Source organism: Mytilus edulis, chromosome 1, assembly GCF_963676685.1.
Source record: "Mytilus edulis chromosome 1, xbMytEdul2.2, whole genome shotgun sequence".
In the NCBI taxonomy this organism is placed as follows: Eukaryota; Metazoa; Mollusca; class Bivalvia; order Mytilida; family Mytilidae; genus Mytilus; species Mytilus edulis.
The window spans coordinates 67,278,444-67,497,603 of NC_092344.1; the positions used below are offsets into that span (position 1 = coordinate 67,278,444).

Below are 219,160 nucleotides of genomic sequence, written 5' to 3' on the forward strand. Positions count from 1 at the left end.
ATAATTGTCCGTAATGGTAAAAGTAATGTCAAGGTTAGTGTTGATTTTATGCCAAATATGGTATTTATTCCAATCAAATGGGAAGTAAATACCCACCTTCTGAATCTACCACTGGTTTCAGCTTGTAAACAAAACTAAAGAACCTATGAAATATACTTATATGAATTCTAATCAGCCATGGACTGTTTTCCGCTCTTTGGTCTGGTTGTTGTTTCTTTGACACATTCTCAATTTTAATAAGACAATTCCACATTTGATATATTTAAGTTGTCTTCTGGTATATCATCTCTCAAATGGCTGGGTTGCAATATTGTGACTAAATTCGGATATTTCTAGAAAAATAAGAAACAAAAAATCCTTTTAACAAGTCCATAATAGCAGATGTGCAACTTCAACATATGCGCAGTTTTCCAGTGAAGGTACAGGAATCTATGTCTTTTATTTTAGGAGGACTTGATACCACAAGAACAGTAACCACTTTTCCACACCCACCTACCCTACTATATATGCTAACCAGCTGACATCACCATGCTATAAGCATTAACTTGAATTATTTTTTAATTGAAAAATTCTAATTTAATATAAGGTTGAATATGTTTTAATGCTGGATCCTAAAATGTTTCAATAAGAACTGATATTGTCCAATTATTTCACCATACAAGTCAATACTGGATCCTTAAATGTTTCAATAAGAACTGTTGGTGTCCTTCGAATATTTTCACCATATATTTCGATACTGGATCATGAAATATTTCAATAAGAACTGCTTGTGTCCTTCTTTCACCATACAACTCAATACTGGGTCCTGAAAGGTTTCAATAAGAACTACTGTTGTCCTTACACCCTACAACTCAATTCTGGATCCTAAAAGGTTTAAATAAGAACTGCTGGTGTCCTTTTTACACAATACAACTCAATACTAGATCCTGAAATGTTTCAATAAGAATTGCTAGTGTCCTTCGTTCACCCTACAACTCGATACTGGATCTTGAAATGTTTGAATAAAGACTGCTGGTGTCCTTACACCCTACAACTTAAAACGGGATCCTGAAATGTTTGAAGAAGAACTTTTGAGACAAATGCCTGACGTCTTTCACCATTGAACCTCAATACTGGATCCTGAAATGTTTCAAGAAGAACTGTTTTTGCCCTTCTTACACCATACAACTCAGTACTGGATCCTGGAATGTTTCAAGAACTGTTGGTGTCCTTCTTACACCGTACATTTCAATACTGGATCCTGAAATGTGAGAACTTCAGTACTGGATCCTGAAACGTTGCTAGAAGAACTGTCTGTGTCCTTCTTACACCGTGCAATTCAATACTGGATCCTGAAATGTTTCAAAAAGATCTGCGGGTGTCCTTACACAATACAACTCAATACTGGGTTTTGAAATGTTTCAAGAAGAACTGTATGATCCTTCTTACACATACAACTCAGCACTGGATCCTGAAATGTTTCAAGAAGAACTGTTGGTGTCCTGTTACCATATAACTCAATACTTGATCCTGAAATGTTTCAAGAAGAACTGTTGGTGTCCTTCTTTCACCATACAACTCAATACTTGATCCTGAAATGTTTCAAGAAGAACTGCTGGTGTTCTTCTTTCACCATACACCTCAATACTTGATCCTGAAATGTTTTAATAAGAACTGCTGGTGTTCTTCTTTCACCAAAAACTCAATACTGGACCCTGAAATGTTTAAATAAGAAATACTTGTGTCGTTCTTACACCATACATTTCGATACTGGATCCTGAAATGTTTCAAGAAGAATTGCTGGTGTCCTTCTTTCGCTATACAACTCAATACTGGATCCTGAAATGTTTCAATAAGAACTGTTAGTGTTCTCCTTACACAATACAACTCAATACTGGGTCTTGAAATGTTTCAAGAAGAACTGAAATGTTTCAAGAAGAACTGTTTGTGTCCTTTGTACACCATACAACTCAATACTGGATCTTTAAATGTTTCAAGAAGAACTGTTGGTGTCCTTACACAATACAACTCAATACTGGACCTTGAAATGTTTCAATAAGAACTGTTGGTGTCCTTCTTTCACCATACTTTTCAATACTGAATCATGAAATTGCTGGTGTCATTTCACTATACATTTCAATACTAGATCCTAGAATGTTTCAATAAGAACTGTTTGTGTCCTTACACCCTACAACTCAATACTGGATCAAGAAATGTTTAATAAGAACTGTTGGTATCTTCTTACACGAAACATTTCAATTCCTGACCTGCAGGACATTAATAAACCGCGGAGATTGAAATCACAATTTTAAAAAAGTACAATCAGTCGAATATCGTGTCATTTAGGATCATCCAAACGTTTCAGAAACAATGTTGCTAATCTACAAATATGCCTATGTGACCAAAAAATACCAGTTTTAAGGAATACGGGTAAACATTAAAATATAAAAATGACATTGCATTAACAGGTGAGCGATTTGGGGTTTTAGTAGCCTCTAATTTGCAAATATCTTGTAAAGCATGATCTCAGAGCATGATACATAGAGAGAAGTTATAAGTAGCCAGATAAGATCTACAAAAATCATCATTATCAAAACGTTCCTTTGAGAGTAAATACTCTTAAATGACAATTTTTACACATTTTATGCATTTTTTATATTTCTTGAAAACCTCAAACAACTTTATCAGCTAGATAAGATCTACAACGAAACAAATATAACGTATTGAAGTTAATTTTGAAAATAAATATCAAAGCTTAATATTTTTGCCAGGTGAGCCATTCAGGTTCTAAGGACCTACTTTTTTTTAAATCATGAACTTTTCTATTACCACTGTCCTTAGCTTTTATTCTTATCTGATATTTACATATATTTTTGTTGGATATTTATTTTATTTGGTTCATTTGTTGATACATTAATTTCAATATCTTATAAAACTCGTTTGTTTTGTGTATCCATTGTTTTTTTACTGTCACATCCGATAATCCCTAAGCAATGATTCTGAAATTCTTAATATACAAACCAAAATTTGCAGTAAATCAATATGCTGAATTATCTGAATTTTTTGTGACAATAATCAAATGTTCCTCCTAATTGATTCCCTTACGAAACCCCAGTTTGCATAATTATTTTGACGGCAATACAATTGCTTAAAGTGAAAGGTGTCTTATCTCGTATCTTAAACAGATTTTACATAAAGTTGTTATGTAGTATTATCAAGATGGGAAGGCTAAACGCTTTCATTATGGTCATTAAAAAGTTTAAAGATGCACTTTAAATGATTTTTTACACGTGTACCTTGTAAAAGTGTTGTACAGATCAAAGATGCTTCCAGGTCAAATGCTATCAATCACATGGTTTAATCAATTCAACAAGAGGCTCTGAATACCGTAGAGAAATGCTCAGAAAATAATCAGTAAAAGAGGAAAGGTACATCGTAAGGTTTTGATTTTTTTACAGATTGGAGACCAAGATTATTTTCTACAATGAATTAAGGTGGTACCTAACACTACAGGGAGATAACTCTGTAAAATCAGCTAAACGTTTTAATTATGTTGTGTTGTTAAGGGAATATTAAGCTTCTCAATGATCAAAATAAGTGTTTGTCAAACTGCTATATAACCAGTGTAATTTTTCTGATAAAACGGTTGGTTCAAATTTTTTGAAATTTTTATATTATTGTAAAAGGGTCAAAGTAAATACTTTGTCAAAATTTTAAGAAAATTAAACGAGCCAAATTAACTTTAGTTAAAGTGTTGGGTACCACCTTAATTATTGAATTTAAAGTCTAAACGATTTCAGTATAACATGCAGTTCATGGCGATAGGACAATGAAAATCAGGCGTTGCATAAAAAAGGAACAATGTTGTTTTGCAATACATTGGCATAATAAAATGTTTACACAGAATGTAGTTTTCGACGATGGGCCAAAAACTGGCTTCACTGAATTATTTATTGAGTTGTACTAAAAAATCAGCAGAAATGTCTATTTTTTCCCCCAACATTTTGACGTTTAAAAAATTTCGATATTAAATAAACATCCTTACTGTTAAAATTGTCACAGATATATCATTTCAACTAATAATGAAGACTATTAAAGGTCTACACGGTTTCAACTAAACTTGGATTTTGTTCATTGATCATTGTTAAGAGTAGAAGTTGTTATGACAACTGTACGGAAGCGTATTAGGGACATAAAAAAATAAAATTGGCAGTGAACTTTTTTTTCAAAGTCGAAATTTTGACTTTTCAAATCTCGAAAGTTTGACTTTTCAAATCCCGAAATTTTGACATAAACTTGAAATTTTGACTTTCAAAAATCGTGAAATTTCGACTTTTTGAAAAGTCGAAATATTGACTTTTTTGAAACCCCCAATAATAATATACTACATATTACATTCAAACCAGACAAAAAATACCGTGACAAACAAAATGTTAACACAAACTTATTTATTTATTTCAAAACTGCAATAACTGACATACAGAATGCTTCAAAGTTTATTCTTATATGACGCCCTTATTACGCCGTGTTCTAATTAGCACAAACTATGTTTGCGACATGCGCATAAAGGAAAAAGGTTCTCGAAAGGTTGAAATTGACCCTAAATTATTTATGCATTTTAAATCGAGCCCAAAAATTTAAAATTTCACATAGAAATTATTTTGATAATACTTTTAAAAAGCAATAATTTGTTAGTACCTTCCTTTAAAATTTATGAAGCTCTGACCCCCTAAATAAACATCACTTGTATTTAAGGTAAATTTTGGTATTTTTTTCAATTATTTTAACTTTTTTTTGGCATTATTAAGCTTGACCGCCATCCAAGATTCAGAACATTTTTATATTGATGTAATCTATATCAAAATTGGAATCTTTTGGTTACAAAACATTTAAGATCGTATACGTGGCGGCCAAGGTTTTCCTAAAGCCTTTAGGTCTGAAAATTGCACAACATAATCATATTTTGAAAAAAAATGTCCAAAATGGGTCTACTTTGGAGAATCTTATGCACTCTTATGAAAAGAACTCATTTATTAAGCATTGAGGTATTTAAAATAGATCCATTACTAACCAAATTGTGACGTTTTTTTGGTGTTTTATGATAAAGTTTATATTTTAGGCCATTTTGTGCCATAAGTGAACATTGTCCCTTAATGTTTGTATTCTCGTTATTTTCATTTTATAATAAAAGATATACATTTTAGCAAATTACACACTTTTATTACATATTGTTGATCAAACAGTGGGACACCCTTAAAATGACGTTAACGGAATCGAAATGAACGAAGCTTCTTATTATATAATTATAAAAAGCACAAACTCATCTATATTATTGATTTCTTTTGTTTATTTCCTTTCGATTGATATGCAGAACATGGATATCCATTGAATAGGAAAAGAGCTTGAATCGGAATAACCGGCTATCTATCACACTTTTCAAAAAAGACACCAACATGACCAAAACCCGCTTCTGAAATGAAAAGGGAAATATGATGCACGCTCACTGGAACAGTAATGAGATGATTCAAAGTATGGCGCGGAATCAAGGTAATAATTATTGAGTTTAGCATATGCTGAAATGAATTTAACATATGCTGAAAAGAATTCAGCACACTAAAATGAATTAAGCATATGATATGATCAACTCAATAATTATGACCTTGATCATTGGTAATAATACCCAATATATAAATACGGAGATATAGTATGACTGCAAATGAGACAACTATCCACCAAATATGAAATGAAATGTATGTAAGCAATTAGAGGCAACTGTACGACCTTCAACAAGGAGAAAAAAATCATACCGCATAGTCGGCTATAAAAGGCTTTTTTATATATAAATAAGGCCGTTAGTTTTCTCGTTTGAATTGTTTTACATTGTCATTTCGGGGCCTTTTATAGCTGACTATGCGGTATGGGCTTTGCTCATTGTTGAAGGCCGTACGGTGACCTATAGTTGTTAATTTCTGTGTCATTTTGGTCTCTTGTGGGCGGTTATCTCATTGGCAATCATACCACATCTACTTTTTTTTATATTTTATTGCGAAAACTATCTCGATTTTGCATTAACGATTCTTATAATAACTTTAATGCATTAAAGGCTGCTAAAACAAAAATACTTACAGGGCCAAATTTAACCTTTGTCATTTTTGGCTGTGCTATAGAGATTTAGTTTTTGGCGATATAATTCACTAAGCTATTCATATCTAATTGGCTTTCTAAATGTATGTTGCCGGTCTTTCGAGCTAGCGTACGCTTAAATTTTACTTGTAAGTCGATATATGCATTCCCTTTTAAAACGTATTGGAGGAAATAAAGATTCTTCTATCAATTTATTGCCATTTATTGTAATGAAATAAAAGATGAGTGATGAAATTTCCCAATTTATTCATTAGTTATTCAGTTTGGTTTTTATTTAATATTTAAGAACGGTTGCATCATAATTGTCTTATACATCCTAGTGTCAATTTATGAACGTTTTAATATCACGTTTAAGTTTGAAATGTATGCATATCGTGCAGACAATATTAAAAATGATGAACAATATTGGGTTGTTTTTGCTTAAATAAAATTTATATCATCGCATAAATCTTTTTAGAAAAATTGTGCTTGCTCACTGTGACGCTGAATGCACTTGCGTTTTTATTTAAGATTAATTTGGCAATTCCACCATATGTCGAATTTTACAAAATTATTCATTACGACACATAAATGCAATTTAATCTGTGAAGAAATACCACGGAGTAATAAGATTCGAACGCGTTTCAAGAAATTTGTTTTAGTTTTGTGTGAAAACCTGAAGACGGCTATGATTAGATAATTATATTTCAAGAGAGTTCCAGGTCGAAGATCTTTCATAAAAATTACAAATTAACGGCGATATCATCAGTACTTTGACGAAATTTATCAATAATCATCAACATTTGAATTTTAAAAACATTCGTAGATTTAAAATTATGTTGATTAAATTGTAAAAAAAATCAGTTATACTTTAATTTGATTTGATGTATGATCTCTTGGCATGGTAAGCAAAGGTAACAAATTTCTTTAGAAGGGTTTCTTGTGTTTGATATCGCGCGACAAATTTTAATCGTCTGCTTTCATTAAAGTACCGGAAATGATCAAAGTAAAGAGGTCTTTGTAAGCAAAATGTAGATTATGATTTTAATCGGCTATAATCTGAAAGATTTTGGTCAACCCAATTAACCCAATGACTTCTTATAATTTTCAGGTAAAATTTAGATTACGTTTACTTTAGAGTGAAGTAGTACACAATTTCAACGATTCTCTGGTGTACGCAATAATATTAGTACACCACATTTTTAATTGTTGATAATACATGCATGGAATTTTTGTTTTCCATGATTCCAAATGAAAATGTTTCATTTTTAACCGTCTATTCGATAAAAAAAAATATACACGAACGATATCGTGAAAATGATATATTTAGTAAATAATCATTAGCAATAAACATTCTTTACTTTATTTATTAAAAAAAGTAAAATATATTTTTATTTTAAAATTTACAAAACATTGATTATTGCAACATACAATATAAACTATAAGGGGCAATATTTACTTAAATATAATATTAATAAAACATCATTCCCGCAGCTATTATATTTTGAATTAAAGTTTTTTTAATTTAAAAAATGTATGTTGCTAGTATTGGGACAGAATCTATTTGTGCCAATGAACTGTTACAGTTTAGAAAAGGTATTAATTGCACAACTTTATATTTTGAAAATAACATGCAAACAAAAAGCAACTGATATGTTTAATATCTGAACAACCTTAAAATAATTAATTAAGAGGCTGAGATCTTTAAAATTGACGAAGAACATTTAAAAAAGAAAGAAAAGAAAGATTCAGAGCGATGAGCTGTTATATATATCTTTATTCTCATAAACCAAAGTACAATGGAACAGAGACATATACAAATAAATTAACATAGTATAAATTTTAAATACAAATGTAAAATAGAGATATAAAGGAGATTCTAGGCATTTCATAATAATTCTTATAAACTTGCACAGATTGTTTAGTTCAGACGGGTTGCTACTATTCATTAGACCTTGAAATTTTAAAATATTTGGTCTGTTTATAAAATAATGCTTTAGTAGCAGTTGTCTACTATCGTCTATTGCCGAGCATTCTAAAATATAATGGAACTCGTCGCCAATGTCACCGGAATTGCACAAAGTACAAATACGATTTTCTCTCTGAATGTTTTGCCATCTACCAATTTCGATAGGAATTTTTGTGTTCAACGTTCTAAATCTACAAAAAGAAGCAATATTTTTGTCATCTAAAATATCAAAGTAGGTTTCGAAATTTATACTATTTTTGAATAATTTATAATTTAGAGCTTTTGGCGAATACTGTACAGTAGCATACCATGTCTGTCTGAACTGGTCAGTTAATCTTAATTTAACAGTATCATACAACCAGTTTTTTCTTATAAAATATTTAGAGTTCGATATATTTGATAGTCCACAATTATCAAGCACAGATTTTACATTCTTACACCAAGCTATATATTTCCATTATAACTACCAGTAGCAAGATTGTATAGAATAACAGGAAGTTTCTTATTTTCCCCAGTTACAAGCTTTTCCCAATTATTAATAGTACGTAATTTAATAAAAATATCCAGTGGGAATCGGCCAAGTTCCCCATATATCATATAATCAGGCGTGGATTTTTTAAGATTAAGCAGTAATTTCCAAAATTTTAGATGAACACGTTCTATAACAGAGGTGTTACCCTTTCCCCAGACTTCACACCCGTATAATAATATAGGCTTAACTACTTTGTCAAATAATTCTATTTGACATTTAATATTCAAATTATGTAATTATCTCCCCTTTTTTAGAATATCGTACATAGCCCTTGTTGCTTTATCAGCCTGTGCCTTTTTTTTGCTTTTGTGAAACTTCCTGTTCTAGAAAACAATACACCAAGATATGTAAATTATTCAACAATATCTAACTCAACATCAGCATATTTAAAACTAACATTTTGTAGTGGTCTACCTTTAGAAAAAATTACTATTTTGCTTTTAGGGACATTGACTTTTAATTTCCATGTATCACAATATTCCTTTAAAGCGTCTAATTGTTTTTGTAGATCTGCTTGTGTTTCTGACAAAAGTACAGTGTCGTCTGCGTACAATACAACAAACAGTTTTAAATACATACTTAGCTCGTTCTCTATTTGATCTGATAAAGATTTCAAACCATTTATATTTTTGTTCTGAAAAAAGCTTTCTAAATCATTTAAATAAATAGAAAAAAGTATGGGAGATAAACTTTCTCCCTGTCTTACACCTACATTACATGGAAAGTAGTCTGAATATTCCCCATCACTAAAAATTCGTGATTTCACATTTTTATACATATTAAATATAGTGTTATAGATCTTCCCATTCACTGTATGTAAAATGAGTTTTGACCATAGACCAAGGGCCTGTTTATCGAAGCTCTCTTAGGATTAGGACGTGTCCTAAGACCAACTTAGGACACATCTTAGTCCTAAGTGGGTTTATTAAACATGTCTCAACTTAGGAAAATCCTAGGAATTGTCCTAACTTTGGGATACCAATTTAGGTGTCTTAAGATGGTCTTAGGATGGTCCTAACTTTAGGATATATTCAATTTCGCCTTTTGATCATTTTCACACGTATTGTTGTTTTGACTAGTAGTAAAATAGTTGAAATACTCCAGGGGTGGTGTTCTCGAAAGTATCCTAAGATTCGTCCTAAGACACATCTTAGACCAATTTTAGGATGGACTTAAGATCAACTTAGGACACTCTTAAGTGATCTTAAGTTGTGTCTCGAAGCTATCTCAGACGAATCTTATGTTAGGACGTCCTAAACATATCCTAAGTCGAAACTTTAAATCGTTAAAGATATTTTTTGATAAAACATTTATTACAGACGAAATTATTTAATAAAATTGTTTACGAATTTTATAATAACATGTACAGAATTAAATGCATAATTACCAATGTAATTATATTATAAAAAGATTGTTATTTAAACTGGAAAACAATTTTGCTGTTTTTGGTTATTATCTTGAATATTATTATAGATAGAGATAAACTGTAAACAGCAATAATGTTCAGCAAAGTAAGATTTACAAATAAGTCAAAATGACGGAAATGGTCAGTTGACCCCTTTAGGAGTTATAGCCCTTTATAGTCAATTTTTAACCATTTTTCGTAAATCTTAGTAATCTTTTACAAAAATCTTCTCCTCTGAAACTACTGGACCAAATACTTCCAAACTTTAACTGAATGTTCCTTAGGGTATCTAGTTTGTAAATTGTATCCGAAGTTATGATCTATCAACAAACATGGTCGCCATTGCTAAAAATAGAACATAGGGGTCAAATGCAGTTTTTGGCTTATAACTCAAAAACCAAAGCATTTAGAGCAAATCTGACGTGGGTAATATTGTTTATCAGGTCAAGATCTATCTGCCCTGAAATTTTCAGATGAATCAGACAACCTGTTGTTGGGTTGCTGCCCCTGAATTGATAATTTTAAGGAAATTTTGCTGTTTTTGTTTATTATCTTGAATATAATTATAGATAGAAATAAACTGTAAACAGCAATAATGTTCAGCAAAGTAAGATCTTCAATTAAGTCAATTTGACCAAAATTGTCAATAGACCCCTTAAGGAGTTATTGCTCTTTAAAGACTTTTTTCACAATTTGTTCATCATGTTGACTTACTTTAAAAAATCTTCTCCTTTGAAACTGCTGTATCAATTTCAGCCAAACTTAGGCTAAATGAGTTTCAGAGTATCTAGTATAAATTTTATATTTTATTTCCTTGTATGTCAAGAAACATAGCTCCTATGGCTAAAATAGAACATAGGAGAAAATGATTATTTTTTTTGGCTTTTGAAGAAAATAGGACGATCCAAAAAACATTTAAATAAATTGAAAAGCCAAAATAATCATTGATGAGAGATTTAACCAAAAGAATTAAGGTGAGCGATTCAGGCTCTTGAGAGCCTCTTGTTTCATATCTAATTTGTATTTTCTTTTCCGCCAATACTTAGGACATCGGTTAGGAGGTCCTAGCTAAGATATTCCTACGATAGCTTCGATGTGCATGCTGAGTCGTGTCGTAAGTCGGTCCTAACTTTATCCTAAATTCTGTCCTAAGAAATTCTTAGGACGGAACTTAGGACAGTTTCGATAAATAGGCCCCAGATCTCCAAACTGTATCGAAAGCTTTAGCAAAATCAATAAAAGCACATTTTTGTCTCAGTAATTTAAATAAAATATGCAGAGTAAATATACTGTCTATAGTGGAATATCCCTTTCTGAAAGCAAATTGTTTTTCATTTAACAAAAAATATTCTTCCAAAAAGTTACTCAGTCTTAAATTCAAAATTGACGTAAAAAGTTTACCCATACAGCTTAATATAGTTATTGGTCTGTAGTTTTGGGGATCTGACTGGTCACCTTTTTTATATAAAAAGGTATAACATTGCCAACAAGCCAAAGTTCAGGCACTTTTCCAGTTTCAAATACAATATTGAACAGTTTTACATAGATTGGCATGAAAATCTGAGTGGTGCTCTTAATATATTCATTAATGACGAAGTCATCGCCACAAGCTTTGCCATTCTTAAAATTTTGGATGCATTTAAAAATTTCATTTTCCGTAATAGGACTGTTTAATAGTGAATTAAGTTCGTTACTCTCATCTATAATAATTTCTTCACCAGCGTCAGGATCTGACGAATTTAAATTTTTGAAAAATTCAAAAAGTATATCGACAGGAATATTATTCCTTTTTTTTTCTTTATATGAGTTCAATATCTTCCAAAATTCTTTAGAATTACTTTTTTTTAAAACATTCATCTTTTTTCTCATGGCTTTTTTATGCTTATTAATAGAAATGTTCATTTGCCTCTTATATTCACGTTCTGTGTTCTTCATCTCCTCTCTTTTTAAACATGTTTTATTGTATTTATATCTTCTTTTTGATATTCGAAAGCAACGCCTTTTTTCCCAACAGGAGGGAAGTCAATCATTTAGTTAATATATACATGTATTAGTAAAAATGAATATATTCATAAAATTACAATTGGCGCAATTAGATGATTTTTTATTGGCACTAATAATACCTATTCTTTCTAGATTGAAGTGGCGCAGAAGTAGCATTGGCGTAAATAAGTTGTGGCGCAAATGAGTTCATTTTTGACGTAAAAAGATATCGCCCTATGGTTGCAAGTGACACAATATCAACCACAGACTAAAGAACAAGATAACTTTTACGAGGAGTTCCAAAATTGTGCTGTAGAAACTACATATTTAATTCATTTTGTTATTTTTAGTTTTCTTTCAAAAATGAGATGTTATCAATTACTTTTTATATACAAATTCATTACCCAGTTAAATAAGGAGAAATGTTGGCGATAATTTGGATAATAATTTTGTCATCTATTTTCGAAGCGAGCGGTCCAGTCAACAACAAGTCAATATTGTGTTACCTTATATATATCAGTGACAAATCATGAATATATGTCTTTTGGTAGAAAAATATTAAACAGATATATCATGTTAAGGAGGGGTATTTGCGAAAAATACCAGTCGGGAGAATGTTAAATTTCGCGAGCCATAAGGCGAGGGAAATTCATTCTCAAAACTTTTAAATTACACCGAATGCGCATTGCTGATCGTGACGTTACAAGCGTTCAGTCTGGACGCTTGTAAGGCAGTCGGATAGAGTATTTTTTGGCAAATATCAACGATGTAAAATTGTTTCATATACGAAAATTATGTAATAACCATAAAAGTTAATTTGTGATATTTCATTTTACATGTTTTTAACAGTGATTATTGAAACGCTGTCTCCCGATTATAATCCTATAATGGCAGATATCATTTTCATTTGAAATTCAAGTTGTAATTTATTGCAAAATAAAATAACGATAAACAAACGAATACTAGAAATAGACGGTACAGAAAGGTAACTGGTTTCAAATGGCGTACACCAAAATGTATCAATATTCAATTATTTACGATATTAAACCTACTAAATGCTTACTACTGCAATGGCTTATTTTGCAGAACTATTTTTCATTTCACAAAACCTGTGTTTATTAGCTTAATTTATTTTCAAAGACCTTTTTTTGTTTTACTTTTTCACAATAGAATTTGTATGATTTATTCAGACAGATTTTTTTTTAAAACTTTTTCTTTATTACTACTCTATTTCAACATTTATTTAACTTCGTTATCAATGATTTTCAAAAGTTTTGAATTTTCTTTTGACGACAACATCGATAAAAAAAGATAGATGGAAATAAACAACTATGAATAAAAAAAAACTACAACAAAATTTAGCAATATACATTTTTTTATTGAAAATGAATATCCAGACTCGGCGTTTTGCATTTGCGCCGATCTGCATTTCATTTGCGCCGATTTTTTCTTTCATTTGCGCCGATTTTTGTTTTCATTTGCGCCGATTTTTTACAGGTAAATTACAGGTTAATTACAGGTGAATAGATATAAGAAGATGTGGTATGAGTGCAAATGAGACAACTCTCCATCCAAGTCATGTTATTTTCAATTTATCATTATAGACCTCTTCTGTCATCCAGTTGTACACTATATTCACATACTTTAAAACCATTATATGTTGTGCAGATACGTATTTTCCACTTTTTTCTAGCTTAGAAATTTCGAACTTCATATGATCTATATTTTTAAGTATTGCTTTAAGCTTTGTTATCTAAAGTATTGTTTTAATTTGAGCTTAAATTCGTTAAGGACAATTTTAAAAACAGATATTTTCACTCGTTATGGAAATAATGACAATTTCCTGTGGACTTACGACTCTTATTTATAATGTAACAAGTTTCAATTTTCTATATATCGTTTAAAGATATAGTGAAAGCATGAAACGGTGAAACAACGTTGTTTTTTATGAATACCTTTTCCCCGTACCTCGTAGTGTATAGTTGTTTTAGCCAGAGCCGTTTACAGTTTAACATTTTTTATCGAAGATAAAATAAATCTAAAATACAAACGAATGAATCTTAATAAGGACGTCTAACGGGTTGATAAGCTTAATTAACATGTCTTAATCTATTTCAATCTACATTTATTGCTTTCTTTAATTTGACAATATTGAACATAACACTAAACATTAACAGATTTTGATTCGGACACAGAAAATTAAACGCTTTAATCTTGTCTTAACTGTCTGTCGGCATGAGAACAGTAAGGCGTATGAGAAAACCGGCATCTGCTATCAATGGGCATATTGTTACATTAAGAAGAAAAGAGACGGAGTAAATCATTTCGTCCAACCACCCACAGTTCTATAAAGTTTAGTTAACTAAACCAATTCACAAAAATCATATCTGATTTGAATTTTTAAAAACACTCATTCTACTCTTAATGTATTTATCAACTTTTAATTTGTTTTTATTGGATTAAGCTCACTGAAGTAACATATTCAAACATGAAAAGAAAATCAGCACCCCATGGTAAAAACACACGTGCAGTCACGCGAATTGTAACAAATATTATAATCATCACTTTTTTCTCCAATAATTGACAACTTAACAACACCTACAGATACAAATTGGTCATCAAAGATCCTTTCGAGAATGGCATACGTCCGGGCGCATGCAAGGAAACTAATTATTGATAATTGTTTATGTATTAAATTTTCATAGAGACCGTTCTTCAGATAGTCAATGCTTTGTTTGTTTGTGATTTGATGATTATAAACCCTTTGACAGTTTTCCCGAACCATTCCCGTATTTAGTCTTCTTTAATGACACTTACGAAATGTAGCTATGATAAATTAGTAGAAATTTCCGGAGTTTGTTGAATGTGTTGTGTTGTACTTCGTTGTCAGTTTGTGCAAGTCATTATCTCAAAACTACCAGATTATGATTAATTCATATAAATGAGACGATTATGGGTCAGTCAGTCAGTCAGTCTATTAATAATAGATTTAAATTACTTTTCAATTTAGTCCAGTTCAAAGATAATGTCTTTTAAAAAGGTTGTAATATTGATAGATCTTATATAGCAAGTCGTAGATGTGCTGTGTGATATTAGCTGCGCGTCATACCAATGTGATGCATTCAAATAGGTGTTAAAGGGACGTGTCTTAAAGATGTAATGTAATGATTTAAAGAATTGCAATGAATATATATCTTTAAACAGTTTAAGGGAGGACTGAGCGCTCACAAATATGTTGAATACCGCCACAGTCTTTATGTAGCTGTCCCAAGTCGGGAACTTGTACTTTAGTGGTTTGTGTAGTTGCTGCCTGTCGTGTTTGTATTTCGTTTATTTATTTTTTCATTTCTCATAAATCCGGCTGATATTTTTTTCTATTGCTGAATAATTTCACATTTTGTCATGTCGGGGCTCATTATAGCGGACTATACGACATTTGGGTTTCTCATTGTAACATATAATTGCACACGTCCACGTTATTTGCACTATGGCGGTTAGTTGTCTCATTGGCAAGCATACAACGTCTCCTTATTCCCAGATTTGTATTTAAAATGAAAATTGTTTCTAGCTATATATAACACTCCGGCAAGAAATGTTTTTGATTATATTTGACTCGATATGTTCGTTCTTTTTTTAATGTGTGGTAGGTTTATTTCCCGCCTACTACACACCTACTTTTATTCGGATCGTTATCTATTTATACTCATAAACTCGAAAAACTGGTCTTTGATGGTATCCAAGGAAACAAAGTTGTATCGACAAAGTGGTACCAATTCTAAATCCCTTAACCAAATTATTGGTTAAAGCGTATTTTTCTGGGATTCCCAATGGATATATGTTTGTAACCTCTTTTAAATTTTTCTCGTTGAAACTCTGGAGACAAGGATACCAGTTTCCACTGCTGTTTAAGATTAAGATATGAAATATAAAACGTATTCATGACTGTTTTTTATGTCTCAGACACAATAAGACTGTAAAATTGTTATCATTGGTCTCCAGAATAGAGTTTTCTCGTTGGTATTCATGTACTACATCTTCTTATTCTTATATGTGTCAGATAGTTTATTTGTTATTTTTAATAACAAAACACAGTCCTGAGGTGTCTGTTGGAGTAAATAAAACTATTTTATTTACTCCCTCCAATTGCTTTATTAAGAAACGTTCTATCATTTATTATAATTGACGCGGAAATGTGTCGTGATTGCCAGGAAGACAACTAGCCACCCGAAACCAAATGACAAGGATGTATAATAGTTTACAATAAGGTCCAGCATTTTATAAATATATTACAACATAAAGTTCAAAATTCAATTATATTAAAACAAATATTAAACTTAATACTGTTATTTAGACTAAACAAAATATGCTTGAAAATATGCTTATTTTTTTTTACAAAAATCCCAATTAAATTTCAGTGTTGTAAAGTAGACAAACTGTTCTATAAAAATACTTCCAGATATCAACACCGTTTATAGCATTCATGCTGTTCTAGTTTTTGGAACCTGACCTGATGCACATAATTAAATGTTTATTGTTGTCAATAAAATTCGTTGTTTGCAACTGTCATACAAATGGGAGGTTCTGTTAAGTTAAAAAATGAAAATGATATTTGTTTTTCATTTGCGTTTGATTTTTTTGATTTTTTGATTTTGCCACTTGTTAAAGGACTTTCCGTTTTGAATTTTCTTAGAGTTAGTTGTTTTTGTTTTTTACTTTATACATTTAAATATTCCAGAGTCATTTGGTAAATAACTTTTAACACTAAAACTGCTTTTTATATAATGATTATCTGCAGCGAAAACAACAAAAAGACATATAAGAAAAAATGTGCTAAGGTTACTTATTTTTTAGTGTAATGAATTCTAAGATAGATAAAATAAACACTTTAATAATGATTCCAATACAATACAGATCAATACTTCTTGCCTGCAATGATAAAACCAGTGCCAACGAAATATGTCTGCTGTAATATCAAAGGTGCCAATGACTTAATCTCGCCTTCAACAATACCAGTAAAATTGATAAGACATTGAATTCCTCAGGAATATATGCTTGCAATGCGTACGTTGTGATATCAAGGTTCAAATAAAATATGCTTGCCTGCAATTTTACCAGTAAAGTTGATAAGACATTAGATTCTTCCAAAAGATATGCTTGCAATGAGACAATATGCACGAAAAATAAAATTTAGCACGACAATTCCTTGCAATGACACGTATAGCGCCCAGAAGATGTTATTTTCTAAATATAAGAAAAAAGCGATAGATATACATGCCACACTACGTTAATGTATTTTTATGATCTGCACAAATTAATGCTTTCTTTTTTTTCTAAGAGTGTAGACTAGATTGATTATAATGTTATCCGGATACGACAATTGAAATGCCAAACAGTTTATCAGCTGTACAAAGACCAAACAAATACAACAGTAAATTTAAGGATATAAATAATGGCAACAGTAGTATACCGCTGATCGAAATTCATAAATCGATTGAGAAAAAAAATCCGGGTTACAAACGAAAACTGAGGGAAACACATCAAATATAAGAGGAGAACTATAACACAACAGAAACACAACATTGAAATGTTACACACACAGAAACGAACTATGATAAAACAATGGCCATTTTCCTGACTTTGTACAGGACATTTTGATAAAAAAAAAATCTCCCGCTTTTATGGCAATGTTAAAAATAACAATAAAATGATTATAGGTTCTATGTAACAATCATGGGGAAAATAAGTATGCTTAATATAATCCGTGGACTGTTTCTGATACAAGATTAGCTCACTATAATGACATTTTCTCTGATAACAACTTGGATTGTTCATTAAAAAATAAATAAAAAATTTAAAATCCATGTATCATTAAAATGAGTTCAATGAATATTGCTTTTTCATTGCAGAAATGGTTTTAAATATCGCCGAAATTCACTTGATTTTTTTTAAAGACGACATTAAAGTTAATAATCAGTAAATGAAAATATCACTTTGTGAATTTATTGCGCCAAAAGTAATTTTCTGATTATCCTTGATCGGGAATAAACGTACAAACTAAATATTTGAAGGGCAGACATGTACAAATATCGAAAACATTGATACGATATAACTAAAAGTAAACTAAAGAGACCTGTAAATTACATCTAAGATTAGCTTTGTGGTTGGAGCTTGAACCATACTTTTAAATAATTTCAAAATTTGTCTTCGGGAAATTTTTTAAAAAGCATGTCATTAATCTTGTTCATATCAGCACACTGACTACCGTGTTGGATGATTCATTACCTTTTGGGTACAAACAGTCCACCAGCAGTGGTATAGACGCAGTGCTAGTAGATGAAAAGATATCCTGTTGAATTTATGCGTCCATCATTTTTGTATTTTTAAGATTCTGAACGCATTGGATTGATAGAGAACTGTATCCCTGATAAAATACAATGATAAGACATTTAAAGCATGTACAAATCTTGCTACTATTAGTAGATGAACATATTGCTTTATTCATGTTATGTGCCCGAAGCACTTTTTTACAAAATTTAAATGTTACCTTGATGAAAATTATACTAACAAAAAATATCGTACTCAAAGGAAAATTCAAAACGGAAACTTCCTTATCAAATGGTAAAATCAAAAGCTCAAACACATGAAACGAATAGAAAACAACTGTCATATTTCTCCTTACTTTGTACAGGCATTTCTTGATGTAGAAAATGATAGATTAAACCTGGCAATTTTGAAGCTAGGTTAACCTCTCACTTGTATGACAGTCGCATAAAATTCCGTTATATTGTGTACACAAAATAAAAAGCCATAATTGGTAAAATTGTTAAAGTTGTGTTACTTATCATACAACACATAAGGACAAGACAATTTAAACAGTAGACATTTTTGTATTTTGCAGATTCTGAATGCATTGGATTGGTAGAAAACGGCCCCTTAATGAAATACAATGATAAGACCTTTGGAGAATGCACACAGAGTTTCACTCTCCCAACTACTGAATACGACCACAACCCTAACGAATGCAAAGTAATGTTTAATTTCTAAAGGTTGTCACAATATCCTTTTTGTAACATAGTCTTGATATCCAACTTTTTTACAATGCAATTGAAAATCTAAATGTCTTCGATATAGGACATTTTAAAATTCACTTATCTTCAATTTGAATAAAGTTTTATGACCATTTCTGCCTACAGAAAGGACAATGCTGGTGGCCTGACATAGACAGAAAAAAATGACCACCTGAAGGTTGAGACTGAAATATTACACCCTTCATTAACTTGTAATTTCCAATGGTTACGCATGGTTATTTACACTTGTGAATCATACTGCACTGAAACAATATTATGTTCCAACAAAAAACCTCAACATTTTATTTCTACTACAACATTAAATTATACTGTTTGCTTTACTCTAATACGTAGATCTCTCATCACACTGTCAGAAAGACGGGTATATTTACAGATGATCATGCAAATTTGGGAATACTATTATACCTAATATGATATTCAAGATCACCCAAATTGTGGGAAAATTGTTGACTTTTATCTGCTGTTATTATCACGTTTGGGGTTTAAAGTGAAATTTTTATTTCTTTTATATTAGACATCTGTTGTATAGAGCTCAATCATCATGTTAAATTTCAACAATTTGATACTCAATAAAATTACAAAATAAAATGTTTAAAACATGCGAAAACCTTTTTCTTTTAATGCTTTGGTGTAGTTTTTACAAATGTCAGAGCATTAGGGAAATAGATTTGAGTATTAAACATTCGGATATTGTGTTATTTAAATTTGCTGTTACAATTTTTTTTAAATTATTTAAAATTAAGGAATATATCTTCCTCATGCAAAGCTCGGAATAGATGCTATTGTTTACCTTTATTAGTTATAAGCTCATCATTTTTGTAATTAGATTGAATTTTCAAAATATTTTACCCATGCATCACTGAAAATATATTTATTGTCGAAATGTGCATCTGGTACAGTTAAATTGGTACTGTTATAGATACTATCTTTATAAGGTGATGTATCGATTGGGAATCTTTAAACATAGGTACTAAACTATAAAATATATTAATCGATTTTGATGTGATTCTAAACATGGAAAAAAAATTCCAACAAATACCGTATGTGTATCTTTTGATATTGAAAAAAAAGACTTTTAGAGAGAATTTGGTACGAAAACTTCTGTACATTCGGATACACCTGAAAATTAAGATAAGCGTCATATACGATTTAGAGCATTATTCTGCAAGGAGTTTGTCCCTATTCAAGATACCTTAGCTCTTGTTCTAGTTTAATCAACATAGATACTTTTTTGTTAACGCTGTACTGTCATTTACATGAATGTATGTTTAAGCTGTTAAGAACCAACATTAAAACAAAAGAAATAAAACACAGCTTCACACAGCCGAAAGACTTTTTCAAAGGAAATCTGGTAAATTGTAACTATAGCTTCCTCCATTAATGCCAGAACACTTGTAAAATAAATTCATTCATTTCAGAAGTCGTAATGTTTAATTGTAATATGGCAATTTGGTTATAAAAAAATCTTTAGTATCTTATTATTGATAATTGAAACATGTTTTTATGCTTTAATTTGTTTATTCAATATGATTTCTTATCTTTAGTATACATGTAAAAAAAAGTTCAGATGCTGTTAATGTGGACTAACTGTAATATTTTTCAAATCATTCTTTTCATACTGCACGATTCTATAAATTGCACTGTAACAACTAACATTTGTGGGAGAAGTTTATAAGACTATTTTCGTATTTTTGTAAGGTCTTAAACATTCCTTTTAAAACACACATACACATTTTGTACAAGCAGTTATTTTAAAAGAGAGGCAAAAGATACCAAAGGTACGGTCAAAAGTCGAAAATAAATTGATAACGCCATGGCTAAAAATTAAAAGACAAACAGACAACAGTACACTAAACACAACATATAGAAAATGATCCAACAGTGTAATTGTTTACACATCGTTAACAATATAGAATTTTATGCGACTGTTATACAAGTGAGAGGTTAAGCTAGCTTTTAAACCAGGTTTACTTCAACATTTTCTACATAAGAAATAGCAGGTACCAAGTTAGGAATAAAACAGTTGTTATTCTTTGGTTTGATGGTTTGATCTTTTGATTTTCCCATTTGGTTGGCGACTTTCCGTTTTGGGTTTTTCTTGGAGTTCCGTATTTTTGTATTTTTCATATAAACAATATACTTTTAGTCATTTGTTCTTTTGATTCTTTCGGTTCTTTGTATCTTGAAATCGGACCTAGTGAGTGATTTGTAAATTTCCGATTGAAGATTGATAAGGGGATAATATATTCATAAATATTCCGACTACTATGACAGAAAAGCGGAAATTCATAACGATCAATTGGACATATTTTTTTTTAAAATGCTCTTCAAAGGGAATCGAAATTCGTTTTTATCATTAATATTTTATCTTAGTTTGTGTATATATTAAAATAAAATAGTCTCATAATCTAAGAATATATAGTAATGTAGTGCATGATAAATTTCTTTTCTTTTCCAGTTCGAAACAAATCAAAATGCGAGACACACTGGATTCTCAATAACTGAGTTTATTATGAGTTTGACTCACATTGTTATAGCGTTTGATTTAATCGGTTTTTATGGACTGATCCTTTTTGAATAACTTGTGAGTTCAGTATTTTTGCTGTACTGTTTTACAAACAAAACATATAATGCATTCTCAATGAAACAAATTTCACCAGGTACAAAGTGTATGTTCTCATTTAGACGGTAATGAAAGAAATTTCACCAGGTACAAAGTTTATGTTCTTTTTTTAGACGGTAATTAATACTTTGAACAATCCAACGAAACAAGGTAACAAGGGAAGAGACCCCTTTATGATCATGATAAATGTTGTATTATACATTCAACCAATGCATATATTTGCTACAAGTCATAAGCTTTAAGTTTCAGGTGATTTTCGTACTGTTCTTTTCTTGCATTTAAAATCCTATTAAAGAAACACCTAACTGTTTGTGTTGTAACTGTCACGAAATAATTGGGATGTTATTACGAAAAGTTGTCATGTTCATTTCTACATCATCTCTATAACACGTGTTATAGTTTTGGTGTCAAACGATATTAATTTATGACAGTTTAACACAAACTTTTTTTCTTTATTTATTACTATTTAATAGTAAAATTCATTTATTGTATAGCCATCAAAATATTATTCAATCAGTTTTCAACTTTGAGTCAAGAGCTATTGCTAATTAAGCCATCAAATAGGTATAAAAATCCCCTTTGTTAATGTCAGCTCAATGACTTTATTAATTTTTTCAAAGATAAAAATGCTCACCTTTTCTTCACGAAGGAAAAGAAAAATGAAGAAAACTACCTGGGCATATCTTATAGTGTATCTTTATTCTTATTAATACCAATTTTGTCTTGATATCAGAAAAAAAGCATAAAATCTGAACTGGTAGAATAAGGTCATACTCTATACCATCGATCAAAAGAAACATATTTGGTCCATAGTACCTTTGAAATTGCAGAAACACACGCGATGAACAATAAATCAAAATATAAAGAAGTAAGAAAGAAACAGAAGTTTTTTTATCTTCTGTAAATTTTTTACAGAACACCGTTTATCGCGCCTTCCTTTAGCTGTTTAACGAAGAGAAATAAAGATCTATGATACGCATTCGGTCAGTTATGTTATAATTCTAATTCTGTAACATAAGCAATAAACTCATAACAGATACCAGGCTAAGAATTGTATACACCAGACGATACGAAAGACTCATTTGTGGCGATCGAATAAATAAAGTTAAAATGCAAAATAAAATACGAGTTGAAGTGCATTGGTAACCCCCTAATTCTGAAAGATTATGGCAAAAATAGCTAATGTAATCTTTTCTGGGGGTGTAAAATCTGGTATATATTGAAAAATTAAAAGTTTTGTGAACAGTAAATTTATAATTGAATATCAGTTATAACCTAATGTTAACGGTAAAAATTTTGCTGCACCAGATGCGCCTTTCGACAAATAATGTCATTAAAGATTTTCGAGGTTAAAAATTTGAAAATCCAAGACCTAAATTACAAACGTTGAAAATCTTATCAAGCAAAAAAGAGCATAACCTATAGCTAAACTCCGACCGAAGAATAGTAAATTTGCACGAGGGAGGGTTACTCGTGAATTCTAAATGATTTTCACATCAGTATAACAGCAACTTTTAACCAAACAATATCCGTATATTCTCGTAGGTAGTTGTATTATAGTATATCATTTTTTTTTTGCACCAGATGCGCATATTGACAAATTATGAATTCAGTGATGTTCAGAGCCAAACTATTTGAAAATCCAATCCCAAATGCAAACGTTTAAGGATCTTTAATAGATGATCAAATAAAATAGAACCTAGAACCTATAAAAAAAAATCCGAACAAGAAAGCAGAGCTTTGCTTAACTGAGATGAATTCCTTATAATTTAAACTGATTTTCAAACTGTTTAACAGTAAAACATAAGTTCATGCCAGTACATATTTTCTGACAACTGGGCTTGTAATACCATTGGAATCTAACAGTCCACCAGAAAATATTGATAAAATGGTTTTCCAACTTTGCTGCACTGATTGCCATATTTCCGCAACAAATATCTTTTCAGTAATGCTCAAGGCAAAATTATTTGTAAGACCAAAACCTAATACAAACATTGTAGAGCCGCGAAACAAACAAAAACACCAAACGTATAGCTAAATCCTTAAATGTAGTTAGTGTTGCATGATAGAGATACATTCCTAAATTTAAAATGATCTCAGGGACTTTATAACAGTGAATCTCAAGAAACAATATTTGTATTTCCATGGCATTACAGAAGTACTGGCTTCTAGACAAAAAAATCTCAGCAACTAACAGTCAAACATAAAAGGTACCGACCCAGTGGTAGTAATAATATTAACGGAAATAATAAAGCTGCATCAGATGAACATTTAATCAATTAATCTCTCTTCAGAGATACCCAAGACCAAAATATGTGAAAATAAAAATCCTCTTATACATACTTTAAAGAGCGAATACAACCACAAAGGACCTAATATAAAATCCATTCCGGCAAGGGATTCAGAGTTTTGCGTGATTGAGATATATTCCTGAATTTAAAAACGATTTCAAAATTGTATTTCGGCTAAAATTGCATTCTGGAAACATTTGGAGTGGGTCCTCATTGAGAATCGGATCAAGAGAGGGTTACTGAAATTGGACATTCAAAATTCAAAACGGAAAGTCTCTAATCAAATGGTAGAATTTAAAGCTCAAACATATCAAACGAATGGATAATAACTGTTATATTCGTGACTTGATACAGACATTATCTATGTAGAAAAATTGTGGATTCTACCTGGTTTTATAGCTAGCTTAACCGCTCACTGTATGACAGTCGTCGCATAAAATTCCATTGAATTGACAACGATGTGTGAACAAAGCTAACAGACATAATTGGTAATATTGTCAAAAATGACAGAGCAACTGATAAGACAGCAACCAACAGTTTCCTGGTATTTACCACATATTTTGTATCATTGTATTGTAAATTATTTAATATTGTATTATATACTGGAATTTTTCCAGACACTTTGACAAATGGTATAAGTAAACCTAGTTACACATGTATATGTGTCTGAATGTTCAAATAAAATCTTGAAATCACAATTTGCAATAATTAATGAAACAAAAATGAAAAATATACAGTAACATATATCAAATCATAAAGCAGATGTATATTTTTGAATAATTCGGTTACAAAAATTACCATAATTAACACATAAGTAAAAGTGCATTTTATGTTCATCTCCCTTTTAAATATGTCTACACTGTAATTTAAATTTCTTTTTCTCGTGAATTTAAATCTATAGCGTCAATCTTTGATGATGAAAAACTTTCATTTTTAATATTGCATAATTTTAACCATAAAAAAATTTGTCAATTTCTAAAATTAAACGAGCTTTCAGACGTTGCGCTCAATACAGATTAATTTTGATTTCTTTGTAAAGAATTCACTTTGAATTTCCACTTTTAAAAAAAAATAGTGCCTAAGTTTGTGAAGTTTTGAATTTTGCATTTTAAACCTTAATTCCGCAAAGTATATGTTGCTTTCATTTATAATAATGATATTTTATTTTATTCTGTTACTTCGTACTTTATTTGGCCTTTTTAACTATTTCGATTCGAGCATCACTGATGAGTCTTTTGAAGACGAAACGTGCGTCCGGCGCAATTTCAAAATTTCGATCCTGGTATCAATGATGAGTTTATTTATCATTGATTTCATGTTTTTAAATGATATTTATTTTTAGGGTATTCAAAAACCATAGTGATAATTTTAACTTGATCCAATGAATCAAATTTGCATGTAATTTGGACCCTCTTTGTGTAAAAAATGTTCAATAAATTAAGTGTAAAATTTTACGTCGCCATATCTTAGATATTATGTTCGTAAAGTAGCATATCGCTTATTGAATTATTTAGTACATATTAACCGAATTTCAGAAATGACAAAAAGAACACATATATCAATTATATATATTTGGAGATATCGTATTTGTTTCCGGCTTTTAAGATGAGGAGCAACGATATATGATTATATGTTTGCTTGACTGCCGCAAATATAAAATGTCATTTACTCCAAATAGTTTTTCTTATTTCTAGTTGCTTCACCCGATCACTGATTTGGACCTTCATTGTAGCTCCTTCCTGTCTTTTAATTTTAAAACGGAGGCGATTTCGTCCTGCGTTCATGTATTGTCATAAAATCTTCTGCTACTTATGAGCATAGAGATGTTGTCTGATTTGGTTGTAACCATTTGAACCTGCATGATAAAAATACCATAAAAGTTGTTTAAACCTCTAAGAAGTGACTGCGCTCAAATATTCATTTTATGTTGCATCTTTATTTCCAAAATACGATAATAATTCGATTATTGTTTTAAAAGGCTATTTTAAGAACTACATTTTGGAAATACGTCTATGAAATAAAAACAACCCAACAACACAGAAAACAACAAATGTGATCTTTTCATTCGCTTTTTATTTCAAGATTATTTTTATAAAATTGTATAAAATTTACATATTTTAAACTAGTCTTCCGTTGTCTTGCGTGTTCTCTTGCAAGAATAAAAAAAATCGTGAAGCATTTAGTAATAAAGTAGTAAAAAGAGCAATCCAAAGTTAAAAAAATGTAAGACTTGAAAGTAATAAAAGCGCTATTTCTACGAATCTGTACATTCGCTTTACATTAAACAGCTATTATCAATTGTGAAACAAACAATACAATTATGCAATCTTTCAACAAATCTTGTTTTTATTATTCAAAAATGTATTTCATTTTAAAAATATGTAAAACAAAATGAATTGCTGTAATGCATGTTCAAATGCCGTTAAGAGTAAAATAATTCGTTTCTTTGTGTGTAATAGCGTTGAATATATAATTCTGTTTTATTTTCATTGAAAGTAATTAAGTGTTCTTTATGCCAATTTAATGACAGCACATTAAGACTCTAATTAGCTACTAACAAGTGATATCGAGGCCCATGAACATGAACATGCAAAAGTCGGATATCCGATTAATTTCCGAGACTTACAACTTAAGACAAATTCAAGGAAGAAAAGATAACAAAATGTGTTCTAAAATTAATAAGAAAATGTTTAGGAACAAATCAAAAACAAATAATCAAGAAAATTGAACGATATTAGAAACAATTTCTATTACGGGACATCAATTTGTTGTTTTACCGAAGGACAATTCGTTTAACATTTTACATACCACATCCGGTGCAACACTCTATTATGGTGTTGATTAATGGAAACGATAGAATGTTAATAAAAAGAAACTGTTGCTTGCTTAACGTCCACACGGCATATACATGTATGTCATGCATATTGAGGAGAATGAGGAAAATTCAAATTCCAAAAAGAAATTAGTTAATTGACTTTATACAGTCTTGTACAATCGACAACTGTCTGCACTATATGTCTATCTCTAAATCGATCAGAGTCTAAACAGCTTTGGGATCTTTAGATCTGCCATCAGCTTCAAATTCTCAAAAAGACTAAATACACCAAATTTTTATTTGAAAAAAAGATCTGTTTTCTGACTCAGAACAGGCACAAAAGAATATTGCAAGACGAGATTGTTTCCAAAACTTAACTCCTATGCCGACCCGTTTGTTGTGCAACTATCTGGACTACGAGTATGTACAAAAACTCCACAAAAATCTTGACCCTATACACAGGTAAGACATCTTTCACAGTTTAGATAGACTAAGTCATTACTTGCCATCTCTGCACCCAGTGTCACATTGTAAGACAGCACAAAGCGGACAATCTTCTGTATCAATTTTACAAAATCCTATATATGACAATCATGGTTTGCAGTTTTATCTAAGTAGACAAACCATTAATTAGGGTGTTTCATTCACCTGCACATGACATGAGCAGTGAAACTGGAAACACAAGAATATGTAATGTGTGCTTGAACTGTTATTATATACTAATATATATATAACAGATGAATTCCATTTTATTTTATAGTTTATTAGATATAAAGATATTTCTATTGCACACTTTCTCATGTACGCTATGGACCAACAGTTTGAGATGCCAAATACATGTAAATAAGAGAGGATGGGGTTTGCAAAAAAAGAGATTTTTTTTTTTAAAACAGACTTTCTGGGATAAAAAGAATGTGAAAATAAAGACCACCCCATTAATACTTCCGCAACAGCTGAGGCCATCCTCCGGGTGCGGGATATTCTCACTGCATTGAAGACTCGTTGGTGGCCTTCGGCTGTTGTTTGCTCTATGGTCGGGTTGTTGTCTCTTTGAAATATTCCCATTTCTATTCTCAGGTTTATTGACTGTTGGAATAGCGTCAATGTAACAATTATATCATTGAAAGTTTAAACTGAATATCCAAAGATAAATGTATCAATAAGAGTCATGCTACTATCGATGGTCTTGCTACTGATGGTCAAAAATCTTATATACTAAAACTTGGCCGTGAATACGTATGACTTTTAACTCTATTTAACTAAAGCATCTTCGAAAATAAACCGCAATTTTAATTTGTCGCTAAAACGGATTATAACGTCGGCGCTCAAATTTTCATTAAAAGTTATGATTTTTCACGCCTTTTGCTATCGCGGCCTTTTAAAATACGATCACATACTCTTAGCAAGTACCTTTGCCATTATTGTAAATCTACACGTGCAATGCATGGCTGTATGGACGACTATGCAGTTAGGAAATCTTGTAAAACGAAGACTGTCTTGTTATGTAAATATATAGGTTATAACAAACTGTAGCTGTCGCCAAACAAATCTATAAATACACGTGCAACTGCTGAAATTGATAAAACAAAAATGATGCATTACTAATCAAAACAAATATATAGGAATTAATAATGAACACCGACAACTGCTATTCTGAATGCTCTTTTTACTGGTATAACATGTAAATCATTTTTAATGTTACACTGGGTCTTGTTTCACAAGTTTTAATACAGTTTTTTTTTAACTGGTCAAGTCCGTATCTTTTAGAATCTTGCGTTGAAATAGATTAATGTTCGTTTCGTAATATCTGCATAATACTTTTAGGAAATTAATTCTGTTCAATTAATTCGTAAACGATCTTATGAAGCGTTTAAATTATATTTAAAGCAATTTACCCTGGATAGATAGTGCAAAGTATCTTTTATGAAACCGTTTAAAAAGTATAATAGTTTGCCTGTTCTTTAATAATTAATTATACTTGTTTTCTGTCAGACGTTCTTTAAATGTTAATAGTTTTAACCCCGTACACACTCTTTTTGGTTAATTTTCATTATTTCGGAAATTAGTCGGAAATCCGGAAATTGCATGTTTCAATCATTATTTACTATTTGTTTTGTGAACGAAATCATTACTTTACAAAATTATATCTCATTCTTTCGTGTTCGTCTTTTTAAGATTACATTAAAATTTAAACAATCTCTATGAAGCTTTTTGATGATTTTATTTGTGGGTAATAGATATACAATTTACATCAAACACGAAACAGTTTCGGTTAATTTAACAGGTATATTGAAAGATTGAGTTGTCAATTTTACCTGCGGCAATCTCATCTTATTTCCGCTTCAGGAAGCAAAACATACTAAATTTGTCATTTTCATGCCTTTAATTTTGCCGCATACACGAAAAGAAGTGGTCATTTTATAGGCAAAACGCGTATACATCTTGTGCCGTTTAAAGAAAACAGCTGCAAGAATCTTATAAATTACTAATCGATTGTTTTTCAGTAGCCTATCGCTATTTTGTTTGAAATTAACGTGAAGAAAGTGTTGAAATATTAATGAACTAAGATCGTCAGAGTAAACTGCTTCATCTTATAACGGGCATAAAAGTTGATTAGAAAATCGCTTATTTTGATTGGTTGGAGAACTGGAAGCGAAGACGCAGGTGATGCAATGACAAGCCTCACGCGCATCGTTCCGCTGGCTTGATATAGTGAAACCGTGACATTTTGCCTCAGTCTGCTTTGATTGGATGATTAGAGAAGACAGTTCTTAGGTGAGAAAACTTTATTTAGTAAAAGAAAGTGGTATTTGACAGATATTTTCTATGCATTTATATATTTTCTACTATATATGATGATACAAAAAATATTCATATTAGTATCCTCATTTATCAAAATAAAAATAAATAAATACAAATTGGCGTTTGGTAATTTTCATTGATACTTTAAAAAGTCATGATCGAAATTTAAAAAACACGATATAATTTTTTTCTAAAGTTTTTATTTTATTTAAAAATGATTATTAATATGCTGTACATTATAGCTTCTTATCGAATTAATTTATGGCTTATGAAGTGATGAATGAAAATTACATGATCAAGGCAAAGTCCATTAATGTAGAAGTTTTTTAGCGCACAAGTTACTGAAGCTATTCTTACAATTATTTCGATTATTATTAGGTTTTATTTTTAAATCCAAAAATTCAATTGATTTCTTGTACGTTTGCTGCTTGGCTGATGTGTTTCTTAAATGATGAAAACACTTAAAATATAAAAAAAAATAAAAAGATATGGTAGGATTGCCAATGAGACTTTCAACTAGAGACCAAATTATCTAAAAGCTAGCAACTATTGGACTTCGTATGTACTTTTGAGAAAGATATTTAGTGATCTTTTTATGAACGCTTCAATTTTTCTCTTTTTCATTTGTGGAAAGATAACACACTGTTTGATAATTTTTAGAACGCACGAAATTTAAAACCTATTACATTTATATAGATATATTTACTATGGACATCTTTGGTGTTAGACAATTTTTAGCATCTTGTTAGAGACAAGTTGAAAGCACTTCGAATCCAGCAAATTAAAACTGGTACGCTTCATATTGATTTTTAGGCATGGTACTTTTTGTCGTCATGGAATGAGTGACTACTGTTTGGTCTATTCGTTAGCTTTTAGTTCGTTCATTCTTTTACCAGATGTTTGTGCATATTAAGCCCAAATGGGTTTTTTCTATCCGTATACTACATATCTAGCTCTGATGCCATTCGGATGTGTATTTTATTGCATGCAAGATTTCAAAGTTTATGATGTTATTCGTGTTGTGCATGTTGCTTCAATAAATACGGGAATTGAGGTATTTTTTTTCTTCTAATTTATAAATTTTATTAATTTTTGTAAACTATGTGTTCTAATGAAATGAATGACTCGGGTATTTTTTTCCCTAAACATTGTCCTATTCTAGGAAATATTATGTAGAATTGATTTTAAAATCTTGTTTGCGTGTGTTCCTATAAATTTAGTCTTGCTTTGAAAATGAGACATTTTGGTTATTGTGGAAACCTCGATTTAGTTTATTTTGTTTTCTGTTGAGAAGTACATTTGGTTTCTACGGTAACCCGTAGTTGGTAAAAACGTTTTCCTTGTGCTTTGCTTTACAGTTCTCATTTAGCGATATACCACCATTCTTAAAATATTTTCGGTTTTCTATTTGTGATACAACTTTATTTTTTTTCTTAATAGTGTACATGTTTTTCATTTACAACATTTTAGTAAGAAAATAAATACTTCCTTTCAAATTTTATATCGTGCAGTTGAAAGTTTCTATTTTTACCATATCCATAATAGAATATAATTTTAATATAAGATGATCCTGTGTAAGAGCTAAAATGCAACATGAAAATCGTATCCGCATCATTGTCAGAAAAGTGTATAGTAAGACGTAATAGATTCCCACTAAAAACACTTTCAGCTTTTATACTACAAACAATCTTTGGTCGTGCGTCCGAATATATCCGAAACCGATGTTGAATAGATCGCTTGATATTAGGTTTATATTTGTGAAAACAATAACGATTCTTCAATCACTTGTTGAAGCTTATTCAATTGGTTTTTTATTCATGTTTCAAGTGTATTATTTTGGAATATAGAAAAACTTCAAAACACGTGGATCGTCTTGAATATGCATGCAATATTTGCCACTGGACGTCAATTAACCAAAAATCATTCAATCAAAAAATTTGGTAAGAAATCACGTTCGGATTGCGAGATAAATGACAAGACACATTAGATATTGAAATTTATATTTTACCTTCATGGGTACATAGTCTGGAAAGGCATAAAGGGTTAAATTGAAAGACCCAATAGTTGTCTGTTTCGACCAAATCGGGATGCGACATTGGTCCTTCTTATATTACTTCTTTTGAATATATTTCAATTCAATTGTTCACGAACAGACTTTTTACATATATTCGATATTCAAAACTAAAGATTCAATATATGACGTTTGTTTAATATTCGATAATAGAAATTCCCAATCCAATATCTGTCAATGCTATTTCCGAGATGTGTCTAAATTTAAGATTTCTAATTCAATATCTGAAATACCCAATCGAAGGTATTCAAAAGTATGATTTCCAATCAAATATCATGACAAGTTATTTAAACTTTCCTATCTTTCTTTTATTTCGCTATTCTGAAATTATTCTAAAAAGTACATGATTGATTATAATCTCAATATTTTGTTTGAATTTTTTGAAAAAGTAAGATAATGGTTTTAAATATAAGGCTATGCATTTACCCGTCTAGATATCGTTAGGGGGTCGTTTGATTGCTGTCTCATTTTTATTTATGCACCGAATTCTCTTTTAATTGATGAATAAGTCTTTAACCGAATTTATTATGGAAATGATCACTTAAGATATTTTTAATATCTGTATAAATAGAATTTGATGTGAAAATAATAAAGTTATGAATGAATCATAAAACATACACAAAAATCATAACCATATACGTTTGATTATTATGTTTTCATCTTCATTATAATTTATTTTTATTTTTAAAATTTGATAAGAGAAAAAATGTATAATGAAAACTAATACATAACGCTATTTCAAGTCGTTAGTACCATTTTCTAGACATAAAGTAAAGGTACTAGTGTTCCAAAGGTCTACTTATTAAACGTGGTATTTCCTTTTTTGAAATGTAATCTAAAATTTGATATATTCATTTTCCACACAATTTCATTTACATCCATTTTCAAAGTCGTGATTTATTTTTGAATGCATGAAATTATTAATGAAGTGCATTAATTCTTTATGGATGTTGCTGTTTTCATTATGAATAATTACTAATGTGTTCCAATATAAACCACATAATTGAGCTCATACATCAAAGTGAGAAAATACAACAACCCCACCCTGAATCACATAACTTATACATAATAATATTCAAAATTGTATTTATTATTTCAAATCAGAAAAAATATATATTAAAAAATCAAAAATTTGATCGTTTCATACTTTATTCCGTTGATGTTTACTCAAAGGTATAGTTGCGCTTTCCTAATTAGATTTTCTTTTATTTATTGTATTACTGATGTTGATATATAGGGGGGGGGGGGAGATGCAAACAAGTTTTGTGCAAAGTATTGCTTCATTTTGAAATTGACAGCATTGGTTGCTAGTTCAGTTAATGTTCCTGCTCCGCAATGAGATAGATCTAGTCAAAAGTGAATCTACTTCCATGGATATTAAAACTTCTTTTGTCGTATGTTATCACTTGCGTTTATAATTAAATGTTGTACACCCGCTCTGTCTTCTATTTTTGAATCCATCGTCAAGTTAAGATTTGTTAAAAACTAAATACTGTAAAATCAGAAATGTCTTTTCATATTTTTCCATCCTCTAAAATCATAAATTACATTCTTACTATGCGGTATGGTTTTGCTCTTTGTTGAAGGCCGTACGGTGACTATAGTTGTTTACTTCTATGTGAGTTTGTCTCTGGTGGAAAGTTGTCTCATTGGCAATCATACTACATCTTCTTATTTTCATATCTGGAGTTTATCAAAACCCTTGGTGAAATAAAAGCAAATAACAGCAACTAAAAGAACAATGATTACTGTTTTATCTTATAAAACGGCAAATTTTTTTCTTCAAATTTTTGCAGTTTTTTGGTGTGTGATTTGTTGCTGTATTTGTGAGGTTTTTTTTTAAATTTTTATCAAATATGTATCTACTAATTTTGTTTTAGTTTAGCGTAATGGCGTATTAATTGAATGGATTTAAAATCTTATGTAATTTTGGTGAGAAATAAAATATGTTTGAAATCAATAAAATGAAAATTAAAAATTTCACCTTTTTGTCTGATATCAACGATTTTGAGTAGAAAACCCTGTGAACAGAAGATTTATTCGATAATTTCTTCGCTCGGTACCTTGATTCCAGTTTATTCACATATGGAAAACGCATTGCCTTGCATAGTAATTTTTGTTGACTAGTATATTTAACAAGATAGACCATATGGTTAACCTTCCTATGATGTGCAATTATTTGCCACTAAAATGCTTTTTTTTTTCAATGTACAAGCATCAAAGTAAAAAAAAACTATTGAATAAAAAAAATTACTTAAATTGTCAAATCTCTACGCTATGTCATTACCAATCGAACAGTATGTTAAACATGTTAAAGGCCATTCGAAAAATAATTTCCTATGATTTTCGAAAATGAAAATTGTATTAATCACATAATCAAAGTTTTTACATCTTTATTTGTTTCTTTGTAGGAGTTTCTATACAGCCATCACACAATGCCTCACACTGGTAAGCAATAATTTTACCCTTTTTATATAATTTTTTTATCATTAATTTGTTTAGTTTCTCTCTCACTTTACTTAAAAATCACTTTATGTCTCTTTGATCAATAACCGTGTTTATTTTGATTTCTTCAAATTAGTTATGATAAGAAATTAGACCCTTTGACAAACAGTTTAATTTGAAGAAATCAGAGAGAGTGATTTGGTATGAAATAGTAACATTTTTTTTAAATTCACTGACACCGGTGAAGAAATTGATGCTATTACTGAAACCGCTTAATCACTGTGAAATAAGCTGTTGAAATTTAAAATTGAAAAAAAGTGAACACTTTGCGTCACAGTAATCGCTTTCTTTTGACAAAAGTTTTTCTCTTATCATGAAAGTGTATTTTATTCAGAAATGGAAAATAATTGCGGAAAGATAGATTAATTTGTAATAATAAGCCATTAAAGAACTTTATAGATGTAAAAATGTCTTTCTTAAAATGTATCAAATCTTTACTTTGGGCTTAATGGTCGATTTTTTTTTATCTTATTTTTATTTTTCTACATTGATTAAGACATTACCATAGTATTTTATAAATGGATCAAAGTACACGCATTCATTTCGTTCGAATTTATTTAATACAGTTGTCAAAAAGTTGGGTTTCATGACTGTCTTTTTAAAAGAGGGCAGCAATACCAGGGGATGTTAAAACAAAAAGTCAAAAAGATTAAGACTTAAAGTCAAGTTCAAGTCCGTCCTCAAACTCCTCAACAGAAAACTTACGTTTTAGCAACATTTAAAGCTGATATGAACTCTGCTCGTTACATAGTGTTTTTACGGTTTCAACTCAGAGTGGTGCGTTTATTCTTTTGTATAAACCACGTTTATTTTAGTGTATAAAGCACACACAACAATCCACAGCATTTTTTTTTTATTAGTATATCAACAATCATATTTTAAAATGAATCAAGTTTGTTGCTTGCTGAAGTTCAACGACACTTTCTTATTGGTCCTCGAGTTTTGATTTGAGAACGGTTTTAGATTTAATATATACAACGAATACTAAATGAAATAAAAATTATTGTTGCTGATATTGTGGATGAAAAATGTAAGGCGATAGTTTTAAGAATGACAAAGTATGATGATACTAAATAGAAATTTAGAAAATTACCGACACCCGGATTAATGGTATTACACAGTCGCAACGTCTACGGAGATGACGTCTTGACCAATCAGTGACTTCTAATACAATACCGATCCAATTGTAGCTCATGTTCCGATTAATCCATTACTTTTAATAAATAAAACGCCATAATGGCCTAAAGAAATATGAAGCCTTGTGTCCTTTTGTATGATCCAGTCTTTCATAACAAATTAGTATATACAATTTGTTAAAATGTTAAATGCTTTAAAATAAATGATATTAATAAATACATATCCGCGTTGATAGTTTAAAAATTACGATTCTGGAAGGCTTATTTCTTTCAACTTATGTAAGGAAAGGTATGATAAAAGTCATAAAGAAGACTTCAACTCCCAACAAAATTGACTCCCATCAAAATTGAAAATAAAATAGATATTTATTTTTAACTTTTATTGACACTTTTTAACAGAATCATCGTTCTATTCACATCCCGCTGAAACAGTTAAATATAACAATTAAAACCTGTCAAATGATGACCTCATTGATTATATTTTTATAAATGTTTCATTTACATTGTGTTAAGTGTGAAGTTTAACAATTAATGCATTTCAATATGTTGAAAATTTGCATTTTGAAGTCGTTATTTGCAAACTTATCCTTAAATCTTAGTCACGCGTCACTCATATCGAGCGATCTGTCTGGATTATTTTGAAATCCTAATTTTACAAGGAATTTTTGAACTATCCTCAAATAAGGTAGTTAGATTTTTAAAACATTTAAAAGAAGGCAAATTGTTGTTTGTTTAACGTCTAGTAACCAAGGGGTTTGGTGGCTGAGTGGTCTAAGTAGTTCATCTACAGCGATTACTATTCTCTTAAAATTGAGGTTGTTTATTGAGAGGTCAAAATTTTACAATTTTGTTATAGAAGCCTCAAGGTCGGTGATATATGTGTATCTAAGTGAATTGGCGCAAATGGTTTTCGTAAATTGGCGCAATTCATATATTTGAAGTAAATGATACATCTTTAAATTAATTTTTCTTTTAAAGCTCAAAAGGACTGCCATAGAACCCCGCTATGGCTTTCGAATTTGACCCGTCTCCGAAGTGAAGAATTTTGCCAGTTTTTTGGCTGTCCAGAGGTTATTAAACCAATACAAACTTGCCACTATGATCAATCACGCGTAAAATAGCAATAATAAATGAATCTAATGGTCAATATTCTACGTATATTCATTACGGTTTATAAAATGATTATTGTAGTTTTTCGATTTTAAAATCATAACATTGATTTTTCTAATCAAGTGTAGATTTTTTGACTGGTTCTAATATGAATTCCGATTACTATTTGACTGTAGAAAGAAAAAAAGGAGGACAAAATCAACCTGTCTTCGATAACTTGTCTAGGAAACATAATCAATCTTTTTTTGTTTATCACACTAGGCCAAACAGGTGTTAATCAGCTTGGCGGCGTATTCGTCAATGGAAGACCTCTGCCAGATCACGTAAGACGACGGATTGTGGAACTTGCTCATATGGGTGTACGACCTTGTGACATCTCTCGGCAGCTCCTCGTCTCTCATGGGTGTGTCAGTAAAATACTCACAAGGTACTACGAAACCGGTTCTATCAAACCTGGTTCTATCGGAGGCAGTAAACCAAAGGTATAACCATTAATCTGTCTTTGTGATTTTACATGCAGACCAAAACATACCACGAACGTGCAGTTATATCGCCTTAAAGATTATTTGTATTTATACATAATACAATTTAGAATAAACAAATGTTTAAGCTTAGAGCAAGTCTTGAAATAGTTTCGGATTCCAAATAAGGAAATGTTTACTCTTTCAGTCCTCTATAATTTTCACATAGCACTCTTTAACTTTAAAAATATAATTGAAAATACATCTTATTTTTTTCTCTGATGGGTAATATCTTAACTTACTAACTGTTATGTATAATCAAGAAGTTTGTTCAATAAAGCGACTTCTTGAGGCAAAACTATGCAAGTTTCAACAGATGCTTAAATTAGACGAATGATTTATTTGTGATTAGGAAGTAATAGAAAAAAATAATAATTTACATGGTTTATATTATATTATGTTATTTCTAAACATTGTTTCACTACATTTCTAATTTTGATAGCTGTTTGTACGTTTAATAGTATATCAATATTCAGCAACGGCAAACAAGGCAAGCAATGCTCAATATATATCAAATTTGATACTGGAGTGGAAGGATAGATGGTTTTGTTTCGCCTTTTTCAATTACTGTAAACGTGCCATTGTCATAAATAAAGTGAAGGAATGGTTTCGCACAAAACGTACTTTTCAAAATTGTCCTTTCCGATATTTATATACAAAACGTTTGACATTAATTGTTTAGATTTATTTATATGGAGAATTTAAAACAACGACAGAAGCATACATATCGATGCAATTATTTAAACATAAATGCACTTTACGTTCCATGAAACGTGGCACTACTCTCCACATATATTAAGGGAAAAGGCGGGGACAACGTTAACAGAAATTACTGCAAACCAGAAATAACATGTCAATCGTTAAACAAATATGTACTCTATATGCATCTATCAATTTTGTATCATGTATTAGCCTTTACTTTTTAAAGTACAACTAAGTCCATTTATAACAGGTAACATTTTCAACTATGGATTTTGTCTTACAGCAAGTGGCAACCCCATTCGTCATCAAGAAAATTCTCGAATTAAAGAGACAGAACCCGTCAAGCTTTGCCTGGGAAATCAGAGACCAACTTTTAACTCAAAATATATGCGACGAACAAACAATACCAAGTGTCAGTTCTATAAATAGAATCTTACGAAATGCTGGAAACTTATCCGGAATGTTTCCATACCAAGATTCATACCCTGTCATGCCTGTTGCATATCCTATGATGACGTCACCACCTATTGCAGGAAGTGGAACGTATCCATTCACAATACCGGGTTTATCGTATCCAAAAATTGTCGAGCAGATTGATTCTAAAGATTCGTCAGACGACAGCAATATCCAAACCGAGGGTGCTGAACAAATTAAAGGTATATATTTGCATATTTGATATATGAAGGTTTTTTATAAGGTTTTAGACCGAAACAAGTCTTGATTATCACAATTTGACTTTGAATTGATACAAATATAGACAAAGGTTCAGTGGAGATTTAGACCAAAAAAAAGGACTGTCTTTTTTCGACACCATTTGTCATTCAAAAATTGCCATTGCTCTTTTATTTTTTGTCTTATCGTATACAGCAGTAATCAGTAATCAAGTTAAACGAAAATATACAAAAGTATTTTTCCTTAACCCTGCTATATAATACAGATTATATTCACGCAATGATTTGTCAACCTGCTACTAGTTATTGCTTGATACATGTATCAAATATTTAATTAGATCTCAAGTTGGCATTAGTTTATTTATATCTTCAATAGGAATGTTAAATTTTCATTTATTAGAATGATATGCATTTCGGAAGTATAAGTCTGTCGTTTCCTCTAGTATTTTAATTGAGGTCATTGGAGGTCACAGTTCCTCTTCGAATCAATGTGATAATTGTCCAAATTTATACTTCAGGGTAGGAAAATATATAACTGTGAGTTCCTTTTATTGAATAAAAAGCAATGTCATTATGCCAATGTGATAAAGATATGATTGGGTTTTAATTTGACGTTGAAAGGAAGACAAAAAACATGCTATGTTTAATTTTCAATATTTATGGAGCGAGAAAGAGCGATGCCATTTACAAGTCTATAAATCTCAGTTCGAGTTTAAAAAACGTTTAGATGGCAATTGTCACAACCAGATGTAAACATTCAAATAAATAATATGGAGGTCTAGCAAACTATCTACTTAACATATAATGAAAACCATATACAATGTCAAATAAAATATATTTATAATGTTTTGAAAAGCTAAGGTTATTTTAATAGCATTAAATTGATAGCTATAGTGTTATCTGATCTCAAAAATGCAAAACCAAAAAATCAGGGTAAATAGAGGATCTTCAGGGGTAAATATTTAGACATTCGAAGCGTTTTATTCGAAAGCCGCATCAGATTTATAAAAAGTATTGATGGATATAAAGTTGGGACGTTTTTTTTTTAAATGGACATCTTTTGTTATCGGGAAGAAAAGGTCATTGTTTTTTATGGTGAACAAGTGTCACTGTGCTTAAACGGCTGTGGGTAACTTAAGTTACCCACAGCCCAAGATGGCGGATTCTAAAATCGTTGATATTTAATTCATACAAAATGTACCTTTTGCGACGTTTTTCATGCAGAATGTAAATATTTATTGGATTATTGAATAAAGAAATGACTAACAATTACCATAAATTTGTTAATATAGAGTTCACTAAAGCGCAAGGTCAACTTTAAAAAATACATAAGATGTCCGTAACTTTTTGATCGAAACTAAGCAGACTGTCCGTAACTTTATTTTTAGATGTGGGTAACTTTTGATTTAAAATTTAAAAAATTATAATTTCAACAATTAGAAGACAATTAACATCATATTTGTAACCTTCGCGGTCGTTTATACTACTCATTCACCACCAAATGTGATTTTATTAACGCATCATACTTACACCACAGACGTTTTATGTGGGGTTTGTGGTTCTCCATCCTGGTTATGGTTTGAACTTTTATTTACTGATGTGCGTCTTATCGACGTTTTTCGCTTGTCAGACCAAGGCTTTTCCATACTCTTTAATGTTTTGAGTTTAATTATATGTTTGCAGTTTACCTTCACCTCTGTTTCTTTCTATGTGTATTTTGATGAATACTCTTTGACGCGGCTCGGTATTTATACATCCCACCAGTTAGTTATAGTGTTATGATTTTTTGAATATGTTTCCTAGTATGTTTTTTTCTCTCTCTTTGTATGTTATCAGGGGTTGTTAGACTATTAAATTACCCTGTTGTCCTACGTAGTTATTTGTATTTTTATATACTATGTCGAATTGTTACACTATGTTGACAGCTCTTTTCCTTTTATTGTCACTGACTTTTACCTATTGTGTCTTTTTAGTTTTATTCAGTTTAATGAGATTTGATGCAACTTGCATACAAATGAAATATGCAGCTAGCTGTAAAACTAGGTTTATTCATTTATACAAAATGTCCTTTTTTTAAGTTTTCCCATTTACTGTAAATCTTGGCAAGGGTGCCGCAATATCACCGTGCGCAACGTCCCAGTGTGTCCAGATTGACACCCCTTTTATTTTACTGTCAATGCTGCTGATGGGATTTGTTTTTGTGGGGATGAGAGAAAAGTGTTTTTGGCTTTTTCAAAAAGACGGAAAAAGTTTGTGCACTTAAGTCTCGTATAGTCTATCCACTGCATGCCTGGGCAATTTGGGTTCCTCTCCAAAATCCCGGATTCACGCTACCCTTGTCGTTGCTGACAGAAAATCAGTAAGTTTATACATGCTACATGTATGTGTAAAAAATACTTGTGTAGTCTACTTGTTCAAAAATAAAAACGAACAATGATGTTTCAACAGTTTATCTGCTATGATCGGGAAACAACCCTCCGAACTAGGCGATTCGGGTACCCCGACGCTATACAAAATGAGACCCGAGTTTTGCGGATTTATCGTGATTTTTTTCATATTTTTCCCAATTTTGTCTTCCATCGATACAATGAATTATATCATACTAGACATCTACTTCGTTTTGTGAATATGTATTCGATGCAATCTCTATCATCAGTTTAAACATTACATCCGCGTATGTCGATTTTTGAAAGTTACGGACATCTCTATTGGTATGATGAAAAAAGTTACGGACAAGTTGTTTTGAAGTTACGGACAGCCTAAGTGTTTTTTAAAATCGTGCTGTGATCGTTTATTTTGTAGAATTTAATCACCTTTCCAGTTTAGGGGTTTCCCTAAACGATTAATACAACTTTTAAATTCAGTTGTTTAATTGATGCATTCGTGGTATTGTTATTCTATAGAAGAAAAGTATCTAACCGACGCAAGGCGGCTCCATCTTGGGCTGTGGGTAACTTAAGTTACCCACAGCCGTTTAAGCACAGTGAAGTGTTTTAAACTTTCAAGTCAAGAAAATTGAAATTTGCAAAACTCCTATTTCCTTTGCGGAAAGTACCCGGTCTCGCTCTTTTTTCAGTTCATGTTGTTTTCTCCGGGTTTTTAACCGGATTTTTGTGACAAAAATGTCGGTTATTGATTTGGGGATGTACGGCGGGCGGTCGGGCAGTCGGGCGGGCGGGCGGCAATCAAATGTTGTCCGTGCATTAACTCATGAACCGTTCAACCAAAGCTTTTGAAATTTTAATATGTTGTTACTGACAACTAAATGAAGGTCAAGTTCAATAATGGCGATTTTGACTTTTACTGTTCAGGAGTTATGGTTCTTGAAAGATTGAAAAATGGAGTTTCCAGTTTAGTCCGTGCATTTACGCATGAACTGTTTTACCAAAACTTCCCAAATTTTAATATGTTGTTACTGATGACAAAATGGAGGTCAAGTTCAATAATGACGATTTTGACTTTTACCGTTCAGGAGTTATGGTTCTTGAAAGATTGAAAAATGGAGTTTCCAGTCGTGTCCGTGCATTTACACATGAACTGTTCTACCAAAGCTTCCCAAATATTAATAAGTTGTTACTGATGACAAAATGGAGGTCAAGTTCAATAATGACGAATTAGACTTTTACCGTTCAGGAGTTATGGTTCTTGAAAGATTGAAAAATGGTGTTTCCAGTCGTGTCCGTGCATTTACGCATGAACTGCTCTACCAAAGCTTCCCAAATTTTAATATGTTGTTACTGATGACAAAATGGAGGTCAAGTTCAATAATGACGACTTTGACTTTTACCGTTCAGGAGTTATGGTTCTTGAAAGATTGAAAAATGGAGTTTCCAGTCGTGTCCGTGCATTTACTCATGAACTGTTCTACTAAAGCTTCCCAAATATTAATAAGTTGTTACTGATGACAAAATGGAGGTCAAGTTCAATAATGACGACTTTGACTTTTACCGTTCAGGAGTTATGGTTCTTGAAAGATTGAAAAATGGAGTTTCCAGTCGTGTCCGTGCATTTTCTCATGAACCATTCAACCAAAGCTTTTGAAATTTTTATATGTTGTTACTGATGACAAAATAGAGGTCAAGTTCAATAATGACGATTTTGACTTTTACCGTTCAGGAGTTATGGTTCTTTAAAGATCGTAAAATGGCGTTTCCATTCACGTTGTTGTATTTACTCATGAACCATTCAATCTAAGCTTTTCAAATGTTAATATGTTGATACTGATTACAAAATGGAGGTCAAATTTGATATTAACGATTTTCACGTTCACCATTCATCAGTAATGGTTCTTGTGATATTGCCAGGACACAAATAAATGTTAATAAATCCGGTTTGCTGTCGTTGTGACAGCCTCTTGTTGTTTTTACCTTGAATTTTATTTTGGTAATCGATTAACGATATTTGAACATCGATAAACTGCTGTTGCGCCTATTTCTTTGTTCTTCGATTGTTCTAACGCATGTGTACCATCTCCCATTATTCTGCATTTGTGTTTCCAATATTAACCTATTTCTAAGATTCCTTTCCAATTGACCAGTTCATATGCCGTCTCGCTTCGTTTTCAAATTTGAAACGAAAAGTCACAGATGTACCCTTATACCTTCATATTGGAATGCTGAAGCAATATTGATAGATAAAATGATTTATGAGTCACAATAAAAAAAAAGCAGATACAAATCTGACATATTATATTTTCTATATTAGTGAAATAAATTGTAAGATAATTGACTGTAAAAATCACCGTGAAATAGTACGGTGGTGTTTTATTATATATTTATTACTAAATTTGCATACAATTAGATAGTATCAAAATTCAGTAAAATGTCTCATTTTCTTCGAATAACATACTCCTAATAAAGAAATTCCTAAAATGTATATTATTTTACAATACTTGCCACACATTGAGATTGAAAGTATTGATTGTGTCAACTATCCTCCCATTCACTTTGTATTTTTTTTTAAATTTGAATGTCATATTGAATACTCCCTTAAATCGAAAAGACCTAAAGCCTTTAACATTTGATCTCGGAACTCGCGATAACTGCATTTTTTAATTTACAAGAAGGTAACACCTGCAAACAATTGTCTGTAAAAGTGCGAGCGAATAAAAATACCATATATCATTTTTTTTTTAACAATCTTTCTTTGTAAAGTTCGTAAATAAATGTACAGTTTTATGTGAATTTCAACCTTTGTTGGGTAGCTTAGCTTTTCTTGCTGATTCAATGACACAAATTAAGACTGTATATCTCTTAGTTATTAAGATATTCGACGACTTTCCTGTTGCGATTTCCCTTTAAGAGATCATTGCTTACAATGAAGTGTTTGAACCAAGGGTTCCTAATGATAGAGTTGTCAGCAATTCTAAATTGGTTCGAACACCATCTCGTTGTTAGCACAACTCCGTCCTGGATTCATTAGTTGTGACACAGCAAATGGTCAAGTCATCACTGAACGTTTACTTGTTTTTAGCGACACAACATATTCGAATAGAGTAGTAGAAATCCTTGACACAAACGGAGCACATCTAATTATTTGGTCTTCGATGGTTTTTGTGTTACTTTTCTTTAGTTTTCTGTGTCGTATTTTGTTGATTGATTATTTGTCAGTTCGTTGTTTTTCTTATGACCATGGTATGTTCCATTTCCTCTTCGATTTATGATTCTGACTGTTACCTTTATACATTTTTCTCCTTTTTAAACACTATTGCACTTACACCAAATACAATTTTCCACAACTTATTACGTCCCTTACATGTGTTGTCATGTTATCATGTACATTTGAAAAAGATAACATATTGACTGTCGGAGGAATATTCTCGAAGATATATACGTTTTAAAGAAGAAAACATTGAAACATAGTTCAATTATGCCCGCTCATTATTTTTCTCTTACTACCTTCCGTTGGTGTTTACAATTCATTTTGTATTGGTTGTTGGTTTTTTTGTTTTTTTGGTGAGGGGTATATCCATTCATTTTGATCTTGATTTCTATTCTATATCCATTTCCTCTGTTCTTTATTTGTTTTTGTATATTCATTCCCTCTGTTCTTTATTTCTTTGAAATATCTATTACCTTTATTCTTTATTTATTCGGTATATCCATTCACGTTGTTCTTCATTTATTTGGTATATCCATTCCCATTGTTTTTTTATTTCTTTGGTATATCCATTCTCATTGTTCTTTATTTCTTTGGTATATCCATTCCCATTGTTCTTCATTTCTTTGGTATATCCATTCACATTGTTCTTCATTTCTTTGGTATATCCATTCCAATTGGTCTTCATTTATTTGGTATATCCATTCACATTGTTCTTCATTTATTTGGTATATCCATTCCAATTGGTCTTCTTCATTTATTTGGTATTTCCATTCACACTGTTTTTCATTTATTTGGTATATCCATTCACACTGTTCTTCATTTATTTGGTATATCCATTCACACTGTTCTTTCTTTATTTGGTATATCTATTCCTTTTTCTGGATTTCTTTGGTATATGCAATTCATCTGTTCTTTATATCTTCATTTATTTGGTATATCCATTCACACTGTTCTTCATTTATTTGGTATATCCATTCACACTGTTCTTTCTTTATTTGGTATATCTATTCCTTTTTTTCTGGATTTCTTTGGTATATGCAATTCATCTGTTCTTTATATCTTATATCTAATTCAGTGTACAGAAAATGAAAAAAAAATTTAACTTTATACATCCTAATGGATCATTTGTGAGAAATATTTTTTTCAATACATTGATGGTTATTGACACCCTTAAAAGATTATGTTATTTTTTTTTATTCAGATAACAATAATTAACATAGAGTTCAATAACTACAAAGTCATATCTTCAGCATGACAAAAACTGCATATCAAAACCTTTACGACTTACGACTGAGAAAGATAGCATTCGTCCGAATCCCCCATCGAATCATAAGAGTTTATCAGCCTTGTCTCCCTTTATATTTCTATGTCTCAACCCATTTAGTTAACATCAGGACGTGTCAATACACATACTATGAATAAGATGAGACTTTGGATGTATGATCTGATGTAGAATTAACAAAATCCTTTCAAGTTGAGAATACATAAGATAAAGCATACCCATCTTTTGAAGCAGATGTTCAAAAATAAAACTTATAATTTTTAACTGTCATGCCTTTTTATTTTGCTCACATATCGTTTTCAATATATTGGAATTATATGCAAGTGCCAACTGTCATACAGTTGAGAAGTTTAGCTAGCTGTATAACCTGGTTTTATCCACCATTTTTCTTAGGAAGGAAATGTGTGTGACAAATCAGGAATATGACAATTGTTTACGATTCGTTTAATGTGTTTGTGCTATTGATTATGCCATTTGGTAAGGGACTTTCCTTTTTAAAATTTCCTTGGCGTTTGGTATGTTTTGAATTTTTTAGAAAACTATCTCTATTACTGGCCAAATAATTAAGAAGTTTATATTGCCACTTTTAGGAAGAAACCCACTTCCTCTTGATTTTATATAATTTATTGAATGCAGATTTATTTTTTTAAATGATTTTCCTGTGCAATTTTTGATTGTTTATTAATACAATACATAATATAATTATTTTTTTTTCAAAATGAAAATATTTCTTTTATCTACGTTTTAGGTTTTAAAATAGATACCACGAATAACTCTTTCATCTCTTTATTGGTGGAAGATTATACGAAAGCTACATTAAATCATTTTAAAAAAGACAATATGGTATTTATGACATTTATGAGATATTAAGATAATTTAATGGTGGATTTAAATTATTATGGTATCATAGTGTGTCAGGATTGAAAGCCACTTCACCATGATGTCTCTATCGTTTAATATAAAGCTAAGTTACAAACTCAAGAAATTGGAATGATAAATTCAATATAAATTTGATATTAACAAACGACCCCATTAGGAAGAATGATTTTTGATTGGATTTGGAGTCCCTGGTCACCGTGTAAAAGCAGGGTTAATTGTACAAAATGCATTTTAATAACTTTAATGGTAATTGGACAAATTCTTTTTTTTCCCATAGAACGGACATACAATTATCCACGGCATTTTTCCCCTTTGAACATAATGGTACTATATGTTCCTCGATTTTTAAATGCAACTTTTAAATGGAATATCGATACAAATGCTTTCTTAATTTCACACAAAATCACCCGGCTTATTATAGCGAGTGATAGAGAGTAGAGTTTACCAATATTAAAAGCACGGACATAAATTTTGCTTTACGGTTAAAGAGCAGAAATAATTAAGAAGTCACAGTATGATTTAAATAATCATTTATAATGGCCCTGATAATGAAATAAAAATGTTTGAGATGTTAAAAGAACTGTTAAGTGAGAAACCTTTTTTTTAAATTAAAGGATTCGGCGACATAAGACATTTTGAAATAATAGCTTTCAGATATAAAATCAATGATAAAATAGTTTGTCACCTATCAGATTCAAATAGAAAAAGCGGAAAATATCATCAGGTAATGAAATTTAAATCAGCAATGATACAGTGAAATAAAAAAATAAAAAAGGAAATAGGGTTCTAAAATATTTTATTTGAAATATTAAATGTAAAACCTAAAAATGAAACCTTCCTAACTGCTCGAAAACTTATATCCCTTAACAAAGATGAAGTACTTTTATGTTTAACAAATAAAAATAAAAATATGTTAAAAGTAAAAGTAAAAGTAAAGCTGTAAACGCTTATGTGTCATTTTCTGACTTCTTACTACAGTGCATTTTTACCCTCTTATCAAACGAGTTTATTCCCTGATTATTTTTTATTTACTCTACAAGCAAATGATTAGCAACACATAACTGGTATTTTCAACGGTTTAATTTGTAATGGTGCTCTTATATATAATGAGGTTTATATTAGATTTTGTTTAATGATTCAAAAGGATCCTTAAAGTTGCAACATTTGAACATCGATAAATTAATGCTGCCTCTTATCTGGATCAAAGACAATATACAAAACCCCCATTTTAAAGGATAAGATTAAAAAGGAGGAGTAAAATATATGTCATCATAAATATTTTGTATATTATGTTGATTTCAATTGAATGAAATAGGCAATCTAACAGAGAGATATGTACGTGAGGTATATTTTAGTTTTCAAATGATAATATATAAGTTCGATAATAAAGGGAAACAATGATATGGGGGAAATACCTTCAATACAAGGCATTCTCTTCTATTAAACTGGTTTAGGTAAAGAGTTGATTCTAAGTTTATTTTATTTTATGTCTTCCTAAAAATTAATGTTACATTTTTCTTTTTATCTTTCACAGTTTAATCTTAATGGTGTTCATAGACATTCATATTTGACATCTTTTTCTTTTCATAGATTAAAAGGATCCTTAAAATTGCTATATTTTAATCGATTCACTTACACTCGCTCTTTTAATCTGTCTTTCTTAATTCTAATAAAATTGCAAATTAATTGGAAGGACGTGAAATTGATATCACGCAGGTCACCGATCAAATGAGCATGTCACTATTAAGAATGTAATGTGAAATTTAAAATGGGTGAATTGAGACATTTGAAATGAATAATTATTATGAATTTAATAGCCTTCTTAAGAAACAAATAAACACTCAGTCTCCATTAAAATACTGTATACGTATGTCATTTGCGAAATTCATGCTTTCTTTTTCTCATACATTTTACCAAAGCGGTTGTTAAATTTTACACCTGAGAGTGCTTACATTGTATTTATCAAAGCATGTCCCAATTTAACGGTTGCTTTAATATTAATTTATTCACAAGGTTACAAATAATTTTTGCTGAATCATATCAACTGTAACGTTTTCAACATCTTCTGTCTTCACTCAAACTATATCGTAAAGCATATTCAAAGCAACAATTATGTTTATTGTTATAATAATAATTTCACTAGGTACGTTTTCATATAAATTGTCATATATGGCCCACAACAAAAGTAATTGAAATGTTAAGATAAGCAGTAAATGTTCATATCTTTATATAATTTTGAATGTCATTAAGACGCATTAGATACGTTGTAGTGTCACCTTTATCTGATTTTCACCAAGTACTAGTTGTCTTATTTCGAATACAATCTTTTGGATATGAAATATCAATAAACATAAACAATTTTTCCACTTCTGTTTTTAATTCTACATTAAAGAGTATGTTATACTAGTCCTTAGCCTTAACAACTGAAATATTTTTACTTGAAAATTTAAAACATAAAAATAGTTAACAGCAGCTTAAATATATTTCATTAAATTTGTTAGAATAGCATGATTTTCGACACCATTGATAAGCCAGGATGACCTTTTTTAAATGTTAAAATGTATTTCTAGTCCATACTTTGAGATTACAAAACACTGCATTTTAGTAAAGTATAATTAGAAAAGAATTAATACTTGAATACTTGAATTAATACTTGAATTAATACTAGAATTTCTCGCTACATTGAAGACCTGTTGGTGACCCTCTGCTGTTGTTTTTTATTTGGTCGGGTTGTTGTCTCTTTGACACATTCCCCATTTCCATTCTCAATTTTATTGATTTAATCCATAGGGAAGCTATTACATACATTTTTTTAAATGCTTTTGTTGCTAATGTACATTTTTGGGGGAATCCAAATTATCATCCAGAACTATGACAACAATATATGATCAACTTTCCGTTGTGTTTATAGAAATAATTTCACAGGGGATTGTGGACAATTGCATATAGTATATATACGATCATAAGATACAATATAATTATGATATGTCGAATATATTGATACTTATATTTAGTTTCCAGTTCTAGATATACTTTAATAATGTTATATATATATATAATACTAGTATTTCAATTCAAATACGATCTTGTAGAGTTCCCCCTTTAAAATTCACATACTTAATACATTGTGAGTAGCACGTTGTAATCAATGTCTTTGTTATATTTATATGATAATTGAAAGTATGTCACATTTTTATAAAACAATAAATCTGCCTATACCTTTCTTGTATTGGTGTGATTGTACATTAAAAATTGACATATAAACGATTATTTCGGTTGAGATAAAAACAACAATGGAAAACTGAATGGACGCCTTTTATTTCTGATAGATGCAAAATAAATTACGAAGATAATAAGTTTGTATTTATATTATTTTATGTTTTTTTTGTAGATATAAACTGTGAGAAACAAGCTAACCGCAATAGTGAAGGTCCGGAGGAAGAGTTCCGTCTGGAGGACAGATTCCCAAGTTTAATTCGCACGAAAAGTGAAAACGAGGGAAAACGAAAGAATCTTCAAGAAAACAGACTGAAATCTCTACCTTATGACTATGACTCGTATTCAATAGCAAAACAATCTAACAGGCTGCCATTTCAATCTCATCACCATAGTTATGACTTAGCTGCACAACATTTTTCAAACATGTCTGATCTTTATTCTCCAGAAACAATGAGAAGAAATCTACACTTCTTACAACGATTCCACACTAGCTGATTATGGGGATGAACTTGACGATGAAGGAAAATCAAAATAAGAGATTAAAGAAAAATCACTATATTGGTATTATGAATCCTATTATAATCATAAACGAAAAAAGACGTTTCATGAACAAGAAGTTACAAACCAAAATCAATCAGAACTGTGTTTCGTTGTTTATTTTTATATTGTGTATATTGTGAACGTTAATAAAGTATTCTCTTTTATACCCTATCTAATCTAAACCAGCTCTAAGCAAAAACGTGCAATGCATTTAATAGCTTCTAATAAGCTTGACCATATTGTAAGCTGTAGGAATTGATTTTAGATGTTGCTACAGCTTCCTTGTATATTTTAAATGAATCTTGGTATATACAATTGAGAATGGAATGTGTCATAGAGGCAACAACCCGACTAACAAGCAGAAAACAACCGAAGGTCACCAATGGGTCTTCAACACAGCTAGATAATCCCAAACCTGGAGGAGTGCTTCAGCTTGCCCCTTAACAAAAACGTTTTCTAGTTCAGTGATAATGGACGTCATACTAAACTCCAAAATAAATAAATGAACTAAAATTAAAAATCATATAAGACTAACAAAGGCCAGAGGCCCCTGATTGACAGATCAAAAATGCAGCGGGGTTAAATATGTTTTGTGATATCTCAACCCTCCCCTATACATGTAGCCAATGTAGAAAAACGAACATAAGGTTAATCGAACAGTAAAACTCAGTTTAAAAGAAGTTCGAGTCCGATATCATAATAGGTAACAAAAAGAAACTAAGCAAAATGACAATGATACATACATACATTAACAAAGGACTATTAGCTGTTACTGACATACCAGATCTCGACCTCAATAAAACTGATTGAAATATTGTGTCTTCATTATATATATATATATCCAGTACAATCCCTCCCGTTAGAGATTTAGTATTATACTGTTTTTTATTTTTATATTGTGTATATTGTGTACTTTAATAAAGAATTCTCTTTTGTGCCCTCGGTTAATTTAAAATCAGCTTTAAATGATAAAGCTTGTAAATATGTATGTTTCTTGTCCGGTTTTGGATATACTTTGGTCCTTTTTTGTTTTATTAGTTATTCAAGGTCTGTGCTCTGATTTCGATTTTCAAATAGTGTGACTTAAAGCATATTGCAGAGATATTATATATTGAAATACACATCTGGTGTAGTTACCTGACTTTGGGTCTATACCTCATGTCAGTCAACTAGTAGCCAGTTCTGTGGTAATGTCATAAAAATAAGAATATTCTTTTATTGATATTTGCTGCTAACAGATGATTTTTAAATCTTTGTAAAGTACGGAATTTATTTCAAATTCTTTCAAGTAAATAAACTCATTATAGATACCGGGCTTTAAATTTGTTATGTGTCAAACGCGTGTTTCGTCTACAAAAGACTAATCAGTGAAGCTTGAATCCAAAAAAGTTTAAAAGGCCAAATAAAGTTCGAAATTGAAGAGCATTGTTGACCAAACATTCTTAAAAGTTTTGCCAAATACAGCTAAGATTATCTATTCCTGAAATAGTAAAGCTTTAGTAATTAAAAACTCGATAGTTGCATAAAATTCCATTAAAATGACAACGAATTGTGACAAAAACAAGCAGATATGATAGGTGTAAATGTCAGAAATAGGGAAACAGCAGTCAACATTGTGTTATTATCTTAATCACTAAAAAAAAACCCAGAAAAATATAAAGAGAAAATATTTAAAAAGTAAAATCACAAAAATACTGAATTCAGAGGAAAATCAAATCGGAATGTCCCTTATCACATGGCAAAATCAAATGACAAAACACATCAAAACCGAATGGACAACAACAAACGTTTATCATTGCACAAAAACACAATTACGGGATGTCTAATTATAGAGCCACATCATATGTAACACCGAAACACAAAAAGGCAGAAAAAGCATATAAGCAAAAAAGGTAAGAATACAAAAATGATAATAGAACAATGACGGGATGTACATGTATTAGAACAGAGCCACGATATTGTAACAAAGAAACATTAAAAGGCATATAGACAAAGCATATAAGCACAAATGAAAGACAAAAATACAAAAATTATCAAAGATCAATAACACAATGATGGGATGCATAAGTACAGAGCCACGTCAAATGGATACCACCATAAACAGACTCGACAGTAAAAGTCAGATTCATACAGATAAATATGCACGCTGAAGAACTATTGCAACATTTTTAGAGATCTTATGGTGACTTATTGCCCAATATTTCAATTGATAGTCTTAAATTTGGCACCTCAATCTGTCGCCGTGTTATGAAGAAATTACTTCTCAGATTGATTTGACAAAATCACGGATTTAAGAAATCCATTGTTATGTAGATATCATTTTCGATTCGTGTCTACAAAACACTTACAAAATGAACGATAACTAAATTATAAACATTGCTGAATAAAGCGATCGTGAGAATGTCTTATTTACCTTTGTTGATGTAAAAACATCAATATTTTACTTTAAAATCAGATATCTGAACCTAAGTTGTAACAAACAGAGATATACTGCCTTTATATCTATGATACCACCTTAATGATTTCATTTTTGAGCTCTAGCCCCGAGTATAAAAGGTTGTGGATTCAAACGGGTTAAACCAAATTGATATTTGCTACCTCTTCGCAAATCACGAGGCATTAAAAAGTTAGAGCAAATACTGGTCGGCTTAAATTTAGAATAATGTATCTAAATGAGTTGACATATCTTCCCTCAGATAGTGAATTAGCACGATACAAATCAAGGTCACCGTAACGTTTGTACAAATAAGGGTTCATAATATTTGGCGTTAACATTTTCCCGTCCTGAATATGCATTTAATATACCGCTGTTCGTTAAACCGCCATATATCCATCCATTATAATCAGTATCTGAACCAATGATGCTGTAACAAACACCTGTATACTTGCTATACATAAAATGACATGTTAGAATTTTAGATACCAGAATCGTTGGATAATTTGTAATGTTACCGGTTGTCTTCTAATCCCGATTTAGATATTTTGACTGAGTGAGTATTCAGTTAAATTTACCACCACTAAATCGATGTCACTGCTGGTAGAAGTTTTATTCCACGAGAGTTCCAGCAGCCCACTAGTCAGCACTTTTTTTGTTGACATGTGTTATCATAGACACAGCCATAATAAAGACTTCTTGGAATTTTATCGAAAAACTAAGGATTTTTTGGTTCTGGAAAAGATTACTACCTTGGTTGTATTTCTCAAAACCTTTCGTCATTTTGGTTTCTCAATGCTCTTCAACTTCGTATTTGGTTCTTTTAAGTTTTGTAAATCGAGCGTCACTGTTGAGTCTTTTGTGGACGAAACACGCGTTTGGTGTACAAACATGTATTACTGGTATCTTTGGTATGTTTATTAACAACCGCTCAGTCGATACCACCCTCCCACAGGGAATCATTAGTCGTGTAGTCAGTACTTCTGAATTATCATTGATATGGTTACTTGATAGTAAATTAACTGTTCACAAAAGTTTGAATTTTCGAAAAATTAAAAAAACAACAACACCAGAAATAGATTTCCTCACTGTATTTGACAAAACCTTTCGGAGTAACGGGTTCCAAATGTTCTTAAACATACTTTATATAATAATTTAACTTTTGTGAATCGAGGGCTACCAATGAGTCTTGTGTAGACGAAACGAGCGCATGGCGTACAAAATTTAAATACTGGTATCTATAAAGAGCTAATTTTGATTTCGGGTGATGCATGATAATACGAGACGCTTAAACTATCGAAACAAACTGTCTCGCTTCTTTTGGAGTTCATTCATTTCCCTCATTTTTTTGTACATTAATTGTTATTCTTGTTGCAATTGATTTATGAGATTTAAACATCGGTAATCTACTCTCGACTTTTTATTTAATACCCTAACATTGTAAGAAATTTCGATATACTGCCTTACTATCTTATCTTATATAGTATTATATTTTTAGAAATATAAGTTGTAATTAGCATTGGTATACAGGCTTTATATATAGTATATCTAGACACATTACGTTGTAACAAGCATTGGTATTGATACGGCCAGAAATCACCTTTAAATTGTAGCCAGCAAAAGACAAATATCAATAACACATTTTTACAAGAGATATTATACTTATAGAAATGTCTTTTGATTATACAGGATTCTTCTCTTAACAGTGCGGCATTCAATGAAATATGTATGTCAAATAAGTTCACAATCTAGTTCCGTATATCGTGTTATTTTCGCTCATTTTCGCGGATAATACAAATTGCCAAAAATAAATTCCGCCAATTTAAAAGTGCACTTGCAATGTTATAGTATAAAAGTTTTGAATTCGCCTAAATAATAACATCCAAAATATATTGTCTACCTTATTCAATGAAAATCCTGAAATTTTATACCCGCAATAACCCTCTATACGGTTTGAAGTTGTTCGTAAATAAAAATCTAAATCCAACAACTCCAGACAACTTTTGAGAATACAGGTATATTAATTTCTATCTAAACTACTTTTGGTATCTCGATACTAAAAATGTCTCGGAAACTTCCAGATCACTGTAGAAGGGAACTCCTAGAAAACTGTAGACGTAAAACTTCAATAATACTGTAGAAGTTTAGATTACGCATCGTAGATCGTGATCATTCCGGAATTATTATGCAAGTGAAATAGAAATTTCTAATAATTCCATCAGTATCCATGATTGTTCCAGTGATTTCTAAACTCGGGACGAAAGATACCAGAGGGACATTCAAATTCATTGATATAAAATAAACTCACAACGCCATGGCTACAAACGAAAAAGCCAAATTATAGTACAGAAGACACAACATCGACTTCCGGACGGGTAAACAGTTTATACTCAACATGTGGCACCCGTCGTGTTGCTGATGTTATTGCAAACCCGGTAAAAAGTGAAAAAGGAACGGGATTATAGTTACGACATAAGGGATATATCCGATATCATCAGTGCAACGGATATTCCATAATGGTCAACCAAATCGTGATGGCGTCCGTAAAATTTAAGAATGGATGATTTTTAAACTACAAAATTATTATACCATTATTTTGTAAACAAATAAAACCCAATTTTTAATATATTATGATTGTTATAAAGGCACACACAACAAATTAGGTCAAGATAAATAAACAAACTAATTACAATATCATATCAATATACAGCACTTATATTTAATATCTTAACTTGTGACTCTGTAACAAACATTGGTTCATTTCATAACTTATATGACATATGACGTTGAAACAAATAGAATCATATCCAAAACAGTATAGCTGTGGCCATTGATTGACGACCTTAAATAATCCCATTGACTGGGACAGATTAGGTGAACGTGTGTCTGTAACGACAACTGCTCACTACTTACTTATTATAGAATTTAAACTGTAGTGTCATCAAAAGGTTCTAAACGCCTTTAATATTAAAATAATTCGAAAAATTAATCAGGAATAACTTTATGTTTTGATTTATATTATTGATATAAATTAAAACATCGTGTTATTCCTGATTAGTTTTTCTAATTTCTTTATTTAGGTGTTGAGAACCTTTTGTGACCCCATAGTTTAAGTGTCTTTAACCAGTACATAGTGAGCAGCGGTCGTTACAGACAAACGTTCACATAATCTGCCCCAGTCAATGGCTTATTTTAAGGTCGTCAATCAATGGCCACAGCTACACTGTTTTGATTCTATACTGGTCATGTAGCTTAAGTTTAAAATGAGTCAAGATATCATTACACAAAATAAAAAAAAATGTTGGAGTATAAAAAGTTTCATTGAATACTGACACCAACGATGAATAAGATAATGTATTGACCCTTTCATTACAGACTAAAAAAGTTGTTTTAAACAATGTCTGTATTATATGTGGAAATATAGGAAGTGTGGGCTATTTTATATATTCCAGCAGATTCTTTTTGTTGCATTGATAATTCTGTTTCTTATCGATTTAAGAGATTTGAACACTGGTAAACTAATTTCAATGTCGCTTGCTTTAATTTGTGATAAGAGGCATAACTCCTCTCGGCAAAAAATATTTTATAAGCTAAAATTTATATTGATTTACATTAACTTTGAAACATAAAGATTGTGACATAGTTTATAATGAGTTCCTTATTAATTCATATATATTAGAAAGGACAACTATATTTAAAGAAATCGTTGCAGTAGATGACGGAATGTCCGTATTGTTATTGAATACGTAAAGACAACACCTATATCTACTAAACAGATTTTGTTTTACATTTTTACATTGGAAACATTTGTTTTCCAAATATTTATTAGCGTATTTGATGATAAAAGTATGTAGGAAGGGTAAAAGAAACTTTGGAATAAAAAACTTTTTAAACAAGAAAACTGAAACTATTGAATTACAATTACATTAAAGGTAACAATTCTACTGCACCGGTTTCGCATTTGGAAAATAAAAGTCACTTTACAGGGCCGTAACTACATTGAGGCAAATGAGGCAAATGTCTCATGTTGGAAATTCCAAAAAAAAAAAAAAAAAAAAAAAAATGAAACAAAAGATTGTCTTCATATCAAATTGTTTTCATGGAAAGGGTCTTGCAATAAGCAAGTTTTTTTCACTCTCTGATGTCGCCCTTGCATGTTTTCGTAATCCATGTTTCTGTTTTACTTTTAGTTTTCAGAGTTGATGGTCTATTGTTTGTACTTCAGTGTCCCGGGTTTGTCTTTTGTTCATTTAATGTCCTATTTTATGTCTATAGTAAAAGTGTTGATTTTCATTTGTAAACCTGGGGTTTTGCAATGTTGCATGTTAACGATGTCCAGACATTGTGCGAGATAATATTTTAAGAATAAACAATGCTACTGGACACAAAAAAAAATGGTCGTTTCTGCATGGTGAATTGAACTTTCAGATCAAAGAATACAAAACTGGCTCTTTTTTCTTGCAGATAAAACTAGATAGCTGACATGGTTTAAATTAAAGTAAGACCTTCAATTTCCCGGTATCAAATCATTTAAAAAAAAACCATCAATGTATTGCCATATGACCTTTTACATTGAAGGGTTAATATATATAGGAAGATGTGGTGTGAGTGCCAATGAGACAACTCTCCATCCAAATGACAATTTATAAAAGTAAACCATTATAGTTCATGTACGGCCTTCAATACGGAGCCTTGGCTCACACCGAACAAAAAGCTATAAAAGGCCCCAAAATAACTAGTGTAAAACCATTCTAACGGGAAAACCAACGGTCTAATCTATATAAAAAAACGAGAAACGAGAAACACGTATAAATTAAACTTGTATTAAGTCGTGTTCAGACCCTTTAACAGAAAATAAAGGAATATGGAGTAAACATGCACGGGACCTAATCGCAAACAAAGTCAATGTATAGAAAAAATACAAATGATAAATGGTCAAAGTTTTTATTCTTGTTCTTCATCTTGATAGTTGCTGGAGGGTTTTCAACAGTTAAAGAATCATTAATGCCGTAAAGCAAACTCAAGCTGATCCTTAGTGTCGACTTAAGCAGTACTAGTACTTAAAGTATAATACTGCACTGTCGCTATATTAAAATCTAGTCATAAAAAAAATCATCAAAGTCTAAGCACAATACAAGACAAGAACAGACATACATATCCGGTTTTAATGATTATGAGAAATACGATTTTTGCTTTATCCTACATATCGGTATATTAATGTTGGCCCTACAACCTTCAAGTCTTAAATTACAATGAATCTATGATTTTGCTTTGAGACCAGAATAATGTCGAAAAAAAAGCTAAAATCAATTGGGTTTCAAAGTAAAAAATAGTCTTTGAAACGCTCAGAATGCACGATTTTGCGTTATTTTTCTCAGAGCTTCTGGGGGCCTTGAGCGCCCCCAAGACCCCTCGCCAAAACTTTTTCGCCTCGCTTCGTTCGGCAAACATATTTTGCCTCACTATAAAAAAAAAAAGGCTAGTTACGGCCCTGCTTTAGTGATGCTCGAGTCAAAACGTTTGAAAAACAAAAAAAAATATGCAAAGGTTGAAGAGCTGATCAAACCAAATAGAACCTTGAATACAGCCATACAACGAATGAGAGCATTTATTGAGAGACATATTTTCCTTAACTTTAAGTTTAACATAAAAAAAAAAAGGATGATGACAATTGTCCATGTATATACTGGATACCCAAACTTTGGGGTCGCCAAGATGTACGACAAAACATATTTCTTAAGTTCTTATCACCAATTCTTTTTACAAGTTAAGATGGAATTTAGAAATATTGTTATGGCGTTTATTTACCAAGCGATATCATTTCAGATGTTGATTTGTAAGAAATAAAAACTTTTTGTCGCAAATCTGTTCTCCAAATCGTTACAATTTTGCAGTAATATCAACATTTTATTTGTCTATGCTTTATGACAGAATTCCTCAAAAGTAAGTATACCGAATATTATCATCCATTGCTGGTCTTTTTGAACGATAAAATCTATGTCAAATTTGGTGCATATACACTTCAACAAGTAGTAGTTTTTTGTGTGTCCAAATTGTGATCAACTGCATAGTGTCAGCCAACTGTTTGCCCAACCCTTTGATGCAGACTTCGTAAAGCACCATATTGCAATGTTCTTATAGTTCAATTTCAGATATATTATTCATGTCCTGTCACTCTTCACCCCACTTTTCAGCGAGTGCTTGTAAGTCATATATCACAGTTGAGATTAAAGATATCCCCAAAAAATAGCAGTTAGGTTGATATTAACACGAATGGGTAACTTCAAACTAGAATATATGCCACAGAAATGATTGAACTTTCCATTTATCAATAAAAACTTACCATCTGCCAGTCCGAATGATGTTCATAATGAAAAATATAGAGCAGAATCTGCGTTCCCTTCCAGAGCACCTGAGATCGTCCCCTGATTTTGGTGGGCTTCGTGGTTTGACTGTTCCTTTTTTTCCATGTTGAGTTTGAATGACACTTTGGTATGTTTCGCATCTCTTTCACTGTCCCCATGTCTCAACCAATTAAGCAACATGTTTTTTTGTCTTAAATCCTGAGAGAACAGAATGTACGTCTGGTTATGTCCTATTGCCGATTATGACATTTTTACTGGGAGTAGGTTCGCATTATGAGTGGTCTATGCATAAAAGGAGTCGCTTACTCTGCCGACAGTCCCGGTTTCTTTCCTTTCAAGGTTATTGTTTTTTTCCATGGTTTTCATATGTCAGTTACTGTTGCCCTTACTTAACAGAGTAGCAACTTACAACGTTTTTAAAAGCATTGCGGTTTATTGATTCGTAATTTGATTTCTAATTTCCATTGTTTTGTCTTTCTTTCTTAAATTTGTGTTTTTGTTATTTTCGTACTACCCCCCCCCCCCCCCCCCCCTCCCAAAAAAAAAAGAAATATGAAATATTTGATACTTGACTTTTGATTTTACAACTATGACTCATCCACTTTCCAACTTTTGGCAATAACAACAACATAAATTTCAAGAAAGACCTGCTTCAGAAATGTATTGGTTTCTTGTAAATTTTATATCATGAGATAAACACATTTCATGCATATCTTAAATAATCAAAATTATTGATATATTGCTGATACCTGCACCTCACTTTTTTTTTTCAGAACAAAAAAAGATATAGCAGTGTAAACAATTTTAAAAGTGTCTAAACTATGTTTCTTTAATTTCAATTTACAGTGCAAAACTTTAAATTGAGATGAATATATCACAGCAATCGTGTGTTTATTTATCTAGCATCAGTATATCTTCGCCACCTGTCTTCTTATATCAATGTTTCTTTAAAATTATTTTCAATTTTTAACTAAAACGCATTTCATTCACATTTTGTGTCTCTTTATAATTGTGTTCAGAAAGATATAAATGTGGTAGTAAGCTTTTGTTCGTTGTAAAAGTTGTTTAAAATGATGAATATTATACTAAAAATGAACGTTAAAGTTTTCATCTTTTTCCTGTTCTCTGGATGCGATGTTTACACCAAGTCGATACAAAATGTCACAGAAGTTTCTAATGAATTTCTACAGAATAGATTGGATAAAATGGAAGCGTCACTTAGTGTTCTTGAGTCGACTGTCAAGAACATCAGCGCAGGTAAGGCGAGATGACATTACTACAATCAAAAGATAATTGATAACGTTTAGTTTTTATTAAATGACAGTGTACTTTTACATAAAATAATATGTTACCCGCAATATCACTTCTCATCTTATAGAGGTATAACGTTTTTGAGAGAAAATGCCGTTACTATAAACATTCATGTAACGTCAAATTTTGTATAAGTTGGATTGATTACCATATAAATAGGAATGGTTGGGAATTTTTTTATTTTGAATTAATAATAAAAAAATTACATTTAATCATACATATTCAGAAACACACGGTACTAAGTTAACCGATTTGACCTTAATTGTCATATTTGATAATATAATTACACTAAAATGATAATTCAAATTTCAAAGTGTCCATAAGAATCAACTAACAATGCCTGGGCTCGATATAATGTATCGGCATTGACACGTTTATTACACGAGTTACCATCTAAGTATCTATCGAGAGGACATCGGAAGACTGCCTATGGTCATATTACCCGATTTAAACATTAACCATCAATAACGTGCAAAAGTATAATGAATTGAAAATATATGAATATTTAGCTGTAAAAAGAATACCGTTTTAGGAGTTGGATCAGTTTACGAAATGTCATGTCTGGTGTTTCACTTTCACTTTTTAAATTCTTTTCTTTTAATGAATGAACTACTGCTGAACAGATGTGCAATATATCTGCACTAACGGTCAGATTACGGATAACATTAATACGGATTTAATTGTCATCACAAGTTGGTTGGTCGTTATGGAATATCCGTTTTATAAATGATAGCGGATATGTTCCGAATATCGTAACTATAATTCTTGTCCCTTTCCCCCGAATGTGATCTACCAAATAATACTTATTATTGGGTTTTTACAACAAAACGGGTGCCACATGTGGAGCAGGATCCATTCTATATATTTTTTAATTGATGATGCAAAAGCCACCGAAAAGTAGCAAAACAATTTGAGTCGACATAGCAGACTAATGAAGAGAAAATGTTATCCGTCAAAGACCACAAGTGGCAGGATTTATTTCTTTTACTAGTTTAACACCTTATTACATATATTTAGTCTGCTTTGTTTTTTCATTAAATATTTGCATAAGCTTAGTAATAATATGTGTTTGTGGTTTGTTTTTTTTAGATAAAAAGGATGATGCAGTTATGTTCTTCGCAATTATCGAAAGTAGAGCTTTCACTTTAGATAAAGAATCGACAGTTGTGTTTGACACTATTGTTTTAAACGAAGGCAGTCATTACAACAACTATGATGGTGTATTTGTGGCTCCACGTAATGGTATATATATGTTTTCTTGGACAGTATCATCCGCTAATGCCAACCGTGTCATAACGGAATTGGTTGTGGATGATGAAGTCATCACATCTACTGGAGAGAAAGGTGCTGACTCTGGTAGTCATATGTCGGCCTCAATGACGGCGATGTGTAAAATTAAAAAAAATGGTCACGCTTGGATAAGAACAACTGGTTATAGTGGTCCACATTACTTCCATAGTCAGAATGATTATCCAAGAACATCATTTCTTGGTCTTCTAGTTCGTGCTGAATAACACAAAAGAATTGGAGTATTACAATTGAAATAAACAGCACTATTCGTTGGGTTTTTATTGAACTCTTAAATCAATTCTATATTTAGAATGAACCTTGCAACCTTTTTCTTTAACTGAAGCATCCACGTTTTTTCGTCATTCGATATACATGCCATATAATTACCGAAAAAAATATCTGGCTGGTTTCCTAATGATACTGAATCGATCCTAATGGTTATTAGGATTCAAAGGAACTAAGAACACTTTTCGAAAGAAAAAGATTTTTTTTGCGGAAATTCCGAATCGAGATTGAATAAACTGACAGTATTGATATCCGAGACCCATTTGGGAGACATATCCTTGACAATATTCATGTACGCTTTCGCATTAAAAAAATTATAGTTACAATTGCAAGTAATTCAATTGGCGCCAATTGCGCTCCTTTTATCACAGACTTGCTCCTGTATTTTTTTAATCCCAGGTTACAGATATTATTAGAAAGATCTGACTAAATGCTATCTAATTGACATATTTAAAAAAAACTAACTGTTATCTAGATGAAATGTTTGCGTTCAAAATTAGTATTTCTAAATATACTTCAAAAACATACCCAACGGAATTTACTTTAAATCAATATAATATAATCAGCAAGAAGTGATCTTTCCTTAATTGAGATATTTCCCTTTCACACGTGAAACTCAATGAAAAATGTTCAAGTTTCCTTTAATTGACGAACATTCTTTTGATTCCATCTTATGTTGGTATGCATCCAAGTTTGTTCACAAATGTTGTGCGCATATCCACAAATTGCGTTCTTCAGTGATGCTCGAAACCAAATTGTTTCTATAAATCTTGAATTCAATACAAACGTTCCTGAGCTTAATTTTTTCTTTAAATTGAAAAAACGGGATATGGAGTAAATGTGCATGCACAAAATCGCAACAATACACAGCAAAAATATAAATTATCAATGAACAGGGTTTTAATGTCTGTTTTTCATCTTGACAGTCGCTAGATTCTTTAACAATGAAAGAATCATTCATACCCAACAACAAGGTCAAGACGGCCGCAGCGTCGACTTTGGTAGATATTAAAGGAGCATTAGCTACGAGATATAGAAAAAGCAAAAACAAACATTTTTTATTTGTTCAATCACTAATGTAAGTGAAAAGGTAGAATAAGAATTCGTTTTGAGCATCCAGTTTGGCTCAGTTTTGTCAAATTAGTTACGAAAGATCGGTAATGAATTATACCTCTTGATAGTGAATAATTCTTCGGAAGGCAACCGATGGTTGGTTAGACTGCGGCTAGACTAAAATACAGAAGAATGAAATACAGATACATAATATCGAGTTTATGCATCGCAAATCATTTATTTTAGACTTTGTTTTAATTTTGATATACGTTTTGGGTCAAATATGAGAAATTGGGTCATATCGGTGAACAAGAATTTGACAGGTAATGACCTTTAAAATTATTGTACTGTGAATAAATTTCAAAGTCAAGAAAAAGGTTACATCAAAGTCTAACACAATACAAGACCAGAATCGACAGATCCGACATTAATCAGCCGATATATATATAAAATGTAGCAATGAGGTCTAAGAACAGTTTTTCCCTTGTGTACCCTGTTTTCCCAGTTAGAAACTAAATGCAGGTGAATTGAAACTCCAAAATCATATAGTTATATCAATAATTATCAGCCCCTGCTTAAATAAATTTGAAAAAAAGAAACGTAATTGGCTGGTATTACACTTTTTTCTGAAGTCGAAACTAAATAACAAACAAAAAAAGGAGAAAAAAAACCACAGACTTAACCGTGTCTTCATTGCTTCATTCAAACTAAAAGTCTTACAATGATTCTATACTTTGCTTTGAGACCAGAATATTATCAAAAAGTATTTAAAATAAAACTGGCGTTTCAGGACCCATGGAATCGTTCAGATTACAGATTTTGCGTCATTTTTCCAGACCCAACGCCGAAATATATTTTGCCTTATTTTTAAAAGAGACAAGTTACGGCACTGAAAGTAGAACGTGAAGTGCAAAGGGAACACGTATATTAAATAAAGGTTCCGTTAATTCGAGCTAGATGTGAGATACATGCCTGCATTAAATCGGGGATGGAAAGGCATGCACAGAAATACCATACACAATGACGCAAACAGTAAAAACTCAAAAATACTGAACTCCGAGGAAAATTCAAAAATGAAAGTCCCTCATCAAATGGAAAAATCAAATGATAATAACATTAAACGAATGGTCAACAACTGTCATATTATCAATACATTGCATTATCTGATATTTTATTAGAACAAGTACTCACTAGCACAGTACATTTACTTTGAGCATAATAACTTGTACAAAGAATTGAAAATTTTAAGAATCATCTAAAATACAAAAGCTATAATTAACGAAACAAAGTGAAGTATGTTCATTTTGTCTATCATTATACAGTAAATTTGATTAACATATCAAAACATGTCATGATGTAATAAAGATGGATGTTCACGTTATGTATAGTATTTAAACACAAATTTACATCATTGATATGTTGTTGGTAATGTTATCCTTCGCTGTTGAAAATATAATAAAAGCATCTTTTGCGTAGACAATTCTGACAAAAAAAAGTATATTCATTTGTTTTAGAAATATAAAGCTTTTAGCTTTAATGAAAATTTTGTTAATATTTCAATGTAACGATTAAATATAATAGAGCTACTTCTTTTTAAAATAATTTTTTAATGGTATACATGCTATTACGCATCCCTTTAAACATTTGCTGGTATATAAAGCAGATATATTTCGGCTCAAAGAAACATAATTGTGCAAGTTAGTTGTTGTTCTTTAATTTTTACATGAGTATTGTCAGACTATCTATAATATTTTTTTTTCATAATATTTTTGTTCGGTGTACACAATGGTGAGACAAAGTCAATACAAAATAGAACAGATATTACAATTGAAGCTCTGCAGAATAGATTGAAAAAATGGAAGCGTCACTAAGTATTCTAGACTCGACTATCAAGAACATCAGCGCAAGTAAGTTTTATTTTTTTTACAATAGACTTTTAACTTTGTTATAAATATCGGAAATATGATATTAATTAGTTAAGTGTATTTGATTGAAAAACTTAGTACATTCTGGAGAACCTGAGATCACCCTTATCATTGTTGATGTACACTTGCATTTGACACTTTCATAGATTGTCAACATTTCATTTGACCATCATTTTAACAGTAATGAACGGAACTACAAGTTTCTTGTCATGGGTCCATTTTCCATCCATCTGCCCGTTCTTTAAATCAGCAACATAGTGTTCGATAACTAAAAATTGCTTGAACCATGTTATTTTAACATTACATAAGGATTGATGGTAGAAAGCTCCCTTTCAATTTTGACGGGACCTTAACCATTAAATTTAATGCATTTCTTTCACATTTGCACTAGCTCTATAATGCTCAAATCAATTTCCTAAAAACCTATGTATTAATCTTGGGATTGATAGATGGAAGCTCCCTTTCGATTTTTAAATATTTCGATTCGTCGTTCCAGATATACTACACTTAAAAATTGTCAGATACTTTTTTTTAGTAATATTAAATTTGTTTTCCCAAATTGTACCATAACTTGTGGTTGCTTAATTTGATTAACTAGAAATGTTTCATATCTGTAGAAATTCGCTGAAACATAACACACAGCTAGACAAAAATAATATTCAAGAGTTATAAGACTTTAAGATTAATAAAAGGCATTTTTAAAAATATCATTCACTACCTTCAGTATGATTAGATCAAATTACTACAAAATAAGCAGTATTGTAAACATTGCTGAATGAACATACCTTTTAATTTCCAATACATTTCTTGTTTGTCATTCCATAGTTATAGGACTCTTAAGGAGATTAGACTGATAAATATGTCTCAAATCTGTTAGTTTAAAAAACAGTGGCTGATGATGCAACTTTCATATATGAAGTTTCGAGTTCGAGCCCCGCGCGTGCCAGAAATGCATCTTTATTGACAAGAAATTCCAGTTGTCTTGCCATAGGTCGGTGGCTCTCTCTGGGCACTCCAGTTCCCTCCACAAACACCAAAAAATCAATCAATCAATTATCCTGGTCTTATGTACTTACCAGTAGGTTGACTTTCGAATCATATAACTGGTAATGAAGCATATAAGGAGATACTTTACTCTGTCCCCGCATCGTGTTTGTTTTTTTAGAGGAAATGCGATTCCTATTTTTTCGTTCCTGTTACATATCATAGTCGAATTCTTGGGAAATTAAGACAGATACCATCTACACTAATTAGATTACCCGGATTAATGTTATTTCTAGTATTGATTTCAAAGCCTACGAAAAGCAAAGAAAACACACAGTTGACAAAATTAATACACATTTAAAATTATCTGTTCAAAACCAAATTTCATATAATTTTTGCCCCCTATAAGGAACAAAACTATGTCTTCCGCTCTGTACAGGAGAAACATTCAAATAGCTTGAAATTCAACAAAAGGAAAAAAAACAATTGGAAACAGTGCATGCACCCGCTGTGACACAAGATATAAAATAAAGAATGTGGTCAGACTGCCAATGAGACAACCATCCACCGAAATTCAAATGAACAGGACGTAAGCAATTATAAGCAACCGTACGGACTTCAATAATGAGAAAACCCATACCGAGTGGTCGACTATAAAAGGCGCCAACATGAAAAATTTGAAAAAAATCAATTGAGAAAACTAACAGCCTTATCTATAACAAAACAATTTACGAAAAACAAGTATGATAGACATGAAGCAACTACAATCACTGAATTAGAATACAGAATGTGACAGGGTTAAACATGTTTATGAGAGCTAAACACTCCCCAAAAATGAGACAGTGTTGTAACAAATTGCTTTTAAAATTTCAACTTATTTTTCTGGCAAAAAGGACGACGCAGTCATGTTCTTCGCAATAATCAAAAGTAGAAGTTTTAACTTAGAAATGGAATCTACAGTGGTGTTTGAAACTGTTGTTATAAACGAAGGTAGTCATTACAACAACTATGATGGTGTATTTGTGGCTCCACGTGATGGTATATATTTATTTTCCTGGACAGTATCATCTAGTGGTGTAAATCGTGTCATGACAGAATTGGTTGTAGATAATGAGGTGATGAGAGAGAGATGCTGACTCTGTTAGTTTTATGTCAGCCTCAATGACGGCGATATGTAGAATGAAAAAAGATGGTCACGCTTAGATAAGAACAACTTGTTATAGTGATCTGCATTACTTAAACAGTCATGATAGTCATTCAAGAACCTCATTTCTTGGTCTTCTGATTCATGCCGATTAAGGGAACTGAAGTTGAAAAACAGCATACATTTGTTTTTGTTTTCTGAATAATAAAAATATTCTATATCAAGAATAACATCTCCAACCTGTTTCTTGAAATTAAGCAACCAGCATGAATTCATCTTATCATTATATTCGATAGGCGAATTACACTCATGTCTAGGACTCAAAGAGTATAAATAATTCATTAATAAAACAAAATCAGATGTAGAAGAAGTTATGCTCAAATGAACCCATGCACTTGCTGAAATTTGATGGAAAGTAGTAACTTACACAATAAATCATTTGTTTCGTAGAAACATAGTTAATTTTTTATGCAGCAAAAATACTGCAACCTGATTGGTTAATAAACCCGGTGAAAATAACACCATACCCTTGTTCACACTGTGATAAATAAAATTTTGCCACAATAGAGAAGAAAAAAAAATAGAAAAAAAGTGGAACATTTCAAAAAACAATTTAAAAAAATAATTTTTAGAAAAATTCTCCGAAAATTCAAAAGAACTTTCAAAATTTTGTCAGATTAAAGAAGTATTTGACAATGCGTAGCACCATCGACGTTGAAAAAATGTAACACTGGAAATTTTCATTACCATTTTTCAATTTTACATCCTGATTAAAAAATGAGTACTTGAATTGTTCGTAAGAAATAGATTTGTTATCTTGGTGTTATTAGGGGTGTACGGAATTTTAAACCGTTGTTGAAAATTCTGTACACCCCCGATTACACCAAGATAGTTAATATTACCTCTGTCTGTCCATTCGTCAGTCCGTCCGTCCCATGCATATTTTCTTCACATTTTTCCCAAAGAAATACTTGACAAGGATTTCTGAAATTAGGTTTCATGGTTAATATAAGTAAGTTATACTGTGTGATGCGTTTTCAGATGCATCACTCAACAACTTTCTGTTAACTGAACACTTGTATTTTTTTCACACATGATAGCCAAGTTGAAAATTTTCGTCACATTTTTCTCAGGATTTTTTTGACAAGGATTTCTGAAATTTGGTTTCAGGTTATATAAATCAGCCTACCGTGTGATGCGTTTTCAGATTCATCACTCAACAACTTCCTGTTTATTGAAACATTTCGACGGGGGTATCATCAGTGAGCAGTAGCTTACAGTTTTACTTGTTGAGATAACTTTCCTATGTTTTTCAGAAAAAACCTGATAATGGAATCTACTTAACAGATTATATTGTAACTATCTCACAGTCTATAAGTGAACTTCAAAACATTATGATAGTATTATCAAGATATACAAGAGTAACTTCAATTTACATCTGTTCTACATTCTGGATATTAAAAAAATTCCTATAAGCGTTGTCAATACGTGGTTAATCAAATGAACATAACAATTTTCGTCCGTTTTCTGGTTTCTTTCAATAAAAACGCTCAAACGAAATAATTTGCCAGCCAATGAAACAAAAAAAAACATGTGTTTGCAGGGAGGGGGTTGTCTATAAATTTGATTAAGTCTTGAACACAACTGGGATGTTGTCTCTGCTTTGTTTTCTATATCACATGCTGAACTTGCTATGAGCATCTGCCTCTGTTTACTGAGTTTATTAACAGCTTGTCAGTCTGGACATGGACCGTCTCGTTTGGGGATGAGTATGTGTAATAGGAATTATTTGCTGTTATTTGCTCATTGATGACCATATAATGACCTTTAAATGTATTATAATCCTCATTTTCTACCTTTTGGGGAGGGGGAAAGGATACTGGTGTTGTTGTGTTATCGATGACGTAAAACCCTAATCTCGTTTGAATTGTTTTACATTGTCTTATCGGGGCCTTTTATAGCTGACTATGCGGTGTGGGATTTGCTCATTGTTGAATGCCGTACGGTGACCTATAGTTGTTAATGTCTGTGTCATTTTGGTCTTTTGTGGATAGCTGTCTCATTGGCAATCATACCACATCTGCTTTTTTATATTATTAAAAATAAAGAACCATGAGAATATCTTGATTAATGTGTATTGGACTGTAATAAAGTAATAAAACGGTACCAATCTAATAATGTATTTTGACAACTCTTAATCAATGTTGAAGAACATAACTGGCACGGACTTAAAGTACAGTCGAGCGAAACAATGTATCATATCTATGCATCGATAAATGTATCTAAATGTAACTCCAATACTTGTCCTAATAAAATAAAATGACCATAATGTGGGTAATTAACTAACTTTCATATGTCTCGCTATGTATTATTTTAATAAGTTTGTATATATTGTCCTCTTGTTCACAAGTATGTGTCCGAGGTAATGAATAAAATCTTGAAAAATCTTTAATCATATATATAGGTGAAAAGAGGCATCGTTTGTCAACTTTGTTTTATGTAGTTTACCTACAGTAATCACTAGGCTATCAACACTGAGATTGTGACTTCAAAAGCCTATGTGTATTAGACTGTGATCTTATTTGACAATTTTTCGGTTGAGGTTAGGGGTTCTGTACAGGTGATATACATGTATGTATCTTCATGAATAAAGACTGGCTGGGATGATAAAGCCATGGTCACTGACATGTTAAACACTTATCAGATAGTGAAAAAGTTCACTTAATAAAAACCAGGGACTACAGATGGTTACAAACTAATATCACTTCTGTCGTTCGTTTTTATCTACCAAACAGATAACATTTTTACATTCGAATCATTTTTTTCAAAATGTTTATTCATCTTCAGTCACTTTCGTGCTTATAATAAAAGAAAGTAGAAAGTGTAAAAAACTCTTTGAATTTTTACCTAGGTCTTTTTTCATCGAGATAACTGAAGCTAGCAATTTACAATAACATTAACCAATACAATTCTACTGTACCAGTTGCGCATATCGACAATAATTGTCACTTACGTGATGCTCGTGTCCAAACGTTTGAAAAACCACAAATTATATAAAGGTTATAGGGCTGATCAAAACGTAAAGACAACACCAATTTTTACTAAACAGATTTTTTTTTACATGTTTACATTCGAAACATTTGTATTCCAAATATTTATTTATCTTCAGTTATAGCAAGATTAATGATAATAAAATAAAAAAAAAGGCAACAGTAGTATACCGCTGTTCGAATTTCATAAATCAATTGAGAAAAAAAACAAATCCAGGCTACAAACTAAAACTGAGAAAACGCATTAAATATAAGAGGAGAATACAACAGAAACACAACATTAAAATGTAACACAAAAGAATGTAGAAAGTGTCAAAAAAACTTGGGATTTTTATCTAGGTCTTTTTGAACGAGAATATTGAAACTATTAAATTACAATTACATTTATTGAACGGTAACAACTGTACTGTACCAAATGCGCAATTGGACAATACATGCCACATAAGTTTTGAAAAAGAAACTTTTTAAACAAGAAAACTGAAACTATTGAATTACAATTACATTAAAGGTAACAATTCTACTGCACCAGTTGCGCATTTGGAAAATAAATGTCACTTTAGTGATGCTCGAGTCCAAATGTTCGATAAACAAAAAGTTATGCAAAGGTTGAATAGCTGATCAAAGCAAGTAGGACATTGAATATAGCCATACAAGGAATGAGAGCATTGATTATGATATACATACCCCTTAACTTTAAGTTGTTTCCAAAAAATTTCAAACCAGTTTATGAATATTCGTTCACTATAAAAATCACAAACCCTCCTTCTTTCCTTTGAAGATTAAATAAAACAAGATAATAACAATTTTCCATGATTATACTGAAAACCTTAACTTTACAAACATCCTTTAAAAGAACGATATATAGCGGGGTCGTCAAGATGTATTTGAACACTGGTAAATAAACTCATCATATATACCAGGATTGAATGTTTTATTTACGCCAGACGCGAGCTTCATCCACAAAAGGATCATCAGTGACGCTCGAATAAAAAAAAATGTAAAAAAAAAGAAAAAGTAAGAAGTTGAAGTAACCTTATGTCGCCTTAATTTGTGACAAGAGACATAACTCCTCTTGGGAAAAAATAGTTTTATAAGTTATTATTTATATTGATAATGATTTACATGAATTTGGAAACATAGAGATTGTGACAAAGTTTTAATGAGTTTCATATTAGGTCACATAGATTAGAAAGGAAACATATGTTTTAAGGAATCGTTGCAGCAGATGACGGAATGTGCGTATTGTTATTAAAAACGTAAAAACAACACCAATTTATACTAAACAGATTTTTTTTTTACATTTTTACATTCCAAACATTTGTTTTCAAAATATTTATTTATCTTCAGTTATAGTGTGTTTCATGATAATTAAAATAAAGGCAACAGTAGTATACCGCTGTTTCGGAATTCATAAATTGATTGAGCAAAAAAAAACAAATCCGGGTTACAAACTAAAACTGAGGAAACGCATCAAATATAAGAGGAGAACTACGACACAACAGAAACACAACATTAAAATGTAACACAAAAGAATGTAGGAAGTGTAAAATAAAAATTCGATTATTTATCTTGGTCTTTTTGTACGAGAATATTGAGACTATTAAATTACAATTACATTTATTGAACGGTAACAACTGTACTTTACCAAATGCGCAATTGGATAATACATGTAACTCTAGTTTGGAACAAGAAACTTTTTATCCAAGAAAAACTGAAACTATTGATTTACAATTACATTAAAGGTAACAATTCTACTGCACCAGTTGCTCATTTGGAAAATTTATGTCCCTTCAGTCATGCTCGAGTCTAAAAGATTGAAAACCCAAACGTTATTCCAAGGTTGAAGAGCTGATCAAACCAAATAGGACCTTGAATATAACCATACAAGGAATGAGAGCATTGAATGATACATAAATATTCCTTTACTTTAAGTTATTTCCAAAAATTTTCGAAACAGTTTATGAATATTCGTTCACTGTGAAAATCACAAACCTTTTTCTCTCCTTTGCAGATCACATAAAAAAGGATGATGACAAGTGTCCATGTTTATACTGAATACCTAAACTTTACAAACATACTCTAAAAGAAAGATGTATAGCGGGGTCGTCATGATATATGACAAAACATCTTTTTAAGTTCTTATCACCATCCTTTTTACAGTTTAAGATGGAATTAAGAAATATTGATATAACGTTTTACCAAGCGGTATCAATCAGATGTTGATTTGTAAGAAATAAAAACTTTTTCTCACAAATATGAATTTTGCAGTAATATAAAAATTTAATTTGTCTACGCTTTATGACAGAATATACTGAATATTATCATACATTGCTGGTCATTTTGAACGATGACATATATGTCGAGTTTAGTGCATATACATTTCAAATAATAGTGTTTTTTTGTGTCCAAATTGTGCACAACTGTATATCAGTGGTCAACTGTTTTTTCCAACCCTATGATGCAGATTTCGTACAGCACCATATTGCAAGGTTCTTATAGTTCACTTTAAGATATATTATTTATGATGTCCTGTCACTCGAAAAAAAACAACACTTTTTTAGCAAATACGTGAAAGTCATATATCCCAGTTGAGATTAAGGACATCACAAACAAACCAGCAGTTAGATATTAACACGAAAGGGTAATTTAAACTAGAATGATTTTAAACTTTCCATTTACCAGCAGTAACTTACCATCTGTCCCTCCGAATGATGTTTACATTTTATTAATTATTACGTGCGCATGTTCACACTATACTAGAATCGATGCTACCAGATATTGAAATGAGCAAGACGACCTTTGCCAATTGTGAAGAGGGGTCTGCTTACCCTTCCAGAGCACCTGAGATCGTCCCCTGATTTTGGTGGGATTCTTGGTGCTCAGTCTTTTATTTTCTATGGTGAGGTTTGAGTGCTGTTGTTCGTCTATTTGACTGTTCCTTTTTAGACAAAACGTTTATTTCGTCTTATGAGTTTGAATGACCCTTTGGTATTTGTCGCATCCCTTTACTGTCCCCATCACGAATTGATTGACCGATATAATATTTGTGTCTCAACTAATTAAGCGACATGTGTTTGAGTCTTCTATCCTTAGATAACAGAATACACGCCAGGTCTGTTCTCTTAACGATTGTGTCTTATTATGACATTTTAACTGAATGTAGATTTGAATTGTGAATGATCCATTTATTTATTTTTTAAATACGCTTACCGGTTTCTTTCCTATCAGAGTTCATGCGATTCTTTCCGAGTTTGTTTATTACCTTGGTTCGAATCGAACAATGAGATTTTAGCATCGGTCAACTACTGTTGCCCTCACTTACCAGAGTAACAACTGAAATCTTGACTTAATTTATGTTAGGTTCATATTGCTTTACCGATAATTTTTGTAAAACAAATTATGTTTATTATTTTGCTATTTGATTTCTCATGTCTATTGTTTTGGGTTTTTTTTCTTCGATTTATGGTTTTATTATTTTCGTACTATTCCAATAAAAACTTGTAAATTTATATATGAAATATTTTGTGATTTTATTTGATTTATAAACTATGAGTCATCTACTGTCCGACTTTTGGCAACAATAATATGAATTTCAAGAAAGAACTGCTTCATTTCTTTTAAAAAAAGTGTTATCTAAGAAGTGCATTGGTTTCTTATGAATTTTATATCATGAGATAAACACACACTTCATGCATATCTTAACTAATCAAATTGGTTGATATACCTCACATGTTTTACAGAACAAAAAAAGCAGATAAAGAGGTGAAAAAAGTTTTTAAAAGTATCTAAATTACGGGTTTTTATTTCATTTTATAGTGTAAACTTTCAATTGAGATGAAAATATCGCAACCCTCATGTTTTTGTTTCTATAACGACTGAATATCATCGTCATCTGTCTTCTCATATCATTAATTCTGTAAAACTGTTTTTAATTTTAACCTAAAACACATTTCTTTCACATTTTATGTCTATTATATAATTTTGTTCAGAAAGAATCTCTTTCGAAGTAAGCTCTTTCCGTTGAAATAGCTGTTTAAAATTATAAAGATTATACTAAAGATGAATATTATGATTTTCATCTTTTTCATGTTCTCTGGACACGATGTTTACACCAAGTCGATACAAAATGTCACAGAAGTTTCTAATGAATTTCTAAAGAATAGATTGGATAAAATGGAAGCGTCACTTAGTGTTCTGGAGTAGACTATCGAGAACATCAGCACAGGTAAGTTGAGAAAACTGTGTTGGTCTGACTTATCGTTCACATGGTCATAATTATAAATTAACAGTTATAAAACTGAGAGTGATGCTGACTCTGTTAGTCTTTAAAATTCTACCACAGGAATAGGTTACCTCGGAATTATTGGGTCTTAATGTTTTCAACTTTCAACTTTATATTTTATTCATTTTTTTTTTAAACATTTTGGATTCGAACGTCTTTTGTAGCCGAAACACATGTCTACAAAATTTTGTCCTGGAATCTATGCAGAGTTTATACATTTTGTACAATGAAAAGATAATGGATAACGTTAAATTTTATTTAGAAAAGATATTCGTTCGAATTCCACCCAAACTACACAACAGGTTACAACTATATGTGACCCGCCATTATTAGGGTCTAGGCTTTTGGAGCTATATCTTTATTTAGAGATAAAAAAAATGTAGTTTACAATGAACAATACCGTTAACTTTTGTATTCTGTAAACTATTCCACCAATTTCTTGTACAATCTAGTGAATTGAAATAACTACTACTTTTTTACTTACTAAATGCTCATTTTGTCCTTATTCTATGAGTTAGACAATTTTCAGAAATTAAATGAGACTGTTTTAAAAAATATTTTATTTATTATTAAATGCTGAATATGGCAGAATTGTGTCTTTTAACGGAACATTGATAAACATTGAAAATCATATGTGATTATGTGAAATACGAAAACTGTTTATAAATATACGCTCTTATAAAATATTTGATTTGATTACAATATAACCACAAAAGTAGAATCATGTAATGTTTAATGTCCAATGGCTAAATTCAACGAGTTTTCTGGACACGAACATTTGTTCTAACGTTTTTGTCAATATAATTGAATTATATGCGATGGTCGTACAAGTGAGATATTTAGCTAGCTATAAAATCAGGTTTGATACACCATTTTCTACTTACGGGAATGTCTGATCCAAGTCAGGAAAATGACAGCTGCTATCCATTCGTTTGATGTGATTAAGCTTTCTGTTTAGCTGTACGATGTAGGAGCTTCCGTTTTAAATTTTCCTAGGAGTTTGGTATTTTGTTATTTCACTTTTTGAAACGTGATTTTGTGCAAGACAGATGCACTGATTTGTATTTTGTATTTATTCGCTCTTATTGTAACCGGCAAGAAATATATATATAACATTACACCACAGTCCAGGGTAATGGGGAGGGTTTAACGTCATCTTACTAATTTAACACCGCCTCATTCTGTAAGTCAGGAGCCTGTAATTCAGTGGTTTTCGTTTGTTGCTGTGTATCATGTTTGTTTTTTTGTTTATTATTTTGTATCTATCTTAATCTTCTTTCTATGTAGAATGCTCGTCTTTCCACACTTGGTTTTGGTTTGTTTGTGTTGTTGGACTGTTGTCTCATTGATTAACACGGCCCATATTCATTATAAAAAATCTACCCCAAAGTAAAGGAAAACAATTTGCCACTACAAAAATAACGAAGATTATAACATATTTTGAAAAGATATAAGACATTATAACATGCATTAAAAACGCTTGCTTGTGGGGAAATATAATTCAGTTGCCACAAAACGAAATTAACAATATTTGTAATTGCTTTGAAAAAAACTAAATTGTTTTTGTTTGTGATTTTTTTTTTTTAGAAAAAAGAGAAGATGCAGTGATGTTCAGAGATTTTAACTTAGGAAAGGAATCTACAGTTGTGTTTGAAACTATTGTTATAAACGAAGGCAGTCATTATAACAACTATGATAGTATATTTGTGGCTCCACTTCATGGTTTATACTAATTTTCCTGGACTGTATCATCTCATGCTGCTCACCGTGTCATGACAGAATTGGTTGTAGATGATGAAGTCATCACGTCTACAGGAGAGAGTGATGCTGACTCTGTTAGTTTTATGTCGGCATCAATGACGTTGGGTACCACCTTAACTTTCCGCAAAAATAATTTGCACCCATGATCGTTTACACGGAATTTAGTTATTTTCCGACAGGTTTTGATTTTCATTATCATGTGTGCATACATTGTAAATGAAAGCTTTTTAAAAAAGTGTATCTCCTTTTGTTTTATATTTAATACTTTTTGATAAATTTTATTCCAAAGTCGTGTATCCTTTCTTTTGTTGACTAGTATAGATACCAGGATTGCAATGTTGTATTAACGCCAGTCGCGCGTTTCGTCTAAAAAAACGTATAAGTAACGCTTGAATAAGCAAAAAGTTAAAAAGGCCAAATAAAGAACGAAGTTGAAGAGTATTGAGGACTAAAAATTCCCAAAATATTTGCCAAATACAGCAAGGGTAGTATATTCCGGAGGTAGAAAAGCCTTCAAGTAATTCAAAGATAGACACGAAATTACTAGGTTCCTGTAAATGAGGCAGATTCTCAGATATGCAAAAATGATAGCATGTAGAAATAATTTGAACAGTAAAACAGGGATATCACCAATATACTTAAATCAAAGGTGATGTTGTACAGTATATAGAGTGTGTAAATTCTGAAACGATCTATGTACTTGCTGTAAAATTAAAGATCCTTTGAGTAAACTTATTATAGAGATTATCAGTTTGACACTGTGTAATAAAATCATATGTTGTTGTTATCAGTACAAACATTTATTTTGTTATTAGTAAATTGAAACGTTACTAAATGTGTATTCCCATACAGTTATAAGCACTTACGGTCCTACAGTTAACATGTCCATACTTATATTATGGCATGGCACAAGGTAATTTTTCTCAGACTGTTTAATAAATCTGTCCTTATACTTGAATTTGTACTGATTTTAGTTGGCACAACTTTTATTTGTTGTTTTTCTATGCTCTTTAACTTCGTTTTTCATTTGGCCTTCTAAATACTAATCACCACAAACTTTTTGTTTGTGCCTTTACAATATATTTACTGGAATTTTCGACACTCCTCAAAATGATGTTGATTTATCTGTAATTGTTTCTGATTCAAATGATGAAAACAAAATTATGACTGAGTTGAATCAAATCTTATATAATTGCTGTACCCATATTTTTACCATTTTATTTATTATGTCTGTTTTGTTCACGCATCGTTGTAAATATAACGGAATTTGATGAGACTGTCGTACAAGTGAGAGGTTCAGCGCTATAAAACCAGGTTCAATCCACCATTTTCTACATTTGAAGTAGCCTGTACCAAGTCAGGAATATGAAAGATGTTGTCCATTCATTTGGTGTGTTTTGTCATTTGATTTTTTCCATGTGATTAGGGAATTTCAGATTGAATTTTTCTCGGAGTTCAGTATTTTTGTGATTTTACTTTTTCATTAGTCGAAGAAACGACCATTTCGAGATGAAACATAGTCATATCGAAGGATATCCTCGTCCTGTGTTCGATGCGAAAAAATCTACAGAATTAATAAATTAAAAAAGCTCGTTTCTGAGTACTTCTTTCCAAAGAATTAACCAATATCTTCCTTCCTGGGTATACTTGTTCATCGAAACTTAACATTTGCCATTATTGTAAAAATTTAAGTATTTTGGTATGTGAGGAAAAGGTGGAAGTTCACTCAATATTCAGTTCTCGAATACTCATATATTTTAAATTCAAGTGTTTATGTTCGTGTTGTTATATATCGTTTAAATTTCACGAAATGTGTTCGTGTAATAAAAAAAATTGGTATGATTGCCAATATGACAACTCTCCCAGTCCACAAGAGACCAAATTGACACAGAAATTAACAACTATAGATGACTGTACGGATTTCAACAATGAGCAAAGCCCATACCGTATAGTCAGCTATAAAAGGCCCCGAAATGACAATGTAAAACAATTCAAACGAGAAAACTAACGGCTTAATTTATGTACAAAGAATTGAACGAAAAACAAATATGTAACACATAAACAAACACAAACGACAACCACTGAATTACAGGCTTCTGACTTGGCACATGCACATACATAGAGAATGTGGCGGGGTTAAACATGTTAGCGGGATCCCAACCCTCCCCTAACCTGGGACAGTGGTGTAACAGTGCAACATAAGAGCAAACTGTAAAATCAGTTGAAAAAGGCTTAACTCGTCAGATTGATAAAAATACAAATACTACAAATACAGGTCTTGTTTCCTGCCTTTTTTCTTTAATTTTTTATATGAAAAAGAAGAAAATGCATGTGATGTTACCATTTTAGTTTTTTCTGTGAATTATTCATAGAAAACTTAATTTCATGAAATATAAGCCCCTATTTTCTATATCTGTTCTTGTTTTAAATTGATATTTTTAGTGGGAGGAGTGATAGATGAATGACATCTTATATGACCAGTTTTGAGGTTCATTGTAACCTAAATATCAATACTAATATGTTATTCCTTCGTTAATAAAAAAAAATCAACATGAGCAAGCAAGTTAATATATTTAATATGATAATGTATAAAAGCTTAAGATCAAGTCTAAAAAAAAACTGGACTTTGTATCAACATTTCCGATTTTTAAGTACCTTTTTCGGTAGTTGTCCTTTGGCTCACTTGAGTTTTGTACTAACATTTAAACTAACACAACTTCCTTATTGCAAAATAATTATATATATATATTACGATTGAGAATATGTTTTGAGCGCCAGTTCAAGTTAATTCTTAAGACGTTACTAATCCTCATGCCAATTTTCAATCTTGATACTTTATAGATCACGCTAAGAAGGGTTAAAATAGTTTTAATTTTAATCATGCGAAGCTCAAATATTCTGGCAATTTTGTTCGTTGTAAAAATAGCAAGCGCAATATCGATTAAGAATGATACATTTGACGAGGATTCAATACTGTATCGTTTGAACAGGGTGGAAGCACAGCTACTTGAACTTGGAATAACTGTCAGAGGACTAAATGCTATAAGTAAGTTAAGCTTATCAGTACCCAGTTTTCTTGTGCCAGTACCGTCATATGTGTGTGATTGTTATTCTAATTACTGATATAAGTATTTCTATAATTATAATTATTGAAGATTTAAATAACATTATCTAATTCTATAGTATGCGTTTTTAATGTTTTCGTGGTAAATACACTTATCTTAAAAAATGTGTGTAGTACTTTTGGAAAGCTATTTGTTTATATCATATTTTTATGCGCAAACATAGATCAGATCGGTAAAAGTGGAAAACCAAGAAGTTTTAACATTTATTTGTTTAAAAGGAGTTTTCTTTCTCTGTGAGTTAAAGTTCTAAATTATATATTGATAGTTGTTCACGAGTTTTTTTATTAAGTAAGTTAATACACAATTTAAATTATTCTTTTCTTTTTATCACAGAAACCACAGACAAACCTCCTGTTTTGTTTTTTGCAATTATTGACAGCCGGGACTTCAGCCTTAATGTAGATTCCAATGTAGTTTTTGAGCTTGTAAAAATAAACGAAGGTGGGCATTACAACAACTTTGATGGCGTGTTCGTTGCTCCACATGACGGAGTTTATCTCTTTTCTTGGACAGTGTCGTCTGCTGGGTCAAACTATATAATGACAGAATTAGTTGTTGAGAACAATATTATTTCATCTACTGGAGAAGGAAATACGGCTTCTGGAACGATCTATATGTCGGCCTCCATGACGGCTTTTTGTAGAATGAAGAAAGATGAACATGCATGGATTAGAACTACTGGAAGCGGAGGTGCACATTATTTACAAAACCATGACAACTATCCCAGATCTTCATTTCTTGGTTTGCTAGTTTACCAAGAATAATCACCGAAGTGCATTGCAGTGATTTCATAAATTGAATTGACATGTTATCGATAGGATCCCCAAAACGTCATGCTCATTTAAGAACGCTTTTTGCTTATTGTTTCTCTAGAACCATTTCCTTTCTTGTTTTATAGTGTATTTCATTACAATTAATAAATTGTTATATGAAATGTTTTATCTTTCTTTCTTACAGAAAAGAAAGGATACTATGAGGTATCCATACAAGTAAATGCACAGACTGACTGAAAGCAATAGTATAGCGCTGTTAATGATGTTCTTAATCTCAATATAATTTCAATATGCAAAAGTATTCGATTTAAGTAAGATTTATTGAAAACTACAATATCATGCTGGTTAAGAACGCCTAGATCCATTTGTTATACCTTCAAATTTAATTGTTAACTTATGTTACCCGAAAGCAAATACTTAAAAAATAGCATTCATAGGAACACCATTTTCCGACGTATTTTGTGACGTCGATTTGAAATGATTATAATTCATATACTATATAAAAAATAAGTACGACCCTTCATATGAAATTTTCAGCACCTTACTTTCAAATTGTAATTACTCCATTTTTACGTTTGTGTCATGCATGAAGAAGTTTTAAATGTAATATAAATATCTTCCATGAAATCCCTTTTATAACGATATTTATCAGCAAATCCCAATCTACGGATAAAGTTGAAGCAAATGTTTCTCTGATGAGGAAAATGTTCATCAATCATGGTCACAGATAATTTTTTAAGCTACACTTTATGAAAAATTGGAACAGTTGTACTGATTATAGACACACAGAAAAACGTTATGATGTGAAAAGGAAGAAAGCTAAAATGACATCATTTTTAAAGGCAATTTGAAAAGAAAGCTTTTATGAAAATAAGTTTATCGTATTTGTCTTTTGCTACAATACAAACTAGAAAAGAAATGGTATCTATTTTTTATAAAATGAAGTACTCTGTGAAATTTCTCCTAATAGTTTTAATTTGTTTAATCAAACACAAGATATTCTACATTTTTAATAGCAGTCGAACAAATAAGATAAAAATCACTTTCTTCGTTAACATGGAAAGTTTACAGTAAATATATGCCTAGCTTAACATTTGCTTATTTCATAAAATATCTAGACTGCATGCTTTTTTCTATTTTACTGTACAAGCGGACGGAATGCACCCTTACGCGTTTAATAGATTTGGTTTGTTTGGTTTCATAAAAGTTTGACAAAATATTTACTTTGACCTTTTGACAAAGATATATCAAATTTTAAAAATATAAAACAAAAGCTAATAACTTTTTTTTTATTTTTCACATGACATAGCATTATAGCTATTTGCAAACAAACTCGGCGATGATCTCTGGTGCTGGTGATTGGTGAACCTCAGAAATGTGTTGGAGAATAGCGAACAAACTCGGCGAAGATCTCAGGTCCTGGTGATTGGTGAACCTCAGAATGTGCTGGATAATTGCGAACAAACTCGGTGATGATCAATGGTGCTGGTGATTGGTGAACCTCAGAAATGTTTTAAGATTCTTTGGATCAACGATTTTCTTTATATGCAGCAACGTTGTTTTTTTTAAGTTTGTTAACACCTATGTTTGCTGTTGACTACGCTAAAAGATGCATCTAATTAATATATAGTAAAATCAAAAAAATACTAAACTCCGAGAAAAATTCAAGACGAAATGTCCCTCATCAAATGGCAAAATCAAATGACAAAACACATCAAACGAATAGACAACAACTTTCATATTCCTGACCTGGTACAAATGTAGAAGATGTTGAACTGAACCTGTTTTTAGCGCTAAAACTCTCGTTTGTATCTAAAGTTTGTCTAAGGGAAGGACAGTGAACGGCTACCTTCTCGTATCGAAATTTTGAAGAACAAAAACAATCACTGTAGTACCATTAGCAACGAAGCATTTAATTACATAAGCTAAACAAAAGAACAAATACTTCCTACCACAATACATTTTCTTTGAGCTAAGTAAAATGTATTTAAACTTGAAAATTTTAAGACGTTAAGTCTAAAAGTTATATAATTTAACGAAACAAAGTTAAGTAAAACTATGGGCGTTATGTCTATTATACTACAGAAAATTTGATTAAATTATCAAAACATATCATGATGTCATAAAGAGAGATTTACACAGCATAAACAAATGTACATCATTGATATGTTATTGGTTATGTTATCTATCGCTGATAAAAATAAAATAAATGCATCTATTGCGTAGACAATTCTGTCGAAAACAAGTGAATGTAACGATAAATAATTTTTGCTATTTTCCTTCTAATTTTTTTAACATATTCTGGTATATATATATGTATACACCAGATATATTTCGGATCAAAGAAACATGGTTGTACGAGTAAGTTCTTGGTCGTGAGGATAGCTCGTAAAGCAATTGCCATAGGAGTATTTTCTGGCTAAATATTGTACTAAAGATGAACGTAATATATTCTATAGTATTTTTATTATGTGTTCACGAGTGTTATACAAAGTCAATACAAAATTATACAGACATTACAATTGAAGCTGTGCAGAATAGATTGGAAAAAATCGAAGCGGCACTTAATGTTCTTGACTCGACTATCAAGAACATCAGCGCAAGTAAGTTATTAAGTCAATAATACTATTTTACTATAACTTAATTTTGTATGTAACGCGTCTTCTAATTGGTTGTCAGTATTTTGTCTATCAGCTCATAGACATAATTTTCAACGTTTTTCATGATATACCCCGGCTTAAAATTTAATTTATAATTAAATTATAAGGAATGACTGTAAATGAAATTCTGTCTATTCGAAATAACATTTAAAAAAATGTGGTGCACACCTTGATATAATTCAGCAATACAATATACACTACATCTGTCATGTTATTTCTTCATAGATATAAAAAAAAAAAAAAAAAAAAGTGATACTGTTAAGAAATTTGATTGAAATATTCCCCATTCAACCATCAAAAAGGTTAATATTTTATATACAACTACTATTTGACGTTTTGACAGATTGTCATTATTTCATTTGACAGAGTTTTATATGAATAGTAATAAACAGAACTACCAGTATCTTGTCCTGGGTCCGTTTTCCATCCGTCCCTCTATCCGTAAACATAACACGTCGTTCGATAAAAACAATATTATGATGCGATTCCAGAGTTATGAGACTTTGACCGTCAGATTAATAAAAGACATTTTTTTAATATCAGTAACTAGACTCTCTTTCTAAAAAAAAAGTAATGGCAAACATATTTGCCGAGCGGAGCGAGTCGAAAAAAAAATCGGCAAAGGGTTTTGGAACCGCTGAAGGCCCCAAGATGCTTTAGAAAAATCATACAATCTGCGCGTTTCCCAACCCTTTCGTAATCTTTAAAAAAATCTGTTTTTATAATTTGTTCGACAATATTTTGGTCTCAAAGCAAAATATATAGATTCAGTGTAAAACTTTTAGTTTTTAGGGACAACATCAAAAGAACAATATGTAGGATAAAACAAAAAATCCAATTCACATAGTTAAATATGTAGCTGCTGTTTTGGGCTTTTTTAGTGCTGTTTTGGCTGGCAAAAAATCTTTCATACCTGTCAATTATTTGTTGTTGTTTTTTAAATTAAGTTAAGAGGGGGCTAATGATCATTGATATAACTATGTCAGGTAAGTTTCAATTACAACTTGATGTAGTTCCTAAATGGGTTACAATGAAAAGAAGTTTGTAATATTAGATAAAAAGTCTTGAAATAAAATAAAACTCAAGTTTAAAACAGAATTAATAAACTACAAATGGAATGCAACACTGAGAGAATAAAGAAAGACAATACATGAACAAACGACAAACCCGGGAACAGATAAAACACAAAACAACAAACAAAATAAAAATAACACTGAAAACTAAAAACAAACGAGAAACATGGATCCCGAAAAACGGTGTCCACGTCAGAGGGTGAACAGAACTTGCTTCTTGCAAGACACTCGCGTGAAAACAATTTGATATGAAGACAAGCATTTTGTTTTAATTTCCTGCATGAGGCATTTGCCTTAATTAGTTACAGCCCTGTAATAAAAGGGAGGTAAATGTTCCAGATTCGATATACCTCAAGTTAAATGAAACCCATTTTCAAACATTTCAAGTACATTAACATTTAAACATTATATTTTTAAAAGTTTGGGAAGGTTTCCGATGACAATTTGAAAAAAGACGAATTTTGGAAGAATCTGGTGCCATATCATACTTTAGAATAGCGTTTATTATAAAATGGCATAAAAGACCTGCCGAGTCATTTATTTTCAATACATCGTAAGTCAGGTTTTTTATTTTTTAAATTACCCAAGAACAAACTATTTATTTTTGTTATTATCAAGGCTGAGTTATTAATTTTCAAAATCCCCCTCCCCCTTCCGAGAAAATCAAATAGTCGTCCTGTGCCTAAAAGAACAAAACTTCAAAAACTATCAAAAATATGTATTCCGTTTTGTACGGGAGCAGTTTATCATTTTGATAGCTTGCAATACATTTAAAGTAAAATAATTAAATACATTGTATATATCCTTTGTAACACATAAGATTGTTTTAAAATTTCAACTTGTTTTGTAGGCAAAAAGAACGATGCAGTGATGTTCTTTGCAATAATCAAAAGTAGAGGGTTCAACTTAGAAACAGAATCTACAGTTGTGTTTGATACTGTTGTTATAAACGAAGGCAGCCATTACAACAATTATGATGGTGTATTCGTGGCTCCACGTGATGGTTTATATCTATTTTCATGGACAGTATCATCTCAAGCTGCCAACCGTGCCATGACGGAATTGGTTGTAGATGATGAAGTTATCACATCCACCGGAGAGAGAGATGCTGACTCTACTAGTTTTATGTCAGCCTCAATGACGGCGATATGTAGAATGGAAAAAGATGGTCATGCTTGGATAAGAACGACTGGTTATGGTGGTCCACATTATTTCTACAGTCATGACAATCATCCAAGAACCTCATTTCTTGGTCTCCTGATTCGTGCTGAGTAACAAAAAGGAAAAAGGAAAAAAACAAATGTAATAGTATACAGAATATTTGTTTTTGTTATCTGACTTATAAATCTCAGTATTATGTATTCAGAATAAACCTGCAACTTGTTTCTTGACATTAAGCAACCAGATTGAATTAATCTTGTCATATTTATTTAATTTATTCGATATGCGATTTTGGTAAGTAACTTCTATGATATCAATGAGTGTAAAATATTCACTAATAAAATATTATTTACAATAGGAATACCAGTGTCGTTATTTGAAAAGATTGTCGCAAACGATGGGCAAATTAGTAGAATAGACCCATGCACTGGCTGACGTTTGAAAGAAAGTGTTAATTTGCACCCAGTTATCATATTTCATTAAACTAATAGGTGTTTTTTTCTTTTTAGCTATATCAGAACAATTTGTTAAAACAGTGACATATGATATTGTATTATAAACTCATCATAGATACCAGGATTGATTTTTTTATTTCAACCAGACGCGCGTTTCAGCTACAAAAGACTCATTAGTGACGCTCGAATAAAAAAATGTAACCAAAAAAAAAGTACGAAGTTGAAGAGCATTGAGGACCAATTTCCCAAAAGTTTTGCCAAATACAGCTAAGATAATATATTCCTGAGGTAGAAAAGCCTTAGCACTTCAAAAATTCAAAATTGATGTTAACAGGGAATTTATAATTATGAACATATCAATGATAACTCAAGTCAACATAGAAGCGCTGACTACTGGGCTGGTGATAGCCTCGGGGAATTAAAACTCCACCAGCAGTGGCATCCACCCAGTGGTTGAAAATAAACTCATCAAAGATACCAGGATTGATTTTTTTTATATATTCCAGTTGCACGTTTCGTCTACAAGACTCGTCAGTGGCACTCAAATAAAAAACTGTTAAAAAAAACAAATAAAGTATGAAGTTGAAGAGCATTGAGGACCAAAAAATCATAAAAGTTTTGCCAAATACAGCTAAGGTAACTTATTATGTCTCTGGTTCAAGGAAAACGAAAATAACACATTAAAAAGTAGTTTCATTTGAAGCTCCTTTCTTTAATTAACTTCATCAGGAATACTCAAACTCAAAAATGTGGAACACAAATGAGATATAAAAACCCGAAACGTGAAGAGCTTTATGACCATAGGGATCTTAATAGACTAGCTGTCTGAATATTGCAGTCATCAGGTTTATTTATAGATCTTGTCTAAGCATGAAAAAGCTGCTAGATGACAAGTGCTTGCAAAAGCTCACCAGCCAGCCCTTTTGGCTAGTGAGTCAAAAAAGCAGTTACCTGCAAATTCTAACTTAATCTTGTTATTTCTTTTAATTTCAAAACAGTTGACACAAAGATATGTCTCATCTTATTGTAATTTCGATAGTATCATCCAAATATTCAGTCCAAATATCATTTGTAAACATAAAAGCTGCAAAACATTCAAAGTCAATTAACTATAACTTATGATGCAGGACCAAAAAATCTGCATGAAAAATAACACTACTTATAACACTGCATAGCAAATGCGTACTAAATTATAATCCTGGTACTTTTGATAACTACTTGCCATATTATATTGACTTATTGACAATCATACCACATCTTCTTATATCTAAACATGCAAAAGTTTCAGTCAACAGACATGACTGAGAGAGCAAGACCAAATTATCTCCATGAAAAAGTGATGAGCCAGTGAAAATAAAACAAGTTCCAACTATCACTGGCCTAATCAAAAGCAAAAACATGTTAAGTAAGCAACAAAAGTTTCAAAGTCAACAGACCATGACTGAGGGGCAGGGCCAAATTATCTCCAACATCACAAACACCACTGATGTTGGACATATATACCTTCGTCTTGTTTTTTTAATCTGTTATGGCAAGACAGAGACATCAAGGAAACCATTGCATTCTTGATATACATTTTTTTTACTATAAGAAAATCAAACAAGACTAAAACTAAATTATTTATTCATGTCAAGATTTTTGCAAACAAAAAACAGTAAGTGTGAGTGAATAAATAAACAGACACAAGAGGGTGATGCATGTTAGTAAACTATTCATTAAAACAATTCAACAATTACTGTAAAATCAGACATTTTTGCCATATTTTATTATAGAAAAAATTGTGACCGGATAGTTTCATTAAAAAAATAAAAACTTAGATGGAAAAGCATAGTATGTGTGAAGTATATGTTAAAATTGCTATACTGTGGATACCTATTTTTTGGCAATAATCATGATATCAAATATCCATGAAAATACAATTTTTCCCGAGTCATCAAAATATGGTATTGACAAACATAAATGAATTTACAATAATCAATCTAGTATTTGTCATTTGCTCAAAAATAGCAGTTATAAATGCACACAAAAATATCTGAATTTACAGTACTCTAATTTCTCTAAAGTCAGTAGATATAACAATAATATACTTCTAAATGATTAAAACTGACAGTTTTACACACAAACACAATTCTTACAAAACAAACAACAAATCAACAACTATCATAATATGAAATAATGATTAATTTTGTATTGGTGAGTGATTTTAATGAACAGCAACCCTTTAATTCAAATTTCATGAATAAAATCAATAAAACACAATGCATGTAAAATAAAGAATGTATGGGATAAACATCCATTAAACAACAACCAAACAATTAAAAAAAAAACATTAAAAATAAAGTAAAAATGTATGTACTTGGATTAAATTAAAAATTAAAATATATAGGACTTTAGTTGAAATATATGAGATTGACCTGGTATAAAAATAAAGAGACATTGTATGGGTGCCAATAGGTCAAATTCCCACCAGAGACCAAATGACGTGGAAGTAAATCTTGTCTGAAATCATGAAATGATATACAATGTTAAAATCACTGTTACGATAAAGGTCAAATAATCAACAGTTTAAAAACAATCATATTTAAAAATGGCACTAAAACATTTTTTTTGTCATAAAGTCTTTTTGAAAAGTATTGATATTCATTATTAAGCAGCCCTTTATACATTCATGGACAAATAAAATCAAGGTAAAAAACAGGAAAAAATATGAACAACTGATGAAGTAAAATTTGATGTTAAATGTACAATGATCACCAAGACATGGTTGTGAATGAGTTAAAAAAAAACCACTACAAACTTGCATTCCCTGTACATTTGAAATACTAAAACACCCTGCATGGACATACTCATTACATATATATACAAAATGTGATCAATTTTTTTTGAGATTTATGATAAAAAAAAAGGTTTAAATGTGAAGTTTAATGAGGTGTGATGGTATAAATAGGTTTCAATATGACGTAGTTTGAGTTAAGAGTTATTTCGCTTAACTGTTATGCAAAGATGTACCAGCTGATTGCCTTTCCTATTTGACTAACCAAATTGAAATGTTTAACACAAACAAGGCACTTATGCCAATGTTTCCAACATGACAATTAAAGGGAAATAACTCATGTTTGAGTTATTTCCCTTGGACATCATGTAAAGGTGTACCTAATAGCTTTTCCTTTTTGACTAACCAAATTGAAATATTTAATACAGTACAAACAAGGCATTTGTGCCATTGTTTCCAACATGACAATTAAAGGGAAATAACTCATGTTTGAGGTATTTCCCTTGGACATCATGTAAAGGTGTACCTAATAGCTTTTCCTTTTTGACTAACCAAATTGAAATATTTAACACAAACAAGGCATTTATGCCAATGTTTCCAACATGACAATTGAAGGGAAATAACTCATGTTTGAGTTATTTCCCTTGGACATCATGTAAAGGTGTACCTAATAGCTTTTCCTTTTTGACTAACCAAATTGAAATATTTAATACAAACAAGGCATTTGTGCCATTGTTTCCAACATACCAATTAAAGGTAAATAACTCATGATTACATTGTGTCAATCAAAAGCTATCTATACATAAACTATCTAAACTTCAGGGCAGTGTTTTGCTATGATGAGACATAAAAGCAATGGTTATTTTACCATGGAAACTCAGGATACATTTGATTCATATTTTTTTAATCAAAATTACTATGTTAAAAACTATAAATTAATGAAACTTATGTAATATGTTTTTAAATGCTATTTCCAACAAATGTTGATGTCATGGGAACTGCAATACAAGGACATACTGTTTTTCCTTTAATATGAATGAAATTTCTTTTTCAAAACTCAATAAACAAATATTGGTTTTTATAATGAGTTTATTTAACTTTTGATTTAGCATAATTAAAAATTAGAATTTCCCTTCTTTTTCACTACAGATAAATAACTATAACATCAACATCAGAAGTAACTTCTAATAAATTGAAGTGCAATCTTAAAAATATATGGATGATTTTAACAATAATACAAATTTGAAAGAAGAAATGAAATTATTCTTATACAATGACGTGTTAATAATGAGATATGATAAAAAGATGATAAATATTTGATAGTTGTGAAGGAATAAAAGATATAAAAGTGAACATTACATTTAACATCTTTGTTTTCTTTACCCTAATATAAAGGTCTAATAGTGTTTTAAAAATAATTTTAAAATATAATTAAAATTCATACAAAACAATTTTAAAAGTCTTGATTAAAACACCCTACCATGAATAATAATCTTCACCTTATAACCATACTACAATTCTATCCAATTTTTTAAAATATTATTAATCTATAATCTAATAAATGAATCTCTATATTTGAATTAAACTTATATTAAATATTTCTACTTTCCAAAGTTTGGATAAGGTTAAGGATATACACCAATTACAATACACTGCTTGTGAATCAAACAGAAATTTGACAAATAGTGCAAAATAAACATGAAACATGTGTGGGGTACAAGTGTACTTATAAATCACAGCTCCCGATGAGCCAGTCATCTCCATACAGAGTATGACTGAAACAGAATCTTCTGCTTGAAGGGAGTAATCATTTTTATCATAAAAAGTCATTTTTCATTTTTTTGTTGCATATAAATTTCATTGATACCATTTTTGTTTTGTTCATTTGAATCACTTTAAAATCTATTGACATGAGGCAGAGTAGTTTATATAAATCAAATTTCTTTCAATTTGACAATTTGTTATTTATTTACAGTCAGTATGTCTAACAGACATGTCTATAACCTCCAAGGAATGTATTGACAAAATTTGAAATTCTCTATTAGCAGCAAAAAAGTTTTGATTTTTCATAATAAGACAGTCCATTAAATTTGGTTGCACTAATATTTTTATTATGTTAATTTTATACACTTATTTGTGAATTTTATTTCCATTTTAGATATTGTATCTTTTTTCTCATTTTTTATTTTTATTTTATCAATCTTTTATAGTATATCAATCTTATTTTTACTTGTATTTTTTATCATTTTTTTTTCATTTTTTTATGACTTTTTACATAAAACAACAATTATCTCCCTTTGGCAGCAGACTATCACAGATCATTGTTTTCCTATTTCAGTTTAACACAGCCACTTTTTGATGAAGCAGAACCAATAGATAATACATCTATACAGGGTTATATATATATATAAACATTTTTTGTGTTCATGAAAACTTCACATATACATAAAACAGAAAAAAGGTGCATCTTATAATACAGGGATTTAGAGAAAATACATTCCCAAATTGTTTCACAACTATACGTAAACAAAAGATTAATTTTATTGCATGTTTTAGGAATTTCTAAAAGTATCCTGTTTTCCTATCTATCTTACAATAGCAAACTAGGTATATTAAAAATGGATGTAATATAATTCCTTTAAATGGGAAAAAACTCATTCACTCTATATCCTATAAAGATCATTGTTTCAAACACTTTTGATATTTGCATGTTATTAATGAATTTTGATGTAATCTTGTTTTTCTAGAAAAATGTCAAACATATACTCAGCAGTAAATAATCTTAACAAAACAATATTCTTTCTTTTTGCTTTAAAAGGTAAAAGCATATTCATTATTAGATTAAAACTAGGCCAATATACTGGTACTATAAAATGACATATACTTTTCTTTTCTTTTTAATAATTCTTCTATTTCTATAGTATCATTTTTTTTATTCTTTTTTTTTTTTTTTTTTTTTTAAGAAGGTGTATTTATCTTTTGACAAAAATTAAGTCATAAAATATCCTTTACAACAACAAAACTGGATTTTCATTGTTTTTTTCTACAGTAGAAATAGTATTGGACAACATACAGTGACCAAAAAAGTTAAAATAATAAGGCAGAAATTTACTGCTAACTTTGAATAGAATAACAACCAAGCACTAATAAACAACCTTGTATCTTAAATCAGTTCAAAAGCTGAATGTTTGTCATATAAAAATTATTAAAATTAAAAAAAAATAACAATAAAGTTTAAATAAATGTACTTTTACTACCAAACAAACATAACAATTGACTGATTGTTTCATAACGAGTCTTAACACAACATTAACAATCTATCTTGTATATAAATGGTTAGTACCTCTAATAAAACAAAATACAATAACTCAACATCCCCCATTGGTTAGGTTCTATAACTGAATAAAAACTAACTCTTGTCTATTGGCTAAAATATAGAAACAATGTTCCAAGGAATTTTCACATTTCTACTTGTTAAAAAAAAACAGATTGTCCTTTGTCTATAAAATCTTTTCACATCTAAATTACAATAGCAAAACTAGGTTAAGTCAACATGAGTGAAATATTCCTTTAAAAGGGGAAATAACTCCTTCACTCTATCAAATCTTTTCACATCTTACATTTCCATTTCAAAGATGTACCTCATTCGTACTTGGTTTTCTTTGTAGACCAAGTATTCACTCTGGCTGAAGCTGCTTTTGTTTGCAAATGTACTCTGGTTGATGGGCTTGCCTTGTGGTACTATTACCTTCTTTCCATCTAATGTCAAAAATGTGTCCTTTGATGGATCTGTAATAAATAAAATATGTATTAACTTATAACAAAGTTATGAAGAATTAAAACAGCACTTTATAAATTTCATGCCTCAAAGCCCTTTTCTGGACATTTCTTCGTCAGGAACGCTCATAGATGAATTTTTAAAAGCCAAAGATGTATGAGAACAGAAAGAGTTGAAGAGCTATTTGACCAAAATAGACAAATCCCTTTACAGTCAGCTAAATATCACATATATATTGACATTATTAGGCATATCAAGCTCCCTTGGACATTTCAAACTTATTATAATGCTTTCCCTTAAATACCACTAGTTCAAAATTTCCATTAGCAATTGGCATTGCACATCTCTTAGCAAGAAGAACTTTGTGGATTCATAGAAAATGTGTGACTTCACTTGCAAACATATAGCTTAAATCTTATTCCAATGTTAAGACTTAGCCATATGTGTTGACTTAGGCTCGCTGTTTTAGGCCAGACATTACCTTAAGATGTATATTTTTTCTCATCATGCTGGATTTAGTGAGTTGACATCTGCAACTAATATATCACCTCATTTGCATATGTGTTATAGGGTAGTTTTTGTATTTAAAGTTTTTTATGTCATTTTTGGAAAACATTTTATTTTGATTTTATTAAAAGGAAAATTGTAAAATTATTATGTCAGGTAAATTTCGTTCTGTCAGCATGTCACTAATTACTCAAGTCAAAAGTAATATAATTAACTTATCTTTTAATTAGCTTAATTAAATTGACACTATTCTTAGTTTTTACCTTTGGCAGTTTTGTAGTAAATTTTAATTACTCAAATTACATAAATTTATAGTTAGTAATACTCGTCATAATTTGAGCTTTTATTCGATGTGCTATATATTGGACCATCAACTTTTTTGAATTAATTGAAGTCACGATGTAGTCACAATGTAGTCATGCTGTAGTCACCAGTGTAGTCTCGTCGGTGTGATCCAGATAGGAGTGCTTCAAAAGCCAACCAGGCTCAGCTACTCAGGAGAAACGCTAACTCAAAAGACAGCTCAACGCAACTGTAATCATCAACCAGACAACATCAACTTAGAATATTTGGAACATTTTGGACTTTAACTTTAAACTGTGAATTGGATTAGTGAAATCAGTGACTTTATTATTTGGAACATTTGGACTTTATTTGTTTGTAAATTGTTTTGGCATCATTATTATTATTTGGACCTGTTACTATATAAAACTGTTACAACTTGCTGCTTGCTTTATAGTTTTGCCTGCCATTGCTTAAGTCTTGCGAAAGACTGACCCCCTGTACCTTGGGCTGTGCATGTTCGATAGTCCCCCTTAAACTCGACGTGCTTGCTCTTGGTGACAGATGGCTGAATATGAATATTTGTGTTTTGAATTACTGTCATGGAAATAGGAAGTGGAAATAACTTTTACCTGGTTCAGTCCATCCTTTAGCAACAACACAATCAAACCCTGCTGGAGCTTTTACCAGTGAAGAGTCATCCCTGTCGATATGTTTTTCTTTACCCAAAATAGCTTCATTCAAAAACATGATGCCTCTTTTTCCTGCTGGACGAGCTAAATAAAAAAAATAAATAAATATACTTTTCGAAGAAAAAATATCCAATTTTTTCATAGTGTATTTTTCAACATAAAGACTGCTCCATATAACTCTCTTGTACAATATATCATAACCAGCCTCAATAGCAATATTGCAATGCTTGTTTACAGATTCTGTCAGTTGAATCATTAAAAGGAGGCATAGCTTTGCAGAAATCATTACGATGAAAAGACATTTATTGTTCATTTATTAATATCGTTCAGAACATGCATTGAATATTTGCCACTGGACATTAAGCAACCATCAATCAATCACCATTTTATCAATAACAGGAGATATTTTAAAGATGCTCAATTTCTTTCAATCAAGACATAGGATATATGAAAAATATCCGTTAACTTAAGAGCAAGCATTTTATTGATCCATGGCTTATTTACATTTATTGGTGTGAAAAAAATTCTGAACAGTTGGTTTCGAATGAGGTGAATTTAAATGTTAAACAAGCTGTAGAAACAGACAATTTTACATAAACAAAAATAATGGTCTAAACTAAAAACTGAACTTTAAATGATAGGTTCACAGAGCATTTATATTCCTATTTACCTCAAGTACAAATAAAATGTATATCAGTAAGAAGTCCAAATGAGATTTATGCCATTGACAATGTATTGGAGCCTCTTGCCTTTGTTAGTCTTGTATGTTTTTTTAATTTAAGTCTTTTATATGTTTTGGAGTTTAGTGTGACTGAACTGAACTAGTACACCATTTTATTTAGGAGCCAGCTGAGGACCATCTTCGGGTGCAGGGTTTTCTTGCTGCGTTGGAGACCCATTGGTGGCCTTCAGCTGTTGTTTGCTCTTTTGTTGGGTAGTTGTCTCTTTGACATATTCCCAATTTCCATTCTCAATTAAGAATTTCATTATTTTTTTTAATTCCAATTTGACTGTTAATCAGTACAGGTACATTGTAATATTTCATGAATCTTGTTACTTACTATATCCTGCAGACTTTCCATTCTCTGAGGCAAAATAAATTCCTCTTCCAACTCGACCTCCACTGTGTGGCATGATACGTAGTCCACTCTTCAAAATAGCCGCTACTACAGCCACATTTGTTCCATGCCACAATAATTTCCTGTTGGTAATTTTATCATGTGCTTTGACTCTGTCTCCCTGAAAAATTATAGATTTTGTTAAATATATGTTAAAACAAATTTAATGAAATTCATACTCATTTTACCTCTACTTTTAAACAAGTTTAGCAATGATGGCATTTAATAATAAAACTTCATATAGAAATAATTAAGTTTTGAGAACAGGTGTAAGGAAGGAAATATTTCAAATATTAAAAACACACATTTGGAAATAGATTTTACTTTATGTAAACAGAACATTAGACAAGGCATTATTAGTTCAGAAGCTAGAACTTTGCAACATGGATATATTTTAAATTGGTCTATCAAGTTTTCAAATGTTTATGTTTTGTTTTGTGACATAGTGTGATATTTGTAATTTGGTAAATGCTTCCAAGAGCCCTGTGTCTCACCTGCTTCTGCTACTGTCAGTTTAAAAAAGTAATATAACAAAACGGTTTAATCAATTTAAAGATATCTTTATCAAAATTATGCAGGCTTCAATATAATAAAGTATGAGACATATATGAAATACTATAAATTTAGAATAATTGCAAGGTGTTTTAAATAGTGATTGCAAAATATGTGACTGGGTGATTCTCACAATAATAAAAACTCCCATTTTGATAACTGATACATATATTTGTATGCAGCTTATTATAACAAAAATTATTCTCACATTTTTTTATGTCATTTTATAATCGCAATAATAAATGCACACAATAATTTCTGAATTTACAGTATATGAACTATAAAACATTTAAAAAATGTTCAAAAAGATTTTGTTCAGTGATGTCAACTTACCTCAGGGTGTCTGTTCATCTTCCATACATGTTTAATCTTACATGGTCTCCACCCAGAACATTTCGTATTGTCTGTATAGGTCTCCAATATCTGATGATAGAAATAAATTTAAAATAAGACTAATTTTGTGTAAAAAATAATTTTAAGTGAAGAATAACCCTATAAATATAATTTGTCTAAATCCTCCATTTATAAAGAAATGGGTATGGGTATACAGACATTTTCTTTTCTGAAATTTACAATTCCTCAGCTTACTTTAAATATTTTGTGTTTAAAATATGATATGGTTCTCAACTATTCATTGATTGAGAACACTTCTTAAGGAAGATCTTAAAAGGGATCGGTTCAACGTGTCATGCTAGACAAACACACTTTTCACCTGTGATAAAAAAAATGTCTTCAATATTTTTACTCACTTTATATTCTTTACTCTTGGGGTCAACTCTCTCAAGGTCACATTTCAGTAAATTATAATTGACATCAAGAGGATGAGCAGGTTTGTCTTTATCTTTCTTTGAACCCTGAAATAAACCAGTCATTTTTCATTACATACAAAACAAATAATTTGTAAAGCAATCTTGAAGAAATTGTCATTATCAAAGCTAAGGCCATAGTGATGCTAATTTTTGGCTCTTGAGCTATATTACTGGTTCATTTCCTCGATACCATTTTTGAAATCAAACAAAGAGTAGTCATTGAAAATAATATTAAGAAATAGATATAAAGTTTTGTTTTGTGGTTTGAGCATGAATGCTGTAATTTTCATACATTTATAGCACAACTTTCTTTGTTATGTGATTTCTAATTAAATTAAAGAACCTTAGTGAGCACGCTCACATACCCCACGTCCCAACATTGTCATTGGAGAAATTAAATAAGTGTAAGAAAAAAAAATTGTATAAGAAAAAATATTGAATAATAATAATAAAAACATTATACCCTCCGTAACGTCGTTGCGTGGGGTATAATAATGCAATAATTGAGTTACAATCATACATTTAATCACAAGGTTAAAAAAATAATGACTAAATGATTTTTTTTTAAATATCCTCAGCCTTTGGTCTTTGGTGGATATTTGTCACATTTGTAATCGTCCAATATCTCTTTATAATTATATCTTAAGACTAGTATGTCTAACAATGACATGGTAAAAGAATTCTATATGTTGCCTCAGTATTTCTTACACTTTTCGAAGAATGTAAATTCAGAAATTATTGCGATGTTTTTACTATTGCATAAAATGCGACAGGGTTATAATTGCATTAATTAAAACTAGCATTTTAATATTTTTTTTATGAATCAAATAGGATTTTTCTAAATATGCCAAAAATTGAAAATTCATTTTAGTCTTAAATGACAAAAAACTCAATAATAAATGCATGCAATCATTTCTGAATTTACAGTATTGAAGTTGGGAAAATTAAAACATCAAACTTACGGCCATCTTGTCTCTTTCCTTCTCCATTTCCTGTGCCAATGCAATGTCTCCTAGAACCTGTAACAAAAACATCGTTATACAGTATTATCATGATAATGTTATTTCTAGGAAATAAACATGACCAATATTGTAAAATATCCAGTAATCAAACCAACTGATTGTTTAAATTAATAGACCACTTTCGAGTTCATCCGTCACCGGCAAAAACTCGTCAATTATGCACGCCTTTATGACGTCATTTACCAGATAGAGGGGGTCGCCTGTATCCCTGCACTATTTACGTTCATCAAGCGTCTTAGTGATCGTCTTTGTGCAGGATAAACTAGAAATAATGGTTGCTCTGTAGGTACTTACTGACAATTCCCTAATTACAGCAGTGTTGATTGTCAATTTTGAGAATTCAATTTGCCGAATAATTCGTATAATATAGAATTATAGTTTTCCAACCACTCGCTCAACATTGGAAGGGAAGTGACGACGCCCCTAAACGCACAAATGACGGTGATAAAAGCGCGTATAATTGACAAGTTTTTTCCGGTGACGGATGAACTCGAAAGTGGTCTATTGATTACAGCTTAAAGTGGAACAGTACACGTAGACAACACATAGACAATGTTGCAGCAAAGAAACCAAATATATTACCAAGACAAACCTTGGCAAAAAATGTAGACACTCCAAGACAACTGAATTTAAGAAAAATGATTAAATTCTAATAATACTCAAATATTTTGATTCTTTTTTATTAAAGCAATACCAAATTTAGAAGAATTAGTGAGTATCAGTTAACCACAAATTTAAATATGACAACCTATTTCATATTTCAAAGATTTGTGTACATACTTTAGCAGATCAATGAAATAAAACATCCACTTAAAAACAAGTTTTCCTCAATCCATGACAATTGGTACCCACCAATAATTAAAAAAAAATCAGAAGAAAAACACAACCAAAACAATTTTTACACTGGCAGAAATTCTTACCAGAAGCATGTCCATCCTAGATCTGAGTGCTTCAAGAGTATCAATGGTTGGTGGAATACGACGTCCAAAGTCATGCGGAATCAACGTATAGAATGTAGATGATAGATGTGTTAACATATTCTTTGTTGTTTTAGCATTGATGGCTTTTTCTATGTCATCCAGACATTCAAATCCTTTTGCAATCTGTGACTTACTTAGTTTCCCTAAAGGCATTTTTTTCACATCTGTGAAAAAAAACAAAAATGTTTTCAAAATTAATTAGAATACTATAAGAAAAGATGAATAGGTTTATATTAGGATAAATCATATATTCCGTCTTAATAAATTTAATATAAATATACTCAGTTACTAGAAAAATACTAAACAATGGCTTTGTGATACTGAAGTTCCAAAATGATTGCAAAGTTTTTATTCTTGTGAAAATTAACGGAATTGGTTATCCCATGAGTTAACTTTTACATATAAACCTTGATTAAAATGAAAAATTACATCTTTGTAAGTTTGAAATATTTGGTAGTTTTATTAAATTCTATGTGCCTCAAAAATAGCGAACAAAAAAACTGAACAAAATATTTTCCTTTTTACAGTATCTAAATAAACATACCAATATCAAAACTTTTCATTGCATCTTGGAACATGTCATGGTCAAATATCAGCTTCATGAGGGACTGTGTTGGAGCATCTAGAGTACAGGCAGCTGTTGGTCCTGTTGGGGTTTTAACAGTTGGTGCCTGAAAAAAGAAATGCCAATATATTCTCAAGTCATTCCTTCCTTTGTTTTCCTTATGTATCTTTATATAAATCAATGAATCAACAAAACAATTATTTTGAACTAGTTTCTTTTTCTGATTTTTATGAACTTTTCACTAATTGCCTCAGAAATATTTGCATTTTTTTTTAATAGAGAAGAAATTCCTTAAATTCATATATACAACACCAATTTTCAATATACCGGCACATGTAAATTCATGTAACAATCTGTTTGAGAATATAAGTAGATCTTGGGTAAATATCAATGAGGCAGCAACCCAGCAATAAATTTCACTAAAAGAAAAACATCTTAAGGTCACCATATAGTGTCAATTAGAGTGTATGGTAAGCTCTGATTTAGCCAGAGGCGAAATAAGTTATGAATTGTTCAACAAATACTATTGAAGATTTGACTACATATGTACCGGTATACAAAATTATCATCATAAGACCTAAAATATAGAGACAGTGACAACCCCTGAAAATTATGATTCAGGTTGGGGCATAGAAGGCATACTTACCAACCCTTGTTGATAATCAATTTAATGGAGAATGTATCCATAGAACAAAGATCATTCCCAAGCTTGCATATAGAATTGGTAAGGGACAGAACTCAAGGGCAGTAAAATTGTCAAAAAAAACAAATTCAAACTTGATCTGTGTTTTGTGATAATGAGCACTGTATGTGTATGAGTTTCATAACATTTGAACAAACTGAAGTTAGAAAACAGAAACTTATTTTCAGAATTACAGATGTAAGGACAAACAGACATACAAATAGACAAGGGTAACACTCAACAACTCAGTGAGGCATAAAAATAAGTTTTTGCATACAATTGTCTAAACAAATTTGCCTTTCTAAGCTGGCCAATACTTTTATCATTATGAAAAATCAAGTCACCCCCCGTTCTGCCTTGAATTTTGCAATTTATAAATACAGCTTTTTCCCAAACGACATCTCTTTTAAGGAGATATATTTACATACTGGTCTCCAGATATGATGTTTCATCTCATAAAGACATTACTTGGCAATGATAATAGGGTTCATTCAACCTATTTCAATTTTGCAAATACTTCTCTTTTTTTTGAATTTTTATAGTGTAATATTTAATGCTTAAATATACTGACTGTATTTTACCTTTGATTAATTAATAATTGTTATAACAACACCTATTGTATTTTGTTTGTAGGCATAGGTTGAATATATATTTATCAAATGTTGGCATAGGTTGAAGACACAATATATAATAGTCATTTATAAATAAACATGGCTTAGATAATACATGTAGCATAAATAAATATGGTTACAGGTAGTGGCGAAATTGAATTCTGAGGAAGACCAAAAGTGAAGGAAGGGGTAGTACAGAATTTTAGTATGAGTTTAAACTCTTAGAGGTTCAGTGCACGTAATTGTTGAAAATATGCCACACAACCCTATCATATGCAAATCAACTTTACATTGTAGGATATAATTTTTTATGAATCTTCATAGTAAAAGCCGCACTGTTTTAGCAGAAAAGGGAGTTCCTATGGAAAATTGTATTGTCTATATTTTGCAGAAGTGCAATATTGAACTATGAATCGAACTTTGCTTACATCAACTTCATCGTCGTCTTCTCCTGCCATTTCAATCATTGTGTATTTGCCTGGCACTGGTTTAAATTTACCACGATCTTCCCATTTATTCTTGGTTTTGTCTCTAAATTTCTTCTCAAAATCTTTAGTGGCATCACTGACATTTCCAAATGATTTTTGTGCGGTTGTGCCAGGTTCTCCCTATAACAGAGTAAATTACAATGAAATGTCCTTCCAGTAAATGTCTGTAAACTTGATCATGAGTTCAGAATTTTTACAAATAATGAGAACTGAAATTATTGTTGATTTACCTGAACAATAGAACAATAGAAACAAGAACTATCTTTAAAAAAGATATCCGACGTATTTAAATTTGAGTATATGTTTAAAACTATCATTTCAATAACCTTCAGAAGCACAAAGATACCATTTAAATAACGTTTTCTCTGTTTGTGTTCAGTATTCTCGGTCCTCGTATCTTTCTGTTTACATTCACCAAAAACCCGCGGAAATCTCACATGCGTAGGTGCGTTCTAAGATCTAGTTCAAATATTAATAGTTTTTCACTTGCTTTCCATCAAGATATAATTAACGAGACGTTTTTTCAAACACAACCAAATCACCCACCATGACAGCATTTTGTCCAATCACAGAAAGGATTTTCGAGGATGTGTATTCTGTTGCCATAGTTAAGCGTCCTTAAGTTCAAAGGGCACAAACCGAAACTATACCGACTACGTTGGAAAAATAGGGAATAAAAGAGAGTCACTTTCCTTGATTTATGTATGAATTAACTAGGCCAAGTGCTCAAGAAATTGTATTACTTTTATCATTACATATAAAAGCATGTATCTTAATTGTATAATTTTTAAAAAGTTTGAGGTTTAATGAGAATAACTACAATGCTAAATATGTGGTGCTAGGAACAATACTAAATTACTATTGAATAATTTTGTCATTAGGAAATATTTATTTTTCTACCTGTTAATCATTTAGTTCATTGATGAATTAAGAAGTTTCATTGGTTTGAACACAAATTTCCCAGAATTCATATAATTTTTTAAAAAATTTTGTACAATCAGCATAAAACAGTACCAAAAGTATTCTTTCTTCCAAAGTATGTCAGCTTTGTACTAATCCTTTACAAAGACACTGGATCTTGCCTGGTTTATTATCCAAATAAACCTGTTCTAAATGTTGATTATTATAGGTGACTTAAATAACTTAAAGCAACAACAAAAATCATAGGTTGACATAGTATTTTTACAGGGAAACATACAACAGATTTTTTTTTTCTTTTGGTCTTGAGTTCAAGATTTAAACAAATATACAGGGCTAATAAATTGGTTGTCATGGTATTTACTTACAACTCGACCCCATCTGTTCCATGTATAGTAAGTCGGTCCCATCTTGAGAACTTGGATGACGTAATACTTGTTGTTGTTATGTCCTATGTTGGTCTGGTTTAACATACAGTCATAATCGTCATAAACCTGGATATAAAATGAAACATGACGATTATTTCTTAAACCTTGTGCATTTGAACTGGTTCTGAAATTCTGACAGGCTTGTTAAATTTTGATATTCTTGAGAATTGAACGCTTTATATTGGGGTGTAAATGTATTGACAGAAGTGCATTTTGTGTCAAGCTTGGAAGTGCTTCATGCTTAGAATGTGTGCATGATCAATGGTTTTACAACCCCCAAAAAATATAAAAAGAAGCATTTAATTCTCATTACTTTTTTAAGCTACAACCATGAAATGAAGAGTTTTATCAAGCCTTTCATCTGTTTTTTTTAGCCGTTTAATAACTTTGTCACTGATAGCATGTGCAGTTATAGCTTCTGTATTTTATTTGGAAATAAAATATGACATTGGCGTGCCTTGCAATTGTTGCCAACCAATCAAAATTACAGATTCTAATGTAACATTCATGTATATAACTAATCATAATGTTCACACTGTTGATTAAATTTGTCATTCAATTGGAAATATCTTACAAAGGAGGTCTGAAATATCTCATCCTTTCATTACGATATTGTCATTTTATACATGTCCAATTCAAAAAAGTCACTAAAAGAAAAAAAAAAACAAAGGTCCCACTTTTTCATGTTACTGACAAACAGAATTTATAAAAATATTGGCACTTAATTTAGCAGCTCCTAAATTCAAGAGAACTAAAACTAGGATGGCAAAAAATGCCTGTATGACACGTAACATCAATTTCAATTAAATTTTCACATAAATAAACAGACACATTTTATTCAGACACAATGGATACGATGTACTTCTTGTACTGACCTCACATGATGCTGCAAAAGGAAATCTATCATCTACTTTATGTTTCTTTTTCTTGCCAGCATCAGCAGCTTTCAGTGAAGCTATGTGGTCATGTACTGTCTTTGGAGCCTCCTCTGCAGCCTCTTTCTTGGCTTTCTTCCCACCAGCAGCTGCTTTCCCTGCGGCTTTCCTTTTTGGCGGCATCTGTAAAAAAATTGGATGAAATTGAATTAAAATTGAATTCACACTGTCATTTATATGCACAAAACCTTACAGTACTTGTCTAAACATTTCTTTAAAGCTCACTTTTGACCAATAAAATAACAAAAATCAGCATTGCATGGATTATTTGAAATTTAAAATTTGCCCTGATTTAGCATAGGCCAAGATACCTGCAAAACTTGTTTTCTTGGGGTTTAGTGGAGAGAGTGTATGGCATTGCTAAGGTCAGGTGGAATAAAATAATGATAGAGGGATGAAGTCATCACATTTCAAGTTTTTTTCTTTAAAATTAATTTATTGGCATTTAAAATTTTGCACAGATGCAGAGGCTATCTAAATTAATAACATCCATTATGATCGAGCGAAAGGAATATCTGACAAAATTAAACATAAAAACCTCAAAGATGATTGTGTTTAACAAGAATGGACGCTTTTGGACTGGCACAAGAAAATGTTGACATGTTCAATAGTGGCACATATTTCATCTAGCAATAGAAAATCTGCAGACACCTGAATGACTGCATGACTATTCACAATCCCAATTGCAATTTTTTTTTAAAACATCTCACTTAATTGAAGGACAACTCTTGTAAGGAAGTCCTCCCTAACACAGAGAACCTTGTACATGTGTCTACAACCTAGGGTTTCCTTGGGGACATGTTTAGAAGTCCACCTACTGACTCCCAAAATTCACTCTATATTTCCCTTTTAAGCAAAAACTTTTGCAGTTTTGCTGCTGGAATCTATGCTAAATTAGTTTTTTTTCTAATTGATTATAAAAAAATCAAGTATATATCATCATTTATTTGGTCGTTAATCAATTTTTACATCTGTAACACATTAAATCAATAGCACATTCTTCTAGTGCATAGGGTAGCACTTCCGCATGCCACGCCCCCTTTTTGTCCAACAAGGCCGGCTTATTTTTTAGTTTTTTTAGTGTTTATCTAAATGTTATGGGATACAATTTTGTTTACTTGTAATCGATTGTTAATCAATATTCACAAGATAATGAAATGCACGGCATAGTATATTATCACCTAATGAAATGCAATCCAACATTATTTACACATATAATGAACATAATAATAAATCACGTGCATACATGTAGTTTGCAGATAAGCAGATAAATAGAGTATGCATACCTTTACCTTTCTTGGCGATAGTAGTTCAGAAAATCATTACGTTAGCAGATTTTCTTCCTATTTATACTTAGACGCCGGTGTGTGTTCGACCAGACCAATCATTTCGTTCATCTCCAACAGGTTTATACTTGTGTCGTTTGGGGTCTCTTGGTTTTCTTCCTTACATCGCATGATAAATAATAATTCTGAGTTGTCTCCCTTCTAATTTCCCGCAAAAATATCACTATCCATTTTCTCCCTACTTTTATAGCCGACATGCGTCGATGAGGTTGTGTTGTGCAGGATTAGAGATAACCAATATGTGTACTGTATCACAAATGAATTAATAATCTAAAGAATAACCGAAAACTGTTAATCTTATCTAGAAAGTAAATGTCTTTCACTTGAAATATGTAAGTTTTAAAAAAATTTAAAAGTTGGATATGCCGGTTAACTTAATTGTTACCTTGTTCAATATGGAGCACACTTAATTATATGTTTGTCACCACTTGTAACTGAAACTTTATACAAATTAAACATATTGCATTGTTTTTATTTATGGTTCATAACCGTAGGAACTGCTACTTCTTCCAGGAATTGCGTATGAACAAATATTTTAACATATACATATGTACGATAACCAGCTTCTCTGAGTCGAAAGTTGATCATCCTGCAAATTACTGTGCTATACTTTTGAATATGCTTCAAAAATTTAAAAGTTATCTAAAGTCTAATCAAGCCCTTCTTAACTTTACAGAGCGCAAGGTTAAATGTATCTTCACGGTCTGTTTTATTTACCAAAAATATGATATCATCGGCTAATCGTTAATCCATATTCTCCCAACCATTTGATTTAGGGAAAAAAAAGTCATATGGCCACATCTGCGCAATGATATTTTTTGCTGCTTATCCAAATTAGGCTGTAAATTTCTTTAAGACGACACCTGTATATAGGCAGAGACATATATTACACATGTGTATATATGTCTCTGATATAGGCAAGGATTTATAGGATATAAGTATATTAATTCTTGAAAAAAAGTTATTATCAAACTTATGCAATAACAAGGCTATATTATAGTTGCTTTTTGCAGTAAAAGGTGATATGCCCGTCCTCTAACATGTCTAAGTTATGTTGTAAAAATGCATGATATGGTGAAACTTACCATTTACTACTTTTTAAGTCTCGTTTGGTATCAGAAGTCATTATTTTTCACGAGTTTCAATATTTGTATTACACAAGAAGTGCATTTTTGTTCGGAAAACATGATTATGAACTATTTATCAAAAAAAGACATAAATATAAATCGTGTTGGTATACTTATTAGGAAATATTTATGGATTAAGATTTAAGGTATAAACATACAACTTTATATTGAGAGAATAATGTAAATTAACACTAAATTAAATCTGCGTTTATGTTATATTTTTCATTGTTTGGAAACTTGTTTGTTTAGATTAACCCTTTTTCTATTTTCGAAACTAGAGGGTTATAATTGCCTATCACGGTACATTTGCTTCTTATAACTATGGACTGAACTGTGCTTATTATTGCTTATAATGGTTTGTGTTTCATTACCGAAATGACCGTGGTCATTGTTCTTCATTAAAGACATGTGTGAATAAATAGACATTGTTTGTTCTTATTTAGAAACGTTACCGTATGATCATATGTTTTTGAAAGAGAAGGCAGGGACTCCTGGAGAAGGAGCGTAAAGAGAAAGATGTGACAATGTGACCCAGCGGTTTGCATGCATATATATGTCAACGTATATTTGTTCCACCTAACAGAAGTTCCAGTGTAAACTTTATTATAAACAAAATCATAATACCTGTACCTGTTGGAACAAATTCGATCTATGAGTAGCGGTGGGTTAATGTATGTTGCCATGATTACTGTGTTGTAAATATGAATTATGAACTGATTCGTGTAAATTAGGTCAAGGTCAGGTATACAACTTACGATCCTCCCATTATGTGGCCAAGATCTACGAATAAGACAACATTGTAGAAATAGTCCGAAAACTTCTTACTGAAATATTTGCCCATTGATGACGATTTCAACAAATGTGTGGTGCATTTTTTTGCAAAGGTACAATCAAAAGTTTGTATGAATTCAGGAAAGGTGTTATATTAAGGTTTATAGGGGAATTTTTTTTTGGAGACAAGTGCATGTGATTGGCGCAGTATTTCAGAGGATAAGAGGTTTGTTAAGGGTTAAGGTAGATACATGGTATACTGTCATCTTGGATTGTACAATCACAGTACAAAATCGGTCTAGTTATTTGCCCTCATCTGCAATTTTTTAGACAGATTTACAAATGAATGGTTAGACTGTTTGTTTATATATTAAGGAAAACTAGGTGATTTATTGTATTAACCGAAATATTTGAACAAATATCATTTTCTTTTGTTTTTAGAATCATTTTTTCAAATGAGCCATTTAAGTGAAGATAACTCTTACAGTAAAAAATTTATACTGGGCTAATAGGGATTTTTTTTATTTTTACTTGTAGCAAGAAAACAAGTTCGCTGACCCCCTTTTTTCTTTTTATTTTCCTAAAACATGTAATAAAACCTTTCTTTTTTGAACAATTAATTTAAAAATTCTATCTCATAGAATTCTTTTTATACACACAAATGTGTTTTTTCTTGTACAATCTATTAACCAAATTTGGGCAATTTTCAACGACTCATAGCTTGAAAAATAGCACAGTGACCCATACTTTTATTATATTTTTGAAAAAAGCATACTAAAATCTTCATTTTGGCAGATTATAAGAAAATTCTGCCTCAAAAAGTATATACTTATGATCTACCTTAAGGCCCCATATGGATGCCAAGTGGTGATAATAGCTCACTTGACCCTTTAGATCAAGTGAGCTAAGAAATGGGGAAAAAATCATCAATTCCCGCTTTAAGGAGTCAAATGACAGTTTGCCATGTTGACTTTTGGGAAATCAGTCCTGGAGAAAACAAAAATGGTGTTTACAGTTTCTATCTTCATATATTATAATTTTAAGATAAGAGCAAAATCACAAAAATAATTTTAATCAAAGTGCTTGTAAGCACAGAAGTGTAAAGATTGTGTGAATTTATTAGTTGGAAGTAAAATTAAACTGCATTGTCAATAAAAGCATGGTTTATAGTTGATTCAACTTAAGGTGGCAGGTACATGTACCAGTTTTGGTGTACCAGAACATGTGTCCCACGCAGACATTTTGTTATAGTTAAGTATTGAGGTATATAATTGCATCATGTGGACTGAAAAAATAAATGAATGTAAATTCTAGGCTATTGTACTACACAAGTAAGTAGTTGCATACACAGGTTGGGGATTTCCTTCACATATAGGTCCAATCAGATGTCAAAATTGTGGTCTCCTCACTTGACGGCATCCAATCAAAGTGGGAAAAAAATTCAGTTTTATGTAAACAAAAATATCTTGAGATTTTGATGGTAAGGATAGGTTCGGACAAGGCTCTAATTCACTGAATATTTTTTCTCTCTTGAATTTTGGCTAAAATTCTTGTCGGCTTTTAGCAGGATTCTGCAGGTGAGGATTAGATTGGTATCAGAGCATCACATTTTTTGCCTTATTTGCAATGCATTTATAAATTTAAAAATCTCCATGCTGGACAGACAGCCAAATTTAAAGGTTTTCTATATATTTACATAAGCACGTACACATCTTAGTTCCTTGAAACCATACATTTTATTTGTATATAAGCTTGAATGAATTTTCAAGAAAATAAAATTACAAATCCATGAAATTCTAAAGATTTATTGTAAAATAACTGGTTTCTGCCACCTTAAATTCTGGACATGGGAGATAACTCCAATTTTTAAATATGACTTTAACAATGACATCATTTTTATTTTTAAAACAGATAATTGATTCCTGCCCCTTGAAAAAGTTATTTAACTTTCTTGACAGATTTAACATCGTTTTGTGACTAGCATATTGTAGCATAATTATATTACATTGATAAATTTCTGAAAATGTTCATGGATAGGATGTTTAGAATGTTATGATCAATGCACTATGTTTTGTGTATCAAAAAGGTAGTGATCAGACTTGGAAGATTTAGTAGTAACATAGGGTTTTGATTGAAATCCTTACCCAAAAACTGTCAGTTGATGGCAATAATACCTTCAAGAATCTGCAGATAATTTGTTAAGAAGAGACAGTCAGCTATGTGTTATTTAATTTATTATACTGAATGTCCTATAATTGTCATTTAAACTTAAATTAAAAGTAATTCATCTATGAAGCTGTTTACAAAACAACATAACAGTTGTACAAAAATAACAAAAGTGAAACAAGAAGTATTTTTATTAATTTAAAGTTGCAGTCAACGAAAAAACAACAAACTTTAGCTTTTTTTTTTAAAGAAGCATTGATGTAAATACAATTCAAGGTCTTTTGAATTCATAGTTTTTATTGGTCCAGACGAGAGGGATCTAGATCTAGCTATGCTGCACATTGTTGCCTTTGTAGAGTTTCCTTATCTATAATGGTTTATCAGATAATAGGTTTCCAATTTACCACTAATGCTTTATATTTAGTCTTTGTTGCCATGTTGGTTATCAGGCAAGATCATCAGACAAATTTTATGTTACCAATACACTAGATGGTATCATACAATAAGGATGATTATTATACTTTACGTTAAAATGCCATATTCTGATTGGTTCAAACTAGGGAGACAATTAACTCTATCCCATAGCTCAGTGGGAGTTATTTTTTTTTAATGTCACCCTCTCGTCTTGACAAATAAAAACTATGAATTCAAAAGACCTTGAATTGCATTTACATTAATGATTTAATAAAACTAGAGGCTCTCAAAAAAATTAAGAGCCTGTGTCGCTCACCTTGTACTGCATTTACTGATGTCGGCCATCTAGGTTGGTAGGCAAGTCATTAGACACTTTTTTTAAATAGATACCCTAGTAATGATTGTGGCCAAGTTTGGTTAAATTTGGCCCATAGTTTTAGAAAGGAAGATTTTTGTACAAGTTACAAAAATGACGAAAAGGGGTTCTCTGACAATTTTGGTCATGTTGACTTATTTGTAGATCTTACTTTGCTGAACATTATTGCTGTTTACAGTTTATCTATAATAATATTCAAGATAATAACCAAAAACTGCAAAATTTCCTTAAAATTACCAATTTTAGGGCAGCAACCCAACAACGGGTTGTAGGATATAGATCTTATTCTGATGGACATTTAAATCTTGAAAGATTTGCCCTAAATGTCTTAGTTTCAAAGATATAAGTCAAATACATTTTACCCCTGTGTTCTATTTTTAGCCATGGTGGCCATCTTGGTTTGATGGCCAGGTCATCGGACAGATTTTTTACACTACATACTCCAAGGATGATTGTGGCCAAGTTTGGTTAAATTTGGCCACATAGTTTTAGAGAAGAAGATTTTTGTACAAGTTACAAAAAATGACAAAAAAGTTGTTAAAATTGAATATAAAGGGCAATAACTCCTTAAGGGGTTTGACAATTTTGGTCATGTTTGACTTATTTGTAGGTCTTATTTTGCTGAACATTACTGCTGTTTATAGTTTATCTCTATCTATAATAGTATTCAAGATAATAACCAAAAACTGCAAAATTTCCTTAAAATTACCAATTCAGGGGCAGCAACCCAACAGCAGGTTGTCTGATTCGTCTGAAAATTTCAGGGCAGATACATCTTGACCTGATCAACAATTTAACCCCATGTCAGATTTGCTCTAAATGCTTTGGTTTTAAAGATATAATCCAAAATATACATTTTACCCCTGTGTTCTTTTTTTAGCCATGGTGGCCATCTTGGTTTGATGGCCAGGTCATCGGACACATTTTTTAAACTAGATACCCCAAGGATGATTGTGACCAAGTTTGGTTAAATTTGGCCCAGTAGTTTCAGAGGAGAAGATTTTTGTAAAAGTTTACAGACGACGGACAGCGGACGACGGAAGCAGGACGACGGACGCCAAGTGATGAGAAAAGCTCACTTGACCTTTCAGGTCAGGTGAGCTAAAAAAAGCTAAAGTTTGTAGTTTTTTTCGTTGACTGCAACTTTATATTAAAAAAAATACTTCTGGTTTCACTTTTGTTATTTTTGTACAACTGTTATGTTGTTTTGTAAACAGCTTCATAGATCATTACTTTTAATTTTTAAAGTTTAAATGACAATTATAGGACATTCAGTATAATAAATTAAATAACACATAGCTGACAGGGTAATAGAGCAGATTATTACCCCTCGAAAAACATTGTCAACCTTGGCTTAGTTGCAATTGACAATGTTTCCCTGGGGTAATAATCTGCTAAATTACCCTCTCATATATGTGTTATTTATATATTGTGGGTCGACAGATGATGAGTTCCAGGTAATGACAATAGCTCACACTGTCCTAACTCCAATTGCTAGACATACTATTACATGGATTTCTCATGCCAAAAACTTTTGAATCTCATCTGAAGGTCAATGTGTAGTTCCTTTGAATGGAGTAAACATAACTCCGAATTTGGAGCTCACAATCTTTGAGATGACAAGTGAACACTCAATATTTTTTCAAAACATAATAATGCAAGAAAACTATCAGTTGAACTGTCAGAAGCAGCTGATCTGTGACAATGGAATTAGGCTTCATATACTGCTATTGTAACAGGAGATGTATGAATGTCACTGCAATATCATACTGTCACATGTGGAGCAGAATCTGCTTACTCTTATGGCGATCACCCCAATTTTTTTTGCTTAGTCTTTAGTTTTCTATATGGTGTTTTGTGCATGATTGTTTGTCTGTTTGTCTTTTTTAACCATGGCATGGTCAGTTTATTTTAGACTGATGAGCTTGTTATCTTTCGTCTCTCTTTTTCATACTAAATAAAAATAATCTTTCATCTCTCTTTTTCATACTAAATAAAAATAATCTTTCATCTCTCTTTTTCATACTAAATAAAAATAGTCTTTTTTCAGTACTTCTTAATAAATACACTAAATCAGATAACTTTGAACAAATAATGACTGATAGAATAAAATTCAGAACAGTGTGATAATTCTAGACAATTATGTTACTTGAAGGCAAATACAGATCTCCAATCTTGCCTTCTCCTGCCACTCTGGAACATGGAACAAGTTCCTGACACAAAATGAGCATTTTAAGCAAGATTAACATTATTTTTTCCCATAGTCTAAAACCCTGTCAAAGACTTTCTTATATTTGTTCTCTTCAAAATATTAACTAGAGGCTCTAAAGAGCCTGTGTCGCTCACCTTGGTCTATGTGAATATTAAACAAAGGAAGCAGATGGATTCATGACAAAATTGTGTTTTGGTGATGGTGATGTGTTTGTACATCTTACTTTACTGAACATTCTTGCTACTTACAATTATCTTTATCTATAATGAACTTGGCCCAGTAGTGTCAGTGGAAAATGTTAGTTAAAATTTACAAATTTTATGAAAATTGTTAAAAATTTACTATAAAGGACAATAACTCCTTAGGGGTCAATTGACCATTTCCGTCATGTTGACTTATTTGTAAATCTTACTTTGCTTAACATTATTGATGTTTACAGTTTATCTCTATCTATAATAATATTCAAGATAATAACCAAAAACAGCAAAATTTCCTTAAAATTACCAATTCAGGGGCAGCAACCCAACAACAGGTTGTCCGATTCATCTGAAAATTTCAGGGCAGATAGATCTTGACCTGATAAACAATTTTACACCTGTCAAATTTGCTCTAAAGGCTGCGGTTTCAGAGTTATAAGCCAAAAACTGCATTTTACCCCTATGTTCTATTTTTAGCCATGGCGGCCATCTTGGTTGGCTGGCCAGGTCACCGGACACATTTTTTTAACTAGATACCCCAATGATGATTGTGGTTAAGTTTGGTTTAATTTGGCCCAGTAGTTTCAGAGGAGAAGATTTTTGTAAAAGATGACCTAAGATTTACGAAAAATGGTTAAAAATTGACTATAAAGGGCAATAACTTCTAAAGGGGTCAACAGACCATTTTGGTCCTGTTGACTTATTTGTAGATCTTACTTTACTGAACATTTTTGCTGTTTACAGTTTATCTCTATCTATGATAATATTCAAGATAATAACCAAAAAGAGCAAAATTTCCATAAAATTACCAATTCAGGGGCAGCAACCTATCAACGGGTTGTCCGACTCATCTAAAAATTTCAGGGCAGATAGATCTTGACCTGATTAACAATTTTACACCATGTCAGATTTGCTCTAAATGCTTTGGTTTTTGAGTTATAAGCCAAAAACTGCATTTTACCCCTATGTTCTATTTTTAGCCATGGCGGCCATCTTGGTTGGTTGGCCGGGTCACCGGACACAATTTTTAAACTAGATACCCTAATAATGATTTTGGCCAAGTTTGGTAAAAATTGGCCCAGTAGTTTCAGAGGAGAAGGTTTTTGTAAAAGCTAACGACGAACGACGACGGACGACGGACGCCGGACGCCAAGTGATGAGAAAAGCTCACTTGGCCCTTCGGGCCAGGTGAGATAAAAATGTTATCCCTCCAAAATGCAAAACTTTTCTGTGACAAAGTAAATACCTAGACTATCTTTTAAAGCATACAAATCTACCTTTTAACATTCAGAAATGATAAGAAATAACTATGTCTGTATTTTTTATTATTTTTTTACATGCATATTATAACATGACAGTGCTAGAGTAATAACTGCGACATAGAACAAAAAATAAATATGAGCACCTCATACAAATGTTTTACAACGGCAGTCTTTCAGCTATATAAATGGATTTCATCCTTACATTTAGGGAGGCTAAGTATATATGGTTCAATCACCAATTTCACATTCATAGAAACATTTATCTTTCAAACACCAACACTTTCTCCAATTATTATGATCTTATCAGTTAAGGTAATGTATTTACAAGTATTTTTTTTAGAGATTTGTTGGTCTTAGTCTCCCTCATTATTTATTAAATAGTCAAATTTTATAGGGGTAGAATATTTACCTCAACTCGCACATTTCTTTATGTACAATTATTTCAGTTATTATAACAAGCAAGTGTCATGTGATTGTGCTTTTCTGAGGTATTGTTCAAATCCTTTTTTATAAGATATATTCAATGTTCTCAATTCATCTAATTATAGTAAAGGGCTTTTCAATAAAGCTTTTGAGGAAATCTGATTAACTGGGAAAAGGTAACGTCAAGAAGAAATTTCAATTTTGCATTGATACTGGGAAGTAACTTTTGATACAACCACAGGAGGCAAATTTAAAGTGGTTTCCTTGATACCTTATTTTAATGGCATAGCCTTGAATATTTAAAAATATATATATACATTGCTGAAAACTGCCTTTACAAACAAGTGTTTGTATCAAAAGCCGTTTTTTGTTTGTTTTACGTTTAGATGCGTGCATGATGAAAGCACATAATTTCTTCAGACTCTGATAATGCTGATGTTAAGAGGAAATACATTTTAATTATATAGTAATACCATATGGGAAATCTATAACAAAGATATGTATGTCAAATCATACAAAATTTCCTAAATATCATGTAAGCTACAAAAAAGCATGTAATTTACAGTCCCTAAAATCAAAATTTAAAAAAGTATAAAATAAAAATTTCTAAAACGAACAAAAATATCTATTTAAAAGGAGTATACTTTTACATTGGCAATTTTAATGAGCAAATGACAAATGTCAAATTAGGTTTATTTGCCCAGAAAATACCCACTCATTTTCATCCACTTTTACTATATAATTCCATACAAGTAATTCTATTGAGGTAAATATTGCATCCTTCAAATCTTCAAGACAACTACAGCTAAATTATAGTCTTATCATTAAAAATATTTACCAGAACACAATCTTCCATCACTATGATATTAGTTTGAATGAAATGATGACAAATGAATTATAAATGAATTATAAATGCTTGTATCTAATATATTGCACATTTTATTAAAATGAAACAAGAAATAAACATCTTGTTCCTGTAGCTTTCCATGTACTAATTCATTCTACAATTAATCTACTCTTTTTTTGGAGACAAAAAAAACCAAATACATAACAAAAAATCTCAAAAATTATAATTTGAGTTTGTAGTATGTCATTTTATAGAAATGATTGCAGAATTTTAACTTGCTCAAGTCATACATAGTCTATTAATCTCATAATTCCTCAATATAATGCTTTAGTATGAAAAGTTCTTATTCTTATTGCAAAAATAAAGATAACATGTAAAAATTTGCCTAAGCTTAATTCATCTAATAATTTTGGAAAACTTGAATTCAACTTGACATTATGAATACTTTAATAAATCTTAGGTACTCAAAATACTTCTACCAGAATTTTTTTTTGTTTTTGTAAAATTTGACCCATTTCTTTGATTGAAGTGCAGAGTTTTTGACTAATTATAAAAGTATTAATGTAACTATACAACTAATTGGCACAGGAAAGAATCTCATAACCTTCTACATTATTTACATGACGCAGTAGCACTCCAATTACAACCATTGGACCCTAAATTCATCAGTTCTAGTTGTTAGGGCTTCCACTATGTAGAACTTAAGCTATGAGGACTAATAAGTATGTACTGGTATAAAAATCAGAAGTTCTGGTCTTAATGAAACATATCTTCTTATAGAACAAATTGAAAATTTTCATTATTAAATTGAACTTTAGATTACTAAACAATAGAAAAATTTGCAAAATTTATATTTCAGATTTATTTTTTTACTGTTTGATATTTTTGGAAATAGCTAGTTTAATTACAACATAAATTCAAAGTATAAAATGCCATCAGGGAAAAAATGTTAGGACATTCCTCTTCAAAAAAAGTAATTCATGAACACTAAATCTTAACAAATATGTTTCTCATAAAATATTCAATTAAAACACCAAAACATCGACCAAATTAATTTCTGAATAAAAAAATCCTTTACTTATATATATATACAACCTTAATGAACAATCACAGACACAGTTTATCACAATGTAGTTTATACAAAAAGTTGTACTTTATACAAAAAAATATCAGTAAAATAGCTCACATCATCATCACTGGACATATGCTTGAGAAATGCATCATAAGTACTATTTAAAATTGTTTAATAAAGTGTTTAGTTTCACATTGAAAATGCAACCTCAAAGTGTCTTTTCATACTGTATAATATTACACAGAAGGAAATAATAAACTTTGATGGCAAATGTTTCATTCTTAATATGTTTGCAACAAGCTACACATTATTCTTACACGTAAAAAGATTCATTTCTTTTTACTGCTGCAGAAAGTAAGAAAGTTAAAAATTTGTGAGTATTATCTATAGGTAATTGTTCCCCCTTATTTGGTATTGTTAAAATTTTGTCTTGATTTTGAGGTTCAAAACATTTTTAAAGTCTGGTCCTTTTATACAGGATACTTTTTTTATCTGTTCATTTATGTATTTTTTCAAAGAAATTTAAAGCCTATAAATTAAAGATAAGATCATTTCGTATTAGAATATATAATTTATAAAGATTTCAGAACAACTTAAATTGTAAAAGTTTCTCCTTCCATAGAAAGAAATAATCATTCTTTTTTTCTTTTTGTTACATGCATGGATATTTCTGACCCGTCATACATGTTAATACTGATGGCGACATAAATTTAAAACAAAATCTATGGAGACTAGAGATGTCAAGAATCAGTCTGTTCTGTCATAGGAGGCTGCTCTTGTTCTGGTTGAGATTCAGGAGCCTCCAGGGGACTCTCTCTCTTTTTACGAGGTAGTGATGACTTCTTTCTTTCTTCTCTTCTTTCTTGTTTCTGAATTAATTTCATTCTATTATGAGTCTGAAATTAGAAACACAAATATTTGAAGAAAAAAAAATTAAATTTTCCAACTTCTTCATGTCAAGCAGCATATATTACATGCATATTCCAGAAAAGTTCATGTTGATAAGACTTGAAAACACCCTTCTTTGTATTAGACAGATAGTCTGTGTGGGAGATTTAATCTAAATCACAAATTCCTCAGGAAGACCTGTCACTTAGGCTTGCAATTTCATAAATATTTTGATTTTGTGGTTTTGCCAATCTATGCATACAAAACCTAAAGAACATTTGAATTTGTGGTTCAACTGTACCAACAAAACCAACTAAAATTTGTATCCAACAAATAACATTGAATCCACAGTAAACTGATTTGCAGAAAAGCAGCAAATCTTTGGTTTGACCTGTATTTTAACCCTTGACCCTTACTCTCAAGAGTTCTCATTTTACTACTATTATATTAAATTAAATGACTGGCATTTATCTTGTTATTCAAATACTTTAGGTCTAAATTAAAATATGCAACCATTTACTTTCTATATAGTAGACTAAACACAACCTCAATACAGAAAACGTCTGTATCCATGATAAGTTTATTCTCATCATTGAAACTTTTGGGTCTTTTATAAAGCCTCCTTACCACATCACTTAGCTGTTGTTGTAACTTTTCTTTATCATTATTAAGTTTCTCTATTTCTTCTTTATAGTTCTGTTTTTTAGAACTGGTCATTTCTAACAGTGCAATGTTGGCATCTTTTTCACTCATGGCAGCAAGAATAGCCTCTTGTCTAAAAAAATAATATTACTACTTAGATCTAAACCTTTTAAAATAGCAGTGAACACTTAACATACTGTACATTTATATATTTAATATGAAGCTTTTATAAATATGTAAAATAGGACAGTTTGGACTTTTCAATAATTGGGTTGTAATATTTTTCTAAAATATATAGAGAATCACATTAATCAATCTTGTATTGTTGTCTTCTATCTATATTTTGGAATAACTAATGTACAAATCAAATTCCGAGTACAGTAGACTCCGGCCAATCGGATACCCAAAATGTCAGCTAAAAATATCCGATTGTCCAATATATTCAATTAGCCGATGAACGTATATTCCTCCAAGTTTTTTTTCAAAATTGACAGACACAACCCTAAAATACCAATAGCTATTATAGCTGCTTTATTAATGGAAATTTGTAACTAATCTCATTGTTTTTTCAGGTACAAGTTCGGACAATTCGGTTGATTGAGTAACAGATCGATCAGTTGATAATAATGTATTTTGTTTATCTGTCAGTCTATTGATTATTAATTATTAATTATGTGTTGATTATCTGAATAAAATATGTACCATTTAAATAATGTGACTTGTTGTTTTTCCGTGATTTGTTTCATTTGTTTGTTAAAACAGGTAAAAGCTAAAAATAGCTATGAATTCTCGGAAGTAGACCACAGGTAAATTCTATTAATAGCTACGAATTCATGCCGACTATAAACTTCTAACTGTAATCGTACTCGGATCTAATTTTCTACAGTTTTTTATTTATGAAATCCATTTCCAATTTCAAGTAATACAACTATGTTTATGATTATAAAATTGGGCATCAAGATGAGTAAAATTAATTTTGCTTTTCTATCTTATCTGTCGTGGTTCAAAATAAAAGGCTGAATATTATGTAAATTAGGAAAATGGCGTACGTGTGTACAAGTTACATAATTCTATTTCACCTGGGACATGCTTTTGACACACGATTCCTTGTTTTTACACGGGACTTCTATATATATTTTAATAAATTGTTGAGAAAGAGGTACATTTCATTCATATTTAATAAACATTGATGAACATCACGCACAGTTTATCATTTCTGTCGTGTCATTGTTTGTGAAGTAAATGATAACGATCACATTTGGATAAACACATAACAAACACATCTTGGGCAGAATATAATATCAAATTCATAAAATAAACAAGACAATAAGAAAAAATATGTTTTATTTGACTATGAAAGATCGTTTTTATTAATAAAATGAAACATTTCTGTACTGAAGTTTTCTTAAACTTCGTAATGGCGTAACTTCCGGCTTCATTTCCTGTCAAAAAAAATATGAAATTATTTCAAAATATTCGATTGTACATGGTTTTCACACATTTTCCACGAATATTCCTATCCAATTACCCGATATATTCTAATAACCGATATTCGATTATCCGATGTATTTTGACTGAAATGAATAGGGAATGGTTCGGTGTTTTGAAATAATATTACAATAGCCGATATATTCGATTAACCGATATCCGATTAGGTGGAGTCTACTGTATAAAGTATTCCCGCAATCATGTAGACATGTTTACGTTAAATTACATATGAAAGCTCTTTGAAGTTTTTTGTCAACAGTATAGGCAGGAAATTTTTTAAAACAAAACATTCCATTATAATGATCCAATTTGATGTATCGGTATATCATGTATATAACGGTTTGTAAAAACATATGTTTCCACTCTTTGAAATTTTTAAAAGTTTAAAGGTTGAAGAGTTATGCCCCTAAATAATGAGGATGATTAAGTACGAGTTTCTGTTCAATATTTTGGAGTATGTTTCAATAAAATCATTATTAATTTTGTTTCAATAAAATCATTATTAATTTTGTTTCAATAAAATCATTATTAATTTTGTTTCCATAAAATCATTATTAATTTTACAACACTTTAATGATTTTGATTTGACACATTTCTAACATCCATTTAACATCTACTTATGACTTGTTTATTGATACATAATATTTTAATTTTTCTGTGTCAAATTTAAATTCAACAAGTGTCTTGTAATTCGCAATATTGTGATAAAAAATATTTCCATAGTGCAGTATATTTGAATGACTTACTTCATTTCAAATACTTCTTCCAGATGTTTATGTCTTTCTGCATGTAATTTTTTTAACTTGATATCTTTATCTTCCATAATTTTTGTCATTTTTTCCACTTTTCCTGAGTTCTCAGACTTTGCCTTGACTAGATCCATAGTATATTCATCGACCTACAATATGTATTTTTGAATAAAAATGTGTCATGACTTCAAAATAATACAAGAATTTGACAAAAAAAAAAATTTTGGCATAATCTTTGTAATGGTATTTCAAAATCTGACACAATTATTTAGATTGTCGATGATTGCACTCAGTTTCCTAGGCATTAATTTGGTTGAAATTAGTACGAGTTTTGTGAAATTTGCAACAATCTCTTTTTTGAACCTTTTTAAGATGCAAAAATCAGTGCTTCAGAATATAACTATGACAACAAAAATTCTCTTTAACTTCCACACATGTCTTTTCATCAACTTAATTCATTTTTGGCTTAAACATTGAACTTAATAACCAAACCTACTCTTATTTCTTTGTTCAAAATATGTTTTTGAAAAGTTTTGGGTGGATGTTAATAAAGACATAAATCTCAGAAAATACTAAGTACAACATTTTACAGGATCAATGCTCTTTTTCTTTGTTTTTTCAATTTGACCATCTTGATAAAACATCACTTCATGTAAGTGAAATACACAAGTCAAACAAAAAGCTATTTTTTTTTTTTTTTTTTTTTTATCTTTTTTGGTTATATAACTCTTGAATTGTTTCTGTTCTTATACATCCTTGACTTTCAAATATGAAGGCTTTGAGTGTTCCTGATGAAGTTAAATCCAGAATAGCGAAATTTATAACATGTTGTTTTCATTTTTTTACTCTTAGAAAATGACACATATGCTTGTTATAGTGATAGTAACAGTGTCTCTTTTCACAAACAGAAAATTAGCTTGGTTAGGAAGACATTTTTTCCCTATAATTTACTGATTATTGCTGTTCATAATGGAAGCTGTTGTAAGTAAATCCACTCTATATCAGTTTTTTTTATCTTACAACTTGGTCTCTAAGGCTTATGAGTATTTTAAAGACTACTAATTCATTCTATTTTACAATTCTACATGTACACCTACCTTTCTCTCAGCCTCTTCTAGTTGTGTTTGTAAGTCCACCATCACCATTTCTCTTTCAGCTGTTATTTTCACACTTTCTTTTAGAGCTTCCTCTAATTCCTCTATTCTATCATTCTTAGATTTCATATGATCCTAAAGTTAAATTGTATCATTGTAAAATAAATCTGCATTATGAAACACTTTCCTGAATTTGACTGAATTGCAATAACAATGTATAACATGTAAAACCTATATATTTTCTTTTGTGATACCTAATGTTTCAAGATAAGTAAGTAAAATTACCAGTTATGATAGAGAAACAGGAGGTTTGTATTTCAATCAAAAAAGTCTTCTCATTTAAGAGGGTCTGAATGGATCATTCAATTCTGTTTTCTTTAAAGGGAAAATTCGCGATTTTTTACTTATGGTTTAAATATGTTCATTATGACATAATATATATATTCACAAAGTTTTATCGCTATATGTGCAGCAATAAAGGAGAAATTCAATAATTAATGAAAAAATATTAACAACTTCCTGTAGGTCGTGACGTTTTCTCCTGGTTTTTGCATGCCGGGATTTAAAATACAATCAATAAAAGTCTTGGTTTTTAATGATATTTTAACGTAATCGAAAGCGCGCCGATGACTTATGCTTCATCTAATAACCAGCCGATAATAAGAAGATAAAACGCACAGACATCCAATGCACATATTCATGAGATAAATTTTCTATGTTAAACGTACATATCCGAACTAATTTTTTAGACAACACAAAAAGTTATAAAGTTATTTTTGATTAATGCATTTTCGGACTGATAAGGTGAACAAATTAAAGTACAATAATCTGTAAAGACAATATGTTAATGTACTCTTATTGACCTTTTACTGTCTCTGCTATGACTAGGTTTATACGATGTGTGTATTCACGGTTTTGTGGCAATACTCGTAGATGGCTTGTTGAAAGGTAAATTGTTATTTGCACTTCGGTATTTAACCACGCCTCTAGGGCACACCTTGCCAGGTGTGACTGTCTATTGGGATTAGTGGGTTATAAAACAAGGGAGCATTTAATACACACATTTAAACTACATATTCTAGTTGGTGACAAATGAAAATAGATCGCCGTGGAATTATTTAATTGTATTTGGTGCTATTATTTATTTGAATTCAAATAAATTAATTTACTAAGAAATAAACAATTTTCGGTTAAAGACGGGAAACTTAATTCATGTGTCAGAATGAAATGATATACACCTCTTGTCCTTGATTTATGTCTCATAAAAAGGGGAACTTAGAAATTAGAAATAGCTTAACCAAAACATTTTGATTGTCTTTATCAGGCCAAAAAATGTACGAGAACACTTACATTTAGACTTTTGAAACCCATGTATTAATTAATATCTGAAACTATCTGAAGATAACTCTACCGAAGCGGAATATAATATGTACGAATAAAGAAAAATACTTTTGTTTTTAAATCTTTGCACATTAATGATTAATTATTGTTATCTATTGTTCATTTAATTACTTAATTAGTACCTAAAATATGTCTACCACTTGGCATTTAATCTCGGTGTGGTAGGAAACGATTATTACATATAGATTATATTATTTGGATGAGGATTTGAGCTAGCCTATAAAAACACATTAATTAGTTAACATACATTCGAGACCAAAGGATATTAACTTTGATAATTCAATTAACTTATTCACATATTTTTCTCTTATGATTTGTGCGTGCTTGTTTCTATAGGACAGTGTATATATGGTTCAAAAAATAAAATTATAACTAAAAATGTCTTGTTCGGAGAATGATAGTACTAACAGTGGTTCCAGTCCGTCAAGAGAGGTAGCCTTTGACGAGTATGGTCAATTTGGGTACGCACAAGAGCCAAAGTATACCGAAGCAGAGCTCCATGAAATGGAAGCTGCAGAAAGTTCCCGAAATCAAGATATCCTTAGCAACCCTCGCCATTTTAACCAACAGATTTGTGTTCGTGTTCTAAATGCATAGTTATGCCGTTATTGACGGAATGTCTTTGTTGCCACGAATTTACTCTCTTTGATGGTAATATTGAATTGGGGGAATGCATTAGTGACAATATCGATTTCAGAACAGTTTGCCTGAAACCAGTTGTTCTTGAAACCAGCTATATTCAATTTAAAATATTTTATTGTTCAAGTATCAAATGTACATTTAAACAAAGGGATTGGACAAAAGGCAGCTATATAATTTTTTTGAGGTACAAGCGCCATAGAGGGAGAGCTCCAGACGTACTAACTCACAGCCAAAGCCGACTAATGGCTTATCGTCAGTTTGTTTGTTGGGTCAGAAAAGGGCAACCACTTGGCAAGAGAAACAGAGTGACTATTCCAGCTTGTGTTGTTAACATTATTAGGGAAGCATTTCCGTCACAAGATGGTGTTTATGAAGGCTTCAACGAATGTGAAAGTGACACGTCAGACTCAGAATAGTTGTAAAATAGACATATGCTAGATTTGAGGCTCAAAATATTCTTTTGTATATGTATAGATAAAATATATATGTCTGCTTTAATTCTTTCATGTTCACATTTAGTTGAATTATACAATATACTTTTACTATTGTTCACCGTTGAAGACCAGACCGTGACTTATATAGCTGCTTAAGTCCACTTCATTTGGGTACGTGTCTCCCAAGAAAACAAACTACAACTTCTTATTTAATTAAAGGACTCATCTTTTTGCGGAAGTTTGGTATGCAAAAGTACAAAGTTATAAATGGGTGTCTTGCAATATCGAAGTGATAGTCTATTTGTAAGATCTCTTAAATCTTTTGACGAAATCAAACCATCATGGTATATTCAGCTTTTGTATAGACCTGTCACCGAAGTGTACTAAATGATATTCATATTATACATGTTAAATGAATGAACAAATAATAAACCTATCTTTTTATTGTTTTCCGCCCATGTCTGCTCATCGCCAGAAATAAAGTTCCTCGTACGAAAAAATGGTATTAATTCCAGAGTCAAAATTTAAAGAACTTATTTTCCATGTTTTCTGGTATTGTACGAAAGAGAATTGACCTAACAAAAGAACTGCTATCTTAGGCTGTTAGTAACACATGTAGAGCAGTGGGTCGTTGTTGGACATATAAATCTTAGAAAGTGTATCATCTGTTAAATTTGCAGGTCACTGAAAGGGGAAGTCCCATACGGAAGTAGGTGTTGAGAATGATTTTTTTTTTTATCCAGTGACACATATTACATGCGTATTCTTGAACGTTTGATACATCATTTACTTAATGTTCTCATCAAAATATTTTAAATCTCACAACGCATGAATACTTTAGCTATTTGAAAAAAAAGATATTTTAAAAAATTGACAGGAAATTTAAGGATCTTCTTGGAATGGAATCGAAAAATTACGAATAGATATTCTTTTCAAGTGTGAAAAACGTCAACCAAATTTATTCATAATCGGGAACGTCCTTATTAAAATAGTCTTCGTCTCACAACGTATAATACTTTACTGCTATTTGACCAACGATGTTTAAAAACAAAAGACAACGATGTTTAAAAACAAAAGACAACGAATTTAATGTCATCTTTCCCTATTTTTGAATGTAATGATAAGTCTGTTCAACTGGCAAGAATACCCCTAAAGCGGACAAACAGTTTAATCTTTAAATTGCTGTCATTGAATATCAAGAAAGAAAATGAATCCCGAAAATTATTTGAAACTTTAATGCTCAATAGTTTTCCTAGAAAACATTCACATCCCTTGGGGATTATTAGTGTACGTCCAGTTGCATATATATTACATGAATGTCGGAACAATTGTGATAATGACGAATTTCGTCCTTTATTCGAGAACAATCTAATTGATATATAAATCTGTGATTTTACTATGTTCATAACTTCGATGAACCAAAGCAAGTTATATATCGACCTGTATTTAAATCAAATTGGGTCTCTTCTTCTTCTTCTTCTTCTTTTGGTATACAATAGTCTATCGAATTCGTTGATTAAATTCTGTCGGCATACGTGGACTAGTCTATTTACAAATCTTTTACCCCAATTTACACAAAATGTATGTTTCTTTCTTATGTTCAATGTATATATGTATATATTTTAAATTGCGCTATAATAGTTCCGTAACTTTCTATCCAGGCGTATAAACGAATCGTCGACAAGTGCGTACATTTTTTAAATCAATATTTCTGGTATGTTCCAATCTGTCCTTTACTATTGACAACGAGCATAATATTTATATTACATTTTCCCAAATTGACCCTTGGAAAAAATATGTAAATAGATTTTTATTTCTTCAAATCTTTTTTTTTTTGGGTATTATTTATATTTTATAAATAATATTCTTTACACCAGAAATGTTATTTATAAGCAAGCGTATGAGTTAAGTAATGACTAGTATATTATATCACTTTCGGACACGCAAGACAGAGATGTATATTATACACCTGATAGTTCAAAATAGAAAGTTATAAGTTATCGGCCGTGTACACTGACCAATACCTACAGAAGTGAAACGATGCATGAACTTGCAAGCCCGACAGGAAATCGCTTGAATACCTGGACGTGTCACCTCACACCCCTCACAATACCTTTGGGAGTAATACCTTTAGCCATGCTGGTGATCAGATGAGCGAAGATCCGAATTTATTTGAATAAAGTTTATTACTTTAAAGAATAATGAACGAATTAGATTTTCGAAAGCAATTTTCACGGAACACTTATTTAAGATTTTAATTTTGACTTTTTCACTAATTCCAATATAAACAGTTTAAAAAATAACAGACTATGGTTATTTAAAAAAAATAAGAACATTTTCCGTATCAAGTTAGTTAGTCAGATAAAACAACCGTACGATTGACAAGATATCGACACGCAATTACGACTACATCGGTTACTGTAGTTTTGGTCCTTTGTGGTTTATAGACATATCGTGATTATTAATCGTAGAAGATGACAAAATGGCGGAATGCAGAGAATTGATACTCAAAATTTAAAATCGATGGTGATCTCTTATCTAGCGGAATAAAACTTTAATATCTATAAATTTGAGAATTTTTATACAGAATGGACATAATATCAATTTTTGATTTTTTTGCGAAGTTTCCCTTTAAATGTTTTTAGCCATATTTCTCTATTATTTATAAATTTAACACACTATTCTCTATTATTTATAGTCATGCATCCTATTTATCCTAATTTTTTGGCATATCTTTCTCTATTCTTTATGTTTTCACCAATTTTTTTGTAGTATTGGCCCATTATTTTCTATAATATAAACCCCACCCGGACATTTATATGAATTTAATCTTTAACATTTGTAATTCGGATTTTGCAAATACAAAGATATTTTACAATAAAGATTTACAACTACTTGTATAACAATGAAAGTAGTTACTTAATTTCTTAAATGGGAAGCAAGTTAGATCTTCCTCTAGCAAGTGTGCAATTGAAGCTGTTCACACAAACTTAAGATACCACAGCCCATTTAGAAGGTAACACAATTTCTGCAATTTAATAAAAATTAAAAAAAGGTATGTCTGTTAAATGGTCTTAAAAACTGACTGAAGTTTTTCTCTAAGTAAAAAACTCTTAATTCATGCAAGTTCACACACCTCCAATTTTGTTGCATCATCATACAGACTGTCCTCTCTCTTTCTAGCCTCTTCAAGCATGGTAGCACTGTTCTTTTTCTCCATACTTTGTTTTCTTTTCAAAGTTCCTACTTTCTGTTTATATTCTTTCATAAGTCTTTAAAAATTTAAAAAAGAAAGTATATACAAATGACTTATTCATTTTAACAATAGATCCATCTGAGCATGCAAACTGATTAATTATTGGCTTTTAAAACCATTTTTCAGCACAAATGTCTATATCTTGGCAGTAAGTTTTATTGGTCGTCATTTACAAACATGTTAACCTAGTCACATTCTTTAAATGCATGTCCCTATTCAGGAGCCTGTTATTCAGTTGTTGTTGTTGGTTCTACATGTCCTATTTGTATTTTGGTTAATTGTATGGTATAATTTAGGAGGTTAGTTTTCTCATTTGAATTGTTTCATATTGTTTATGTTGGGTCTGTTATATCTGACTACATGTTATGCGTTTTTCTCATTGTTGTAGACTGCACAATGACCTATAATTGCATTTATCTTCAAAATTAAACTCTGGTGGATAGTTGTCTCATTGGCAATCATAGCACATCTCCTTATATATATATACTGACACATGGCCAATCATAGCACATCTCCTTATATATATACTGACACATGGCCAATCATAGCACATCTCCTTATATATATACTGACACATGGCCAATCATAGCACATCTCCTTATATATATACTGATGCATGGTCAATCATAGCACATCTCCTTATATATATACTGACACATGGCCAATAATAGCACATCTCCTTATATATATACTGACACATGGTCAATCATAGCACATCTCCTTATATATATACTGACACATGGCCAATAACAGCACATCTCCTTATATATATACTGACACATGGCCAATCATAGCACATCTCCTTATATATATACTGACACATGGCCAATAATAGCACATCTCCTTATATATATACTGACACATGGCCAATATGACATGCATGTTTTGACAGAAGTTTATATTGCACATAAGTTTAGTTCTGAATGTTTGCTGTATGTATACACCAAAAATCTTATACCTGTCACATTGACTTGAAACTTTCATTTGAATTTCTGTTTTGTTTCTTACATTTCAAAGTAATTAGTTAAAATTCTATCTGTTAATTTTATTAGGATACATTTGATACATTTTTCTGTATATTTTAGTTAAATTTCAGTTCATAAATGATATAATTGTACTAAAGCTTTTACAGCAGATTCCATTGAGTGTGCAGCAAAAGGTAATATATTTGGTTAGCTTGCTTGTTAGCTGAACCATCAAGGCATTATTAGGTCAGGTATACTACTCTCCTTTCGAAGTAGCAAAGTCCTAAAGATAGATCGATTGGTTTTCTGTCTGACTAGTCTATTCTTAAAGTAGGGTAGTTTACAATGACTTCACGGTTCAGCTAACAAGCAAGCTAACCAAAGATATTACCTTTGGCTACACACTCAATGGAATCTGCTGTAACGGACAAATGGTCTCTGAGGATACAATTAAACATAAAACAATGACATAAAACATAATGTAAATTTTTCATGAAACAAAATCTATAACGAAACATTTAAAACCTACTCTTGTAATTCCTTGATTTGGTTTTCCTTCTCATTTTTCTCATTTTCTGTTTCCTTCACGATTCCCAGAAGTCTATCCACTTCCTCCTGGGCTTTGTTAGCCTCATTACGGGCTGTTTCCACCTGACTAGATAAATCACTTGTTTGTTTCTGCAATTCCTCAGCAGCCTTTGTTTCTGGTATAGCACCTTTCAACTGAAACAAAAGAGGATTCAAATTTATGTTACATATCATAATATTTTTATTCTTTTTCTTTCATTCTTTCATTCTTATACAGGTTAAACAATGTTTACATATATTTTAAATCTATATCATGATATCTATCAAACATCAGAACAATTGTCATGTACTACTGCACGTGCCGGTCTGTTTATATATATTTTTGTTGAAATCTGGTTATATACATTATAATGAGTCCATGCACTGTTTTAAAACTGTAACTTTAGGACTTTTTCTAATTTAGGAACTTTGAACCAAGGTGAATATGGATTTGGCAAAACTAATATCATTTTGTTTGTATTGGCACAAAATTTACCTTGAAATTATAAGAAGGTTTATTTTTGGGTCACAAACATTCTAAGATTAAAAGCATGCAATATTTAGTATCTTTAAATAATACAATGATTCTTATTTTGAACATCCTACTAGACATATATATAGCTGATAACCTACCTCCTCAATACGAACATTAAGTTTCTCCACCTCTGATGTCTTATCATCAAGACTACTTTCCAGTTGTCTTATCTTAGAATCTGCCTCAAACTTCACTGATTGTGCTTCTGTGGAGTGTTCTCGTAAGTCTACTAATTCTGTCTGTAAAGGATTAAACAAGACCATTGTAAACTTAGAATCTAGAGATTTGAATTCCCCCATGGTAACTTTTGACACATTTTACAGCCGATTGCATTGATTATGTAGGTAGAGGTAATATCTTTGGTTAGCTTGCTTGTTAGCTGAACTGTGAAGTCATTATTAGGTGAGGTAAACTACCCTCCTTTAAGAGTAGACTGGTCCTATAGATAACCAATCTTTCTGTCTGTAGATATTACCTTTATCTTCACACTCAATACAATCGGCTGTAATTTTTCTTGGTTTGTTTGTTGAATCATTTTTTGTTTAGTATTAAAGTTTTCTATATTGTATTACAAAGGTCTTTTTAATGTTTCATCCAATACTGAATCATATTGTTACCTATATTTGCTTAAATCCACTGCATTTTGATCATGTGAGATAGTTGACTCTGACATTGACAATCATACCACATCATGTTATTTATATAAATATCCCTTCTATCAACTGTTTATTTTTCCATCAGATTGTAAACATTTAAATTTAGTGCTGAAAACATTTCATTTCTGACTGAAGATATCATAATTTAGATGAAAATTAAATGGTTATGCAAGTGAGAATAGAAATCTATCATAAAATAGACATTATCAATTTTTATTTATCTGTTGAATGGAACTTTTACATGATTTCACATTTTTGGGAAAGCTATAATTAACATATTAATTAAGAACATAAATTCTGAGAGAAAATTTCTTTTTTCTAATATTTGATATTTTTCAAATTTGCAGTTCAGATACATTGCTTCACATCAGTTAACAATCTATTCACACACATATTTAGACTATAGACTATGGATCATTTATGTATTTACAAAGTTGTATACCTGCTTTTCATTAAACTCTAACTGCAATGAATCTAGTCGAGTTTTAATGTCTTGACTAGCTTTGGAGTAGACATCTAATTCTTCTTGATGTTCTCTTTCTGATTGAACTTTTTGTTCTCTTAATCTAAAAAATGAAGGTTTCACACATAAAACAACAATTGGCCAATTTGAACAGATAAATTAGTCCAATTCATTAGATTTGGTCGTCTTGACAGAGTGTTATTTTCTATTACTTTTATAACAATGAAAGATGGTGTACAAATGGGTAAATTCAATAAAAAATCTCATTGACTCAAATATGTTTTATCTTTTGCATTTTAAGTCTTCTCTAGAATTCTGGCATTTCATACTCATAGGGAGATCCAAAACTGTTTGTCTTCAACTAAAAGACTTATCAATGTTTTGGCTCATTTATTGGCATTACATTAATCACTACACTGTTTCTGTTTATCTGGTGTGCAAGAATTTTACCAAAAGATCTTTGTCTTACCTGTCTATTTGTTTGTCCTTTTCACTCAGAGATTCTTCTAACACCTGTATTTTATTTTATCTTACCTGTCTATTTGTTTGTCCTTTTCACTCAGAGATTCTTCTAACACCTGTATTTTATTTTATCTTACCTGTCTATTTGTTTGTCCTTTTCACTCAGAGATTCTTCTAACACCTGTATTTTATTTTGTCTTACCTGTCTATTTGTTTGTCCTTTTCACTCAGAGATTCTTCTAACACCTGTATTTTATTTTGTCTTACCTGTCTATTTGTTTGTTCTTTTCACTCAGAGATTCTTCTAACACCTGTATTTTATTTTGTCTTACCTGTCTATTTGTTTGTCCATTTCACTCAGAGATTCTTCTAACACCTGTATTTTATTTTGTCTTACCTGTCTATTTGTTTGTTCTTTTCACTCAGAGATTCTTCTAACACCTGTATTTTATTTTGTCTTACCTGTCTATTTGTTTGTCCTTTTCACTCAGAGATTCTTCTAACACCTGTATTTTATTTTGTCTTACCTGTCTATTTGTTTGTCCTTTTCACTCAGAGATTCTTCTAACACCTGTATTTTATTTTGTCTTACCTGTCTATTTGTTTGCCCTTTTCACTAAGAGATTCTTCTAACACCTGTATTTTATTTTGTCTTACCTGTCTATTTGTTTGACCTTTTCACTCAGAGATTCTTCTAACACCTGTATTTTATTTTGTCTTACCTGTCTATTTGTTTGTCCTTTTCACTAAGAGATTCTTCTAACACCTGTATTTTATTTTGTCTTACCTGTCTATTTGTTTGTCCTTTTCACTCAGAGATTCTTCTAACACCTGTATTTTATTTTGTCTTACCTGTCTATTTGTTTGTCCTTTTCACTAAGAGATTCTTCTAACACCTGTATTTTATTTTGTCTTACCTGTCTATTTGTTTGTCCTTTTCACTCAGAGATTCTTCTAACACCTGTATTTTATTTTGTCTTACCTGTCTATTTGTTTGTCCTTTTCACTCAGAGATTCTTCTAACACCTGTATTTTATTTTGTCTTACCTGTCTATTTGTTTGTCCTTTTCACTCAAAGATTCTTCTAACACCTGTATTTTATTTTATCTTACCTGTCTATTTGCTTGTCCTTTTCACTAAGAGATTCTTCTAACACCTGTATTTTATTTTGTCTTACCTGTCTATTTGTTTGTCCTTTTCACTCAGAGATTCTTCTAACACCTGTATTTTATTTTGTCTTACCTGTCTATTTGTTTGTCCTTTTCACTCAGAGATTCTTCTAACACCTGTATTTTATTTTGTCTTACCTGTCTATTTGTTTGTCCTTTTCACTCAGAGATTCTTCTAACACCTGTATTTTATTTTATCTTACCTGTCTATTTGCTTGTCCTTTTCACTCAGAGATTCTTCTAACACCTGTATTTTATTTTATCTTACCTGTCTATTTGCTTGTCCTTTTCACTCAGAGATTCTTCTAACACCTGTATTTTATTTTATCTTACCTGTCTATTTGCTTGTCCTTTTCACTCAGAGATTCTTCTAACACCTGTATTTTATTTTATCTTACCTGTCTATTTGTTTGTCCTTTTCACTCAAAGATTCTTCTAACACCTATATTTCATTTTATCTTACCTGTCTATTTGCTTGTCCTTTTCACTCAGAGATTCTTCTAACACCTGTATTTTATTTTGTCTTACCTGTCTATTTGTTTGTCCTTTTCACTCAGAGATTCTTCTAACACCTGTATTTTATCTTGTCTTACCTGTCTATTTGTTTGTCCTTTTCACTCAGAGATTCTTCTAACACCTGTATTTTATTTTGTCTTACCTGTCTATTTGTTTGTCCTTTTCACTCAGAGATTCTTCTAACACCTGTATTTTATTTTATCTTACCTGTCTATTTGTTTGTCCTTTTCACTCAGAGATTCTTCTAACACCTGTATTTTATCTTGTCTTACCTGTCTATTTGTTTGTCCTTTTCACTCAGAGATTCTTCTAACACCTGTATTTTATCATCAGAGTCTTGAGATTCTAACTTTGAAGTGGCATCCCTCAATTCTGTTTCTTTTTCATTAACAGCTGACTCCAGTGAATCAATCTGAAAAGCAGTAAATTAAAATATATATAGTGTAACTTCTTGTTGTAATTTCTGAGACTTCAGTTCATTTTCTTGGAGACTCTCTAGCAAATTAGGTGATAATAGAATTGTGAATGGAAATGAGGAATGTGTCAAAGAGACAACAACAGAAGGTCACCAATAGGTCTTCAATGCAGGGTAAAGTACAGCAGTAAAAAATTTGTAAGGGTTCTGCGGAACCCAATGTCTCACCTACTTTTGCTGTTAATCGCAGGCTCAACAAAAATAAGGAAAAAATATTATCATAATACTCCTCTTGATACTATCTTTTGATTGAAAGAAGCTTCTGTCCAAGTTTGTTAAAAATCCAGGATAGTTTATGAAACTTATAAATGTTTTAAAAACATTAACTGCAGACTGTATGTAATGTTAACTGGAAGAAAAACTAAGTCCATTTATAACTTGAATACGGAAAAAATGGATGATTTTTTTACAAAATTTATTTTTGGATACTAATGATCATAAACAAGACTCTGTCCAAGTTTGGTAGAAAAACTTTAACCATAGAGTGAATGTAATGTTTCCTGCAGAAAAACTAAGTCCATTTATAAGTAAAATATGTAAAAAGTAGATTTCTTATTTACAAAACTTACTTCTGGATACTATCTTATGATCATAAACAAGCTTCTGTCTTAGTAAGGTAGAAATCCAGGATAGTTTAAGAAAGTTATTAAAATTTCAAAAACTTTAACCATAGAGTGAATATTTGTGGACGACGGAATGTAGGTTGGTTGCTATGTCTCGCTTTTACGACAAAAGTCGAAGGCTTGACAAAAATAAACATTAATTTTGAAACTAAAAAAAATATGTCTAGCTAACTGTTGGGATGAAAAACGTACATATCCCCTTAATAAGAGTAATACATAATTGACTATTTTCCTTAATTCTTCTTTGCATCATTGATTATCTGATTAACTTTCATTTCATGCAATATTCCACTCACATTTTTTTTGTAAATTTGTGATTTTAACCTATGTTCTAAACATTAATTTATAATTTTGTGTTTTAACTTTGTTCTTATAATATGCTTTTATGTTTTTAACCCATGTTCTAACATTATAATTTTGTATTTTTATTCCACCATTTTACATGTGATTTTGTGTTTTTAATCCATGTTTTAACAATGTAGCTTTGTGTTTTTAATCCTTGTTATAACAATGTAGCTTTGTGTTTTTTTAACCCATGTTCTAACATTGTAGCTTTGTGTTTTTTAACCCATGTTCTAACATTGTAGCTTTGTGTTTTTAACCCATGTTCTAATTATGTAATTTTCTGTTTGTAACCCATGCACTAACAATGCAGCTTTGTGTTTTTAACCCATGTTCTAATATTGTAAATTTGTGTTTTTAACTCCTGTTCTAACAGTGTAATTTTGAGTTTTTAACTCATGTAATCTAACATTGTCATTTTGTGTTTTTAATCCATGATTTTACATGTTAATTTGTGCTTTTAACCCATGTTCTAACAATGTTATTGGTGTTTTTGTTTACATATGTTCTAACAATGTATTTTATGTTTTTTACCTATGTTCAAAAATGTTATTTGGTGTTTTTAACCTATGTTTTCTAACAATGTTATTATGTGTTAATACAGTTTACTCTACCTGTGTTTGTAAATTAGATATTCTTCTGTCTTTAATTTCTAGTTGTTCCTTCAGTTCTGAGACCTCTGTTTCAATCTTCCTTTTCTCTGACTGAAGGGACTGAGACTTCTGAGCCTTTCTGTCAATTGTGGAGTCTTTATCTTTTACTCGGTCTCTTAAATCTTCTAACTAAAATTATTGAAAGACATGTACATAATTTAATGACAATCTTTTTTTTTTATCAATCTTATATGGGCACTAGCTAAGAGATACCTAAAAATATAAATTCTGATTTTTTTTGTTCAATCAGTAATGAAAGTGAAATAGTGAAATAAAAATATGCTTTAGCCCATATGGTTCAATTTTGTCAAAATAAATTTAGAAACATTGAGTGAATAATTCAGATATCATTGAATCTGTATTCATGTGAACTTTAATTTAACCCCTTTGCTAGAGATGGATTACACATGATTGATTCATGTTCAGTTTATATTAAAAGAAAAGTGAAACAAATGTAAATCATTTGATTGACTGATTCCATCCACAAAAAAAAAAATAATATTCTTATACAAGTAAAAACAGAACCCATTTCCTGTCTATATTTCATTTTCTGGACCGACCCATAGACTGAAACTTAAATGGTGCCTACATCACTCTGTAACATGACAACTTGTTCGTCTTTAGCTGTAATTTGTTCCTTCAGAAGATGTATGTATTGTTGGTGTTCTGTCTGCTGATTTTCCAATGTTTCTTTCTTCATGGTCAGACCTAACAGTTCTTTGTCTTTCCTAGATGTTTCCTTCTTATAAAGATCTACCTACAATTATAACAATTTCTGTAACAAATATCAATTAGAATACTTCATACTGTGAAATTTACTTTATGCTTTATTGTAGACTTTGGTGGGACTATAAAATCAAATATACACCAAATACAATTTTCTCTCACCCACAAAAAAAAAATGAATCCGCAATACCAGTAAAAGTCAAAAGATACAAGATCGTCAGTGAATTGTAACCAGAATGAGAGGTGATGGAAGTAAAGAGACAAAAATCTTAATAAATATAAATGTACTAGTATTATGAACCAAAATATCAAACGAAACAACTTATTCATGACTCTTCTTCATCTTGGTAAAATCCCTGTTGGTAAGTAATATAACCCAAAGGACAAAGAAGATAGGGTCATAAGAATTTCTGACCTGTGTGAATTTCTATTCAAACCCAATGAAACTGCCTCGTAAGTTTCCAATAAAGAACAGACAGACGAACATTATTTAATAAAAAATTCATGGGGGCTTGAATATATCGTGATTTTACCACAAGTTGGCCCTTTATGCCAAATATTTTACCCTGAGCAATAGTGAGTGGTAAGCGAGGGATAAAATATCAGCATAAAGGGACAACCCGTGGTAAAATCACGATATATTCTAAGCCCCCATGAATTATTTTGATTCTAATAGGACAAATACGGCAATTCTTTTGGATCAAAGCGCTGGAGGCAAATATAACCTGTTCCCATAAATAAACGCACAATGAATTGTCGTAAAAGAACGCAGCAAACCGAATAAGTGACATGTTAAACTATTTACAATAACATATTGAGATAGTTTTGGATGAGTTTAAATGATAATTTACTTATATGTCTAGATCTTATATATATAAAAAAAAAATAGCATCAATTGTTTGTGTTTCCTTGTTGTGATGATTTTTGGTTTGACAAGATTGTATTTTCTCGTAAAATGCTTATATTCTTAGGTCATCGTTCTATGACATTAGGAAGCTCATTCATAAAAAAGCATATGACGTGGGAGTACGATCGTAACAGCCCAGGCAATACATTCATATTTTACCAAGGGTGTGTAGTCAAAGCGTTTGAAGGACGTCATGTTAGAATTCTATATATATCCTATCAAGGCAGACCAAAGTCCACAAACAATTTTTTTTCTCATCAGACCAGGAAAACTCTAAGCTCATAATTACCATTTGATTTAATTGAGGAAATTTACAATTAATGGAATATGATAAAATGATATACATTCATAAGGAGAATATATCGTCTCTCTAAATATTTAATACAATGAAAATTTTAAAATGATAATTGCTTCCAATACTTTTTTTTTATTGTCATACTTAAATCTGGTTTTAAAATAGGTAAGTACCCTTAGCATGTATAATCATATAAAATCATCAAATTTCTGACACAAATGCTTACTTCCTTTCTGATAAGGAAATATAGGCACCAACTTAAGTGGGGGAAAACCAGTATATATATTGATTTCAGTATTGTGTTGCTAGCTAATGACTTACAATTATATAATATCTAAGTAGTCGAACTGGGGAAAAATATGATTTATAATTGATCCCTGTGTTAAAGATAGTATCAGCAGTTTTTAATAAAGTTTTTTTTTTATAATAATGCTGATTTTGTTTATTTTATATCTGCCTAAAACTATAATTCATTATAAATTTTCAGAAATATACAAGAAGCTGACATGATCCTAAATCCATCATATTTCCATGACAATTAAGCAGCAAAAATATGATATAAACAAGTTTTATTGATGCTTGTTTGTTTTAGATCAATAAAATTTTGGCCTTTCCCTTGTATAGTACATTGTAATGACAATAAAGCTATCTGTGTTGTTAGGCTTTTCAAATATTGTTTTGAATCTGACCATAGATGTTATAATCAATTCATTTATTTTCTTGGAAACCAATTTTCATGGATTGCTGAATAAAGATATATTTCCCTGCATATTCGATTTCGTGGCTCAGAAAGTAAATGTAGAGGAAGAAAGGAAAAGAATGACAGAAAGGCAAGAGAAAAAGAAAACTTGCATGGCAATCTACAATAACAAAAGTTGTATAGCCAAAAATAGGTCAAATGTAGGCCAAAATGAAATTCATATGTAATGTGAAATAACTGCTCACTAGTCACAACAAATGCTTCATGTGTTGGATGATAAGTTTCCATTAATCAACATGTCAATCACAGCTTCCAATTTAAATTCAGATGAATATTTACAAAGAAAGGCCACAAAAAAAATTAATAAACTACTATTTTATATGTTGTACCCTTAACTTTCTTATTTAGAACAATAGCCATGTGTATGATCAGCTTGAACAGCAGGAACAAGTTTAAAACTATCAACCCAACATTGATTGTAACTAAGTTTCATTTCAACTGGTATAGTGATTTGTGAGATGATCTTTTATAGAAATTTACAGAAGGCAATAATGACCATATGCACCTGTCCTATGTCAGGAATCTGATTTACAGTAGTTGTCGTTTGTTTATGTAATTTATACATGTTTCTCGTTTTTTATATAGATTAGACCGTTGGTTTTCCCATTTGAATGGTTTTACACTAGTAATTTTGGGCCCTTTATAGCTTGATGTTCGGTGTGAGCCAAGGCTCCGTGTTGAAGGCCGTACATTGACCTATAATTGTTTACTTTTATAAATTGTTATTTGGATGGAGAGTTGTCTCATTGGCACTCACACCACATCTTCCTATATCTATATATGGACCAGATGAGCTAAAAAAAAATATAAAAATATCAACAACTTTTTACACAGCATACAAACTTGAGGAACAAATCTGATTTTTTTTAAAGTTCTTACAATCAGCTGATTCTTATTTCTGAGTTCAAGTTTACTGAGGGAAAAAATATGTTGTTTGTCCTAATTATGTTAACTTCAGGTGCAATTTACACTTCCTACACTGGGTGATTATATTTATTTATTATACAGTCTTGTATTACCATTAGATAATACCAGTAAACACAACCCTATTATTATTACATTTTATCTTACTAGTTAAAACAGATGTCAGCATTAGGTTCGGCTACTGAAAATATTTACATCTTTAAAGAAATAAAGATTATCTTGTTTAGTGAATACTATACTTGTGGGAATGATGCATCATTTTTTTCTGAATTTTTTTTGAAATTCCAACCACAAGAAATTTGATTAAAAAAAACTTTAATAATAATTACGTAAAATATAAATTAACACTTAATGCACAAGGTAAATTATTAACATAATTCATTTTTCTTGCTTTCATGACTTACAGAAAAGCTTATTTTAGCCTGTATGAATATCTGCAGGCTTATATGCCTGTGGGTGTACCCTATAAGCAACTTAGATCAAGCTTGAAAGCAAGTACAGTGTTCAAAACATTGAGGTATTCTGCAGAATTTTATGCAGACAAGTAAATCTAAAATGAGGGAAGGAAGTCTCAACTAAAAGAAGGTGAAAAAAATATGTGATAGCCTTATACACATGGACATACATATTGATGTAAATCATTTTGTCTCCTATATTCTAAATGTGGAATATGGTTTGAAAAGTCTAGTGCTAGAAGTTGACCATAGAGTAAAAGAATGCTACAGCTTTGTTACTAAATGTTTTTGTATAACTGCACAGTTCTTAAACACAACACACTTATACAGAGAGTTTAGAATACTCTACCATACCAGTAGCCAGGGGGGTTCGGGGGGGGGGGGTTCAGATGAACCCCCCCCTTGAAAACGAATAAGCACTGTTAAAGTCAATGTTCTGTTCGAATTGTGACTGTTTAAGTCGAGTTTGTGAGTCCAACGAACCCCCCCTTGGAAATTCCTGGCTACGGGCCTGCTCTACCTACAGTTTGATTAAGTATACCACGGTGATCAATAAAATAAGACTACAATTTCAAACAAGAAGTCTGCAACATAATATATTTTGAAAACTGAGCAGGAAGATTTCAACCATGCAAGTGTTTATTAATTAATCATGACACAGCTTTTTGTATCAGTATCTAATTTCTGTGAATATCAATATCAGAAAGTACATTTAAACAATCCATTATTTCTGGTTGATCACTTTGGTTGTTGTAGTACATTGCATGTTTGTGGTTTCAATTATTTTTATCAACATATTATATTTCATACATTATTAAATTTTGATATCAATGAACCATGTCATCCATGTGAATTGGATACCTGTATAAAACAAATGTGAAAGTATAAACAATGTTTAAAAAGACAATATGTCCTGAAAAATTTGTAAGGGTTCCACGGAACCCAGTGTGGAACCCAGTGTCTCGCCTACTTTTGCTGTTAATCGCAGGCTTAACAAAAATGAGAAAAAAAAACCAATAAAAATATTCCTCTTGATACTATCTTTTGTTTGTAAGAAGCTTTTGTCCAAGTTTGGTAAAAACCCAGGATAGTTTATGAATCTAATAAATGTTTTAAAAACTTTAACTGCAGACTGTATGTAATGTTCACTGAAAGAAAAACTAAGTCCATTTATAAGTAAAATACAGATACACAGGTACAAAATTTTAACAAAATTTCATCTAGATTACTAAGATACTAGCTTTTGATCATAAACAAACTGATGTCCAAGTTTGGTACAAATCCAAAATAGAATAAGAAAGTTATTAAAAATTTTAAAACTTTAACCACAGAGTGAATGTGTTGTTTCCTGGCAGAAAATCTAAGTCCATTTAAAAGTAAAATACGGAAAAAATAGATTTATTTTTTTTACAATTTTATTTATGGATACTATCTTATGATTAAAACAAGTTTCTGTCCTAGTTTGGTACAAACCAAGGATAGTTTAAGATAGTTATTAAAATTTTAAATACTTTAAACCACAGAGTGAATGTGTTGTTTCCTGGCAGAAAATCTAAGTCCATTTACAAGTAAACTTCAGAAAAAATAGATTTAATTTTTTACAAAATTTACTTTTGAATAATATTTTATTATCATAAACAAGCTTATGTCCAAGTTTGGTAGAAATCCAGGAAAGTTTAAGAAAGTTATCAAATTTGTAGGATTGCTAAGTCTCGCTTTTTCGACTAAAGTCAAAGGCTCAACAAAAATGGCAGTATCAGAATGTCAGCTGAGGTTGTGAATTAAAACAACAAGTTTACAAAGTGTTATTTGCATTTCAAAGACTCAGCTTGACACATTGCATAGACATCTTTGTATTTTTGAAGAGAGTATGTAGCCTACTCAATAATATACAAATGTATTTAGTTTTTGTTGTTTTTGGGTTGCTGTCTTGTTGATGTTTAGCATACTATCTCCATTTATTCAAATAGAAAGGTAAAATATATAAATTTATGATAAGTACAATATTCTGGGAATTTCTACATTCAACAAGTATATGTGTTGATAAGGCAGCATGCAGGTAGGTAGCTCACTTTATCAAATTTCCATGTCGGTCAAAACATTTAAAAAATTTCACTTCATAATAATCATGTATACTAAATTTCAAGTTGATGTACCCACTAACTATCTTATACCAAAACTTTAACGTGAAAAGCAACTGACAGGTGAACAAACAGACTGATGAATGTCCCAGAAAACATAATGAACCTCTACTAGGGTATGGGGGCATAATAAAAATAATTACTTCAATAGTTCCAATTGGTACACTGACTGAAAACTGAAAGTTAACCTGCCAATGGGTGTGAACTATTGTGGTAGGGTTGATTTATCCCACTTTTTATGACACTGAGCTAAACTCTAATTGTTTTCATTCCAACATCTGTGATATTTATTTCTATCTCATGCAATTAGTAGTTATTTACCAATCATACATACCTAACACATTAAACAATGTCTGATAGGATTTAGCAAGCACATTCATTCATTTTCCTTGTGTCAATATGTTTCGTGAAAATATGAACAACTGTTTAAGAAGGTTGATGTTTTAGTTCAATAGGATTTAGGTGGTAAAATATTAACCCAAGAAAAAGATTTGTGGAATGTTTCAATCTGAAGTAAAAATCTAAATAAACAAGAATATAAGTCAATCAGGAGTTGAATCATAAAATACAACATGGTTTATAAAGAAAAGGTATTTGAGGTTGTAAGGTTTCTTCCAATTAGAAAAAAAGAACCTGTTACAGTCAATAAATTGTATTACAAGCAATAAAGACAAAAGGTTTGTAACAAATATTGAACTACACAGTAACTTTTATTTTTTATCTTCAAAATTTTGACCTTGACATTGATTTGATTGCCTGAATAGAAACTGTTTAAAAATTTTTTGAAGGTATATTTTGATATGGTCAAATCTAAAGGAAGCCATTCTTAAGACTGTTTGCAAGTTTTCTCATGATTTTATTTCCCAAGTGGTTTCATACCGGGGTCGCCCCGATATTCCGACACCCCGTTAGTCCGACACCCCATTGGTCCGACACCCCAATAGTCTGACACCCCATTAGTCCGACACCCCGTTTGTCCGACACTTTTAACATAGATAATGATATATATATAACTTAAACTACGCAAATGCTTGAAATACTGAAAGACATAATTGCAAACTGCATTCGTCGTACATTAAAAGATATATAAAATTTACACTCAAAAACGCAATTGGCTTATAAATTCCTAAAAGGTGTTTCATATATCCACTTGTTGAAGCCTACCTGAAAATTAGCAAAATCATAAAAAACTTTAATTGAGGAACGTCGATTTTGTTACAGTACTATCCTCTGATTTCTTAACTTTTACTTCAAATTATTATTTATGTTATCAACTACTCCTTAATTCTATTCAATGATAATCAAGCTGTTCATTAGACTCCGTGTAATATGACTATCATATGCTAATAAACAGGTACAGTTTTAGCTCACCTGACCTGAAAGGTCAAGTACTTAAGCTTTTCTCACCTCTTGGCGTGCGCCGTCCGTCGTCGGACCGTCTTCGTCGTCGTCTGTTCACTTTAACGAAAATCTTCTTCTCTGAATCTGAATGGCCCAATTTTAACCAAACTTGGCCACAATTATCACTAGGGTATTTAGTTTAAAACATGTGTCCGATCGATGACCACGCCTACCAAACAACATGGCGGACATGGCTAAACATAGAACATAGGGATAAAATGCAGTTTTGGCTTATATCTATGAAACTAAAGCATTTAGAGTAAATCTGACAGGTGTCAAAAATGTTTATTGGATTTAGATTTATCTGCCCTGACATTTTCAGACGAATCCGACAACCCCTTATTAGGTTGCTGCCCCTGAGTTTGTAATTTTACGGACATTTTGTAGTTTTTGTTATCATTATAATATCTAATATTTAATACTATTAATTATGATTTTAACCTTATTTTACATGATTTTAAGCATCAGTAAATGCAGGTGAGCGACACAGGCTCTTTAGAGCCTCTATAGTTGAATTATGTAGTCATGAGATGACAGTATTTATTGTCTATGTATGTTATAAACTGCTAGATATAAACACAACTGGTGATAGTTTTCAAAAGGAAAATGCCTGTATAAGTACATGTACTTCCGTAATATTATGTTAATAAGGAGCATGCATACAATTCTTGTAATGCATTCGCGTGCATTATGGTCAATAAGACGACCCATGTATCTAGGTACCTGCGAACGCTATTATGCGTTATATTATCATATATGCATGATTTTTACTCATATATATTTCTCAAGAAGTTTGAACATTTTGACAAAGAAATGTTGTATGCTCTTTGATTGGGTGGTTGTCGCTTTGACATATTCCCCATTTCCATTCTCAATTTCATTAAAACAAATATGCTCTTGACATTTTATTGGTTATATCAATATACCGTAAAGCGGGTTATTTTCGCGGGTGTAACAATTCACGATTTTCATTGAATAAGGTATACATGCGAATTATTTTGGAAGTTATTATTTTGGCGGATTCATAACTTTTATCATACCTTTGCATGATCTCTTGCGGAATTTAATTTGGAGATTTTATTCTATCCGCGAAAATTTACACCCCGCAAAAAAACCCGGTATACGGTATATGAAGCGATAAAGAACTGCATTTTGCATTCGATGACGTCAGCGTATGTAGATATATGCGCAGCAATACTTGTTTAATGAACAGCTGCGCCATGAGCGCATGATACGTCCGTCATCTTGTGTGTGAACTTTTATGCAATTATCATAAATTATAGTTTCATACATATGGGGTGACATGTGAGAGCCCCCTCTTTATAAAAATAAAAATCAACAACTCTAAAATAAAGTTTGAATCATCACCAAAAAGTATACAGATCTTTACATGAATATACCTAAGAATTGTATAAAGTTGTAAGCAATAATCATAAATTGTTTTTGAGATACGGCGCAACATGTGACCTCCCCCCCCCCCCACCCCCCATTTTTACCAAAAAACATAAAAATAAAATTTTGAATCAAAACCAAAAAGTATATAGATCTTTAGATCGATAAAACTAAGAAATATGTTAAGTTTTAAGCAATAATCATAAATGGCTTGGGAGATACGGTGCGACATGTGAAAAATTACACCCCTGTTTTAGTTACAAAGTCCCATAACTCAAACAGTTTTAATCTTATTGAAAAAGTATACAGATCTTTTTATTATCATAAAAAACAACTATGTTAAGTTTCATGAAATTTGGATGAGTCGTTCTCAAGTTACGATGCGACATGTTTACGTCGGACAGACAGATGGACAAACGGACAGACGGACATTTGTATACCATAATACGTCCAGTCAAAAGTTTGCATTTGACGGGCGTATAAAAACAAACACAGAACTGCCATAACATTACATTCAATATTTGAACCTGCATTCATTTTGTTGATATTTTGATACCTTGCCTAGCTAGATGCTTTTTGTAATAATATACATGTACTTGGGTTTTTTCTTGGTTCCGTGAAACTACTATAATTGCACAATGTTTACCGGTACCAAGTAGAATATAACGATCTTCTGATGAGACTTTCTTTGTAGTGTTGTTTATATCCTTCCAGATCACCTAGTTACATTTCAGGTTGTGAGTGCGATTTTTTGTTTTGAACAACTTTTATTTAATAGTCCAATTGAGTATGGAAATAGGAAATGTGTCAAAAAGAAAACAATCAGACCAAAGAACAAACAACAGCCGAAGGCCACTTATGGGTCTTCAATGCAGCGAGAAACTCCCGCACCCGGAGTCGTGTTTCAGTTGGCCCCTAAACAATACTGTATAGGGATTGTTTTACTTGAACATTTGTATTGTCCTATTTTCTTATATACTTATAGGTCGATTTTTTGTTGCCTTTTATATAGATACTCTAGGGGTAGCCCTTGATCTAAGTCGCAAAATTCTTTAATTAGTGTTCACTTTTATTTCAAATACAACAGATCTATCTGATAGGACAACTGAGTTGAAGTTGAAGATTGTTGTTTGCATCTACCGCAATGGAGGGGTGAGGGGTAAGCAATTCCGTTCGAATAGCGGGTTAATTGACAAGTTCATTGATGTGGAAAGTGTGTGTTCACAGTTTCAATATGCAAGTTATCTTATGTTGTTCCTCGTAAAGATAATGCTACAACTCTTTGAGTGGTCCATAGGTGGCCTGTTGCAAGGCAAAATTTCTGTCCCTATCCAATGTACCCTTATTTTCCAGTGGCAGTCCAAATTTCCCCGACCATCATCCCAGATGGCCTTTGTTGTGACAATATCTACCTATTGTATTTATTGTGAACTTGTTCTCCTTCTGAATATGCATGACATATTTGCCACTGGACATTAAGCAACCAAAAATCAATCAATAAATTGTAAAGATAAACATTAACATAACAGTACTATCGATGTGTCCCTGGTTCCTCTCTAAAAACTGGTCTAACACTAGGTTCACAACTAGTAAATTTCTGTGTATCAGCTTACTACTATTGGTCGGGATTAATTGTATTGTCGGACTATTGGTCTGTCGGATCAATGGGGCGTCGGACCAATGGGGTGTCGGACCAATGGGGTGTCGGACTAGCGGGGTGTCGGACCAATGGGGTGTCGGACTAGCGGGGTGTCGTACCAATGGGGTGTCGGACTAACGGGGTGTCGGAACATCGGGGCTGCCCCTTCATACCTGCCAACTCAACAGGAATTTTAACGCAAGAGTACCTTATGCTCCTCTTACATTTAATATCATAATTAGTTTTTAATCTAAGTCTATATTGTTTGGATGGAAATGTAAGCCCTTAAGTTAAATACCCTTTTAACTCATTTGAATGCCTGTGTTGAGGTGTTCAGTTTATATACGGTAACAAGAATATCAAAAGTCAAGGTCAACACCTCTCATGAGGGAAATCACCAATAAATCATTGGCAGGATGGTGGTTCTCATATGGATTACAACTAAAGCCAATACATGTATAGTCAAATAAGCTTTTACTTCCATATGAATGATGCTGGTGTTTTGGGATCAAACAAACATTTTATTTAGAACTTTATGATAAGTGAATAACAGCCAATTCCCTGGTGGTAACAACATTAGCCCACATAATGAAAGCAGTATTTCATTCCATAAGGATTATGCCATTCTATATTTATGTACATAAACAACAGCCTATTATTATTTTCTTATTACAAAAATTTAATGCCAAGCTGACATTTTCTCTTCACTTTGTAATTCAACTGAACAGTTAATTGCATTATAAATTTTCTTATGTAATTTCAAAATGCACCAAAAATATAGTTTCCAGACATTATGTAAGAGTTATGTTTGCATTTGGTGATAGTTTACTGATTAAATGGTATGTTTGCCAAGCAATGGAAGAAAGATGAATATTTCTCCTAAAGTGATATTCAAATAACAAAGCTTTGAAGAATTGGGATCAATAACGTTATGACACAACAAGTATTACAAAACAGATGTTTAATGGACAAAAAATTAAGGATAGCAATTAATTTGAATACTATACAATTCCATGGAATATAAAATGTGTCTATTTACATTTTTATGGGCTTTTTTAGGAAGAATTATATGAACTCAAGCCTAATGGAAATGGGTAATGTGTCAAAGAGATAGGGCAGGTTTTACTCATTGTTGAAGGGTGTACAGTCACATATAATTGTTTTAATCCACATCATTTGGAATCTAACTGATAGTTGTCACATCTCACATTTTATATTGATAGAATATCTTTATTTTTTGTTGTTGTAGTGAACACTTCCACACTCTGTAGTGAAGTGAGGAGTCAATACAATTGACAGTGAGGAGAGAGTACTTACTTCAGCTTTAAGGGTCTTCTCCCTACTACTGGATACAGCATCTTTATCCTTTCTATCATAGTGAATACTTCCTTCTTCCTGCAGAGTCATCAACCTATCCTCTAAACTCTGAACTTCTTTCTCTAATGCTGAGATTCTAGAATCCTAAAATAAGGCAACACAATTTTGTTTTGTTTTGTTTATTAATTTGAAGTTCTTCAACATATTGAAAGTATTGGAAAACATGAAGTAGATGTGAACATGTCTGACAAATATGAAAAAGGCTCACACATTGCTATACTCATCACTGTCAAGCTGTTGCTAGATAAGAAGTCATCTAAAAAAGAAGTTCTTAAGAAATGAGTGACTGCAATGTTTCTCGGACAATCTGACAAAAGGACAGACAAGGTGAATGTCATATAGGCCTTTAGTTTACATATCATTTTGAAGAAAATCTATATGGTGGCAGCTATTTTTTCATTACACTTTCAAGAGAAGTAGAGTGCAGAAAAATATTTTTGATGAGCCAAGAAATATAAAATAACTTATAGTCCTAATTGGACTACAAAGGACTACAAAATCATATGAAAAGAAGATCAATTGTGTTTGGCCTACAAGATTTTCCTCAATTTACTCATTTCTTCAAATCTAAGATGCTTTAAAATTTCTGACAATATTTCAAAACTGCTTCAGAAGAAGATGTTTCATGCAATAATTAAAATAATGCCTGGTATTCTTTCTGTAAATAAACAATATAAAAAGTACATGTAACAACTGGCTGAATGCCAAACTATATTTATTGAATCCATTATCATCTCATCTCTTTATCACAATAAACACTGCCAATTTCAATACCAAACTAAAATGTGAGTCTCAGAAGATCCAAAGATCTATCTTACACTTAAGAGAACAATTTACCATGTTTACTGGCAACGTTTCATGCCACACTTAATTAGGTTATAAAAATGGACACCAGATATCACAGGGAAATGATTTATACAATTCTAGGTAATTTCCTCAATTATTTTCTCATTAACAGGTATAGATTACCTTGGCTTCTAAGATAGCCTGCATAGTATGGGTACTGGAAGGTTGCTGTTTTAATTGAAGTTTACTGTGTTTCAATTCATCTGACAGTTTACTGTTTTCCTGTAAAACAAGTTATAGAAATAGTCATCATATACTATATTATACTATACATCTACTGGTAAAAAAATAAATAAAAGATAAGACATTAATTATTATCTTCTTTAACCCATTAACCCCCAATGACGCCTATATGCGTCATGGCGATAACCATTCTTTGATGGCCCGTATGACCCTCCATACCTTTTTTGAACTGCCCCACCTGAACTGTCATGATAGCAGGGACTTCAACCAAGCAGTTCATGGTCTATTAACTCTTCTCAGACGTCTGTTTATGAAAATATGGCACGTTGAAAGCCGTTTAAGAGTTCAAAATCGGAAAAACGTGAAAAGTAGCCAAAATCAGGTGGGGGTGGGCATCTTTTGATGGCCACTACTTAACTGGTAGTCATTGTAGGTATAAACTATTATGGTAAATGCATGCATAGGTGGTATAGGAACACAAACAGGTATAATATGGCCAATAGGAATCTAGTCTGTAAAATCTAGGTCACTGTTTTGTCAAAAATCCATAAAAACGGACATTTAGGCAGACCTCACTTGACGATAATAAATCGCCAGCAAGACACTTAAGTCCCATATACTCCCAGTTAGCATGCTTGGACTGCTGTAACTATAGGGTAATACTTGAATGACAAAGAAACACAGTCTGGTTAATGTTCACCTCTCAAGGTCGTTTTAAAATCGGAAAATAGACGGGAAATGACCATTTTTCAGTGGGGGTGGGTTCAAACCCACGAGAAAATCTTCCACCTCCTACCCCACCCCCCACCCATGCCATCCGCCCCCAAATTGCAATACATAGTTTAATAGATGAGCAGTAGTTACAGCATCAAGAGTCTGCTAATTTGCATATAATTTGCATATGATTGCAAATTTTCGGAAATGCCTGATTTTCCAGAAATCTCTTAGGGGCGAATGAGTTAAGCTTGTTTATCAAAAAAGCCTTATTTTTGAAGTTTGCATTGTTCTTATCTTAGAAGATTTTTTTTCTGATTTTTAAATTGTAAGGGTACATAGGGATGCTCAACATTTAATCTATATACTATGGCCTAAAGCTGCCAATAATCCTGTTAATAGCTCCTATGTTAGAACAACAACTACTCCATTTTCAAGTGTGATTATCAAATACTACATAAACAGATGCTTTACATTCAAATTGTTTGTACTTTGGTACAACTCTCTCTTCCAGTCAGTGGCGTCTTTGAAGCAAATGTTATTGAGAGAAGACTTTTTACTGTTTCCTATAATTATTTCATTGTCAGGTATTTATTGATGTTATTCTGGTATTTGATGTGATTTTTATGTCCAATTTATGGGCATTATGTTTTCTGGTCTGTGCGTCAGTCCATTCCTTCGTCTTTTCATTCGTTTGTCCGTTCATCCTGTTCAGCTTAAAGTTTTTGGTCAAGGTAGTTATTGATGAAGTTGAAGTCCAATCAACTTGAAACTTAGTAAACATGTTCCCTGTGATATGATCTTTCTAATTTTAATGCCAAATTAGGGATTTTATTCCATTTTCACGGTCCACTGAACATAGAAAATGATAATGCGGATGGGACATCTGTGTTCTTGGGACTCATTCTTGTTTTTGACAATTTTGTCATCAACAATTTAAAGACAAGTCTGACTAGACATTGCAATTGATATAAGCATTTATAAAGGGGCGTCATGCTTTATTCAGTTATGCAATAGGATATTACTTTTCACACTTAAGATTTTCATTCCCTTTCAAGTAATATTCTACAAAGAAAAGTAGATGTGCTAAAAAGGTTGATCAGTCTAATTGATATGACCAAACAAGAGGCTCCAAAGAGCATATGCATTTAATCATTCACATGAATTTGTTTGGTCGAAAAAATTATCATAAGAATCATGTGGTTTGAGTCTTCTATCATAAATCCTTTTAAGATTTCATAACATTGAGTCTTGTACAGTAGATTCACAAGAGGAAGTAAGTGCAAACTTGACCAAGCAGAATCAATGTTGGCCTCTCTGCACTTATTTTTGAAGGAGCAGTATTGATCGTTTATTTCAAACTGATCTAGTGATCTCCCAGAAGTTGATTTTTTTTTTTTCATATTGATATGCCAGTTATGTTGCTATGTCAACTTGGATCATCCATAGTTTGGAGAAAATGATAAATCCTTGAACTTGAGAGTTGGCAATTTTCATATTTTTTTTAATCAGCCCATTGAACCAATAACGTCTTATTCTATCCAAGAGTTATTCTCATCCTTAATTTGGTGTTGATAGGGCATATGTTTCAAGAGATCGCCATATATATCAAAACTTTTCCCTAGTTTTAGTTTATCATTTGCTGCTGTGATCTTGACTTTTAACCTTGTGACCTGTTTATCAACAGGTAATTTATTCACCAAATGGTGCATTATCAAAAGTAGCTTTTTTGAAGATGGTTGTTTATTTATGGCTCAAAAGATATTGTTTAAGAATTAAAATGTTCAGGACTACATTCCAATTTATATAAAAATACGAATTCACTGATTAAAACATTTCTCAAGATATTTTTATTACCACAATTCCTATGACATGTTTAAAAATTATTTAGTCTAATTTATCCTTTCCTCAATGATCTATGTAATCATGGAGATCATGAGTAAGCTGTGAGATTCTGATGAAACCATTACAGAAAAAAATCATGCATAATGCATCTTGTTGGAATTATGTGGGATATTTGTGCAAAATGGTTACTAAAATATCTTAGTAAGTAATTCAACAGATACAACAAAAGGATCATCATTGCTCAATCACTTTGAAAGCATATACATGTACACCAACCATATGTTTATTACTCAACAAAATATGCATGTAGAGTTCTTAAAATAGTTAATTCTAGTACTTAAAATTAAGACTGAGAGGTGTGGACTTGATATATAGATCTCTGTTTCATGAAACTTCAGATGCAATGACAGCATGTGGAAGAGCATTATAATTTCTAAAGAAAAACATCAAAAAGTGTGACATTAACAGACTTTGTAATTCTAAAGCACACGTAGTAGGTATTTGAAATAAACAATACATAATACTATATAGGTATAATGTGACATGATGACAGCAAGTGTTTGTTAAGGTCGACAAGAAAGTATTTTGTATCCTTCAGAATAGTGAAGGTGATGGCACTCACAGTTGTAAATTATGTCTTTCAGTTTAAGGGATACAAAATATTAATCATCACAAATTCTGTCCTTCTAGAATATTTTCAAGAAATTTGAATTTTAGCAGACTAAAAACAATTGTCATCATTTTAAAGAGCACTGTCAAGAGGATAACAGCAATACCTTTTATAGCTCACCATACATTTTTCATGACAGTCAATAACAAATTATGGATTTTGCTTAGCTAAAGATATTTTTGCTATTTAAATGACATGCCTGAAAATGAATAAAATAATATGATAGCTATGCATTATTCAAATATTGTTACATACATTGTATACAAGTCTGAGGGAAAGTATTACAAAACAGCATTTCAATCAGTAAGAAAGTTTAATTTAAATTTTCGCTTACAGAATTCTAAGATACAAAATTTAATCAAGTAGAGAAATAATCAATAACATTCTTTCCTTAATAAATAAATTAAATTTCAAAGTAGTACTGATAAATATTAGATCATGGCACTTTTATTTCAATATATTTTAAACCAGTTTATATTATTGAATTAGCATAAAATATCAGCAGACGCTCTGTGAATTTCAATACTTATAACATGGATAGGCAACTTAACTTTTTTTTTAAAGGAAATGCTAAATTAAGAGAACTTTATGTCATGTTTGAATTCAAATTCTTCTCTCTTCACTCTTGAATTATAAATGAACTTCCCATCAAATACCTGTAAGTTATATTTTGTGTACACTTCATGTTTTTGGTGTTAAAACAAGTAAATCTGTATGCTACTTTCACGGACAGACTGACTGACGGATGCAGGGGTATAATTACATTTTTTTTATTAAATTGGTTCACCTATTATAATCTTAATTCTGAAATTTCACCTCAAGCTCGTAGACTTTACCGCTGGACAAACAGACAGACAATAAATACCCCGTTGTGATAAATCAAATCACTACAAAATGTACCAATATGTGCTTTATGCTTGCAGGGTATAAAAAAGAGTGGCTACTATCTGTGGTCGGAACAATGCAAAGGATGGAAGGATGGACGTTTACTATAGGCTGCACATGAAATCCAATATTACGACAGACCTTATAACCAAGCAATGATGAATAGATCTTGTTAGCAGAAATAGCTTGTGTAAGCAGCTAAATTACATCAATGTCTGAGGACATTTCTACTTATGGTGAATGTGATAGAGGACCTAATTAGTTTAGTGTCTACAGTCTGTCTGTAATGAAGTATTGGCTAATATTGTTTTAACAATGTTTTAAAGGAAATAAAATACATTTGTGGTTTGAAATGCATCTCTATTGGTGTATTGTGAGATTGTTTGATGACGCAATTGCATTTTTTTCTTTCCTGCTTTAATGTTTCTAGTAATGTGTGTAGCTGAAGCTTGTAATGTTTAATAAAGAATACGGAGTAAAAACTATTATGCAATAGGATACATAAACGAACAGGAACAAGGTTTATTTTGGGACAGTGTCCAAATGAAATTATTGCTCATCTATCAGGTGGCAAACAAGAGTTACTGCACTTAAAACCAACACCTGAAAAATTGCCTTTCAAAAAGAAAACATATATATATATATATATTCTTTCCAACTGATATTGTTTTTATTCCATCTGGAGAAATGTATTTGGCCTCAAGTGTAAAAGCATTTTGACTTTGGCTGCCAACTTAGTTTTTTTCTTCAATAATCCTAATATATATAAGTGCATGTTTGTATGTATACAGACTGTTCTACAATTTCCTTATATAGAACACATCTTACTTATCATGTTTAATTCTTCACTCACCTCTTTTACTTTCGCCATTTCTAATTCATTCTGACTGATAGTATTTTGTAACTGTTTAATTTTCCGATCGTCCTCTAACTGTCTTGTCTGTAGATGTTCTACTTCCTGCTGATTATCCTCTATTTTTTGTACCGACAATCCTTTACTTTGTAACATTTCTAACAGTTTTTTCATACTCTCATCTCTAGCACTTAACGTTTGTTTTTGTGTTTCTATTCTAAGTTCCATTTCGTCAACTGTCTTTTTTAGGATAAGTATCTCTTTATTTTGTTTATCTTTCTCTCTCTGAAGAATTTCAATTTCCTGTTGCGAGATCTTAGAACTTGCCTGGACATCTTCGTAAGATTTGGTCTGGTTTTCTAATTCATGTAGATTATCACTTTGTTTCTGTAAAATATAAGGTAGATAAATTATAATTCATTGCATGATATACTTATTTTCTTTCAAGCCTTTTTGCTTATAAATGACAAACTTTTGGATTCCTGTCTGTATGGCAACAAATACATTTTTTTTAAATCAAAAATATATGACTATACCCCAATGGCACTATCACATGATCATATTTTGTGTTCAGTGAACTGCAAAATCTAGGTCAAATAATCTGCAAGACACACATAGTAGTAGGTATAATAATTTACTTAACTTGATCTTAAGGTAGATTTTTTCAAAGGCTTGTGATACTAATGTATGTAATAATAATTTAATATGGCAGCAATATAGATATCTATAACATATATAAAAACATTTTATATAAACATATTAACACTACATAAGTAAAATAACAAGTACCAAGTGCATGCAAAACACTTCAATTAATTCTTTTATATGAAAGTGTTTTGCATTGCCACCCAAGTACAAGAAAACAAATATTCTAATATTAGCAACAATTTCTCAAACATGATCAATCTTCAGCAAGTCAGATAAAATAGCAAACATATAGAGTTTATCAAACACTGTTGAAAGGTGTTACTATGTATATGAGGGGCAATTATGTTCAATAATTATACTATATATGTGTGGTAAATATTGTCTATGTATATGAGGGGCAATTATGTCCAATAATTATACAATATATATGTGTGGTAAATACTGTCAAACTATATTGCACAAAACTGTTATTTTCAATACTTTAATGATATTTTTGATGGTCATAATATAGATTCCAGTAAATAAGAGACCTAAAGCTTATAACTGATCCAATTTTCATACAATTTTCAAGATAACTGGAAGAGATCAAAGAAACTAAAAATAACAATATTGAAAGGACGAATGGACATTCATTTTTTTGTAAGTGTGGAAAACAAAACATCATTCTTTATACATAATTAATTTCATCATGGTTTATTTTCAGTGTAACTCAAGTGGTTATTTTTATCTAGATTGCAATTGACAAAGCATGCAATCTCCAAACCATTTCAGAACAAAAACAAAAGTGTGATGTATCTATAGGTTACATAACAGTGAGAAATAGATATCACTTGATATCAGCACTAGTTACCAATTGATTCTGATTCCTATACAGTGTTTGTTGTCACTGACCTAACTGCTGACTGCTAGTAGAAGATATCTCTACAACAAATAATTTTGTCAAAGTCCTTTGTTCTGACCATTGCAGGGATCCAATCACAAGCAGGAATAACACTTCCATGATACATGTTATTACAAGGCAGTACTACTTTTAGAAATATTTAATTATTTCAAAAAGGGTTATTCAAGCTTAATATCGTAAAAAAAAATTTGGGAAACTTAACTTTTTCAACATAAGTACATACATGTAGTTTTTCTTTTTTTAAAGAAAAATCTGTGTAACACTGTGGATAAGATTCTATCACATAATTTCAGATAAGTCAATTTAAAATTTATGGGAGACCCTTGACTGATAACTTTTAAACTTCCTATATCAAAAAGTCTGCATGTGGTGAAAGATAACTTGATTAGTAGTGATATACCATCTACCAGACAGCTACATGCTTTTTTCATAACAGAAATTTATACTTCAACTACACAAAATATAGCCAATGGAAGTGGTCATTCTTGTAGAGAATTTATTTCATTGATTCAACTTTCTCATCTCCAATTTACACCACACTTTAACTGCTAAAAGTTTTTTCATTTCTTTTGAATTGTGTTGTTTTTAAGTTTGTGATCCTGAAGATAGCTTTTTTACATGTTTTATATAAATAAAGTTTAAGAAGCAATCTTCTATATCTGATAAATGTGATAATAGTGCTTGTTTGATAGTGGATAGGTATCATCAGATGTTATTGTATTACAATGTATCTCTGGTATCATCATGTCAAAATTAACATCTAATCCAGAGGAAGCTGTATGCCATGTATTTTGAATGGGTTTGGCAAAACCTATTACCATATATGTGATTATATGATTCTCAGCAGAATAACAAAGTGTTGAAATATTTACTATTTGAACTGTACATGTATGCTTTAAAATTATATGAAGCCCATGCAGTTACTGTCTCCTTTAAGAGCCTATTTTCTTGTTTAAAATCTATGGGTTAGAAATGATATTTAGTAATGTTTTATTTTGGGTGAAATCATCCCCTGTTACAATGAACTAGCTGTCTTTTAAAGTGTCTATTTTGATAAGTTTAAATTTAAGATGGGTTTACTTAGTAACTTACATGTTGGTCGGTTTCACTTTTGAGGAAAGTTTAGCATTTTTTCAAGCATGAATTATTAAGTTAGAATAAAATGTCAACAATGGAATATTTTGGATATACATTTGTAAATGCTTAATTGGTGACCTTTACCAATTTTGATGGGATGAGTACAAGCAGCTGAACTTTTTAATATTTGGAAAATATATGAGAAAACAAATGTAACAGATGATTACAGGGCCAAATAATTTTGCTTTTCCATTTCAAATCTACATGTATTTGTATACACAAACTTCTCTTAAGCCAAGTATATATGAACACACTATTTCTTCAATAATTACTTGCACTTGAAAATCAATAATAATTACATGGTGGCAGATTCTCCTCCCTTCTCTGTTGTAAATACTTATTATCAATACAAATGATAATAATAAACATAAAGCTACAGTTCAATTCCTTATCATATTCAGCTGTCAATAATATTTCAGTAGAGGTATATATTTTCTGATATGATTTCATCTATTATTAATATTAGTATGTATTATTACATGTCATGATGTCAAAGATATTACCTGTATATCAGAATTTAGATTGGTATTCATTAACCTAATTTTAGAAAGAGTTATTTCCCCTTTTCACCATATAATTGGAAGTCACCCAGTACAAATTTCTTCATAAATCAACCAAATTCAAATTGTTTAGCTAGACTTTAATAATAAAAGTGTTTTTCTGAACAAGTCTAATAAGGTTTATATAAAAATATGAAGATGTGATATAATTGCCAAGTAGGACCAAATGACTTAGAAATTAACTCAATATGTCTTAGACCCCGTTAACACTTGCACAAAATTGAATCTATCTTTATTTGAATCGATCTAAAAAAGATCAGTTCGTGTTTACATTGCACAAGCAAGATCAATCGAGATCGATCTTATTTAATCCAGTACATTTACACTACAACATAAAAAGAACCGGTCTGATCTTATTTATACCTTGTATTTCATAATAGAAATAGAACTTATCTATTTAGAAGATAATCCCCAAACAGCGGAAACTATGTTTACTTTTCTTAAACAATCCATTGTTTTGAAACATGTGTGTTTTTGCCGCTGATCATGCACAGATTTATTTTCATATCTAAATATAACATTCACCTGAAAAAAGATCGATCACGATTGATCACGATCGATCTAAGCGTTCACACTAAAAGAAAGATCGATCTTTTTAAAACCACCTCTGGAGGTAGACTTTTTAGTCCGATTGAAGATCGATCTTTCCCGTTTACATTAGACCAAAGATCGATCTTAAAAGGATCGATCTTTTTTGCCAGAGTAAACGGGGTCTAAGACAATAATAAAGACCTTCAACATTTTAATCATATTAACATACCATTTTTTTAGAGAGTCAAGTTTTGAGCAGTACAAAAAATGTACTTTACATGTACAAATATACCAAACATCTATACTTATTGTTTTCAGTATTTTCATTAACCATGTTTACTACTGATAAAATGTAATTTTGTTTATTCGAAAATCTTGAATTCAAAAGTTTTGATCACCAGATCATTAAAAGTCAATCAAAAGAAATAGAATAACAAGTCTAAAATTGGGACAGTATTGACAAAGCTGTGTGACTCATAAATGCCAAGGAAAAAGATAATTTTAGCTAAAATGCTACAATAACCAATATTAAATTATGCAACTAAGTCAGCTGTTCCATGAGGAATTATATCTAAGATCACTGCATGCAGTTAATTGTCATATATGCATCATATTCATAAACTTTGCTGTTTATAGCACCAGTAAAGAGAAAACTATGGATATTAGGAACACATTTTTCAGTCCTTATATAAAGTGAAAATTATGACTGTGTACCACACAATAACAAGAAGATTTCTGAAAGCTAGAATCCCTGTACATGTACTACCAACATCTTTAAATCTCTTTAGACAGATACCTACATTGTTTATTCCCTGTATTTTTGGAACATGTCTTCAAAGAAATGGATAATACTTTTCAAGGTCTGACAATTTGTTTTATGAAGCAGCGATTTACAATTCTATTTTGATGCTTTAAATAAATGTAAAGATAGGATTTAGCCTCAACAAGGTTAGAGTGCTTTTTTTTGGCATCTAAAACATGCTAAAATGGGGATGCATATATATTGAAATGTTTCAAAAAGACTAAAGTTTAAACATATAATCAAATAGCATGTCTGTTCGTACAAGCATAAAGCCATGTTAAATAAAGTATGTGATTTAAACATGAATAGTTTATTAAAAGTTGCAAGTGTGAGCCCTTCATTTGATATTTGTACAAACCTCCGGCACTTTTGGTGTTGTCACAACTTGGATCTGTGTACTTCCCACAGTGGTATTTTTGCTTTCCTTATTAACAAGTTGTAAATGTTTAACTATTTTAGGTGGTGGAGGATCGAGTGTGCTACTGATGTCTGCTCTTACTGCTTCCGCATTACGGATTCCTTTATTATACTTCTTCACTGCAACTGTTGACGAGTGACCTGTCCTTTCCTGTATAAATTCTTCTTGGTAACCTTGTTTAAACATTTTAGCTGCCATGGTTGCTTTGACTGAATGATTAGTGTAATATCCCTTGTAGCCAGCCTGTTTCATCATTTTTGAGATTAAATTATCTAACATGTTTTTCCCTAGAGGACATCTTGAAAATACTAATCTACTCTTATTTATCGGTAAGCCAACGAAATCTCGTGAAGGACGAAACCAGAATATATCGTTTACTTTAGGAATTATCAAAACGTATGTTTCCAGCATATTATAATAAGTACGAGGATTGTCCTCACATTTATATTGTTTAACTGGTTTGTATTTCTTGGATGAGACAATTCTGGAGGTGAATTGAACATATTTCCCCGTTTCATCTTCTCCAAATGAAAACTGACTAACACGCAGCTTCCACAGCTCGTATGATGGTCCAACACAGAAAACTTTACAAGTGTAAAAGTACACTGCATATAACAAACCCCAAGACATATCAAGACTGAACACTCCCTTATCCCACAGAACTTGCTCTTGTTGGTCTGTTATCATTTGAGCCTGCTTTTTTTTTACTCCAATACCCTGTTTTATCAATTCAATACATCGTTCATCTAAAGCTTTATGAAATTTAGAAAACTCTTTCTTTGTGGAATCGAACAAGCTTAAGTTAGTCCAACCTGACCGTCTGAAAATGCGCTGAAATCCAGCTATTAATGACCTAATTGAATTCGGAGGATAAGGAGCACCAGCACTGTTCCTCACTTCATGTATAAATTTAACCAGTAAATCATTCAATTCTTCCTCTGTCACATTTTTGAACACACTGTGAAGTAAAGGTACAGGTTTGCAATCTGGATCTACATTAGCCTTGTTTCTAGCTTTTGCCCAATCGTTCCAAGTGTTATTTGCCCAGTTATTATTTTTCAAGGTGTTCCCTGGAACAGACGAGTTACTTGGCTCAATATCAGTGTCCACGGCAATGTTTTTTGATGTTGACGTATTGTCTACATTGTCAGCTGCAAAAGCTTTATTTACATCAGGATCTCTGCCTCCTAGAAAATTATATCTATCAACAGGAGCCTTTTCAGAGGGTTCATTTGCTAGAGAAGTCACACTTTCAATACAGAATGGTCCTTGGGCTTGGTTTATGATTTCAGTAGGTATAGCTTCTCTGTTATATAATGAGTTTTCAGGACCCCTAGCAGAGGTAATATTTTGATGAATTACATTGGAAGTCTTATCAGTGGTGATTTCACCTGGATTTTCTTTTGAATAGATTTCAATGTCAGTAATTTCTATTGGCTCTTTTTTAATTTTCTTAACCAAAGCTTCTGAGTTGGTTCCTATATCTCTTTCTCTTTTCCTTCTATTACTTTTTTCTAATGATGATGGAATATTTGAACTGCTTGTAACATTACAATTTAATACATTGTTACTGGTGCTTTTTGTCCAATTTGTACTGGCCATAGCTGATTCATCATTCTCACAATTTGCCTGAAAATCGTGTCTTTCTGAATCTTTTTCCATTAATTCGGTTTTTGTATATGTCGAACCTTCTTCATTTGAATTGCATGAATTTTGAGAAGAATTTGGTTTTGGTAAAATTGGTTTAAGCTGCTGCAAAACAGGTTTCTGTTGTGGTTTCATTTCTGATACTTTTTTAATCATAATTTCATCAGCTATATCCTTTTTACGGGCTGTATAAGCTGTTTTAGCTACATAAAGCATTTTCACATCAATCCATCTTAATGCTTCTTTACTTCCCTCTTCAAGCATTGATATTATTTTTGACATATAATCCCATGAATAGGTTTTTCCATTTTCATCGACCAAATCAAAAGCAAATTCAAACACTAGTTCGAGTAACTGTTTTTTACTCCTAACACATTTAGTCAGTTCCGTAAAACTTGTGCAGGTTAAACCTTTACTTGCCAGATGTTTTTGTTTACTTATAGCCCATTTTTTCCAATGAGTTAAAGCCTTATCCATCCAGTTTCCTTTTGAGTCAATTTCTGTTAGTTCCTTATTGAAAAGGTGTGTTTGAGTGTCTGTAACGTCACATGATTCTTTACCACTTTGATCATTCACCATACAAGCATTTGTCACTAAACCTGTAGGATACACTTGTCCTGAATATAGGTTTGTATTTGCAATAGCTTCAGTTGAAGTAACACTACCCTGCTTTTCATATTCTGGGTCTAATACTTCAGTTTTAATATTTATAGTATTTTCGATTTCCGATGTTGAGGGAATATTTCCATGCAGTTTGCTAACTGGTTCAGACTTGATATGAGTAATAATTTGTCTCTGAGATGGATTATCAGATGAATTTATATTAAGAACTGGTGAAATTTGACCAATTTTAACAGAAAGATTTGCATTGTTTACATCAGTTGAAAGTGGGTGTCCTAGATTTTGACCTGTAACCATTGGCTGCACCTGAAACAGCTGCTGTCCCACTTGGACATATGTACCTTGAACTGCTTGTTGTCCTTGAATCACATGTTGCAAATTACCTTGAGATGGGAAACCCTGAATAAATGGCTGACTTTGTAGAAAAGGTTGTATTTGACTTGAACTTGATAATCTGCTGGGCAGCTGTGTTGGAAGAAATGTTTGTGATGGCTGATTATACGGTCTTAAGTCTAACTGTATCCCTGAGGTGGAAGGTTGGACCTGTTCAGTCTGTTTGTGTACCTCACTTTCTCCTTGTTGAACCACTGGTTTATATAGCACATACATTATGTGGTTATTTTTAGATTTAGTTCAGCTAAGTCAATGTCAATTAGCACTTACAATACACATTTAAAATTCAATGTCTTCTGTTAAAAGTGCACTAAATAATCCCAAAAGAAAGAATGTTTTCAATTTCCACTGTGGTTAGCCCAGGTATTGATTTTTGTGTCCTATGATTAGTAGTGTGTAATTTTACTTGTATCATGAAATAGTGATGGCATGGTGTAAATTGTAAACATGGTTTGTTTTCCTTACCTGTGAATGTGGAAGATCACTTATCAGTATAAAACTTAGGTATGAATATTTTAAGACAGTTTGTAGGGTTTATTGTAAAAGATTCTTATTCTACTTTATATAACAATATAAAAAAAACAAATGTTTGATTAATAAATTCCATTGAAAAACACACGAAAATCAATTTTATACTTTTATTGCCATACTAATAAACAATACTATTGTTTATTAGTATTGTGTATTAGTATGGCAATAAAAGTATTTGATTTGTTAAACAATTTTAAGAGATGACACCCAATAATCCAATTATTAAAATGTTCATTTATCCTAATAATTTTTCAGAATATCTCACTAGTTCACCATTAGTTAAATCAATGATTTGTATAGTAATAGTATACAAATCATTGGTTAATTAGTAAACTTATAAACTGTTCATGATCAGGGGTTCCTAATTCATAAAAGTTGCCATCATTTACAGTATGCCACAAAAACTGTCATAAATCTTCTCAATGTATTTAATATGTGGGGCTTCAATTGGGTTAATATCATGTTTATTCAATTTTAATCATTTACTCAAGTATTTTCAGTGCATATTAGAAAATATATTTCATAAGTACAATGTATGAAATCTAAAAATAGGATTATTACTTATAAATAAGTTAACAGAAATAAACAATAAATAAAACAAACATGTACATTGTCATTTGACAAGCAATACTGTATGTAAATACTGTATAGGAATTTGTTTTCATAAGATTTTTAATAGCTGCTTAGAAAAAAACTCTGTCATGGAATTTGTATACAATGAAGCATCTACCAAAACCAAATCTTCCACCTCCTCTTTATCAAAATACTGGATCCACATGTATACACTTTCAGAGGTTAGTTAAACTCTCACATAAAATGATGTTTTTACTTGCAGAATATGATATTGTTGCTGCATTTAAAATATGATGCAGTTAATACAAGAAGAACATTAAATAATCAAAGTGAATGGACACATTGCCCTTATTTTGAACTTTTAAAATATGGTTTATATGAAGCAGACATGTTTTTGACAGTGTTTATTCAATGCAGAACTTTGTCTCCATTTTGTCTATAATTGTAGCACAGATATATTTCAACATTTGCAACATTTGCATTACAGTCTACAATTTCAGATAATAATTTAGATGATCAAAAAATTAATATGACAAATATGATTATCAACATGACAAATATAACTTTTTTTTTATTGAATATCTGAGTATACATATCTGATTACAGCTGTTGTCCATTTGTTTGATGTATTTGAGCTTTTGATTTTGTCATTTGATTCAGATTAGGGACTTTCTGGTCCGAGTACACAGTTATTTTGTAGTGCACTTCTTTTAGACAATAAATCAAAATTAAAAATCCCACCTGCGCTTTCTCAATTATATTTTTACAGTGTGTTGTACTTCTTTTGGGACAAATTATATCAAAATTATAGAAAACTTCATCGGCTCTAACTCAAAATATGGACAATTTTATGTTAAGGGGGTCTTGAAATCTTTTGACAGCTTCTGAAGTGATAATTTTTTACCTTTTTTCAGCTGGACCTACATGTAATCACTTCTTTACATTAATATTTAAGACCCAATTTTTTTTACAGTGTCATTTCACCCCCTACTTGCTATATGAGGCATAAAACATGGAGAAATAAATTTGGAAGGGGTATAAAACAAAAAATTGGCAAGTAACCCACTGTCCACACTAAGGGCTATATTCGTGGACAACAAAAATCAAAGGACGATAACTGTGTACTCGGACGTAATATCTGTTTTGAATTTTTTATGCACATCTGTACTTTTTTGTTTGTTGGTTGGTGTTATACGAAACAAGTGACCAATAATTGTAATGTAAAGGAAATGCATGCAAATAATCTGATAATGATCTATACAAAGTCCTGGTCTGTGCAAGTTTTTTTTACATTACTTGTTGGTCCAGAACTTTGGCTGTGTTGGAAAATTGGAGTATAGGAAGACAATTCAATAGCAGTACCTTTCTAACATGTTCTAAGATTTTGATAAAATAAGGGTTTTCTTCAACAGAAGCCTACATTTGTATGTACACATGTTTTACATGTTTTATAGTAAAACTAAGTATATAAAACATACATTTGTACTTGAATTTTTTGTTATATTTGATGTGACTGTCAGCAACCTACAAAATGTTTACTACATTTTTGTATTTCATGGATTCATGATGGAAGATTAAGAGGAAGCAATTGATAGATTGATCACTAACCTTTGACAGGATTTGTTTTACACCACTGAAATCTGTATATATATATATAGCTCAACACAGAGTTAAACTTACAATTTTTAGTATATTTACATATGCTACATGATTTTTAGGTGTATTATTATCATTTATAAGTATGTGCCAAAAATTACTAGCACTAAGCCAGGGACTGGTAAAACTTGGTCATGTTGGTTGTAGATTTATAATAAAACTGTTCAAGTAATTGATTTATATTTTCTTTGAATTAGTCAACAGTTTTTGACTAAAAGGTATCAAAGTTTTCAAAACAAACGTAGATATGATTACTGCTAGTATTAATTAATTATATATATACATATCATTTGTACAATAATATATAGCTTGAACAAATTTATTTCTCCATAAACAGTGAATAATGTGACATTTAAAGATCTGCATTTGAGATGTATCTTCCATTACATTTTTTTAACCCCAAGGGTGACAGGAGTATAGAAATATGGTCACTTGGTCTTTTCCCCACCGACAGTAAAACGCTTGCCGAAGTGGGGCGTCCGTTTGGCTGTGCGGGATGTATCAAGTTCGCAGTCACGTCCAGTCAGAAGGGGGACGTTAAATCTGATGCCTCGTGTAAAGAAAGTGCCACGCTCTTTGCACGTTAAGAACCCTTGTAACAACTCTTTGAGGGGTCCGTAGGTGGCCTGTTGCAAGGCAAAATTTCTGTCCCTATTCAATATACCCTCTTTTCCAGTGGTTGTTCAAATTTCTCCGACCATCATCCCAGATGGCCTCTATTGTATCAACCTACCTATTGTATTTATTGTGAACTTGTTCTCGTCCTGAATATGCATGAAATATTTGCCACTGGACGTTAAGCAACCAACAATATATGTGGTGGTGTTTAACGACCTTGACTGGCCTTTCAGCCCTCGCACGGTCAACCAACAATCAATCAATCCATTACATTTATTAGACAATTATCAGTAATTTAGCATCTACATGTCTCTAGCTGATCATTGAATACAGTGGATCTCTGAACAAAAAAGCAGACTACCAATGCAATAACATTATGACAAAGCAATTACTAATTCTGCCCTATATATATACATGTATATCAATTCTGTATACATGTAATTTTTGTACATGCATATCAGTCCATAAAATACTAGCACAAATTACAGGTTGAGAACCGTAATCAGGAAATAATTTATTTCGGAAAACAATTAACAATTTTATATACATGTATCTTATTAATATTCCATGCAAGTCCCCAACTTCATATTATAACATATAACATGTAATTAGTGTATGCATGCTTGCATGTGCCTTTCACATTTTTTTCTGTTTTTTTGTGTCAATTGTAGTAAATTGCTTTTCCTTTTGTTTTGTAACTGATTTAATTTCAATAAAATGAAAGTTAGTACATTTATGGACATCTGTATTTATATTCAAGCACTTTTTTTTCTCTTCTAAGTTCTTGTGTCTGCTACATTTGTCATTTCATATTTTCTTTCCATCATTTGGCTATTTATTAAATAATAATAAATAGCCATATTGGCGGATCCCCCACCCCCCTTTGTCCTTGGTTGGGAACCCCCCTTTTTAAAATGGCTGGATCCGCCCCTGAGCCAAATGATGATTTAGAAAATATGAAATGACAAATGTAGCCACACAAGAGAGATTATTTGGTCTACTTGCGGACCAACCTAATAACAACCTACACAATACAACTCAAAGCATGGATATGCAGTACATGTATTACTTTTACATTTACAAGCACAATGCTTAATGTACTGATTTACCCTGTACATCTTAAAATGTTTATTTGTAACCCCTGGTTGTTTAAGATTATTTCTCATTACAAATAAAATTGATTCCTGTGCCTTTATAAGAGGATAACAATATCAAAATCTGTTATATCAACTGTATCAATAATAACATTAGTATTACCCTATGTGGGCTGAATCTATCAACATCATCAATAACCTGTGACATTATCCCATTATTATTACATGTAAATAGAAGTTTATAATTTGAATCCAATTCAGCTATGTTTGACAAGTACTTGAGAAATAAGTACATATGTAAATATGGTTGATGAAGGCAACTGCATGGCACCAAAGTTCATTGATCCTACATGTATTTTTTGTACATGTAAATACATATTTGTACAATTGATTCTAGTTATTTGCATATCCTATTTGTCAGATTAAATTATGCAATTAACTACATTAAAGGATTGTTCCTTTAAAAATACGAATTACATTCAACTGACTGCTGTATACATGTAGCAAAGATCACAATTTACTACATGTATATTAGCAGCCATTTGCACCCTTGGCAAGATGATTAGATAAAAGATGATGATAGATGGCTGTTTAATGACAAGTTACAAAAATGTAAACACAATGGATTAGAGAAAATCCAGTTACCCTGAAGGAAGCTATGTATAGCTAGCTATTGTAGCCCAGTTTTTATGATTAAATCACTGTGCTTATTCACAATAGGCATGGCCCATATGCATTCAAAATAACTATTGGTCTATAATAATATTTTTTCAGGTTGCAGTTTTATTCATCAATTCAAACTGATCTAACGAAGAAAAAAATAGCCCAAAGTAAAATGTTGTTAATATATCTATACATGTTTATTATCATGCAAAAAAATATTTTTTTGTAGTTGAAATAAGTTTTTATTTAATACAAGTATGGATGTAGACACCAGATTTTTCTTAACTTTTTCACTTCAGGGTACACAGATAAATTCTTTTCTTTTCTAGTCATGCGTAAAATAACAGGGTTAAACAGTATCATTTATTATCACCTTTCTAACAACCTAATCTTTACCAAATCTTTCATGGCCCACTGATCTAAATGATCTAAACACGCAATTTTGAAAATTGATATAACAGAAGTCAAAAATGTGGTTATGGACTTTGTATCAAAAGGAAATGATGCACAATGAATCAAAGTCATTTCAATATTATGAAAAGGAAATTTATATTAATGTCCAACATTATAGGGACATAATTATATAATTAATAACATGTACAGCAAAGACAAATATTGATGGAAAATAAAATCATTAGGATGAAATATATATTCTTACATGTATAATACAGGTTGACTTCTTAAAATGTTTGGTAGCAACAAAGTACAAATATTGACATGATGAATGAGTGATTGAGCAACATAAATGTACATGCACATTTTGTGCATCTACAATGTCCATCCATGTGCATTTTGTATTACAGTTATGCATTTTGTATTATACAGAGTCAGTTGCGCTTAAACTGACTTGGATGAACACAGACACTGACTCTAATTCATGTAATTGTGGCGCTGATGTACATGTGTACCTTTGGATTTTTAGTTCCACTCATGATTTTTTGCACAAACCAATAAGTTTTTAGATTGAATGAGAGTAGTTTGACAAATAATTCTGAATCTGACAGTATCATTTTAAGTACATGTAACTACATTGTAATCTACACAATAAGTTTTTAGATTGAATGAGAGTAGTTTGACAAATAATTCTGAATCTGACAGTATCATTTTAAGTACATGTAACTACATTGTAATCTACACAATAAGTTTTTAGATTGAATGAGAGTAGTTTGACAAATAATTCTGAATCTGACAGTATCATTTTAAGTACATGTAACTACATTGTAATCTACACAATAAGTTTTTAGATTGAATGAGAGTAGTTTGACAAATAATTCTGAATCTGACAGTATCATTTTAAGTACATGTAACTACATTGTAATCTACAAGTACATGTAAATGATGTACAACTATATAATATATACAAATAATTACAAATGTAATTAATTTTGTAAACTTTACCTACATGTACATGTAAATGTACATGTACAATGTATGCATTGTCACAGGCATATGTACCCTCCCTTTTCCTTTTCCATTTTGTTATTGTTTACATGTATATTAAGTTCTTTATCATTTTAACTTATAACCATCCATGTAATTCAATTCCAAACAAATTTTCAACCACAATTAATTAAAGCTTTTCTTTTTTTCACTTTACAACCACCATACTGGACAAACAAGGAAAACACTAGATGCTCATGAGAAAAACACTGAATGTCCATGGCCATGTTACAATAAGATGGGTGATTAAAAACAGTACGAATCAATTAATATACATGTACAAATGTATCAAGCATCAAAGCCTAGCTAGGGTTATAATGCATTATAAAATAAAACTAAGTTAACTTACTTTTAATTCAGCTTGTGCCACTTTTAACTGTTCATTCATTAAGCAATACTTTGCATTTTCTTCCTTCCGAAGTGCTCTTTCTTTCTTTAATTCAGGACTCCAAAATGTTTTAATGCTATTCATACTTGAACTTAATTTATCTTTGTACGAGTCTACTTCTTGCTGCATTTTTGCACAATCCTTATTTAAATCTGCTATTTGTGACTGTAACTCTAGAATTAATCCATCTCTAAACGTTCTAATTTCCTGTGAATTATACACCTGGTTTGAATTTGTGTACTCAGGTCTTTCTGAAGATCGGGACCTTCCAATGTGATTGTTATGATCACGTTCTAAAGATCTAGCTCCCATATGTGGATATTCCTTGTCTATAGATTTATCACGATTAAAAGAGGATGAAAGAGTATGCCAATCTCTACCAATCAACTGTTTTGATGGATCATTATGAACTGGCATTGCCAGTCTTGCAAACTGTCTATCTAACGACTGGTCTCCAATTAACATAGGACTTTGCTCGAACTCATATCTGTCACTTAAATTTCCTATGTTCCCATGACTTCCAGGTGGACTTTCAAAATTGTATTTACCACCACTTGCTGGCATGCGTGGTTGTGTGCTGTAGCCATCGTGCATTATGTATCTGTACGGTGAGTAATCTGGTGGTTGAGCATCAGAAATATTTGTATGACTAGGTGAGGTATTGGCATTGTGAGTAGGAGACATTGAATTGTCTTTTGAACTGCTAGAACTTTTTCTGTTTTTTCTGCCTGAAAATATGTTTTTGGGCAGAGAAGAGCTCAAGAAACCCCCTTTTTCATTGTTCGGCTTTTCCTTTGAAGGACTGGATTGCAAGGACTTAGGTCCCTTACTGCTCTTTCTTTTAAACATTTTGAGGTTTGTTATCTGACAAATTAAATTAATTCTATAGATGTGTTTCGTCTGACGTAAACATTTTGTAAAATGAGTTCATGATTACCTCAACGATACCATTGACGGACCACAGCACAGACCAAACTTGGCAAAAAGCATCACTTATCTTTCATCTATCTCGTGTATAGCAACATCTTCGATATCATAACGGTTACAGAAGATACAAATCTGTTATATCTTCATCTTAGGGTAATTTAGATACTCGAAAAATAACGAAAATATATCAAAATCAACTAAACTTTATAAGTTTCAGCTGCTGAGCCGAAGATGTCTCGCTGCAAGTAATTTATGCGCCCCCTACTTCCGTTGTAAACAAATTAATATTTGCCAGATTTACAAAAGTGATTTTGTAAAAAACGAATTTCGAATTTCAATATTTATCATACTAACGAGCTACAGGTTTTAAATTACAAAGCAATGAATTTTAAAACAAAGTGAAGACAAAACTTCTATTAGTACTATAGCTTGTGTCTCGAGGCTACGCAAGTTATATACTTAAAATCGCATTTAATTGTAAATTCAATGTACACAACACAAACATGAAATTATTCTGTAAACCATGTTTCAACCAATAATTCAAAGCAAAGAAAACAATAGTATCTGCATAAATAAGTACCGTAAGTGAGTTATATTTTACTTGTCCCCATTGAAAAAAGTGCTATATCCAGCAGCTACTCAGAGTTACAAAGATTTGTACAGTAAGTTACTTCAACTTGATAATTACCTGATATATTATAACTCTTTCAAATTTAATTCCGTTTATATACTGCACTGCGTGTATTCCCCGCTTTATTATCTGTTCAGTGATATTTGTATATACCAAAATTATTAGTAAAGGTTATTTTAACAATGTTGTAATTAGATCTTTGAATATTGTTTTTATTGGCACAAATATCGATTTTGTCATCAGCAAATAACACATAACTGTATTCTTTTCAAATGTTTTTTTTTGTGTATTGATACACAAGCCATTTACGTTCTTTTTCAGTATATCCATATGTCAGTCCTTATATAACACTATACATATTTATCAAAAGGTTTAAATCCTAGCTATCCTACTGCCTGTCGATACGTTTATTTTGTCACTGCACACAGGTCATGTCTTCCATGACTGTCCATGACATTAAAACACTAAATCTCTGGGCCAGGGGTGTTTTAGTTGATTTACATGTATGATTTTTCATTGACTTTTAATTAGCTTTCAGAAACTGCCAAAAAAAATCCGATGACTAGGGTTGTTTGTTTAGCCGAGGTTCTAAAGCTGTGAAAAGGCTGTGCCGGTAAGAAGAGAATAAAAAAACAGCCATTTATTTTGAAATTTTGACAATTGAGATTAAACCATGTACATAACATTTATTACCACAGTGAATATAACTTCTGGGCACATTTTATTTTAATGGCATACAAGATTGGAATATGTTGCCAATTAATGTTAAAAAAATAAAGAAAATAAAGAAATTAAAAATTAGCGTCAAAGAGCACTTGACCAAAAGTTATAGTGCGGCTTCACCAGACTCCTTTTTATATTATTAATCATATTTTTATATAAATTATTTTTATATGAATTTTTATGTCATATTAATTTGTGTGTTATCTTTTTTTGTATATCGAAACTATAAGCCGTTTACATGAAGGGACTCCATTGGAAACAAGCTTTATAGCTTTCATGGGTTGTCCCTGATAAGGGCGCACTACGTTTGCGCGCATTTGGGGATTAAAATGTTTTACGTTTGCGCGCAGCTTTCGGATTACATTTGCGCGCATTCATTTTACAGGTAAACTTAGGTAAAAATATAAATAAAAATTAAATTAAATTGTAATTGACTATATATTTTTTTTATTTTCATAATAAATCAGCAAATTTTTTCATACACTTAAGGATACTGCACTCATAAAAATGCCATTATATTTAACCATATATGTGTTAGTATTGTATTTATATATCGTATATATTGTGTATTGTAATTATAAATATGCTTGATATTTTATTGAATAAAATATTATAATTATTATTATTTTTGTGGAGCGTAAAACTGCAATTTGTTATTTCGATCTCTGCAGTAAGATTCATTTGTATAATTTGAATAGAAATCATGAGAAAGTTAAAAACAAAATTGTTGTCTCTGATAGAGAGTTGTCTCAGTGGCACTAATACCACATCTTCTTATTTGTATGTAGACCGTATTAAATTACTCAACTTCCGTGCATGTGACAAATAAGTGAGTTGATAGAGCCTTGATAATTTTTGTTTATAATCCTTTCATGCGGTTCCATTTGTTAAGTCAAAGTTTAAAATGATTTTGTTGTAGTTAATTCGCTTTTTAAAAATCAGTTATTACTTTTCACCTTCGAGGACAGAGCACGTTCGTTAACGTTACTGCATCATGTAACAGGAATATATCGGCGAATTGGTGTACGGGAAGACAATAAATGTATTTCAATAACAGTACATTTATGTAGATTTTGATCATATGAAAATTATTTTCTTTAACAAGAGAGTTCACGTACACTTGTTTTAAAATACAATGACTTTGGGATGACAAATTAAGTAAAAAAAACAAAATAAAAAGTAATCAAAAGCAGGGATCGCAATTCGCACTAGCATAGTAGTCCCCCGTCAATCAAAACATTATAAAATGATGGTATATTTTGAACAACATGGGATTTTTATTTTTTATCTTACCACAGGTGCTCAATGAGGAATAGACCTCCCATTTTCTAAAATTTTGTTATAAATTCCCGACCGTGCAAGACCCCTATTGATAGCCCGGCAAGGTCGTTAAACACCACTAGAAGTAGTTTTTGTCGAGCCTTCGAATTTTGTCGCAGAAAACTCGATATAGGGATAGTGATCCGGCGGCGGTAGCGGTTACGGCGTTAACCAACTTCTTAAAGTTTTATATTTTAGAAGGTGGAAGACTTGGATGCTTCATACTTTGTATATGGATGCCTCATGTTACGAAGTTTCCCGAAATTCCGTAAGTCACAGGTCCAATGTCCTTGACCTCATTTTCATGGTTCAGTGACTACTTGAAAAAAAAATTAGTATTTTTTTGTAATGTTAAATTCTCTCGTATTATAAGTAATAGGATAACTATATTTGGTATGTGCGTACCTTGACCTCGACCTCATTTTATGGACCAGCGAACAAGCCTGAACGTTAAGTTTTGGTGGTCAAGTCCATATCTCAGATACTATAGTAATAGGTCTAGTATATTCGGTGTATAAAAGGACTGTAAGGTGTACATATTAAACTGGCAGGTGTCATCTGACCTTGACCTCATTTTCATGGTTCAGTGGTTATAGTTAATGTTTTGTGTTTTGGTCTGTTTTTCTTATCTTGTATACATTAGGTCTACTATATTTGGTGTATGAAATGATTGTAAGGTGAACATGTCTAGCTGGCAGGTGTCATCTGACCTTGACCTCATTTTCATGGCTCAGTGGTCAAAGTTAAGTTTTTGAGTTTTGGTCTTTTTTTTTCTAATACTATATGCAATAGGTCAACTATATTTGGTGCATGGAAATATTTTATGATCTATATGTCAATCGCTCAGATTTTATTTAATCTTGACCTCATTTCACGGTTCATTGCTCAATGTTAATTTTTTGTGTTTTGGTCTTTTTTCTTAAACTACTAGTATAAGCAATAGCCTAGGTCAACCATATTTGTTGTATGGAAGAATTGCTAGCTGTACATGCCTGCCTGGCATGGTTCATCTGACCTTGACCTCATTTTCATGGTTCATTGCTCAATGTTTAGTTTTCTTAGTTAATGTTAAGTTTATGTGACAGTTGTAATAAAGCTTTATATTTAGGACTATTTAGACATTTCAGTGTGTGCACTCTTGTTAATATCTCAGAAATGATTTGGAAAAATAAAACAAGTTTTTATATGACACCCTTCTTATGATATCTCATCCTTGCTTTCTCTACACTTTGACCAATGATTACTTGCGCAGTAAACATCAGTATGTTGATGGTTTTCTAAAACTGTAAAAGACTTGAAGTAGGCTATCATCGGATCCGCATGACTATGATATCACTGAGACATATTATATTATTCTCTGATGATATATAGCAGTACACCAAATAAAAACTATCGAAAAGAGCATCATAAAAACACGTTGTTTAAGTGAAAATATTGATAAATATGTACAAAAATTCATAATATATAGAAAAGGGGTTGTCTATTTTCTATATATCTCTAACCCCCTGTGATTGTTTTTGGATTTGAACCATTAAATTATCGAAATTTTGATCTTTTAGGCTAAACATATGGATATATATTTGTTTTATGACAACTGGAGTTAAACAAGTTTGAAGTGAGGGCCCTCATGGGGTTTTTGATTATGTGATTACTTGGCCGTTTTTTTAATGATTATTTGATTATTAAGCCAAATATTTCATGATTATTTGATTACCTAGGACTGTATTTTTAGTTTATGATTATTTGATTACTAAAGATAAGCAAATATTTAATGATTATGTGATTATATTGGCAAAAAAATGGTGATTATGTGATTACTAGGACCCCCCCATGAGGGGCCTCTGAAGTGCTAACCCTCCCTAACCTGGGACAGTAGCCAGTGTGGATAGTGATGGAGACAAATGTACTGTTTATGTTATAATGCGCGATAATTCGTTTTATTTTATTTAATGCGTAAAAAGGTCTAGGCAAAAATGATTGGACAACTCCGACACAATGCGCGAAATTCAACTTCCTGTGGTTAAAAACATCACAACAATCATCAGAAAGAAGCTGATATCTTGAAATCGTACATGCAATGGAGCACAAACCTGCCTGTTTTGGACAGGTTGGAAAACAAGATTGAACAATAAAAGAGCAGAACATTGCTTTATTGAAATATCCACAATAACGAGACCTAAACTTTTATATTTTTTTGTTGTCCGTGAACATGGCGAAGTTCATAAAAAATGATTTATGATGCATAATTGATGGGAACTTTTAAAATGTTATATATAGTTTTTTCGTTTCACTTTTTCACCTAACTCATTGCTTACTAGTTTTCTTATTGTTAAAGGCCATGCAGTAACCTAATGTTCATTAGATGTTAATTCCTGTGTCAGTTGAATCCGGGTCCGTCCGCCCTGATTCTGGTTCGCCCTAGTTTCTGTTCGCTCTAATACCTGTTCGCCCCAAGTCCGTTCGCCCTGATTTTATTTTTTAGTATAGTGTTGCGTTGTGTGTATATCTCGGTGTATATAATTGAATGTGTTGAAGTCAGTCTACAATTTGGCCGAATATTTACGATGTATCTGCTATCATGTTGTTTATACCTGTATGACTATTTCAATAGTTTATTTTACAATGTTATATGTAAAATACTGTATGTTGTATCAATCATATATGTTATGTCATGTGTATATGCCCCCCTGGGGACCTAATTTGGAAAATAAAATTTATCTTATCTTATCTTATCTTATCTTATCTATAGCTAGCTGCTACTAGGACTAGGTTATAAGTTTCTGTACATTTCAGGACTACAAGATATTGTGACTTCAAGGTATTGCCTTGAGGACTAAGTTTGTATCTGTGTGTTATTACATTACTAGGAAATTTAAGTTTCTGTGAATTTAAGCACTACATTGTATTTTTAAATGTAAAACAACATTGAACACTTGTCATCAGTGTTTTTACCCATCCAAGCTGACTATTTTATTTGAGAAAAATGTTATTATTTTCATTATTAATCCATCAAAGACAATTCATATAACAATCAGTGATATCAAAGATTTCAAATGATACCTTATCAGCAATCAAAATTAAATCAATAGTAATTAAAAGTAATTTTGAAATAAAGTGTAACAATGCAGCCAAGAATTTTATTTAATTGATATAAATTTGGCAAGTATTCGATATTCAACTTTTAATAGATATACATAAATTTCAATATATATATATATATTTCGTTCATTAATGTAACATATACATATCATAAATGAATATAGGGCGAACGAACCCAGGGCGAACGGACTATCAGGGCGAACAAACTCAGTGCGAACGAACCTAGGGCGAACATGTAATCAGGGCGAACGATCCCGATACCGTGTCAGTTGATCTCTTGTGTAGAGCTGTCTTAAATTATTTGGCAGTCATACACTACCACATCTTCTTTTTTATATTTCACAAAATGTGGTGTGGACACAGACATAATATGAGGCAGGCATTATCTGTTAAATTATTTTTTTCAAATCCAATTTCCCGTTTCATACACATGTCTTGGTAGTAATTTGTGATTTCCGTGTGAATCTTTTAAGAATTTACATTGTACCAATGTATGCTTTGTAAAGAAAATGATATTGAAACATTTTAACAGATAATACAGATACTGACCTTATTTTTCATTTGACTTCTTGGGATGATCGTGAATCCAGTTACAGTCATCAGCTTTGCCCCAGTGTTTCTAGAGGCTTGGGGCTACAATTTTGACAATCCACATTCCCCAACATTTTCATTTTTCTGACTGTATGTGCTTATATGTCCTTATATAACATTTTGCAATTTCTTAAACAGGAACAAAATTGGGCAAGTGTTTTTTTTTTTCAGACAATTTTGTATCATGGTCACTTGCTGAAATGTCAAGTCGTTTAAAAAAGTTAGTCATATGAAACGAGTGACAGGTGAAAAATAATGTTATTCCAATTCTTTAACCAATGCATACAAACATCAGAAACTTAGTCTTCTGTGCACGATTTTATCATTTTTTTCGCATAAATTTCATATAATCGTCAATTTTTTTTTCAATCGGTCAGTGTTGTGAAAATATGGCAGGTAATTAAAGTTCGTGTTTTGAAGCCAAAGTTTAACGATTGTCACCTGTTTGTCAACAATCAACAAAAAAAGCATGGACATTGAGCATGTGTTTAACATGTACAATAAGATAATAGTTTATTTTAAGGACATCCATGCGTATTGCGATCACCGGATTTTTACGAGATGGGTCACACTGAGGTCACTTTGCATACGGAAAATATGTCTGGGAATTGCTTCGGAAAGAAGCAATTAAAATAAAGTAAACTTCTTCTAAATATGAACAAATTAAAGAATTTTCTTCAGTCTCAGAAAAAAGTATATGTACACAAGTTTTATAATGAAAACTATTTATTGAGTTATAAAAAAAACATATATGTATTATTTTTTTTAATTTGAGGTTTCTTATGACTTTAATGCCAAACACTTCAATTTAATTGAAATACAGACAACATCAAAATTTATAATTGATGCATGGTTTTATTACTTATAAAAACATTTTTCAATTACTGCACTAAAGTTGTGTATAGTCGTGTAAGATTTTTATATGATATTTATGACATAACAGGCAGAGTTTACCACAGAAGAACATGAAGCAATACAAGGTGCCTTAAGACAAAGACTGGGACCTGAATTTATCAGTCAGAGAGCTGGAGCTGGGGGTCAGAGGGTAATTTGGTTATCAGATATAGAGAAATATGACAAAGAAATATTCAGTGTGTAGAAAACATTTCTGAGTTTGAGCTAAGAAAACCAAAAAGACTTTCAAATATATCATAATTGCACTTTATATGTTCAAAATTTGTATTTGTCTAAATTTTTAAACCTATAAACAGACAGGGGAAAAGTTTAATATTATCAAATTTAGAGAATGTAAACTCTCATCAGATGAATTAAAATGGAAATGAAAGGATATGTTTTATTATAAGTCATGAAAAATTATGGCATCACTTGTACAAATTTTACCAAATACAAACAAAGAAAAAGTGCTTTTATTACTGTTTATCTCAAAGTTGTTGTTCGGTATCTAAAGAGGTAATACATCATTGCAAGTTCAAAACGACTGCTACCTTCATTATGAGTTTATGTTTTGTGTAATGTCATATGTTGTATTATATTTGTCAAGTGTTATAACAGACATACTATAGTTCACAAATAAATTTATCATAGATACCAGGATAAAAATTTAATATTTACGCCAGACGCATGTTTTGTCTACAAAAGACTCATCAGTGATGCTCAAATCAAAAAATGTTTAAAAGGCCAAATAAAGTACGAAGTTGAAGAGCATTGAAGACCAAAAATTCCTAAAAGTTTTGCCAAATACAGCTATTCCTGAGGTAGAAAAACCTTAGTTTTTCAAAAATTCAAAGTTTTGTTAACAGTTAATTTATAATTATGAACATATCAATGATAACTCAAGTCAAAATGACACATGTTCTACAGAAAAAAACCACCAAGTAAACACTTGTAATGGACTGAAGTCTGAAAGTTTAGTTTTCACCAGTTAATAATAAATATGTCAACTACAATGTATGGTAAACCAACTTACTTTAGCAGATACTTTATTTTGTGTTTTACACTTTCTTGTTCACTTCTCAGCTAGTTAACTTCCCAATTTTCTAATTGACTTGATGTAGTTTAATATTAAAGGAAAGATCCAAGTTTTACATGTTTGTGATGATTTTTTATTCATGTTATTTTTCTACTTACGAAAATTGTAAAAAAATAGTGGGTTTACAGTTCATTGTATTTGACAATTGAAATTTTCATTTCCCCTATGTTTCAACTAAGAATGTCTTGTTATAATCCATTTGTTCTTTTTCTTCAGCTAGCTTACATTGAAGGATGGAGACTGGTTAATCTTGCCAATGAAACGTTTGGATTTAATGGATGGTCCCATTCAGTAACGCATCAGTCAGTAGGTAAGTCCATATGACCATAATCAAATGGGGGAAATCATTCATTTAAAATGTGATGCATAATTTGAAAATTTGATTTTAATTAAAAAAATATATATATGATTTCTGTTATTTATTTTACCATATATTCCATATTTAATAATTTGTAGAAATTCATATCTTGTGTAAGTAATAGTTTTTTTTTCTATGAATTTTACAACAAGACTTATTATTATGAAGGAAAATTAGATTGTATCATTATGAAAGAAGAACTTTTAATCTACATGTAGTATGTCATTAATTGATAAATAATTTTTGTAGATTTTGTTGACCATTTTAACAGTAAATACTATGTAGGAGTTTGTGCTACAGTCAAAGTCCAACTTAAAGTAAGTTAATTGTGAAACCAAATATTATGGTAGAAAAATAAAAATTTACAAAACTTCAAAAGCTCATATGTGAACATTTTTAGAAGTGCTCTTTTAAAAGTATTTGTTTTTTGATGATTTAAAAGCTTCCTATTTGAAAGATGAAATATACCATGAGAAAGGATCCAACTGTTTCTTCTGATCATAATTAAGATGGTGAATGTTCATTTGTTGTAAAAAGTATAGCATTGTTACTAAAAAAAAAAGGTGATGGAACAAGTTTAAAATTTTTCCAAATTCGATATCAAGTGAAAGAAATTCCCAAACTTTGTAAATTGATGAAATAGTGACTTTTTTAAACAGAAAATCTTTAAAATTGAAGCACACAATCATGAAAAATAACATTTTTTCCATGATACAAAATATTTAATTTACTTGGATTTAGAAACTGAGAAATTGTTCTTTGGTTATTGATGCACTTAAATTAATACACTTACTGCAATACATTTTTGTCTCCCCTTGATGGAGTCAAAAAGCGAGACATAGGTATGCTGTTTCCGGCGGCGAAGGCGGCATCAACAATGTATTAGTTTGTGATTAGGTCTAGTTTATGGTGAACCACAAGTGGTAGGTCAATCATATTTGGTATGCAGTTGTATAAGCATTGGCATATCTCATTTCCATGGAGATTATTTGGCCCTGCCCCCTCAGTCATGGTCTATTGACTTCGAAACCTTTGCTTATTTTACATGTATTAGTTTGTGTCAGTGATTAGGTCAGTTTATGGGGAACCACAAGTGATGGGTCTATGATATTTGGTATGGAGTTGTGTAAGCATCAGCATATCTCATTTCCATGGAGATAATGAGCTCCGCCCCCCTTAGTCATGGTCTATTGACTTTGAAACTTTTGCTTATTTTACATGTAGTAGTTTGTTATTAGGTCAGTTTATGGATAACCACAAGTGGTAGGTCAATGATATTTGGTATGTAGTTGTGTAAGCATCAGCATAAATTATCTCATTTCCATGGAGATAATTTGGCTCCGCCCCCTTAGTCATGGTCTATTGACTTTGAAATTTTTTCTGAGTTATCATGTATTAGTTTGTGATTAGATCAATTCAAGGGGAACCATTAGTGTTAAGCCAATGTTAATTGATATTCAGTTGTATTTATAAGCATTGGCACATCCCATTTCCATGGAGAATATTTGGCCTCACCCCTCAGTCACAGTCAAATAACTTTGAAACTTATCTTAGTTTACATGTATTAGTTTGTGATTAGATCAGTTTAAGATGAACTGCTAATGTTAAGTCAATGATTTTGGTATGCAAGTTTATTGGCATTTGCAAGTATAGTTTCCATGGAGATTTTATAGCATTGGCACATCTCATTTACATGGAGATTGTTTAGCCATGTAACTCAGTCATGGTTCATTGACTTTGAATATTTTCATAACTTGATGTTAAAGTTTTGCTATTTTGATTTTAACATTTGCATAATCAAAATTACAAAAAGGCGAGACATATCTCTGTGATAACAGTTTATTATACCATTATAAGATATTCATAAAAGTTTCTCTAAAAGATATTCTTTTAAACAATGCATTAAAATTTTGATGTGTTTTAAGGCCACTCACTATTAACAGAATAGAAATGGATATGCATGTAGGCATTCTTTATTCACCAATCATGTTCTCTTACAATTTTGAAAATTCATACATTGATTACAATAATTTTTTTAATGACAATGAATCAATAAATATAAATTGAAAAAAATCAGCATGAAAGCCAGTGAATATACATATGAGAGAGAAAAGTAAAAAAGGGAGACAATAATTTAACATTGTAAGGATTATTCCCCTTTGAACTATGTTTATTTAAGAATTGAATGCTTCTTTTTGTAACTTCATTGGGGTGTAAAAGCGTTGACCAAAGTACATTTTGTATGAAGCGCAAAACCGCTTCAATCTAAAAATGTGCACATGGTCAACGCTTTTACAACCCTATGAAGTTACAAAAAGAAGCATTCAATACTTATAATTACATTTTTTAGCTAGGATCATGAAAAAACAATTTTTATTATCAAGTTGTCTAATTTACCTGTGCACTTTATTTTGGGACCTCATGTCATCATCAATGATAAATTTTTATTGTGCAATGAAGTTGATTAAGGAATAACGCGAAATTGCAGTGTAGCCAATAAGAATAACGTATTATAATGAAACCTACATCTAATGTAATTAAAAAAATTTCAAGTTTGTAATATGTTATTCAATATGGGGGTAAAATCCTCCTATGAATATGCAGCAACCAAATTGAAATATTCCTGTACACAACATGTAAAATGCAAGAAATGGAGAAGCTCCTTTACAATTTTTTATTGTAGTTTATCCCATAAATGTACGTCAAATGAATTTACACATGAATATAGCAAACTAAAAGATAATCAAATGTTTCTTTTCTTTATATATATCAGATTTAAAACCCTATCAATATGCAATAATAAATTTTAATATTTTTTTTCTGGCAGGATGGTATCTTCCATGAAGATGTAGGTTATGGGGTCAGTGAAGGAATGAAGTCTAAAGCCTTATCTATAGAAAAGGCCAGAAAAGAAGCTGTCACTGATGGATTAAAAAGAGCTCTCAAGTAATATACATAGTGAAAAATTAACAAAAATGATATCAATTTCCATAGTATAAAACTGAAAATTATGTGTTCATTGCTTTAATAACTGTTTTTTTTTACAACTGACGGCCACTTTGTTTGAACACTTGAATGTCCTATTTCAACTAGGAATTCTTCATAAGCTTTTGAACTCATCAGCTGACATAAAAGCTAACCAGGGAGTTTTTTTCCCCCGATTTCTTCTTCCTTTGATAATTAAACTATTTATGTCACCAATTATGGTGATAGACCCTTATGGCTGAATAAACAAATTATTAACCAATTGACAACAACATTCAACTGTTGAGCATCAGGATAATTGTCTTAACTACCCTTGGGACTTTTGAAAATAATTACCATAAACTCAAAGAAAGTTATAGTTTTATGTTTTTTATATGTTTTTCAGGGATTGATGATTACAAAAATTCTTCATTGTAATAGATGAAATTTTCTTTATTTTTCAGAAGCTTTGGTAATTCTCTGGGTAATTGTATGGCTGATAAAGATTATTTGAAATGTATAAACAGAGCTCCTAAACCGGTAATATTATGTTTAATAATACAGAGTAGAGAAGTTTTATACAGAAATGATAACTACTGTGGATTTTTTATTATTCGTCTGATATCAATTTTCATGGATTTAAGGGTTCAATTGAACCCCAATATTAAAAGTTCAGCTAATCACAAACTTTCTTGAGACTTATGCAGACTTCCGAAAACCACAGAATTAAATATCAAAGAACATGCAACTTTTCCTTCATTCATGCAAATAAATGAATCCACAGTATCAGTGATTTGACCATGGTCACAGGAAATGATATATTACAAGCCCTTTTATTAGCTCACCTGGCCCAAAGGGCCAAGTGAGCTTATGCCATCACTTGGCATCCATCGTCGTCCGTCGTCTGTCGTCGTAAACTATGTTAAGAATCTTCTCCTGAAACTACTAGGCCAAATACTTCCAAACTTTAACTGAATGTTCCTTATGGTATCTAGTTTATAAATTGTATCCGAAGTTTTGATCTATCAACAAACATGGTCGCCATTGCTAAAAATAGAACATAGGGGTCAAATGCAGTTTTTGGCTTATATCTCAAAAACGAAAGCATTTAGAGCAAATCTGACAGGAATTAAAAATGTTCATTAGGTGAAGATCTATCAGCTCTGAAATTTTCAGAGGAATCAAAAAACCCATTGTTGGGTTGCTGCCACTTAATTGGTAATTTTAAACAAATTTTGCAGTTTTTGGTTATTTTCTTGAATATTATTATAGATAAAGATAAACTGTAATCAGCAAAAATGTTCAGCAAAGTAAGATCTACTAATAAGATATATGACCAAAATTGTAAATTGACCCCTTAAGGAGTTATTGGCCTTTAAAGACAATTTTACACAATTTGTTCATCATATTTGTTAACTTTCAAAAATCTTCTTCTCTGAAAGTACTGAACCAATTGCAGGTAAACTTATGCTAAATGATTCTAAGGGTATCTTGTATAAAGTTTGTGTTTTGTAAAAAACATGGCCACCATGGCTAAAAATAGAACATAGGTTAAAATGCAGTTTTTGGCTTGTATTTCAAAAACTAAAGCATTTAGAGCAAATATCTTGAGGAGTTTAAGTGTTTATTAAATCAAGATCTATCAGCCCTGAAATTCTCAGACAAATCGATACTCATTTGGTAATTTGCAAATTTTGCAGTTTTTGGTTATTATCTTGAATATTATTATAGATAGAGATAAACTGTTTATCAAAGTAAGATCTACAAATAAGTTTAATGACTAAAAATGCCAGTTGATGCCTTAAGGAGTTATTGCCCTTTAATGATAATTTTACGCAATTTTTCATTGTTTGCTAACTTAAAAAAATCTTTTTCTCTTAAACTACTGAACCAATTTCACTTTAACTTAAAACTTAACAATCCTTAGGGTAACTTGTATTAATTTGTGTTTTTTATACCCCCCAAAAAACAAAGTTTAGGGGAAGTATATAGGAATCACCCTGTCTGTCCGTCTGTCTGTCCATATGTCTCGTAAATGCAACTTCTCCTTAATGGATGGACCAATATTAATGAAACATTACACAGTTGTAGTACACAACCTGAGGATGTGCATGAAGGAAAATATTTCTGGTCGGAATTATTTTAAGGGAGATAATTGATTTTACTTAGTTAAATATAGCTATAAATGGCAACAAGTCTGTAAGCGCAACTACTCCTAAACAAATTAATCAATATTGATGAAACTTTACACAGTTTTTTTACACAACCTGTAGATGTGCATGAAGGAAGATATTCGTGGTAAGATTTTTTTCAAGGGAGATAAGCACAACTCCTCCTAAATGACTGTACCAATATTAATTAAACTTTACAGAGATCCAGTACATGACCAGAGAATGTGCATAAAGGAAGATATTCTTGGTCTGAAATATTTGAAGGGAGATAATTAACTTAATTAATATAGATTTAGTTATTTTTTTGGTTTCTACACACTGACTTAAAATATGCAAAGAGAGATAACTCTAATTATTATTAATTTCAAATGTTCTTTCAGTTCCTTTTACTTCAAGAAAAATAGCCAATGTTTCTAGGGTTAAAATGCATTATTTTTGCCTGTGAAGAAAATATGACAGATACAAAGAATGTTTGAATGGCATATTTTAGCACACACTGAAAAGCAAAAATAATCATTGATGGGAATGATTTAAACAAAAAAATTGAAGGTGAGCGATTCAGGCTCTTGAGAGCCTCTTGTTAAGATTTTACTAAGATTTCTTTGTAGTTGTTCCATAAAAAATAAATAGAAATGATTAAAGGTACTTTTTTCTTCTGTTTTAATATTGGGCATAGTAACATACTATGTATCTTAGAAAAATCTTAAAATTATGGGATATGAATGTTTATGAAGATAGTTGTAAATTTTCTGTAGTTTTGTATACTTATCTAGATAATGAAAAATTGAATAAAACATTTAGTATGGGAGTGATTTTCTGCTCACAGTCACCTGGGCTGTGTTCAATATTGTAACCATTACATAGATTTTACTGTCTTAGTTAAAAAAGATCAAGATAGATCTAAAAATTCATGCTATATGTATAGAATCCAAAATGACATCAGATAGGTTATTACTATTGATGTCATTGTAGTAGGCTAGCTGTGCAGTATATTTTTCAACATAGATACATATCTAAAAAAAAAAGTGGCTCTACTAGCAGATACAACATTGAAGGCAACCCTGGTGAAAGTCATGGTCATACAGTAGAATCTGAGAAAAGTGACAAATGTAGAAAGAAAAATGATATAAAGTCAGTATAATTTTTTTTGCATGCATTTAGCAGGTAATATTTGAATTGCAATTGTACTAATGCAGTCAAATTTATTCTTACAATAAATATACATTCTTATTTTCCAGCCTGCAAAAGTTTATGATATAAATGACATGAAACATTCAGACATTGATCAGACAGTGGCTAAAGCAAGGAAAGTTAGAGCTAAAGCATTGGACACTCAAGTAAGAAATGAATGTATGCCTCCTCCTCCTATGATAACAGATGCCAGACTGAGTGGCAGAGACACATTTAATAGAGAAAGTATTCAAAGTACAAATTCTAATCCAAGTTCAAACAGTGGGGGTTCTAGTGTTCATAGTTCTAGGGACAATGCTTCAAAAGAAAGTGCCTACTCTTCTTGTGTATCAAGAGATTCTAACAATTTCACAGGGACAACTAAAAATCAAGACTGGTTACCTGCTGCTGTTGTGTTAAATGCTTGTGAGACTGATGGACAGGGACCAGTTAATGTGCCAGAAGGTGTCACTACTAGAAGAGGATCTTTGAATAGTATGCAGGCAACTAGTACTCCTTCAAATACTGGTAGACTTTCTTTAGGAAAACAGAGCACTGAAGACCAAACATTAACTGGTAAACTTTCATTAGGAAAACAGGGTCCAGAAGATCCAGGACAAAAGATAAATCATAAAAGGACACAATCACTACAACTAGTGGATCCTAACTATGGGGATGAAAACATGAGGTAAAGAGACCAAGCTATTATTAGTTGTTAGGAACCAATGTACTGGTACTTGGTTGCGTATTTCCTTCAAACTACAAAATATGGTTCAGAATTAAACACATAATTCAATTGACTGGAATTTGTAAATCTTAAACTCTTCAATGAATTAACAAATATAACAAATCAACAATGTTTTTACATCTAAATTGATACCATGCAAAGTACCTCCACACTGAAATAAGCAGATAACTATGAGTTGTGACACTTAAATCTTCAACTGATAATTTTATAACTTGCAGCAAAATGATTAAATGCTTGTTCATATTGTTAATCTAGCTTCTTCTCCTGAACTGCAGACAGACTTTTTTAATCTTTCACAGAATGGTATTCCTATTTATTCTTATACATGTTGTTTTGACCACAGTAAAAGGACCCCAAAACAAATTCGAAACAAATGATAAACACTTCAATATGATTCATTTCATAGTAAGAAAACTCCAATAAATCAGGCAAACTAGATTTCAATTCCTTTTAATCATTTTTTAAAGAATAAATTTTTGGGACATTTTACATAGGAAAGACCTGAAAGATGCCAAAGGAGAAGATGAAAAAGCAAAATATGAAAGATTGATGAGGCAGCGACAGAAACAGATAGAATTCCAACAAAAATTACAGCTAAAACAACAGGACCAAACAGCCATTACTAATCTAGGTAAAAAAAACTGAGGACAGTAAAAAAAAAATGTTTTGAATTTACCAATTCACATTTCAATATTAGATGCATTTAGATGGTCAAATGTTTTATCACTTGTTAGAAAAACTTCTCTTTGCTGATTGCAAGATAAAAAAAATTGTTATTTAAGAAAAAATCGAAAAATAGAATAATCATGAATGTATATTTATGAAACTATTAAATGGATGGCATTTACAATTCAATTTAAAATGGAGATGAAAAGCATGAGGTTACTGCATTGTTATGTAAGATAATTGCCTTATATTTTCAAGTATCACTGTGCCCTGAAAAAATATTAGGAATTAGGATCAGAGAGAAAATGTAAAATGTAAAATAGCAAATTATTTGATCGATGAATACAGAAATTTAACATTTTTATTAGGACCACCAATAGCATCATCTACTCCAGCATTAGGATTCGGTCCACCTATGCATACATCTAGTCCAAAGCCAGGATTGAGGTCCAGAGGTTCTGCATTAAGTGGAAGTTCAAGACCAGGTTCACTTGGAGAAAAAAGTAATGTAAATGGGGAGACTCCACCAGAGCTTATAGAGGAAGGAACTTTTGGTAAATAATAAGATTTTATATAGAGGGAAATTGAAATTGGATGCATGTATTTGGGGTTTTAATGCCAGTTAACAGTCAGGGGCATTACTTAAACAAGTAACATTTAAAATTACCTATACAAGTAATGTTGAAAGCGAGGCTATTTTAAATATTACTTATATAAGTAACTTTTCTAAATATTATTTTTATAGGTGTCTAACTATACAGATATTACTAGCTTTAACAAATTTTCACAGTCATCTGGTTATTTTTCCAATGAAATATGAAATCTAATCTTTCTGAAACACTAATTGCCTTTCTGACGCACATATCTTTCATATCGACGGTCTCTTGGGACTATTAAAATATCATTTCCTGAAAAATCTTGAAGGTAGACAGATATAAATAGATAGAAACTTGTGAATTATTTAACACTTGAAGTTATATTTATAATTTGTAACCCAAAACAATTATATATGTTCCTTAAATAAGTGTTATTACTAATTCTTTCAAAGATGTATAAAATAACTTATTCAAGTAATATTTTTGCCATTATTTTTAAAGTAACCCAAGTAATCTCTATACTCCTCTTAAATCTAATAAATTCTTCATTTTATGATATAAAATGCTGTAAAAATTCATGAAAACTACATTTAGTCCATGCTTCTATTGAAATTTAAAATAACTCTATTGAGTTATTTTATAATTTTGTAAAACAAAAATTACCTATATAAGTAACTAAAAAAATTACTTGTTTAAGTAATGCCCCTGACTGGTTAAAGAGCTGTCAGTTCAAATATTTTTTATGTTCTTATTGACTTGTTTCTTTTGCATGAAATAGCTGATTGATATGACTTGAAATAGAATACTGTGGATTCATTAATATTTGTTGAATACCAATTGTTGAATAATTTACTGAACAAAATATCAATTTTTAGTTACTTTTACAAGAATAAACAACAAAATCATAAAAATATGTACCCTCAAAAAAGCTTTTTTTTTCGTTGAAAATTGATGCCATCCAAAAATAAATGAATCCACTGTGTAGTTAATGATTACTAGTTGAGTACTGTAAATTCAGAAATTAATATGAGGTTTTTATAAATGCAAATAATGTGACTAGTCAACTATCACAATAATAAGAATTCATTATCTGAAATCTTACATACATCTGTATGCAGATTTTCCTAATATCGCAATAATTATTCTCTCTTTTTTTGTCCATTCTTGAAAAATCATTATGATAATCCATGCAGTTATTTCTGAATTTACAGAAATTATTCAAACTCAGTTGAGCCTTCCAGGAATAGTCAAAACTTGCATCAATTAAAACAGTTATTTTTAATGTTAAATATTATGTTTTCACTAAAAGTACAAATTTGTTTTTGTTTAAACTCAATGACTCTTGATGATAAGTAAATTCTTAAAAAAAAGTTATCTTTTTATAAAGAATTTTTCCAAACTTTTCAGAAGACACAGTATGGAACCAGTCGATGGATATAGAGAATATTGACCCTTCACAAAAACATGTGCAGGAGAAACAGGAAAGAAGTAGGACATCAATACCTATGTCTAAAACACCTATCAGAGAAAATACTCTCAATAACCATTTTCCTGTAACCAAAGGTTCTGTGGCTGTTCGGAAAGTGTCTGTTAATGGTAGGCTGATAGTTGGCTTTCTCACTTTCTTATTTTCTGTCACCTATTCCCCACAAAAAACAATTTTCCTGTAACCAAAGGTGACTTCTCTGGCTGTTAGGAAAATGTCTTTTAATGGTAGACTGATAGTTGATTATCAAACTCTGTTTTTCTGTTGCCCATTTTTCTTGATTCTCTTCCTTTCTTGTTTGTCTGTTACCTGTTTTTCTTGTTGATTATCTGCCTTTCTGTTTTTTCTTTTGCCCGTCTTTTTTTATTATCTCACTTTCTTGTTTGTCTGTCACCGGTTTTTTCTTGTTGATTATCTGCCTTTCTGGTTTTTGTGTTGCCCATTTTTTAGTGATTGTCTCCCTTTCTTACTTGTCTGTCGCTTGTTTTTTCTGTGGCCTGTTTTTCAGGATTATCTTCATTTCATGTTTGTCACCTGTTTATTGTTCATGCGTTTTTTCTTGTCGATCATCTCCCTTTCTGGGTTTTCCAAAAGAAACCTACTGGTATCCAGAATATAAAAGTTTTCCTGTAACCAAAGGTCAGTGCTACAATAATTAACTGAATTTTGGCCATTACCAATTCTGTGTAGAAGTTTCATGTCTATTGGAAAACGTATGTGGTGCTTTATAAAGGTGTTAAAGGGGAGATAATTCAATTTCATTACTTCAATTGGTAGTCTGGTCAGTGCTACTCCATTTTAAAGGCTTGAAAATATTCCTGAAATGAGAGGCAGTTAGTTTGCTCCTAAGATGCCTGAATATTTACTTAAATGATATGTTGTTGCATGACAATTTTGCTGTAGCACAAGTTTGCTACACCAATCCTTACAAAATTTTCACATGATATTAAAATAAAATTTTCTTTGACATTTTAAGATGTTATTTGTATCTGCATGACAGCAATATGCTTATCTTTATAAGTATTTTTTCCTAATAAAAGAGAAAGAGTGAAATGATTCAAGAAGAATAAAAGAAAGAGAATAATTTTTACTCAAGTTTGTTGTCAATACATGTAGAAATTTATAAAAAATGTTTCCAAGGAATTGTGAAAAAAATTATCTATGGAACTAAGCTTCTTTTTAATTTATTGTAGATGATTATAATAGTGTACAGAAAAGAAGAAAGGTTGATGTATGACATTGTATATAATCTGAAATTATTTTATTTTAAAAAGACCACAAATTGATGTACAACACATTTAATGTGAAACAATTATTGATAAAAGTGTCTAAATGCGTTTAAACCGGCCAAATCACATAATAAACAAGTAAACAAAGGACCTATATGGATAGTCTTTGGACATTTTACTCATTGTATTTATAAGCAAAAAGAACTTACATATGTATTTCCATTCAATGCTGTAAAAAGAGCTACATATATGTATAGAGTTTGTGTATTTATGCCTTTCATGTATCCCCAGATGTGCAATTTTCCATTTACGTATTGTCATTTTATATTATTGTAAATGTTTAATCAGGTTGTGAAAAATATTGTACAATTTCATTAGAAAAGTATCTAAGGTATGCATGTCTAATTTATAAATAAATGCATTTATATTGATAATTAGTACATTTGTACCAAAAAATGACCAACCAGATTTATTTTTGTAGTCATTTACATGTCCTATTTTAAAATTATAATATAATTTGAAATTATTGTTGATCCAATACAGAATAAAACAAATAACACCTAGTCAGTCAACTTTTGTGTTAAGATTTTGTTTCTGTTGTGTATTGATTCTCCATGTTAGATCCAGAGGCGGTTTAGGGCCCCCCCCCCCCCCCCCCCCCCTTTTTCAGAAAAATTTTGGTTGGTTATATAGGGAATCACTGAAGCGTGACGGAATAGGGCACCCCCTTAGGCAGTCAGTGGGCCCCCACTTATGAAAATTTCTAGATCCGACACTGAAATCCAATTATAAATATAAGCAACACTCCTTTATAACATGGTTTTATTATTGGTATATAGTGAACCATATAGATGGATGAAGTAAGATGAATGTGAAATGGTTTTGTGCAGGAATAAATCATGCATTTAAGTGGTATGGAGTGATTACTGTAGTTTGAGATATTTTCGAAATGGGCCAAATGAGCTTTTCTCATCACTTGGCATCCATCTTTGTTGTCATCCGTAAACTTTTACAAGAATCTTCTCTGAAACTACTGGGCAAAATTTAACCATCTTGGCCTTAATCATGATTGAGGTATCTAGTTTTAAAAATTTGTCTGATGACCCTGTCTGCCAACAAACATGGCCACCATGGCTAAAATAGAACATTGGGGAAAAAAGCAAGTTTTGTATATTATTTTGAAAACCATTATGGATAGAGAAAATCTGACAAACACAAAAATAATCAGAATGTTGAGCTATACCAATTGTTAATATTGATAAAAATTGTCAGACGACTTCATATAGGAGTTATTGCCTTTAAAGGACAAATTTTACCATTTTTTTCATTTGCCTATTATCTTGAAAACTATAAAAGATCCAGTGAAACAGTTAATTGCAAATATGATCAGCAAGACAAGTTCAACAAATATGTTCACATTTTCAAAATCGTCAGCTGACCCCTTATTAGTTGTTGCCCTTTGATGATGAACTTTTTTGTGTTTTTTCCTTATATCTTAAAAATTATAATAGATAGATAGAAACTTAAATAAACAAAAATTATCAGGAAAACAAGATCTACAATTAAGGCTATATAGAGGAAAACATTCAACGTCTCCTTGGAGTTATTGCCCTTTAATGACAATTTTTATACGCCCGTCAAAATTTATGCCCATCAAAATTTTGACAGGACGTATTATGGTATACAAATGCCCGTAGTCCGTCCGTCTGTCCGGCATAAACATGTCACACCGTAACTTGAGAACGACTTATCCAAATTTCATGAAACTTAATATAGTTGTTTCTTATGATGGTCAAATGATCTGTATACTTTTTGGTGAAAATAAGATTAAAACTTTTTGAGTTACGGCACTTTGTAACTAAAACAGGGGTGTGTTTTTTTCACATGTCGCACTGTATCTCAAAAATGATTCTTGATTATGGCTTAAAACTTTAAACACTTCTTAGGTATATTAATCTTAATATCTGTATACTTTTTGGTGATGATTCAAAAATTCATTTTTGAGTTATTGAGTTTTTTGTAAAAAAGGGGGAGGTTTTTTTTTCATGTCGCGCCATATCTCAAGAACGATTTATGATTATTGCTTAAAACTTTACAAATGTCTTTGTTATATTAATCTTAAGATCTGTATACTTTTTAGTGATGATTCAAAATTTCATTTTTGAGTTATTCAGTATTTTGTAAAAAAGGGGGAGGGTTTTATTACATGTTGTGCCGTATCTCAGAGACGTCGGGCGTATCATGCGCTCATGGCGCAGCTGTTTATTTTATTTCTGGGGGTTTTGCCTTGCATGATATAATTATTAACAGATAGATAGACACTTTAAATCACAAAAATGATCAGCAAGGCAAGATCTACTAACAAGTCACATTTCGCTGATATAGGTATGAGGCTGTCACACTTTAAAGGAGTGATTGCCCAGCACCTTAAATTAGGATTTTTTCACCCTCTTTTGTGTCTCAAGCAAAAACTAAAGAAGATGGAGAGAAGCTAAACAGATTAACAATCAGCAATTCAATATCAACAAAACAGAATTTTGTCATGAATTCTATACTTGTCTACAATGTTGGAGAGTTCTTTGTTGAATACGCACATAGACCAGGTGAGCAGTGCAGGCTTTTTAGAGCCTCTAATTTTACCTGCTAACAAGGCATATATTGTGGTAGCCAATTTGTGGATAAAGAAAGAACTAAATGGTAAGTTTTTTTTCCAACTATTGATTTAACTGACATGTATTTTTTTGTGAACTTGATTCAAGGATACTGAGTACTTGGTATTCCACAAATATTGCATCAGAAGTCATCCATCTGTTAACCTGCTTCTATTGAAACTGAAGGGTTTGGTGACAATTATAACAAGAGCTGTTAAAACTGGTGACTGTTGAAGATAAAATGACTCAGGTCTTCCACAATTGTGCTAATTTATATAGGTAGTTATCTTTTTAATAACATTTTTATGCCCCACCTACAATAGTAGAGGGGAATTATGTTTTCTGGTCTGTGCGTCTGTTCAATCGTTCCTCGTCTGTCCCGCTTTTGGTTAAAGTTTTTGGACAAGGTAGTTTTTGATGAAGTTGAAGTCCAATCAACTTGAAACTAAGTGCACATGTTCCCTATGATATGATCTTTCTAATTTTAATGCCAAATTAGTTTTGACCCCAATTGCACGGTACACTGAACATTGAAAATGATAGTGCGAGTGGGGCATCCATGTACTATGGACACATTCCTTTTTTTAAAATTTCTGTTATATTTTAAAAGAAAATGACCGTCTGTATAAACATTGGTTAAAAAAAAATGTCTGCTATAAAGACTCCATAAGAATAAAAGAAATTGAATGAAGTTGGACTAATATAAGAACGACGCATATTAAAATAAATAAAAACTTAAGTGGGCAACTTTTAATATTCTCACAAATTTTACTCCTTATCTGTTTGAAGCTATCAGAACACTCAACAATAATAACATAGAACCACTTCTAATAAAGTGAAGTACTTCCTTTTGATGGTTAAGTTGGTTAATTAAGTACTGTACTGACTTTAACCCAAATACAGATATATTAGAAAAAAATATCAATTTATTAATTTTGATTTATATTATTTCTGCTTGAACTGTATCTAAATAAACTGAATTTGGCCTCATTTTATCCAATAGGAATTACAAGCAAACACACTTTGAAATTAAAGGAATTTTAATTTCTATTAATTTTATTTTAAATCTACGAAATTAGTTTGGCATTATTAGAGCGTTTTGACCTCAGATTAAAATGCAACTGAATGTAACACAAAAATTTTAAAGTGTAATTTTTGTCTGGTAAATTAATTTACATGAGAAATATGTGTTAAGTTAACACATCTTTTTATAGGTTAAACAATTTGTTCAACAAAAATACCTTTTATTTAATTAGAGACCTTTATTTGATTGTTAGGTAAAAAATCAGTTGAATTGAGGTATGAAAATATTTTTAATTACTATAAAAGGTGTCTGCCACATGGAGTGGACATTTGTCATAAGTTGTCTGATACAATTGAAGTATAACTACTTATATTGGTTTCACCACATGGGATATAATCCAGGGGTACTCTAGAGGAAACTAATTAGTTATCTAAAAAAGATTGTCAAATATTGTATGAAATTCTTTTTCATTGCATTTACCATTTATTCTATGTTAATTTTTGCATTTTATAAGTTTTGTTGATTTTTGTAATTTTTTTATGATAATTTTTTAAGGTAACATCTGAAATCAATTGCAATTTTTCACTCTTAATAGTTTCACAAATTGATTTTATTCCACTTTTTCGCAGATTGAATGTATCAATTTCAAATTAAAAATTTCTTTGGCCTAAATAGATTTATTTTTATCCAAGGGTCAGACAATTTATTAATAAAGTTTCATTATTTGATAATGTTAATTAATTTATCTCATTAGCTAATAAAGATATCAAATAATCTATAATTACCCCTATGTTAACCCTTTACAATATACTTGTCTTGTGTTTCAACTTTAATTTCACTATCATAAGTGGAAATTAAGTAGGGATAGATAAAGGAGGGAGGAATACACATCATTCTTTAAACTTTCATTTCTCTTAAAATTTTGGAAGACTTTATTTTTAGATATTCTGGAAAATGTTCTTATATTTTGTACTTTTAGTTGTGAGTGCACATTTTGGAATTTCTGAAGGTAAGCATTAGATTTGATATCAATTGTATTTTCATACTTGCCGTTAGATATAAGCTAAATTTTCCATAAATTTCTTTATGAAATTTTGCAGCAATTGACCTCCATGAAAACATCTCTTTCTAGTAAGAATTATCTTGGGGAAACATAAAAAAGAAAGTTGCAAAATTAAACATTGGAAGACAAAAATCAGTATAAAAATAGTTCAGAGACACTTAAACTAAGTTCTGGAAAGTTCTTCAGCTTATTAGATGTTCTTCCCTTAGAACTGCTACAAATTTCATACAGCCAAAAATATATAACTTTTATGAATTGTACCACTACCTAAGGTGGTTTCTATACAGCTATGTTAAATATTTAATATTTTTAATGCAGAAAATACATTTTAATCACTTCACTTCAGGTTCTTACTACCTTGCTCAAATGATCCTACCAATAGTTTATCTATGAATCAAATCTGAAATAAATTGATGGCTATTATAAGTTTAACTTAATTAAAGAATCATAGGGACATCTCTTTTGTTTTAGGTGGTGTAGATACAAATCTATTAGTACGATGCTGTGTGGTAGGTACCCAGTGGGCATCAAAGAGCAGTCGTTGTGACAATTATCCCAGTGCTGTAGAAAATGTTCACCAAGATGACCAGCGGAGTTGTCGTTCTTTACTGGAAGTATGTTGTATGAAACAGAAACATCGTACACAGTGTGAGGATGGTAAAAAAGACGCATCTGAAAACAGTTTCTGTGCCATCAGGGATGATGTATTTGGATCAGAGCAGTACAAGGTATGATAAATAACAGTTTAGAACAAGTACTTATCATTACTGAAAAAATATATTGAAAATGCTTTTAAGGAGGCTTGCGGGTACAAAAATTTCAGCAAAAAATTAAATATTTGTTTTTTCATGACAAATTTTATTTTTTACACTATTACTCGTTACTTTATGATATGGTACAAAAATCAACACAAAAAATCAATTCGGTTTGGCCCCAGATTACTGTTAAAATGTTTATATCATTGAAAAGGCTCCATATTATCTGCCTTTGGTGCAAAAATGACATTTTTGTGGCATAAAATTGAAATGCCCGGTATCTTTTTTATCTCATCGGTGACCTATATTTTTAGTTATTGTTTTCAAATAAGCTATACATAAACTTAATAAGTGTCAAATATAAGCGAATTCTCTAATTTAGTTCTTTTTTTATTTCGATATTACCTCAATTTTTCCTATTAGTTCAACAGAAAAAAAGGACATTTATAAAAATGTATGCTTCTTTAGAAGGCAGATTGTGAGCTTAAATGAACGGTGACCCCACTTTTTTATTTCATTTTTCTAATAAGTACATGTATATGATAAAATGCATTTATATAAAAATGTAGAGAAATCCTATATTAAATTAAAAAAATGATTTATAGCCGCGAGCCCCCTTAATGGTAAACATAGAATATTTTTTTAATTTATTCTTCATAAGGTAAGGTACTATCAAGAACCTTTTTGAAACTCTTGTATATTTAAATACTGTGAATTAGATTTCATAATTTTAGTTTTGAATAAATTTGATCACATAGGTGAATTTTCAAATTTGATTGAATTTTTTTTTTATATGTAACCATATTTGGTGAGACAGCTCCTTCTCAATAACATTTGTGCATGAAGTCAGAACATTGAAACAACACTGTACTGCGAGTATACAGTGATACAATGGCTTATCCTATTTGTCATCCCCTTCCCAAAAAATTGAAATAATAGTGAACAATAGGCGAAAAAAGTAAAAAATCTCATCATACAGGGCTCTAATATACAATAAATAGAGAATAATGATTCAAAACTAGAGAAAATGGCCCCCCAAAAAAAGAATACACTGCTAAGGATCTGTGGTTCGGATCATCAATTGTCATTAATATATTCTTGCTGCTTCAGTTTAAGCATTCTTGACAGTTTTTTGAATTGAAGTTAATGATTCAGTATATGATATGTGTTTGATCAAATAAACAGTTTATCTTCATTGAAGGAATGCTGTCATTGCTGCAGGGTTGGTATTTCAGCCAGAGCCATGGGTAGTGATTGTAATTTGTTGAGGAATGAGGAATTTGGTGGCCCTTGTGATCGTGTGTATAAAGATTGTTGTCTCGGACCTAACGCAGCTAACATTACAGGTATTATGATATTGGTTAAACGCTAACATCAATGAGTTCATACAATTGCTTTGATAAAATATAACAAACATACCATGAAACAAGATTAAAAACTTGAAAATAAAGATTCCATGAATACATTTTTGTTTTCCTTTGAGAATGTTTTCAAATGTAACCAAATTCACATAACTTATTTGATATTTTTCTTGGAAATTTTAATGCATAGATTAACTTGGATAAGTTATTATTTGCCCCTGCTAGTGTAATGTATGCTCATGAGTGATGCAATCTTCTTTAATCCTCTAAATTCTATAAATATTTGTTTTCAGAAGTCAGTAATGATATCAATGAGTGTGAACTGTATCCTAATAAGTTATGTAGTCACACTTGTGTTAACACGATTGGCAGTTACAGGTGTGAATGTCCTGAAGGTCATAGTTTACACAGAGATGAATCAACCTGTATAAGGGACCAAGACAGTCGTAAGTATTTCTTCTTTCTACTATATCTGTCACCAGTAGTTGGAGTTCACTAATTTTAGTGAATTAAATTGTTTAACAAAAAAATGAATAGTCTGGTAAAACACTATGTAAATTTATTTTTCTTGGGGAAAAAATCCTGAAAGAAACATTCATGTACATTAAAACCTAGTGCTTTTTTAAAAGTTGAACGGTCAATGTATAAAGGGAGGTAATTCGTGATTAAACAAGATAAACCATTATTCATTGATAACTAAAAGTAGATATGGTGCTTAGACATTGAGACAGCAACTCAACATGCTCAATGACACACAAAAAAATCAAGAACATGAAGAGCTATTTCTGCTATTAAAGATTATGACAAAAATTAGTAGAAAATGCCTTTAATTTATTTAGTTATCATAATACAATATACTGTTTACATAAAAAAAATAACTTAGCAAAGATATCAGGCTATAATTTTGTATGCCCTACAAGCATTTTTTCTTATAAAAACTCATCAATGACCTTTGAATTGAAAAAGATAAAGGTCTGAGGATTACTATACAGTCATGAAAGCAAGCTTTACACTATAATTTAATTAGTGGAATGTTCTCAACTGGAGTTACTTTCATCATTTGACTATTTTAATAACTGATAGTTATGATTTATGTTTTAGGTATGAGATGTGCCATCTACAACCCCTGTAACCAATTATGTGTAGACACAGATTCTGGAGTGACTTGTCAGTGTAATGCTGGGTATACACTAACATCAGATGGACATACTTGTCAAGGTACTCACTAAACCATCTGTACAATTCCTTATGTTTATTTAAACATTTTGAAATGGAAGATATAAGACTTACTATTCATTTATATTCTCTATTGTGTGTATTCTTCCTTTCTTTTTTTTTTGTGATCAGTTTTCATATCTAGTTGCTGGAGATCATTTAAATTTAAGGGTGCCGCTATAATTGTCAATGTAATCATAAATGACATTATAGGCAAAATAGCAATACACAGATCAACAATCAATGGTCTTTCGAACTCAGGTGTCCCTTGGCAACATCTCATCTAAGGGCTATTTGATTATAGCTGAGAAATATCATCTCATTGGAAATAACACTGATAAACTATAACTTTCTCCCTACTCACTTCCTTGATAATTTCCAGATAAGAGCTGGCCATTATGGTGTATTAATTCATGGCAAAAAATCACTATGCATACATGTTAACACAAAAAGCAAGGGATAAAGTAATAAAACCACTGTGTGTGTGGTTCATTGTGATAAGGTTTTTATCAGGAATTTATAGGTTTTTTAATATTTTCAATGAATAAACTATAAATAGACAAACATATTTACTCATTGTTGAAGGTTGTACAGTTCATACAGTGATCTATAGTTGTTTATTTCTGTCTCATTTGGTCTCTTGTGGAGAGTTGTCTCATTGACAATAATACCACATCTTCTTATTCTAAGTTTTCTGCATGATGATGAAATGTTGTCAAAAGACAAAATTGATATCAATCATATATTGTGTATCTAATTTATATTTCAGATAGGGATGAATGTCGCGAAGGTCTACACAACTGCACAAGTGACACACGATGTGTTAACTATGAAGGAACACACAGGTGTGAACGGATTCCACCACCTCAATGTCCAGAGGGAGCTGAACTTAATCCTGTTACAAGACAGTGTGTCACGAAAAGGCAGTGTAATAGAGGATTTGATTTTAATGTGATTTCCTTAGCTTGTGAAGGTATGATTTTTGTGCTACAAAAATTCTGATATCGTGTGTTTTCAATTTGTATTTTGTGTCGACAGCAAGTTTAACATAATGAAAGGCATATGAATCCTTATCCAGTGGTAGTGTCGACTATTTAATTTCAAAAAGTAGAAAACCTGGTTTCACACCTTGTATACAGATTTTTTGAGATACTATATAAAGCAATGATTAAACTATATTTTGTGTATGGTATTAATTATTGTAAGAAATAAATGACTGTTTGGCAGGTTCATCTAACCTTGACCTCCTGTACATAGATCAATGACAATGTTAGTTTATACTTTAGGTATAACATTTTTCCCCTTAGACTTTTAACATAAATTTTATTATGCTAAATAAAGCATGTGCACTCCTGTTTAAAACATTTTGAATTTTTTAAGATATTGATGAGTGTGCCCAGCAGATTGATGCCTGTACACCAGAGCAGAGATGTGAAAATAATGATGGATCTTATTCCTGTAGAAGAATTGTAGGATGTGGAACAGGATATTCCTTGGATGAGGAAACTCAGTCCTGTATAGGTAAGTTATTCCTATTCCTGTAGGAGAATTGTAGGCTGTGGAACAGGATATTCCTTGGATGAGGAAACTCAGTCCTGTATAGGTAAGTTATTCCTATTCCTGTAGGAGAATCGTAGGCTGTTGAACAGGATATTCCTTGGATGAGGAAACACAGTCCTGTATAGGTAAGTTATTACTATTCCTGTAGGAGAATTGTAGGCTGTGGAACAGGATATTCCTTGGATGAGGAAACTCAGTCCTGTATAGGTAAGTTATTCCTATTCCTGTAGGAGAATCGTAGGCTGTTGAACAGGATATTCCTTGGATGAGGAAACACAGTCCTGTATAGGTAAGTTATTACTATTCCTGTAGGAGAATTGTAGGCTGTGGAACAGGATATTCCTTGGATGAGGAAACTCAGTCCTGTATAGGTAAGTTATTCCTATTCCTGTAGGAGAATCGTAGGCTATTGAACAGGATATTCCTTGGATGAGGAAACACAGTCCTGTATAGGTAAGTTATTACTATTCCTGTAGGAGAATTGTAGGCTGTGGAACAGGATATTCCTTGGATGAGGAAACTCAGTCCTGTATAGGTAAGTTATTCCTATTCCTGTAGGAGAATTGTAGGCTGTGGAACAGGATATTCCTTGGATGAGGAAACTCAGTCCTGTATAGGTAATTTTACTTATTCCTGTATGAGAATTGTAGGCTGTGGAACAGGATATTCCTTGGATGAGGAAACACAGTCCTGTATAGGTAAGTTATTCCTATTCCTGTAGGAGAATTGTAGGCTGTGGAACAGGATATTTCTTGGATGAGGAAACACAGTCCTGTATAGATAATTAAAAACTCATTGAGATGTGATTATGATTATTGAAGGGTAATACTGTTGTCAGGAAAATTACAGGCTGCTTTGTCAAGGGATCTGTACAAAGAGGAAGAAAGAAAGATCTGTATAGGTAGTAGTATGATATTGACTAAAAATATGGAATGAAGCATTTTGTTCCTGCTTTAAGCTTGAAGCCTGGTACAAGTTAAAGAACCACAGTCCTGTGTTCATAGTAAAGGTTAGATAGAGAATTAGATTAATTCCTTTAGTGGAATTATTGTCTATCAATATTGTGCAATGTATTTTATGGGAAAAGAGACTAAAACCTAGATGAGGAAATAGAGGGTTAACATTCTTTCATGCAAAAAAATAAGTATAGCCATTTTGTATCTTTTAGTCTATGTAAATTAAGCCAAAATGTTTATGGAATTTGAAAAAAATCGGACATATTCCCTGATGATGTCACAGTAAAATTGTGCATCTTCATAGGAAATTTACTATTTCTGAAAGACAGCTTCCCAAATTGTAGAAAATATAATGATCCATGTAAAATTATTGTACACTATGTCATTTTCAGTGAATTTGCATAGCCAAAAAGGTCCAAAAATGTACCTATTCTTCTGAAATATAATCTGCATTTTTGTCGAGCCTTCGACTTTAGTCGAAAAAGCGATCCTAAGCGATCCTACATTCTGTCGTCGGCGGCGGCGTCCACAAATATTCACTCTGTGGTTAAAGTTTTTGAAATTTTAATAACTTTCTTAAACTATACTGAATTTCTACCAAACTTGGACAGAAGCTTGTTTATGATCATAAGAAAGTATCCAGAAGTAAATTTTGTAAAAATAAAATTCCATTTTTTCCGTATTTTACTTATAAATGGACTTAGTTTTTCTGCGAGGAAACATTACATTCACTCTGTGGTTAAAGTTTTTAAAATTTTAATAACTTTCATAAACTATCCTTGATTTGTACCAAACTTGGACAGAAGCTTGTTTATGATCATAAGATAGTATCAAGAAGAAAATTTTGTAAAAATAAATTTCCACTTTTCAGTATTTTACTTATAAATGGACTTAGTTTTTTTTGCTAGAAACAAGACATTCACTCTGTGGTTTAAGTTTTTAAAATTTTTATAATGTTCTTAAACTATCCTGGATTTCTACCAAACTTAGACAAAAGCTTGTTTCTGATCATAAGATATTATTCAGAAGTAAATTTTGTAAAAAAAAAAATCACTTTTTCCGTATTTTACTTATAAATGGACTTAGTTTTTCTTCCAGTTAACATTACATACAGTCTGCAGTTAAAGTTTATAAAACATTTATTAGATTCATAAACTATCCGGGATTTTTTAGCAAACTTGGAAGCTTCTTTCAATCAAAAGACAGTATCGAGAAGGAAATTTTTATTGATGTTTTTCCTCATTTTTGTTGAGTCTGTGATTAACAGCAAATGTAGGCGAGACACTGGGTTCCGTGGAACCCTTACAAATTTTTATTCATACAGAATGATATGTGAATCTTAAGATTACATTTAAATCACTCAGATTTATATTCATTATACATTGTCTACATGTTACATATAATATATGTGTGTTATCTAATAATAAATAGAGATATATCTATATGATAATTTGTAGATGTGAATGAATGTGAGGCTGGCACACATAATTGTGGTAATGGGTATGAATGTGTCAACATTGAAGGATCATTCAGATGTACTCCAATTAAATGTCCAGATGGACATCAATTCAGTACCAGGACAGGCAAATGTGAGAGGGTTAATTGTCCCAGAGGATTCAGGGCGGATTCCAGAGGAATGTGCATTGGTAATTTAAACTGAATAAAGTTTTGAGGGTATTGATTCAACTGCATGTCAATGCAGTATCGAAGGGTTAATTAGAGGAGTTCTTGCAGTTGATACTTTATTTTGTTACCGTCTAAATGCAGTTTATACTGAATTATGTCCCCTTCTGAATGCAGTATACACTGAATTATGTCCCCTCTTAAATGGTTTCATTGGTAAATATAGATATAGGTTTGATATACATAAGACAACAATTTGAAGAAATGTGGAGATAACGTATAAAAGGAATGGCACTTTTATTGAAGTTCTTTATATGAACAGTTGCTGGGAGAACTATTGATATGTACTGAATTGTTGAAAACTTACACCAACGTAAGATCTGATTTCAGTTTTGACTCGTACTGTTCTTTTGATATTTAACAAAGTCATATCTATTATACAGATTTGGATGAGTGCCAGAGATCTGGAATATGTGATTCTACTGAAACTTGTGAAAATACCTATGGAGCATATAGATGCCGTTCTAATTATGACTGTGAATCAGGTTACCAAGCTGATACCCGGTCAGGAAACTGTGTTGGTAAGATATCATACAGTATTTCTTGAAGTTTTTTGCCATTTATACTAGCATTTTTTTTTTCTCTAAATAAACTTTATCCTGTCCTTTGAAATACATTATAAAAAACTGCAAAAATCAAATAATAATAACAGCTAAGATTTAACTTCACCTTCTAGGAGTCAAACCATGACAATACCTGATGCGAAAAACATGTGTATGAATAGAAATATAATCTGCTGTGGAATCAATTGTTTTCGTGGGTACCAATTTTCATGGATTAAGGAAAACTTACTTGTTCGTGGATATTTAATTTTGTGGTTTTGCCAAAGTCTGTATACAAGCCTATAGATTTTTTTATTCTTTGAATGTTTAATTTCGTGGTTCACCTGTAACAACAATATCCATGAAAATTGTTATCCAACGAATATTAATGAATCCAAAGTTTTGCAAACAATAAACAAAACAATAGTCTGCCAGCCTAGAGTACAGAAGGATGTGAGGTTTGATCATCAGTCAAGTCAGACCAAAAACTTTAAAATTGGTATTTGCTACTCATATACTAAAAGTATTGATTAACTGAAGGTAATAAGTTGTGTGTCCTTCTTACAAATACTGTCAGTTGTTGCATTGTCTAGTGTTTTTTTTTTATTATACAGATATCGATGAATGTGCAAGAGGGACCCATGATTGCGCTTCAAGTCAGAAATGTATAAATAGACGAGGAAGTTTTATATGTGATTGTCCAGAGGGATTTAGGCAATCAGCTGAGGGCGTATGTCAAGGTAGATATAAACCTGTAGTAAAATTACAGATGAAGACTTAAGGTGCATGGGAATACTGGTATATCAGAATTTTAAAAATGCTTTTATTAAATCAAAAATTAAGAGTAGATATAAAAAATAAGAAATAAAGCATATTGTTTCTTTGCCTTCTTTTGTGAGTTTATTATAAACAATTTCAGCATTTTGTCAATTTTATTCAATAAAAAAAATGTTAAAAAAATTTGAATTTACGGTATATCAAATCTAGTTTACATTTTGGTCCTTTATCAAATTGCAACAACTATGAATACAATAGATAAATGTAAGAAGTTCAGACTTTTTTAATGTTAGGGCAAAAATTGACGACAATTTGTCAAGTCAATATTACAACTTGTGGTGTCAGATGATTTGCTTTTTTTCCCAAGTGTACTCTTTAAGATGAACCATAAAATCTACAAAAAAAACACAAGCATATGTAACTTTATAGTATAACAAGATGGTGCTTATAACTACAATTTATTTTATTTTTCAGATGTTGATGAATGTGCTTATGGAAATGTTTGTCCTTTTAATGCCGGTTGTACCAACACTCAAGGAAGTTATAGGTGTGAATGTAATCCTGGACTAAAACAGGAGGGAAGAATGTGTGTGGGTAAGATCAATTTGTTACAATCTTAATGAAATTTACGGACCATATTTATAATGTATTAGGTTACTAGAACACTGTGTATCAAATTTAGTATGGGACTTTGGTGGCTGAGTGGTCTTAGAAGTTACTACTGTAATCACTAGCCAGTCAACACTGAAGTTGTGAGTTTGAACCCCGCTCTTACGGGTGCGTTCGACTCCAATCTTACTTGACTAGGATTGTCAGTTTTCCTATCAAAAGGTCTGTGGTTTTCTCTGGGCACTCTGGCTTCCTCCACCAATAAAAACTGGCCACCATGCAAAATAGCCCAAAAGTTGTGCTTTAAAGTGGCTTCAAACACAAAAAATCAAATCAAATTTAGTAGTTCCAATGCTCCATGTAGTTATGTCACCCATATATATTGAAATAGGTCACTAGCTCACTATGTATAATTAATAATATTGTTATTATCTACTTTAACCTACTTTTGTTGTTTTTCTATTTTTAGACATTGATGAGTGTCAAGAGCAGAATAGGTGTCAACACGGTTGTGTCAACATGTTAGGATCCTATCATTGTACATGTGAAACAGGATACCAGTTATCTACTGATCAAAGAACATGTGAAGGTCAGTATTAGAGAGTGAAAGAGTAAATCCCAATGTTGATATCACACTAGGATTAAATACCGGTTAAGTGTCAAAATTACTGTATCCCTGTGAATTTCAAGTGTCCTCAAATTTTATCCTGTAGAAAACTAACTCATTTTTGCATCTTGAATTTTTCTTAAAAATACTTGTAAGCAGAAAAATATTGCTGAAATAAGTAATTTGTTCCCTTTTTTTACTAACATTTATTCCATGCTCATTTTACAGATATTGATGAATGTCGTACCTATGCCAACAGAGGTCAGGTTTGTGCTGGAGAATGTGTAAATCTACCAGGTTCTTACAGATGTTCATGTCCCGAAGGATGGAGATCTCTTTCTAACGGAAGAACATGTCAAGGTAAGGTCAAGGTCATATACATGTTGTATGATTTACTTAAGATTAAGTGGCTTGAACTTCGATTTACCATACACTTCATTGAGTAAGTGTAATTTCCAACTAAATTGAACAGGTCAAATGTTAAGGTATTGAGCTGTTTTATTTGAGTAATAAAGATTTTTTTAAATGAATTTGCTTAATTGTTATAAATAGGCTAGCACAACATGTATGAATAAAAGTATGCAGAATGGAATATTCACAGCAAGGAAGTGACATTGGCTAAATTTGTTTAAGTTAAAAACTAGGCTGATGCAAAGAAAAATGTCACATGACATGTCTTTTTCTACCTCCACAAACAACTATCCCTGAACTCTTTTATCATTTTGTGTCTGAACATTATTATAGTTTTTTGGTTTGAATTATATAAAAACATATGTTCTTTTAGATGTTGATGAGTGTGCAGAAGGCACGGCTAGATGTCAAGGTCAAGAGGCCATGTGCTATAACACTCGAGGAAGTTACAAATGTCCACAGATTCAGTGTCCATCAGGATTTGTCAGAACACCTTTAGGTCCAAGAAGAAATAGGTAAATTGTTATTTTATGAAGATTAAAGTTAATTATGTTAATAGTTTGTTTTTGTTTGTTTGATTCTGATTGTTTTTACTCGTACTGCATTTTTGTTAAAATCAATGTTAGTTTTTTAAACCATTTTACTGCATCAAAGTCAAAAGCCAACACAAGAACTTGCATGTAAGATTTGCTGCTGGATATACACAAACTGTTAAAAATAAGCACCATTTCATTGAATTTTAGAATATAAATAGATATGAAATAATACATAATGCATGATTGAAAAATGTCACAGTAATCCTTTAAAAAATAACTTGAAACTGCCTTACTTGTTAAATTAGTTATGTATAACCTAATAATGCTTGAAATGTTATCTGTGCATTTAAAATGTTGCAAATTCTTATGGTGTTACTTAATATACTGCCAAACAAATCATTGAAGTTTATATTTAAACGATTTAGAAATCAATTGATGGATTTATCTCCCTTTATTTCAGCGTTCGTTGTAAAAGAATATCTTTCACCTGTCGACAGAATGACTATGAATGTATAAATGCACCAATTTCTTTGTCATACAACTTCCTGTCCTTTCCTGAAAATGTGAAAATTCCAAGTGACTTATTTGCAATGTCAGGACCGCAGACGTCAGAAAAAATATTTGACTGGGAATTAAAGGTTGTCAATGTGACACCACTTAGAGCTGATTCAGTGAAAGTTAATCGTGGTTATTTTGACTTGAAGGTGGGGCCTGGTGAAGCTGTCGTTGCTTTAAATTACCAAGTTTCTGGAGCTCAAGATATTGAACTGGAATTAAAAATGAAAATAACAGACAGAAGAACAAGATACACAGGGACAGCTGTGTCCAAAATATTCCTTTATGTCACAGGAGCTAACATTTCATAGTCTTGAAAGTGTCATGTTCTTTCAAAATAAACTTTTATAGAACAAAACCAAAACAAAACTTGCATTGCTATTTGAAAACTGTATTCCTGTTTTATGTTGATTGTTCATTAAACAGACATTTATCATAAAAGTTGATGGTCATTTATTTGTGCATTATATAAAACACAAAAATAAAAGAATGATTTTTTTGGTAAATAAATGAAGATGTGTAGTGTGTTTTAATTGTAAGATTTAAACATATATAGCTAAAGTATTAAATTCAAGAAAAAAATCTCCTCAATTTTTGTAAGAAATGTGATAAGAGACTTTTTACATTTAATGCATTAGCTGTTTTATGAATGCTAACTAACTTGAGGCATGCATGTTTTTATATTATTTTTTTTTTGGAAACACACTTACAGCTTCTTTAATTTTCCAATTTTTTTTTCCATTTTTTTTTTGTGTTGTACATATTGACCAAGAATGTTCAGAATGTATAAAGAATTTATGGTGTATATATCTAAATCATTTCATTAGTCTAGATAAATATTATCTTGATTGTATTTTGTAAAATGTGGTAGGATTAATACTCAATACATTCCATGTGTATATATAAATCCCAAATGATAACTCCCACCAAGAATAGTTAAAAAAAATCTGGTCGAAAAAGCCAACTTTAATCTCAAATGAATTTAAAATCACTTTAGTACAAGTATTTTCAAATGAATGCATGTCAGAGCTATGAATTGAACAGTATTTTGCTTGAACCTTTTTAATTTGTTTGGAAGATCTTTTGGTCAGTAATTGTATTTTTCATTTAACTTCAGTTTTACAATGAAAACACATAAGTATACCAAATGAAAACAGAATGATAATGTGGCAAAATAAGTATACATGTATTATATTAGTTTTCAACAAGTTTATAGCTTTGATTTAGCTATATAAGTATAACTTTGTGACAATTTAAGCTCTACCCTATTTTTGTACTAATTAAAGCTCTTTAAGATTAGTGTAGATAGAAACCTAGATAGTAGTCCCCAACCCTATTATATTATATTTCATCATTGATATGTGTGCTAATGATAAGTTGACATATTCCAATCAGTATTATCAAACTTTTTTAAACTTCAAAATTAGCAATTTTGTTATCTCATATTATTCATAACTTTTGATGCCACCCTTTTTTGCATGTGTTCAAAGTAAAAAATCAATAGAAAGCAGTTTGAACTTTTGAAATTACAGAATATATCTTCTAATGCTATCATCATTAAAAACCCTGTATACTTTCATCATATTTTTACGCTTTGTAAGGAAAGTTTTCTCGGACTAGATGTATCAAACTTTTTACTGGCTCCCATTTTTTGTGTCTTGTTCACAACTAGCTTACTTCTGGAAATGTTAATAAATGTATATTAGTAGACATAGATAAACTAGTGCCAGGGGACTATAGTGCAATAATTAACAGCTCATCATGCTGCCATTGTGAATATATAAGATGTAACTAAATCGTAACTAATATAAAGCATGTATTGTTGTACAGTTTTACTTTGCAATCAAAATTATGCACGGAAGACCACTCTTCTTATGTATGTTTTCACTTTTTATAATAAAAAAAAGAATGCTTTCATAAATGTTTGTATTTGCATTCTGTTCTGTATTGCTAAGCATAGAAATGTACTAATCTTGTCAAAGGTACCATATTTTTTCATCAAACTACACACCAAATTTAAATGACAAAGAAAAATTTGCATCAAGATTGAATATAATGATTGATGAATGAATTTTGGTGTTTTAACACCACTTAGTGCTAACACTATTGGCTCTTTCCTCGAAGTCAGTTTCTATTGGTGGAGGAGACAAGATGCAAGATCTTAGGCATGAAAACTGACAATCCTAGTTCATTAAGATTGGAATTGAGCACACCTTCCATGTGCAGGATTCTAACTTAAAACCACCGTATTGACAGGCAAGTGGTACAGACAACCCAGCCACTAAGGCCCCAAATTGAAAATAACATTTATTTCAATTTACAATCCAGCTAAAAAACATCTACTGAAAGGTTTTATTTCATAGAAAAGACATTTTAAAAATTGATATAAAAATAAGATGTGGTTTGATTGCCAACGAGAAACTTACAACAGGGTAAGCCAAAAAAGCCCCCAAAATGGAATATGACAAATGTAAAACAATTCAAACAAGAAAACAAAGTTGACATTCACACATTTGAAAACATAAATATATTATGAAAAAAATCTCAACTTGTGGTCAACCAAACTTTAAAATTTGATTCTTTTTCAAAAGAGGTATTTTGCTGGCAAATGATGGTGTCGTCTGCAGCAGAGTACCATGTGACTTGAAGTCCCTAGACTGTATCCAGAATAAGACCAAGTCTGTTGCCTGGCAGTTTGTTGCTTTGCCATCTTTACCTGTGCTTCTCGATGCTGTGGAAGTTCTTAATATCCAGACTAATTTTGCTTATCTTCCAAATCTCTTTCTTACTATAATAGATGGAAATAATGACAAAATCTTTGTTGCTGAAGCAAATGGTGATACTGGTGAGTAGCTGTATATATAGACTTAGTACAGTTGGAAGAAATTGCATGCGATTTCTGTACATTATACATTTAAAAAAATAGATACATACTGTGGATTTGTTATTGTTTGTGGTATACAAATTTTCATGGGTACAGTGGAAAGGGAGAAGGGAGATCACTCAATGACTATACTGGGAATTTTTTTTAGTAAAATTAAATTTGAATTTGTTCAAATGACTAGTTTGTATGACAAATGAAACTTGTTTTCAAAATGAAGTGGAACAAAAGTAGCAATGGTGCTAATAAATGCATTTTTGGCAATAACAGATATCGCCCTTCATTCCTAAGGTCAAAGCTGAACTATCCAATCTAGTGCATTTGTAAATTGATTTAGAGATTCACAATGTTGTGCCAAAACACAGACAATTCTCATAGTATTAGAATTACAAAGATAACTTTAATGTTACCCTATAATACCAATATCAGACCAGGAATAGGTATTTCCACATATATTTCATGTATATGCGAGTGACATTTATTTAATTGTTGACTTTTCCAGCTGTCTTGAAGCTAGTGAAAGGTGTTACAGGACCAAGAGAATTTAAAATAACAGTAAAGCTGGAATACTGGAATTTTTTTGGAACAATACTTCTTTCTGTACATTTTATACATGTACATGTTGATATCTCACAATGGGATTATCTGTGAATTAAATTTACAACCTATATTCTTTTGATAAATATCATGTAATTGACAATAAACCAAATGGAAGAATCAAGTTACCAAATTTGATACAAGGTAGAATATTAAAACGGACAGAATTAATTTAATTCATGGCATCAAGAGTTTGACTTGCACAAGCTTAGAGATGAATGAAAATTCCCCCATTTTGCGTTTTTATATTAGCATTTGGTTTATTTTGCATAAAGGTCTTGTTATTTCAGTCATTTCTTCTGTGTTTTCTTTCATACCTGTGACGGTAAAAGTCAAATATAACTTATTGGATCATTTTTTATCTTAAAAGAGGGAGGAAAGATACCAAAGGGACAGTCAAACTCATAAATCTAAAACAAACTGACAACGCCATGGCTAAAAATGAAAAAGACAAACAAACAACAGCACACATGACACACTAAAAAACAAACAACATGAACCCCACAAAAAAACTAGGGATGATCTCAGGTGCTCCATAAGGGTAAGCAGATCCTGCTCCACATGTGGCACCTGTCATGTTGCTTATGTGATAACAAATCTGGTAAATAGTCTTAATTCGGTAGGTCACATTCATGAAAGGGAAGGGGATTGTAGTTACGACGTAAACATTATCTTAAATGTTGAAAGACTACAAAGCTGCATATGTATCTGTTCTGGTTGTAATTTTCAGATTTTAACATGATTTGTATAGTTAGCTTCAACTATATAAGTCCTTACATTACACATTTCGAAAATATGTATATTGAAACTTAAAATCAAACTGGAGGCTCTAAAGAGCCTGTGTCACTCACCTTGGTCTATGTGCATATTAAACAAAGGACACAGATAGATTCATGCCAAAAATGTGTTTTGGTGATGGTGATGACTTTGTAGATTTTACTTTGTTTAACATTCTTGCTGCTTACAATTATCTCTATCTATAATGAAGTTGGCCCAGTAGTTACAGTGGAAAATGTATGTCAAAATTTAAAAAAATATATGAAAATTGTTAAAAAATTGACTATTACGGGCAATAACTCCTTAGGGCTCAATTGACCATTTTGGTCATGTTGACTTATTTTTAGGTCTTACTTTGCCGTACATTATTGCTGTTTACAATGTATCTCTATCTATAATAATATTCAAGATAACCAAAAACTGCAAAATTTTCTTAAAATCACCAATTCAGGGGCAGTAACCCAACAACAGGTTGCCTGAATGGTCTGATAATCACACAGCATATAGGTCTTGACCTGATAAACAATTTTAACCCATATCAGATTTTCTAAAATTGCTTTGGTTTTTAGAGATATCAGCCAAAAACTGCATTTTACCCTATGTACTATTTTTAGTCATGTTGGCCATCTTGGTTTGCAGTGGGTCATCACAATTTTAAAGCTAGATACCCTTATGATGATTGTAGACAAGTTTGGTTAAATTTGGTCTGAGTAGTTTGAGAGGAGAAGATTTTTGTAAAAGTTTTTAAAAAAAATACGAAAAATGGTTAAAAATTTACTATAAATGGCAATAACTCTAAAGGGGTCAACTGACCATTTTGGTCATGTTGACTTATTTGTAGAACTTCCATTGCTGAACATTATTGCTGTTTAGAGTTTATTTTTATCTATAATAATATTCATGATAAAGAAAAAACGGCAAAATATCCTTCAAAGTACCAATTCAGGGGCAGCAACCAAACAACAGGTTGTACGATTCATCTGAAAATTTAATGGCAGATAGATCTTGATCTGATAAACAATTTTACCCGATGTCAGATTTTCTCTTAATGCTTTGGTTTCAAGAGATATAGATATAAGCCAAAATCTACATTTTACCTCTATGTTCTATTTTTAGCCATGGCGACCATTTTGGTTGGTTGGCTGGGTCACTGTACACATTTTTTAAACTACATACCCCCAAGGATGATTGTGGCCAAGTTTGGTTAAATTTGGCCCAGTAGTTTCAGAGAAGATTTTTGTAAAAGTTAACGAAGACGGACGAGGAGGACAACGATGACGGACGCCAAGTGATGAGAAAAGTTCACTTGACCCTTTGGGCCAGGTGAGCTAATAAAAGGGAACAAACATAAATCAGTTCAAAGGTAAAACTATATGCTTGTGCAATAGTTGTCCATGTGACTTTGCATAGAAAATCTAAAAAAAAATATGTGTGATTGCCCACATCGAAACATAATTGATGAAAACTTTTTATTTCTTTATTTTTGTTGTTGTTTATAGGAAAAACCTGAGGAAGTTTGTCTAATTATGATCAATGGAAAGTGGGATATCAGCAATTATTATAAATAAGAAGATATGGTATATGAGTGCTAATGAGACAACCCCATCCAAGTCACAACGTAATAAAAGTTAACAGTTATATGTCAAAGTACAGCCTTCAACAAGGAGCATTGGCTCACACCGAAACAACAAGCTATAAAGACTTAGAGCCCAATTTGACATGTACAAAAATTCAAACATGAAAACAAAGTCTAACCCATATAAAACATGAGAAACAAGAAACACTTATGAACCACACCAACAAACCACAACAACTGAACAACAGTCTCCTGACTTGGGACAGGTGCATAAGAATGCAGCGGGTTTAAACATTTTAACAGGTGCCAAACCTTCACCCTAACCTGACACAGTAGTAAAACAATACATCACAAATAACCAAAAATTTGTATAAATAGTTTATTTATAAATAAACATGTAATCAATATATAAAAAAAACACAATTATTATTATATTCAAAACAATTAATTTGAATGATCATCCAGTGATTTATATAATCAACATGATTGGTCTTAGCATATTAAGTTAACAAAAGATTGATCTGATAGGTAATTATCAACACTTTAATATCAACATGAACTGTTTAGAGATTTAATTGAATATAATAAATGTAGTATTCAATTTGGAAACATCTTATTTTCATTAGTATGTTTTTACAAGTTTACTGTATTAATTGTCTTCTATTTCAATGTGGTAACATTTTGTTCATTATTGATATGATTTTAGACAGTATTCAAATGTAGGTTCTCAAAAGTACACATGTAATAATCAAAATTATCTCTTGAACTACGAAAAATTAAATACTTGTTTGTTGTTAAATAAGCAAACCTTAAATTACATATAGATTAATGGCAGATTATTTCAATTTACAAAGACAGAAATTTATTCTATGAAAAAAATCCTTTCAAGTTTTAACAGCAAATCCTAGCATAATCCAATTATTCAACTCTAGCGTGTACATGAATTAAAATATTCCAAACTACACAAATTATTTTATTTTACAAATACATACACACTATAAAAACACAAATATAAAGTTTACTCATACTAATATTTGTTGATCAATTTGACATGTATCACATACAGGGACTTTAAAAAGAGATCTTATTTCATTTTCATGTAATTCCAAAATATCACAAACGAGAACTTTTAAAGTTCATTTATATAGATTTTATCGAAAGCATTAAGATAAACACCATATTTCCTATGAAATGTTTAGAGCAAAAAGTAAACAGTTGTACCCTTTATAATATCATCAATGAAATATATCATTTGGATTTGTTTATTTCTGATGACCAGACAATATCCACATGTATAAAATTCAAGAAAATATTGTACTTTCTACAATATTATGTTCAACTTTTATGGCAAGATATGTTATATTTATTTAGTTGCATCCATTCAATATTGAATTCCATGATTCCATATCATAAGTAAAATATGGATATTGATATTCAAAATCTACTTAATCTAAAATATTTTTTTTTAAACCAAGTCATAAATTGTACTGTTTACTGTGTTCTTTATTGTTTTATTTTTTTCAAAACACACAATAATTTTAATTAAAATTTCAATTTGAACTATTTAAACATGTGGATAAATTAAACAATGGTTAATACAGCAGAATCACATTTAAAGTTTAATATCTTCTCCATATTCACTCCCTCCTTGCTTAGATCCCTGGCTACTTGTCCTTGACCTAAAGACAGCCTTGACCTCTGACTGATCAGATGATGTGTTTGGTTGCATACTGCTGACATTAGATTGTCTTCCAAAGGATTCTGCTGTAAATCCACCATTTATAAATCCATCTTTTGAGTCTTCTAGAAAGAGAAATAGCAGAATGCTTGTTTAAAGCAACAGATAATACTCAATGAAAGACTATTATGGGTATATTTACAAAATTAATAGTAATGTGTATATTTATATCTGTATTATCTACATTTTTATTTAAACTAACTTAATGTCCCTTACCATTACCTGCTCCAAAGAAAGATAACTTGTAAAAACCACTTATAAGGGATAGTAATTAAGCTTTGAACAGAATGAAACTGAGGTCAGCACTTGTCGACGACAGCTTTCACTTAACTAAATTGATTTGAATTATAGCCTTTAATTCTGTTTTGACTGGTTCATAAAATTTTTCATCTTAAATCTGTTACTCTGTGTTTGAACTTTGAGTAATTATTGCACTATCTTTAAAAGTAATTTCATTACTTTTTTCCTTTTAAGGCTTTAGCCAGAAATTCCTTTACATCCAAGCAGATTTTCGGGAATTTCGTTTAAAGTAAACACTAAAACCAAATGATTAGAATATTTTACTTAAATGTGCTGTTATTATTGTTTTAAGGGAAATTTGATAGCAAACCATGGTGACACATTGTCCGTATTTCAGTTTCAAGTAAAAAAAAAAAAGAATCATTAAAATGAATGTTATATAGAATTAAAAGGCTAAAGGCTTGATAGTACTAAGATACATGTCAACTTTGACCCATCTGAATACATGGTGTCCAGGAAGAATATAACAACTTGACCAAACTATTCAGCTCTGATGAGCAGAAAAGATAAACAAACAATGAAAATCTTGTTCTAAACATAAACAAACCATTTAACAATCTTATTTTTCCTAAATCTTTCGCTTAATCCCTCAATGGAATTTTCTCATTAACATGATAAACTTATATTGAAACAAAAACAGACAAACACAAATTTCACTATTTCCCCATTGTGTAAAATATTCACATGTAACACAACTTTAATCACATGCACTTGGTTATGGTAAAAAAAAATTAGGGTTTTCCATAAAGAACATTAAACATTCAATAATGTTTTGTGTATTGATATAAAAGTAAGGAGATTTTAGTTTTTTCTATATTTCTTTTTTAATAATTCACATGCATAATGTTATCAACAATTTAAAGATATAATTCTAAAGAGAGAAGAGAATTCCATTAAAATAGACTAATGCATGACCACATGGAATCTTGTATAAAAGACAACAGCCAAAATAATATGAATTCGAACCATCAGTATTTTACAAATTGTCTATTAAAAACAAAATAATCATTATGAGATATGCTTTGAATTCATGCTCAAGTGTTTGAATATTACAGAAATTCACATTATATAAAATTGAGAATGGAAATGGGGAATGTGCCAAAGAGACAACAACCCGACCACTGAAAAAAACAACAAATGTTTTGATGCTTTTAGTTACATGTATCGTGTATGCTGTTGAATATTACTTGAACGACAAACTTATTATTCAAAGTGGAAGTAGCTAGGTCACTTTGTCTCACTTTTCATTTCTGCTGACTTTTTTAGTCTAGTATAACTCCAATCTTTAAGTAACAGAATATGCTTCAGAATGACCAATTTGGCCCGGCAAAGGATCATAAATTGTTTCCCTGACTTTTGACGGTATCCAGCAGAATAAATATCTGCTGTAAGTACATTTATATGATTTTCTAAATTTTAATATGTTGCCACACACATTTCCAACTTTCCATATAATTTCAGTATAGTAATAAGTATTGATTTCATATAAAATTTATTGAGTTTTACGTTTTACTGACATGTTTTAACAGACAACACATATTGTTTTAAATTTTTCAATGTCCATTTTATCATTCAAATTACATTCAAAATGTTCTACATTACATAAACCAAATGATGATTTTTTTTCATGATTTGATAGGATGATCATGACCTTTAGTTTACATTTGTAGGCTGACATAAATTTTGAGCATCTACATCAAAGTGCATAGTTTTATAGACAAAAAAGATAACAGGCATTTGCAAATAACTACATAAACTATTTTCAAGGGAGTTAATCTATGTTAATTATTTCTATACAACAGTTAGTATATCAGTTAGGATGTTTGCATGCAAAATAAAAGGTTAAAATGTTAGTTGAGGTATTTGAATCTGTTTTACAACCATTTGTCACTTAATCCTTAATTAAGACACAAATTAGGATAAAAGAAAATTGAATTCAATCTTCAAATTGTTGAGACATTAAATACAACTGTTTTTAATGTCTCTAACAGATTTAAATTAGTCTACTTATCTCCCCTTAAAAGTTTCTTTTATTCTAACATTTGAAGAATATTGAATCATTTAAAAATTTAGTAAAATTTGAGAATCGATTTTTACAGTTTCAATCAACAATTATTATCTATAAACAATGCAGAAACAAATTATAAGGGGAGATAATTTCATTTGGTATCAGTATTAAAAAGTGTAAAACAATATCAATGCATAAAAATAATGTTAACATTAGAATCTTGCACTATACTTTACCTCATTAATTATTTATTCTGCAAGGAAAATTATCACACTGGATATACATATATATTTACAAACATTAAAATGTTACAAAATCATTTTTCTGATTCATGCATTAAATATCAGCCACTGGGTGATGATGTATGGCTGTTTAATGTCCAGTGCTTAGCCAACAATATATCCTTCTTTTTCTAATGTAAATACCATATTCATAGTTGGGGCAAATGATAAGCAAATCAAAATGAACAAAACAATTGTATAAATATAAGGATGAAGAACTATTTTTAAAATCATTTGATAATGTTTGATGTTATGTTATATTTTTTGATCCATTTCCAACTGAAAGTTGAAACTTATTATATAATGTAATGAAAATAAATAACACTGAATTAAAAACAAAAGACTTTTGTTCATTATACAAAAAATTTGTAAGGGTTCCGTGGAACCAAGTGTCTCACCTACTTCTGCAGTTAATTGCAGGCTCAACAAAATTAAGGAAAAAGATCAATAAAAATATTCCTCTCGATACTATCTTTTGACTGTAAGAAACTTCTGTCCAAGTTTGGTAAAAATCCAGGATAGTTTTTGAATCTTATAACTGTTTTAAAAACTTTAACTGCAGACTGTATGTAATGTAAGCTGGAAGACAAACTAAGTCTGTTCATAAGTAAAATACGGATAAACAGTTACAAAATTTTAACCAAATTTCCTTCTAGATACTAGCTTTTGCTCATAAACAAGATTCTGTCCAGTGATATTGTTTGCCTTAAATTAATGGAGAAAAAGGCTTTTTCTCCTGGAGAAGAATCCCAATTTTTTTTCCACAACAGTGCAGTCTCAGTAGTAATTTTGCATGAAAACAACTAAAAAACACTAGTTTATACATTTTTCATGTCTATAAACATTACGATATGTGCAGATTTGAGGGTCTATTTATGTATCATCACTGACAAAAAGGAGTCTTATTTCAAAGCAGGGTTAGACTCTTGAAAGGGGGGTCTGTAAATTGAAGTTTCAGTCAAATTCATGGTTTAATCTAAATTTCCCAATTTGATGAAAATTATACATATTTTCCCAATAAAAAAGGGTAGAGGTAGTTTTGAAAAAAGCCAACAATATCACTGCTGTTCAAGTTTGGTACAAATCCCAGATTATAGAATAAGAAAGAAATTAAAATTTCAAAAACATTAACCACAGAGTGATTGTAATGTTTCCCAGCAGAAAAATTAAGTCCATTTATAAGAAAAATACAAAAAAATATGTAATTTTATTTTTACAAAATTTACTTCTTGATATTATCTTATGATCAAAAACAAGCATCTGTTCAAGTTTGGTAGAAATCCAGGATAGTTTAAGAAAGTTAGTAAAATTTCAAAAACTTTAACCACAGAGTGAATATTTGTGGACGAATATGACGATGGAATATGGGATCGCTATGTCTCGCTTTTTCGACTAAAGTCGAAGGCTAAAAAAAAATGTGGTATTAATCAAAGTCTTGTTGATAACTTGCAACCATTTATAATTGTCTTTTAAAAAGCCAACCCAGCTAATATTTTCCATAAAAGCAGCTGTTTAATTCTGTTATCTTTACCAAAAAGCAACAGACAACACATAAATAAACAAAAAATCTATTTTTAGTACTAATTAGAAAAAAAAATATTCAAAATTATACCTTGTCCCCAACTGTAATTCAAATTACTGAATGCTACAAATACAAAACAATACATTTTCTATCTTATATAATAACATACATGTGTATTACAAATTATATATAGTCTACTAATGTGTATCATTTGTCTAAGAAATTCAGTGAAACACTCAGAAAAATGAACCAGCACCATACGACAGTGCATGTTCTAATTCATTATAACATATTTTATATTGCAATTATATCATAACTTTCAGGTCAGAACTTGGGGAGGATGAAGTACATTTTAGCTGCCTTTCTCCAAAAAAATTGTTATAATCAAAATAGATGAACCATCCTATTACCCCTTGTCTAATACTGTCCCTCTTTTTTCTTAAATTTTTTATTTTAACTTTAATTTTTTTAACTGGTCAATTTTTATTTTAAACAGCTGTGACTATAAATGCTTTACCTATTAGTCACAGCTAAAACAACTTCAATTTGCTCGGAAAGGGTATCATTTTCAAAAGAGATTTTTTAGTCTACTTTTGAAGTATAAATTTATATATAGAAAACAAAGAGTTTATCACTTATAATTGGTATTTACCTAATTTCTAAAATAAATACATATATACATGTACATGTACATTTACATTACACATAAAGCAGAATAAAGCATATAATTATCATCTCTGAAGGAGTAGTCTGTAGAATAAATAGTACAATATACCTATAAATACTAGTATATGGGAACAAAAAAGTTGAAACAAAATTTAAATTGATAAATAACTTGCCTTAGTATATGGAAATAAATGATACAATTTATGTTGAATAGGCATCTGCAGAAATACATTTAAATATTATTGCAGGGAAAACATGTTGTATTGAAATTTATTATAAAAAATAATTTGATATGTAATTGTTGAAGGACAGGGGACATGTTGATTAAGGAAATTCAAATAAAAATAAAGTCTTTACATTAATGCAGAACCCATTCTCTTCTTGTCAGTTCAACATGCTTACTGCTATGCCCTAATATTTTATTTGGCCAGACATCAGACTGAATTCCTCTTTTGTAAAATGAGGACAGAAAAAAATCAAATCTAAAATCTTGTTTCTCTCACTCTGTCTGAAAAATATCACTCCATATATTATGAATTTTCCTAAGATCTAACTAGACAGTTTTATATAGTAATATACATACTCTTTGGTTTTTCGTTTTGCTGTTTTGGTAATATATCAGCTTGTTTGGCAGCTAAGAAGAATGCAAGGATGGCCAGAATGAAGGCATCAAAGATCAAAACAATGCTGAGGATAAAAGCCCATCTAATCTCACACCATCCTAGCTGGTACTTTCCTGCCTGTTGGCCACATACAGCTTGAACTTTGACATCATCCCACCCACTTGGGTATACAATACATGCAATTCCCATACAGATACCTGTAAACATATTAATATCCAATCACTGTAACATACACATCAGAAGATCCCCTTTTTCACACATCATATTGAAAAATTATACAAGTTAAAGTATTAAAATTTGACCACTCATAAATGTATAGTTCCATCATTGGAGTTTTTGTCCCTAATTTAAGCTAATAAATCTCAATTTTGATGTAAGTTTCTTTACAGAATGAGATGCATTACCAATGATTAAGTAAGGCCATAATGTTCTGTAATACATTTTCACCAGAGATCTGACAAACTGTTAACCTTTTAATTGCACAAATACAAGTTTACATTTTACCTAGGAGCAGATATCTGTTCCCAGACAGATATACCTGGCATGATGTACCTTAAAGTAAGGTTATATGCTTTATATTATTTATTTATTCATAGGTTTTCCAATATATTATTTTTTTTCCAGATGCACAGGTTTGTCTACAATTTAATATTTTGGTGTAAAGAATGGCCAATTTAGCCTTAAGTTAATGATGGACCTTAATCAAGTGCATCTTTTAAAGCTAATTACATACAATCACAACATCCAACCATATTACCTGCCAACAACTGAAGCCAGCCACAAACTTTCAGTACTGTTGAAGCTCTCAGGAAGAAGAATAACAGAAGACAGATGATGGCAATGACAAACAAGAGAGCAGAGATTCCAACAAGCATACTGGCTGCTCTAAATGAATCATTTAAAATGGTTGTGAAGTCCAAAAAATCTCCATCACACGATAGTTCTCCGCCTGTCAAAATGGTACACACTTCATATAGTCCAAAATATCCAGCATTCAATGATTTCTCCGTGTATCCAAGCCATTGGGGTTGGATGAAAGCAACAATGTTCAGAATGGCAAAGCAAATAGTGAAAATGGCCCATACCACAGTGATTGCCCTGGAATTCCTAACATACTGTATGTGGTAGATACGGGTCAACTCGTTTTCCCTACCCATGGTTCTGAGGGTTTCTCGCACGTAATCTGCGAAATTTTATAGTTGAGCTGTCAAGATAAAGGCATTTGGGTGAGGTCCTGTCTTGCTATCTTTGTTATTGTAAACTTTTCTACCTTCATACAGGTGAGCTTTTACCTGTTCAGGTGTAAAAACTTGTCAAACGAGTTCTATATTTACATTGTATTTAGAGTTATCTCCACTTTATAGGTATATATTTCTTGACATTATTGTATTATGTATCTGCTGGCTGCTTGAAAAAAAAACTTAGTGTAATTTACATTGTAAACCGTTTGAAACACTGGATGTTTTTACTGAAATTCACAGTGCTTGTGACAAAAAAGAGACGACCATTTAATTTTGTAAAACTTGAGGGGGATGACAATGTATATCAGACATATCTAACCCTGAAAGACATATTAGATTATAATGATCTATAATGTATTCTATGTTTCTGCTGAAACCAAGAAATCCGTTCAAATACAGGATAAAAATGAATAATAACACAGTGTGCAACACAAAATACTCAAACAATTCAATAGTGTACAAAAAAGGAAAATACATCTTTAATATTCAGGCGTCAAACTAAAAAACCTGAAGCACCAGATGAAAAAGAATTACAGTGCTAAAAAAAATATTTCTGTCTGTCCTCCAATGCAAAACTAAAGAACTTCAGTCTGTTCAGTAGTAAATTAAATTACAATATGTTCACGGCACATTTTCTACGAATCCGGCCCTCACACATTGTTCTGAGTCAGATTGGTCCAATCATCATGGCATATAGTTAAAAGATATCGGGATTTATTTTGAACAACGTTTTTAAAAGTTTGTGAAATAAAAAGATATAGTCTGATTGGGCTTTGGGGTCTTTGAGACGCCTTAAAGTATTGGAACTGTAAAAGAACTTTTTAACTGACAGTAACTGCGAGTTCTCTCAGATCAGTTCTTAGTATCTTTTCGTTGTTGGGATATACAAGTACCCGGCCACATTCACTCTGTCTTTTTGTTAGATGTATTTTTATTTGTATCCATCTGATGAGTTTATATATATAGGAAGATGTGGTATGAGTACCAATGAGACAACTCTCCGTCCAAGTCACAATTTATAAAGTAATTCATTATAGCTCAAGGTACGGTCTTTTTCAACAATTTTTTAGCTCACCGGGCCCAGAGGACCAAGTGATCTTTTCTCATCACTTGGCGTCCAGCGTCCGTCATCGTCGTCCGTCGTAGTTAACTTTTACAAAAATGTTCTCCTCTGAAACTACAGGGCCAAATTTAACCGAACTTGGCCACAATCCTTATCAACCAAGATGACCGCCATGGCTAAGAATAGAACAGAGGGGTAAAATGTAGATGTTGGCTTATAATTCTGAAACCAAAGCATTCAAAGCGAATCCGACATGGTGAAATTGTTTATCAAGTCAAGATCTATCTGCCCTGAAGTTTTCAGATAAATCGGACAACTGGTTCTTGGGTTGCTGCCCCTGAATTGTTCATTTTTACCGGGAAATTTGACGGTTTTGGTTATTATCTTGAATAATATTATAGATAGAGACAAACTATAAACAACAGAAAAGTTCAGCAAAGTAAGATCTACAAATATGTCAACATTACCAAAATGGTCAGTTGACCCTTTTAAGGAGTTATTGCCCTTTATAGTCATTTTTTACCAATTTTTCGTAAATTATTGTAATCTTTTACAAAAATCTTCTATGAAACCACTGGGCGTTCAACCAAACTTAGCCACAATCATTATTAGGGTATCTAGCTTATACGTTCAGGTATTTCACATCCAATTTTTTATGGAAATATTCTTTATAAAGCACAAAGGTGTCAGTATTCACCTCAAAGACTAACAAAACCTTTGAATAGACTTATTAAGAAGGGATATAGTTACGATACTGTTGTCAGGTCATTAAAGATTGCATATTTTGGCGTTAATATTGATTCACTTATAGGGTCTTTGCATCGGAACTAAACACATTTATTCAAAAACCAGTTGTTGGCATGACACGGGTTATGTTCTTCTCATATATGTTATGATGGTATGATACTAAACCCCTAACGGGAAGGATTGTGCCTGATGTTCATATGATGAAATCATAATCTTTCAGTCAGTTTAATTGAAGTCTGGAGCTGGCATGTCAGTTAACTGCTAGTAGTCTGTTGTTATTCATGTATTATTGTCATTTTGTTTATTTTCTTTGGTTACATCTTCTGACATCAGACTCGGACTTCTCTTGAACTGAATTTTAATGTGCGTACTGTTATGCGTTTACTTTTCTACATTGGCTAGAGGTATAGGGGGAGGGTTGAGATCTCACAAACAGGTTTAACCTCGCCGCATTTTTGCACCTGTCCCAAGTCAGGAGCCTCTGGCCTTTGTTAGTCTTATATTATTTTAATTTTAGTTTCTTGTGTACAATTTGGAAATTAGTATGGCGTTCATTATCACTGAACTAGTATATTTGTTTAGGGGCCAGTTGGAGGACGCCTCCGGGTGCGGGAATTTCTCGCTACATTGAAGACCTGTTGGTGACCTTCTGCTGTTTTGTTTTTTTCTATGGTCGGGTTGTTGTCTCTTTGGCACATTCCCCATTTCCATTTCTCAATTTTAAAAATGCGTGTGGTGACCCGGCCAACCAAAACAAGATGGCCGCCATGGCTAAAAATAAAACATGTAGATTTTGGCTTATAACTCTGAAATACAGCATTTAGAGCAAATATGTCAAGGGCTTTGTTTATCAAGTCAATATCTAATTGCCGTGAAATTTTCAGAGGAATTGGACAACAGGTTGTTGGATTGCTGCCCCCAATTGGTATTTTTTAAGGACATTTTGCTGTTTTGGGTTATTATCTTATCATAATTTTTATAGATAGAGATAAACTGTAAAACAGCAATAATGTTCAGCAAAGTAAGATCTACAAATAAGTCAACATGACAAAAATGGTCAGTTGACCCCTTAAGGAGTTATTGCTCTTTATAGTAAAATTTTTAAACAATTTTGATTAATTTGGTAAATTTTGGTAAATTTTTACAAAATATTTTCCTCTGTTACTTAAGGGCCAAGTTTA

General features: G+C 31.1%; 7 protein-coding genes and 1 long non-coding RNA gene across 14 annotated transcripts; 5 read left to right on the forward strand and 3 right to left on the reverse strand.

The window, feature by feature from the left end:
* The first annotated feature begins 29,182 nt into the window (after positions 1 to 29,182).
* On the forward strand, positions 29,183 to 50,011 carry LOC139487682 (paired box protein Pax-2a-like). The gene is made up of 5 exons (XM_071272655.1): positions 29,183 to 29,583; positions 34,093 to 34,129; positions 36,694 to 36,914; positions 37,939 to 38,311; positions 49,480 to 50,011. The coding sequence occupies exons 2-5, from the start codon at positions 34,117 to 34,119 to the stop codon at positions 49,800 to 49,802; spliced, it is 930 nt and encodes a 309-aa protein (XP_071128756.1). The 5' UTR covers positions 29,183 to 29,583; positions 34,093 to 34,116; the 3' UTR covers positions 49,803 to 50,011.
* A 9,664-nt stretch (positions 50,012 to 59,675) lies between these two features.
* On the forward strand, positions 59,676 to 62,085 carry LOC139519920 (complement C1q tumor necrosis factor-related protein 2-like). Its single transcript, XM_071312242.1, has 2 exons — positions 59,676 to 59,903; positions 61,047 to 62,085. The coding sequence occupies exons 1-2, from the start codon at positions 59,717 to 59,719 to the stop codon at positions 61,469 to 61,471; spliced, it is 612 nt and encodes a 203-aa protein (XP_071168343.1). The 5' UTR covers positions 59,676 to 59,716; the 3' UTR covers positions 61,472 to 62,085.
* Positions 62,086 to 78,501: 16,416 nt separating this feature from the next.
* On the forward strand, positions 78,502 to 79,790 carry LOC139519927 (uncharacterized). Its single transcript, XR_011663761.1, has 2 exons — positions 78,502 to 78,777; positions 79,190 to 79,790. It is a non-coding gene; the product is annotated as an uncharacterized lncRNA (long non-coding RNA).
* Positions 79,791 to 81,989: 2,199 nt separating this feature from the next.
* On the forward strand, positions 81,990 to 85,095 carry LOC139519936 (heavy metal-binding protein HIP-like). The gene is made up of 2 exons (XM_071312256.1): positions 81,990 to 82,232; positions 84,213 to 85,095. Exons 1-2 carry the CDS (start codon positions 82,067 to 82,069, stop codon positions 84,635 to 84,637), a joined length of 591 nt encoding a protein of 196 aa, XP_071168357.1. The 5' UTR covers positions 81,990 to 82,066; the 3' UTR covers positions 84,638 to 85,095.
* Positions 85,096 to 86,584: 1,489 nt separating this feature from the next.
* On the reverse strand, positions 86,585 to 103,568 carry LOC139487693 (protein mono-ADP-ribosyltransferase PARP3-like). Of its 2 annotated transcripts, none has more exons than XM_071272666.1 (12): positions 103,411 to 103,568; positions 102,059 to 102,241; positions 101,124 to 101,249; positions 99,778 to 99,957; positions 98,036 to 98,162; positions 97,432 to 97,655; positions 96,452 to 96,508; positions 95,430 to 95,534; positions 95,014 to 95,103; positions 94,072 to 94,249; positions 92,951 to 93,094; positions 86,585 to 91,540 (listed from the first exon to the last, which is right to left on the reverse strand). In XM_071272666.1, exons 2-12 carry the CDS (start codon positions 102,239 to 102,241, stop codon positions 91,368 to 91,370), a joined length of 1,587 nt encoding a protein of 528 aa, XP_071128767.1. In that variant the 5' UTR covers positions 103,411 to 103,568; the 3' UTR covers positions 86,585 to 91,367. The 2 variants fall into 2 exon arrangements, with proteins under 2 accessions (XP_071128767.1, XP_071128776.1); XM_071272675.1 differs by having other exon boundaries at positions 103,405 to 103,532.
* Positions 103,569 to 112,035: 8,467 nt separating this feature from the next.
* On the reverse strand, positions 112,036 to 166,190 carry LOC139487784 (ERC protein 2-like). 5 transcript variants are annotated; one of them, XM_071272886.1, is made up of 16 exons: positions 155,302 to 158,439; positions 150,365 to 150,751; positions 145,338 to 145,436; positions 144,309 to 144,452; positions 132,941 to 133,108; positions 132,313 to 132,480; positions 130,575 to 130,670; positions 129,296 to 129,339; positions 128,091 to 128,214; positions 127,091 to 127,231; positions 126,420 to 126,613; positions 124,806 to 124,941; positions 119,196 to 119,327; positions 118,096 to 118,247; positions 115,847 to 115,994; positions 112,036 to 115,227 (listed from the first exon to the last, which is right to left on the reverse strand). In XM_071272886.1, exons 1-16 carry the CDS (start codon positions 158,236 to 158,238, stop codon positions 115,072 to 115,074), a joined length of 5,226 nt encoding a protein of 1,741 aa, XP_071128987.1. In that variant the 5' UTR covers positions 158,239 to 158,439; the 3' UTR covers positions 112,036 to 115,071. The 5 variants fall into 5 exon arrangements, with proteins under 5 accessions (XP_071128987.1, XP_071128996.1, XP_071128979.1 ...); XM_071272895.1 differs by lacking the exon at positions 129,296 to 129,339 and adding an exon at positions 129,426 to 129,469; XM_071272878.1 differs by lacking the exon at positions 129,296 to 129,339 and adding an exon at positions 129,946 to 129,989.
* A 4,364-nt stretch (positions 166,191 to 170,554) lies between these two features.
* On the forward strand, positions 170,555 to 203,880 carry LOC139529013 (fibulin-2-like). Its single transcript, XM_071325283.1, has 26 exons — positions 170,555 to 170,693; positions 173,220 to 173,321; positions 174,483 to 174,576; positions 174,874 to 174,941; positions 177,452 to 177,570; positions 178,053 to 178,128; positions 180,998 to 181,617; positions 182,172 to 182,308; positions 182,712 to 182,897; positions 184,347 to 184,535; positions 185,619 to 185,656; positions 190,272 to 190,338; positions 190,864 to 191,120; positions 192,349 to 192,493; positions 192,802 to 192,954; positions 193,610 to 193,726; positions 194,493 to 194,696; positions 195,104 to 195,244; positions 197,697 to 197,885; positions 198,306 to 198,443; positions 199,079 to 199,204; positions 199,716 to 199,835; positions 200,320 to 200,439; positions 200,686 to 200,817; positions 201,242 to 201,383; positions 201,865 to 203,880. Exons 1-26 carry the CDS (start codon positions 170,664 to 170,666, stop codon positions 202,268 to 202,270), a joined length of 4,116 nt encoding a protein of 1,371 aa, XP_071181384.1. The 5' UTR covers positions 170,555 to 170,663; the 3' UTR covers positions 202,271 to 203,880.
* A 4,275-nt stretch (positions 203,881 to 208,155) lies between these two features.
* LOC139487805 (LHFPL tetraspan subfamily member 5 protein-like) lies at positions 208,156 to 216,227 on the reverse strand. 2 transcript variants are annotated; one of them, XM_071272915.1, is made up of 4 exons: positions 215,686 to 216,222; positions 214,889 to 215,125; positions 213,730 to 213,762; positions 208,156 to 209,593 (listed from the first exon to the last, which is right to left on the reverse strand). In XM_071272915.1, exons 1-4 carry the CDS (start codon positions 216,083 to 216,085, stop codon positions 209,403 to 209,405), a joined length of 861 nt encoding a protein of 286 aa, XP_071129016.1. In that variant the 5' UTR covers positions 216,086 to 216,222; the 3' UTR covers positions 208,156 to 209,402. The 2 variants fall into 2 exon arrangements, with proteins under 2 accessions (XP_071129016.1, XP_071129025.1); XM_071272924.1 differs by lacking the exon at positions 213,730 to 213,762 and having other exon boundaries at positions 215,686 to 216,227.
* Between the last annotated feature and the right edge of the window lie 2,933 nt (positions 216,228 to 219,160).

Coding starts and splice junctions, on each gene's coding strand:
- LOC139487682 (XM_071272655.1), top strand. Junction 36,915..37,938: donor TCGGAGGCAGTAAACCAAAG/GTATAACCATTA, acceptor TTTGTCTTACAG/CAAGTGGCAACCCCATTCGT. Junction 38,312..49,479: donor GGGTGCTGAACAAATTAAAG/GTATATATTTGC, acceptor TTTTTTTTGTAG/ATATAAACTGTGAGAAACAA.
- LOC139519920 (XM_071312242.1), top strand. CDS start 59,717: ATGATGAATATTATACTAAAAATGAACGTTAAAGTTTTCATCTTTTTC. Junction 59,904..61,046: donor TGTCAAGAACATCAGCGCAG/GTAAGGCGAGAT, acceptor TGTTTTTTTTAG/ATAAAAAGGATGATGCAGTT.
- LOC139519936 (XM_071312256.1), top strand. CDS start 82,067: ATGAACGTAATATATTCTATAGTATTTTTATTATGTGTTCACGAGTGT. Junction 82,233..84,212: donor TATCAAGAACATCAGCGCAA/GTAAGTTATTAA, acceptor CTTGTTTTGTAG/GCAAAAAGAACGATGCAGTG.
- LOC139487693 (XM_071272666.1), bottom strand. CDS start 102,241: ATGCCGCCAAAAAGGAAAGCCGCAGGGAAAGCAGCTGCTGGTGGGAAG. Junction 101,250..102,058: donor CTTTTGCAGCATCATGTGAG/GTCAGTACAAGA, acceptor TTTTATATCCAG/GTTTATGACGATTATGACTG. Junction 99,958..101,123: donor GGAACAGATGGGGTCGAGTT/GTAAGTAAATAC, acceptor ACTCTGTTATAG/GGAGAACCTGGCACAACCGC.
- LOC139487784 (XM_071272868.1), bottom strand. CDS start 158,238: ATGTATGTGCTATATAAACCAGTGGTTCAACAAGGAGAAAGTGAGGTA. Junction 126,614..127,090: donor TTAATGTTCGTATTGAGGAG/GTAGGTTATCAG, acceptor CTTTTGTTTCAG/TTGAAAGGTGCTATACCAGA. Junction 115,228..115,846: donor AACAACAGCTAAGTGATGTG/GTAAGGAGGCTT, acceptor TTCTAATTTCAG/ACTCATAATAGAATGAAATT.
- LOC139529013 (XM_071325283.1), top strand. CDS start 170,664: ATGGAGCACAAACCTGCCTGTTTTGGACAG. Junction 194,697..195,103: donor GATTTCCTTAGCTTGTGAAG/GTATGATTTTTG, acceptor GAATTTTTTAAG/ATATTGATGAGTGTGCCCAG. Junction 199,836..200,319: donor GGAGGGAAGAATGTGTGTGG/GTAAGATCAATT, acceptor TTCTATTTTTAG/ACATTGATGAGTGTCAAGAG.
- LOC139487805 (XM_071272915.1), bottom strand. CDS start 216,085: ATGGGTAGGGAAAACGAGTTGACCCGTATCTACCACATACAGTATGTT. Junction 213,763..214,888: donor GCAAAACGAAAAACCAAAGA/GTATGTATATTA, acceptor TTGTATTTGTAG/CATTCAGTAATTTGAATTAC. Junction 209,594..213,729: donor GAATTACAGTTGGGGACAAG/GTATAATTTTGA, acceptor TTCTCTTTCTAG/AAGACTCAAAAGATGGATTT.